This window comes from Neoarius graeffei, chromosome 26 (genome assembly GCF_027579695.1).
Source record: "Neoarius graeffei isolate fNeoGra1 chromosome 26, fNeoGra1.pri, whole genome shotgun sequence".
Taxonomy (NCBI): Eukaryota; Metazoa; Chordata; class Actinopteri; order Siluriformes; family Ariidae; genus Neoarius; species Neoarius graeffei.
Window position 1 is genome coordinate 43101217 of NC_083594.1, and position 268332 is coordinate 43369548.

The 268332-nt window shown below is 42.4% G+C and overlaps 5 protein-coding genes across 9 annotated transcripts; all 5 read left to right on the plus strand.

Annotated features, from left to right (window-relative positions):
• Positions 1 to 436: 436 nt before the first annotated feature.
• On the plus strand, positions 437 to 2997 carry LOC132874546 (gastrula zinc finger protein XlCGF7.1-like). 3 transcript variants are annotated; one of them, XM_060910815.1, is made up of 3 exons: positions 437 to 1474; positions 1612 to 2264; positions 2468 to 2997. In XM_060910815.1, the coding sequence occupies exons 1-2, from the start codon at positions 1237 to 1239 to the stop codon at positions 2256 to 2258; spliced, it is 885 nt and encodes a 294-aa protein (XP_060766798.1). In that variant the 5' UTR covers positions 437 to 1236; the 3' UTR covers positions 2259 to 2264; positions 2468 to 2997. The 3 variants fall into 3 exon arrangements, with proteins under 3 accessions (XP_060766798.1, XP_060766797.1, XP_060766799.1); XM_060910814.1 differs by having other exon boundaries at positions 438 to 1474; positions 1612 to 2997; XM_060910816.1 differs by having other exon boundaries at positions 441 to 1423; positions 1612 to 2997.
• Positions 2998 to 6052: 3055 nt separating this feature from the next.
• Positions 6053 to 71505, plus strand: LOC132874124 (zinc finger protein 569-like). 3 transcript variants are annotated; one of them, XM_060910057.1, is made up of 4 exons: positions 6053 to 6305; positions 12253 to 12914; positions 47196 to 47397; positions 71369 to 71505. In XM_060910057.1, exons 1-4 carry the CDS (start codon positions 6125 to 6127, stop codon positions 71419 to 71421), a joined length of 1098 nt encoding a protein of 365 aa, XP_060766040.1. In that variant the 5' UTR covers positions 6053 to 6124; the 3' UTR covers positions 71422 to 71505. The 3 variants fall into 3 exon arrangements, with proteins under 3 accessions (XP_060766040.1, XP_060766039.1, XP_060766041.1); XM_060910056.1 differs by lacking the exon at positions 71369 to 71505 and adding an exon at positions 57666 to 63346; XM_060910058.1 differs by lacking the exon at positions 71369 to 71505 and adding an exon at positions 62806 to 63339.
• A 7895-nt stretch (positions 71506 to 79400) lies between these two features.
• On the plus strand, positions 79401 to 100702 carry LOC132874125 (zinc finger protein 287-like). The gene is made up of 2 exons (XM_060910060.1): positions 79401 to 79635; positions 97903 to 100702. The coding sequence occupies exons 1-2, from the start codon at positions 79455 to 79457 to the stop codon at positions 98655 to 98657; spliced, it is 936 nt and encodes a 311-aa protein (XP_060766043.1). The 5' UTR covers positions 79401 to 79454; the 3' UTR covers positions 98658 to 100702.
• A 3256-nt stretch (positions 100703 to 103958) lies between these two features.
• LOC132874533 (zinc finger protein 765-like) lies at positions 103959 to 127336 on the plus strand. Its single transcript, XM_060910779.1, has 3 exons — positions 103959 to 104494; positions 107162 to 107308; positions 126236 to 127336. The coding sequence occupies exons 1-3, from the start codon at positions 104311 to 104313 to the stop codon at positions 127057 to 127059; spliced, it is 1155 nt and encodes a 384-aa protein (XP_060766762.1). The 5' UTR covers positions 103959 to 104310; the 3' UTR covers positions 127060 to 127336.
• A 15062-nt stretch (positions 127337 to 142398) lies between these two features.
• On the plus strand, positions 142399 to 144620 carry LOC132874607 (piggyBac transposable element-derived protein 4-like). Its single transcript, XM_060910919.1, has 2 exons — positions 142399 to 143469; positions 143589 to 144620. The coding sequence occupies exons 1-2, from the start codon at positions 142734 to 142736 to the stop codon at positions 144554 to 144556; spliced, it is 1704 nt and encodes a 567-aa protein (XP_060766902.1). The 5' UTR covers positions 142399 to 142733; the 3' UTR covers positions 144557 to 144620.
• The last annotated feature ends 123712 nt before the right edge of the window (positions 144621 to 268332 follow it).

A 268332-nucleotide genomic window follows, 5' to 3' on the forward strand; every position in this document is an offset into this window, starting at 1 on the left:
ATATCAGATTAGACAAGTACATACACGTGTCGGGATACAATATAACTACATATAAGATACTCCAATAATGCTAAAGCCCAGAGAACTGTACTTTTGTATGAAACTATTGTATAGCTGTACCAGCAGGTGGCAGTAATGAGCAAAGCTATTGTTTGCAAACCACTCTGAGGAAGATGAAGAAGAAGAGCGGTAGAACACGCTGTACCAGGAGGTGGCAGTCATGAGCAAAGCTACTGTTTGCCAACCGCTTTGAGGAAGAAGAAGAAGAGGTAGAATTGCTGCACCAGGAGGTGGCAGTAATGAGCAAAGCTATTGTTTGCCAACCGCTTTGAGGAAGAAGAGGTAGAATTTGCTGCACCAGGAGGTGGCAGTAATGAGCAAAGCTATTGTTTGCCAACCGCTTTGAGGAAGAAGAAGAGGGGTTTTTTGGCAGTAATGAGCAAAGCTAGTGTTTGTTTGCCAACCGCTTTGAGGAAGAAGAAGCGGTAGAATATGCTGTACCAGGAGGTGGCAGTAATGAGCAAAGCTATTGTTTGCCAACCGCCTTGAGGAGGAAGAAGAAGAAGAAAAAAGACACTGTACCAGGAGGGTTTTTTTTTAGACGACACATATCAGATTAGACAAGTACATACACGTGTCAGGGTACAATATAACTACATATAAGATACTCCAATAATACTAAAGCCCAGAGAACTGTACTTTTGTATGAAACTATTGTATAGCTGTACCAGCAGGTGGCAGTAATGAGCAAAGCTATTGTTTGCAAACCACTCTGAGGAAGATGAAGAAGAAGAGCGGTAGAACACGCTGTACCAGGAGGTGGCAGTCATGAGCAAAGCTATTGTTTGCCAACCGCTTTGAGGAAGAAGAAGCGGTAGAATATGCTGTACCAGGAGGTGGCAGTAATGAGCAAGGCTATTGTTTGCCAACCGCCTTGAGGAGGAAGAAGAAGAAGAAAAAAAGACGCTGTACCAGGAGGGGTTTTTTTAGACGACACATATCAGATTAGACAAGTACATACACGTGTCGGGGTACAATATAACTACATATAAGATACTCTAATAATGCTAAAGCCCAGAGAACTGTACTTTTGTATGAAACTATTGTATAGCTGTACCAGCAGGTGGCGGTAATGAGCAAAGCTATTGTTTGCCAACCGCCTTGAGGAGGAGGAAGAAGAAGACGCAAAAGCGGAAGGAAACAGCTTCAGTCGTAAACAAAGTGACTCGGTCTAAAATGAACAATTTGGACAGTTTGAATACGTTTTTGACAGAACGGTTAATGACAGTCGCTGGAGAGATTTTCCAAGTGTTTAAAGAGGCGTTTAGTGAATATCAGGGTGAAATAGAGCGGATTAAACAGGAGAACCGGTGTCTGAGAGAAGCGCTGGCTGAAATCTACAACAGTGTCCAGGAGAGAGCAGGTACTCACTTCTTCCGGCTCATTACAGTCACAAACAACACGAGACAGGATGGTAACATTTGTTTATAAAACCCTTTATTAACCATAAATGTCTGTTATAAAGAAATGAATCTGTATTTCCTTTCTATAGAGTCTCTTTGCTCATGTTCCTTGTGTATGTAATAGTGAATGATCTTTATTTATATGCAGAGAAGCACAGTTTAAACCAGAGAGCCCTGAACACTGACTCCTCCCTTATCCAAGTGAACCTGGAACTGGAAACTCGTCCAAAGAAATCTGATCCACACCAGTCTCAAAGTCATCCACACACATGCACGTCAAAGCTCGCGAACACTGCTCGTGACCTGGACCCGAATTCGAGCTTTTCAGAAAAAACTGAGCTGAAGGATGAAAACGAGGACAGCACCAACATCACGGTGAAAGTAGAGCCGTGCGCGTCCCAAGCCGTCTTCTGCCCTGAAGCTAATCAAGCACGAGACCAGCAAGAGCCTCTTTCTTGCACTTACTGTGACCAAATGTTCACTGAGATTTCTCAGCTGGCATCACACGTACAGAGCCACATGGCGTTGTATACCTGTGCAGTCTGCGGAAAAGCCTTCAAGCAAAAAGGCACTCTGAAAACGCACATGATCGTGCATCAGAAAGAAAGACCTTTTGGCTGCGGTTACTGTAAAAAGCGGTTCAAGCTGAAAAGCCATCTGAAAGAGCACGAGAGGATACACACGGGTGAAAAGCCTTTCAGCTGCCCGGTGTGCAGGATGTGTTTTACTCGCTCCAATCCGATGAAGATACACCTTCGGAATCATCATCAGGAGCAGTTACAAGTCAACCAATAGAGCAGGGTGGCAAATTAGACTTGTGGATAAATTAATTTCATTGTCTGTTCTTCATGTTTGTTTCTTTTTATTACTTTGCCTGCCTTTACGAAGGCACCTCAGTGGCTAGTTTTATTTTCAAGTCCTCATAGTTTTGCTGAATATAACAGAGGTACAAATGATTTGTTCTTTATATGTTTAACTACTGATTTATTCTTTTGTTATTCTAGCTTGTTTGCAATCGTGAAATTCAGACGGAGGGCAGGAAGTGAAGAATCTATATACTGTGCACATTGAAAATGGAAGAACGTCAGGATGTAAAAGGGGTCGTGGATGATTATGCACTCAGGAGGTGGTGTCGGAGAACTGAAACACATCGTGGATGTGACCCATACAGAATGAAACAAAGCACTCAGGCAGGTTAAATAAAAGAAATAGCAAAGTGATGGCTTGTTGATCGATATTGATGGTGCAAACCGGAGGCATCGCTGCAGGGATGGTGGTGGTTGTTAACTTGCCTCACTGACATCCTGCGATCCTGGAAAGTGCGTCGCTTTGATGTCATATGCAAAGAAACTATTGTCTACTTACAGTCCATGCTCAGCAAATAGCACTCTTATTTACTTTGAGTCTGAATTCTACTGATAAATATACAGGGTTCTTTTTTTTTTATCCGGGAGACAGAAGTTTTACATGTTTTGTATGCATTTTATAGAGAACTCAATATGGATGGTGTACACTTTATTAAACATTAAACCAAGGTGTCTGATTGATTTTATTTTTTTAGTAACGTGATTATTTTTCTGACTGTTTAAGGGACCAAGATATTACTTCTGGTGCTTTGGGAAGTAAATGCTTTTCAGTGACCGTGATCATGGATCCATTTGATGCTCTATACATACAAATACAAAATGTCTGAAAGTTACATGTTGTAAATAAAATACAGGGTCTGATTTTTTTAAAAGCAAGTATTTAACCTGAAGTAAATCAGAACAAAACCAAATATATAGGATCTTACACAGTTGTGTGAAGATATGAAGTTTATCTTTGAGTGGTGAAGGTATTTCACGAGTGAGCGAAGTGAACGAGTGAAAATATTTTCGACATGAGAAGATAAACTTCATATGTTTGCACCACCATGTAGTGTTCTTTATATTATATAGACACGTACAAAAATATATATATGCAAGTTTAATTTTGGGGCCGCACGGTGGTGTAGTGGTTAGCGCTGTCGCCTCACAGCAAGAAGGTCCGGGTTCGAGCCCCGTGGCCGGCGAGGGCCTTTCTGTGCGGAGTTTGCATGTTCTCCCCGTGTCCGCGTGGGTTTCCTCCGGGTGCTCTGGTTTCCCCCACAGTCCAAAGACATGCAGGTTAGGTTAACTGGTGACTCTAAATTGACCGTGAGTGTGAATGGTTGTCTGTGTCTATGTGTCAGCCCTGTGATGACCTGGCGACTTGTCCAGGGTGTACCCCGCCTTTCGCCCGTAGTCAGCTGGGATAGGCTCCAGCTTGCTTGCGACCCTGTAGAACAGGATAAAGTGGCTAGAGAGAATGAGATGAGATGAGTTTAATTTTGAACCGGTTCACCATTTTGACAAATCAGCAGGAAAACTTTGGGAGTGACATCACTGGAGTGAAATATCAGGAAATGTCACTCAGATCCGTGATGTGTTTTGTATGAAAAATGCGAGTTTTTCAACGTGAGAAGATAAACTTCATATCTTCAAGCCAATTTGTGATGTCTTTTTTTTTTTTCACAAACAAAAAGTACCCGAATTTATCAAAACGATTCACTGATTTCCTCATGAGTGACATATAGAGATTTATGTCACGGTTTTGGTTCTCAATGTCCTGGATGTAGCTTGTATGAAAAATATGAGTGGTGTGTTTCCCAGTAAAACACTTGTCCGTATATCAGATATTGATGGACATGGAGAAGGGTATAAATAGATATCAAAGTGATTAGTGATGAATGCATACCATTACTAACTGTACAATCAGTCACTGGGGAAAAAAAAGTGTTGCAGTGTTTAACACGGTCACCTCACAGCAAGAAGGTTGTGGGTTTGAACCTGCTGGTTGACTGGGGCTTTTGTGTGTGGAGTTTGCATGGGTTTCCTCCTACAGTCAAAGACGTGAATTAGATCAACTCTAAATTGCCTGTAGGTTGTCTTTGTGTTGGCTTGTGATAGATTGGCGACGTGCCCAGGGTGTGTACCCCACCTCTTGCTTGAAGTAATTTGGGATTGGCTCCAGCTCATGTGCAATGAAAAAGTAGTATAGAGAATGAATGAATGAATCATCTGGATACGTTATTTAAGTAAAAAGGGAGAAAATATTACATTACATTAATGATCTGATGAACTTCACCTGGTCTGTGAACATCACGTCACTGGTCAAGAAGGCACAGCAACGTCTGCACTTCCTGCGTAGGATGAAGACAGCCCACCTGCCCCCGCCCATCCTCACTACATTCTACAGAAGCACCATAGAGAGCGTTCTAACCAGCTGCATCTCTGTGTGGTGTGGAGGCTGCAGTGCCTCTGACTGGAAGACTGTGAGGAGAGTGGTGAGGACAGCAGAGAAAATCATTGGGACTTCTCTTCCCTCCATTCAGGACGTTGCACCTAGCCGCTGCATGTCTCGAGCCAGAAACATCATCAGTGACCCCTCACTATAGACTGTTCTCCCCTCTGGCCTCTGGAAAGAGGTTCTGCAGCATTCGGTGCAGGACCACCAGGTTCTGTAACAGCTTTTCCCCTCAGGTCACCAGACTGCTGAACTCCAAACCCAAACTCTAAACTTCTATTTATAACTTGAACATTCCAGGTCACTTTATACTATTGCACTTTATAATATTTTTGCTGCTGCATAATTTAATTTAGGGCGGTGTGGTGGTTGGCGCTGTCGCCTTGCGGCAGGAGGGTCCGGGTTCGAGCCCCGGGTCCGGGTTCGAGCCCCGTGGCCGGCGAGGGCCTTTCTGTGTGGAGTTTGCATGTTCTCCCCGTGTCCGCGTGGGTTTCCTCCGGGTGCTCCGGTTTCCCCCACAGTCCAAAGACATGCAGGTTAGGTTAACTGGTGACTCTAAATTGACCGTAGGTGTGAATGCGAGTGTGAATGGTTGTCTGTGTCTATGTGTCAGCCCTGTGATGACCCGGCGACTTGTCCAGGGTGTACCCCGCCTTTCGCCCATAGTCAGCTGGGATAGGCTCCAGCTTGCCTGCGACCCTGTCGAAGGATAAAGCGGCTAGAGATAATGAGATGAGATGAGGCGGCACGGTGGTGTAGTGGTTAGCGCTGTCGCCTCACAGCAAGAAGGTCCTGGGTTCGAGCCCCGGGGCCGGCGAGGGCCTTTCTGTGTGGAGTTTGCATGTTCTCCCCGTGTCCGCGTGGGTTTCCTCCGGGTGCTCCGGTTTCCCCCACAGTCCAAAGACATGCAGGTTAGGTTAACTGGTGACTCTAAATTGACCGTAGGTGTGAATGTGAGTGTGAATGGTTGTCTGTGTCTATGTGTCAGCCCTGTGATGACCTGGCGACTTGTCCAGGGTGTACCCCGCCTTTCGCCCGTAGTCAGCTGGGATAGGCTCCAGCTTGCCTGCGACCCTGTAGAAGGATAAAGCGGCTAGAGATAATGAGATGAGATGAGACGTTGCGCCCCCTAGGGGAGGCGCGCCCCACACTTTGAAAAGCCCTGGTTTAAAGGGAAAGTTGTCAAACTCTGAACACCGTGTGCGCTGCTTCGCCTTTCCGACAGGTGGCGGTAAAGATCTCACAAGGCCGAGTCTTCCAGTGTTGGAACCTAACAGAAGAAGAAGCAACAGCAGCAAAAAGCAAAGTAATACTTTTAAACCAGTCTGCACTCGCTGGCGGAAAAGCAAAAAACAAAGATGGCTCATTTGGAGACGCTGAACTCGTTTTTGTGTGATCGTTTACTGGCTGCTGCGGCAGAAATATTTCAAGTAGTAAAGGACACTGTGTCTCAGTATCAGGAAGAAATAGATCGCTCCAAACAGGAGAATATTTATCTGAGGAAAATGCTAGCGGAAGTTAGCATCAACAATGGATCAGGTGAATGAGCCGCTCAGTCTGTTTTTATCTGTGCAGGTGTTGGTGTGTGTTTAGTACGGATTTCCGCCAGTGATATCCCATAATAATAATAATAATAATGCGAGAGGATGAGATCATTAACTTGTGGCTGCAGCTTAGCCAAATGTGGTGATTTGTTATTGTACTAAACAGTTATCAGAACAATTATTATTATTATTATTATTATTATTATTATTAGAGAGGTGGCTACAATTATCGACACCTTAACGATGGTTTGGCCATTGCACAAGTAAAAAAGACTTCAGTATGTAAATTATGCATGAATAATTAATTACTCAAACTTCCACTGAAAAAAAAAAAGAGTTGATTCCTGATTACTTAGCATATCAGATCACGTGACACCGTTCCACAATTATTGACCTCTTTGTCCACAATTATCGACATCCAGATGGTTATTTATAAAAATAATAATCTCATTATCTGTAGCTGCTTTATCCTGTTCTACAGGGTCGCAGGCAAGCTGGAGCCTATCCCAGCTGACTACGGGCGAAAGGCGGGGTACACCCTGGACAAGTCGCCAGGTCATCACAGGGCTGACACATAGACACAGACAACCATTCACACTCACATTCACACCTACGCTCAATTTAGAGTCACCAGTTAACCTAAAGGCCTCTGCATGCTCTTGCGACAAGGCTTTCGCAGATAGCTTTTCGCAGACAGTTGTACCTTATCGTTGAGCGGGGAGTAATAGGCGTGCGCGATGTTATTCACCGCCACAACGCAAGGGGGCGTGAAGTCGCGAAATCGCTAAGAGTAGTTGGTGGGTGTGGTTAGTGGAGTGTTTATCCTCCGGCTACTTATAATGACTAGAACTGGAGTCGTATAGATATACGTACTTCCTGACTTCCTCGATCAACCGTTCTTCGTGCTGCTCCATCTTCGCTCGTGTTTTTAAAAATGGCGGTCGTGAAAACAAAACAAACCGGGAAAGAAGGGAAGCGGAAGTGCGTGTACAGCGGATGTAGAGTGGACCAATCAGAGCCCTCTTGTCTGCGAGGCTTCTGCGGTGGTCACAATTTTTGGGAGGTGCGCGCAGAGCGTCTGCGAAGGGGGGGGCTACGCAGACACTGTCTGTGACGCTATCTGCGAGGACTGGGTTGTCAGCATAAATTGGCCTTAACCTGCATGTCTTTGGACTGTGGGGGAAACCGGAGCACCCGGAGGAAACCCACGCGGACACGGGGAGAACATGCAAACTCCACACAGAAAGGCCCTCGCCGGCCACAGGGCTCGAACCCGGACCTTCTTGCTGTGAGGCGACAGCGCTAACCACTACACCACTGTGCCGCCCTAGTACAAAATATCTTTTATATAAATATGTTATGGATGTCGGTGTTTATGGAAATGAGGAAATAATTCTAATATTTGTAAACAAATGAACTGATAATGTTTAACCTGTCAGAAAATCTTTTTGTTCCACTTTCTAAGTATTTTCCTAGATCAGATTTTCTTCATCATTCGTTGTTGTGTGTATTAATTTCTAGTTTTGTAGTTTACCAATAAATGTCAACTTGATATTGTAACCGGAGGGCGGCACGGTGGTGTAGTGGTTAGCGCTGTCGCCTCACAGCAAGAAGGTCCTGGGTTCGAGCCCCGGGGTCGGCGAGGGCCTTTCTGTGCGGAGTTTGCATGTTCTCCCCGTGTCCGCGTGGGTTTCCTCCGGGTGCTCCGGTTTCCCCCACAGTCCAAAGACATGCAGGTTAGGTTAACTGGTGACTCTAAATTGAGCGTAGGTGTGAATGTGAGTGTGAATGGTTGTCTGTGTCTATGTGTCAGCCCTGTGATGACCTGGCGACTTGTCCAGGGTGTACCCCGCCTTTCGCCCGTAGTCAGCTGGGATAGGCTCCAGCTTGCCTGCGACCCTGTAGAAGGATAAAGCGGCTAGAGATAATGAGATGAGATGAGATATTGTAACCACATGACAATCCAGCAATCCAAAAACAAGACCTGGCAAAGGGCGGAAGAGCTCCTTGCGAGCCAATGGCCAACATGCAAACCTGGTATCCGCTGGTAGCCATACCATCACAGTGCTCTTTTCCATTATGGATTATGAAGAAACAGCCAACTGTGCTCTTACTGGTGGTGCGGCACGGGCTTATTACTCTGGGACCTGTTGACCAGCTGGTAGGAAGGATGGAGCATCGATGGGCCAGCACAATCCACCCTTGCTTTTTTTTTTTTTTGCAGGTTGTTCTGTAACTATTATCCTGTTGGTGCCCCAAAGAAGTGTCATAAGTGACCCCTTAAGCAGGTCTTTCTTAAATGTGGCATATCGGACTTTGGGAACCTTGCTGAAAACAAGCTCAGTGGAGGGCAGTTGGAAAGGGTGGTGTGGCAAAGTTTGAGGAAAGGCGGATTGCGGAACTTAAGGAGATGCGATGTTGCTGGAAGGAAAGGATATCAGCACCTGGAAGTTATCCTTATGATAAGTGGACTAAAATCTGTGGGTCGGGAATTGGATTGTTAAGCCATCAAAGAGCTCGCGACCGCAAACAAGACGGTTGATACAGAACTTGGATCTGTCGTGCGTGACAGCCAAGCCAAACCAAACAGTCCTGGATATACCATGAACTGGCGTCACGATTTCAAGCTATACGGCTGACTCAAGGCTTTTTTTTTTTCTTTACGATAGACAGACAAAAATAAAAGTCATTAATACAATCGAAATATGAATATTTCAGCCAGGGGGGATTTTCAACTGAACACATTAAAATATCCACACAAATCAGTAGTTTTACAGCTTTCTGATTTTGAGAGTCAGTAATTTGTTTTTATGGACTGCTTGGCTTGCTCTTTTTCAAATTACCAAAATTAATGGTAACCGACTCGTGACTCGACTTGAGCACTGATGATTCGGACTCGTAAATTGGAGATGAGGACTCGGATTTTTTCTTTGTTTTTTGTAACGTGCCATAATAATTTGGCATAAGATATTTATATCTACATTAATTTTTATACTAATTTTGTGCAAGAGTGTCACGCCCTTGGCGCATGCTTCAGATAGCGCAGGCGCGCTAAGTGGACTCTCGCACGCACCGTAAACGACTCGCACCTGCACAGGATTAAGGCGCAATAAGTGCGCCTATATAAAAACTGTGAAAACACACTTGCTTTGAGAAGTATTGAGTTGCGTTGCTGACACATTACCGAGCCTTGTTTCCTGATCCTTGAGTTCCTGTTTCTCGTCTTTGATTCAGCCGAGTCTACGCTAGCCTGTTTGTGCCTCGCTCGACCTATTGCCTGTTTCACCATTTTACTATTTTGCCTGCCGTTCTGGATTGTTTACCTGTCTTCACTCAGGGTTTTTTCTAGAAAAATTTAGTATGAGGGCGCTCACCATGGCGAGGGGAGCAAAGCGGGGGGGATGGTGCCGGTTGTCCCCCCCCCCCCGCCGTGCAAAGCCTTTGAAAAATGCTCCAATGGGACATTCTGAGGCTATCTGAGAAGGAAATTGTAACAAATTGTCTGTCAACATTGAAAAAGAAAGAAGTAATCTTCTTCTGCCCCGGACAGTCTTTGGCTTTCTTCCGCTTCGTGCCGCGGGATGACATCGTTAAATGCCCAAGTGTCAACAAAAACAACTCGCGAACTACTTCTGTCAAAAGCTCCCGCGCCGGTGGGTGAAAGGTCATTCAGTCTCGAGAAATCTCGCTCTACAAGTCAGCTGACCTTGTCAGTAACCCATGTCAAATCTCGCGAGAGCAGCCGCGACAACTAAACAACATGGCGCTTCAGTCTGGAAAACGCCAATTCGGATTGTTTTTGCACCGTCTGGCGGTGTATCTACTATGATTGGAATATTTTTGGAGCAATTATAACGTATTTGATGATCAGACACATTGTCACGTAGTGTTGCTGGGATGTTTTCACGGAGTCGGTAAGGGGGCGCACGCCGAGAGTAAGAGGGCGCAGCGCCCCTGTTCCCCCGTTTAGACGAAAGCCTGTTCACTTGTATTAATAAACACACCTTCTGCACTTACATCCGTCTCCCAACCATCTCTGACAGAATACTTCACACTCCCTGACAAAGAGAATGCACGTTCGCCTGTTCATACGTCATGTTCAGGAACAAACTAATGTTAATGGCGCTAAAACGGCCACCGTCAAACGGCGCGGTTAGAGTCTTGTTCTTGAATTTTTTTTTTTTTTTTTTTAATGACTTGTCTCAGACTTGAACACTGGGGACCCGAGACCGGACTTGGACTCGAGGTTTAGTGACTCGACTCCAACGCTGTAGCATGGTACGTTGCACATGTGCAGGTCGAAGGTCGCTCCGACGTTAACGACAAACGTGGCTGCCCTCCAGTGAGTTTATGCTGAGATTCAATCTTTACACTTTTAGTTTGGAATTTTTTGATGAGGGACATAAATCAAATATACCCTGCACTGAGAGGCTCCGGTTGATGTTATGGATTCTCTGTCGCAACATAGTCTCGCGCCCTGATTGGTTCAGAAAACGTGAATGACAAAAATGTTGTGAACTTGAATGGCCTCCCAAGTATGAATTTGGCCCTATACAGGGTTTTTTCTAGAAAAATTTAGTATGAGGGCGCTCACCATGGCGAGGGAGCGAAGCGGGGGGGGGGATGGTGCTGGTTGTCCCCCCCCGCCGTGCAAAGCCTTTGAAAAATGCTCCAATGGGACATTCTGAGGCTATCTGAGAGGGAAATTGTAACAAATTGTCTGTCAACATTGAAAAAGAAAGAAGTAATCTTCTTCTGCCCCGGACAGTCTTTGGCTTTCTTCCGCTTCGTGCCGCGGGATGACATCTTTAAATGCCCAAGTGTCAACAAAAACAACTCGCGAACTACTACTGTCAAAAGCTCCCGCGCCGGTGGGTGAAAGGTCATTCAGTCTCGAGAAATCTCGCGCTACAAGTCAGCTGACTTTGTATGTAACCCATGTCAAATCTCACGAGAGCAGCCGCGACAAGTAAACAACATGGCGCCTCTGTCTGGAAAGCGCCAATTCGGATTGTTTTTGCACCGTCTGGCGGTGTATCTACTATGATTGGAATATTTTTGGAATATTTTATAACGTATTTGATGATCAGACACATTGTCACGTAGTGTTGCTGGGATGTTTTCACGGAGTCGGTAAGGGGGCGCACGCCGAGAGTAAGAGGGCGCAGCGCCCCTGTTCCCCCGTTTAGACGAAAGCCTGTTCACTTGTATTAATAAACACACCTTCTGCACTTACATCCGTCTCCCAACCATCTCTGACAGAATACTTCACACTCCCTGACAGAGAATGCACGTTCGCCTGTTCATACGTCATGTTCAGGAACAAACTAATGTTAATGGCGCTAAAACGGCCACCGTCAAACGGTGCGGTTAGTCTTGTTCTTGAATTTTTTTTTTTTAATGACTTGTCTCAGACTTGAACAATGGGGACCCGAGACCGGACTTGGACTCGAGGTTTAGTGACTCGACTCCAACGCTGTAGCATGGTACGTTGCACATGTGCAGGTCGAAGGTCGCTCCGACGTTAACGACAAACGTGGCTGCCCTCCAGTGAGTTTATGCTGAGATTCAATCTTAACACTTTTAGTTTGGAATTTTTTGATGAGGGACATAAATCAAATATACCCTGCACTGAGAGGCTCCGGTTGAAGTTATGGATTCTCTGAGGTGCCTGGCGTAGTACTGTTTTCTTCAGGGCTGCGCCTGCATGGTGTATTTGATGATTATAGTGCGATGAATTAAATGTATAGAGACAGTCCTGGATATTGGGTTTGACTCCGCTGGGGTAGGAGGAGCCGGATCAGATCTGACTCCACCCCCTGGACTTTTGGTGCTGCAGCAAGTGGTACTTGAATGTTCCTCACATACCAGGATTTTGTGTTAAAATGAGATGTCTTTTTTTTTTTTTTTTTAAGCTGTTTTCTGGTCATGCTTTGCTGCAGTTTCTACAGGTGCACAGACGAGCTGGACAGTCGGATTTCCTCCAGAAGAGCCGAACAGCAATCAAGAGGTGCTGGACTCGGAGTCCTCGCTAATCCAGGTGAAGCTGGAGGTCAGCACTGAACAGCAGGGTGATGAAGCGCAGCAGCCAGTGAGGGATGCACCAACATGCCACGTCCCTTCAGACCCTACCGAGGACGTTACGGTCAAACTGGAGCACGGTGACGCCCAGGTGGACTGCGGCGGCGAGTTAACTTCCTGTCCAGCAAACGCCGAATGTCAGTTTGAACCAAACCCTCAGTCCTTCTGCCAGCACGATTTCACTAACCTCCCGTTTCACTTGCAAAGCCCGGCCGCGGAAAGACTCTTCCGTTCCAAGGTGCGCCGTAAACCTCTCCGGAGCGACGCCAGTTCGAAGGGACGCAAGATTCCACGTGGCAAAGAGAAAAAGCTCCGCTGCGATCTGTGCGGGAAGTGGTACAGCACTCCTCACTCGCTCAAAATCCACCTGAGGACGCACACGGGCGAGAGGCCGTTCCCCTGCAAGTTCTGCGTGAAGACTTTCCACCAGAAAGCGCACTTAAAGGAGCACGAGAGGACACACACTGGGGAAAAACCGTACAGCTGTTCAGGGTGTGGGAAACGTTTCAGTCGCGCTCAGCAGGTCAGAGTACACATACACTACCATCATCAACACCAAGGGGCTACCATTATTAAAAACCAGCAGTGTACCTGATGCTTTTTAAAGAGACGAACGATTGCAAGTTCTTTGACTTCTTTTTTTTTTTTTTTTCTTTCACTTGTGAAAATATTTATAGATTGCCTTGACATGCCGAATGAGCGTGTGTGTGGGTGTACAGATGAACATTTTATTCCTGCTACCAGATTTTCACTGCTGAACTGACCTGAGATTAGACAATTTTATTTTTTGTAAGTTGTTTTGAGTTCATACACTTGAGTGCAAAAGTTTGCATACCCTTAAAAAAAAGACAAAACATCCGAGAACAGAATCCACCCTGAACAAGTTCTATTATAATATTATTATTATTATTATTATTATTATTATTATTATTAAATAACGTGATCATTAGTGTTCGAGATTAATTTTGAGTCGATGTTTCATCGATTACCCGCTGACAACGACGGAGCCAGACATCTCCGTCCATCCAGTTTCCAAATTTGAGCTGCACGGTGATGCTAAACACGATCCGGTTTTCTTACCGTTGGCGTGATTGTCATCATGATCCGCGTCTCAAATAAAAATCCCTTGTCGTACGTTCAAAACGGTCTAGTCGGGAATATCCTGAAGGTCGGTACGCAGAACAGTCCTTTCAGTAGGTCAAAGAGGTTTTTAAAAGTTATTTTAATAGAAAAGTCAGTGTTGGTACTCAATAGTAGTACCCAAGTATGTGATTTGAGACTCTGTGTTTGTTTATTGAGTGAGTTGTTGACACTGTGTCACATGGTGCTGCTGTCCATCGCTAGCGATGATGACTGCTTCGTTAGGATGCGCAAAAACACAGATGGGCCACGAAGCCTGCACCAGAGCGACAGAGCCGTGTGCAGTGGTGGCTGCGCTGCCATGGAATGTCTGGCTTCGTGAGCCCTCATATACTCCCTTTGACGTTCATCTTCACTGAGCTTTTAACTATTGCTCGATCCGAGACATCCCTTTCCCACGTCTGATCGATAATTCCGGCATTCTTCATGTTCCTCTTCAAGACGTCTTTGTATCTCCAGTTTCTGTCCTCCTCGTCTCCTCTTTCCTAGGCTCAGTTCTCCGTAGAAAATGGCTTTGGGTAGTCGCGTCTCAGGCATGTGCCAGATGTGTCCAGCCCAACGAAGTTGGGAGTCTGTGATCAGGGCTACATCGGGGACCTTGTCCTGCCATCTTATTTTGAGGATTTGACGCAGGTGTCGGAGTTGTAGCCTGGTCATTCTTGAAGCGTTTACGGTAGAGCGTCATGCAGTCAGTGGCGTAAAGCAGAGATGGGAAGGCTGCCGCGTTGTATACTTTCAACTCTGTGGTTCTCTTGATCTCATGGCAAGACCATAGTTGCTTTTGTAATGCACCGAAGGTTTTGGTGGCAGCTTGAATCCAGTGGTCTACCTCCAAGTCTGATGAGTTTGTGTTGGTAACTGCACTTCCTTCTTATGTAGATGAAACAAAAGGACTTTTTGATAAGATTGATCAGAGGATGTGCACGGCAGCCGAGTCTCTGCTGAAAATCAGCGCAGGTGTGCCGTATAGGTGTGTTCTGGAACTTTTGAGTTCAACGCTAGCTCTCTCGCTATGTCTACGTTGTTGGATTTCTCCAGTGGAAAATGCTGTGAGAGAAAAGATCTTGTTCTTTGATTTTAACACCAGGTGGTGGTGTGGTTAGCACTGTCGCCTCACAGCAGTAAAAGAAGGTTCTGGGTTCGAGCCCAGTTGCCGACTGGGGTCTTTCTGTGTGGAGTTTGTATGTTCTCCCCGTGTCTGCGTGGGTTTCCCCCACAGTCCAAAGATGTGCAGGTTAGGCTAATTGGTGGCTCTAAATTGACCGTAGGTGTGAATGTGAGGGTGAATGGTTGTTTGTTTCGATACATCAGTCCTGTGATGATCTGGCACCTTGTCCAGGGTGTACCCCGCCTCTCGCCCGTAGTCAGCTGGGATAGGTTCTAGCTTGCCCACAACCCTGCACAGGATAAGCGGCTACAGATAAGGGATGGATGGATGGATGGGCGGACGGACGGACGGACGGACGGGTAACACCAAATCAGGACAGTTATGTTGTTACCTTGGAGATTGGTGACTTTATTTTCCTCAGACATCATTGCAATTGCATCATCAATGGCAAACCAAAAAATTCCCATCAGAATCACTAAGCAAGCCAGAACCGTTTCAATATACACACATGGAAAGTGTTTCAGGGTGGAATTTTCCTTTTTGTGTGTTAGGATATTCCCTGAGTCTTGTTATAACTTGTCTTATGATCGGATTGTTGTCTTGTTGCAAGATATACCAACTTTTCAGTTTTAACGTTTTGGAAAGAAGTTAAAATGAGCCATTTGCATATAAGGGGATGCAAAATTTCACCCTCAACTGTAGATTTAGATGTGCACTGCTGATTGTTTTTATGAAAGCTACATAACCATATCAGTTTGACTCTTAAACCAGTGTTTTGGTTTGGTTTTTTTTTCTTTTCTTTTGGTTTGCTTAGCATACTTTTTGTAAATCACATTCGTTCTGGTTGATCGTTTTGTGAAATACAAAATAAACAAAATGTTCGAGGTCTACAGTGCATTGTGGTCTGTTTGTCCTGATTCGTCATCTTTAATACTCTCCGGTAAAGGAGCCAGGCCTCAACAGCAGTGAGGTCGAGCATGTGGAAGACAATTCTGTGGTACCACTTCCTGGATCTAATCTTCGTTCCGTAGAGGGCAATGAGAGAGTCAAGATGATCAACTCCTCCCATTCCTTTGTTGTATGTGGTTAAAACGCTTGGGCATTTCACCTGGAGAGTGGTCGTCGTCGTCTTCTATCTCATTACAGTCGTTGTCGGATTTGCCGAAGCAAATGTAGACAGGAGAGACGCTGCCCGGTTGTCGTACCACTTCACTACCCTGAGAGGAACTCCATTAAGCATTGTCTCCTTTTCTTCAAAAGTTCCTCTCCCTTTCTTTTTCACGTCTGTATCTGTGGAAGAACTGCATCCGGGCAGACGATTGGCCCTTACGGTGCTGATGCAGTGGATCTTCCTTTTTTCCAGAATCATCTGTAGGTCAACACTGGAGAACCAGTTGTCGAAGAACAGCTTGTGGGACGTGTTATCAGGGATGAGGCGTGAGAGGGATAGCACAATGTTTCCACTATGTCTGGTAGGCCAACACGGGGAGATTTGCCCTGTATACACCTCAAAGTTGTAGACCATGCCCCTGTTCTCTGAAAGCACAAAGATTTTGTATCCCCAGCGTTTTGGTTTCTTGGGGTTGTAGCCCTTGAATGGGATAATCTGTTCATCCATTGGGATTGTTTGAAACTTCTCCAAGGAGGACGTCATAAAGGGCGCACCTTATACAGCTTGTCGTACCCCGGGACCCCAACAGGAGCTTGTTTTGAGTTGTCAGAAAAGTGTAGGTTGCGCTTGATAGCCTCCCAACGATGCAAGGCCATGGTGTTTGCAACACGGTCAACCCTTGTTGCTGACTGCCAGTACTTTCGGCTTCCTGGAAGCCCAAAATTGGACATGTAGAAACAAATTCTAAGAAATTGCTCGATTTTATCCGCAGTGACTTTGAGTGGTTTGCTTGGATCACACTGTATGGCATACAGGTTGGACTGCTCCACTGTATTGCTGATACAGGTGCTTGTAAGAAAGGTTCTGAAATATTCAGCAGGACGTTTCAGCTCCGTTGCCTTTGGATGGTTTTACGTGTTCTCCATTCCAAATTCTTGGCTCGTATGAATTGCTCTGGATGGATGTCGTTTCTCTTTACTTAGTCGAGCAGTTCTTGACGTAATATGGTGTGGTGTTAAATAGGGCTATTTACTGTATTATTATTATTTACTGTTTGATCTCAAACGCATTAAGAAGGCAAGAAACTCGTTTGCTCAATAACTTTTGATGAGACACCTGTTAACTGAAAAGCGTTCCAGGTGACTACCTCAGGAAGCTGGTTAAGATAATGCCGATAGTGTGCAAAGCGTCAACAGGGTAAACGCTGGCGACTTTGAAGAATCTAAAATATGAAACGTATTCTTTAACACTTTTTTTGTTCACCACATAATTCCACACATGTTCCAGATGTATTTCATAGTTTTGATGTCTTCAGTATTGTTCTACATTGTAGAAAATAAATAGAAAATCCAGAAACGCCTATGAATGAATGAATGGGGGTGTCCAAACTTTTGACTGGTACTGTATGTTATTCAGACACAAAAAAAATGGAGGCTCTTCACAAATACGGCACAGTGCGGAGTGTTTATTTCACCGCTTAAGAGAGACGTTATAGTATAGTTGCAAAAGCAGAAAAGACTTTCAATACGTAAATTGTGCATGAATAATTACTCAAACTTCCACTGGAAAAAAAATGAGTTGATTCCTGATTACTTAGCGTATCAGATCACGTGACACCGTTCCACAATTATCGACACCTTTGTCCACAGTTATCGACACCGTTCCACAATTATCGACATCCAGATCGTTATTTATTTAAAAAAAACTTGTATGTGGTATTAACAAGACAGTTTTTATTTAAAATTTGTTTTACATAGACTTATTTTGTACTAAATATATCTTTTATATAAATATATTGATGTCGGTGCTTTACGTAAACGAGGAAGTAATTCTACTGTTTGTAAGCAAATGAACTGATAATGTTTAACCTGTCAGAAAATCTTTTTGTTCCATTTTTTGTATTTTCGTAGATCAGATTTTATTAATCATTCATTGTTGTTGTTTGTATTAATTTCTAGTTTTGTAGTTTACCAATAAATATCAACAGGCAATTGATATTGTAACCACATTAGAATCCAAGTCAAAGGTCGCATGTCATTCCTCGAACTAAAATATCTCATCTCATCTCATTATCTCTAGCCGCTTTATCCTTCTACAGGGTCGCAGGCAAGCTGGAGCCTATCCCAGCTGACTACGGGCGAAAGGCGGGGTACACCCTGGACAAGTCGCCAGGTCATCACAGGGCCGACACATAGACACAGACAACCATTCACACTCACATTCACACCTACGGTCAATTTAGAGTCACCAGTTAACCTAACCTGCATGTCTTTGGACTGTGGGGGAAACCGGAGCACCCGGAGGAAACCCACGCGGACACGGGGAGAACATGCAAACTCCACACAGAAAGGCCCTCGCCGGCCCCGGGGCTCGAACCCAGGACCTTCTTGCTGTGAGGCGACAGCGCTAACCACTACACCACCGTGCCGCCCGAACTAAAATATGTCTCCTGATATTGTAATATGTGGTAGATATTTACAACAAACTGCAAAAAAAAAAAAATCTGAATGGAATAGAAAAATCTGAATATTTCAAGCATGTAATCTTTTATGCGCTAGGAATTTAGTTCTGATCTAATTCTATTAATTGCAGTCAGATTCTAAATACTCTGTAAGCATTCCATTCTGTTATGAATCAGAAAAAAAATTATAAAATCACAGCATTTTTTTTTTAATATAAAATAGTGCTGTCAAAAATGTTGCGTTATTATCGCGTTAACTTGACTCAATTTTAACGGCGATTAATTTTTTTTATCGCGAGATTAACGCTCTGTGACATGATATAGGTTTTTCATAAGCTTTTGAAACTGCCAGGAACTTGGAACAGAACAGAACAGAGACTTTGCTTAGAAAAACGATAGCAGCTAGACTGTAATGTCATGCCCCGCACAGCCAGAGTCCTCTGCCCTCCCTCCAAAGAACCAGCGCGGGCAGCTCGTGCTGCCGCGCCTCGGGACGAAGAGCCACGGTGCTCGGCTTAGGTTTCGTTTTCCCATCGGCGGCTCCAGCCCGACTTTGCAGTGGCTGTGACAAGACGTGTTATACGGAGCCGTAGTAACTCATCCCCTCACTTTTAATTACCCGAGCGCACGCCTTAACGCAAAGCGTGCACGCGGGTTATAACTCGTGCGCGCGCATTAATATCTCGTGCACACGCCTTATAAGTCGTTCCCACGCTTTATTTTTTTTATTCACCATGTCCCCTCTACGGCTCCGTAGTGTTATGCTCTGCAATAAAAAAACCACATTGGTACAAAGCAAGCCCATTCACTTTTTTATGCTGATAAGAGAATTACAATGGTTTTTCATGTGACAAAAATGTGCGATTAAATTGCGATTAATCGCGAGTTAACTACGACAGTCGCGACATTAATCGCGATTAAATATTTTAATCGCTTGACAGCACTAATATAAAAGTACTTCATCTACTTCAACAGTGCTACCCAAAGATGGATCCATAACAGTTGTAAATGTCACTTAATTCCACAGGGTGTCGATAATGGTGGACACCGGTGAAAGTGATCACTATTATCGACACCTCACGTGACTTCTCAAACGTGCGTTTAGATACAAAATGGCGACTGTCAAATGAAAGAGTAAGAAACAAAGTAGGTTCCGACAAGATGATCATGAAATATCGGTGAACTTGATGAGTAAAAACATGTCCATGAGCTTTCCACCATGCTTACCTGCTTCGATAACGTCCGGGTTTTCATCAAATTGCTGATCGTGCTGAAAAAATTTCCATCTCGGGTAACGAGCTGTCTCATCAGATGACAAGGTCAAAGGCTGAGGCGGGTTTTCCGGTTGATTAATTAACCAATAATAACTGTTGTAACTGAAACTCACCTTTTGGAAAAAATTTTTTTAGTGGTAAACCTGAAAAGGTGCCGATAATTGTAGCCGCTGCTCAAGTACATGATTAACCCGGTCATGTTGCGTTAACTTCAACGTCCCTTGCTCAGCGCTCATTGGTTATTTTGTCATCTGCACAAGCAACCCGTTAAAGCGTATACTATAAATAATCAGGAAGCAAGGCACTACCCTGATGGAGCAGGAGTGAATTTGATAGAATTCTGACCGCAGAAGGAGAGATTTTCCTTTAGTTTAACGATTTGCCTCTGCTCTGACTTAACGAACGAGCTTCATGCTTATTTATGTTCATCTCTGACTCTCCTGACTAACAGGTTGTCTCCTGTTTATGCAAAAGGAACGGGAGTTCTCCTCAAGTTCCAGTACCAGCTAAACAAAAAAGAGGGCCGCAAAATTATATCCCTCCTCTTCCGGTCAGGACAGACAGCACCGGTCACTGGCCCTTGCAGGGCAAGAAAAGGGGACGATGCAAGATGCATGGATGTAAAGGCACTGTGAAGACCATGTGCTCAGAGTGCAAAATTTCCCTCTGTATCACCAGTGAGAGGAACTGCTTTGTGGAATTTCGTACAGGGTGACTGAAATTGTTGGGAAGATTGATGTTTTGAATTGAATATTGAACAGAATTGAGCAGAAAGTGAAAACAGACTTGAATTAAATCAGAATATTTGTAAATGATGTCAAAATATTCGATAAACTTTGGTTGTAATCAAGAAACTTTTCTCTGTGTGTGTCTATTTTTAAAATGGATTTCACTGTGGGGCGGCACGGTGGTGTAGTGGTTAGCGCTGTCGCCTCACAGCAAGAAGGTCCTGGGTTCGAGCCCCAGGGCCGGCGAGGGCCTTTCTGTGTGGAGTTTGCATGTTCTCCCCGTGTCCGCGTGGGTTTCCTCCGGGTGCTCCGGTTTCCCCCACAGTCCAAAGACATGCAGGTTAGGTCAACTGGTGACTCTAAATTGACCGTAGGTGTGAATGTGAGTGTGAATGGTTGTCTGTGTCTATGTGTCAGCCCTGTGATGACCTGGCGACTTGTCCAGGGTGTACCCAGCCTTTCGCCCGTAGTCAGCTGGGATAGGCTCCAGCTTGCCTGCGACCCTGTAGAAGGATAAAGCGGCTAGAGATGATGAGAGAGAATGAATGAGGGGATTTCACTGTCGTATTACATTCTGACCATTCAGCCCAATTTACACTTGGATTTCTATTATTTTTAGCAGCATAAATATTTCATTAATTACAATTAAAGGAGAACTGAAGGCAAATGTTTTTAATCCGAATTCTCTCATTTTATTAAATATAGGAATGCATTTTTGATAGCTATTTTGTCACTGCTATAGCAAGCGATGAGTGTTTGAAATATTACATAGCATATTTTTCAGTCCATATGTCGAAGCGATGGCCGTAAGCGAGATTCGTCGAGACCTGTGCGAGACATCGTAGGACGGAAGTAAAACGTACAGCGGAAATCAAAGTGACCAACATCTGCCAACGTTGTCAAAAGACGTGCACGCTCTTTCGAATGCTGACGTAATCAAGCCGGAAGTTTTGTTTGTTTTGATAGCAATCAGGGAAGTTTGAAAAAAGTAGGCAGGAATCATCATTTAAACTCGGTTTTCTGCAATATTTCATTTGGAAAACAGTTTTCAAAATAGCGGCACTGACACCTGGCGGACACTTGACGTTTCAAAGTCTCGCACAAGTCTCGTGAAGATCGCGCGGATAAGCGACGCCTGCCGTGGACCAAACGAACTAAATTCAACATGGCTAAAAACGAATATGCCAATAAGTCTCATCTCATTATCTCTCGCCGCTTTATCCTGTTCTACAGGGTCGCAGGCAAGCTGGAGCCTATCCCAGCTGACTACGGGCGAAAGGCGGGGTACACCCTGGACAAGTCAACAGGTCATCACAGGGCTGACACACAGACACAGACAACCATTCACACTCACATTCACACCTACGGTCAATTTAGAGTCACCAGTTAACCTAACCTGCATGTCTTTGGACTGTGGGGGAAACCGGAGCACCCGGAGGAAACCCACGCGGACACGGAGAGAACATGCAAACTCCGCACAGAAAGGCCCTCGCCGGCCACGGGCTTGAACCCGGACCTTCTTGCTGTGAGGCGACAGCGCTAACCACTACACCACCGTGCCGCCCATGCCAATAAGTATAATATTTAATTGCAATTAGTTGCCAATACAAGTCACGATATAAGGTTACTAAAACTGAAAACGTAATCAAATAATACGTTAATTAAGAAATAAAGCAAGTTTAAAAATGACTTCAGTTCTCCTTGAAGACTTGTCAGGAAAATGGTTAAGTTTTGAAGGAGAAATGAGATTTTCCATCATTGGTGTCACCATTGGCTGGGCTTTCAGGGCTGAAATCCCAAATGTTTTAATGTCAGCTTGGAATTACTTATTTTTTTCCCTCCAAATCTTGGGTTTATGGGGGGAAAAAAAAAAGGAAATTTAGCAAAATTTATCAAAACACTTCATCGATATTCTTACGAGTGAGGATATTGAAAATTATTCTATCCACATTCACTGGATATGAGCAATTGTGTGCTCTGATTGGCGACTCGACTACTAGGATATCAGCTCATATACCGTGAGGAGAGAAAAACAAAATGGCGGTGCGTGTTGCTGAACCAACGGAGGATGAAATAAAAACTACTCAAAAACAAAACCCCAAAAGATACAAAAAAGCAACAAAATATGAAATGAAAGTATTTCATAGTAAGAAGGTTTTTTTTTTTCATTTTTCAAGAATTATCGCATTTTTCACAAATTGCTACCGTCATTTCACTGTTTACATTCTATGTGGAAATGATTTTGTCTGACATTTTGTATGAAGTTTTTATTTATTGAATTTGCTAAAAATAAAAATGCTCGGTTTCTCAAAGCCCAGTGAATGTGGATAGAATAAAACAGTTATTCCACTCAATCTCATCGTACATGGCTTATAGCCGACTCGGCACTATGCGCCTCGTCGGCTATCATAAATATCGGTGAATTTGATCAGTAAAAACATGTCCATGATCTTTCCACCATGCTTACCTGCGATAATTGATTGATAACGTCTGGGTTTTCCTCAAATTGCTGATCGTGCTGAAAAAATTTCCGTCTCAGGTAACGAGCTGTGTCATCAGATGACGAGATCAAAGGGCAAAGCGGGTCTTCAGGTAATTAATTAACCAATGTTAACTGTTGTAACTGAAACTCACCTTTGTAAAAAAAATGTACTGGTAAATCTAAAAAGGTGTTGATAATTATGGACTGTAGCCGCCGCTCTAGTAGTAAAAGAGACGTTTAAAAAAAATGATCAGAGACTGGACTGGAAAATAAAATAAAAACAATAACAGTGAAGCAGAGTGCTGTAAAGGTATGTAAGGAATGGGGATAAAGTTGAGAAAATAACAGGAGATAATGAAAGGGGGGGGAGTGAGGAGATACTTTTCTTGTGGTAAAGTTGAGCGGATACGGTGGTTTAGCATAGGTAATCGAATGGGACAGAGTAAAATTAAGAATTTATTTAATCTCATCTCATTATCTGTAGCCGCTTTATCCTGTTCTACAGGGTCGCAGGCAAGCTGGAGCCTATCCCAGCTGACTACGGGCGAAAGGCGGGGTACACCCTGGACAAGTCGCCAGGGCATCACAGGGCTGACACATAGACACAGACAACCATTCACACTCACATTCACACCTACGGTCAATTTAGAGTCACCAGTTAACCTAACCTGCATGTCTTTGGACTGTGGGGGAAACCGGAGCACCCGGAGGAAACCCACGCGGACACGGGGAGAACATGCAAACTCCGCACAGAAAGGCCCTCGCCGGCCACGGGGCTCGAACCCGGACCTTCTTGCTGTGAGGCGACAGCGCTAACCACTACACCACCGTGCCGCCAAGAATTAATTTCACGAGTGATTTCGAAGTTTTGAAAATTTCGAAACTTTGAAATCATGAGTGAAATTGATCCTTAATTTTATGAGGAACCATACGATGACTTGTTTATAATATATAGGGCCAAATTCATACTTTGGAAGCCATTCAAGTTCACATTTGTCATTCACGTTTTTCTGAACCAATCAGGGCGCAAGACTATCTTGCACGTTTGAATCAGTTTCTAAAGCGTCTTTCATCATGACGACGGCGACACGACATGAGGATTTTGGACAGGATTTTAACATCTTTCAGGATTGATCCTGGATATTTCTCTTGTCTCAGATGCCGATCCAATGCTGCCTGCGTTTCTTTAAGAGAGTCTGGTTTGTAGTTTCCCCCATTTTCTTTCCTCGCTTGTGCATAAAACTGCGATAGCACCTTGTCTAACTCTCAGCATTCATACACCACTAGAGAGTCGTTTATTTGTCTTTTTGAGGCCCATTTATTAAATACGGAAAGCCAAAAATGCATACTTTTTTGGTATTTACATTTTCGCTTGCAGCTTTCAATTGGTTTATCATTTCTTCGTCAAGGGCAGCACGGTGGTGTAGTGGTTAGCGCTGTTGCATCACAGCAAGAAGGTCTGGGTTTGAGCCCCGTGGCTGGCGAAGGCCTTTCTGTGTGGAGTTTGCATGTTCTCCCCGTGTCCGCGTGGGTTTCCTCCGGGTGCTCCGGTTTCCCCCACAGTCCAAAGACATGCAGGTTAGGTTAACTGGTGACTCTAAATTGACCGTAGGTGTGAATGTTACCCCTTTTCCACCAAATCGGTTCCAGGGCTGGTTCGGGGCCGGTGCTGGTTCAAAACCCATTCAACTTGCGAACCAGCTGAGAACCAGTTTGCTTTTCCATAGCTCGGGGTGCTAAGGGGAGCCATATCATTACGTCACTGTATACGTCAGTTACGTCGCTGCATTTGCATAAACCTTGGCGAGAACATCGAAGCAACAACAACAATAATGGATGGCTTTACTGCATCCATGATATCTCGTCGCTTATTTAAAAATGGCGCCCTCTCACGGTCTTGCTGTTGTTGTTGGTCTTAACAACTCCGCCGCCCCCCGCTGACATAAGCAGTTCTTTCCTCTAGCCCAGCAAAGAGCTGGTGCTACCCTGGAACCGCTTTTTCTGGCCCAGAGCCAGTTCTTTGTCAGTGGAAATAGAAAACCCGGTTCCAAACTAAGCACTGGCCCCGAACCAGCCCTGGAACTGATTTGGTGGAAAAGGGGTATGTGAGTGTGAATGGTTGTCTGTGTGTCTATGTGTTAGCCCTGTGATGACCTGGCGACTTGTCCAGGGTGTACCCCGCCTTTCGCCCGTAGTCAGCTGGGATAGGCTCCAGCTTGCCCGCGACCCTGTAGAACAGGATAAAGCGGCTAGAGATGATGAGATGAGATTTCTTCGTCAAGTACAGCGAAACACGGCATTGCCGAGTCAGCCATTTTGTTGACAAAATTTGCTAATTTTCTAACCGTAACCAAGCAACAAACCAGCCAATAGCATTTCAGAAATACAGCCCCGTGTTAAAGAAAAAAAGCCCTCCTTGATTGACCAATCAGAATTGAGTAATTTGGCCCTATGTATTATAAACACAAAAATGCGAGTGGTAAGATGGCGGCCAGCTGGCTTCACTCAAATGAGCTCTTCAGATTTTATATCGAGCTCGGTGGTCGCCTTCAGCGATGCGCTATAACATATATTGATTAAGTAGTTAATATAGAATCCAAAACAAAATGCAAAGGAAGATATGTTTAAGATTTAAAAGAGAGAGAGAGATTTTAGTATCCTGCACGAACTTCCGCTCAGGGCTTTTATTTTGAAACCCACTGTGAGCAGCAGCTCTGTACACACAGACTCAAAGGTTATAAATGCGACATGGCGTCTGCGACTCAAAAGCGTCAAATTGACTCGCTGAATGCTTTTATCCACCAACGTTTGACGAACATCGCAGGAGAAATCTGTCAGGTGTTTCAGGAGACCCTGAGCGCCTACCAGGAGGAGATAAACCACTCCAGACAGGAAAATGTTTACCTCAGGAAAATGCTGGCTGAAATCACACTCGACAGGACAGAGAGGCTCGGTATGGAGCCAGCTGAGTTTGCTGATAAACAGATAAACACACGGCTTTATGTTTGCAACCTTTGTTAACTATTGCTTTATAAATCTTTGAGTTTCTGTTACTGAGCTTTACCTCGCTGGCTAATAAACTTCTCGGTTGCGAGCTAATGTTGTCGATAAGCGTAATGCTGTGTTCAAGTGCTACCGTAATTAATGAAGTAAATTAATACGAGTTTCTGAATTATTATTATTATTATTGCGAAGGGAAGGTTTCAGTGCTCGGATTACTATTTTTTTTTATAGATATGTCCATAATTGTAAGAAGGTATTACAATAGCTCAGACTTGCTAGCTAGCTGACATTAGCAGTGCATTTGAGAGTAATTACAGTCGTGGTCAGAAGTTTACATACACTCATCATAGGCATGAAGGTCATGGTAATTGTGGGCTGTTAATGATTTCCTTGAACTGTTCTTTTTCCAGGGTGGAATGATTGTACAGCATGCATCTTTAACGGCTTAAAAAGCGCACAAGTTTGAATTTATGTTGGCTTTTCTCTCATCCATACTAGTATTTGGTTAAAGGGGAACTGAAGTCATGTTTAAACTTGCTTTATTTCTTAATTAACGTGCTATTCGATTACGTTTTCGGTTTTATTAACCTTGTATCGTGATTCGTATTGGCATATTATATTACACTTGTCAGCCTTTTCGGGTTTTTAGCCATGTTGAATGTAGTTCGTTTGGTCCACGGTAGGTGTCGCTTATCCGCGTGATCTTCACGAGACTTGTGCGAGACTTCAAACGTGACGTGTCATCGCCGCCATTTTGAAAACTTTTTTTTTTTTATTTCCGAAAACATTCAAAATACAAACAAATAAGCACCATATACAGTGAACCCTCGTTTATCGCGGGGGTTACGTTCCAAAAAGGACCCGCGATAGGCGAAATCCGTGAAATAGTCAACTTTATTTTTTTACAACTATTATACAATACAAATGTAAAGCATTTCTTTAAGAAATTAAAAAAAAACGTTCTTGCAAATAACTGACAGTTTTTAATACTTTTAAAATAATACTGTAATAATACTGTAAAATAATATTTTTAATAGGCGGCACGGTGGTGTAGTGGTTAGCGCTGTCGCCTCACAGCAAGAAGGTCCTGGGTTCGAGCCCCGGGGCCAGCGAGGGCCTTTCTGTGCGGAGTTTGCATGTTCTCCCCGTGTCCGCATGGGTTTCCTCCGGGTGCTCCGGTTTCTCCCACAGTCCAAAGACATGCAGGTTAGGTTAACTGGTGACTCTAAATTGACCGTAGGTGTGAATGGTTGTCTGTGTCTATGTGTCAGCCCTGTGGTGACCTGGCGACTTGTCCAGGGTGTACCCCGCCTTTCGCCCGTAGTCAGCTGGGATAGGCTCCAGCTTGCCTGCGACCCTGTAGAAGGATAAAGCGGCTAGAGATAATGAGATGAGATGAATATTTTTAATAATGAATACGAGGTTAGACACATTGCGACTCAGGCGTATTTCACAGTCCCTCTGACTGTGCCTCTTCGTCCTGACTCCGCTCCGCTGTAGCGTCATTTTCTGCTGAAGGCTGTGGTGCTGGTGTCTTTTTCCGAGAGAAGAACATAGTTATGGGTAGTTGTTGGTCTTGTTGCGGACAGTCACAACCCTTTTTGCATCCTTGTTAAAACTTATTGCTGCTGTCGTCCTTATTTTATTTTCCTCCTTCTTTATGGAACGAACCGAAGATTCATTTATTCCGTAATGGCGCCCCACAGCAGCATAGCTTCTACCTTCCTTCAGCATGTCCAAAACTTTTTCTGCGATAGTTAGCATCCTCCTCTGCTTTTTGGGCGCGTCTGGAGGTGCCTTTGTCGGTGCAGGACGTTTCGTCGACATTGTGGGTTTTGGCATGGAAAAAAATTGCAAACGTAAATTTGGCAGGCTGTACAGAGACGAGGCACGGAAACGGTTGACACTGGTGTAAGTGAAAGACCGATATCAACTTTTTTCACTTCTAGACTACAGTCCCTTAGCCAAACAGGATTCTGAACACAATGCACTGTAAAAAAAAAAATCCGCGAAACAGCGAAGCCGCGAAAGATGAACCGCGTTATAGCGAGGGTTCACTATATATATGAGCAATTCCAGCGTTATGGATGTGACACTTGAACTCAAAATGGCAACAAATGACCCAGTGCATGTTTTATTGTCTCCCAGTATTTAAACAGGTGTTGCATATTTTAAGGCGGTACCGTACTGGAGAAGTGATAGAACAAGAACAATTCCCATAGTACATCTAGGGCATGCCAGAAAATGCCAATAAAAGATGCGTTATGGACGTGACAGAAAAAGTATCACTTTTCTTGGGTGACTGTACATTTTTATCAAACTCTGTGAAATTGTAAACCTAATGTCGAAATGGAGATATCCGTTTGATAGAGGGGTCCAAGGTGAATATTAAAAAAATCTTTGTTTAAAATATTTTGTATTTCATGCAGAGTTTCGGAAGGAAAAGTCAGCGTTATGGATGTGACGAAATTCCGTTATGGATGTGACGCGTCTGAAATAGACATGGCATATGTTTAGAAAATCAGCAATTTAAGCACCATAACCCTTTGAAAAACTCTCTAAATATCAGCTAAAACTATCAAAGTTCTTAAATAATATTTAGGATGGCTATTGTTTTGCTGTTTTGTGGATTTTAGCGTACATTTCTGTGGCTTGTGGCAATAATATAGAATTGTACATGATCAAAGTTGATTTTAGCTTGGGTTTTACATTATAAGAAAGAAAGACTGACATATTAAGGCGAAGGGAACAATTCTTGTGACAAATTGGTTCAACTTATTCACATCTGTAAAATACAGGCCTAGGTGAGATCTCTGGGAGTGGTTTTGATGTATTACATGTTGCTTTATTTTTGCATGGTGAGGTTGACATTTATTTTTATATATATATATATATATATATATACGCATACAGATCCAAAAACATCAAAGTAGTAAAACACACATAGCAATAAAGTAAAAAATATGAACAAGAAAGGGGTTACTTAACTATCTTTACATATGTTAATCGAGTAAATCAAAGTCATCCAAAAAGGATATAAAATAACCAACATCCTTATTTTCAACTAACTTTAAAGATTTGGCAAAAAGCTTGAGGTCATTCTTCCAGTGTGTAACATAAGGTTTAGTTTAAAAAAAATGACATTTGTGAATAAAGTATTTACCTAAAAGTAGTAAATTATTAATACCATATTCAATTTTATTATTTAAAAACACTCCAAATTTAATTTCTTTAATGGATAAAGGGGCAAACTGAATCCCCCTAGACTGTAGCCAAGCCTGACAATCAATCCAAAATCTTTGTATTAAGTCACACAGAAAGAAAAGATGTTCCAAATCCTCCTCCTCTGTTTCACAAAACACACGTTTACCAGTTTCAAATTTAAATTTCTTCTTAAGAAATTCTTTGGTTGGGTAAATTCTATTCAAAATTTTGAACTGTATTTCTTTCGCTTTGAAGGGAATTAGAAAGGAGAGATATTTAGTTCTAATCTTTTTAATTTCTGCTGTTTCAAAATCTTTTAATATGTAATCTCTTTTGACAGAATTAGGAAAGCAATTATTTTGTAAGGAACGTCTTAAAAATTTATCGCACTTTTTATTACAAAATTCGACACCTTCAATCCAAAGTTGTCTCAGTCTAGGAGAGATGTCAGAGTACACCCTATCCTGTTCCACCATAGTTCGGATTGGTACAGGAATGGCCTTTACGATTTGGTTGTATTTTCTTTTTGTACATTGAATCTGCAATTTTGAAAACTGTTTACACATATCGCTATATCATTCCAATTTAGATTCATTTCGAGATTTACCAGCTTCATCAGTGATGGAGATTATTCCATACGACTTCGAACCAACGTGGAGTAGAGAAAAGTTGGAAAGACGACAGGATAAGTAAGAGTCCGTCGCGCTGGTATTTACGTCATTGCTGTCGCACAATTAAAACGTGCCAGGTCAGGCGGCTGGTGGGTTTTCAAAATAAATACATATGTTATTTACCAGCTGGGAGGTCCGTATCGTGAAATACCGTGACCGAGGTCTTGAAAGTACGAGGTCACGGTATTTCACCATACGGACCGACCTTAAGCTGATAAATAATATTTTTTTTTCTTTACCAAATTCTAACAGAAAACGAGAGCGCCCGAAAGGGAAAACCGAGCCGAGCCGCCATTTTGAATCCTCATTCACAGCTGTAATGCAAATGGCTTCCTCCTCGGTATACAAGTGCACTTCCATGGCAGGAAAAAAACTACATTTTGCCGCCTATGTAGTCCCCTATTCATACAAATAGGAGTCATTCAGGATTCAGCCATGTTTTTGCTCAACCAGAGTTATACAGTATTATGACCTTTATATTGTATAAATAAAGCCATTTGGTGAAACTTTGAAGAAGAGATTGTACTGGTTTAAAGTTTTTACCTAACGTAATATGTATTAAGCTAGCCGCACACTACACCGATTTTCAGCGTACCGAGCCAACTGAAGTCGCGAGTCAGGCGTAAAGACTAGTTTTCGATGGTACCGACTCATCTCACAGCCGATTCGAAAAACTAATCGGGAGCCAGACTGATCGGCGAGAGTCGCTAGCAATAGTCAATCATATCTTTCGCATGTAACACGTGACATCATTAAACACAATTTCTAGCGCGAGAAATGCGTGTTGGTAGCACCTAATGCAGGTATATACTGTAATTCCATAGACTGAAGCTTTATCCATAGACACAGTGGGCTGGAAAGCCACTCTGCTCAAGTTGTGTGGCTGAATTCCAAATCGCTTTAACTCCCCTATATAAGTGCACTATTTAAGGTTGGGAATAATAGCTCATGCAGCCTAGATAGTGCGCTACATATTCCATGTTGTGTCATTTGTAATTCAGCCTGTAGCATCTTCAAGTGTTGGATTTAACAGTAACTATATCCAATAGCCAATCACAAAGCTATTAAGTTGTCACGTGATATTTAGCGGAATGTTTATGATGCTTAGTTCGCATAATCTCGTTTGGTGTCACTTCAATCGCGACTGCACTCGTCAACAGTCGTGAGTTAGTCGGGGATATGTGCGTGCCCTGTCGGGAGTTGGCTCTGAAATGGGTCGGTTTGGTACCGCGTGGATCGGCGTAGTGTGCGGCTAGCTTTAGGATAACATGGTCCGGAATGGGCCTCATTAACTAATGAGATCGAACTGTTAGCAAGTTAGAGATTTTTAGCTTTCTCCTGAGATGTTTTATTTTATTTCTTCTTCCTCAGGGTAGTAAAACTCGCTTGTGCTGTGAACACTGTCGTTATCGCTATCCATGCTGTAAAATTAATGCTATCTTGAATCCTCATTCACGGCTGTAATGCAAATTGCTTCCTCCTCGGTATACAAGTGCACTTCTATGGCAGGAAATAAACTACATTTTGCCGCCTATGTAGTCCCCTATTTATAAAATTGAGTCATTCAGGATTCAGCCATGTTTTTGCTCGGCGTTAGCAAGTTACAGGTTTTAGCTTTCTCCTGAAATGTTTTATTTCTTCTTCCTCAGGGTAGTAAAACTCGCTTTCGCTGTGAACACTGTCGTTATCGCTATCCATGCTGTAAAATTAATGCTATTCTCCTGAGAAATGCTGGCAAAAATTTAAGATTTTTGTTAATCTTATAAATAAATCTTATAAAAAAAGTGTTGACAAAAATGCTATGTTTGTTTATTGTTGTGAACGAGCGAGTCGCCAGAGGTCCGTAACCGGGGTCTGTTATAAGATTATTAAAAATCTTAATTTTTGCCAGCATTTCTCAGGAGAATAGCATTAATTTTACAGCATGGATAGCGATAACGACAGTGTTCACAGCGAAAGCGAGTTTTACTACCCTGAGGAAAATTTCAGGAGAAAGCTAAAAACTTGTAACTTGCTTACATGTATCCCCAAATCTGTAATTTTTAATCCATATCCTCCCTGAGAGTTTGTACATTTTCCTTTGTTGGATAAATTAAAAAAAATGGCTGAATCCTGAATGACTCAATTTTGTATAAATAGGGGACTACATAGGTGGCAAAATGTAGTTTGTTTTTTTCCCTGCCATGGAAGTGAACTTGTATAGAGGGCTACCGCGTGACGTCACCGTACCGCGAGATTTTTGGCCCTTTTCCACTACCCTTTTTCAGCTCGCTTCAGCCCGACACGGCTCGCGTTTCGACTACCAAAGAACAGCACGACTCGGCTCACTTCAGCGAGCCGAATGAGGCTGGGGGCGTGAGCAGACACTCCCCTGTGCACTGATTGGTGAGGAGGAGTGTCCTCACATGCCCACACACGCCCCGCGAGCACACTGGGATCTGTAAACACCGTAAACCCGGAAGAAGAATTATTACGAGAATTTCTGAAGCCTTATGCGCCTTGCCTCATCTATACGCTCTTGCCAGTATCTGTTGGCGTTGTCGGTAACAACAAGCCACAGCACCAAGACCAGCAACACTAACGACTCCATGTCCTCCATGTTTATTGTTTACTATCCGGGTCGTGAGACTACCGCTTAAAAGCTCACTGATGTCACTGTTTGCGCCGCCTGACGACATCACGTGACGTCCACCCACTTTCGCTAACTCCACCCAATGTGTCCACCCACTTCCAGCCAGCACGGTTCAGCGCGGTTGTAGTCGAAATGCAACTCCAACAGCCCCGCTCAGCTCGACTCAGCACGGCACGGCTCAGCCGCGTTTGTAGTGGAAAAGCGGCATTTGTTAGGGCGCCATATTGGAAGACCAAGTACATACATACATACATGCACAATATAAAACAAACTACGAGCGAGAGTGAAGTGATATTACAACTGTTGTGAAGTGACACGATGAGTGAAGTGACACGATGGCTGATAATTCTGGTTATGTGAGTACATTACTAGCTGCAGAAAGGGCACGGTATGTGGAGAAACTGGTTGTGATAGATGGGTTTGACCCATATGATAAGACTCGGGGCAAGGGAGAATGGAAACATGAGGAGGACCGGACACCAATTCTGCCATCTGTTTGCTACCCAGACATTGTAAACATTCATATAATAATCAGTGCAGATTAAATGAAATTCTCCACTATCATGTTAAAAAAAATTATAGCACTTGACCACTATTGCAATCTGTATTCATGCTGTTATGGATTAATTTCATAATTTATTTTTAATTTACTACTTATGTTTTTATTTGTATATCTTTGAATTATTTGGACATGGGGGAAAAACTATATTTAAAATCCAAAGAGGGATGGAGGGAGGAAAATTAAAACAAAAGAAAGGAAATATATAATATAAATGTGATAAAATTAAGGATGTTTTTATTCAGTAAACATTTAAAAAAATGTTCTACAACACTCTAGCCTAGTGACTTACCAGTAACAAAATGGTCTGAACATATTCTGTACTGTTGTAGATTTGAAGTATTCAGATCCGCTCTGCATAAAGCAGCTAGATACTCTCTCTGTCTCCTGGCAGAAAGCTCCTTGGTTTGCTCCCCTTGTGTCTCAATCACAGCTGGTATTCTGTAGAAAGACTTCTTTTCACCTTTCCCATCAGCTTTGTTAGAACACCCTAACACAGCGCAAAAGTTTACCATTGTAGGTTTTTGATGAACCAAGTGCCTCGTGGGTTCACATACCGCGCGCTGCCGTTATTTCCCCCAATCACGAGTTTGTTGGTCTTCCAATATGGCGCAGGGTTTGTTTACTTCCGGCTTCGGGTGACGTCAGTGCAAGGGGTCTATACCGAGGAGGAAGCCATTTGCATTACAGCCGTGAATGAGGATTCAAAATGGCGGCTCGGCTTGGTTTTCCCTTTCGGGCGCTCTCGTTTTCTGTTAGAATTTCGTAAAGAAAAAAATATATATTTACCAGCTTAAGGTCGGTCCGTATGGTGAAATACCGTGACCTTGGCCCAGAGGCCTCGGTCAGTACTTTCAAGACCTCAGTCACGGTATTTCATGATACGGACCTCCCAGCTGGTAAATAACATGTATTTTTGTGATAAATACATATTATACTGAGCACATTTCCCACATAATTCTCACAAAGGTTTTGGACAGCGTTACAAAAGGGCGTCCCTGCTATATAGTGAGTAGGGAGCGATTTCGGAAAACTTCTGGCTTGATCACGTCAGCATTTGAAGGAGGGCGCGCGTGTCTTTTGACAATGTTGGCGGATGTTGGTCACTTTGATTTCAGCTGTATGCTTTACTTCCGTCTGTCTCGCACAGGTCTCAGCGAATCTCGTTTACAGCCATTGCTTTGACATGTGGACTGATGTACATAGCATAATTCAAACCCTCATGACTTGCTATAGCAGTGACAAAATAGCAGTCAGAAATGTGTTCCTATATTTGATAAAATGAGAGAATTTTGATGATAAAAGAGAAAAATTGCCTTCAGTTCCCCTTTAAATATCCCTTAGCAAGTTGCACCTTGACCAGACACTTTGGGTAGCCATCAACAAGCTTCTGGCATAATTCTGGCTGGATATTTGACCACTTTTCTTGGCAGAATTGGTTGGTTTCTTGGCACGGACCCGGCTTTTAAGAGTAGTCCACAAATTTTCAATTGGGTTGAGGTTGGGGCTTTGGGAAGGCCATTCCGGAAGCTTAATGTTAACTTGCTTTATCTGTTCCAAAACCAGTTTTGATGTGTTTTGGGATCACTGTCTTGTTGGAACACCTGTGTCCAAGTTTCAACCGTCTAGCTGTTGATTTGAGGTGAAGTTGAAGTATTCTGAGGTAGTCCTCCATTATTCCATCCACTTTGTGCAATGCACCAGTACCACTGGCAGTAAAACAGCCCCAGAGCATGATGCTACCACCACCATGCTTGCCAGTTGGTAGTGTTCTTGGGTTTGAAAGCCTCACCTTTATTCCTCTAAACATGCTTCTTGTCATTGTGGCCAAATAACGCAATCTTTAGGGGTGTTCACACGGCAACTTTTACTCCGTTGTAGCACCGGGGCTGCCCCGGTAGAGCGTTCACACGGTACAAGTTATACCGGTGTAGCCCCTGAAAGCTGCTTAAACCGCTGCAAATCTAACCCTGCTCGGGAGGTGGTTTAAGAAATTTACTCCAGAGTAAATGCTAGTTTGCGGGGCAGCACCGATATAAAATGGGACGTCTGAACGCTACAGGGGTAGACTCGCTACGCGTGAGGAGAGTTGATTACGTACGGGCATTGCATAATTTGCATCCTGGTATTTTGTGCTTCCAAAATGGAGAATAATAACAGAACTGCGTGTCTTCCAGTGTTGCCAGATTGGGCAGTTTTAAGTGCTTTTTGGCGGATTTGAACATATTTTGGGCTGGAAAACGTCAGCAGTATCTGGCAACACTGGTGTCTTCATCCATGTTTTCCCGGCGCTTGGTGATGCCATGACAACCGGGAAAAGGAAGTACATTTTCACACATGCGCATATTTCATTTCCGCATTACTACTATCATATAGCACGGTCGCAAAAACTGCCGTGTGAACACAAGTGGGGCTGCACCGGTGCTAACACGCTTCTCTCTAGTAAGCAGGTTTGTGACGTGTGAACGCTTCACAAAATTTACACTGGTGAAAGATGTATCGCAACAAAATACATCGGTGCAGCATCGATGCAAATATGTGCCATGTGAACACCCCTTATATCTCGTCTGACCATAAAACTTTCTCCAGAAGGCATTTGGCTTGTCCATGTGGGCAGCTGCAAATTTCAGTCGAGCTTGGTGTTGATTTTGGAGCAGGGGCTTCCTTCTTGGTCGGCGCCCTCTCGGTCCATGGCGATGTAAAACTCGCTTCACTGTGGACAGTGACGCTGGTGTTCCAGCAGTTTCCAGTTCAGGGCAGGCTTGAGCCTTGGTGGTTCCTGAACATCCTAACCAATTTCCTCTCATCTGAGGGTGACTGTTTGTTTGGGTCTTCTTCCAGACCTTGCCAAAATGGTGATGCATCCGAATAACTTGTACTTGCATACAATTGTTTGAACTGATGATCTTGGAATCTGCAGTTTAGAAATGGCTCCAAGAGACTTTCCCAACTTGTGTAAATCTACAGTTCTCCTTGTTTGAGCTTCACTGAGTTCCTTGGACTTTCCCATGGTTCTGAGTATTGGTCAAGCCAACGAGTGCTGTCAAACAAATCCTTTATATGCTGGCAAAGAGAAACTACCAGTCGTAGTCAATCATGATCACTAACAAGAAGTTAATAGGCCTTGGCCTTGTCAAGTTAAGACATTGTAGAACTTTCAGCACCACTTTAACAGATTTAAAGGGGTACCAAATATAATATATACAGTTGCTGGTGTGACAAAGTAACGTATTCTATCAAATTTATATACTAGAAAACAACGAAATATCTTGGTAATTGTAAATATAATACTTTATACGCTAAACCGCACAAGAGTTGCCATTTTTAAAAGACCGTGACGTCAGCGCTACCCACTGCACTAGCGGAACTCTCCGAAATAGAGGAGATAAGCGTGTAATCATGGCGTCGGGCGCATCAAGTGAAAGCGACAGCTCTGTCGAATCATACGAAGAGATCCCGCAAGACACACTGCAAGCAGGCTATGGCTTAGAAGGGTACCAGTTTGAACCTAGGAGAGGTACTATGTAGTGGAAGTTCATTGTCTAACTGTTAAAGCTATTTTAAGTTCGTTTCTTAAGACAAGGATTTTTTAAGATGTTACCTTGTTGACAGTTTCGGCGAGAATCTTCCACCTTCTTCAAAACAGTCACCAGATGTCGAGTGGTGACGTGCCTTATCAGCTGATGTTACGCTACGGAGGCGTGAACGTCCCGCCCAATTTGACAGGTAGTTCACGCCTCCTGCTGTCAGGTCGCTCCCCCAGGACACATCTGGTGACTGTTTTGAAGAAGGCGGAAGATTCTCGCCGAAACTGTCAACAAGGTAACATCTTAAAAAATCCTTGTCTTAAGAAACGAACTTAAAATAGCTAGGAGAGGTACTCTCGACTCCGGTGATGAAATAAGAGAAGAAAGCTCGGATGACGGCGAGGATGAGACTGATGCTGACCATGGGCATGGCGAGCGTGGGGCAGAGCGTCTGCGTGCAGGTGACACGGCGTGGTGCTCGTGCGGAAAATGTAACGTGGAGTTGCTCACGAGTCCAGCAGAATTTATTTGCTGCAATGAGATAGGCGCCACCCGTGGACTTGCAAAATCGTCGCAAGAGGCAGAAACGGGTATTTCACACGTGCTATTCCCAACCTCAATGAGCCAACACAACTGGGCACATACATACGTCATGAGTGTTACGCAGAGAAAATGAACATGCATTCTGATTGGATAAAATTAATATCATGGCGGGCTGTTCAAACTGCAGAAATAGTTTGCTCGAGCTACTTTCAAAACACTATAACTTTCCAACCTTAGAACAAAAAACTTTTGTAAGTCTTGAATAAGGTTCGTTAATGTGTGTTTTGTTATATTTACTCTATATATTGCCCTCTGTTCCCCTTTAAGTGAATGCATGTATATATTTGAGCCTGTATGTATAATTTTGACCGTGTGGATTAGAGAAAATCCAAAATAAAATAAATTCAAACTTGTGCACTCAATTCTTTTTTTTTTTTTTTTTTTTTTTTAAGTCATTAAAGATGTATGCTGTACAATCATTCCACCCTGGAAAAAGAACAATTCAAGGAAGTCATTAATAGCCCACAATTACCATGACCTTCATGCCCATGATGCGTGTATGTAAATTTCTGACCACAACTGTAATTGCTTCATAATTAAGTTGGAAATGGTCAAAATGGAGAACTTGAAGGCAGCATTGACCTATCTCTTCTTTATTGATGGTTGTGGTGTGAAAGTGTTTGCCCCCTTCCTGATTTCTTATTTTTTTGCACGTTTGTGTCACACTTGAATGTTTCAGATCATCAAACAAATTTAAATATTAGACAAAGATAACACAAGTAAACACAATGCAGTTTTTAAATGAAGGTTTTTATTATTAAGGGAATAAAATCCAAATCTACACGACCCTGTGTGAAAGTGATCCCCCCCCCCCGGTTAAAACGTAAATGAACTGTGGTTTATCGCATCTTTGGAAAGCTGAGTTCAATTTCTCTAGCCACACCCAGGCCTGATTACTGCGACCCCTGTTCTTAATCAAGAAATCACTTAAATAGGACCTGCCTGACAAAGAGAAGTAGACCAAAAGATCCTCAAAAGCTAGACCTCATGCTGCGATCCAAAGAAATTCAGGAACAAACGAGAAACAAAGTAATTGAGATCTATCAGTCTGGAAAAGGTTATAGATAGTTTTCACTGACGTCACGGCATTCCAGTGAACGCCCCCCAGCTGCCATCTTGGGGGGCAAACAAAACGGACCATCGCCACTACCGGCTATGTTATCTCGGACGAATTTATGAAGTTATATAGTCAGTTTTCTAAAATAAAGATCAATGTCGGCAAAATCAAGCAAACAGAAGTATATAGATACATTAGACGACATCTCACGACAACGGTATGCAGCCAAACTGGCCTTGATTAGGGGAATTGACCCTTACGAAGTGGACAAAGATGCGTTTTCAAGTGACTATGCAGGGCTGCCAAAGCCTAAAACTTCCAAAGCCTGAAACTGACTTCATCAAACTTTAAAGGCTGTCTGATATATACAACTTTATATATTCACAGCGCGCCTTTTGGCGGATGCCGCCTGAATCTCGCAGATCCGATTTTTTTTTTTTTTTTTTTGGGGGGGGGGCGTTGGAGTGTCTGATTATAATTTCAAAGTAAATTCTGTATTAAAATTACTAAATAAGCAAATCCGTTACAGTCCATGAAACAGGAAGTATAAGGATGAGAAAAAAACAGTTTAAATCGGAAAGCTGCGCACATTTGCGCAGCCCGAGCGGTGCGCAGGACTGCGCAAATGCGCGCAGTCCTGCGCACCGCTCAGGCTGCGCAAATGTGCGCAGCTTTCCGATTTAAACTGTTTTTTTCTCATCCTTATACTTCCTGTTTCATGGACTGTAACGGATTTGCTTATTTAGTAATTTTAATACAGAATTTACTTTGAAATTATAATCAGACACTCCAACGCCCCCCCCCCCCCCCCCCCCCCAAAAAAAAAAAAAAAACGGATCTGCATGATTCAGGCGGCATCCGCCAAAAGGCGCGCTGTTTGCATCCCAAACACAAATCAAATCATACAGAATAGACCTAAAATGTTTTTCAAAAATGACCCTTGCGTGAGTGAAGTGACAAGTGTCAAATAGAAACGTGACACGAGCGATAAGTGTACATTACAATGTAAACGTACACTCCGCGGTTCCAGTTAGGCATTCTCCAGAGATTGTTTACATGATGTTTTGGTTTCCAAAAACAAACTTGAACACAATTGATTGTTTATTTAAACAGCTTACCACTTATAAAATGATCGGAGCAGACTTTGCTGTGTTTGGAAGGCTGATAATCCTTGCGGTTGATTTTCGCAAGCCATAGATTTCTCCTTTGTATGCTGAGTTTGTTTGCTCGCCTTCGTGCTCCCGTATAGTGGGAATTCCATAAAAGCTCTGCTTGACTTAATCATCTGACCTATTACGACAGTCGTGAATACAACAGGTGTGCACCATTGCTAGCTTTAAATAGCCTGCTTGGGTTCTTTTGAAGACTTTGTACTCGCGCGTTACAATGTGTGCTCAGTCACCTGTACGGTAAGCTGGACCCCCAAGATGGCCGCCACTAGGGAACCCACGACTCTGTGACGTCATGTGAAAACTATCTATTAAGCCATTTCTAAAACTTTGGGACTCCAGTGAATCATGTTGAGAGCCATTATCCACAAATGGCGACAATGTAGAACAGTGGTGAACCTTCCCAGGAGTGGCTGGCCGACCAAAATTACCCCAAGAGCGCAGCAACGACTCATCCGAGAGGTTACAAAAGACCCCACAACAACATCCAAAGAACTGCAGGCCTCACTTGCCTCAGTTAAGGTCAGTGTTCATGACTCCACCATAAAAAGAGACTGGGCAAAAATGGCCTGCATGGCAGAGTTCCAAGACGAAAACCACTGCTGAGCAAAAAGAACATAAAGGCTCATCTCAGTTTTGCCAGAAAACATCTTGATGATCCCCAAGACTTTTGGGAAAATACTCTGTGGACTGATGAGACAAAAGTTTAACTTTTTGGAAGGTGTATGTCCCATTACATCTGGCGTAAAAGTAACACAGCATTTCAGAAAAGGAACATCATACCAACAGTAAAATATGGTGGTGGTGTGATGGTCTGGGGCTGTTTTGCTGCTTCAGGACCTGGAAGACTTGGTGTGGTAAATGGAACCATGAATTCTGCTGTCTACCAAAAAATCCTGAAAGAGAATGTCTGTCCGTCTGTTTGTGACCTCAAGCTGAAGCGCACTTGGGTTCTGCAGCAGGACAATGATCCAAAACACACCAGCAAGTCCACCTCTGAATGGCTTAGCCCAGGAGTAATAGGGTTATACCCGGAACAAATTAGTAACAAGCTGAAAATTTCAGAATATGTTCAGAATACCTTTAGGAGTAACATACTAAAAGTCCCCGGAAATCCCCCTTGTGCTCTCTGAGAAATTCAAGATGGCGTCCAAAATGGCCGCCATATGGAGATCTGCCCATATCTCAGGCCCAAAACAAAATATTAATGCAATTAAAAGGTCAGAATATATGTTTTGTAGGGTAGGAGAGTAAATTCCAACATGTGTGTATTAATTACATTGTGTATTAACATTATATAATAATGTACACATTATTATAACAGTAACAATGACTTATGACAAAATAATCGTTATGGTATCATGAAGATATCTCATATGTTTTTGAAATGGCTTCAGTTCTTAATGTTTAGGACTAATAATTACAGACTTATAATTGTAAATCTATACATGTGCTATTTAATGTACACTACCGATTATAGAGTGTGGATCCGTTGGTTACTCGTTCACTCCGTATCATCCTATTCTGTTCACAAAACAACAAACACAATTACTAGGGGTTGGAGCACTTATTTTCATTAATATTAAAATAAATTGGTGGTGTAAAATGAAAAATGGCATGTTAAAAGGTCATGCTGAGTTCAGTCATTTTTAAAAGGTCATGCTGAGTTTAGTCATTTTTTGTCCGAACACACTGGCATTGCTAGTAGTAAAGACTGGCGCTAGAAACTCAAAGATTAATTTTTTTCCACCCTTAAACAAGCTTGAATAAATTCCCTACTTCACTGATGGTACAACAAAGGTCCAAGCATTACAACTGAGGCACTGAGAAGTGTTTAAGTCTACTCATTGTTTATAAGCAAGAGCTTTTATTGAGGCAGACCTTTTGTCATGAAAGTCGCCGGAATGTTGAAGTGTACTGAAACAGCTTGCCATTGTAGTTTTAGAAGATAGAGTTCTCAAATTTAATTTCCCTTTAATATTTTATCAAAGCTTAAAGATGCACTAAATATTAAGGAAATTGATGTCTAATTGTTGTCTTACATTATGTTCATGTATGTAGGTAGCCTACTAAGCTAATCTGTCAATCACGTCAACCATCAAATTCCATGTAATTTCCACATTAATGACCTTGTAATCTTGGTTAATTTTAACAGTGTGACAATGGTGAATTTGCATTGCTTGTATGAGAGAACATATAATTTAACATTTTAATTGCATTTATATTATGTTTTATCCCTGAGATATTGAAAAATCTCCAATCGGCGGCCATTTTGGACGCCATCTTGAATTTCTCAGAGAGCACAAGGTGGATTTCCGGGGACTTTTAGTATGTTATTCCTAAGGGTATTCTGAACATATTCTGAAAAATTCAGCTTGTTACTAATTTGTTCCGGGTTGGACTCAATTTTGAGCTAATGCTTTTGGGCTAGCTTAAGAAAAACAAAATGAAGGCTTTGGAGTGGCCTAGTCAAAGTCCTGACCTGAATCCGATTGAGATGCCGTGGCATGACCTTAAAAAGGCGGTTCATGCTCGAAAACCCCTCCAATGTGGCTGAATAACAACAATTCTGCAAAGATGAGTGGGCCAAAATTCCACAGCGCTGTAAAAGACTCATTGCCAGTTATCACAAATGTTTGATTGCAGTTATTGCTGCTAAGGGTGGCCCAACCAGTTATTAGGTTTAGGGGGCAATCACTTTCACACAGGGTCATGTAGGTTTCGATTTTTTTCTTCCCTTAATAATAATAACCTTCATTTAAAAACTGCATTTTGTGTTCACTTGTTATCTTTGGCTATGTTTACACTAGACCGTATCTGTCTCGTTTTCTTCGCGGATGCACTGTCCGTTTACATTAACCCCCCTGAAAAAGCGGGGAAACGGGAATCCGCCAGCGTCCACGTATTCAATCTAGATCGTATCAGCTCCGGTGCTGTGTAAACATTGAGAATACGCGAATACGCTGTGCTGAGCTCTAGCTGGCGTCTCATTGGACAACGTCACTGTGACATCCACCTTCCTGATTCGCTGGCGTTGGTCATGTGACGCGACTGCTGAAAAACGGCGCAGACTTCCGCCTTGTATCACCTTTCATTAAAGAGTATAAAAGTATGAAAATAATGCAAATACTGCCCATTGTGTAGTTATGATTGTCTTTAGGCTTGCCATCCTTCCACTTGCAAGTAATAAGTGATATGCGCTGGGATCTCACACACAGCGGCTCAGTCCCGAATCGTGGCTTGTTCACTTCACTCGCGCGCTCTGTGAGCTGCGCAGGGCCGGAGTGCGCACCCTCCAGAGGGCACTCGCTGTTCAGGGCGGAGTGATTTGGAGCGCAGGATGCCTGCGGAGCCGAGCGTATCCGCGTATTGGTGTTGCTGTGTGCACGGCTAACGGTTTTAGTGTAAACGCGAATCGTTTTAAGAACGTTAATCTGATGATCCGCTGATTCGACGTAATGTAAACGTAGCCTTTGTCTAATATTTAAATTTGTTTGATGATCTGAAACATTTAAGTGTGACAAACATGCAAAAAAAAAATCAGGAAGGGGGCAAACACTTTCACACCCGTGTGTGTAAATAAAATCTAACCTCACACTCTGATTTGGATTTATCCAAATCATAGAAATTACTCGAATGGGCTCCTTTAGGAACAAAAGGAAGCTTTAAACTAACAAATTTGATACATCAGGGTTCGACATTAACTTTTAAACCTCCACTGCCCTTGGGGGGTTCATTTCCACTTGCCCCCTACTTTGCATACTTTATTTTTTCGGAAAACCATAGAATAGTTGCGAATTGCAACAAACTGACCACACATCGAGTTGAAGTTTGGTTATTTATTAAATTTATTCTTAAGTTTGGTTATCCGTTACTTTTTACTTGTAACGGACAATAACAATTTTATCCGAAATAGTTTTTCCTGCCTTAGTCGATTTATTTCCGTTTCACATGCATGCAGCTGTTGTACAGTTCAGTGTGTTTGTGTAGAACTCTGACTGTAGGTTCGTTACGCGATAATGTAGAAATCATAAAATAGAAATCTATAATAAAGTTTGTATGAAGAAAACAGTAGGGTGCCAAGACTTTTGAACAGTACTGTGTTTGAGATTTTTTTTTTTTTTTTTTATCATCCACCTCTTGGTTTAAAAACAAAAAAAGACCTGCGCTGTGTCATGACAGACAGGATAATGTTTGAGTTTAAAATTGTTGTGTAGGTTGTGGGTGTTTTTATACAGAACTGACAACCTGTAACTGAATCAGCCGGTTTGTCAGGACACAGCGCAGGGCGTTTTTTTAAACCTATGGGTGGATGATATAACAAAAAAGATATATAAATATTTTGCACAGGACTGTTCCTCTAACAGAAACGAAGCTCCTGCTCTTACTTGAATATTCTTGAAGACATTTCACCTCTCATCTGAAAGGCTTCTTCAGTTACTTCACTTCAGAACTGAAGAAGCCTTTAGGATGAGAGGTGAAACGTCTTCAAGAATCTTCAAGCAAGTCCAGTTGCTCTCTTTTACCACCCACGGTTTACTATAATAATAATAATAATAATAATAATACATCTGTTTTGTGTAGCGCTTTACAGCAGGGGTGGGCAATTATTTTTTCCATGGGGCCACATGAGAAACAGAATTTTGTGGAGGGCCGGACCAAAAGGCTGAACTAAATTCTGCATAATATTAATTGTATTTCTTTATATAAAGCAGTAAATAACATTGTTTTTACAAGCTGCTAAGACTGGTAAGAGTATGGAAGAAACGAGGTTGCCTTACAAAAAATGTCATTTATTCAATCAAATTTCCCAAAACAATGGTTAACAAAATGTGAACGTTTGTACCGTTTTTTTTTTTTTCCAGTCACATTCACCCCAAAACACAATAAAGACATCACAATATTGTCTTTCTACTCCAAACATCAAGCAAGATACATCATATTATAATAATGATGCCCACATTTGTAGTCTAATCACCTCATTTGGTGTTTTTCAGTTTTTTATTTGTTCAGTGAGAGAAATCTAGTCTCTGTTGGTCTTTAACGAGTGCATCAGAGTCAGGTTGAATGTCTGAGGTGGAGATGCGAAGCACAGCTGACAGATGATCATCAGTCGATTCGGTGTAGGTATCAGATCTACAGATCGGCTCGGGCTCCGGCGCCTGCTGGTGATGTCATACTATGTGATTGACTGGACTGTTTGAAGGATGACGTAAAAGTTTGTGGTTGGTCTGGACAAATTACGGAAGTAGTTATCGCGGGATTAGGTTTCGTGGGATTTCCTGTCATGTTCATGTCGCGCGCATTGCGTTTTTGTTGAACACAACTTCAAAATAAAAGCAATGCACATTCAGTCCATGCATGAGGTAAAATTAGAAAATGCGTTTATTTTGTAATTTCTAATTAACCTTACGCGGGCCGGTCAGAATGAACCAAAGGGCTGGATGTGGCCCGCGGGCCGTAAAATGCCCAGGTCTGCTTTACAGGAAGTTCAAACACACACACACACACACACACACACAGAGAGATACAGACAACAAATAAATAGTAGACAAAGAAAGAAAATAAAAAATATAATTAAATAAATAAAAAAGTAAAAAGTCCACCAAGTAGGGGTCAGGATGTAATTCCCGTGGTGTAGCAGCCACAGTCCCACCAAAAGGCGCACGAAACAAGTCCCACATCTCCAGCACCACCGCCGTGACGCCGTCAACAACATCACTCAAACACCACGCCATGGATCCACAAAGCGAGCAGAGAAGCTCCGCAGTATGACCTGGATGACTGATGCCATGTACACGCGTAGCCGGGTATTTTTAAAACCGAACATTTCCCCCCCCTCCGTTTATAAAAATGTTTTATCCACACCACCTCGTCTTCGAAAAAAATCCCTTCCACACATAACCGAACATCTGCGTTTTCAATCACATTCATAAGCATTCCAAACCTGTAGATGGCCATTTCCCCAAATCCTACCCCCTAATCACATCGCCTGTGCTCTTGGAGCAGTAGTTGGGCTTCTAAAATTAAACATGTAAATAGCACCTGCACAATAATTAACGCTTTCAAGGCACTACTCCGATCCATTACTCTTTAGCTAGCCACACACTACGCCGATTTTCAGTGTACCGAGCCAACTGAAGTCGCGAGTCAGGCGTAAAGACTAGTTTTCGATGGTACACAGCTGATTCGAAAAACTAATCGGGAGCCAGACTGATCGGCGAGAGTCGCTAGCAATAGCCAATCATATCTTTCGCATATAACACATGACATCATTAAACACAATTTCTAGCGCGAGAAATACGTGTTGGTAGCACCTAATGCAGGTATATACTGTAATTCCATAGACTGAAGCTTTATCCATAGACACAGTGGGCTGGAAAGCCACTCTGCTCAAGTTGTGTGGCTGAATTCCAAATCGCTTTAACTCCCCTATATAAGTGCACTATTTAAGGTTGGGAATAATAGCTCATGCAGCCTAGATAGTGCGCTACATATTCCATGTTGTGTCATTTGTAATTCAGCCTGTAGCATCTTCAAGTGTTGGATTTAACAGTAACTATATCCAATAGCCAATCACAAAGCTATTAAGTTGTCACGTGTCGCTTCAATCGCGACTGCACTCGTCAACAGTCGGGGGGATATGTGCGTGCCCTGTCGGGAGTCGGCTCTGAAATGGGTCGGTTCGGTACCGCGTGGATCGCCGTGGTGTGCGGCTAGCTTAAGTCCATGCTTAATCTGGCTTCTGCAGTAAACAAAGGTCGCACGTTTGACGTCGGGGCAGATTTGTTGTCATTTTTTTGGCGCAGATTGTGACCTTCTAAAACGCAAAACTCCGGTTATCTCTGTCTACACGAAAAGGCATACACGGAGTTTTCAAAAATCTTCACTTTGCCCGGAGTTTTTTTAAATATTCGTTTTTGATGTGTTTTCATGTGGATGACAGGCCAAAACGTAGAAAAATATCTTCGATTTAGCAGATACCCGGCTACGTGTGGACGGGGTCTGAGAATCTTCACAGACAAAGCTCCAGCTCTCTCTGCTCTTAATCTGTTCTGTTCTTTCAGGATTTATCGCGCATGTCGCTCCTTGTTGAGGGTTTTTTTTTTCTTTTATGCCCGAGTTGTTTGAAACCAATCTGGGTTTTCTGTGTCGAATAAGGAAGCAGCTTTACCTTTAAGAAAATCAAACACTTTCATGAAGGAGCTAACTCAAATGCGAGCAGAAAAAAATAAAACGAGATTCTTAAGCAAACTCTTCAGTTCTCACTTCCAACTTTCAGTTTTTGTAAAATACATTTTAAATACAGTCGTGAATTTCTCTGGCGTTTTCAGGCTGAGCTCCTCTCGTCGTATTCTTTAACCACTCATTTCCTTGTTCTTGAAGCATTTGCTACTATTTAACATTTTTCTTGATCGCGGGAGACGGTAATGCCTTTTATCCATTTCTCTGTTTGAACAAGCAAAAACAGCGCAAAAATTAACCATATTGAAGACAGATGAAGCCTTGCTTGCATGAAAGACGGTGTCTGTCTGACCCCAGCTGTAATTATCACGTGATGCGTGACATCATGCACAAGGGGTCTATAAACAGTATGCGTCCCAAAATAACTTGCAAAGCAGTAAATGAAACCGAGACTAAGAAAACAGCCGAGGCATAATTGTGGATACGTAGTGAAGGATGCTTTTAGGAACTGAAATAAAAGATCAAAAAGCCTAATTTTTGTGATGCTAGTTTGTAATATATGCTCATTCCAACTTGTCTGGTCGGGCATGTCAGGGACATATCCCACTTGCCCGAATGCATGTTTCACTTGCCCCGGGCAATCAGGCAGTCCTTAATGTCGAGCCCTGTATATCTGTCAAAATTGTACTTGATGCTGTTGTGCCAACCAGTAAGCTTTCTTGAATTGGGTTTCAGGGAGGAAAACAAACAAGCAAAAACACTTCGACCCTGATCTCAGGAATAGAGAAATCCTTGTCTTGATTTCCAATTTACAAAGTCTTATGGCTGAAATAAAAACTAACCGTTGTGTAATTTATCTGTGCATTTCCATTGTGTTAGTGGACGCGCAGACCGGCCAAGCAGATGCGTTTCCTCCAGAGAAGCAGAACTCCAGCCAAGCGCCAATGGACCCCGAGACGTCAGTGATACAAGTGAAACTGGAGCTTAGTACCACGCAGCAGGATCTTGAACTACCAAAGCAATCCCGTCCACCTCTTGCTTGCAGCCCTGAACTGTCTGACCGAGCTGAAGAATCCCATCATGATCTCTCAGGTAACAGATAGATGTATTTCTGTACATCCACTGTACACACGCTGATGGTTCGGTTAAATTGGAGCAAGGTGACTTACATTTGACCCCAGCATGAGCAGGGATGGCAATTTTCCGCCAAACGGCGGAAATCCGCCGTTTTGAATTTCAATTTTATCATTTTTGTGGAACGTCTAAATCCGTAGAGAAAAGTTTTAGGGGGGGTTAGGTACCTAACTTTTATTGCTGCTACTGAGATTAGTGTCAAATCGTATCGAAACCACATGTCTCGCGAACAACGGAAGCTTCTATATCGAGTGTAACAATGAACAAGAGGGCTCTGATTGGTCCACTCTACACGCACTTCCGCTTCCCTGCTTTCCCGGTTTGGTTTGTTTTCACGACCGGCATTTTTAAAAACACGAGCGAAGATGGAGCAGCATGAAGAGCGGTTGATTGAGGAAGTACGGACATCTATACGACTCCAGTTCTAGTCATTATAAGTAACCGGAGGATAAACACTCCACTAACCACACCCACCAACTACTCCTAGCGACTTCGCGCCCCCTTGCGTTGTGCCGGTGAATAACTTTAGATACTTACTTATTTTTATCATGTATTTTTCACACAATATACATGTAAAATGGCTAGAAAATAGGTAGAAGAGGCTAAAAAGGCTAAAGCTTCAGGGGGGCTCCGCCCCCTGAACTCCCCGTTCGGAGTTTCAGCTGAAATAAAATTTTCCTGTTGCCATCCCTGATGAGTTAAAAGTTCATTATAAGAGAGAAACGTGACCTTTTTCCTTTTCCAAATCCGTCATGCACGATAGACCCCTTGCGCATGACATCACGTGATGGTTTGTCCCGGGGGACAACCGAATGCCGTCTTTTCTGGAAGCGAGGCTTAATCTGTCTTAAATATTGTTAATTTTTGCACCGTTTTTGAATGTTCAAAGAGAGAAAAAGATAAAGGGTATTACCGTCTCCCTGAAACTTCGTCTTGAACGTCTGATTGCGGCTGAGGAACTTGATTTAGGCATTTCTTTAGAAAGGAAATATCTCTGATCCGGGAGGAGATGCTTTTTCACAGTGGTAGGAAGAACCCAGTATGCCTTTTTTTATCTGTAACGGTCAGTGAATCCCTTTGTTTCACTCCAACTTCGAGCCCACAATGACGATGCTATGTGAGAAGAGCTCTCTCCGAGGCCTGCCATGTAGTCGCGGTGTGCGGCCACGATCTCGCCATTCTTTTCACATGCAATCCACGGAGTTCAAGGTTTGTTGGTTGTTCTTTGCAAGTGGTTAACCTGGAATAGAATATAGGTTGTATTCAGTCACGTGACTTTTGCTTGCGAGTTTACTTCTGGTGAATGAAGCGGTGGTCCGGAGAACTGATTTGGCCACCGGCATGTAGAGACTATTTTTGCAGTTTAGAGGCCAAGGCCATCCTTAAAAAAAAAATCCGTTTCCTGTCCACCGGGTGAGCAAAAAAATTTTCAGTTGGGAGGGAGGGATTTTTTTTTTTTTTTTAAATATATGGATGGATAAGAAATCGCAATGCTGTTTGCTTTTTCTTTCAGTACTTTAATTACAAAAGCAGACACATTTAATAAAATGACAGTTTAATCAACTGAAACTTGTACAAAAACTTTAAATTAGCATTTTAAATGCTGACTGCAACATTTGCAAAACTTTTACAAAGGTACTTAAAATGTCCGACACACGGACTTTTTGTAGTTCTAAATCGAGCGTTAGGCCTAGTTCGGATGAAATTACACTATTAAAATGATCACTGAATGATTTGTTTTTCTGAATCTTTACTATTTTGTTGTTCGCTAGAATACCATTTTGCGATTTCACACTTAAGTAAATGTTTGAAAACTCCGGATCGCCTTCCTTCATGGTGGCTGCCATTTTTTGTGCCGCACGGTGCATGCGCAGAGCTGATTCGATTCTATATTCTGCGCGGAATGCAGGGCTTTCCACAAGCGCCCGCTGCCGGCCATACAGCCGACTACACAATTAAGTCCAGCCGATGACTTTAATGACCATTTTTGTAGCCCACAGGCTCTAAATATTAATTTTTGATTTTAATAAAATTAAATGTTTAACTAACCGACTGACAATAATGTCAAACTGAACCGCACTCATTTAAGTTGTGATTCGCGCTGTTTGTACCGATAATAACCACAAATTCCCCGCCGACTTCGTTGATCAAGGGAGAGTAACTCATCCACAGCCCCTACATGCGTTGTGTGTGTCGGGGCCGTCGGAGGGAATAGAAGCAGAGATGACGCTTATTTTGTCTCCGGTAAACCAGTCTTCTCTCGTTCAATTACGTGCTGGCATCAAAAGACACCGTTGGTTGTAAATGAACCCAAACTGAGTGGTTGGAGTGTATTTTCATACACAAATGGAGAAATGTTCGCCGAGTGTTTAATTGTGTAGCCGCCACTGCAGACCGTTGTCGTTGTTAATTCATAGCATGCTCAGCTGCGTGAATGTGTCATGCACCGAAAATAAGAGATTTACAAGCCAGGAACGCCTCATGATGCAATACGCAAGAAAAGAAAGAAGATTTACTGCCATTTTACTTTGTATTTGAGTAAAGTGAATAAATAAATGGTCTGTGGAAAATACATTTAATCCTGGGAACTGCGTGCACAGGAGTTTATTTTGTGTTTACTCCCCCCCCCCCCCCCCGGCTACTTATTTGTCATGGCTGGCTAGTATGAGCCTTAGTGGAAAGCCCTGGGAATGCGTAAATGTCAAGTTCGATTTTAGATTTACAAACCCGAAAAAAATGTCGAAAAACCGGCGTTAAAAAAACAATTTTCAACCGCACAAACGGCACTCACCCAGCCGGTGGACCGGAAACAGAAAATTTTTTAATAATGGCCCAATGCACAGTCAAGATACCTTCAGAAAGTTGCTCTTTGCGATAGGATAGATCCTTACATGCTAGTAAAGCAGGATTTTTCCGATTGTTTGGAAAATGATCTATCCGTTGAGTTCCTCGACATCTCAAAAATACCTGGTGCTGCAGACATCGTTCTACACGGACACACAGATGAACGCCTTCATCCTCTTCCAGGTTTACAACTTCTTGTATGTTGGCTGGATTAAAGATTTGGGTCATAAAAAGAATTTTCCTTGACACCCAGTTATTTTTGTTTAGTGGACCAAAAGCAAGTGAAATTCGATTCACAGACTTCCAATTTCATTAGTTTTTTTTTTTAAATGGAACAATTAATGAATTTCGAGCCACGTGGCCCTAAATTCTCCACTATTTTTTTCCTGCTTCACCATGATCCAATTCCAGATACTACGTCATGTATCATGTGATGGGCTTTCCCTGTTCATGCAAGGCATTGTGGGATACAAATTCGAAACAGGAAAGAAAAATGGAGGACGCGAGTGTGTGAATGAAACGTGAAAGACCGACTACAGTAACGGAAAGAAAGTGAGAAGGAAAGACGTTACGTTGTATACGAAGGAAAGGAAACGCAGGACCAAACTAATATAAATATCGGCGGTCAGCGAGCACCTCGGTGTGATCAGCTGTTCGTTTAGCGGCAGAGTGATGGAACTGCCAGTGCACGCTCAAAGGTAAACCTGTAGATGGCAGTAATGCAACACTGTGGATATGGGGTTGGTGTTTTTGTTTGTTTGTTTGTTTTTTAATTTGAGAACTGGCTTATTATATTTGTGTCGCTCACTTTGTGTTTCTGCTTCCAGAAGTTTCAGGATTCACATCTGGGAAAATATTAGCTCAGAGTGGAGATCCTGACCATACAGGCAGAACTTGATCTTATCCACACAGAGAGACGTGCCAACATTGCTCACAAATAAACAAAAGCAGGCAGAGAGAGAGAAATTTTTACTACCAAAAAAAAAAAAAACCTAGCGTTTGCAGTTCAAGAGCCTGAGGCTTGTGTATTCACAGATCGAAGTTCACAAGTTGGTGTGAAGCAAAACTAACCGCTCACGTGCACCTCTTTCACGTGTGTACATTCCGCTTCAGTCAATTGGCTGTTTTTGTCAGGCACATTTTGTTCACTTTTACTGTGACTGCTGCTTTGACGGAGAAAAAAAAAAAACCCTATTACATTCACAATAGTAACACGGATTAAAGTTTTCCGTCATGTGACGGATTTCCGTCAACTGAACTCTCCCAAGGCCAAATGTGAGGTCGGTGCTGATCCGAGGAGAATTAAAATGACGGGTGGTTGGGTAGAGATTGGGTTATAACACTGATGTGTTGCAACACCATCAACTATCAGCAGGGTTTATTTAACTCTTTTGTTTTTGAGCCATGCTTTGTGTCGTTCATTTCCTATGTTTGATCATGTTTAAACGTTCGCTGTCTACGGTGCGGCATTAAAAAAACATGTGCTGTCAAAATACATTCCCATGTGCTTGGCGTGCTTGTCGGACCATTTCTGTTTTGTATTAAATTAAATCTTGCCAAAATGACTTAGTTCAAACCTGGACATATAGAAATAGAGCATGTTTAAAAAAAAAAAATGAAAAAATAAACCCCGGAAAGCCCGCTCCTCTGCTTCAGCCAGACTTGAAGACCCGACGGTGCAATGCTTGCAGACTGTCAGAAGTAATTAGACCTAAATTTATAGCTAACAACAATTATTTTCGTTAGGCCAGTGTGTAAGGTATGTTAGAACCGTGCCTTATAGCCGACGTTATATCACAGTTTAAAGGGCGTTTGAGGAGTTGGAGGCTGCGAGCGCAATGATGTTCCGACATGCGCTAAACTTTATTCCCTGAAAATCATACACCAGCGTTCAATGCTCCAAACAGTCAAAATGTCTAGAAGACTACGGTTAAATAATAATCATAGCCTACTAAGTTAAATTACGTCAAAACGTCTGTTTCTGGCCGATGAAATGATGGAGGAAAATGAGAACGAACGCAAAGTAGATAGCAGCCAACTTCACGCGATCTTTTAGGTAACTTAACACTCGTGTTGGCCACAATATTTCTCTTAATAAAATCTTGAATTGTTTTTGAAGTCGTATTCAACACAGAGTAAGGTCAAATTATAATTTTACTTTAAGCGAAGATCCAAACTTTTTTCTATATTGGCGTCGAGCATAGAGGAGCGTGTCATTCTGCTTTCGGTTTCGGCAGCATGGATGCGCTTTACATGAAAGAAGGCACTGATGTGTCTGCCATCGATAAAGGTGTAAAAAACAAGTGGAGGTGGGCTTGGCTGTACAAAATAGGTGAAAACGGAAAGCCATTTAGTTCATGGTGCAAAAAACTAAACATTCCAGGCGCTTGCATTTGTGTGGTTTGCCACAAAAAAATAATATACGGAAGCAATGGAAAGAGAGTGCAATAAATTGAAGATATTAATCCATTAATTAATTGATAAAGTTATCAGTTCTAAGTTGACCATTCTCAGAATTTCATCGAAATCCACCCGTTAGCCTGGGAAATCCCATGCTGCTTTGCACAATCGTTCCGATCTGAAAAGACAGCATGGAAACTATGGTCTAAAGGCTCGCCTGAGTTAGGGAGCCAATCAGAGAGTGGGGAGGGGTGGAAAGACGGTGACACGTACTACTCGACAAACGGAAGCTTGTAGTTTATTTGGGACTGTTTACGGATCACATTTAACATGGCGGCGAGCGATACGAACCAAACTTTCGATCAAGCTTTGTCTTGCACAAACGGCAGTAATCGTTCGGTGCCATTGTTTTCCTATTTTTGTTTTGCCTTCTCTTTCTCTTTCCTTCTCTTGTTCGCCTCTTCGTCGCTCTAACTACGTCACCGGGTACAACTGCCATAATTGGCCATGGGCTATGTATACGCCAAATGATAGACATTCGCAACGTCCAATAAACGGCCATTGACAATCGTAAACCACACCTCCCCTACGAGAAATTCAATAGGCGGATTCCAGACCATATTTCACTTGTGATATGGTCTGGTGTTAACCAGACTACCCCCCCCCCCCCCCCCCCCCATAGAATTTCATCAAAATCCTCCCATAAACCACCCCCCACCCCACCCCCGTAAATTTTCAGCCAAATAATTTTTTTTTTTTGCTTTAATCCATGTAGTAAGGGGCCAAAACTTCTCAGGCGACCTCCGAAAGAGTTCTGTTCGGATACAAGTCTTTATATACTTATACTATAATCATAAAAATGTATTAAAGGGATCCTGCAGCGAAAATTAAACACTGGCGGGAAATGTTACACATTTTGACTCCCCTGTATTGTCACATAAAGCAGTGCTTTAAAGTACTTTTGTATTCCTGCTCACTCAAGGGTACTGTTTTGTGGGTGGAGTCTGACATACTATCGTTGATAGGTTTCCTGTATCTTGATTGGCTCACTGCTCCTGACACCGCGATGTAGCCGGATGGACAAAACATTGTTGAAGAATAGCAGCATGCAAAGCCTATGGTTGCAAAAATAATCAACGTTATAATATTTTTGTGTTCCATTGCAGACAACCGAGCAACGTAAACGACTTGCTAAACAGTGGCAACGCAACTTGAACAGGTTACACTTTAGAAACAATTTTTTTTTTTTTTTTATTGTGACACAATAATTGAGATGAGAGGGAAAAAAAACAGAAATCTGGAGCGTCCATAGGTGTTCATCCCCTTTCACATGAAACCCCTAAATAAGAGCTGGTCCAACCAGTTAACTTCATAAATCACAATTAGTTGATTTAGATCCACCTGTGTGCAATCAAACTGTCACATGATGTCTGTATAAATCAACCTGTTCTGGAAGGACCCTGACTCTGCAACACTAAGCAAGCAACATGAAAACCAAGGAGCCTCCAAACAGGTCAGAGACTAAGTTGTGTTGCCGTATAGATCAGAGTTGGGTTATAAAAAATGTCCCAAATTTTGAATATCCCACAGAGGACCATTAAACCCATTATAGCAAAATGGAAAGAACATGGCACCACTACAAACCTGACAAGAGAAGGCCGCCCACCAAAACTCACAGACCAGGCAAGGAGGGCATTAATCAGAGATGCAACAAAGACACCAAAGATAACACTGAAGGAGCTGCAGAGATCCACAACGGAGATGGGAGTATCTGTCCATAGGACCACTTTAAGCCGTACACTCCACAGAGTGGGGCTTTATGGAAGAGTGGCCAGAAAGAAGTCATTGCTTCAGAAAAAAGTTTGGAGTTTGCCCAACAGCATGTGGCAGACTCCCCAAACACATGGGAGAAGATTCTCTGGTCAAATGAGACTAAAATTGATCTTTTTGGCCATCATGGGAAATACCATGTGTGGCGCAAACCCAACACCCTGAGAACACCATTCCTACAGTGAAGCATGGTGGTGGCAGCATCATGCTGTGGGGATATTTTTCATCTGCAGGGACAGGAAAGCTGGTCAGGACTGAAGGAAAGATGGATGGCACTAAACACAGGGCAGTTCTGGAGGAAAACCTGTTTGAGTCGGCCAGAGTTTTGAGACTGGGACGAAGGTTCACATTCCAGCAGGACAATGACCCGAAACATACTGCTAAAGCTACACTGGAGTAGTTTAAAGGGAAAGATTTAAATGTCTTGGAATGGCCTAATCAAAGCCCAGACCTCAATCCAATTGAGAATCTGTGGCATAACTTGAAGATTGCTGTACACCAACGCAACCCATCTAACTTGAAGGAGTTGGAGCAGTTTTGCCTTGAGGAATGGGCAAAAATCCCAGTGGCTAGATGTGCTAAGCTAATAGAGACATACCCCAAGAGACTGGCAGCTGTAATTGTAGCAAAAGGCGGCTCTACAAAGTATTGACTTTTAGGAGTGAATACCTATGCGCACTCCAGATTTCTGTTTTTTCATCTTAATTATTGTTTGTGTCACAACGAGATAATTTTCACCTTTAAAGTGGTAGGCATTTTGTGTAAATCAAATGGTGCTAACCCTCCGAAAATCCATTTTAATTCCAGCTTGTAATGCGACAAAACAGGACAAACACCAAGGGGGATGAAATACTTTTGCAAGACACTGTATATCGCACAAGTTTGTGCTCTTTCCAACAGTCACATTCGGTGCATTTATTATAACTGGGGCTTGTTTGTTTAAATGCTGAACCGGTTCCTTTTAACGCAGTGAGCATTAAAGGAATACTCCGGAGTGAAATGCTTTCTAGGTCTATTTTCGCATTATTGGGAGTGCATACGTTGAGTTGCTACCACAATCACGTCAATCGGATGTGTTTTGAGAGAATTCGTTTTTTGCGATTTCAACCGGAAAGCGCCAGCACGGCAGTGCGAGGAGCGTGTCTTTTTGCCGATACAAAACGCTAGTTTTAAAACCATTGCAAAGCTCAAAGCAACATGACAGTTCTGTGGAAGTGAGTAGAGGGTTCCTACAAACAAAACGAAGTGTCCCTAGCTCTGCAAGTGCACGGACAGAGTGTGTAGAAGAGTAAATACAAAGCCAGTGACCTTACCTGAAGTAGTTGTTCTCCAGAACAAGAAGAAGAACAACTTTGAAGAAGAACTACTTCAGGTAAGGTCACTGGCTTTGTATTTACTCTTCTACACACTCTGTCCGTGCACTTGCAGAGCTAGGGACACTTCGTTTTGTTTGTAGGAACCCTCTACTCACTTCCACAGAACTGTCATGTTGCTTTGAGCTTTGCAATGGTTTTAAAACTAGCGTTTTGTATCGGCAAAAAGACACGCCCCACGCACTGCCGTGTTGGCGCTTTCCGGTTGAAATCGCAAAAAACGAATTTTCTCAAAACACATCCGATTGACGTGATTGTGGTAGCAACTAGGGGTGTGCAAAAATATCGATACGGCGATATATCGCGATACTTTGTCTTCCGATTCAATATCGATACTCAAAATTTGAATATCGATATTTTTTCAAATAATAAAATCATGTTTCAGACGGGTTGTAAATCCAGTACGACTTCCGCACCTCCGCTCCGCGAGGTGTCGCTGTGCCGCTACCTCACTGCAAGGCACTCTTCGTCTTCTCTTTTTTTCCCCGGCGGTTGCAGTGAGGAAAAAAAAACAGGCAAGCATGGCTGTTAACGTAAACCTAGAGACGCCGCCGAACTTTAAGGCAGATGTTTGGAGGCACTTTGGATTCCAAAGGAAAGGAGAGGAAAAAAAAACAGTGAGCCGGACAAAGAGAATGCACTTTGCAAAACCTGTTTCGCTCCAATTAAATTAAGATGCTCCAATTAAGATGCCCACTGCACTTTTCAATGCGTTTCAGACAGTGTGTTGTTCCTGCAAAATAAGCACAAGTTAAATGTTCTCAGGTATATGTTCTCAAGTTTACAAAGAACAAATTGATGTTAGCACTGAAATGTATGTGCAGTCTGCAGTGCAAGTTTTAAGTTTTCATAGAACAATTTGATTCTGCTTGTTAAGCAGCACTGATGTGTCCATGCTTACAGAAAAGTTGATAATACTAGCACAGAAATGGGAATTTTCTGTATGTTGTAGTGAAGCAACTCTTGGTTTTGCCAGCAGTGGAATAGAGACAAATATATGTCTGGCAAGAGTGTGTAGTTATGTATGTGAAATGTAATTTTACAGTGGTCAATAAATTCTGATTTTCTTCAGTGTGACAGATATTGTGATGTGGTTGAAATTTCTTGCAATATATTGATTATTGGGGCGGCACGGTGGTGTAGTGGTTAGCGCTGTCGCCTCACAGCAAGAAGGTCCTGGGTTCGAGCCCCGGGGCCGGCGAGGGCCTTTCTGTGCGGAGTTTGCATGTTCTCCCCGTGTCCGCGTGGGTTTCCTCCGGGTGCTCCGGTTTCCCCCACAGTCCAAAGACATGCAGGTTAGGTTAACTGGTGACTCTAAATTGACCGTAGGTGTGAATGTGAGTGTGAATGGTTGTCTGTGTCTATGTGTCAGCCCTGTGATGACCTGGCGACTTGTCCAGGGTGTACCCCGCCTTTCGCCCGTAGTCAGCTGGGATAGGCTCCAGCTTGCCTGCGACCCTGTAGAAGGATAAAGCGGCTAATGAGATATTGATTTTTGCAGAATCGCTGTACCGTGATATCGTTATCGTGGGCAAAATATCGCCATAGTATCGTATCGTGAGGTATCTGGTGATACCCAGCCCTAGTAGCAACTCAACGTATGCACTCCCAATAATGCGAAAATAGACCTAGAAAGCATTTCACTCCGGAGTATTCCTTTAATAGAGGACTTTGAAGGATCATTTAGATGAGGAGCTCCTCATTCAATGAAATAATGTTACGTCTAGTATAGTCTCTCCATATTGTTTTAAAAACAAATGTGTTCCATGTTCCTGACAGATGAGCAGCGAAGTGACACTGATGGAGTTCCTGTTCCTCTAAAGCAGCCAACCTTCAACCAGGAAGCACAAAACTGCAATCCCTCACAAATCCAAGTCAAGCTGGAACCAGTGACTGGACATGAGAAGGCTGAGTCACAAGAGCAACTGAATAACGCTTCTCGATTCAGCTCCTCTCCTGTAAGGTCTGTCGGTAGACAGGGGCAGCCTCGCTCTTCTTTCCCTGTTAAAACGGTGAATGTTCTGGCAAAAAAAGGTCACTGTTCCACCGCAGTCTCGAGCAAACCAGAAACGTGGAACCATACCGGATTCTCCTCCGATATCTCCTGTACACCCGGGAAAAGTGAAATTCAGTTCAAGCCTTCGGTAAAAGACGAGCCCGTTTCCCATCCCGCTTCACAATACGAGAAACCGTCGACTGATTTTTCTCGTCCGAAACCTCGCTTGCCAAGTCACCTTCCTTACAGGCCGCTTTACTGCGACGTGTGCAAAAAGATTTTCCAAAACGAATGGCAGCTGAAAAGGCATTTGCTGAAGCACCAGAACAAAAGGCCGAACTGCTGCGAGTTGTGCGGGAAGTGCTACAGTACGCCACACGTCCTCAAAATCCACCTGCGAACTCACACAGGAGAGAGACCGTATCACTGCAAGTTCTGTGAAAAGACGTTCAGTCAGATAGGTCACTTGAAGGGGCATGAAAGGATTCACACTGGAGAAAAAATTTACAGCTGCTCAGTATGCGGGAAATGTTTCACTTGGTTGAGTCAAGCCAAAGAGCACATTCGGGGCCATCCTGGTCAGCTGGCTAGAGTTCAACGAAAAATCAATCAGTGATTTTATTATTTTATTTTTTAAAGTACAGGATACATATTGTAACTCAAGATATTTAAATTAAAATCTTAATGAAGAGAATACCTCTGCTCCTGTAACTCAGCTTCAAGCGGTTTAGTTGTTTTACAGATAAGGAATCAAACACAACAGGGCGTGCTGTTCTAGGAAAACGAGACCGTTAATGACGGCGTAGCTCACGCCGGCCACGTCTAGTCCAGAAGGAATGATCTAAAGTGGGCCACCTTGCGCAAGAAGTGTTGCAAGCTATATACACCCGAGGAATACCGACCTATTTGCCAGAAAGAATCCAAAACGGTGAGGAATTAACTGAGACAAAGTGATTTCTGTTGAATTGCTCATTAATAATTGTAATTAAGCAAATATGGGTAGAAGTTATATATATCGTAGGTACCTCTACCTTAATGCCGGAAAGAATCAAAACTGGTGAATAATTCAGGGGGAAGAAGCAATGTGCGTGTGGAAACTGCTCGTTAAGTCTTAATTACTCCATATCTTCATTATTAATTGCAATTATGCAAATTTGGGTAAAAGCTATATGCATCCCCACCACGAGTTGGCCTAGTGGTTAGCGTGTCTGCCTCTCGATCGCGAGTTCTACTCGTGGTCGGGTCATACCAAAGACAATCATAAAAATGGTACCTACTGCTGTCTGGCAAGGCACGCTGCAATACAGATGCGAGTGTGGAGTCAAACTCTCGCGGTTACCAGAGGACTAACTCCTGACTGTAACCCTAGCTATGTAATAGGCGAGAGGCTGAGGGCTATGGAAACGGAGATCGGCGCCACCCAATGCGAAGGGACTTTGACTGTATGCACCCCAGGCAGACCGACCTACCTACCTTCCTGCCAAAAACAATAAAAATCAGTGAAGAATTAAGAGAGAAGAAGCGATTTTCGTGAAATGTAGGCGACGCCGGACGGACAACAGGCAACACGATGGCATAAGCTCATCACCTGTCAGCTGGATGAGCTAATAGTCAGCTGTTAGCATCGCCAAGGTGATTTTTTTATTTTCCCCAAAATAACTTGTCTGAAGTTTTATTCCTCTTATACTACAGCGATTTTAATGTTATAATATCTAACTTATCATGCCATACTTTTTTACCTATTTATAGTTACCTTTAGTATTGTGTAACCTCTGCAAGACAAATGCATTATAGAAGCTATAAACAGCCATTCCCTTGCCAAATAACGAGGCAAAAAATGTGCAGAGAACTGTGTTGAAATGAGTCATGGTGTAATATATTATACATACAGGACACTTTTTCAATGGAATAAAAACTTTCTATTCCCTTCTAGCGGGTTTCGTTCGATAGCGTGCAATATTGTTAGCGTATCACTTATCCGACGTGTGTTACGTCGCTCTACCCAGTGAAGAATGAGCGTTGAATATGGTTTCTGATACTGCATGGTTGTCAAGACAACATGAAAGTTTTCTGCTGCGCATGCACAAGCATTTTTGTTCACCGGCGGCGCCCATAGTAAACCGTCGCAGTGAATTGAAAATGCCATAAGATGTGTATTACACGCAGAACTTCTGCACTAGCGAGCGACTGACAATTTGTCAACAAACAGGTTTGTTCCATCAAATGTGTATGTATGATAATAATGGCTTTTTCTGGTGGTCTGTCAATATATATTCCATTCAGCTAACATGATTTTGAACTCGCCTTCGACTCGTTCAGTACCATGCTAGCTGAATGGAATGTATCTGATACTGATAGGCCAGCCAGTATTATTTAATTGTGTCTGAGTCAACGAGGCTGTTTTGGAAACGAGAACACAGGATGCTTCGCAAATATTCCAAAGTAAGTCTAATTGACTCGTCAATGCTATGGCCTTCAGCCTCTGACCTGGAAATCAAAGAACGTCCACCATCTTTATGGTTGGATCACTTTGTTAAAAGCACTCGGAGGAATCGAGGAATGAAGAGAGATGGGGCTCTCTGAGCCAGAATAAATGGGTGCTTTGAACGAGGATTTAAAAAAAATTATTAGCAGCAGCTCATCCGGCTGACAAGTGATGAGCTTATGCCGCCATGTGGTGTTTGTCACCCATCTGGTGTTGTCCACATTTCACAAAAATCACTTCTCTCTCAATTCTTCACCGATTCTTTCTGGCATGAAGGTAGAGGTACCTAGGGTGTATATAACTTCTACCCAGATTTGCTTAAGCCTAGGTCACAACCGGACGTATGATTTTTTGGCCGTGCAATTTTTGGTGCTTCCCAAATCGCTGCTTTTTTTTTTTCGTGGAAAAAGACGCACGTTGGCCGTAAGTTTGTCTTGCACCCTGAAAAAAAAAAGCGTAAGCGCCCGTAGAGTTTGTTTGACATGACAAAGAACCTCTGCGGCCAGTCTACGGCTTGAAAATCAGCATGTCATGCGTGCCCTCCATGCGTTTCTTGCGTTTTTTGCATGTAGACCGGCCATAGGAGCACGTACAGCCGGTTGTGACCGAGGCTTTAATTACAATTAATGACGTTATGGACTAATCAAGCCTTAATGAGCAGTTCAAGAAAAATCGCTGCTTCAGTCAGTTCCTTGCCGTTTTGGATTCTTTCTGGCAAATAGGTCGGTATAGTAGAGTGGGGGAAAAAGCCCCCCCTTAAGGAAAATTCAGTTTTTCTCCAAGTTGAAATGAACCATGTGTTTAGTTTTAATCATAGTTTTTGACAACAGTGACATGAACAATAATGCCACCTAAAGTTTGCCTAAAGTTAATACTTAATTTTTTTTTTTTTAACAAAAACATACATTGTGCCAAGGGGGCCTTTTACCCCCCCAGTGGGGTAAAAGGCCCCCTGAGGTGGGACAATAGGCCCCCTCACTGAAAAAAAGCTGTTTGGATAGCAAAAGTGTTTACTTAAGCCTATAATGTGAAAGAAACAAGAAAATATCCCTGAATTAATGAATAGATGCATTATTTTATTATATTTTGCATTTTAATTTCAATTTTTTTTTTAATTTCAATTATTTTTAATATTAAGTTCAAATTACTTGCTTTACTCAACCAGGTAAGCGAGATGTTATTAAAAACTATGTATCTGCTATTCAGAAATGTATGAAATACAGTAATTATGATAAAAGGAAACGATGCCCCCTGGGGGCCATTTACCCCGCCATTAAGGGGGTGTTTTACCCCACAGACTACACTTTTACAAAAAAGGGTCTTACTTTCAAAATGTGATTCAACTTTTTATACCTAATGTATTTTTTTAATGTACTGACTTGTCTACTCATACCACATACACAGCTGTGATATCTGCCGAAATAGCAGCTATCTGAAAATTATATCACTTACCATGAAATTTGATTTCTCTCCGCTGCGTTGCTGATATGCGATCCACAGTGGATATTTGTATATCCCCGTTGTCAAGCCAGTAGCAAAGCAAAGGGGGTCCCATATACGTTTTCGTACATTGGGGGAGTGCCTGTTAGAGAGCGCACTTGTCCTGGGCCATCGGCATAGTGAGGTAGGGTGGCCAGTTCCTTTCCTCGCCGCCTTTAACTTCCCCAGTGTTTCCACCAGGTCCCCATTCACTGCTGGGTGGACAGGGAGCGAGCCCCAGATCCCCGTCGAGCCGAGGCTCGAACCAGGGACCGTTCGCTTAGCGGTCAAGCGCTCTAACCACTTGGCCACCTGCGCTCCGTCAAGCCAGTCCATAGCAACAATAGAAATGTAACTTTGCGCCATCTGGTGGTTATTTTGGGTAAAACAGGCCGGGGGCATATTACCCCATGGGGGCGTATTACCCCACTCTATTCCTAGGGTGTATATAGCTTATATATATAGCTTGCAACGTTTTATTGCGTACTTTTATATCGTTCCTTCTGGACTACACCTGGACCAGAGTGAGCTATGCCGTCATTAACAGCCTCATTTTTTTCTTAATTTATTAGACCATCATGTAAACCTATGGTATAACATTTCTACGTCCTCCAAAGGAAAAAATTCTGACCAATGAGTAATCTTAAGAAGAAGAATAAACTAAAACACTGGCTCCATGAAACTAAAGTCACTCTTTATGCGTATGATATACACATGCAAAAACAATTGAGTGTATTAAGACTCGTGTACATGCGATGCTCTGTGTTCATTGAGACACCTGCGGAAGTCACGGATAAACAAGAAATTTGATTGATCTCTTTTAAAACGTTTTCACCAGCGATTCCTCCAGAAGTTAAGCTGGGAAGCATTTAAAGAAAAGAGAAGCATGTACAGGGTCACTGATGCAAAACGTCACCACTGTTACTTATGTATGTCCTGTTTTTGTTGAAAATTTTCAGCTTGATGTATTTTTTGGAGGATGGCGCTGTGATGGATCTGCTGTCTAATGTCTGACTGTGAAAGGACAGAGCTGTGCATAGGAGAGAGAGAGGGAGAACCTGACTGGAGCACTGAGACCCTGAAATTAAGTTGACTCTCCAGCCATAAAACATCTGAATGGTGAATTTTGCTGGCTGTTTGAAAGTTTTTAAGCATTAACACGGTTGAAGGAGCAGTTTTTGTAAAAGGGTCAGTGTTTTGAACCAAGAGTCCAGTTCAGTTTCTCCAGCAGTTGTCTTAAGTGAAACCGACGACACTAAACCTATCATACGAGCATGTTTCTCAGAATATAATATGAAATGAATACAGTGCCAAAATATGAGATTAACATGCATAATCATTTATTCATTAAAAAGTTTATTTTCCTTGTTAGTATATTGACTACTCATTTGTTGTTTTTGCTTGAATTAAGTCTGATATTAAATACTGATTATTTAAATGATGTAAAATATTTGAATATTAAAATATACTCTTTATTTTTACACTCGAGTGGTTTATCAGACAGGAACGAGCATCTGTTCACTTCTACAGTGGCACTGTGAACCTTTTCTGCCGATCCTAACTGATCCCTTCATCAGAAAAAGGGATAGTCGGCTGGCAAATAATACAAAAGGTATAACTGGCTAGATTCACACACGAACCCTTCATGGAGACTTAAAGTGCCATTCCACCATTGGATGTATTCTTTGGCATAAAATACAATATATTTTGACAACATATATAAATGGTATCACTAGATAGAGAAATCTTTTAGCTTCAAAATGATATAAACATAATTTTTTGAGAACGACAAGTATATTAATTTTGCGACCAAAGTCACCTACCCTTTTAATTTCCGCGCGTGATGTCATCGGCAGGTTCCCCTTCTTGTGTACCGTGTGACGTGGCACATATCAGCAATGGCGGATAGAACGCGATAAAAATAATACCAATAAATCTAGCTAATACCAATAAATCTAGCTAACTGAAAGATTAACTCAAAATTTTTCGCAATTTTTCTGGCCCCCATATACGAGGAGAAATGACTCTCTCACTTTGGGGGTTTCCTGGTCTAAAAATAGACCGACACGTGGTACACAAGAAGGGGAACCTGCCGATGACATCACGTTTCCCTACCGCGCGGAAATTAAAAGGGTAGGTGACTTTGGTCGCAAAATTAATATACTTGTTGTCAAAAAATTTTGATCTCATCTCATTATCTCTAGCCGCTTTATCCTTCTACAGGGTCGCAGGCAAGCTAGAGCCTATCCCAGCTGACTACGGGCGAAAGGCGGGGTACACCCTGGACAAGTCGCCAGGTCATCACAGGGCTGACACATAGACACAGACAACCATTCACACTCACATTCACACCTACGCTCAATTTAGAGTCACCAGTTAACCTAACCTGCATGTCTTTGGACTGTGGTGGAAACCGGAGCACCCGGAGGAAACCCACGCGGACACGGGGAGAACATGCAAACTCCACACAGAAAGGCCCTCGCCAGCCCCGGGGCTCGAACCCAGGACCTTCTTGCTGTGAGGCGACAGCGCTAACCACTACACCACCGTGCTGCCCTGATATATCATTTTGAAGCTAAAAGATTTCTCTGTCTAGTCATGTCATAAAATATATTGTATTTTATGCCAAAGAATACATCCAATGGTGGAATGGCACTTTAAGTTAAACAAGGTAAAGCTACAAATGTCAAAATAAACATGTAAACAGCATGTAGTAAATGTTTCAGTGTGAAGGGAAAAACTTCTCTTTCAAACCCTCATCATCTCACACTTCGACTGAGTGATGTTCTGACCACTGTCATGGACACCATGCATGAAAGGGTTAATTCCTTTCATACAATACTGCACAATAAGCCATTTCTGAGGAAAGTTAACACTCTGCTTCACCACTAAACAGTCTGTTCAGAAAGGTGTGTTTTACGTTCTCTATAGACCCCTTCGCATGTTTGTAAAGAAACCGACCGTTGCCAGGATGCGCGCGCAACCTGGACCCAGAAACAATGGCGCTGCCCATAGACCGGCATTATGAGCTGTCAGATTATGCAAAACAATTGTCGTTACAAGATCGAGAATGCTACATAAATAAGTTAACTCTAACAAGTGGACATCGCCTACCGGATCCGCATTTAATTAAAGAGTGGACGGACGATGTTAGTAAGTTCCCTGGTATACAATGGCCAGATATATACTCGTACCTTACTGACAAGACTTCAGTGTACACCCACGAAAAACTTCGTGCCTACAAGTCTTTAGACGCATATGATTATGTGCGGGCATGTACAACTTGATTAACAATGGGACGTTCATATTCATTTTGTTTTAATCAAATTATGCCAGTGATGTGATGGCAATGTGGCTTTAGCTACAACAGCAAATACCAACACTAAACAGCAATCTGCAGGAGGTAATGGCATGAAAGGAATGATAGTGTAAAGAGTGCAGCTAAGAGAAATCAGAGCTGCGTAAAAAGCGAGAGGCAGAGAGCAGAAATGAAACTGAACGGGGCGGGAGCTAGGTTAGAGCAGTCAACGTAAGTTGGCATTTAGAGTGAGGGCACACAATTTTACCTTTCCATCCTTGCTTTAAAATTGTGATTTTCGGCATACACAAATAATGATGGCACAAAATCTGGACTGCTTGAGTCAAGCGAGACCTCTCCTACAAACAAAATTGCATGCAAAGCTAAGTTAACATGCTAACAATATTCATTACATTGTGTAACTATGACCCAGCTAATCAGACAAACGTTACCAAAGTATTTTGCTACATCAATAAACGAAGACTAGAAAGAATAAAGAAAGATTTAATAAATAGCCTGATCTTACCTGTGATGAAGTGGGCGCTGCAAACCCGCGCATTTTTGAAAGTGCTTTCATCCCAGTCTACACTTTTGATGGCTTGTAGCCATAGACGTTGGTGATTTTTTTGGAATGGTTGACATCCTGCTGGAATTCTGTACATTTTAACCCCATCACTGCTACGATTCTGACACCTGAAAACACAACAACTAGGCATTTCTGAGTCTTTTTTGGGTCCAGGCTGCGCGTGCAATTTCCGCTTACGTATGAATGACGTTTACTGTGAAGGGGTCTATAATACCTCCATTTTTGTTCCCTTTTTGGTGTCACTTAAAAACATTCATGAAATTTAACAAGGAAGTGATTTTATTAAAAAAATAAAATTTTCAACACTTGAGAAAAACCCACAAACGTTAAACTGCTAATGTCGTGGAAACTCTCCCAAGCAAAACTAATTCAAAGAGGTTGCAGAAAAGTTTAGACTTATTAAATCGATTAACAGAAGCAGAGTCAGTCTGTATAGTGATCTGACTCCAAGTACAGGGTGTTCCAAAAAAATTTGAGATGTAAATATCCTATAAACTACATAGTCTAGGCAAATGCAACGGAACAGGCTTAACATTGAACGTGAGCAATAGAAGATTTATTCCTCAAAATTTTAACAAGAAATTCAAAGGTATGTGGATTCCATGAACGACTTCACAAATTTTCAATATGCGCGTCGCCTGAGACACGGCACACGTCAAGTTGGTAGTCCAACTCCTGCCAAACACACTGCAGCATGTCTTTGGTAACGGTGTGTTTTTAGAGAATTCTCTCACAAATGCACGCTGTGCAGTCTTGTTCGAGCGTACTCGAACACACAAAACGCCTTTTCTTTTCCAGTCAATGGCATTTCTATACCTAAAACGATAAACATCAAATTTTGACCTGTTTCCATATATGCTGTTAAAATTTGAGGTCAATTGAACGAGAATTGGCAAAGTTATTAGATTGTGAAATATCAAAATTTTTAAACACTATTATGAATTCTGAATGGTTCACATGTCTCAACAGTCAAGACCTCATTTCCACCAGTGTTTTCTATTGGACTATATAAACCCTTGAAGTTTCAAGTTTGTCTCTATCAATATTTCCAGCATGGCACTGATGTCATTTAAAAAAAAAAAAGATACTTGCAGGTCAAGTTTATTTGTACAGCGCTTTTAACAATAAACATTGTCGCAAAGCAGCTTTACAGAATTTGAACGACTTAAAACATGAGCTAATTTTATCCCTAATCTATCCCCAATGAGCAAGCCTGTGGCGACGGTGGCAAGGAAAAACTCCCTCAGACGACATGAGGAAGAAACCTCGAGAGGAACCAGACTCAAAAGGGAACCCATCCTCATTTGGGCAACAACAGACAGCCTGACTATAACATTAACAGTTTTAACATGAAGACAGTTTCGTTGATGTTATAAACTCTTCATTGATGGAAACTTGAGTGCAAAACTGTTCATGATAACTGCAGTCCTAAAGTTAGCAAGTCAACTGTAGTCCTCAGCCATAAAAGCATTACTGTAAGAGTCCAGAGCATCCTCCAGGTATAACCCTCAACTGTCCTCATGGGGCCGTCCTTCACAGGAGCGATGCGATAAAACTCCGACCAGACACAGGGCACCAGGATGGATCAAGCAGGTCCGAGGAGCAGAAGAGGCCAGCATCTCAATCCCAGGACCAACATGTAACTCAGAGGGACAGATTGGGGGGGGGGGGGGGGAGAGAGAAAGAAAACACAGGTTGTTAGGTATGCCCTAAAAATGACAAGTACTAAATCTGTGTGGTAGACTCGCAGAGACGAGAGTCTTGACATCAGGCATAACACACAACAATGGCATGTTAATATGGTTAAAAAAAAAATCATGACCTGCTCTGGCTGGATGCTTGATTGGGTGATGGGATGCAGATGGGACCCTTAGGGCTGGCCAAGACAATTCAGCTACATTTCACCAGGTCTGGGACATGCGACGGCCGATTTCCTGTAGGCTACGATAGCCAGTCGGGGTCTCCACCCTCTCCACCAAAAGATTTCCTGTTGACTCCATGTAACTCAGAGGGACAGATTTGGGAGGTCTCGCTCCAGCAATATTTCTAAGGCCACACTGAGCTAGCTAACTAAATAATCATCTAAACAAGAGCTTATTCTGATTTAACATGTGATTTAAAGTTCTATAATATGATCATGATGGGTTTGAGGTGTTTTTGAGGGCCCTGCCCCTTTCAGGGAACCAGTCTCCTTTAAGGGCCTCGTCCCCTTTGAGGAACCCGCCCCCCTGCACTATCCTGACCCCTTTGAGGAACTCGGCACCCTTCTGGAACCCGATCCCTATGAGGACCCCGATACCTTTCTGTACCCCGAGCCCTTTGCCGTACTGCTAACAGCATGTGAACGTTATTTTACCTCTTAATTTTTCTAATAAAGGTAGTAACTAATGTGCAAGTCACAAGTAAGTCTCAAGTCCTACCACTCAAGTCCGAGTCAAGTCACAAGTCAAGGCACTTTTGACCAAGTCAAGTCGAGTCCAAGTCTCATTTTTTTCCAAGTCGCTAACAAGTCACCATTTATTCTACAGGCAATCAACACATTTTTGATCACAAATGTATTACCTCTCCACACTGCAGTGTATGTCCTCCTTTTCCAGTCACCTTAGATAAAAATGTCTGCTAAATGTAATGTAATGTCAATGATTCATAGAGTCAGCACAAGTAACTACAGTACACCCATTCTTTTCTGTTTTAAAATGTTTTAGAGCTTGTGCCCCAAGACAATCAAAGAATCTCAGAGGAGACAATGATTAGTTAGTTAACGTTAGTAAAGCATCCTAAATTTTCAGTGAGTTTAGTTTGAGTGAGTCAGTGTACATCTGAGGCTAAGGGTGTGAGAATGAGTGAAAGTATGACCATTTCCTTACATTTTTTATTGGAAAATTAGTGAGAAATTAAAACAAAATTCTCAACAAAACTAGTACTGGTACTGTGTAACAAAAATCATTTTCTTTTCATTCATGTCATTTTTCACATAAAAATGCTTTTCATGTGCATTTTAAGACATGAAACTCAAAGTCCAAGCTAACAGATGATCTGTGTACTTTTAGAATCAATGGTTTTCCTTCTGAAGTTAGGCACCGTCCCAACATACAACATGACATGCCTTTCACACAATACAACGTGACTTGAGTACGTTTGTGTGTGTGAGAGAGACCAACTAACTGACAAAAAATTCCGGAAATATCTGTTCTCCACTACTGAGAGAGGGATGTTGCATCCAATGACCAAATCTGTTAGTATTGAATTTGTGATGGCTTTTTGTTGTGGGTGGGTAGCATTGTACTGTGTATCTTTTGCAGTAAGGAATCCAGAAATGGACGGCTGCTCTGTCTCACTTGGGATGATGTTGTTCTTCAGATATTCTGCAAATCTAAACAAGAAAAAAAATGTAAAATTAGTAGGCCTACTTGTTTTCTGTTTTTAATCATGTAGACATTAACATGTTTTTATCATTTTCAATATCAAAGTCTGAGTTCATTTAATCTGAACATATTTGTTTATACACAGTATAATGTTTAATACAAGCCAGCCAGGATGTTCCCTTAAGCAGTTTAGCTAGACCACAATGCATTCACTAAACACTCGCTAAAATACCGGTAGCCTCAGTAAACACAGAACGTTGTGACGATGTAGCCAGAATCAGAGTCCTCTAGGGCTCTGGCCAGAATGTGAGAATGAAGCCCTGGCAACATTCTAGAGAGCCGTATAATAAAGTAGAATAAACAGTTGTTGTGAATTTCAGAATGTTCAGCGGAATCCTCCAGATCCAAGTTGCGTGCTTTTGGCGAATTTGGTTTCTTGCCAGAGACTAATAAATGCACTGGTAAAGCCACGCTATGTAGAGGCATTGTGTGCCATGTCGTTTGGGTAAGACTGTGGGATAATGCTTCGCGTCGGAGTAGGCTACACTCCAATCTGTCGGGATGTACTGCGCTATAAAACGTCAGCTGAGCTTACATTTTACATAGCCCAAATGGCCCATTATTCACATTGCCTACATGACACCAGAGAGAGGAAGAGAATAGAATTGAATGTCTCTGATGACACGTAATCCCAGCACTAATAACACACATCGCACAGCGTCCACGACTTGGTGCAGTACGTAGCAAACAGTTAAACGCCTGGTTTAACTTGCATTGCTAGTCATCTCGTCTCAGTGGTTTAAATGCCTTTCATGACAAGCACTGACTTTCCCATTGCAAAGAGCGAACTTCTGTTTTACATACTTAGTTTGCAGCCTGGGTAACTGTTTATTTGATTCACGTTTTATCCTTTGCTGTCCGGTTCTTATCATAAGTCTGTGTCGTTCTGACCAGAGCCTTTATAACAATCTTGTAAACGTTCTCTGCTCTGACCAAATCACCACCTTCTGGCTATGCCTTCCCAATGTGTGTTAACTGGTAGCCTAGCCCACATAATCTAACACTAGACTGAACACAAAAGCAATCCAATAAAAAATCTACTTCACTATTTTATATTCAGCAAAGCAAAACAAATCCTTGACAGTGTTAATATATTAACACATTCCACTTCTAGCCACCAACTAGCCTGTACAGATTCTTGCTAGCTGTAGCCTAGCTTTGTTACTTACTTTTCCTTATGCAGCCTCAGGTGACGAACGAAGTTTGATGTGGTTGACTGACTGTCCGAAATTGTGGCTCCACATGTTCTGCACGTAGCAATGCGTTTGCCATCTGTATTGGAGTATTCTTTAAATCCAAAGGAAATTACGCGGGGAATCATGTTTTTATCCGTCCGTTCATCATTCAGCGTCCTCGTTGCCCATCACCGTTTGGTTTTTCATTTGAACCAGTTGAAGTGCTTGAGTGACACCTAGTGCTAGTGGATTGAGCTGCCGTAGCCTAGGACAAGGAGCTACACCGCATTCAAATAATAACGAGTGTACTTGGATTCAAAATCGAGGGGGGGGAGAATATTTATACCTGATACGCCAAGTCATTGCAAGCTAAAACTGTCAAGTCCAAGTCAAGTCTCGAGTCAACAGCGTGCAAGTCCGAGTCGAGTTGCAAGTCATTCCTCATCTAGGGATTTCAAGTCTCAAGTCATCAAAATGGTGACTCGAGTCTGACTCGAGTCCAAGTCACATGACTCGAGTCCACATGTCTGGTAAATGCTCCTATGTAATCTGTGCCTCCTGCTAGCCCCTGAGTATTCAAGTATTTAGTATGAAAATAAAATATGATAAAACAAGGATTCATAACTTACTGGGAGAAAACTGTACTAAAACATTTTAAAATATTCTACTTGTGAATTCAAGTAAAATGTTCATTATTTCCTGTCTGGAAGCGAGGGGACAAAAATCCCATCAGCATCTTAGGATTGCAAGAAAACATCTAGATAGTATGAGAAAAGCGTCTCCTTGTTCTTATCAAATAAATGTTTTTCAACATGATCTTGTTTTCGCAATATAGTCAACAAGATTCTGATAAATGGCACATTTGACAGAATTTGTCAAATTTTACTTCATGCTTGGCTTCAATTACAGTAAGATTTTAATGTCAGTGAGCAGTCTCAATGGTATTTGCGTAGTATATATGCATTATGAAAGATTCTCAAATCCCTGTGTTTATACACTCACTAGCCACTTTAATAGGAACTTGTTCTTGATTTTAAGATTCCTGTTCTTGGCTGGCAGGAGTGGAACCCAGTGTGGTCTTCTGCTGTTGAAGATGATGCTTTTCTGCTCACCACGGTTGTAAAGAGTGATGATATGAGTTATTATATCCCTCATCAAAAAATTTATGTGCAGGGATTGGCCAAGGTTGGCTCACGTGACATAAAATACAGTGGTGCTTGAAAGTTTGTGAACCCTTTAGAATTTTCTCTATTTCTGCATAAATATGACCTAAACATCATCAGATTTTCACACAAGTGCTAAAAGTAGATAAAGAGAACCCAGTTAAACAAATGAGACAAAAATATTATACTTGGTCATTTATTTATTGAGGAAAATGATCCAATATTACATATCTGTGAGTGTCAAAAGTATGTGAACCTTTGCTTTCAGTATCTGTTGTGACCCCCTTGTGCAGCAATAACTGCAACTAAATGTTTCCAGTAACTGATGATCAGTCCTGCACACCGGCTGGGAGGAATTTTAGCCCGTTCCTCCGTACAGAACAGCTTCAACTCTGGGATGTTGGTGGGTTTCCTCACATGAACTGCTTGCTTCAGGTCCTTCCATAACATTTCAATTGGATTAAGGTCAGGACATTGACTTGGCCATTCCAAAACATTAACTTTATTCTTCTTTAACCATTCTTTGGTAGAACAACTTGTGTGTTTAGGGTCGTTGTCTTGTTGCATGACCCACCTAATCTTGAGATTCAGTTCATGGACAGATGTCCTGACATTTTCCTTTAGAATTCGCTGGTATAATTCAGAATTCATTGTTCTATCAATGATGGCAAGCCGTCCTGGTCCAGATGCAGCAAACTAGGCCCAAACCATGATACTACCACCACCATGTTTCACAGATGGGATAAGGTTCTTCTGCTGGAATGCAGTGTTTTCCTTTCTCCAAACATAACGTTTCTCATTTAAACCAAAAGGTTCTACTTTGGTCTCATCCATCCACAAAACATTTTTCTAATAGCCTTCTGGCTTGTCCACGTGATCTTTAGCAAACTGCAGACGAGCAGCAATGTTCTTTTTGGAGAGCAGTGGCTTTCTCCTTGCAACCCTGCCATGCACACCATTGTTGTTCAGTGTTCTCCTGATGGTGGACTTATGAACATTAACATTAGCCAATTTGAGAGAGGCCTTCAGTTGCTTAAAAGTTACCCTGGGGTCCTTTGTGACCTTGCTGAATATTACACGCCTTGCTCTTGGAGTGATCTTTGTTGGTCGACCACTCCTGGGGAGGGTAACAATGGTCTTGAATTCCCTCCATTTGTACACAATCTGTCTGACTGTGGATTGGTGGAGTCCAAACTCTTTAGAGATGGTTTTGTAACCTTTTCCAGCCTGATGAGCATCAACAACACTTTTTCTGAGGTCCTCAGAAATCTCCTTTGTTCGTGCCATGATACACTTTCATAAACACGTGTTGTGAAGATCAGACTTTGATAGATCCCTGTTCTTTAAATAAAACAGGGTGCCCACTTGCACCTGATTGTCATCCCATTGATTGAAAACACCTGACTCTAATTTCACCTTCAAATTAACTGCTAATCCTAGAGGTTCACATACTTTTGCCACTCACAGATATGTAATATTGGATCATTTTCCTCAATAAATAAATGACCAAGCATAATATTTTTGTCTCATTTGTTTAACTGGGTTCCCTTTATCCACTTTTAGGACTTGTGTGAAAATCTGATGATGTTTTAGGTCATATTTATGCAGAAATATAGAAAATTCTAAAGGGTTCACAAACTTTCAAGCACCACTGTAGTTCTGCCATTGATTAAGCAATGTATCTTGTGATGTCAAAAAGAAAAAAAATGGATATGGTTTTAGTCAGTGAAGGTATATCCTGGATATACCATGAACTGACATCACAATTTCAAGCTATACGGCCGACTCGAGTCTCAGTTATGGCTCCGTGAGCATTTCTGTGTATGGATCTATGTATCATGATCATGCCTAGCGAGCATGGTACATTGCACATGCACAGGTCGAAGGTCGCTCCAACATAAACAACAAATATGGCTGCCTCCAGTGAGTTTATGCCGAGATTCAATCTCAACACTTTTAGTTTGGAATTTTTTGATGAGGGATATTTAAGTTCTTCAACGAAATCAAGTCGTACCTGACCTGATACCCGACGAGGCTCATAGCACCGAGTCGGCTATAAACTATGTACGATGAGATTGAATGGAATAACTGTTTTATTCTATCCACATTCACTGGATTTTGAGAAATTGAGCATTTATATATTTTTTTTCAAATTCAATAAATAAAAACTTTATACAAAACATCATCTGATAAAATAATTTCTGCTTAGAATGTGAACAAACTGGCAAAATTTGTGAAAAATTAAAAAGATACGTTCTTACCATCAGACACTTTTATTCCATATTTTGTTGCTTTTTTTGTATTTTGGGGGGTTTTATTTTCAAGTGGAGTTTTTATATCGTCCTCGGTTGGTTCAGCGACACGCTCTGCCATGTTGTTTTTCTCTACTCACAGTATATGAGCTGATTGCGTACTCTACTACTAGGCTATCAGAGCATGTTATTGCTCATATCCAGTGAATGTAGATTGATTTTTATTCTAATATACCATGCGCTGAGAGGCACCAGTAATTACATATTGTCTTTTGTGAATGGCATAGTACTATTTACTTCGGAGCTGTGCCCCTCACAGAATAGTACTATACCAGTCACCTGAGAGAATCCATAATTTCAACCAGAGCCTCTCAGTGCATAGTATATTTGATTACTTTGTATATCCTTCTGGGCGGTATGGTTATGTAGTGGTTAGCACTGTTGCCTCACAGCAAGAAGATCCTGGGTTCGAGCCTGGTGGCCGGCGAGGGCCTTTCTGTGTGGGGTTTGCATGTTCTCCCCGTGTCTGTGTGGGTTTCCTCCGGTTTCCCCAACATTCCAAAGACATGCAGGTTAGGTTAATTGGTGGTTCTAAATTGACCGTAGGTGTGAATGTGAGTGGTTGTTTGTCTATGTGTCAGCCCTGCGATAAACGAGTAACTTGTCTAGGGTGTACCCCACCTCTCGCCCATAGTCAGCTGGGATAGGCTCCAGCTTGCCTGCGACCCTGTAGGACAAGATAAGCGGCTACAGATAGTGGATGGTATATCCTTCCTGGCACCTCGAACTATCCATCCATCCATCATCTGTAGCCGCTTATCCTGTCCTACAGGGTCGCAGGCAAGCTGGAGTCTATCCCAGCTGACTACAGGCAAAAGGCGGGGTACACCCTGGACAAGTCGCCAGGTCATCACAGGGCTGACATATAGAGACAGACAACCATTCACACCTACGCTCAATTTAGAGCCACCAGTTAGCCTAACCTGCATGTCTTTGGACTGTGGGGGAAACCGGAGCACCCAGAGGAAACCCACGCAGACACGGGGAGAACATGCAAACTCCGCACAGAAGGGCCCCTGCCGGCTGCTAGGCTTGAACCCAGAACCTTCTTGCTGTGAGGCGACAGTGCTAACCACTACACCACCGTGCTGCCCGGCAGCTCAAACCAATCTGGCCATTTTCTTCTGACCTCTCTTATCAACAAGACGTTTGTTTCCACCCACAGAACTGTCACTGCTCACTCAACTCAAATGTTTTTTATTTTTCGCACCATTCTGTGTCAACTCCTACAAACTGTCGTGTGTGAAAACCCCAGGAGATCAGCAGTTTCTGAAATACTCAGTCCATCTGGCCCAAACCGACACCCGTCCCAGAGTGAAAGAAAGTCACACTTTGAGATCACAATTTTTTTTCCCCATTCTGATGTTTGAACATTGTGAACATTAACTGAAGCTCTTGATTTGTAGCTGCATGATTTGATGTATTGTGCTGCTGGCAAGGGATTGGCTGATTCGAGGAACTGCATAAAACAGCAGGTGGATGGGTGTAGGTCACTGAGTTCATTGATAACCAGCAATTCTGTGAAAAGCCATGACGGATGGCACTATTAATGCAGATATCATAAACACTATAGGGCCAAAAGTATACGGACACCCAAGTGCCCATCACGCCTGTATGTGCTTGTTGAACAGCCCATTTTACATTCGTCCCTGTTAACTGTTGAAATAGCTTCTGGGTCCGTCTCAGAAACTGGTCTCTCATTTGGGACATTATGGTCAAAAAATATATTTTCTAATTTTACTGGGTTTTTTTGCATTTACCCAACACTCAATGTTTCTTTTGTCATGTTTAATAAGAATAAAGATAGCATCTTGCTTTATCTGGCCTCCACTGTGGAAAATTTTTTTGATTACAATTCAAATGCTTTTGTAAAATTGATTTCCATATAAAATAACTCCATCATGAAGAATTAAAGCCCCTCCTTCACAGATGAGTGAAAATATTGAATGGAAAAATCAAGAACACACTGGAAAGATGAGAATAACAGCGGTGGTAAAAGAACAGCGACTGTGCTGGCTGAAGGTCGCGCGGGTCTCTGCTATGGCGCACCAGACAGAGCAGGGGTGGGGTAAAATGACTGGCCGTAGATTCTATCAAAAGTTTGATCTAAATTGACCATGGTTGCAAAATATTGGCCAAAAATATGCAAACACTACGAAATATGAAAGTAAAGGCCAATTTATGCTGACAACGCAGTCCTCGCAGACGGTGTCGCAGATGGTGTCTGCGTAGCCCCCCCACCTTCGCAGACGCTCTGCGCGCACCTCCCAAAAATTGTGACCACCGCAGAAGCCTCGCAGACAAGAGGGCTCTGATTGGTCCACTCTACATCCGCTGTACACGCACTTCCGCTTCCCTTCTTTCCTGGTTTGGTTTGTTTTCACGACCGCCATTTTTAAAAACACGAGCGAAGATGGAGCAGCACGAAGAGCGGTTGATCGAGGAAGTGAGGAAGTACGTACATCTATACGACTCCAGTTCTAGTCATTATAAGTAACCAGAAGATAAACACTCCACTAACCACACCCACCAACTACTCCTAGCGATTTCGTGACTTCGTGCCCCCTTGCGTTGTGGTGGTGAATAACATCGCGCACGCCTATTACTCCCCGCTCAACGATAAATTACAACTGTCTGCGAAAAGCTATCTGCGAAAGCCTTGTCGCAAGAGCAGATGAAAAAGAAACATTCTATTGCCTTATACTGCAAGACTAAAACAAAATAAAACTGTCAAAACTCACCTTTTCAGTGATAACGTCCGAACAGATCACTCGCGTAACAGAAAGACCGCAAATGGAAGCATGATCAACTTCTAACTGTTGGAGTGGAAAATTCCATTCTACACATGCAAATTGTTAATGTGTGTCCTTCCCCGCACACAAATAACACGCTACGGTAAAAAATAGACCACGACTCATTTTATAGCTCAGAAATTCATGCAAGACCAGCTAAGAAGAAAGAAAGAAAGAAAGAAAGAAAGAAAGCTTTGTCACATGCACACTTCAAGCACAGTGAACACACACCCAAAGCAGTGGGCAGCCACACTAGAGCGCCCAGGGAGAGGTCAGGGGTTAGGTACCTTGCTCAAGGGCACCTCAGCCCAAGGCCGCCCCACGTTAACCTAACTGCATGTCTTTGGATTGTGGGGGAAACCAGAGCAAACCCACGCAGACACGGGGAGAACATGCAAACTCCACACAGAAAGGCCATCGCCGGCCTCAAACCCGGAACCTTCTTGCTGTGAGGCAACCGTGGTAACCACTACACCACCATGCCGCCCATGGTTGCAAAATATTGGATGGTACAGTGGTAGTTACAATGGTAGTACCCAGCTACCATCGTAACATATTCTGTAAGAAACATATTCTATACCTAACTTTCAGCTTTCTCATTCATCTCATTATCTGTAGCCGCTTTATCCTGTTCTACAGGGTCGCAGGCAAGCTGGAGCCTAGCCCAGCTGACTACGGGCGAAAGGCGGGGTACACCCTGGACAAGTCGCCAGGTCATCACAGGGCTGACACATAGACACAGACAACCATTCACACTCACATTCACACCTACGGTCAATTTAGAGTCACCAGTTAACCTAACCTGCATGTCTTTGGACTGTGGGGGAAACTGGAGCACCCGGAGGAAACCCACACGGACACGGGGAGAACATGCAAACTCCACACAGAAAGGCCATCGCCGGCCTCAAACCCGGAACCTTCTTGCTGTGAGGCGACCGTGCTAACCACTACACCACCGTGCCGCCCATGGTTGCAAAATATTGGATGGTACAGTGGTAGTTACAATGGTAGTACCCAGCTACCATCGTAACATATTCTGTAAGAAACATATTCTAGACCTAACTTTCAGCTTTCGTTTTAAAAAACAAAATAACTAAATTTTTATATAGCGTAGTGATTTTAAGTTACTACTTTTGGTACCTGAGGCTTTCCGTTTAGATCAAAACACACGAGCGTATTGGTTTTGGGTACGCGGAAAATGGAGTTACGACGGCGATCAAATATTTTGCATGATGTTTTATTACGGGGGCGGCACGGTGGTGTAGTGGTTAGCGCTGTCGCCTCACAGCAAGAAGGTCCTGGGTTCAAGCCCCGGGGCCGGCGAGGGCCTTTCTGTGCGGAGTTTGCATGTTCTCCCCGTATCCGCGTGGGTTTCCTCCGGGTGCTCCGGTTTCCCCCACAGTCCAAAGACATGCAGGTTAGGTTAACTGGTGACTCTAAATTGACCGTAGGTGTGAATGTGAGTGTGAATGGCTGTGCGTCTATGTGTCAGCCCTGTAATGACCTGGCGACTTGTCCAGGGTGTACCCCGCCTTTCGCCCGTAGTCAGCTGGGATAGGCTCCAGCTTGCCTGCGACCCTGTAGAAGGATAAAGCGGCTAGAGATAATGAGATGGGAATGAGATGATTATTCTGTGAGCGCACCAATCCTTAGGTGTATAAAGTTACAACTTAAAATGCAATTCGTAGGGCGGCACGGTGGTGTAGTGGTTAGCGCTGTTGCCTCACAGCAAGAAGGTCCGGGTTCGAGCCCCGTCCCCGGTGAGGGCCTTTCTGTGTGGAGTTTGCATGTTCTCCCCGTGTCCGCGTGGGTTTCCTCTGGGTGCTCCGGTTTCCCCCACAGTCCAAAGACATGCAGGTTAGGTTAACTGGTGACTCTAAATTGACCGTAGGTGTGAATGTGAGTGTGAATGGTTGTCTGTGTCTATGTGTCAGCCCTGTGATGACCTGGCGACTTGTCCAGGGCGTACCCCGCCTTTCGCCCGTAGTCAGCTGGGATAGGCTCCAGCTTGCCTGCGACCCTGTAGAAGGATAAAGCGGCTAGAGATAATGAGATGGGAATGAGATGATTATTCTGTGAGCGCACCAATCCTTAGGTGTATAAAGTTACAACTTAAAATGCAATTCGTAGGGCGGCACGGTGGTGTAGTGGTTAGCGCTGTTGCCTCACAGCAAGAAGGTCCGGGTTCGAGCCCCGTCCCCGGTGAGGGCCTTTCTGTGTGGAGTTTGCATGTTCTCCCCGTGTCCGTGTGGGTTTCCTCCGGGTGCTCCGGTTTCCCCCACAGTCCAAAGACATGCAGGTTAGGTTAACTGGTGACTCTAAATTGAGCGTAGGTGTGAATGTGAGTGTGAATGGTTGTCTGTGTCTATGTGTCAGCCCTGTGATGACCTGGCGACTTGTCCAGGGTGTACCCCGCCTTTCGCCCGTAGTCAGCTGGGATAGGCTCCAGCTTGCCTGCGACCCTGTAGAACAGGATAAAGCGGCTAGAGATGATGAGATGCAATTTGTGTAGACTTTTCAGTGGACGACAACCTTTTTAAGGGAATGCGATGTAGTCAACCATTTATCATGTCCCAGATCAAGCCGCCATTTTTCCACAAATTTGCAGAATTTTTGCCAAATTCTGAATAGAGTATTCACATCAAAGATTTAGTTTTATCTGCATTATTTCTTTCATCATTTTATTTCAAATTAAAACCAACATCACCATTCAACCCCGTATAGTTTATTGACTGAGAGTATGTTTAGTGGAGATCTTTGGGTGGCAGTAATGTGTCAGTTCAGGTGCTGCTGGGCTTCAAAAGAGTCAAACGAAGAAGAAGCCGTTTATTTGAGAGCTGTGGATTTTACCCCAGAAATGGCCAAGTTTGAGTATTTAAACACGTTTTTTACCGAGCGGCTGTTAGCTGTTGCCGGAGAACTATTTCAGGTAGTTTCAGACATTATTAACGAGTACCAGGAGGAAACCGAGCGCATTAAGCAGGAAAACACGGCCCTGAAGGACATGCTAACAGCAGAGCGACTGGCTAACAAGCGAGGTGAGATGTCAACATACGAGCTCTGGCTCAGTCCAGCACATACAGTGTTTATCATATGTAGCGTTCGAGATATATTTCGGGTGAATTGTCGTGTTCGTTTATTTCTACGAGAGTATTAATTCAGAAGGAACTTGAGCTGGCTGATGTTCTAATCTCGACATCAGAACAGAATCTAAACCAGAAGGGCACTTTGTAGAGTGTATTCTTCCAACAAGTGACATATTCTCAACATCAAAATCAAATCGCTTGAATCTGGGGTTAATACTGAAGCTGTACACCAAATTTCATCCAAGTCCGTTCATTAGTTTTTGAGTTATGTTAGGAAAAGGCAAGGAAAAAAAATCCTGGATCCATATACCGGTACATAGCTGGATGTGTGTCAAAATCTAATCAATTGTTCCTTGGTTTGTGGTCCACCTTTCCTCCAAATTTCATCAAAATCTGTTCACTAATTTTTGAGTTATACTAGGAAAAGACAAAAAAAGGAAAATAAAATCATGGGTTTATATATATATAAAATACACACACACACGTGTGTGTATATTTTTATATGAGTGATTCCACGCTTATGGGTACTGAAATGGGGACATGAACTTATTCACCTAAAACCATTTCTTTTTTTACCATCAGGTCACAAAACATGTAATCTTTAATGAATATGTTAAAAGATAACTTTAATTTTCTGAGATGTAATAAAAACATATTTATATGCCAGAGTCAAGCCTATGAGTTCCAAAATGATGTCTGTTCCATTACTTCTGTTACGATTGTCCATCTCGCGTCTGTTACAAATTAATTACAATCTAGCTATATACCATGTTAATCTTATTGAAAGAATGCGTATGTTTATTCTACTACACATGTTTATTAATTATATTTGCTAAAACATCACCTTCCTATGTTTCAAAAAGTAATTCTACATTGTTAAAATTGAGAATATATATGTCCACAACACTTCTGTTACGTTCTGACTTTGGCATATAAATATGTTTTTATTACATCTCAGAAAATTAAAGTTATCTTTTAACATATCATTCATTAAAGATTACATGTTTTGTGACCTGATGGTAAAAAAAGACATGGTTTTAGGTGAATAAGTTCATGTCCCCATTTCAGATTTCAGCACCCATAAGCGTGGAATCACTCATATATATAAATAAAATACACATACATACATACACACACGTGTGTGTGTGTGTGTGTGTGTATAATACACACAGGGCGGCACAGTGGCATAGTGGTTAGCGCTGTCACCTCACAGCAAGAAGGTCCGGGGTTCGAGCCCCGTGGCCGGTGAGGGGCTTTCTGTGTGGAGTTTGCATGTTCTCCCCGTGTCCGCGTGGGTTTCCTCCGGGTGCTCCGGTTTCCCCCACAGTCCAAAGACATGCAGGTTAGGTTAACTGGTGACTCTAAATTGACCGTAGGTGTGAGTGTGAATGGTTGTCTGTGTCTATGTGTCAGCCCTGTGATGACCTGGCGACTTGTCCAGGGTGTACCCCGCCTTTCGCCCGTAGTCAGCTGGGATAGGCTCCAGCTTGCCTGCGACCCTGTAGAACAGGATAAAGCGGCTAGAGATAATGAGATGAGATAATACACACACACGTGTGTGTGTATGTATATGTGTATTATTTTTATATATATATATATATATATATATATATATATATATATACACACACACACGTGTATTATTTTTATATATTAGTGCTGTCAAGCGATTAAAATATTTAATCGCGATTAATGTCATGACTGTCATAGTTAACTTGCGATTAATTGCAATTTAATCGCACATTTTTGTCACATGAAAAACCATTGTAATTCTCTTATCAGCATAAAAAAGTGAATGGGCTTGCTTTGTACCAATTTTTTTTTATTGCAGAGCATAACACGTGTTGTCACAGCCACTGACATCCATAACTTCCATATTAGATGAGAAAACCAAGGGATGAAAAATAAAGTGCATATCACTGAAAATAAAAAAATGTTTTATTTTACTCTTCATTAGTTTCTTTTGAAGAGAAGTATTTGCCATAAAAGAAGAAAAAACAGATGACAAAAATAAAAATTCATCATACGTTCAAAAACGTTCATCATAGTGCGGCACTGTATTCTCTAATGCTCACTGCTTATAACTCTACACCTCCCCGGTGGAGATGAGCTGGGAAACTGAAGACTGAAGGAACAGTATTGAAAAGTATTTTTCCAGTCTCACCTGTGAAAGGTAATCCCATGTGATCTCGTTTGGATGGTAAACCTGTTGGTACAGTTAAACGCAGCACATGAATGAGGCATCTTTATTCTCGGCTACTGTCTAGACGCTATACCAGAGACGGTTGAAGAATCTCCACTTTGCCCCATCCAATATGGCGGCGAGGATGTTTATGTCTATGCCTTTCTCCATCACTCGCACATACTCTTATTGAAGCAGCGCACGACAAGCCTCAACAGGTGACTCGCAGGGCCAAATTAGAATTTACGTTAACAGCACTTTTTTAATCGCGATAAATTGAGATCGCTTTAACGCGTTATCGCGTTAACTTTGACAGCACTTTTATATATATATATAATATAAAATGTGTGTCTGGAGCCTGGATCCACATGCATATCTGGATTTGTGTCAAAATCTAATCAATTGTTCCTTGGTTTGTGGTCCACCTTTCCTCCAAATTTCATAAAAATCTGTCCGATACTTTTTGAGCTATGTTGGGAAAAGACAAAAAAAATCCTGGAGCCTGGATCTACATACATAGCTGGATTTGTGTCAAAATCTGATCAATTGTTCCTTGGCCCATGGTCCATGTTGCAAGGATGGACGGCGGTGGAGCAGACAGAGAGCCGGAAAACTTCTTTCTCCAAAAATATATATTTTTATTTTTTCTATTTTCAAAACTTCTTAAAATAGTGCAAATATTTATAGTGCACCAGCCAAAAGTTCAAGTTATCAAAAAGAAAACTATGAAAACAAAATAAGAAAACACAAAAATAAAGAGGCTTCAAGTTTGCCAGACTAAATCAAAAAGACCCTGAACAAAACTATTAGTCAACCAAACCACAGTACCTTCAAACAAGACGTTCCAACCACAACTGAGGCTCTGGAGCTACTGCAGAGCTTACATACCCGCAGCCCCTCCCACAGTTGAGCCCAAATTGCAAAATTAATCAATCAACTAAATAATAACATCCTAAATACAAAATAATTTAAAGAAACAAACACAAAATATACAAACATCCAAAATAATTTTCATTAACCAAAAACCCTTCAGTGCATAGTAAAATACATGTTTCCCCAACACCAGTAAAACACCCCCGTTAAAATAGTCCGTTCTACCAAACACCCACGAAACCCCTCCATAATAAGCCAATGGTACAGTCCCTTGGTTTCTAACAACAAACAGGAAGTATGTGGAGTTCGCGTGATGAGTTACTAAAAACTGTTTTGTGTTATAAAAATGCTAGAACTAAATAAACTTGATGTTAGAAATAACCGGTTTGTACGTGCGTTTCCTAGACCATAGACAATGCTTAACAGATAGGAGATGAAAATGCTTAGCAATGTGTGATGCGTTTTACATACGAGTGGAGCCAAACAAATGTTACTAGAATGCCGGTAGGCCTTTCCCTGCACTCGTAACAAATGCTGCTCTCGTTAGAAACTATGGCAAACGGTGGAGTATGAAATGCTTGAAAACCAGTAATATCCATACAGAAAACAGTAATGGAAATGAAATGCAACTCACAGCAACAGGTCAGCCAAGATGTTTGAATGTTGCCGGCAGATTGCTGCCTATGCGCTGTGCGCTTGCGTGAGAAGTGTGTGTGTGTGTGTGTGTGCGCGCGAGCGTCACGGCTCACTCCGTGACAGTCCACCTTTCCTCCAAATTTCATCAAAATCTGTTCATTACTTTTTGAGTTATACTAGGAAAAGACAAAAAAAGGAAAATAAAATCATGGGTCCATATGGATGTCTGGAGCCTGGATCCACATGCATATCTGGATTTGTGTCAAAATCTAATCAATTGTTCCTTGGTTTGTGGTCCACCTTTCCTCCAAATTTCAGCAAAATCTGTCCACTACTTTGAGTTATGTTGGGGAAAAGGCAAAAAAAAAAAGGAAAATAAAATCTTATATCTGGAGCCTGGATCTACGTACATATCCGGATTCGTATCAAAATCTAATCAATTGTTCCTTGGCCCATGATCCCCCTTTCCTCCAAATTTCATCAAAATCTGTCCACTACTTTTTGAGCTATGTTGGGAAAAGACAAAGAAAAATCCTGGAGCCTGGATCCACATACATAGCTGGATTTGTGTCAAAATCTAATCAATTGTTCTTTGGTCCACCTTTCCTCTAAATTTCATCAAAATCTGTCCACTACTTTTTGAGTTATGTTGGAAACAGACAAAGTAACTAAGGCTACGTTCACACTGCAGGCTGAAGTGACTCAAATCTGATCTTTTTGCCCATATGTGACCTGTATCCGATCTTTTATTGACAATATGAATGACACAGATCCGATTTTTTCAAATCCGACCCAGGCCGTTTGGATATGTGGTCCTAATTCCGATTCCTATCCTCTCTTTTCATATGCGACTTCAGTCTGAACCGCCAGGTCACATTCATCCGACTTACACGTCATCAACAAGCCACAAACGTCACTATTCTGCGCTGAAGTAGGCGGCGGGTCTCTCAAAAAAAAGTTACAACAACATGGCGCATGACATCAATGCGAGGGACACTTCGGGCTGTGAAGGTTCTGAATCTTCTCAATGGAAGGACGCAGAGGTTAGGGAGCTGATTTCCATTTGGGGGGATACAGCTATTCAAGCTAGATTGGATGGGTCATACCGCAACCGGGCGGTTTTACTTCCGTAAACACTGGCCATGCTCACTGCGTGTGACGTCGTCGTATCCTGCAATGCGCATGCGGAACACTTTTAGGTCGCTTTTCGTTCATACTGAGGATCACATACAAGTCGCATATATTTGTTAATGTGAACGACCTCACAAAAAAATCAGATTTCACAAAAAAATCAGAATTGAGCATTAAGCCTTGCAGTGTGAACGTAGCGTAACTGAGGCAAAAACATAACCTTCAACAATGTTGTTTTTTTTTTTTTAAAGATATTTTTTGGGGCTTTTTTTCACCTTTATTATTGGATAGGACAGTGTAGAGACAGGAAATGAGCAGGAGAGAGAGACGGGGAGGGATCGGGAAATGACCTTGGGCCGGAATCGAACCCGGATTTATGGTATGGCCAGGGCTCGAAATTAACTTTTTTTCTTTGTGTCCCCCAGTGGTCCCGAATTCTGTGTTGTATTGTCCCGAATGGAAGCAATAGTGTCCCCATTTTTTTCCTCTCTGAAATAACCAGTGGTTAATATTATCATATGAAGTTACTATTATATTTGTAACTATACGATTTTGAACCCTTTATATCATTTTTACAATAAGTCACAAAACACAAGTGACATGTCCAATACATCATCTACTTCAAAATTACAGTTATTGCATTTTCAGTTTATTAAACTTTGGTGATCTCACTGTATGAATAGATACCGGTTTATTTAAAAGGGGCCAACTAGCTCATTCAGAAAATGTTTCAACTCCCTACATCTGCAGTACACTTTAGCTGAAAATAACACCCCTTTTATGTTTGTTTCATCTACTTATACCTTGAATATCTGTTGGCATATATAAGGCCAACTTATCATTTTCACCATTACCGTTATCCATTTTTATGTAATATACCTGTTGCCCCATTCAGAGATGTTTTGAAAGCCATCAGCCATACCATCAATGGATGAAATGCACACCCATGTTGCAAGCAGTACAATAGGTTTGACCCAAAAAACGAAATATTTTAATCCAGTCTACAGTGTAAAATAAAGGAAAAACGCCATCCAATCATATCGAGGTACCACCTCAAAATGATTGGATACTGACACGTCAATCAGACTGAAGCCCGCGAGCAGCCCGTCCCTTCTGTGTGTGTGTGAGAGCGAGCAGAGTGTCACACAGAGCACAGGATTCTCTCAGTGTGCTCCTTCCAAACAACGGGGATTTACACGAAAACGGAAGGAGATATTCACAAAATTCTTTCACAGTGAGCGCCACAAGGCTCTCCTGAACACACGGATGTAATTTTTTTTGTCTGTAGTGTAAAAAATGAGGTCACTAGAGCAAGTTAAAAACGAGTGACTTTTCTGCCACGTTTATAATGGGAGTCTATGAGGCTGCGCGGCTGTGCTCTCGTTACTTTCAGGCTTCTCATTCAAAAACAGTAAATCCTATCGCTCAGGTAGACACATTGTGTGAATCAGGACAAGTGTGGCTACTACTTTTGAGAAAATTGTGTGTGTGAAGTTCACAGGTGTGAACGAACTCGCCTTTATAGAAAGCCTAAATGACCATTACTTAACGCAACTTAACAATAAACCAACTCATAGAAACAACGTACTTGACCTTATTTTAACTTCCGTGCCGGATCAGATCAGTATAACCGAAGTTTTGTCTCCAGATACTGCAGCAGTATTCACAGACCATTCCATCATCAATTACGAGTTCACCGCCTACATTAAAGGACCAACAAAATTCCACAGATCTGTGTATGACTACCGTAATGGAGACTTCAGAGGTCTACGCACGGCTTTATCGACAATTAACCTCGCTTCATGCATACACCACGATGATATTAATGCTGACTGGCTTGCTTGGAAGGAAGCATTTCTTTCAACTGCCTCTAAATATATACCTACTAAGAGGCTTAAGGGACGTAACCCTGTTCCTTGGATCAACGGAGCCATAATACACCAGATTAAGAAGAAAGACACTGTAAGACAAAAGCTGAAAAGATCGCCGCCTACAAATCATCTCCTAAAACAGAGGTTTACATCCCTGCGAGCACAAGTAAAGCGCATGATTGGGGACAGTCGAAGGGAATTTTTTGGTTCACTTGAGCCAGAACTACATACTAATCCGAAGCGTTTTTGGTCTATCTTAAAAACAAAGTCCAAATCACGGACGATTCCTGATCGCATCTCTATGAAAACATCTACCAATGAGAGTAATCAAGCTGCACACGGTGAAGAACCTCGATGTTCAGTTGACACACCTCTGGAGATAGCTAACCTATTTAACACTTACTTTGCCTCAGTGTTCTCCCGTGGTGTAGCTTCCAAGACTTACGGAGAAGTCCCTGAACCCACGATATGTCAACTTATTCTCACGACTGGTGAAGTTCAAACCATATTGGAATCTCTTGATGTCACCAAAGCAACAGGATCAGATGGTATCCCTGGAAAACTGCTTAAAGAGACAGCTTCTGTAATTGCACCATCCCTTTGTAAGCTATTTAACAAATCACTCGACACGGGCGTCTTCCCGCAGGAGTGGAAAGACGCAAACATCGTTCCCGTGTTTAAAAAAGGTGATCCTGAGCATACAGAAAATTACAGACCTATCTCTTTGCTTTCACTAGTATCGAAGGTTCTAGAACGATGCGTCCTTAACAGTTTCAAAGAACAAATATACAATATGATCAATACATGTCAGCACGGATTCGTCACGGGAAAATCCTGTTCTTCCAACCTTCTAGAGGTCTTGGACCATATTGGATCATTGTTGGATAATGGTGAACAAATAGACGTGATTTATATGGACATGTCCAAAGCCTTTGACAAAGTCGACCATGGTCGTTTGTTACACAAGATAAGTGAGTTCGGTTTTGGTGGTTCTCTTCTACAGTGGTTCAGATCATATTTAACGGATCGCCGACAACGTGTAACTGTGGCTGGTGCTATATCCGACCCTCTGCCTGTTGGTTCTGGAGTTCCACAAGGCTCAATATTGGGACCGGTCTTGTTCCTACTGTTCGTAAATGACCTCCCGGACGCAGTGGAGTCAAGTGATGTTGCTATGTTTGCCGATGACACGAAGATTTACAAGAAGATCAAATCTCTGGAAGATGCCACGGTGTTACAATCTGATATAAACAACCTGCATGCTTGGTCATCAGCTTCTGGTCTCGTGTTTAACGAGACTAAATGCAAAATGCAAAGGATCACAAGAAAGTTTAAGCCTGTTGTATCTACTTACAGTCTCAAGAACACTGAACTCGAATCCGTTAATGTTGAACGTGATTTGGGCGTCTGGGTATCCGACAACTTGACTTGGAACAAACAGGTACTAGAACAAACAGCCCGTGCTAACAGACTTCTAGGTTATATAAGAAGAAACACTCGTTATATTCAAAGTGTCTCCGTTAGGCGAACGCTGTACCTCACTCTCGTTCATGCTCATTTTGCGTCTTCAGCACAAATATGGGCACCGCAATCCATTGAGTTGATTTCAAGGGTGGAAAGAACACAGCGACGTGCAACTAGATATATCCTCAAGCTACCATTCCTATCAACAGTATCTTACAGTTCAAGACTCAAAGCTTTATCTTTACTCCCACTGACCTACTGGCATGAATACCTAGATTTGGTTTTTTTCTTCAAAGTGACGCACGGCCTGATTTATGTGAAGTCTACATTATTGCCTGTTCCTCGTCTTACTAGAAAAACAAGATCTTCAAGCAGTAATGTTGTCAAGTACGTAGTACGCCAATGTAAGACCTGTACGTACCAGAAATCCTACCTAATCAGGACAACCAGAATATGGAACACCCTTGCTGATGAACTAAACTTGAACATGAACACTTTGAAGTCATTCAAATACGTCATTTTACGCTACTACTTTAATTCACTGGACAATTATGACTATAACGATCCTCGTACTTTCAAAACGGTTTGCTTAAAATGCAACTCCTGCCGAAGTCTTGCTCGCGCTACCTCTTGCTGTTAGTAATCTGCTTAAAAATTCAATATGTGCTCTATATTAGTTGCTAATTTTAATTACTAATATTTATCTATTTAGTTGCTTTAAGTCTTAATTTGGGGCCGCAGTAATTGGCTTGACGCTGTTGCGGTTTCCCTGTTATATATGAATATTAGTATATGACTATTTTAGTTAGTCTTCAGTTATTTTAGTTTTATATTTCCTCGAACCCACTTCACTTAATACATGAAATCTTAAATATTAATAACTATATTTATATATACATATATGACGAAGCTAATAAAAAAAAAAAAAAAAGAAAGAAAATTGGGGCTGAAAACACAGTTTAAATGAGAAAGTTTGAGCTATTTTTCCAAGCTCTCTACACTCTAACTTAACGAGCTCCACTAGTGTGTAACGCAATAGACACCCATTATAAAGCCTGAATTTCTCAGGCTTTATAAGGGGGAGGAGGGGTGGAGACGCGGGGGGTGGGAGTGTTTCTTTTCAAAATATGGCTTGCGGGAACCGTTATTCCAAAATCTTGTACTGCACCTTTAATGTAGAACTTTTTTTCTAGATCTATTTTTTTTCCATTGTCCCGGGATTGTCCCAGATATGATAATTTTGTGTCCCGATGACATTTTTTATGGTCCCCGGGACATCGGGACACCGTTAGTTTCGAGCGCTGGGTATGGCGCCTTATCCACCTGAGCCACGACGCCCCCAACCTTCAACAATGTTGTTGGAGGTAAAAACAAACAACACGCACAGTGCTGTCATTGATCTAATGATGTTAGTAAAAATAATAATAATTCAACATTTTATCATTCTGAATCACCTACCAGGTTGGAGTTCACCATATTACACACTATATTTTTTAGTACAATCTTTGTTATAGATTCTTTATTTACTGACTTCATTATCGAGTCAGTACAAAAACACTGCAAATTTCCAAACATTAGTAACCACTTTTCAGACAAAAAAAAACATCACGAAGGCTGCTGGGTTTTGCTGCAGAAATAAGAAGCATGCGTGACGGTCAGGAGGAGTCTCCAGAAGAACTGTGGCTAGTTCTGGAAGATTCTGTGTAAAACCTACAGCTTGTTTCCTTATAAAAGCACACACATTGTGCCTGGGACTACTATTTATTTGAAAGCAAAGGGTGGTCACATCAAATGTTGACTTTGTTTCACTTATTACTATTTACTGCTCATTATAGTTTTTTTTTTTTTAAGTATAGAAACATTTAATTTCATTATTTTTGAAGGCTAAGAATACTATAGCGTCTCTTTGGATGTGCCTAGGACTTTTGCAGAGTATTGTATACAGTATACTGGTCTGGGTGCAAGGGGTCTGTGATATCTTCTGCTCTCTTCCTGGCGCTGGTGTAGAACAGATCCTTCAGAGAGGCTGGGTTTCTTTTTCATCTGATGTGACAAACAATGCATTGTAATTTGTTCAGTTTATTACTGGTAGACCAGACTGTTATTGAGGTGGTGAGTACAGACTGTGTGGAACTGGGCCAGTAGCTCCTGTGGTAGATATGCAGGAAGGAGGCTACATCTTGTACTGGGCCTTTGAGATTTGTTCCTGTTACAAATTCTGAGAGAGAGTGGTTAAAAAAAAAAAGTGAAGATCTCCCAGGCTATTACAGCGTTGTCCTGTAAGGTGAGGGACACTATAGAGGACTTTGTGATGTCACAGATTTTTGTTTATCATGTACTGTCCACCATATTGCCGGGCAAACAAAGAAACAGCTGCGACAGTTAATAGTGATCGAGACGACTGCAGTCAGTACAATCTTTCTGAAATGATTAAAGATTATTTTATAACAGCAGATCACGTTACATCCAAAAGCTGAAACATGCAGGCATCACAGAAGTATATAATTTATCCACAGATGTATCTAATCTATCTATTCTGCCTACTGTGTGCACTCTGTGTGTGTATATTTTATTTATATATATATATATATATATATAAATAAAATATAAAAATAAATAATAAGCACCCGCCAAATGCGGGTAAAATTCAGCTTTGGCGGGTAATAACTTTAGTCCCACTAGCCAGTTTGGCAGGTGGTTTATTCTGTGGTATGACAATATATTTTAATTGTAGTTTTCTCTGAGGGCACCTGATTATAATAAACGCATTGCAATGTAATATTACGCGCCTACAACTCCCATGAGCACCTGCATAAACATTCTGACATGTTAGAATTGTTTAGAACGCTCATTAACGGCTCAGATAAAATCAGTGGTACGGTAACCTGCGGTTAATGAACGAAGCAACAAAGTTGCTGACGACTCACAAGCGTACTCTGTGGCGGCATATAGCTGGAGTTTCAAACCCTGCTGCTCAGGGGAAAAGGGGCAGAGATGATCAGGGCCGGAGCAGCATTTTAAAATCACCGAGGTCCGTGATGCGCAAAGCACGCGCCGAAAAATTTTCGCCATATTTAAATGAGAGGGGTGAATTACACATCACACAAGAGATCTATTCCTGAAGTTATTTTTAATGGTGTTTGAACTGAATATCATCAGTTTTGAAAAAAAAAAAGGCATGTATGTGGCAAGAGTAAGAATAATTGAAGCTTGTTTAATGGTTTGATCTGGCCCAAGCAATGAGGACAAAAGATACCCTAACCATGTAGCCTATGGAACTAATACCCCGTTTACACGTAGCCAGATATCTATGAAGACGCATATTTATTTATGCGGTTGCACCTCTTACATGTAAATGGAGGTTTCAGTCACTGAAAACGGATATCTTTGAAAACTCCGGGCAAAGTGGAGATTTCTGAAAACTCCGTTTTCAAGCCTGCGTGTAAATAGTGGAAAACGGAGTTTTAGGTTTTCCCGACATCACGATATGCGTCACAGAACAATATTTGCGTCAGGTGCTCAATATTTTGGTTTGATGGTCTCATGGATGCAACACGGGTGGTCGTCCTTTTTACATATTTGCAAACACTTTTGGTTTGTTTGCATTTGCAAATAGGACTACAACTGCTTTATGAGGAGCAGAGGAGAAGGACTGCGAGGAGGGTCGCAGTTTTTCAGGCACTTTTCCTCCCACCAAGATAAAGGCTTGCTGCTTACCAACGCCGCCGCCGCTGTCATGTCATTTGTATTTTCATGATTCTGATAGGCTAATATGGCTTTATACTTCTCCTTATACTGCCACCTATATGTTTGGCATTCTCATAATAGCGCTTAGCCGCGTATCTATGCGGATCCGTGTGAATGCAGATATTGTGGAGAACGGTCTGGTGTAATCGTGGATATTTTTGAAAACGGAGAGGCGGGGTTATCCGTTTCTATACATACCCGGGTACATGTAAACTAAGCATAAGATACATTAACAATCTGGCATCCGTTACACCTACACAAAAGAAAAAAATTCTGGGGAAAAAAAAATCAGTATACACCACCATGTTTTAGGCAAAGTGTGGAACTTTGAGCGGGTGGGTGGAGCACAGAAGTATGGCAGGCCAGAACTGAGTTTCCAAAAACTCTTTATTGTAACGCTTTTCAGCGTTTTCACTCTCCCAGACACACACACACCAGCCGTCTGGTTGGGGAGAGAGCTCTCTTCCTCTGCTCTCTCTCTCTCTCTCTCCTTATATAGGGCGTGGTCACTGGGAAGACACACAAACGCAGGTTAATTGACATCAGGTGTAGTGATTCTGCCACTTACCTTCCCTGACTCCGCCCTCCGGTCACAGACCGCCGCTTGACCACGCCCCCGCTGCCACACACAGTTATCCAAGGCAAACATAAGTTGAAACTTTCCACTCTATTGCTCTGGCTTATCGAATGATTTACAACCCCGATTCCAAAAAAGTTGGGACAAAGTACAAATTGTAAATAAAAACGGAATGCAATGATATGGAAGTTTCAAAATTCCCTATTTTATTCAGAATAGAACATAGATGACATATCAAATGTTTAAACTGAGAAAATGTATCATTTAAAGAGAAAAATTAGGTGATTTTACATTTCATGACAACAACACATCTCAAAAAAGTTGGGACAAGGCCATGTTTACCACTGTGAGACATCCCCTTTTCTCTTTACAACAGTCTGTAAACGTCTGGGGACTGAGGAGACAAGTTGCTCAAGTTTAGGGATAGGAATGTTAACCCATTCTTGTCTAATGTAGGATTCTAGTTGCTCAACTGTCTTAGGTCTTTTTTGTCGTATCTTCCGTTTTATGATGCGCCAAATGTTTTCTATGGGTGAAAGATCTGGACTGCAGGCTGGCCAGTTCAGTACCCGGACCCTTCTTCTACGCAGCCATGATGCTGTAATTGATGCAGTATGTGGTTTGGGATTGTCATGTTGGAAAATGCAAGGTCTTCCCTGAAAGAGACGTCGTCTGGATGGGAGCATATGTTGCTCTAGAACCTGGATATACCTTTCAGCATTGATGGTGTCTTTCCAGATGTGTAAGCTGCCCATGCCACACGCACTAATGCAACCCCATACCATCAGAGATGCAGGCTTCTGAACAGAGCACTGATAACAACTCGGGTCGTCCTTCTCCTCTTTAGTCTGAATGACACGGCGTCCCTGATTTCCATAAAGAACTTCAAATTTTGATTCATCTGACCACAGAACAGTTTTCCACTTTGCCACAGTCCATTTTAAATGAGCCTTGGCCCAGAGAAGACGTCTGCGCTTCTGGATCATGTTTAGATACGGCTTCTTCTTTGAACTATAGAGTTTTAGCTGGCAAAGGCGGATGGCACGGTGAATTGTGTTCACAGATGATGTTCTCTGGAAATATTCCTGAGCCCATTTTGTGATTTCCAATACAGAAGCATGCCTGTATGTGATGCAGTGCCGTCTAAGGGCCCAAAGATCACAGGCACCCAGTATGGTTTTCCGGCCTTGACCCTTACGCACAGAGATTCTTCCAGATTCTCTGAATCTTTTGATGATATTATGCACTGTAGATGATGATATGTTCAAACTCTTTGCAATTTTACACTGTCAAACTCCTTTCTGATATTGCTCCACTATTTGTCGGCGCAGAATTAGGGGGATTGGTGATCCTCTTCCCATCTTTACTTCTGAGAGCCGCTGCCACTCCAAGATGCTCTTTTTATACCCAGTCATGTTAATGACCTATTGCCAGTTGACCTAATGAGTTGCAATTTGGTCCTCCAGCTGTTCCTTTTTTGTACCTTTAACTTTTCCAGCCTCTTATTGCCCCATCCCAACTTTTTTGAGATGTGTTGCTGTCATGAAATTTCAAATGAGCCAATATTTGGCATGAAATTTCAAAATGTCTCACTTTCGACATTTGATATGTTGTCTATGTTCTATTGTGAATACAATATCAGTTTTTGAGATTTGTAAATTATTGCATTCTGTTTTTATTTACAATTTGTACTTTGTCCCAACTTTTTTGGAATCGGGGTTGTATTTTTAAAATCACAAACAAGGTAGGCTACAACTGCGCTGCTTCAAAAATGTAAATTTAACAGCTTCATGAAAGTGCACTGATGGTTACCATGAAAAACCCGTGTCTACTGCACTGCGTTCCTCCGCCGAGTCGTGCGCTCATTCACTTTTGTGTTCTTGGTCTCAGAGCCACGCGCACGAAACAAACACAGAAGACAGAATCAACGTTTAACATAATTAACAATGCACTTTTTACGGAGACATTTTAATGTTTTTTTTTTTTTAATCATCCAGTTGAATATTTAGCGTACAAATGTATTTTCAGCTCTTAAAAATGACCGAGGTCTGGACCTTGGTGGCCTCATAGCTGGCTATGGCCATGGAGATGAACAAGACGCTAATAGGAAGATGAGACAGTTCAATGACAAATGGAAGTTTGGGCGAGATTGGCTAGTTCATAGCAAAACCGAAAATGCCATGTACTGTGAAGACTGTAGAAAGACAGGCACCAGTAATTTTAAACTCGTAACTATAAAGGACCACGAAAAGTCAAATGCACACATCGGTACTATAACATCAAAACAAGTGAAGACAGCTAGTTCACTACAGGACAGCATTGCTTTCAAGTCCCTGGGTGTCATGAAGTCGGCTGAGCTGGAGAGGATGGAGCTGATGTTTAGAAACATTCACGTGATCTTACCCCAGCTATCAACTGGAAGCCTCCGGTCACGAAGACCATTTTTCATGGACCATTCAGACTCATCTGATGATGAATGTAATGAGAACATTTAATGTCTCTCTCTACACATGTTCGATCACTCACTCACTCACTCACTCACTCACTCACTCACTCACTATTAATAGATAATACATAATACACATAATACTTGCATATCAGAACATCAAATGTTTTTCAATGATAAATGTTTTGAATTGGACTTTTAATATTAATCAGTTCAGTTGTACTGAATGTTATTTTTCATATTGTAAGGGGCTTGAATGTGAGTTCAATAAACAGAATACTCTGTTTATATTTTTGTCTGAACTGGTTGCATGTTTTCATATAGGGAGCTACCTTAACAGCACTGAATACTTTAGTGCTGCTGCAGAGATACATTATACGCTGCCATTCATAATTAAATCTAGATCTTCCGAACTTTTAACATATCATGGTGAAGAAAAAACTGTGATTCCCTGGCAACAAAATTGTGGCTAGTGAAAAGGCTGAATGGCTAGTGACTCGAGAAAACCACCAGCCACAGTGGCCGGTGAGCAAAAAAGTTAATGTAAAGCCCTGATATATATAAGTGCATGATTGTTCACAGCTTCAGATGGATTAAATGCAGAGGAGGAATTTTGCTGTGCTTGAGTTTACATGTGATGACAGCTCAAAAATAAAGGCTTTTTCTTAATTTACTCAACTGTATTTATTCCACTTGAAAAGTGCATGGCAAACTAGCTACCGGGTTTGGGACACTAATGACATCCTGAACTATTTAGTATTTGGGACTTCTAAATACGGTGGCGATGTTAAAGGCTTACAAAGGTACAGACGCCTACTAATATTTCGAGGCAGGTTTCGTACATGCTGGAATGTTTTATGGGGAATTCCTGATTAAGGAAAAATACCTTATGACAAAGGTAAGCTCAAACATGGACTTCTAATAGTAATAAACAAGCCAGGGCCTAGATCTAGCATATTTTATGGTGTTTAGCCGAGTCTACGTTATCAGTACATAACAAACATGCTGCTAGTCGAGCCAAGCATTAGGCCTAATAAAATATATCCCATCCAAAGCCCACATTTTCATGTTGCACAGAGCTTTCACACTAACCTGATCTAAAACGTTCTCCACACATACAGGAATACTTTATCATCCAGTCTTCCTGTTTAACTGCAGCTCTCAATTTTTCTCATCTTTCTGGGTTCACTGGAAAGTGGTGAAAAGTTAAACCATGCTGATCTCCATGTCTGTTATTACATCCAAAAGCACTACAGGTGTCTGGCATTGTTCTTTTAGATGTACAGTGGTGCTTGAAAGTTTGTGAACCCTTTAGAGTTTTCTATATCTCTGCATAAATATGACCTCAAACATCATCAGATTTTCACACAAGTCCTAAAAGTAGATAAAGAGAACCCAGTTAAGCAAATGAGACAAAAATATTATACTTGGTCATTTATTTATTGAGGAAAATGATCCAATATTACATATCTGTGAGTGGCAAAAGTATGTGAACCTCTAGGATTAGCAGTTAATTTGAAGGTGAAATTAGAGTCAGGTGTTTTCAATCAATGGGATGGCAATCAGGTGTGAGTGGGCACCCTGTTTTATTTAAAGAACAGGGATCTATCAAAGTCTGATCTTCACAACACATGTTTGTGGAAGTGTATTATGGCACGAACAAAGGAGATTTCTGAGGACCTCAGAAAAAGCGTTGTTGATGCTCATCAGGCTGGAAAAGGTTACAAAACCATCTCTAAAGAGTTTGGACTCTGCCAATCCACAGTCAGACAGATTGTGTACAAATGGAGGAAATTCAAGACCATCATTACCCTCCCCAGGAGTGGTTGACCAACAAAGATCATTCCAAGAGCAAGGCATGCAATAGTTGGCAAAGTAGCAAAGGACCCCAGTGCAACTTCTAAGCAACTGAAGGCTTCTCTCTCACATTGGCTAATGTTAATGTTCATGAGTCCACCATCAGGAGAACACTGAACAACAATGGTGTGCATGGCAGGGTTGCAAGGAGAAAGCCACTGCTCTCCAAAAAGAACATTGCTGCTCGTCTGCAGTTTGCTAAAACTCACCTGGACAAGCCAGAAGGCTATTGGAAAAATGTTTTGTGGATGGATGAGACCAAAATAGAACAACTTGGTTTAAATGGGAAGAGTTATGTTTGGAGAAAGGAAAACACTGCATTCCAGCATAAGAACCTTATCCCATCTGTGAAACATGGTGGTGGTAGTATCATGGTTTGGGCCTGTTTTGCTGCATCTGAGCCAGGACGGCTTGCCATCATTGATGGAACAATGAATTCTGAATTATACCAGCGAATTCTAAAGGAAAATGTCAGGACATCTGTCCATGAACTGAATCTCAAGACAAGGTGGGTCATGCAGCAAGACAACAACAACCCTAAGCACACAAGTCATTCTACCAAAGAATGGTTAAAGAAGAATAAAGTTAATGTTTTGGAATGACCAAGTCAAAGTCCTGACCTTAATCCAATGGAAATGTTGTGGAAGGACCTGAAGCGAGCAGTTCATGTGAGGAAACCCACCAACATCCCAGAGTTGAAGCTGTTCTGTACGGAGGAATGGGCTAAAATTCCTCCAAGCCGGTGTGCAGGACTGATCAACAGTTACCGCAAATGTTTAGTTGCAGTTATTGCTGCACAAGGGGGTCACACCAGATACTGAAAGCAAAGGTTCACATACTTTTGCCACTCACAGATATGTAATATTGGATCATTTTCCTCAATAAATAAATGACCAAGTATAATATTTTTGTCTCATTTGTTTAACTGGGTTCTCTTTATCTACTTTTAGGACTTGTGTGAAAATCTGATGACGTTTTAGGTCTTATTTATGCAGAAATATAGAAAATTCTAAAGGGTTCACAAACTTTCAAGCACCACTGTAACTTGTGATGTTTGCTGAATTGGGCTTACAATCACTTGCGTACACTTGTGCCAGTCGCTGGCAAACACAAAGCTCACCAGGTAATACAGGCGCCTAAACAAATCCACAGTTGCGATGATGTCACATGCAAGTCCTCCATACAGCTTTTTAGTTCAGTGGAACACAAATAGCCTTTTGTGGTTCTTTACAGAAAACTTGATTTAAGTAGTAAAATGAAAGATTGTACTCCTCCATCTTGACATACTCTAATGTTCAAATAAGAGTTGGGTTTCCCATTAACAGAGTCACGCTTGGAAGAATTAATAGACGGTGCAGAAACTAGTTGTTTTTGAAAATGAGATTTCTTGGAATATGTCCATAAATTCATATTCTACTTTTTTTTTTTTAAACAGATGCTTCAACAAATCAAGCAGTTCCTCAGGAGCTATCAAACCTTTCCCATGGACCCCTGGATTCAAATTCCTCAGTAATACAAGTCAAGGTGGAGTTGTCCAGCGTAAAACAAGACCTTGTGTCAGCGGAACCAATAAGTGATCCCTCCACAGCAACTACACCGCACCGTTTCTCAGGAAAGACTACAAATGAGATAATAAATGACGATTGTCTCCATGATAACTCTGACATCACAATCAAATCTGAGCCGGGAGACTCCCAGATCGTCATATCTGATGATTCGAACCCTGCCATGCCAAGTGACGGTGTAACTGACTCTAATTTTGTTGGTGTAAAAGATGATCAAAGCCCCGATCCATCTTCACATGACACAGTGCAAAGTGAAACACCTGATAGAATTGTTTACTGCCAATATTGCGGAAAGCCTTTCAGAAACCGTGGCCAGCTAAAAAGGCATATGGTTGTGCATCAGAAAGACAGGCCGAGGCCGTATCGCTGTGACTTGTGCGGGAAGTGCTACTCCTACGCACAAGTGCTCGAGGTCCACCGTCGGACTCATACAGGGGAAAGGCCGTATCACTGTAAATTTTGCGGAAGGCGTTTTAATCAGAATGGCCACTTAAAGGAGCATGAAAGAATTCATACTGGTGAAAAGCCTTTCGGTTGTCCAATCTGTGGAAAACGGTTCATTCAGTCCAGCCAAGTCAGAAAACATGTCAATTACCATCATCCTTCAGTGCAACAAAAGCAATAAGGAGGAGATGGAAGTAACTGGAAAAATATTCATCGTGAGGCCTCGAACATGCTAAGCGGCAAGGCCTGTGATTTGGAGCATGCATACAGTACTAGTCAAAATTTTGTACACACACATTCATAGGTTTTACATTGTAGAACAATACTGAGGAGATCAAAGCTATGAAATAATATATGGGAGCTCTTTCACAATCAGGGTATACTGGACTTTTTGGATCCATAATAGTCCAAAAATCAAACCTCAGGTTTTTGTGTTTCTCTGCTGCCAAAAATGACCTTTTGGCGGCGTATAGTGTGTTTCTAAACTTGACCCACTTTCTTACAGTCCATAAGAGTAAGGTATACAATGTGAAACTGTTGAAATGGATGTGATCTTAAGTCTAAATTTTCAAGTCCTGTGCAGTAGTGATTTGTACACGGTGCTAACTGTCAGAACAACTGAAGTGGTGACGATCCTTGTGGTTTTCCAGACAGGACTGTTTTGACTCCTGCACCTTTCAACCACATGTGAAGCTCTGCTGCAAATGTGTTTCGCATCCTGGGTTTTTTTTTTTTTGTTAAACTGTGCAACAACAGAGAGTATTCTGCTTCGAAAGAGAGAAATATTTTCTTTAAAAATCATTTACGACCTCATCATATTAAGTGTTTTCCAGAGAGGAAATTTTTGACGGACAAAGGATCCTGTCGAAAGCACTTAAGTTTACAAAAAAAATTAACTTCCACCTAAATATCTTTTCTATTGTGAATGAAGGTACTGTATACAACCCAGAGTAAAACCTAGTCAGTGCGGAAAAAATGCAATTGTGAATTTAACCAGTAAAATCTAAGTGTGATTAAAGTAGAATTAAATGGAATGACCCCAAGGTCGGGCGGCACGGTGGTGTAGTGGTTAGCGCTGTCGCCTCACAGCAAGAAGGTCCGGGTTCGAGCCCCGTGGCCGGCGAGGGCCTTTCTGTGCGGAGTTTGCATGTTCTCCCCGTGTCCGCGTGGGTTTCCTCCGGGTGCTCCGGTTTCCCCCACAGTCCAAAGACATGCAGGTTAGGGTAACTGGTGACTCTAAATTGACCGTAGGTGTGAATGTGAGTGTGAATGGTTGTCTGTGTCTATGTGTCAGCCCTGTGATGACCTGGCGACTAGTCCAGGGTGTACCCCGCCTTTCGCCCGTAGTCAGCTGGGATAGGCTCCAGCTTGCCTGCGACCCTGTAGAACAGGATAAAGCGGTTAGAGATGATGAGATGAAAAAAAAATATGTTTTAAAGAAAAGTTTAATATTTTAGATTCTTCAGCATAGCCAGTGTTTACCTTGATGACAATAGTGTGCAAAGCGTCATTATCTTAACCAGCTTCATGAGGTCGTCACCTGGAATGCTTTTCAATTAATAGGCGTGTCTCAGTAAAAGTTAATTAGTGGACGAGTTTCTTGCCGCCTTAATGCGTTTGAGATCAAATAAATAATAAACGTACAGTAAATGGCCCAATTCAACACCACAACTGTAGTAATGCATATTATGTCAAGAACCGCTCGACTAAGTAAAGAGAAACGACATCCATCGTTACTTTAAGACATGAAAAAGTGTCTTTTAATTTAAAAACTAAAGAAAAGCCATTGAATTAGGTGTGTCCAAACTTTTGACTAGTACTGTATGCAAAAGAAAAAAAAAACACAATCTTAGTGTATACAAGCTTGCAAATGTGGTCTTGGTTTCTCATAGCCCTAGAGGACTTGCACCTTCACTGAGTGATATTGCCAATTGAGTTAGTAGTGCGTCTACATCATGGCAAATCAAATCAAACAGTTAGTTCTCAATGTGTCATCTTTTATTATTGATTTAATTTTTATTTAATTACTTGGCTATAAAAAAGATCCCCCACATATTATCCCATCCTTCCTGCATTTGGTATCTTCTTATGCAAATAAATACAAGATTTCAGATTAGAGACAAAAGCTTATAAGAAAATGAAATTTTCATGGAAATTCATTATTTTTACACTAATAATCTGTCAATATGATGATTTTTGAACAAGTTTACCTCTGTCATGTTCATTGTGCCTTTGCTCTTTGTATATGAAATTAAATTAAAAGTTTTTTTTGTTTTGAATTTTTATCTGTTCATTTGAGATGACGGCAAATGTCTGGTTGCCTCCGCCAACTTTGTAGTTGGAGGTTATGTTTTCGCCTCCGTTTGTTTGCTTACTTGTTCCCAACATAACTCAAAAAGTAGTGAACAGATTTTGATGGACATTCTATGTCCCAAAAGCCAGTTTTGTCAGCCGGGGATCAGTATGCCAGGGCCTCAGCCTTTGGCTGCTGCCTGAGCCACAGTGCACCGGACCCTTACAGCACCTCCTGCGGGTGGTGGGTCCAAAGGAGAGTGGTTCCGTGTTGCTCATTCAGGCTGGGCCTGGCTGGTTCGCGGTTGGGATGAGGATCAGCACCTCCAAGTCCGTGGCCATGGCCCTCAGCCGGAAACGGGTGGAGTGCCTACTTCGGGTCAGGGGGGAGTTGCTACCTAAAGTGGAGGAATTTAAGTATCTCAGGGTTTTGTTCACGAGTGAGAGTAAGGGGGAGTGGGAGTTGGACAGATGACTCGGGGCAGCGTCAGCAGTGACGCAGATGCTAAACCGGTCTGTTGTGGTAAAGAGAGAGCTGAGCCAAAAGGCAAAGCTCTCAATTTACTGGTCCATCTACGTTCCCACTCTCACCTATGGTCATGAGCTGTGGGTAGTGACCAAAAGAATGAGATCGCGGATACAAGTGGTAGAAATGAGTTTTCTCCGCAGGGTGGCTGGGTTCTCCCTTAGAGACAGGGTGAGAAGCTTGGTCATTCGGGAGAGACTCGGAGTAGAACCGCTGCTCCTCAACATCGAAAGGAGTCAGTTGAGGTGGTTGCCCCCTGGACACCTCCCAAGGGAGGTTCTCTGGGCATGCCCCACCGGGAGGAGACTCCGGTGCAGACCCAGGACACACTGGAAAGATTACATCTCTCAGCTGGCCTGGGAATGCCTCGGTATTCCCCTGGAAGAGCTGGTGGAGGTGACTGGGGAGAGGGAAGTCTGGGCTGCTCTGCTTAGGCTCCTGTGACCCGGATCCAGATAAGTAGTAGAAAATGGATGGATGGACAGATTTTGATGGAATTTGGAGGAAAGGTGGGCCATGGGCCGAGGAACCATTGATTTGATTGATTGATTTTTTTTTTTTAATTTTGACACAAATCTGAATCTGTGGTTTGGTGTAGGTATGCACTCTACCAAGTGCCTTTCTAGTTAATGTACTGTATTAATTTGTGGGTAATTCTAATTATGGGTCAATTTTTTTCCCCCCAAGCAAAATCTGAGCCTGTTTGCAAAAATATCCGTGTACACGGACAGGGCCCAAGTAGGACACGGGATGGTAATGTCAGTGATGAGAGGAAGAGTAAAATACAGTGTTGCCAAAAGCGCCAGGATGTTCTTGAATTTGAAGATTTTCTCATCAATAAAGAGCACACAGAGTTTGTTTGTAAATAATATGCAAAGAAAAAAATGACAGTTAAGAAATAGTACCAACTCCACAACCACATGGCATGTTTGTATGCCTTGTATGATGTAAAATCAGAGCTCTTATCCCACAGCATTGTTGAATTCTCCAGTCTATTTGGTCAGAAAGTATTGATTAATTTTCTATTGGTAGGTTTTGATCTGTCTGTCCTGAAGGAGCTTGACTTGACAAAGTGTGATCTAGGAATGTAAACCTCTGCTGCCCAGGAGATTCTGCCTCACGGACCGATCCGGGAGCAGTCACTGATGCAGAGACAGCTGCTCAGAGGTGTTTCTCAGTTTACTGTAGGACAAACGTGTATATATTCACATTCAAGAGTGTGTTGTCGCTACGTGATGGGATGATGATGATGATTTAAGAAGCGGAGTTGTCTGTGTATGACAGAGTAAGGTCAATGGGTGATGAAGCATTACACCAGTAGTTTAGACTACACTGCTGTGTAAAAGAAGAGAGACATTATGTACCATTACAGCACCAGCCAGGATCATAATCTTATGAAAGCAAAAAGACATTACTCATCAACATAACCTTCATTAAGCAGAATGTGCGAGCAAAGATAAGTCTCAAGGATTTAACTAACCAAAACAAATAATCAGGACTGCCTGTACCAGTTTCAAGTACGAAATACAGATATTTCTATTACACTGTAATAGATGGTGTACTGATGATGTAATTTAGAGAGAAAGAGAATCCGACTGAACCACTGAGCTCTATATAAAATCTGGAGAACTCCTAGGCTCCTCACAGTGAAGCCATCTGGCCGCCATCTTACCACTCCTACCGTGGAGCAGAACGGTCATTTAGACTACTGGAAGCTACACAAAATGTATGTACTTGGTGAGAAAATTTTGAAGAAAAATGTCTACATGTGCAGCAGTGAACTGTACAAATCGTCAGGTCAAAGGTTGTGGACAGACATTTCACCTGTGTGTGTGTGTGTGTGTGTGTGTGTGTGTATATATATATATATATATATATATATATATATATATACTTTATTTATTTAATCTAAAATAAATATTTATTTTATATTATATAACAAGTTTTATTTTTATAGCACTTAAGAGAAACGTACAATGTAAAAGAGGAAAAACTTAAATTATCTCCATAAAAATAATTATAGTAGTAAAAAAAAAAATGATCAGAGACCGAGCTGGAAAAGGGAAAAAAAACAACAGTGAAGGGGAGCACTATAAAGATATGTAAGGAACGTGGGTAAAGTTGAGAAAATAAGAAGAGGTAACGAAAGGGGGGGGGAGGGGAGTCAGGAGATACTTTTCTTGGGGCAAATTTGATCGGATACCCCGGTTTAAAACACAAACCAAATACACGCGATGGGAGTGGTAATATGGCGGCCAGATGGCTTCACTCGTCTCTACAGCTGGCAATAGGCTCTCCAGATTTGATATAGCGCTCAGTGGACTTTATTTTAATTAAATTCAAACAAACAATTATTTTATTACAACATAAAATCACACCTCCTCTGAAAATATAATCTGAAAAGAAAACTTATCAAATATATATATATATATATGTGTGTGTGTGTGTGTAAGATGGGGGAAAAAAGGGGAAAAAAAACAAAAAGGGGGGAAAAAAACAACCCAAAAAAAACCCCAAGGGGTTTATGAAAGGTCAGGGAACTGCACTCACCTGCAACGGTGCGTGTTAATGACGTCAATCTGCTGCGTCAAACTCGTGTTCCGGAAATGCACTACAAAAAAAGCGCATATTCCTTACGACCTATATAAACGTAGACAACATGGTAGAAATATTACTTCGTTACCAAAATTGGAAATGAAATTAAACAAAGCAAAAAAAAAAAGGAATATAGGCGACCAGGCAGAAAACTGAAACGAAATGATAGTCACGTTGAGAATGGTTGCTCAGGCTCACCTTCACCTTGCTGTCCATTCATATTTACTGACATGTCAGTCAGCCTAATTATTGTATAATTAATTATTTAGCATTTAATTATTTATATGATTGCGTGATTAGTGCGCGCCTTTACAGAATTCGAACATTATTATGGCTGCTACTCAAACACTTCCGGGTCATTTCACTCAGGACCGTTGCCAAGCAAAATAAAGATTATTGGCCCGCAGTCTAAACTGTCAAAATGACAAGAATGGAGAGCCTGAACTCTTTTTTCATGGAGAGATTGATATCGGTGGCCGGAGAGATATTTGAAGCGGTTAAACTCGCTGTTTCTGAATACCAGGACGAGATAAAGCGGATCAAACAAGAGAACTTCCGTCTGAGGGAAAAACTGACTGAATTAAGCTGTGAGGAGCAAACGGAAGGTAGTGTGTGTTTTTAAAAGGTTCATGTGTTATCATTAATGTTGTACTGTTTGTGTGGAAACCTTATGATTCAGAGGGGTAGTTTCTGAGCCTTGGTCTTATTTCAGTTTGTTGTTCGCTGTATTAGTTGAAGACTCGTGCAAACTGTGAAAGTCGATATTCTAATTAAAATGGGCGAGACTAAGAGCAAATAAGAAGTCGAAACACCCTGAGTTTTGTCCCAAGGTTCCCAACTAACACCTGATTTATTTCCCCTTTATTAATATTATTAATTTTTGCCTCAGTTGGTGTTATTCGAAATAACCAAGGTGCTCAAATTAACATCTCCAAATAGTTAATTATTTAATACCTTCGAGTCTATTTTTAAGTTTTATTAGCTTTGCCAGCAATCCTAAAATTAATAAGTGTAATAAATCTTTACAAATTATAAATAAATATATACATATACACACATTTTGTATAATAAGTGTTGCCAGGCAAAACAAACCTTGCCCGGTAGCACTTATGATGAATATAAAAGAAGATCTCATTATCTCTAGCCGCTTTATCCTGTTCTACAGGGTCGCAGGCAAGCTGGAGCCTATCCCAGCTGACTACGGGCGAAAGGCGGGGTACACCCTGGACAAGTCGCCAGGTCATCACAGGGCTGACACATAGACACAGACAACCATTCACACTCACATTCACACCTACGGTCAATTTAGAGTCACCAGTTAACCTAACCTGCATGTCTTTGGACTGTGGGGGAAACCGGAGCACCCGGAGGAAACCCACGCGGACACGGGGAGAACATGCAAACTCCGCACAGAAAGGCCCTCGCCGGCCCCGGGGCTCGAACCCGGACCTTCTTGCTGTGAGGCGACAGCGCTAACCACTACACCACCGTGCCGCCCCTATAAAAGAAGATATGGCGGAAAAAAAAAATAGCTACCCTGTGGGTCCATGTGGCTCCTGCTTATAAATAAAATAGTTTTCTGATCCCATGTCCATACAGTAAATATAGCGTCTATGTATATTTACTCTGAGGCAGTAGCCACAAAAATGAAGTGTAATCCAAAAATAAACAATTAAAAAAATCACAGAAGTAAAATATACCAAGTGTCTGTACTTTTTATATTATTCTACTCTTACCTCTTACAGTTTTCGAAACTGAAACCTCCGAACCGAGACTGACATCCACACGCTGTCGCCGTGAACCAAACTCTTATTTCCTGGAAATGGCCCGGCGCTCGAGCTCAGTGGAACGCACTTTCTCTCTGTAATAAGCATAAACAAGTCTGAAAGCAATTTCTTTAGTCTAGTCCATTATGATTTATGTTTATAATAATAAATGGGGAGTGGGGAAGTTTTTAATCAAAGTTTTTAATTAATTAAAAGTGGGTGTGGCTAAAAAAACCCTTCCTTCGCGGACGAACACAAACCAAGAAGCCATCCAATGACAGCACAGTGTATGCAAATGAGGCAGGTAGTGATCCAATCAGTGTGTTTGTGGGAGGAGTCTTTCCAAGGCAGTGTTCCTGCAGTTTGAGCTCAGTATTTATTTATTACCTTTTTGGTCACCTTGACCTTTACTGGATGACCCTCAAAATGTTGGAGTTTCTTTTTGAGACCAATGCTCATCTATCCTGAAAGTTTCATGAAGATTGCCCCAGCCGTTTTCCCGTAATATCATTTACAAACAAAGAAACCCGACCGAAAACAATACCTCGTCCCCTGGTGGACTCCGTCCCAAGCGAGGTAATAATAGTATATATATGGCAGGGTGACCACAACAGCGTTAGCCGATAACCCTATATATTAAAAAGCAAAGTAGTCTACTGACAACATATAACTGTCAGGGATGGATTGGATACAGATGTAAGTGCAGAAGTGTTTATTAAGAAAAGAGGTGACAATCAGGCAAACTATCCGGTTCAGCAGGCAAGATCATAAACGTTAAACAAGCACAGGGTCAGGTGAGGAACAGGCAGAATCAAAAACGAGATATCGGAGATCAGGAAACCGGGAACGCAAACAAGGAACTACGGCTCGGTAAAGTGTACGTGATGTAACTCAATACTTCGCACCGAGTGCGCGTTTTCAGTGTCTTTTATACTGGCACGCTGATGCGCCTTGTTAACGACGTGCGTCCGAGAGTCCGCTCGGCGCGCATGCTGTCCAGAGCGCCCAAGACTACGGACTAAATTGCATTTCAAAGATGAGGTTAAAAGTGCGAGGGTTGCTGCAATCGTAATTATTTAAAACAGAAAAATAACACTTCAGGATTGTAAAGAGCTAGGATTGTCCAGTTCATCAGAAAGAATGTTCCAGATTCTTGGAGTTCCAACAACAAAAGATTTCTGATCGGTTGTGGTTTTACACTTACGAACATTATGCTTCAGAACACTGCTGCTCGAGGATCTGGTTGATCTTGAGCAGTGAGGAGCAGGTTGCTCTGAAGGAGATACAGTTACGAGGCCATGAGACGTTTAAAAAAAAAAAGAAAACCGTATCTAAATATTCGTGCCATTAGGTAATAAGAAGTAGATGTAAAACTTTTAACCTATCACTATATAACATTGAACCCAAAAATGGCAACTTTACAATGTATGATGTTTACCTTCTATGACAAGTGTCAATAGTTCCCTTCTTTTCTGATTAGGTTCCATGTTCTCTATATTTTAACAGGTTGTCTTGCTGATTCTCCAGAGCAGCAGGCCTTGGATTCTGAGATTTCAGTAACACACATGAAGCTGGAGCTCACGTCCATAAAACAGGAAGCTGGGCCACATCAAACAACTGATGGATCATCCCTCAATGACAAGAATGCCCACGGTGAGGCGTTTTGTTCAGTTAAACCAGTTATTGTTGAGAATGATGGTTTACACATCAACCAAATGACACTAGTCAGATTAGAGAGTTGCGATTCGCAGATCTTCAGCTCTCGGTCCAGATTGTGATCTTGTGGGAAGTGTTAATAAAGACCCATTTCCTTGTCCTCGTTGCAAAGAAACATTTGTTGACCTCCATCATCTGAGCTCCCACGTGGAGAATAGCGCAAATAAATTGTTAAACTGCAAGGTTTGGCTTCAGCCTTTTGCACATTGAGTGTTTGGCAAAACAACATGAAACCGTTTTTCGTGAAAAAAGCAAACGGTACTGCTGCAAGCTCTGCAGGAAGTCCTCACCTACCCTGTGACTCTCACGCTGCACCTCAGAACTCGCGCAGGAGAAAAGCCATATTGTTGCAAGTTTTGTGGGAAAACTTTCACTCAGAAAGGCCACTGTACCGAACACGAGAGAATCCACACGGGAGAAGAACCATACACCTGTCCCGTATGTGCAAAGGGTTTTATCCGGTCGACTCCCCTCAAGTCACACATTCGCATCAATCATCGTGACCATCTGCCATTTTTACAAGGACGAAGAAATAAAAAAAAAAAAAAAAGTTAAAACTAGATAGGGACTGTGACTAAAGTCGCAGTAGTTTGCGCTAGCGGTTACAAACTGGGACGTCTAGTCACCGTACCCTAAAGATCCGAAACAGTAAGAGATAGAGAATCATGCTTGGTGAGGAAAAGGTGCACCCTGCCGCCCTGAACAGAATAAAAAAAAAAAAAACCTGATGATTGAAAAAAATTGTGAAAATTGACAGAGTTATAAGTCATTGAAAAAAAGGCATTTTCATGGATCATTTCGGCTCAGTGATCCAGATCACTACCAAAAGTCATAGCACCGTAATTCAGCCTAGAGGTATCTCATCTCATCTCATTATCTCTAGCCGCTTTATCCTTCTACAGGGTCGCAGGCAAGCTGGAGCCTATCCCAGCTGACTACGGGCGAAAGGCGGGGTACACCCTGGACAAGTCGCCAGGTCATCACAGGGCTGACACATAGACACAGACAACCATTCACACTCACATTCACACCTACGGTCAATTTAGAGTCACCAGTTAACCTAACCTGCATGTCTTTGGACTGTGGGGGAAACCGGAGCACCCGGAGGAAACCCACGCGGACACGGGGAGAACATGCAGACTCCACACAGAAAGGCCCTCGCCGGCCCCGGGGCTCGAACCCAGGACCTTCTTGCTGTGAGGCGACAGCGCTAACCACTACACCACCGTGCCGCCGCCTAGAGGTATACATGTGAAATTTAGTGATGATTGGTTGAAAACTGAAGGAGAAATAGCCAGGGCTTTCCCCAAAGCGCGGATACGCGGCGCTCCGCCACACACCAAAAAAAAAAAAATCAGTACCATGAATTGAACAATGCAGAGTACTTTCAGCACCTAAATAGTTCCTAGTTCTCTCTGAAAACAAGTAATAACCATCGAAATAGGAAGAGAGTTTAATATATAGGTCTAGACTGTCCTGGTACTCAACCCAGAAGTGAAAATAAAGGGTTTCGCTGCGTGCACTGTCTGCCATTTGCAACTATAAATAAAACCACGTTCTCAGTGCTGGTCACTAGATGGCGCTGTTGCATGATTTGACCTCAGTTCTGTTCCTGTCGTCCTGGAACTGGAAAATGAGGCGTGCTTACAAAGTGTTTTCATTTCTAATCTAATTTTGCCCTTTAAATTTTGACCCTGGCATATTTGAGAACATAAAAAACAGCAAATTTAATAATGTTGAATCGTGCCAAAATCAGCACTAGATGCCACCAGAAGGCACCATTTGAAGTTTCTAATTTCAAAATTTTCCAGGGGAGCATGACCCAGGACCCCCTTAGCAGCCTTTAGGGTTCTCCGGGTCAGACCAAGCCTTACGGACTGGGCTCCGTATCAGTAGCACCACTCTAATGTTTGTTTGTTTTTTTCTGGGGAAAGCCCTGCTAGCATCCTAAAGAACGTTAGGAGGAGAATAATAATAAGCAGAAGAAGAAGAAAGTAGAAAGATCCTGAGTGAGAGTAACAAGTTGCGCTGCTAGCGCAAATTAATAAAGGCATTTTGTTTCAAAAAAAGTTAGTACTTTCAGTTGAAATAAAGCATTCGACATTCCCATCAGTTTACAGTGGAGTTCTTTCCACTTTGTAAGTAAGTTACCTTTTGTTAGCGATGACAGGCCATTTTTAAATCTAGTCGTAATCAAGGAGTGTGGCATATCCAAAGAAAGAGTATGAAGTTCTGAATTCAAAACTGGTTTTATTTTCCCTCAAGGTTAAATAGAGCAGAAGTTACAGCTGTTTTTGAAATTTAAAATTTTGTGAAATTTAATTCTCCTCCCCATCGGCCTTATTTGGCTGCTTCCAGCAATACACATCCATCTCAAGAAAGTAAAGTAAAGCACCTTCAAGAGCAATTCTTGTGCCCAAAACATCTATCAATTGCTTAGAGTTTAAAAATAACCTTTTGATCCAGTATTTTTTTTATTTATTTTGAAATTTAATTGCATTATTTGCATAGTGAGATGGCGTAAACTACTCAAATCAATTTCAGCAAGCGTTCCCAGGCAAAACAAACCTCGCCCGGCAGCACTTATTATTTTATACCTATATGTTGATGATGGTAATATTTCTCAATTATCAGCTGTCAGGTTATAGTCCTATGAAAATCCATGACCTTGAGTTTGACATTTCAGAGTCATTCAAGGTCAAAGGTCATGGTGGCAACTGAAAGCCCTAGGGCTGTAACAATATGCGTATCGAAATCGCGATACGCAGAGCCACGATCCGTGTCGCGATACAAGAAGGCAGAATCGCGGTGCACCCTTTCAAACTTCTCCTCAGCCCAAAAACAGAGGTGCTTCCAAACTTCAATTTATGAATACTTTACTTTTTATTTAAATTACATTTTAAACTTACTTAAATTACTTTTATTTTTTTATATCTATTAGTAAGTCGTTTTTTCGCCAACCTGCGACAATCTTCTGCGAGTCATGCAACGTCCACACTCGCCACTGGCAGAGCATTCATTTCTTTTAAGCGGTCGCCATTCTGGTTGTGACGCGGGGAGCGAATCTGTAAACAAGCAGCTCATTGGCTGGCTAGGTGTGCCACAAGCCAATCACAATCACTTGACCGGAAAGGCATGCAGTGTTGCCAGGTTGGGCGGTTTTAGGTGCTTTTTGGCTGGTTTTGAACATATTTTGGGGTGGAAAACGTTACAGTATCTGGCAACGCTGAGCATCTGCTTGGGTGGAAGCCTTCTGCGGCAGTTACATTTTGACACGCGAGCAATGTTTCACTATAAAAATTCCGTAATTTCCATCTGTTTTCTGCGATCACAGAAAATCATTGGCCCTATGAGAGTGAGACAGTGAGAGAGCCACCCCTATACCCCCCCCCCCCCCCCAAAAAAAAATCTTAACGGATGTACACGATTTGGAAAAATGACTTTTTCAGAACCGAAAAAAAACAGAGCTTCCGGCTCAACAGTATTATTTTGAGAAATAAAACAATCTTTGGATATACATTTGTTCATTTTTGCATACATATTACTCATTCTCTGCAGTGGTCTGAATTATTTGTTATTAAATAGTTAATGTAAGTAAGTAAATGTTAATAAGTCAAATTTACTACTTTAAAAAAACATTTAAAAAAATCGTGGGTGTATCGAATCGTGGGTCAAAAATCGCGATACGAATCGAATCGTGAGTTGGGTGTATCGTTACAGCCCTAGAAAGCCCATATGGCACTTCCTATAAGTTGATAATGGTAAACATCTGTCTGTCGTCAACCGTTTTCAAGTTGCAGCCCTCTGAAAATCCATGACCTTGAGTTTGACCTTTCAAGGTTAAAGGTCATGGTACCAAATGAAAGGTCATATGGGAGTTTCTGTATGCTCATCATGGTAAACATTTGTCTATTGGCAACCGTTTTTGAGTTATAATGGAAAATGTTATTTTGACCGAAAGGTTGATCTTTCCAGTGACCTTAGGGCCATTATTAAAAAATGTTCTGTTTCCGGTCCACCGGCTGGGTGAGTGCCGTTTGTGCGGTTTAATTTTTTTTTTTTTTAACGCCGGTTTTTCGACATTTTTTTCGGGTTCGTAAATCTAAAATCGAACTTGACATTTCCGCATTCCCAGGGCTTTCCACTAAGGCTCATACTAGCCAGACATGACAAATAAGTAGCCAGCCGGGGGGGGGGGGGGGGGAGTAAACACAAAATAAACTCCTGTGCACGCAGTTCCCAGGATTAAATGTATTTTCCACAGACCATTTATTTATTCACTTTACTCAAATACAAAGTAAAATGGCAGTAAATCTTCTTTCTTTTCTTGCGTATTGCATCATGAGGCGTTCCTGGCTTGTAAATCTCTTATTTTCGGTGCATGACACATTCACACAGCTGAGCATGCTATGAATTAACAACAACAACGGTCTGCAGTGGTGGCTACACAATTAAACACTCAGCGAACATTTCTCCATTTGTGTATGAAAATACACTCCAACCACTCAGTTTGGTTTCATTTACAACCAACGGCGTCTTTTGATGCCAGCACGTAATTGAACGAGAGAAGACTGGTTTACCGGAGACAAAATAAGAGTCATCTCTGCTTCTGTTCCCTCCGACGGCCCCGACACACTACTGCCTCCGCCGAGTGCGCGCACACACACATCGCATGTCGGGGCCACGGATGAGTTACTCTCCCTTGATCAACGAAGTCGGCGGGGAATTTGTGGTTATTATCGGTACAAACAGCGCGAATCACAACTTAAATGAGTGCGGTTCAGTTCGACATTATTGTCAGTCCGTTAGATAAACATTTAATTTTATTAAAATCGAAAATTAATATTTAGAGCCTGTGGGCTACAAAAATAAGTCATTAAAGTCATCGGCTGTATGGCCGGCAGCGGGCGCTTGTGGAAAGCCCTGCATTCCGCGCAGAATATAGAATCGAATCAGCTCTGCGCATGCGCCGTGCGGCACAAAAAAAATGGCAGCCACCATGAAGGAAGGAGATCCGGAGTTTTCAAACATTTGCTTAAGTGTGAAATCGCAAGATGGTATTCTAGCGAACAACAAAATAGTAAAGATTCAGAAAAACAAATCATTCAGTGATCATTTTAATAGTGTAATTTCATCCGAACTAGGCCTAACGCTCGATTTAGAACTACAAAAAGTCCGTGTGTCGGACATTTTAAGTACCTTTGTAAAAGTTTTGCAAATGTTGCAGTCAGCATTTAAAATGCTAATTTAAAGTTTTTGTACAAGTTTCAGTTGATTAAACTGTCATTTTATTAAATGTGTCTGCTTTTATAATAAAAAAGTACTGAAAGAAAACGCAAACACAGCATTGCGATTTCTTATCCATCCATATATAAAAAAAAATCCCTCCCTCCCGACCGAAAATTTTTTGCTCACCCGGTGGACAGGAAACGGATTTGTTTTTTTAAGGATGGCCTAAGCTTCACCTTGACCTGATTACCAGCAAAATTTAATCTGGTAATCTACAGACCATTGCCCACCTACCCTGAAAATTTGAAGTCAATTGGTGCAACTATCTAGATGTTAGATTGTTAACACACACACAAAATAAACAAATGAAAGTTTGAAAGAAAACTATGAGAGATACCCCACCATGTAGCATATCAATGGAAGCAGAATTGAAAGATAAGCATTTTGGATTGAAGTAAATATGATGAATATGAAGGAAGATCTCATCTCATCTCATTATCTCTAGCCGCTTTATCCTTCTACAGGGTCGCAGGCAAGCTGGAGCCTATCCCAGCTGACTACGGGCGAAAGGCGGGGTACACCCTGGACAAGTCGCCAGGTCATCACAGGGCCGACACATAGACACAGACAACCATTCACACTCACATTCACACCTACGCTCAATTTAGAGTCACCGGTTAACCTAACCTGCATGTCTTTGGACTGTGGGGGAAACCGGAGCACCCGGAGGAAACCCACGCGGACACGGGGAGAACATGCAAACTCCACACAGAAAGGCCCTCGCCGGCCCCGGGGCTCAAACCCAGGACCTTCTTGCTGTGAGGCGACAGCGCTAACCACTACACCACCGTGCCGCCCCATGAAGGAAGATATCACAAAAAAATGATTGACCTTTTTGGTGACCTTGACCAGGTGACCCTGAAAATGTTGGAGGTTCTATTTGAGACCAATGCCCATCTGTCCTGAAAGTTTCACGAAGATTGGTCCAGCCGTTTTCCCGTAAGGTTGCTAACAAACAAAACAAACCTCGCCTGGCATTCATGGTGCTAAATGAAAGCCCAGATGGGACTACCTATATCCTGACAATGGTAATATTTCTCAATCATCAGCTGTCAGGTGAAAATCCATGACCTTGAGTTTGACATTTCAAAGTCATTTAAGGTCAAAGGTCATGGTTGCAACTGAAAGCCCATATGGGACTTATACATTGATCATGGTAAACATCTGTCTATAACTAACCATTTTAAAGTTACAAGCCTCTGAAAACCCATGACCTTAAGTTTGACCTTTCAAGGTCACTCATGGTGCCAAATGAGAGCCCATATATGACTTTCTATATGTCGAGAATATTAAGTATCTGTCTGTCTTGAACCGTTTCACAGTTATGAGCCTCTGAAAATCCGTAACCCTGCATATGACCTTTCAAGGTCAAAGGTCATGGTGCCAAATGAGAGCCCATATATGACTTCCTATATGTCGAGAATATTAAGTATCTCTCTATCTTGAACCATTTCCCAGTTATGAGCCTCTGAAAACCCGTGACCTTGACCCCCAACCGCTAAGAAAACTATGAGAGGTACCCCATCATGTAGCATATCAATGGAAGCAGAATTGAAAGATGAACATTTTGGATTTGGTTTGAAATAAACATGATGAATATGAAGGAAGATATCACGGTGGGGAAAAAAACGATTTTGACCTTTTTGGTGACCTTGACCGGATGACCCTCAAAGTGTTGGAGGTTCTATTTGAGATAGGGTTGCCAACCGTCCCATATTGTCCGGGACATCACGATTTATGGGCAGTTTTGATTTGTCCCTTCAGGGACCGCTCCAGTCCCATATTCCAATCACAGCCTCATCGCACCAAAACTCACGCAAACTCACGATTGTTAGTAGTGACGGACCGGTGTGTGTGTGTGTGTGTGTGTGTGTGTGTGTGTGTGTGTGGACTGGCCACTGGTGAGTGGTATCGTGCGTCAAAATGAGCAGTGAACCTGCAAAGAATAAGACTTTGTAGCTATAAAAAAAAGAGTGGGAAGCCAAAAGGCCATGGGTTAAAGCAGTCGCCGACAACGCAAAGAACGTGTTTTGTACAGTATGCCGCCGACAACTTTCCATTATCCATGGTGGGGAGAATGATTAACTCGCCATGAAGCCTCAGACATTCACAAAAAGGCTGTGCTAGCGAAAGGAGCAAGCAACATTGGTACATTCTTCGCCGCATCTATGGCAGAAATCGACAAAATTGCAGCAAGTGAGGTAGCTTATGAGGTAGCTACCTCACTTGCGGCAATTTTGTCGATTTCTGCCATAGATGCGGCGGAGAATGTACCAATGCTGCTTGCTCCTTTCGCTAGCACAGCCTTTTTGTGAATGTCTGAGGCTTCCATATCATCAACCACGGTCTTAGCTATAACAGCACTGACTGCACTGTTAAGTTAAATGGGACTTTATTTCAAGATTCATGTGTTGCTAAGAAGATGCACTTGGGCAGAACCAAAGCTGAGATGATCACCATGAATGTTTTAGGACCAAGCGCAGTGAGGAAAGTTCTGTCTAACCTTTCTCCAGCTGAAGGTGAGCCTGTCTATTTTTCACTTGCCACCGATGCCTCGAATAAGGGAAATAGAAAAATGTTTCCAGTATGCGTGAGGTATTTCTCTGTGTCCGATGGTGTACAATCGAAGTTGCTTGACTTTTATGAAGACAGCGATGAAACGGCAAATGGCATACACCAAGCTCTAATGACCTGCCTGGAAAATTATGAGCTGGATCAGGGCTCTACACTAACTTTTTTTTTTTTTTTTCAGGAGCACACGTGCTTCTAAGTTAAAAATTTTAGGAGCACAGGGAAAAAAAATGGGGGCACAAGTAGGTTTTCATTTTAAAGGTTTATTGCAGCGCAAACCTTAGACACACCAACACACAAAACGCAAAATTCAATTAAGAATGAATGAACGAATGAATGAACAAACAAATGAATAACAAACAACTGAATGAATGAACAAACAGTAGCTAAACAGAGAGCAGAGCTCAGTAGAGCTAACAACATCATCAAGGACAGCTCCCACCCTGGCTCTGAGTTCTTTGACTTGCTGCCCTCAGGCAGGCGTTACAGGTGTATCAAAGCAAGGACCAACAGACTCAAAAACAGTTTTTTCCCCACAGGCCATAACCACCTTGAACAATTAGCCTTTTTCAGATTACGTCACATGCAGGGGAACTCTTATCCGTTTTCAGCCTTTTGAATGGAAGAAGAGGTATACGGCGGCAACATCTCGTCTCGTCTCGTCTTCTTCCGCTTTATCCGGGACCGGGTCGCGGAGGCAGCAGTCTAAGCAGGGAAGCCCAAACTTCCCTTTCCCCAGACACCTCGGCCAGCTCCTCGGGAAGAACACCGAGGCGTTCCCAGGCCAGCCGAGAGACATAGTCCCTCCAGCGTGTCCTGGGTCTTCCCCGGGGCCTCCTCCCGGGGGGACATGCCTGGAACACCTCCCCAGGGAGGCGTCCAGGAGGCATCCGAAAAAGATGCCCGAGCCACCTCAGCTGATTCCTCTTGATGTGGAGCAGCAGCGGCTCTACTCCGAGCTCCTCCCGAGTGACTGTGCTTCTCACTCTATCTCTAAGGGAGCGCCCAGCCACCCTGCGAAGGAAACTCATTTCGGCCGCTTGTATCCGCGATCTTGTCCTTTCGGTCATTACCCAAAGCTCATGACCATAGGTGAGAGTCGGAACGTAGATCGACCGGTAAATTGAGAGCTTCGCCTTTTGGCTCAGCTCCTTCTTCACCACAACGGACCGGTAAAGCGACCGCATCACTGCGGAGGCTGCACCGATCCGCCTGTCGATCTCACGCTCCATCCTTCCCTCACTCGTGAACAAGATCCCGAGATACTTAAACTCCTCCACTTGAGGCAGAACTTCTCCACCAACCTGGAGAGGGCAAGCCACCCTTTTCCGGTCGAGAACCATGGCCTCGGACTTGGAGGTGCTGATTCTCATCCCAGCCGCTTCACACTCAACTGCAAACCGCCCCAGTGCATGCTGAAGGTCCTGGTTTGAAGAAGCCAACAGGACAACATCATCCGCAAAAAGCAGAGATGAAATCCTGTGGTTCCCAAACAGGATTCCTTCTGGCCCCTGGCTGCGCCTAGAAATTCTGTCCATAAAAATTATGAACAGAACCGGTGACAAAGGGCAGCCCTGCCGGAGTCCAACATGCACTGGGAACAGGTCTGACTTACTGCCGGCAATGCGAACCAGACTCCTGCTCTGTTCGTACAGGGACCGGACAGCCCTTAGCAAAGAGCCCCGAACCCCATACTCCCGAAGCACCCCCCACAGAATACTACGGGGGACATGGTCGAATGCCTTCTCCAGATCCACAAAGCACATGTGGACTGGTTGGGCAAACTCCCATGAACCCTCGAGCACCCTATGAAGGGTATAGAGCTGGTCCAGTGTTCCGCGACCAGGACGAAAACCGCATTGTTCCTCCTGGATCCGAGGTTCGACTATTGGTCGAATTCTCCTCTCCAGTACCCTGGAGTAAACCTTCCCTGGGAGGCTGAGAAGTGTGATTCCCCTATAATTGGGGCACACTCTCCGGTCCCCTTTCTTAAAAAGAGGGACCACCACCCCAGTCTGCCACTCCAGAGGCACTGTCCCTGACCGCCACGCGATGTTGCAGAGGCGTGTCAACCAAGACAGCCCCACAACATCCAGAGACTTGAGATACTCAGGGCGGATCTCATCCACCCCCGGTGCCTTGCCACCGAGGAGCTTGCAAACCACCTCAGTGACTTCGGCTTGGGTAATGGACGAGTCCACCTCTGAGTCATCAGCCTCAGTCTCCTCAGTGGAAGACATGACGGTGGGATTGAGGAGATCCTCAAAGTATTCCTTCCACCGCCCGACAATGTCCCCAGTCGAGGTCAACAGCTCCCCACCCGCACTGTAAACAGTGTTGGCAGAGTACTGCTTCCCCCTCCTGAGGCGCCGGACGGTTTGCCAGAATTTCTTCGAGGCCGACCGATAGTCCTTCTCCATGGCCTCCCCGAACTCCTCCCAGTTCCGAGTTTTTGCCTCCGCAACTGCCCGAGCTGCAGCACGCCTGGCCTGCCGATACCCGTCAGCTGCCTCGGGAGTCCTGGAGGTTAACATGGCCCGATAGGACTCCTTCTTCAGCTTGACGGCATCCCTTACTTCTGGTGTCCACCACCGGGTTCGGGGATTGCCGCCACGACAGGCACCGGAGACCTTGCGGCCACAGCTCCGAACAGCTGCGTCCACAATGGAGGTAGAGAACATGGTCCACTCAGACTCAATGTCCCCCGCCTCCCTCGGAAGCTGGGAAAAGCTCTCCCGGAGGTGGGAGTTAAAGACCTCCCCGACAGAGTGCTCGGCCAGACGTTCCCAGCAGACCCTCACCATACGTTTGGGCCTGCCAGGTCTGTCCAGCTTCCTCCTCCGCCAGCGGATCCAACTCACCACCAGGTGGTGATCAGTTGACAGCTCAGCCCCTCTCTTCACCCGAGTGTCCAAGACATAGGGCCAGAGATCAGATGAAACGACTACAAAGTCTATCATTGACCTCCGACCTAAGGTGTCCTGGTGCCACGTGCACTTATGGACACCCCTATGCTCGAACATGGTGTTCGTTATGGACAAACCGTGACTAGCACAGAAGTCCAATAACAAAACACCACTCGGGTTCAGATCGGGGAGGCCGTTCCTCCCAACCACGCCCCTCCAGGTGTCACTGTCATCTCCCACGTGAGCATTGAAGTCCCCCAGTAACACAATGGAGTCCCCAGTCTGAGCACTCCTCAGTACCTCTCCCAGGGACTCCAAGAAGGCCGGATACTCTATATTGCTATTTGGGCCATAGGCACAAACAACAGCAAGAGCCCTCTCCCCAATCCGAAGGCGCAGCGAGGCGACCCTCTCGTTCACTGGGGTAAACTCCAACACATGGCGGCTGAGCTGGGGAGCTATAAGCAAGCCCACACCAGCCCGCCGCCGCTCACCATGGGCGACTCCAGAGAAGTGGAGAGTCCAGCCCCTCTCGAGGAGCTGGGTTCCAGAGCCCAAGCTGTGCGTGGAGGTGAGCCCGACTATCTCTAGCCGGTACCTCTCAACCTCCCGCACAAGCTCAGGCTCTTTCCCCCCCAGCGAAGTGACATTCCATGTCCCAACAGCCAGCCGCTGTGTCCGGGGATCAGGTCGTCGAGGCCCCTGCCTTCGACTGCCACCCAATCCACATTGCACCAGTCCCCTACTGCTACCTCTGTGGGTGGTGAACCCACAGGAGGTCGGGCCCACGTCACCTCTTCGGGCTGAGCCCGGCCGAGCCCCATGGGCAAAGGCCCGGCCACCAAGCGCTCGCATACGAGCCCCAACCCCGGGCCTGGCTCCAGGGTGGGGCCCCGGCTGCGTCATCCCGGGCGACGTCACGGTCCTCGGATTTTTCTCCATAGGGGTTTTGGTGAACTGCTCTTAGTCTGGCCTGTCACCTAGGACCTGTCTGCCTTGGGAAACCCTGACAGGGGCATAATGCCCCCGACAACATAGCTCCTAGGATCATTCAAGCACACAAACCCCTCCACCACAATAAGGTGGCAGTTCAAGGAGGGGCGGCGGCAACATATGTTAACAAAACTGTGTCATTCACAGATAAGATTGATAATAATATTGCGCATTGTTGTTTATCATTACGTATTGTTAGCAACCATTCCAGTCACCTATCTGCCTTGTTTTGGAAAGGAAGTTTACTGACTTTCTATGGTTGCTACTTGTTAGCCAGCAGATTAGCATGCCGCCTCTTCTTCCATTCAAAAGGCTGAAAACGGATGTGAGGTTCTTCTGCAAGTGACGTAATGTGAAAAAGGCTAATTACATGCACTGACTGATGCCACTTCTGGCAGGTGCAACGATGCACCAACAAGGACCTAAAAGGACAATATTCTCACACTTACCTGATACAGTGCAATACTTATTACAGTGCAACCTCACAGAGCAACTTTTTAGTTTTTATAGCTTTTGTATATTTTATATTTATATTTCTACACTTTTACATCCATACCCAATACAATGCAATACCAAATACAGTGCAATATCCTGAGTTTTGTAGCTGAACTAAGTTTCTGTACCGTAACTAATGTGCAATTAACATCTGCAACTCAACACGCCCAGTTGTCTCGTCTCGTCTCGTCTTCTTCCGCTTTATCCGGGACCGGGTCGCGGAGGCAGCAGTCTAAGCAGGGAAGCCCAAACCTCCCTTTCCCCGGACACCTCGGCCAGCTCCTCGGGAAGAACACCGAGGCGTTCCCAGGCCAGCCGAGAGACATAGTCCCTCCAGCGTGTCCTGGGTCTTCCCCGGGGCCTCCTCCCGGGGGGACATGCCTGGAACACCTCCCCAGGGAGGCGTCCAGGAGGCATCCGAAAAAGATGCCCGAGCCACCTCAGCTGATTCCTCTCGATGTGGAGCAGCAGCGGCTCTACTCCGAGCTCCTCCCGAGTGACTGTGCTTCTCACCCTATCTCTAAGGGAGCGCCCAGCCACCCTGCGAAGGAAACTCATTTCGGCCGCTTGTATCCGCGATCTTGTCCTTTCGGTCATTACCCAAAGCTCATGACCATAGGTGAGAGTCGGAACGTAGATCGACCGGTAAATTGAGAGCTTCGCCTTTTGGCTCAGCTCCTTCTTCACCACAACGGACCGGTAAAGCGACCGCATCACTGCGGAGGCTGCACCGATCCGCCTGTCGATCTCACGCTCCATCCTTCCCTCACTCGTGAACAAGATCCCGAGATACTTAAACTCCTCCACTTGAGGCAGAACTTCTCCATCAACCTGGAGAGGGCAAGCCACCCTTTTCCGGTCGAGAACCATGGCCTCGGACTTGGAGGTGCTGATTCTCATCCCAGCCGCTTCACACTCGACTGCAAACCGCCCCAGTGCATGCTGAAGGTCCTGGTTTGAAGAAGCCAACAGGACAACATCATCCGCAAAAAGCAGAGATGAAATCCTGTGGTTCCCAAACAGGATTCCTTCTGGCCCCTGGCTGCGCCTAGAAATTCTGTCCATAAAAATTATGAACAGAACCGGTGACAAAGGGCAGCCCTGCCGGAGTCCAACATGCACTGGGAACAGGTCTGACTTACTGCCGGCAATGCGAACCAGACTCCTGCTCCGTTCGTATAGGGACCGGACAGCCCTTAGCAAAGAGCCCCGAACCCCATACTCCCGAAGCACCCCCCACAGAATACTACGGGGGACACGGTCGAATGCCTTCTCCAGATCCACAAAGCACATGTGGACTGGTTGGGCAAACTCCCATGAACCCTCGAGCACCCTATGAAGGGTATAGAGCTGGTCCAGTGTTCCGCGACCAGGACGAAAACCGCATTGTTCCTCCTGGATCCGAGGTTCGACTATTGGTCGAATTCTCCTCTCCAGTACCCTGGAGTAAACCTTCCCTGGGAGGCTGAGAAGTGTGATTCCCCTATAATTGGGGCACACTCTCCGGTCCCCTTTCTTAAAAAGAGGGACCACCACCCCAGTCTGCCACTCCAGAGGCACTGTCCCTGACCGCCACGCGATGTTGCAGAGGCGTGTCAACCATGACAGCCCCACAACATCCAGAGACTTGAGATACTCAGGGCGGATCTCATCCACCCCCGGTGCCTTGCCACCGAGGAGCTTGCAAACCACCTCAGTGACTTCGGCTTGGGTAATGGACGAGTCCACCTCTGAGTCATCAGCCTCAGTCTCCTCAGTGGAAGACATGACGGTGGGATTGAGGAGATCCTCAAAGTATTCCTTCCACCGCCCGACAATGTCCCCAGTCGAGGTCAACAGCTCCCCACCCGCACTGTAAACAGTGTTGGCAGAGTACTGCTTCCCCCTCCTGAGGCGCCGGACGGTTTGCCAGAATTTCTTCGAGGCCGACCGATAGTCCTTCTCCATGGCCTCCCCGAACTCCTCCCAGTTCCGAGTTTTTGCCTCCGCAACTGCCCGAGCTGCAGCACGCCTGGCCTGCCGATACCCGTCAGCTGCCTCGGGAGTCCTGGAGGTTAACATGGCCCGATAGGACTCCTTCTTCAGCTTGACGGCATCCCTTACTTCCGGTGTCCACCACCGGGTTCGGGGATTGCCGCCACGACAGGCACCGGAGACCTTGCGGCCACAGCTCCGAACAGCTGCGTCCACAATGGAGGTAGAGAACATGGTCCACTCAGACTCAATGTCCCCCGCCTCCCTCGGAAGCTGGGAAAAGCTCTCCCGGAGGTGGGAGTTAAAGACCTCCCCGACAGAGTGCTCGGCCAGACGTTCCCAGCAGACCCTCACCATACGTTTGGGCCTGCCAGGTCTGTCCAGCTTCCTCCTCCGCCAGCGGATCCAACTCACCACCAGGTGGTGATCAGTTGACAGCTCAGCCCCTCTCTTCACCCGAGTGTCCAAGACATAGGGCCGGAGATCAGATGAAACGACTACAAAGTCTATCATTGACCTCCGACCTAAGGTGTCCTGGTGCCACGTGCACTTATGGACACCCCTATGCTCGAACATGGTGTTCGTTATGGACAAACCGTGACTAGCACAGAAGTCCAATAACAAAACACCACTCGGGTTCAGATCGGGGAGGCCGTTCCTCCCAACCACGCCCCTCCAGGTGTCACTGTCATCTCCCACGTGAGCATTGAAGTCCCCCAGTAACACAATGGAGTCCCCAGTCTGAGCACTCCTCAGTACCTCTCCCAGGGACTCCAAGAAGGCCGGATACTCTATACTGCTATTTGGGCCATAGGCACAAACAACAGCAAGAGCCCTCTCCCCAATCCGAAGGCGCAGCGAGACGACCCTCTCGTTCACTGGGGTAAACTCCAACACATGGCGGCTGAGCTGGGGAGCTATAAGCAAGCCCACACCAGCCCGCCGCCGCTCACCACGGGCGACTCCAGAGAAGTGGAGAGTCCAGCCCCTCTCGAGGAGCTGGGTTCCAGAGCCCAAGCTGTGCGTGGAGGTGAGCCCGACTATCTCTAGCCGGTACCTCTCAACCTCCCGCACAAGCTCAGGCTCTTTCCCCCCCAGCGAAGTGACATTCCATGTCCCAACAGCCAGCTGCTGTGTCCGGGGATCAGGTCGTCGAGGCCCCTGCCTTCGACTGCCACCCAATCCACATTGCACCAGTCCCCTACTGCTACCTCTGTGGGTGGTGAACCCACAGGAGGTCGGGCCCACGTCACCTCTTCGGGCTGAGCCCGGCCGGGCCCCATGGGCAAAGGCCCGGCCACCAAGCGCTCGCATACGAGCCCCAACCCCGGGCCTGGCTCCAGGGTGGGGCCCCGGCTGCGTCATCCCGGGCGACGTCACGGTCCTCGGATTTTTCTCCATAGGGGTTTTGGTGAACTGCTCTTAGTCTGGCCTGTCACCTAGGACCTGTCTGCCTTGGGAAACCCTGACAGGGGCATAATGCCCCCGACAACATAGCTCCTAGGATCATTCAAGCACACAAACCCCTCCACCACAATAAGGTGGCAGTTCAAGGAGGGGACGCCCAGTTGTGTGTGTGTATATATATTCTTTGTTTTTCTGTTGTGTTGTGACATGCACCATTTGTATATACTGTATATTATTTGTTTTTCTGCTGTGTTGTATGTTCCCATCTAAATGTTTGCACTGGGGCGTGTGCTTTCCATCTCATTATATAATTTTCCCGCACCTTCTCCCGTCGTTCTAGCTTTCTTCACTACACTTTCTTCCTCGTCCGTTCTTTTATTCTTGTTTCCACCATCATTGCTTTTAAAAAACACCGTTATTCTCTGCATAGCGAATATATTTCTCAGCTCAGTCCGAACCAAGCCTCAGTTATCTCTCAGTCATGGGGGAAGTCATGGCCTAATGGTTAGAGAAACAGCTTTGGGACCAAAAGGTTGCTGGTTCGATTCCCCAGACTAGCAGGATTGACTTGAGTGCCCTTGAGCAAGGCACCTAACCCCCAACCGCTCCGGCAAGAGTGGTGGCGTACCTTGTGTCTGATTAGCCAAAGAAAAACTGATGATGTGAACCCGACCAACTGAACTGATCTCTCAGTTGAATGATCTGATGAATCCCTAACAAGCACGTTTCCCACCTAATGCCACACCCACAATATACAACCGTGGGAAAGAGGGGCAATCACAGAAAGATGAGTAGAAAACGGGAAATGTTACGGGGGATATTTATTGTGATAGTAGGCTATTGTAGCGTCAGCACAAAAGCACCAGACTCAGCTTTAACTGAAAGTGTTATTCAGTAGCTTAAACTTATTCAAGCTACAGACCGAGAAGAATAAAAATGCTGAAATCTCATGTCCCGGTAAAACGCACTAGCATGGCAGACCGGCTACCCTCCCCCCCGGCTACCATGGGAACCACCGCAGTGCAAGACAGAGGCAATGCACGCAACTACAGACAGGGAGCAAGGCGCAGGCAGAACACACACACACACGTACACAACACTGAACACACACACTTACAACAATACAGGCCGTTACTCATAACACTATATTAGGTACGCTATCCAGCGCTGGATTTACATACTTTGCAGTTTAACGTTTGATACATTTTAGAATGTTAAACTCGTCGCGTCTGTGCTCAGTGCTTTCCTAAATCGTCGGCCGCAAGAAGCCCTCGCACGAATGCGCGTGGTTTTTTTTTTCGTCGTTCGCATGCCGAAAAATTTGCTCGCAAATGCGAGTGAAATGTGTGCACTGTAGAGCCCTGAGCTGGATATTAGAAACATCACTGCATATGCAGCCGATAATGCGAATGTCAATTATGGAAAACATCGCTCTGTCTACAAATTACTCAGCAGCGCAAACGATGGCATTTTAAAAGCTAATTGCCTGGCCCACATCGCACATAATACATGCAAACATGCCAGCGATCAGATGTCAGTGGATATTGAGACCCTTGTTGTGAAAATATACAGCCACTTCTCTGTGTCCGCTTCTCGGAGAGAGGAATTACGTTCCTTTTTCGCTTTTGTGGATATAGAGTGGCGTGAGATATTGCGTCATGTGTACACACGATGGCGCTCCCTTCATCCTGCTGTGCCCCCCCCATGTATTGTTGAGAACTGGGATAAGTTAGTTTGACAATGGTTGGTTTAGGCTTTTCAGTGTCTGTGGCATATGGGTATAGTCTAGTGCTATTTCAAGAAAAGAATATAAAATGTAAGAAAACTTGGAATAATTGTCTTGCCTATTACTGTGAACCATACATCCAAGCAAGTACAGTAGTAGTTTGTCCTTTTACACTGTGAAATGAGTAGATTTATAGTATGGTTAATGAAACTTTGCGATTTCCATTACTGTTGGTCAGCTGCTGGGGGTGCACGCATACGCGCACACACCTGGAGGAAAGTGTCCCTGATTTGGGGTTGAGGGTTGTTTTACAATCAGGGTACGCAAGCTAAAAATCCCATTTAACACTTATCTTCAATATCAAAAGGCTTGACTAAATAAACTTGGTTGTTTATTGTAGCCCTGTGATAGCTCTATTTCATCTCATCTCATTATCTCTAGCCGCTTTATCCTTCTACAGGGTCGCAGGCAAGCTGGAGCCTATCCCAGCTGACTACGGGCGAAAGGCGGGGTACACCCTGGACAAGTCGCCAGGTCATCACAGGGCTGACACATAGACACAGACAACCATTCACACTCACATTCACACCTACGGTCAATTTAGAGTCACCAGTTAACCTAACCTGCATGTCTTTGGACTGTGGGGGAAACCGGAGCACCCGGAGGAAACCCACGCGGACACGGGGAGAACATGCAAACTCCGCACAGAAAGGCCCTCGCCGGCCCCGGGGCTCGAACCCAGGACCTTCTTGCTGTGAGGCGACAGCGCTAACCACTACACGACCATGCCGCCCCGGTACAAGAACCAGTTTGAATCAATTTGAATTTTGGACCCCTGTGACACAAACTTTGTACCCTGATTGTAAAACAACCCTTGAGGAAGTTGGCAACCCTAATTTGAGACCAATGCCCATCTATCGTGAAAGTTTCATGAAGATTGGCCCAGCCATTTTCCTGTAATGTTGCTAACAAAAAAAAAAAAAAAAGAAACCCCACTGAAAACAGTACCTCGCCCCCTGGTGGACTCCGTGCCAGGCGAGGTAAAAAAGATCAGTGTCAAAAGTAAGCAGTATCGTGCAAATCTGAGTGCATGTCTTGAAAATTTTTTTGGGGGGGGGTCTATAAAATGCCCAACTCTTGTGAAGCTGAACGTATTTTTTTTTATGTTGGTACGCGGCAATCGAAAATTTTCGCTTCACTGTGTAAACGGATCGGCGCTTCCTGCATGGCAAGCGCTGCTGGCGTTACTACTTTTGTGATGGCGGGTCGCTTTTAATGCATAAGAATCAGTGGTGGTAAATAAAGATTCAGTGCTGCTGACCTGCTAATTCTCTCAGGAGGTGGGATAGAGTTTTGCCTTGTAGAACAGATTGTATGCATGTCATTTTTCTTTAAGGAATTATTATTATTATTATTATTATTATTATTAGAACTTTTTTTTTTTTCCAGTTTGAGTAATTCCATTTCATTTGTTCTTCTTTTCTGCCCCTGCATACCCTTCAGACACACAGCCTAGCCATGTAGATGGACTTCTTCCAGTACATCAAAACTCCAGCTCGGAGCTGCACGATTCCGAAGCCTCACTAACACGAGTGAAATTGGAGCTCGCCCCCACAGAAGAAGGAGCATTGCATCAAGAGGACTTCCAAACCGAGAACCTTTCGCATGGACCCGAGATGTCTCAACCAATCTTTCTGGACGCGGAGAGAAAACGTCATGACCATCTCCAAGGAAATTCCTTCATCACAGCCCAGTTTGAGTCATGTGACCAACAGGTCAGCCAGAACAACACGAGATCAGCTGCAGCTCACAATCAAAGAGTACAAGAAAATCATTTCGTTACTGTGAAACTGGAACCGGGCGACTGGTTCAGTCCTTACTGTGAACAAATATCTGGAAAAGGCTTCAGAGCAAAAGCACACTCCCAAAAGTTTTCAGCCAATAAATCGTTCGTGTGTGACCGATGCGGTAGTTTGTACCGAAGTGCCTGGTTGTTAAAGAAGCACTTGGTTACAGATCACATGGAAAAGCCCTGTAGGTGTGACCTGTGTGGAAAGTGCTGCTACGACGTGCAAATGCTTAAAGTCCATCTCAAAACGCACAGCACCGAGAGACCGTTTCAGTGCACCGTGTGCAGTAAAACGTACAAAACGAAAAGTCATTTGAAAGATCACGTAAGGACGCACACGGGTGACAAACGCTACAGCTGCTCAGCATGCGGCATGGGCTTTTTTTGGACCAATCAGGTCAAGGTGCACATCCAGAATCATCACCGTGGTCAGATGGCTACAGTTCTAAAGAAATCAGTGAAACCAACTTGCAAATAAGAGACTGTTTTGAATTGTGTATAATTTGTCTCGACACTGTTTTAAGCATTTAACTAAAGCTTACGTTCATGTGGTGTTTGTTTAGTGAAATGTTTTTATTACACTGGATATCAAGCTGTTTTATGCCAAACCAAGAACACAATCGAAGCCATATCTTGGACATTCGTACTTTTTCAACACATTTCTGTAACTGCCAGTTCTCTGCTCAGCTGTTTCTGATTTTTAACCAAAGAAATCATATCGTACTCCAAATATACAACAGAATTTGACTCTCAAACAGTTTGATTTTGTTTTGTGAAACTATTTTTAGGTCTTAAGCACTTCTTCGTTCCAATAGTTTATCTTTGATTTGTTTGCAGAGGTGGACAAAGTAGCCAACTTCATTACTTAAGTCAAAGTACAGATCCCACTGGTCAAATGTTACTCCGATACACGTGAAAGTTGTCCAGTCAAATTTTCGCTTAAGTTAAAGTACTGAAGTACTCGCTTTTAAAAATATTTAAGTATTAAAAGTACATTTTCTGTCAACGCATCGTTGTATTATTGCCACAACGCTTACAAAACCTAACGCCGCTACCAAAGACAGAAATGTGAATTCACAAAATGAACGCATGCTGTGCATCATGGTGGTTTAACGTTAAGCTAGCTAGTCAGTGAAACTCCACCCGACATGCTAGCAAACTCTTTTCAAACTTGAAATCATATTGGGTAGCTAACGCTACTAGAAAAGAAAGATTTCTGCATTCTGTTTATTTGGCAAGATTATGCTAAAACATATATTTCTGAAAGGACTTCAGGTAAGTTAACATTATTCATGTAAGCGTAACTCTGTTTTTACATGCTAACTAACAGTGTCCAAGCTATGTGTAAACGTTAGCCGTGGACAAGGCGATGGCAACTTTGCGGGAAAGTTCATAGAAAGTCATTTGACTAACCAGACTGCATAGCTACGTTTGCAACGTTATCGCTAGCTCTAAAAGCACAGACAACTTCGTTGCAAGCTTTTCTCTTAGAATTAAACGTTTACATACCTCAATATGTTTCCGCAGGTTGGACGGCGAGTTTTTGTAGGCCGTGATGTGGTTTGTTTTTGGCAAACAAAGCAAACGTTTAAAATGAAACAAATCTTTAATCCTTTCAGAAAATTGAAACACGGGTTCCAGGTATAGCCATGAGTGCGTGCGTTCCCCAGAAGAACCGCCTCCTTCCATTCTGTCATCAACTGATCGTGTTCAAATAAAGCTGCTGAGAAAGCATTGAGCTTGATTTTATCCAGTCTATGGACGTGACGTGACCCTAGTGATTACTGACGGGCTGTCTCAGTGTCACCTGCGAAAAAACCAATCGCATTTTAGAAAAGAAAAGAAAAAAACATCCACTTTTAAAGCGGCTTCATAGTAACGAGGATCTTGATAGAAATGTAGTGGAGTGAAAAGTACCATATTTGTCTTTTGAAATGTAGTGAAGTTCAAGTCATAAGTTTCCAAAAAAAAATAAAAAATACTCAAGTGAAGTACAGATACTCAAAGTGTACTTAAGTACCGTACTCAAGTAAATGTACTTTGTTACTGTCCACCTCTGTTTGTTTGAAGCTCGGGAGGATGATTTCAGAAAGTTTTAATTCCTGTCACACACTTCTCAAACTTGAAACGATAAACTGCAGTTCGTTTCACTTGAATGCCACTAGGAACGGCGAGCATGGTTTGCTGCAAATGGTTGTAGAAATTCTTGGACATCTACTGTATTTAGTAAATAGGCAGTTGTTTTTAATTGCTTATTACTTATTAATGACTAATAATTACTTAATGGTTAGTGAGATATTAAAGGAACAGTCCACTGTACTTCCATAATGAAATATGCTCTTATCTGAATTGAGACGAGCTGCTCCGTACCTCTCCGAGCTTTGCGCGACCTCCCAGTCAGTCAGACGCAGTCAGACGCGCTGTCACTCCTGTTAGCAATGTAGCTAGGCTCAGTATGGCCAGTGGTATTTTTTGGGGCTGTAGTTAGATGCGACCAAACTCTTCCACGTTTTTCCTGTTTACATAGGTTTATATGACCAGTGATATGAAACAAGTTCAGTTACACAAATTGAAATGTAGCAATTTTCTGTGCTATGGAAAGTCCGCACTATAATGACAGGCGTACTAACACCTTCTGCGCGCTTCGGCAGCGCATTGATACGGAGCTCAGATATCAATGCGCTGCCGAAGCACGCAGAAGGTGTTAGTACGCCTGTCATTATAGTGCGCACTTTCCATAGCATAGAAAATCGCTACGTTTCAATTTGTGTAACTGAACTTGTTTCATATCACTGGTCATATAAACCTATGTAAACAGGAAAAACGCGGAAGAGTTTGGTCGCATCTAACTACAGCCCCAAAAAATACCACTGGCCATACTGAGCCTAGCTACATTGCTAACAGGAGTGACAGCGCGTCTGACTGACTGGGAGGTCGCGCAAAGCTCGGAGAAGTACGGAGCAGCTCGTCTCAATTCAGATAAGAGCATATTTCATTATGGAAATACGGTGGACTGTTCCTTTAATCTTTTAGAAAAGATGCTGTGTTTGATTTCCTGGGACTGAGTGGGAGGGCAGGATGGGAAAATATTTGGCTCGAGGTCATGCTGTAGTGTACAGACTGAGTGCAGCGACATCCATATAAATGACCAAGAGCTAAATATTTTCCCATCCGGCCTGATATCTCGCCTCGCCTCGCCTCGACCTGGCGACTTGTCCATCACAGCCGGCTTGATCTAACTTGGTCAATAAGCATTTTATCATATGACCTTTTTTAATTAACATACACAGTGGACCAATCTTCATGAAACTTTCAAGATGGATGGGCATTGGTCTCGAGTACAACCTCAACGTTTTGAGGGTCATCCGGTCAAGGTCACCAAAAAGATTAAAATAGGGTTGTGTTTTTTAAATTTTATTTTATTTTTGTGATATCTTCCTTCATATTCATCATGTTTATTTCAAACCAAATCCGAAATGTTCATCTTTTAATTCTGCTTCTATTGATATGCTACATGATGGGGTACCTCTCATAGTTTTCTTAGCGGTTGGAGATCAAGGTCACGGGTTTTCAGAGGCTCATAACTAGGAAACGGTTCAAGATAGAGAGGTACTTAATATTATCGACATATAGGAAGTCATAGACTACGTTCAGACTGCACCCTGAAACGACCCATATCCGATTTTTTTTGCCCGTATGCGACCTGTATCTGATTTGTTATTGACAATCTGAACGACACAGATCCGATTTTTTTCACATGCGACCCAGGCCGCTTGGATATGTGGTCCTAATTCCGATGCATATCCGTTATTTTCACATGCGACTGCAGTCTGACCGGACAGGTCGCATTCATGCGACCTACACGTCATCAACAAGAGACAAACGTCACTATTCTGCGTTGGCTAATCCCGCCTCTTTGGTGGAAAACAACATTTGTACAGTTTTCAGAATTTAAATAGACTTTTATAGAATTGATCAAGCTAATGGTGGATTTGGTAGGGACCTGGATGTTGATCTGTTAGCCTGATTAAATAAAACAGTTTCTATAACTGATTTATAACTTAAACCATCCTGTATTATAGGATTGTTCTGGAAATTTCCAGTAATTTGACACCTTCGGTCTCATTAGTCTGCTGCCCACATTAATCAGATTGTGTGAGTTCTGCCGCCGCCACAAAAACCACATCACCAGGTCTCGCCTCATCTCCATGCTTTACTTGCAAACTTGAAGAGTGCACTTTTTTTTTTTTTGTTTACGTATTACGTAGATGTGCTTATTACGTGTCAATTTGCGCATGCGGGACACTTTTGGGTCGTTTTCCGTTCATATTGGAGATCGCATACAAGTCTCATATAATTGGTAATGTGAACAGCCTAACAAAAAAATCGGATTTCACAACAAATCGGATATGGGTCGTTTCAGGTTGCAGTCTGAACGTAGTGATATATGGGCTTTCATTTGGCACCATGACCTTGAGTGACCTTGAAAGGTCATATGCAGGGTTAGGGATTTTCAGAGGCTCCTAACTGTGAAACGGTTCAAGATAGACAGATACTTAATATTCTCGACATATAGAAAGTTATATATGGGCTCTCATTTGGCACCATGAGTGACGAGGTCAAACTCAAGGTCACGGGTTTTCAGAGGCTCATAACTTTAAAAGGGTTAATTACAGACAGATGCTTACCATCATCAGCGTATAAGAAGTCCCATATGGGCTTTCAGTTGCTACCATGACGTATGACTTTGAAATGTCAAACTCAAGGTCATGGATTTTCACCTGACAGCTGATGATTGGGAAATATTACCATTGTCAGGATATAGGTAGTCCCATTTGGGCTTTCATTTAGCACCATGAATGTCAAACTGGGCGGCACGGTGGTGTAGTGGTTAGCGCTGTCGCCTCACAGCAAGAAGGTCCTGGGTTCGAGCCCCGGGGCCGGCGAGGGCCTTTCTGTGTGGAGTTTGCATGTTCTCCCCGTGTCCGTGTGGGTTTCCTCCGGGTGCTCCGGTTTCCCCCACAGTCCAAAGACATGCAGGTTAGGTTAACTGGTGACTCTAAATTGAGCGTAGGTGTGAATGTGAGTGTGAATGGTTGTCTATGTGTCAGCCCTGTGATGACCTGGCGACTTGTCCAGGGTGTACCCCGCCTTTCGCCCGTAGTCAGCTGGGATAGGCTCCAGCTTGCCTGCGACCCTGTAGAAGGATAAAGCGGCTACAGATAATGAGATGAGATGAGATGAATGTCAAACTGGAGGTCACAGAATAGGCCAGACTGCCGGGTGAGGTTTGTGTTGCCTGGCAACACTTGTTTTAAATACAATACAGGTCAAAAAGTTGTAAATAATCATTCTTTTGAGTTTTAATTTCAATTTCAACATACCGTCCCGACTTTTTCTGATCTGGGGTTGGACATGATTATTAAGAAATGTAGTGAAGAGAATGGAAAGACTTCTTTTGAAAGCTAGAAGGCGAAAAAGTAAAACGCGGATAATGGAAATGCTTTGGCGGTTCAAAATACAGAGTAATGCTCCTTTTTAATTTCCTGTTTCTTTATGCTGTATGGTTGATAGACTTTACGGACAAGTGTCGGCGTCGAACGTGGCACGGTGTGTTTATTTGCACAAACTTCAGCAGGCCAGAGGGTGGGGCCAGAGAGCAGTGGTTTAAGTGTTTTCTGTGGTGTGTGGTAGAGAGACAGAGAGACTGCCTCTTGTGTCATCTCATCTTGTTTACTGATTTCAAAAAGGAAAGATTGTGATTATGATGATAAATTTGCTGCGCAGTAAATATCTCCTAGTTTGTAATCAGCATGTTTAATAATCATGGCATGCCATGTAGCTGATTGCAAATTATCATGACTGTGGCTCTGTGCATCATCATAACAGAGTAACGGGTAAAGCTTGGGTACATGTCTCAGGCTGCTGTAAAATATTAGAAACATTTTCATTCAAGGGTGGCATGGTGGTACAATCGAGCCTCACAGCAAGAAGGTTCTGGGTTTGAACCTCCTGGTCGACTTGGGCCTTGCCGTTTGGAGTGTGTATGTTCTCCTGTTGCCTTTGTGGGTTTCCTCTGGGTGCTGTGGTTTTCTCCAACAGTCCAAAGACGTGTGGATTAGGTAACTGGGTTCTCCATGCATTACTTGGTATGTTAGCACCAGCAATTTAATCTTATAATTCAATTCAGATTTATTTGTATAGCGTGTTTAACGATGGACATTGTCACAAAGCAGCTTGACGGAAATATAGAAATTCTGGATATAAACTGTAACCATATGAATGTTTTATATTTTTTCCTAATGAGCAAGCCAGAGGCGACAGTGGTGAGGAAGAAACCTTGAGAGGAACCAGACTCAAAAGGGAACCCATCCTCATTTGGGTGGTAACAGAAGGCGTGATTATAAATAATTCATTTCTGTAACTGTGTTCTATATGGTCCAAAAGTGCAACCAGGAAATTTATTCTGGATTTAACATGCAGTCTATTTTGTTGAAGTTATCAACTGTTCCTTGATGGAGAAAACTGTTCATGACAGCTGCAGTCCGAATGTGTGTGAGGGAGAGAGAGAGAAACAGGTTGTTAGGTATGCTTATATATTGTCACATAATGGTGAAGAACAGTGTACATTGCACGCTGAGTGGAAGCAAGGACTACGGCAGAGAACCAGAAGATAACACAGACCTGAGTGGCCCTGGGACATAAAGAGGCTTTCCACCCTGTCATCAACAAATCTGAGTGAATTGGTTGGGGGGCTGACAGCATCCAAACATCCCAGTTTACCAAAACACGCTCTGCCCCAAAACCCTCCAGATCTTCTCCTTTACCTAATAAAAAGCTATTAACAAAACACTTGACGAAACAAATATTTTCAGCCTAGACTTAAACACAGAGGCGGTGTCTGAGTCCCAAACACGAACTGGAAAGCTGTTCCATAACTCTGGAGTTTGGTAAGAGAAGGCTATGCCACCTGCCATAGCCTTAACAATTCAAGGGCCCAGCAAATAGCCTGCATCTTTTGATCCAAGATCGTAAAAGACCAGAAGTTTGCTCAGGTACTGTGGCATGAGACCATTCAGTCAAAGTCCCTTCCCGTGCCATGTGGCGCATAGGGCGGCGCTGATCTCCCTTTCCGTAGCCCTCGGCCTCTCGCCTATTACATAGCTAGGGTTAGTCTTCTGGTAACCACGAGAGTTTAACTCCCCACCCACATCTGTATTGCAGCGTGCCTTACCAGACGGCAGTAGGTACCATTTTTATGATGGTCTCTGGGATGACCCGACCGTGAGTAGAACTCGCGATCTCCTGATTGAGAGGCGGACATGCTAACCACTAGGCCAACTCGCGGTGAGCCCATTCAGTGCTTTTAAAGTATTTTATAATCAATGCAAAATTTGATTGGGAGACAATGCAGTGTAGATAAGATCGGAGTTATGTGATCATATCTTCCAGTAAGGGTTGAAAATTAACCTGTGCTATGATAGGGCCTAAATCCTGACTGATACATTTCATGAATATTATTCCTCTATAGGTATGAGCATAACTGCTGTACTACAGACTTTTCTAGAGTATTGGACATAAAGAGGAGATTTGATATTGGCCAATAGTTGGACAGTGACAGGGGTCAAGGTCAGGTTTTTTAATTCGATGGTAACCAGTGAAAGAAGACAAGGATATGCTCCCTGCAGGTAGCTGGACGAACTGGAGACAAGCCAGATATCATTCATTAAGGCAATTAGATAAAGAATTACAGTAGTCCAGACATCTCCATATCCTGAAAGGACAATTCATGTCCAGTCTTGGTGTTAGGTTTTGATCTGTCTGTACTGAAGGAATTGACAATCTTACTTCACAACTTACTGTGAACTGTTGTTCACAAGATCCGGAAGCAAACTGATACAGACACAGGTGTTCAGAGATGTTTCTCCCAGATCGATCTGTGAGGCAGAATCTCTTACGTGGCAGAGGTCTACATTCCTAGATCATCCATCCATCCATTCATCCATTATCCGTAACCGCTTATCCTGTGCAGGGTTGCGGGCAAGCTGGAGCCAATCCCAGCTGACTATGGGCGAGAGGCAGGGTACACCCTGGACAAGTTGCCAAATCATTGCAGGGCTGACACACAGAAACACACAACCATTCATACCTACAGTCAATTTAGAGCCACCAATTAGCCTAACCTGCATGTCTTTGGACTGTAGGGGTAACCAGAGCACCCGGAGGAAACGCACGCAGACACGGGAAGAACATGCAAACTCCACAAAGAAAGGCCCCCATCGGCCACTGGGCTTGAATCCAGAACCTTCTTGCTATGAATCGACAGTGCTAACCACTACACCACCATGCTGCCCTAAAACTGAAATGAGACATCCAAAAAAAAAAAAAAAGTCCAAAAGAGGTAGCAGTATGTGCAGACAGAGAGTCTGTGATGTCCATGGTGGTGGCCCAGATGGACAAGTGGTAATAATGTTCACAAACAGAAGGACTGAAAGTATGAACTTGATTCAACTTGTTGATGGATCAAAAGCATGGAAGTGACCTTTAGATGGAGGGTTTGGAGAGGTGATGCCAGCACAAATGAGGGCCTGGAGAAACCATAACATCGATCAGCAGAGGGTCCAGAGTGCATTTATATAAATTAGCATACACCGTCTGGGACTGGAGCTTCATTAGGAAGCTCTCGGGTCTGCAGATTAAAAGGATTGGTAAGGGGGAAAACCATTTGATTACAGTGCTGTTGTTTTTCCCTGAAATTAGAAACAGTTAAGTTTGAAGATTAAAGAGAAAATGTTTTGATGTCGAGGAACCACAAGATAAAATCTTTATAAGGGCCTTTTATACACTGTACATTACGTTTATCATCTCATGATGAATATAGAGTGCCATCTTACGAACTACTGATAACTCGTATGATAGACAAATTACTTCTTATTGCTAGTTTTTAGAATCTGTTCTCATAGGAATTTTTGTAACCCACTAATTTTTGGTCGTCACCACTATATTATTATTATTATTATGTTGCCTAAAAGTGATGTATCTATCACAGCCAGAATAGACATTTTAAAATGGTACTCAACACGATGATATTGTCCATTAGTCAATTCCAGGCTGTGTATCACATCCAAGACAAAAGGGCTATTTTATGGCTTCTCAGCATAACCATTGAAAATTATAAACTGTGTGTGGGTGCAGAGGTCTGAGCTCGGCACCAGGCTAGTCTCATGGGGCTAATAAACCATCCCTGATGTCAACAATGCTGTCTCAAGGTACAGTATAAACTTTTCTTGACAGCATTATCTACTTGTGCCCACTGCTTCATGAAATTGAATAATCTGTCAATGCTCTGAACAATCTGTGTGAGGTTTATTCCACCTCTGAGCTCACAGAATGGTCCTAATCATGTCCAAGAAGAAGTACAGTCATGTGAAAAAGAAAGTACACCCTCTTTCAAATCTCGGTTTTAATTGCCAGGACATAATAAAAAATCATCTGGTCCTTACCATGTCTTAAAATTAGGCAAATACAGCCTCATCTCATCTCATTATCTCTAGCCGCTTTATCCTTCTACAGGGTCGCAGGCAAGCTGGAGCCTATCCCAGCTGACTACGGGCGAAAGGCGGGGTACACCCTGGACAAGTCGCCAGGTCATCACAGGGCCAAATACAGCCTCAGATGACTAATAACACATGACATATTCACCCTGTCATTATTTATTGAACACAAAGTAAGCCAAAAATGTAGTAGCAGTGTGTGAAAAATTAAGTACAACTTTATTACTTCCGTAGAAATTATGAAGGGAATTAGCAGCCAGGTGTTGCTGATCAAATGAATTTGATTAATTGATCATCAGCACCTCTTAAAAAGCAGACGTTTTGGCAGTTTGCTGGTCTGGAGCATTCAGGTGTATGTTAACACAATGCCAAGGAGGAAAGACATCAGCAAGGATCTTAAAGAAGCAATTGCTGCTGCACATCAGTCTGGGAAGGGTTATAAGGCCATTTCCAAACAACTTGAAAACCATCATTCTACTGTGAGAAAGATTATTCAGAAATGGAAAACATTCAAAACAGTTGCCAATCTTCCCAGGAGTGGACATCCCAGGAAATTTACTCCAAGGTTCAAGGAAATTGCAAAAAAAAAAAAGCAAAGAACTACATCTAGGACTGTACAGGCCACAGTTAGCATGTTAAATGTTAACGTTCATGACAGTACAATTAGAAAAAGACTGCGTAAGTATGGCTTGTTTGGAAGGGTTGCCAGAAGAAAGCCTCTTCTAGCGAATCACGGCAGCACGGCTTAGGGTTGCAAAGATGCATCTGAACAAGCCACAAGCACCGGCGCGGGAACCAGGGGTGCGGGGGGTGCGGCAGCACCCCCTGGTGGTGGACCCTCAAAACTGACATGAACATAAAACAAAACTTACGTGAAAATATATTTGTTTATTTATTTGTTTTCATTTGGCTCTGCTGATTTTATATGTCATGTTTTAGATGTAGGATGATGAGGGCTACATTTTAGTTATTTAAAAAAGGATTTAATTAAAACTTATAACTTAATATGTAGCCTAGTGGACCATCAGAATTTTTTTTGTCGTGACGTTGACGTTCAGCTTTTCAGCGCGCGAAATTACAACAGGAAGCGAGTATGAGTCGACCGTCTGTAGAGAAGAGTAAGAGTTAGTTAGTTAGTTAGTTAGTTAGTTGATACTTAATAGTTAGGCCTATGTCAGATATAGCCTATACAAACGGCAACATTCAAGACTGGTTTTCATTAATTAATGAGATTTATGAATGTGTTTTATTTTGGTTAAGCCTAATTGATTGAATGCCTCTGTCTGTCTGTGTGTGTCTTTTTATTTTATTTAGGCCTATTTATTTATTTTTAACAACAAATGATATTGGTGTTCCCAATGAGGGACTTGTTTGCACTTGTGTCGTGTTCACTTGAGCCTATTTGGTATGCCTTGAACAAGTGCAGGTGTTGCTAGCATCGTGCTTTGAAGTTGACTCAGATGTAACTACAGTCTTAAAAAATGTTCGTTTAAAACGGTGTGTCCATGTTCATCATGTTTTACTTTTACTTTTCTTAATGGAGAGTGTGAAATACCGCTGCATCACTTTTATGAGTGATTTTTGCAATAGAACACTAAGTTAGTGTCACTAACCCATAGTAGTAGGATGAGTGGGTTCATGGATTTCGGTCTGTTGATTGAGAGAACCATGGTGTTTGTGTTGTTCCAGCGAGAGTGTTGTTCTGTTTCGTGTGTGTGTGTGTGTGTGTGTGCGTGCGTGCAACTAACTACTGTATTTGAAATGCACACTCGCTTGACTGGATCTGGGTATGTAAGGCTGTAATCGGGTGGAATCCGCATCTCCTTCAGTTTATCTAGAGCAGATGTAGAACCTGCGACTGTTAAACCACAGCTGTGTGCTTCTGCTTCTAAAATAACCTGTCCTTCGTAATCGTGTTAACTGAGAATTGTCATTGACAGACAGGCTTCAGATTCTTCCGTCATCACTCAAAAAAAAAAAAAAAAACGTCGTTTTTACGGATTAGGCCTATAAGTAGTAGGCAGTTTAACGAAATATTGCAATTGCAAGCTTAAAAGGATTTCGGACGCCTGATTGGTTAAAATGCAGGAAATTGCATCTAAGAAATACAAAATTTTCTGGGGGAGGACCCCCAGACCCCCCCTTCAAAAAAATGTCCCAGGTCACGTCACAGCACCCCCTGCCGACAATGTCTTCCCGCGCCGCTGGCCACAAGCCTTCTGGAACAATGTCCTTTGGACAGCTGAGACCGAAGTGGAAATGTTTGGCCATAATGCACAGCGCCATGTTTGGCAAAAACCAAACACAGCATATCAGCACAAAGACCTCATACCAACCATCAAGCATGGTGATGGAGGGGTGAGGATTTGGGCTTGTTTTGCATCCACAGGGCCTGGGCACCTTGCAGTCATTGAGTCAACCATGAATTCCTCTGTATACCAAAGTATTCTAGAGGCAAATGTGAGGCCATCTGTCCAACAGCTAAAGCTTGGGTCATACAACAGGACAATGATCCCGAGCACACCAGCAAATCTATAGCAGAATGACTGAAAAAGAAAAGAATCAAGGTGTTGGAATGGCCAAATCAAAGTCCAGACCTCAACCCAGTTGAAATGCTGTGGCAGGACCTTAAGAGAGCTGTGCATAAACAAATGCCCTCAAACATGAATGAACTGAAGCAATGTTGTAAAGAAGAGTGGGCCAAAATTCCTCCACAACGATGTGAGAGACTGATAAAATCATACAGAAAACGATTGCTTCAAGTTATTGCTGCAAAAGGTGGTTCTATTGAATCATGCAGTGTACTTATTTTTTCACACATGGATTCTGCATTTTCACTTTATTTTTGTTAAATAAATAATGACACGATGGAATCTGTTGCGTGTGGCTTTACACCTGAGGTTAGATTTTAGCACCTAGTAAGGATCAGATGATTTTTATGTCATGTCTTGATTGGTAAAACCATGTAACTGGAAGAGGGTGTACTTTCTTTTTCACATGACTGTAGCTCATATTTAGCTCTGCCAACTTTGTTGGAGGAGGTTATGTTTTCGCCTCTGTTTGTTTGTTCTCAATGTAACTCAAAAAGCAGTGAACAGATTTTGATGAAATTGTGAGGAAAGGTGGGCAAGAAACAACTGATTAGATTTTGATGCAAATCTGAATATGTACAGTTGTGTTCAAAATAATAGCAGTGTGTTTAAAAACGTGAGTAAAGCTCAAAATCCTTATAATAGTTTTTATTTCCATGCATTGGGAACACTGCACATTATATTCTACATCAAAACATGAAGAAAAATGTATGAATATTTTAATTACTTTACAGAAAATGAAGAAAAATGAACATTGGGCTGTTCAAAAAAATAGCAGTGTCTGCATTTTTCATTACAAACTCCAAATATTTACTGTATAAACTGAAAAAATCTTAAGGATTTAGTATTCCTGTGAATCACTAAACTAATATTTAGTTGTATAACCACGGTTTCTGAGAACTTCTGGCACCTGTGAACAGGTATTCCAGCCCAGGATGATTTGACAACATTCCACAATTCCTCTGCATTTCTTGGTTTTGCCTCAGAAACAGCATTTTTGATGTCACCCCACAAGTTTTCTATCGGATTAAGGTCCGGGGATTGGGCTGGCCACTCCATAACTTTCATTTTGTTGGTCTTGAACCCTGATGCTGCTCGCTTACTGGTGTGTTTGGGGTCGTTGTCTTGTTGAAACACCCATTTCAAGGGCATTTCCTCTTCAGCATAAGGCAACATGACCTCTTCAAGTATTTTGATATATGCAAACTGATCCATGATCCCTGGTATGCGATAAATGGGCCCAACATCATAGTAAGAGAAACATTCCCATATCATGATGCTTGCACCACCATGCTTCACTGTCTTCAGAGTGTACTGTGGCTTGAATTCAGTGTTTGGGGGTCGTCTGAAAAACTGTCTGCGGCTCTTGGGCCCAAAAAGAACAATTTTACTTTCATCAGTCCACAAAATGTTTTTCCATTTCTCTTTAGGCCAGTCGAGGTGTTCTTTTTGGCAAATTGTATCCTCTTCAGCACGTCTTTTTTTTAACAGTGGAACTTTGCGGGAGCTTCTTGCCGATAGATTAGCTTCACACAGGCATCTTCTAATTGTCACAGTACTCACAGGTAACTTCAGACCGTCTTTGATCACCCTGGAGCTGATCATTGGCTGAGTCTTTGCCATTCTGGCTATTCTTTGATCCATTTAAATGGTAGTCTTCTGTTTTCTTCCACATCTCTCTGGCTTTGCTGTCCATTTTAAAGCACTGGAGATCATTTTAGCTGAGCAGCCCATCATTTTCTGCACTTCTTTACAGTATACGTTTTACCTCTCCAATCAACGTTTTAATCAAAGCACGCTGTTCTTCTGAACAATGTCTGGAATGACCCATGTTTCTCAGGTTTTCAGAGAGAAATGGATGTACAGCATGTGCTGGCTTCATCCTTAAATTAGGGCCACCTGATTGACATCTGTTTTTTCACAGAATGAATGACCTCACTAATTAAACTCCACACTGCTATTATTTTGAACACGTCCCTTTCACTTAATTATTCAATTACACAGACTCGGGACCATGCATATCATGAATGTTGGGTCTGTTGGTTTTCTATGACTCTACTACACCTACTGGTAAATTATTTGCCATGTAGTAATATAATTTCCACCAAAAACAGTGATTGATCTGGTTAGTCGTGTTGGACTGCTATTATTTTGAACACAAGTGTACTATACAGTGGGGCAAAAAAGTATTTAGTCAGCCACCAATTGTGCAAGTGTTGCCTTCGGGTCAAAATGACCCGAAACTTTGTTAAAAACAAAATAAAAAACCCCTTAACATTTTTTTTCAAACTTGAAATTTCATGAGTGCTCCTAGCTTGACCCCAACATTAGAAAAATTGAATTGTTGCCTTTATTCATATTTCCCTGTAAGCTGTACAAAAAAAGTCACACCTTTGGTCTTCGGGTCAAAATGACCCGACAGTCAAATTGAGTTGGAATCAGACTCACAGAGTTATAATAGTAATATAATAAACTTTCTTTCAGACATCAGAAGTCCATATGACACTTAAATACACTCACCGGCCACTTTAATAGGTACACCATGCTAGTAATGGGTTGGACCCCCTTTTGCCTTCAGAACTGCCTCAATTCTTCGTGGCATAGATTCAACAAGGTGCTGGAAGCATTCCTCAGAGAGATTGGTCCATATTGACATGATGGCATCACACAGTTGGCGCAGATTTGTCGGCTGCACATCCATGATGCGAATCTCCCGTTCCACCACATCCCAAAGATGCTCTATTGGATTGAGATCTGGTGACTGTGGAGGCCATTTGAGTACAGTGAACTCATTGTCATGTTCAAGAAACCAGTCTGAGATGATTCCAGCTTTATGACATGGCGCATTATCCTGCTGAAAGTAGCCATCAGAAGTTGGGTACATTGTGGTCATAAAGGGATGGACATGGTCAGCAACAATACTCAGGTAGGCTGTGGCGTTGCAACGATGCTCAATTGGTACCAAGGGGCCCAAAGAGTGCCAAGAAAATATTCCCCACACCATTACACCACCACCACCAGCCTGAACCGTTGATACAAGGCAGGATGGATCCATGCTTTCATGTTGTTGACGCCAAATTCTGACCCTACCATTCGAATGTCGCAGCAGAAATCGAGACTCATCAGACCAGGCAACGTTTTTCCAATCTTCTATTGTCCAATTTCAATGAGCTTGTGCAAATTGTAGCCTCAGTTTCCTGTTCTTAGCTGAAAGGAGTGGCACCCGGCGTGGTCTTCTGCTGCTGTAGCCCATCTGCCTCAAAGTTCGACGTACTGTGCGTTCAGAGATGCTCTTCTGCCTACCTTGGTTGTAACGGGTGGTTATTTGAGTCACTGTTGCCTTTCTATCAGCTCGAACCAGTCTGGCCATTCTCCTCTGACCTCTGGCATCAACAAGGCATTTCCGCCCACAGAACTGCCGCTCACTGGATATTTTTTCTTTTTCGGACCATTCTCTGTAAACCCTAGAGATGGTTGTGCGTGAAAATCCCAGTAGATCAACAGTTTCTAAAATACTCAGACCAGCCCTTCTGGCACCAACAACCATGCCACGTTCAAAGTCACTCAAATCACCTTTCTTCCCCATACTGATGCTCGGTTTGAACTGCAGGAGATTGTCTTGACCATGTCTACATGCCTAAATGCACTGAGTTGCCGCCATGTGATTGGCTGATTAGAAATTAAGTGTTAACGAGCAGTTGGACAGGTGTACCTAATAAAGTGGCCGGTGAGTGTATATAAAAGCAGTGTAAATGATAAATGAGGACAAAAAATAAAATCAAAGAAATAACAACAAGCACATACAGGAGGGCAATTACAAAAAATATATAAACTATTCCACCTATGCCCCCTAAGCCTGGACGTTCCCACAAAATGCGAGAATGTTCTAAAGCTGACTTTCCCGTGTACTGCACTGCCTGTGATCTGATACAATTGTATCAATATTGCTCCTGTGCTATAAAGGTGCTTCAGATGACACTACCCCAAACACTCTCTCTGCTGAAGCCATGAGTGCACGGTATAATGTTGAACAGACACTCGAGCTAATTTTTTCAGATGTCCAACAAGTTTCTGATTCAGAAGAGGAAGTGGAAGATGTCTCAGAAGAAGAAGATGGAGAGGAATACAACCCAGAGCATCATGAATCATCTTCAGAAGAAGAAGACATCCCTGAAGCGGAAAGGGAGATTTTCCTTTCAAAAAACAGCAATATAGCATGGTCCTCGGCAGCGTATGCCCCAGATGGCAAGGTGGCAGAGCAAAATATCATAAGGATGACCCCAGGACCCACAAGATATGCTGTTTCAAATACCCATGACCTTGTCTCAACGTTCCACTTGTTTATCACACCAGCAATTGAAAAAATTATCCTGGAGATGACAAATCTGGAGGGTTTTCGCAAATATGGAGACAGCTGGAAACGGATGGATGAGACTGACTTGCATGCCTACTTAGGGCTGCTAATCTTAGCAGGAGTATACAGGTCCCGCGGTGAGGCTGCAGCAAGTCTATGGGATGCAGAGAATGGAAGGCCAATTTTCCGTGCCACAATGCCACTCAAGCTCTTCTACACCTACTCAAGAATGCTACAATTTGATAACCATGAGTTAAGACCTGCAAGACGTGTGGCTGACAAACTTGCTGCAATAAGAGAGGTCTGGGACAAGTGGGTGGAGCGGCTTCCCTACCTCTACAACCCAGGGCCTGATGTAACAGTGGATGAGCAACTGGTTCCATTCAGAGGTAACTTTCATATTTGCTTTCATATTTGTAATAAAAAATGTGATTTTCACTATTGATTTCTATGACTGTTTTCTGTGACACTGATACTAATTACTGATGCTAATCTGTTTTGTTGAAAGGTCGTTGTCCCTTCCGGCAGTATATGCCCAGCAAGCCAGCAAGATATGGGATCAAGTTATGGGTGGCTTGTGATGCCAAATCGAGCTACGCTTGGAAGATGCAAGTCTACACTGGGAAGCCGACCAGTGGAGGCCCAGAGAAGAACCAGGGGATGCGAGTTGTCCTTGATATGACAGAGGGACTGAGGGGTCACAATGTCACATGTGACAATTTCTTTACCTCCTATGAACTCGGACAGCAGCTCCTGAAACGGAAGATCACCATGGTTGGCACAGTTCGGAAGAATAAGCCTGAGCTCCCGCCTGCACTGCTTGCATCAAAGGAGAGAGAGGTCTTCTCATCAAAGTTTGCCTTCACACCCACCACCACTCTAGTGTCCTACCTCCCAAAGAAAAACAAGAATGTCGTACTTCTGAGCACACTGCACAGAGATGCTTCCATTAGTGACCGTGCGGACAGGAAGCCAGCCATTATCCTCGACTACAACAGCAACAAAGGAGGTGTGGACAACTTAGATAAGGTGGTTGGAACATACAGCTGCAGAAGGATGACGGCCCGCTGGCCCCTGGTCATTTTCCATAACATCATTGATGTTTCCTCCTACAATGCCTTTGTGATATGGAGAGAGATCAACCCTAACTGGATGCCTCATAAGCAGAACAAGAGGAGGGTCTTTCTGGAGCAGTTAGGAAAGGCACTTGTAACTCCACTAATTGAAAGAAGGAAGCATGTCCCCCGTACAGACGCCTCCGCAGCAGTTGTGAAAGGTATTCAAACCTCCAGATTTCCTCATCCACCTGACGATCCAGCTACCACAGCCACTGCCCCAGCTGGAGCAAATAAGAGGAAGAGATGTCAGTTCTGCCCTCCAAAGAAGGACTGTAAAACACATACTGTGTGCTGCAGGTGTCAGAAATATATCTGCAAAAGCTATGCATTTGCATATTGCCCTACATGTGCTAAATAGTTGACTAAGTTGTGTTGTATGGTAATTTTTCTCAGATCTTTCACGAGCATAAAATAAATAAATAAAATAAAATAAAATGAATAACTGACCCATTGGGGTGAATAAAATGCATTCAAAAGGATTTTTTGTACATTTCTATTATTTCTAAGCTAGAGAAATGCTACACAAATATTAATTTCCACCTAGAGTAAAACAAAAATGTAATTGGCAGTGTCATAGCAATGAGTGGTGTCTTGAATAAATGCAGTCTTTCTGCCAAGTGAAGAGTGAAAACTCAGGTATTTACACAATTTGTGGTGAATGATAAGTTGTTTCATAAAGCAAAATAAGATTTAGTTTATAAAAATCACTTAATGTAGTTTATATCAGGAGTTTATTGAAGACGGGTCATTTTGACCCCGTGTCCTCCGGGTCAAAATGACCCGTCTTCAATAAACTCCTGATATAAGCTACATTAAGTGATTTTTATAAACTAAATCTTATTTTGTATTACCTGTTTTATTACCTTATTTTGGTTACCTGTATTAATGGCACCTGTTTGAACTCGTTATCAGTATAAAAGACACCTGTCCACAACCTCAAACAGTCACACTCCAAACTCCACTATGGCCAAGACCAAAGAGCTGTCAAAGGACACCAGAAACAAAATTGTAGACCTGCACCAGGCTGGGAAGACTGAATCTGCAATAGGTAAGCAGCTTGGTGTGAAGAAATCAACTGTGGGAGCAATTATTAGAAAATGGAAGACATACAAGACCACTGATAATCTCCCTCGATATGGGGCTCCATGCAAGATCTCACCCCGTGGGGTCAAAATGATCACAAGAACGGTGAGCAAAAATCCCAGAACCACACGGGGGGGCCTAGTGAATGACCTGCAGAGAGCTGGGACCAAAGTAACAAAGGCTACCATCAGTAACACACTACGCCACCAGGGACTTAAATCCTGCAGTGCCAGACGTGTCCCCCTGCTTAAGCCAGTACATGTCCAGGCCCATCTGAAGTTTGCTAGAGAGCATTTGGATGATCCAGAAGAGGATTGGAAGAATGTCATATGGTCAGATGAAACCAAAATACAACTTTTTGGTAAAAACTCAACTTGTCGTGTTTGGAGGAGAAAGAATGCTGAGTTGCATCCAGAGAACACCATACCTACTGTGAAGCATGGGGGTGGAAACATCATGCTTTGGGGCTGTTTTTCTGCAAAGGGACTAGGACGACTGATCCGTGTAAAGGAAAGAATGAATGGGGCCATGTATCGTGAGATTTTGAGTGAAAACCTCCTTCCATCAGCAAGGGCATTGAAGATGAAACGTGGCTGGGTCTTTCAGCATGACAATAATCCCAAACACACCGCCCGGGCAACGAAGGAGTGGCTTCGTAAGAAGCATTTCAAGGTCCTGGAGTGGCCTAGCCAGTCTCCAGATCTCATCCCCGTAGAAAATCTTTGGAGGGAGTTGAAAGTCCGTGTTGCCCAGCGACAGCCCCAAAACATCACTGCTCTAGAGGAGATCTGCATGGAGGAATGGGCCAAAATTACCAGCAACAGTGTGTGAAAACCTTGTGAAGACTTACAGAAAACGTTTGACCTCTGTCATTGCCAACAAAGGGTATATAACAAAGTATTGAGATGAACTTTTGTTATTGACCAAATACTTATTTTCCACCATAATTTGCAAATAAATTCTTTAAAAATCAGACAATGTGATTTTCTGGATTTTTTTTTTCTCATTCTGTCTCTCATAGCTGAGGTATACCTACGGTATGATGAAAATTACAGGCCTCTCTCATCTTTTTAAGTGGGAGAACTTGCATAATTGGTGACTGACTAAATACTTTTTTGCCCCACTGTAAGTGGCTCCTGGATTATTGTTATTTTTTTTTTGTCTGTTCCCAACATAACTCAAAAAGTAGCAAACAGATTTGGGTGAAATTTGGTGGACGGTTTTAATATTATCCTAGGTTCAAGTGCTTTCATTTTGATGTTGATAGTATGTGACTTGGCAGCGATATACACTCAACCGAGTGCCCGTCTAGTTTATGCTGTGCTGAGAACTGAGGAATAGCTTTAGGGCTTTGATCTCTGAATGCTGTAGGAAAAAAAAATACAGACTGAATTAATTCATGACCACAAAAATAGCAACAGTGCTCAACAGAAACAAATAGCTTGCAGCCAACCAGCGTAGCAGCAATTACATCATCACATTGCTTCATATTAAATTATTACTACTGCCTTCGTAAATAATATTTCACACCATGCATATCTGACTGCCTAAATTACTTTCCTCTCCTCATAGATATCAATAAAAAAAGGTTCCTGCTAAACAGAAGAAGAAATATGCTACAGGTGATTTATTTTTTAATTAAGGCTTCCTGTAATTTGCGATTCCTGTCCCATCACAGACTGACTTATGATGTACTGTCATATAAGAAGGACACAGACTTCCATAATGTCACTATTAAATGTGAAATAAAGCTATAATGTCAGGAAAAGGCTGCATCTGCTTGTTTGTCCCAATACAGTAAAAAATCAAGGGTTTGATACGTTGATATTTTTGATATTAGGTAGTTCACATCTGATTGCTGCTAAATTTCTTCATGCATCTTCCTTAATGAATTCATATGGCAGCTTTATGTAATATTTTATATAAAGATGCAGATCTGAAGGTTCACACAGGATGATAAAATTGATATGCGGATGTTGATATCTCTCCCTCGTTCCCACTCACTATGGTTTGATGACTGTGGAGTGCAGAGGGCGGCCTCATGATAGAGCATCATCTCTCTTCATTATTCCTTACACACAAACACTGGAAACTTGTCTGTAGAGGCAGGCGGGGAAGGGACTTTCGACAAATCTTAAAGCGAGATGGCCTTTCAATTTCAAAAAATCGGTGAAATTAAGTTCCCTCTGAAATTTGGTCATTGTGAGGTATATTTATTTCTGTAATATCTCACAAAATATCAGGCCATTCTGTGGCTGTGAAGTTATTTTTTAATTTGAGGAGATTCCCGAGCAAATAACGTGCATGAAATCACTCGCTTCGCGCAGTCAAGCAGACAGAGGAAGTCCGTGTGTGTGTGCATGCGCAGGTTTACCTTTGACCGTGCACCGACACAGTTACATCGTTTTGTCGCTAAACGAACAGCTGATCACACCGAGGTGCTCGCTGACCGCCGATATTTATTAGTTTGGTCCTGCGTTTCCTTTCCTTCGCATATAACATAACGTCTTTTCTTCTCGCTTTCCATTACTGTAGTCGGTCTTCCATGTTTCATTCGCGTCCTCCATTTTTCTCTCCTGTTTCAAATTTGTATCCCACAATGCCTTGTGCGAAAGTCCACCGCGTCATGCATGACATAGTATCTTGAATTGGGTCATGGTGAAGCAGGAAAAAATAGCGGAGAATTTAGGGCTATGTGGCCCTAATTTCATTAATTGTTCCATTAGGGGGAAAAAAACTAATAAAATTGGAAGTCTGATTCGAATTCAGTAGCGTTCAGTCCACTAAACAAAAATAATTGGGTGTCAAGGAAAATTGTTTTTATGACCTAAACTTGAAAAATGTGAAAGGCAGTCTAGCTTTAATCTCAGTAAATTCCTCGTTCACAACTCCAGACATTTTAAATTCCATTGAAATACATATATATTATTTACCAGCTTAAGGTCGGTCCGTATCGTGAAATACCATGACCGAGGTCTTGAAAATACTGACCGAGGCCTCTGGGCTACAGTGGTGCTTGAAAGTTTGTGAACCCTTTAGAATTTTCTATATTTCTGCATAAATAGGACCTAAAACATCATCAGATTTTCACACAAGTCCTAACAGTAGATAAAGAGAACCCAGTTAAACAAATGAGACAAAAATATTATACTTGATCATTTATTTATTGAGGAAAATGATCCAATATTACATATCTGTGAGTGGCAAAAGTATGTGAACCTCTAGGATTAGCAGTTAATTTTAAGGTGAAATTAGAGTCAGGTGTTTTCAATCAATGGGATGACAATCAGGTGTGAGTGGGCACCCTGTTTTATTTAAAGAACAGGGATCTATCAAAGTCTGATCTTCACAACACATGTTTGTGGAAGTGTATCATGGCACGAACAAAGGAGATTTCTGAGGACCTCAGAAAAAGTGTTGTTGATGCTCATCAGGCTGGAAAAGGTTACAAACCCATCTCTAAAGAGTCTGGACTCCACCAATCCACAGTCAGACAGACTGTGTACAAATGGAGGAAATTCAAGACCATTGTTACCCTCCCCAGGAGTGGTCCACCAACAAAGATCACTCCAAGAGCAAGGCATGTAATAGTCGGCGAGGTAACAAAGAACCCCAGGGTAACTTCTAAGTAACTGAAGGCCTCTCTCACATTGGCTAATGTTCATGAGTCCACCATCAGGAGAACACTGAACAACAATGGTGTGCATGGCAGAGTTGCAAGGAGAAAGCAATTGCTCTCCAAAAAGAACATTGCTGCACATCTACAGTTTGCTAAAGGTCACATGGGCAAGCTAGAAGGCTATTGGAAAAATGTTTTGTGGACGGATGAGACCAAAATAGAACTTTTTGGTTTAAATGAGAAGTGTTATGTTTGGAGAAAGGAAAACACTGCATTGCAGAATAAGAACCTTATCCCATCTGTGAAACATGGTGGTGGTAGTATCATGGTTTGGGCCTGTTTTGTTGCATCTGGGCCAGGACGGCTTGCCATCATTGATGGAACAATGAATTCTGAATTATACCAGCAAATTCTAAAGGAAAATGTCAGAATATCTGTCCATGAACTGAATCTCAAGAGAAGGTGGGTCATGCAGCAAGACAACGACCCTAAGCACACAAGTCGTTCTACCAAAGAATGGTTAACGAAGAATAAAGTTCATGTTTTGGAATGGCCAAGTCAAAGTCCTGACCTTAATCCAATCGAAATGTTGTGGAAGGACCTGAAGCAAGCAGTTCATGTGAGGAAACCCACCAGCATCTCAGAGTTGAAGCTGTTCTGTACAGAGGAATGGGCTAAAATTCCTCCAAGCCGGTGTGCAGGACTGATCATCAGTTACTGGAAACATTTAGTTGCAGTTATTGCTGCACAAGGAGGTCACACCAGATACTGAAAGCAAAGGTTCACATACTTTTGCCACTCACAGATATGTAACATTGGATCATTTTCCTCAATAAAAAAATAACCAAGTATAATATTTTTGTCTCATTTGTTTAACTGGTTTCTCTTTATCTACTTTTAGGACTTGTGTGAAAATCTGATGATGTTTTAGGTCATATTTATGCAGAAATATAGAAAATTCTAAAGGGTTCACAAACTTTCAAGCACCACTGTATGTCTATGAGCTAATTCATTTGTACTGTCCCTCCCGCTCCCTCAGATCTTCTGTCTCTGGACTTTTGACTGTCCCACATTTTAAACTGGCTTCTGGGTGGCCGATCATTCAGTGTTGCTGCTCCTAAACTTTGGAATTCACTACCACAATCACTTCGTGACTGTTCCACTCTTTCTTCCTTCAAAGCTAACCTGAAAACTTTCCTTTTTACCTCACACTACTCTTCCTAGTGTGGTGTTTTTTTTTTTTTTTCTTTGTGTGTGTGTGTGTAACTCCTGTGTAAAGCGTCCTTGGGTTTGTGAAAGGCACTATATACATTGAAATTATTATTATTATTATTTTACATTAGTTATAATCCCGATAATCCACAATAAATGTTTGTATAGACTAATAATAAACTGATTAAGTACTTAAACACAAGTTAGATTGTATTAATATACTGTCGTAGGCTATATTCCATCCACTGCTTTGCCCTTTTGCCAAATAAACATGAGGCAACTGCATCATGGCTTATATTGTCAATAAGATCGCCCAACAGTTCTTGGCATGCAGTCCTAATGGCCATCTAAGTCTGTGCAAAATTCAGACCTGGACCCCATTTAGATGGTTTAATGAAAGATTAATGAAGTTAGGTCCGTGCCAGAAGTTCATATTAATTTACAACAAGCTTTTAATGATAATTAAAGCGCACCATGCATACTCCTCATGCTAAATTGGGTTACATTTTGCACTCAGTTTCATTAGTCTGTCGAAGACAGTCTTTACAAGGGCCACATCATCTCATCTGCCTTTAAGTTTCCCAAATCATAAACCCACAACCGGGGCGGCACGGTGGTGTAGTGGTTAGCGCTGTCGCCTCACAGCAAGAAGGTCCTGGGTTCGAGCCCCGGGGCCGGCGAGGGCCTTTCTGTGTGGAGTTTGCATGTTCTCCCCGTGTCCGCGTGGGTTTCCTCCGGGTGCTCCGGTTTCCCCCACAGTCCAAAGACATGCAGGTTAGGTTAACTGGTGACTCTAAATTGACCGTAGGTGTGAGTGTGAATGGTTGTCTGTGTCTATGTGTCAGCCCTGTGATGACCTGGCGACTTGTCCAGGGTGTACCCTGCCTTTCGCCCGTAGTCAGCTGGGATAGGCTCCAGCTTGCCTGCGACCCTGTAGAAGAATAAAGCGGCTAGAGATAATGAGATGAGATGAGATAAACCCACAACCGGTGACTTCAGAACAATACGGTGAAAACCACAACATTAGCGAGAGAGAGAGAAAATAATGGCCCAAAATGAAAGAATGCTGAATATATAGAACAGAATGATACAGGTGCCCTGTTCCCAAATACAAAGTGAGTTGGTTCTCCACCTCATTCAGTCCTGAATAAAAGATTCGCCTTCAGAGATAATCACATTTAGAAACTCTCATTGGTTTATAAAATCCCTGGCTGCATTTCAGGCTGAATGGCAGTACAATTGGCTTATGATGAAAATTTTAATGCCATTCTGATTACTTTGAGGTCAGGTTATACAGGTTATGGTCATTAATTATGAATACTGCTTTCTTGGGGGGAAAAAATGTTTCTTGGAAAACCATTAAAGTCTCAATTTGAAACCCTAATACAGAGATGTGGCAGCAGATGAGTGGTTAAGTGTTGACTAAAATAAGGGAGTGGTTTGTGAGAAACAGCAGACAACAAGTCAGAGTCGAAACCTGAGGATTGCTAACATCAGCCTGTGGATGTACCTGTTTTTGTTCCTCAGTACACTTTTGGAAATCGGAGCGATACAGGAGTCCTGTTCCCAAATACAGCGTGAGTTGGTTCTGATTGGTGATACAGGATCCACTTGGCTTTTCCTTCTGGGAGGTGATGAACTGTTGTAGCACCATATCAATAACCTCATCTGTGTTCTCGTTCTGAGTCAGGGACTGCCTTTGATATCAAATACAGAGTTGACCTCACTCTGCATCAGGGATCAAAGACAGTGTTGTTCAGGGGCCCGAGTCCTCTTTGGCCACCCACCTGGAGACTCAAAATGCTCAAAGATTTCCACAAATGTTTCCAACTTTCCCAAGAAATATTGGTCAGCATGACATTGTGGACAGCTGGGTGGCTGGAGGGTTGTAGCAAGTGAACCTGTTAATCATTGACATTGCTTTTGTTTCTGTTGAAGGTCAAGGAGGGCTTGGTGTTGTGTCTGGTGCAGGTTGGTGAAAGACTTGATTAAGTTGCTGTTAAAATAAACATGGAAAACACTGGGTTAAAAATGGAGCCTTGAGGAAAAAGTGTCAAGGAAAAAAACCTTTCAATAAGTGTGTATGTATTCCAATTTGGTATTTTTGCTATTTGCTATACTTCTAGTAGATAGTCATGGAATTTCACTTCAGTGTCTCTAAAGTGTGTATTTTTCTTTTCTAATGCAAACTTCATACATTCATTTCCTGAGTTCCATCCATCCTGAGTTCCATCCACTGTTTATCTGGCAGGGTTGCTGGAGAGAATCCCAGCTGACTTCAGGTAAGAGGCAGGGTACATCCTGGACCGGTCACCAATCTATCACAGAGACGGACATTCACACTCACACCAATAGAGTAGAGTAGCCAGTTTAAATAATCTGCATGTCTTTGGATTGTGGCCGGAAACCTGGGGGAAAAAAAAAACAAAAACATGCAGATACGAGGGGAACATGCAAACTCCATACAGAAAGGCCCCTAGTCGACCACGAGGTTCAAACCTGGAACCTTTTTGCTGTGAGGTGACAGTGCTAACCACTGTACCACTGCACCACCTTATTACATGTGTTGAAAGGGAAAATAGCAGTCCTCAGTAAAATCACTTCCCAGTTTGGCAGAACACTCCAAGGATATCACTCCAAGGATAAACACAAAGTGTTTGCTTGGCTATAGATTAAGGAAAGTAATATTTCTGCCAAGAGTGATTCTCCAGGTCTTTTCATTCAGAAACCAAACTGACTGAAAGAACCAAAGAGCTCAGACTCTGGGTCAAGAGTTCATCTTTTAAAATGGAGAGATATTAGAGCTTTGAAGACAATAAAAATTCAAACTGTCTGTGGTAGATCTGAGTTCATGAAAGTCAAGTCAAGTTTATTTTTATAGTGTTTTTAACAACAGACATTATCGCAAAGCAGCTTTACAGAAAATGAAAGACTTTAAACATGAGCTAATTTTATCCCTAATTTATCCCCAATGACTGAGCCTGTGGCGATGATGACAAGGAAAAACTCCCTCAGATGTCATGAAGAAGAAACCTCGAGAGGAACCAGACTCAAAATGGAACCCATCCTTATTTGGGTGATGACAGATAGCATGATTATAAATAACTCACTTCTATATAACTGTGTCCTATATAGTCACAAAGTATGGCTGTGTAACCAGGAAATTCATTATAGTTTTAACATGAAGTCTGGTTTTTTTTTTAAGTTATAAACTGTTCATTGATGGAAACTTGAGTGCAAAACGGTTCATGACAACTGCAGTCCTAAAGTTCGCAAGTCAACTGTAGTCCTCAGCCATAAATGTATTACTGTAAGTGTCCAGAGCCGTCTTCCAAGTGCGACTTTCAACTGTCCATATGGGGCCGTCCTCCACAGGAGCGATGAGATGAGACTCCAGCCAGATGTAGGGCATCAGGATGGATCAGGCGAGTCCGAGGAGCATCTTACTGGTGTCTCAGGATCGACATGTAACTCAGAGAGGGACAGACAGAGGGAAGATATGGGGGAGAGAAAACACAGGTTGTTAGGTATGCCCTTACTAAAGAGTAAGGACAGGATACATTTTACACTGAGTGCAAGCAGGGACTCCGGCAAGACTAACTATGACCGCATAACTAAAAGGAGAGATCCAGAAGGTAACACTGATATGAGGGACCCCCGGGACATAAAGCAGCCAGCCATTACACCATCAACAAACCTGAGTGAGTGAGTGAGTGAGTGAGTGAGTGAGTGAGAGTGGGGGGTGACGGCATCCAAACATCCCAGTTTACCCAAACACTCTATGCATGAGGATCCTCCAGATCTCCTCCTTTACGTGATAAAAACTATTAATAAAAAGCTTGACTAAACAGATATATTTTCAGCCTAGACTTAAACACTGAGACTATGGCTGAGTCCCGAACACTACTTGGAAGGCTGTTCCATAACTGTGGGCAGCAAGGATATGGTCTGGCCAGTTGAGTTAGCTGTTAGCACTCCAAGGCCGATGTTTATGTTATCCGATTTGCCAGTGTAAGTTATTTGTAGCTAAATAATTTAAGATGTTTGTCTGTATATGTATAGTCAGACATATGACCACATTCTAATAGCCTGAATGGTTTCACTCCTTGCTTTCATTTATAATTCACTCAGCTCTTCAGCTCTCTAACCTAGAAATGATAAAAAAAAAAAAGTATAAAACTTCTGGACTTTTAGGGTTAAACTGTGAATAATATAATTTTCTCTTGATTGCATGTTACTTTGCATTACAGTTGACAGCAAAGAGCAAAAGCACAATTTGCTTCTTCAGACTCCCACAGAATTTAAAGCAAATTTAAAGGTAGAAGTTGAAACATTTCTATTCAAGAAAAACACGGCAGCCTCTGAAGCGTGATGATTTTAGGCCTCTCAGAAAATACATAAAAGCAGCCACGTAACCCATTTTGGAATATGTCGCACACCTCATCCAACCCCCACCATCATTGATTATTTTCCTATAATAAGATTCCGTGGTGTGTTTTATTCCTTACACTGTCAGAAATAGGGGTACAGTAGGAGTCAATTTCTGTCCCCCCATGGTACAATCTACACTAATGTACATCCTACAGCTCATTATTAGACCTCAAGGTAACTATGTGTACCTTTTTAGGGCCAAAAAGCTATATGTTCCCAAGCAGTATATAAAGGGTACCAATAAGTACCTTAGAGGGTTCGGCCCCAGTAACAAGCCACTGTACCTCTAAAGGCACAATAATGTACTTTATTTTCTGAGAGTGTATATATAAAGCATATTGCTGCATGAAAGAGAGATAACTAAGGTAAGAGATGGACTGTATTCGTAAAGGAGTCGGTGTGGGAAAATGAGGGCAGTGAATGGGCACAAAAGAGATGAACAAACAGCCTAATGGGCAAATCTGAAAGGAAGGAAGAAAAAAAAACTCATTAGGACCAGGTTTGGATGAGGACGCACAAACCATACAGCCTTGATGGAAATTATGCAGCAGGGTTTTTGAAAGCACAAAGAAAGATCTGAGCATGAACAATAGAGAATGATTGAATGTCCTCTTTCATTTCTGTCAAGTGACAAATACAGTGGTGCTTGAAAGTTTGTGAACCCATTAGAATTTTCTCTATTTCTGCATAAATATGACCTAAAACATCATCAGATTTTCACACAAGTCCTAAAAGTAGATAAAGAGAACCCAGTTAAACAAATGAGACAAAAATATTATATTTGGTCATTTATTTATTGAGGAAAATGATACAATATTGCATATCTGTGAGTGGCAAAAGTATGTGAACCTTTGCTTTCAGTATCTGGTGTGACCCCCTTGTGCAGCAATAACTGCAACTAAACGTTTCCGGTAACTGTTGATCAGTCCTGCACACTGGCTTGGAGGAATTTTAGCCCGTTCCTCCATACAGAACAGCTTCAACTCTGGGATGTTGGTGGGTTTCCTCACATGAACTGCTCGCTTCAGGTCCTTCCACAACATTTCGATTGGATTAAGGTCAGGACTTTGATTTGGCCATTCCAAAATATTAACTTTATTCTTCTTTAACCATTCTTTGGTAGAATGACTTGTGTGCTTAGGGTTGTTGTCTTGCTGCATGACCCACCTTCTCTTGAGATTCAGTTCATGGACAGATGTCCTGACATTTTCCTTTAGAATTCGCTGATATAATTCAGAATTCATTGTTCCATCAATGATGGCAAGCCGTCCTGGCCCAGATGCAGCAAAACAGGCCCAAACCATGATACTACCACCACCATGTTTCACAGATGGGATAAGGTTCTTATGCTGGAATGCAGTGTTTTCCTTTCTCCCAATATAATGCTTATCATTTAAACCAAAAAGTTCTATTTTGCTCTCATCCATCCACAAAACATTTTTCTAATAGCCTTCTGGCTTGTCCATGTGACCTTTAGCAAACTGCAGACGAGCAGCAATGTTATTTTTGGAGAGCAGTGGCTTTCTCCTTGCAACCCTGCCATGCACACCATTGTTGTTCAGTGTTCTCCTGATGGTGGACTCATAAACATTAACATGAGCCAATGTGAGAGAGGCCTTCAGTTGCTTAGAAGTTACCCTGGGGTCCTTTGTGACATCGCCGACTATTACACGCCCTGCTCTTGGAGTGATCTTTGTTGGTCGACCACTCCTGGGGAGGGTAACAATGGTCTTGAATTTCCTACATTTGTACACAATCTGTCTGACTGTGGATTGGTGGAGTTCAAACTCTTTAGAGATGGTTTTGTAACCTTTTCCAGCCTGATGAACATCAACAACGCTTTTTCTGAGGTCCTCAGAAATCTCCTTTGTTCATGCCATGATACACTTCCACAAACGTGTTGTGAAGATCAGACTTTGATCGATCCCTTTTCTTTAAATAAAACAGGGTGCCCACTCACACCTGATTGTCATCCCATTGATTGAAAACACCTGACTCTAATTTCACCTTCAAATTAACTGCTAATCTTAGAGGCTCACATACTTTTGCCACTCACAGATATGTAATATTGGATCATTTTCCTCAATAATGACCAAGTATAATATTTTTGTCTCTTTTGTTTAACTGGGTTCTCTTTATCTACTTTGAGGACTTGTGTGAAAATCTGACGATGTTTTCGGTCGTATTTATGCAGAAATATAGAAAATTTTAAAGGGTTCACAAACTTTCAAGCACCACTGTACAGTATGTACCAGGAGAAGGCAATGGGAAACCACTACTGTAATGTTTCCTAGAAACTCTGATAGAAGTAAGAGCGGCCACGTCACTGTCGCGATATGCCAGAGAGAATGAGAGAGAGCAATATGTGACGCATGGAAACAAAAACACACACATTAATAGGAATGTTTTAGAGATGTTTCCCATAGTGGACTGTAAAAATAAACTTGATCTTGATAAATATGCATTTCACAGGAAGTACAAAAAGCACATTCTCCCTGGATAAACAGAGGTGGACAAAGTATGCAACTTCATTACTTAAGTCAAAGTACAGATCCCACTGGTTAAATGTTACTCCGATACAAGTGAAAGTTGTCCAGTCAAATTTTTTACTTAAGTTAAAGTACTGAAGTACTTGCTTTTAAAAATACTTAAGTATTAAAAGTACATTTTCTGTCAACGCATTGTTGTATTATTGCCACAACACTTACAAAACCTAATGCCTCTGAAGCAACCGACTGGATTTACAAAATGAACGCATGCTGTGCATCATGGTGGTTTAATGTTAAGCTAGCTAGTCAGTGACGCTCCACCTGACATACTAGCAAACGCTTTTCAAACTCGAAACGCTACTAGAAAAGAAAGATTTCTACATTGTTTATTTGGCAAGATTATGCTAAAAGATATTTCTGAAAGGACTTCAGATAAGTTAATGTTATTCACGTTAGCATAACTCCATTTTTACATGCTAACTAACAGTGTCCAAGTTAACTAGCTATGTGTAAACGTTAGCCGTGGACAAGGCAATGGCAACTTGGCGGGCAAATCCATAGAAAGTAATTTGACTAACCAGACTGCACAGCTATTGCAACGTTATCGCTAGCTCTAAAAGCACAGACAACTTCATTGCAAGCTTTCTCTTGGAATAAAATGTTTACATACCTCAATATGCTTCCATAGATTGGATGGCGAGTTTTTGTAGGCTGTGATGTGATTCGTTTTAGGCAAACAAAGCAAACATTTAAAATGAAACGAATCTTTAATCCTTTCAGAAAACTGAAACATGGCTTCCAGGTTATGGTGCTGTGCTGAGCGCACGTGTGTGGGAGCTCCCGTGGAAATTCAGAGAATAAACTAACCAAACAGCCAGTGTAAGACTTGTGAGTAGTCACAATTTGTGCGGAATCAAGAACAACCAGCCCAAATGCCTCCGAAACAAGCTGCAAAAACTCAGAAATCATCTAAAGCAGAAGCTACAGGTGTTTCGGGAATGGCAGATGCTAATGCTAGCAATGGAGACTCAGTTGTGGTGGATAGCTTGAACCCAATTCTTAACGCCATTAGCGCAATGAAAGGAGAATTTGTACTGAGGTTTGACGGCCTGCTCAGTGCTATTGAGGGAATACAGAGTGATCTGAAGGCAGTGTCATCACGTGTTACTGAAGCGGAGGACAGAATTAGCACCAATCAAGACGATGTAGCATCATTGAAAACACAGACCAGCACCATGAAGGCGGCTATTGAAGAGCTAGTCTCAAAAGTGGACGACTTGGAAAACCGAGCCCGCCGCTCGAATCTTCGCCTGGTCGGCCTCCCAGAGAAGGTGGAAGGGTCTGATATGTGTGCCTTTCTGGAAAGGTAGATTCCTGAAGTGCTTGATGAACATAATTTTCCACGACCCGTATTGATAGAGAGGGCGCACAGAATCGGCAGAGCCAGCATTAATGTTGCTGAGGCAGGGGGCCGCTCTGGTGTGCGTCCCAGAGTGGTAATCATGAAGTTCCTAAACTACGCGGACAAGTCTCGGGTCATGACGGCTGCCAGGAGCAAGCAGGAAATACTCTACGACAACCAGAGAGTCATGTTTTTCCCCGACGTTTCTGCTGATCTGGTCAGGCAGAAGGAAGTCTTCGACTCGGTGAAGAAAGAGCTGGCTTCCCTCTCCATCCTGACTCTGCGCTATGGGATAATTCACCCAGCTAAACTCCTGGTGACCGTGAAGGGGAGATGACACATCTTTGATACCGCAGCAGGAGCGAAGGATTTTGTGCACGGTTTGAAGGACTGTACCCCGGGATCCGCAGGAAAAGAGACAACCTGAGACCTGATTGTATGGCTGGTATGTTTAAGTCACTGAACTTTGCTCTCTGACCTCACAGGGAGCCACTTTGAACACTGTTTAAATCATGAAAAATAGATGTTTGGTTTCTATAAACGTAGTTGTACTTATATTAATGTTTTTCATGCGGGGCTCTGCTACGGTTGTTGGGCATGCTGTTCCTTGCTGCGCTGTGGATGCGGGCGGACCAGTTAGGCTCCGTGGTTTGAATGTGTGTACTGTGGGAGGGATGGGTGTATCTTACGGTACGTTCACACTGCAAGGCTTAATGCTCAATTCCGATTTTTTTGTGAAATCCGATTTTTTTGTGAGGTCGTTCACATTAACAAATATATGCGACTTGTATGTGATCCTCAGTATGAACGAACAGCGACCTAAAAGTGTTCCGCATGCACATTGCAGGATACGACGACGTCACACGCAGTGAGCATGGCCAGTGTTTACGGAAGTAAAACCGCCCGGTTGCGGTATGACCCATCCAATCTAGCTTGAATAGCTGCATCCCCCCAAATGGAAATCAGCTCCCTAACCTCTGCGTCCTTCCATTGAGAAGATTCAGAACCTTCACAGCCCGAAGCGTCCCTCGCGTTGATGTCATGCGCAGGGGCGCAGATACGTTTTTTGAACTGGGGGGGGACAAAAAACTGGGGGGGACAAAGCTGCCAGCAAACCAACCCCAACCCCGATATGCCTGTCAAACTTGTTGTGGGTTACCATAGCAACCAAGCTCGAGCTCGCAACCTGTGCAGTCTGCGCAGCTCAACCAACCGAATATCAGTCTTTGTTTTGTTTTATGTGAGTTGTTGCAACTATGTATACACTGCCGTGCACCTCAATAAACCGAATGGTAATTAGTCTTTTGATTTTTCCGTGAGGTTTGCCTTATGCAAAGAAAGACAGCATAGACGTTTTTTCCTCCCTATAAATGGGGGGGACCGAACGAAGTGAATTTAAATCTGGGTGGGACGAATCCCACCCGTCCCCCCCCTCTATCTGCGCCCGTGATTATGCGCCATGTTGTTGTAACTTTTTTTGAGAGACCCGCCGCCTACTTCAGCGCAGAATAGTGACGTTTGTGGCTTGTTGATGACGTGTAAGTCGGATGAATGCGACCTGGCGGTTCAGACTGAAGTCGCATATGAAAAGAGCGGATAGGAATCGGAATTAGGACCACATATCCAAACGGCCTGGGTCGGATTTGAAAAAATCGGATCTGTGTCGTTCATATTGTCAATAAAAGATCGGATACAGGTCACATATGGGCGAAAAGATCGGATTTGAGTCACTTCAGCCTGCAGTGTGAACATAGCCTTAGTTGGGGATGTACACTCAGTTATGTTCATAGTGTTCTAAGGCACATATTTTTTATTTCATTTTTTTATGTTTTGTCTTTAGTTTTCAATCATTTCAAGTTTACTACAGTCAATTTCATTGTCACTACAACATGTCATCTGAACTTCAGTTTACATCTTGGAATGTAAGGGGTTTAAACAAACTTGTCAACCTAAAAGAGGTTATGTGTAGGATCAAACAGTTAAAAGCTAAAATAGTTTTTATCCAGGAGACGCACTTGACCTCTGATGATGTAATCAAAGTGAGGAGGAGGTGGCCTGGTCGAGTATTCTCAGCCTCTTTCAGTTCACACTCACGTGGGGTAATTACACTGATACACAATTCTGTGCCTTTTCATCTTATTAGTGTGGATGAAGATCGATTAGGCAGATATCTCATTATTCAGTGTGAAATTCTCTCAGTTTGATTTAATTTGGTTAATATATATGGGCCCAAAGAAGATAATCCGTCTTTTTTTAGACACCTGTTCTTATCCTTGGCTATTTTACCTGGCAACTTTATCATAGGTGGGGACTTTAATTGTGCTCTACAGCCTGGAATGGATAGAGCTACTGGAATTGATTCTTCCCATAATCAGACAAGAAAGGAGTTGCTACAGTATATTAAAGAATTTCATTTAATTGACATCTGGAGAGAGAATCATCCCGACCAACTAAGTTTCTCTTGCTACTCTAGTACATGCCTGACATTCTCCAGAATTGATTACTTTTTGGTTTCTGCCTCCTTAGTATCTACTGTCTCACGATCCTGGTATGATAGCATTATACGGTAATTTCAGATCATGCTTCAGTTTCATTTACCCTGAACATGCCCCAATCTTTGAATTACTCCCCAAGATGGCGTCTCCAGGCATTTTGGCTTAGGGATCCAAAATTTATAGAGTTTATTGGAACACAAATTGATTACTATTTTGAATATAATACAAATCAGACATCAGCTGCTATACATTGGGAGGCTTTTAAGGCCTTTTTGAGGGGCCAGAGGATAAGCTTCACAAGCTTCAAACACAAGCAGTGTAGATTGGAGATGGAACAACTGGGAAAAAAGATAAAGGATACTGAAACAAACTACTTTGCAAATCCTTCTTAACACTTATTTGTGGAACTTAATGAGCTAAGAGCTAAATACAATGTTTTATCTACAAATAAGGCAACTAAAAATTTGATGAAAGTGAAGCAGTCCTATTACGAACGGGGTGAGAAAGCAAGTAAGCTCCTTGCTTGGCGTATTAAACAGATGGAAACTGAAAGAGCAATAAATACAATACAAACAGATGAAGGCTTGGTAACTAGTGACCCTAAAGAAATTAATAAGATTTTTCAAGCTTCTATGAAAATTTATACCGTTCGGATTATTCAACCTCAGCTTTTCAAAAACAAAAGGAATTTCTTGATGTATTAAACTTTGTCCCCCTAAAGGAAGACTCTCAGGCTGCTCTAGAGCTTGAACTAGAGGCCGAAGAATTGTCTGCGGCTATAGGTAGCATGAAGGGTGGGAAAGCCCCTGGGCCGGACGGGATCGAGATATATAAAACCTTTAGAACTAAACTAATACCACCTCTGCTCGAGATGTATCGGGAGTCTTTGGATAGCGGATCCCTTCCTCCCTTCTCTCAATACAGCAGTAATTACTTTGTTGTTGAAGCCGGGGAAGACACCCACTCTGTGTGGATCTTACAGACCAATTTCACTGCTTAATATCTCATCTCATCTCATTATCTCTAGCCGCTTTATCCTGTTCTACAGGGTCGCAGGCAAGCTGGAGCCTATCCCAGCTGACTACGGGCGAAAGGCGGGGTACACCCTGGACAAGTCGCCAGGTCATCACAGGGCTGACACATAGACACAGACAACCATTCACACTCACATTCACACCTACGGTCAATTTAGAGTCACCAGTTAACCTAACCTGCATGTCTTTGGACTGTGGGGGAAACCGGAGCACCCGGAGGAAACCCACGCGGACACGGGGAGAACATGCAAACTCCGCACAGAAAGGCCCTCGCCGGCCACGGGGCTCGAACCCGGGCCTTCTTGCTGTGAGGCGACAGCGCTAACCACTACACCACCGTGCCGCCCCACTGCTTAATAATGATCTCAAAATTCTTTGTAAAGTATTGGCTAGACGACTTGAACTGAGTTTGCCGGAAATAGTTCACTCTGACCAGAATGGTTTTGTGCAGGGAAGGCAGGGCTTTCACAATATCCGTAGAGTACTTAATATAGTGTTTAATAAATCTGGCTGTACGGACACTGCCATTCTGTCGTTGGATGCCGAGAAGGCCTTTGACAGGGTGGAGTGGCTGTATTTATTTGAGACTCTGCAAAGGTTTGGTATAGGGGGGAAATTTATTGGTTGGATTCGACTTCTTTATGCTGCTCCACAGGCCGTAGTTTTAACAAATGGATTATTTTCAACACCTTTTGAACTGCACCGGGGGACAAGACAGGGTTGCCCCCTTTCACCCCTGTTATTCACCCTTGCTATCGAGCCACTTGCTATGGCAATTTGAAAAAACACCAACCTGAATGGAATAAAGATAGGAGATATTGAACATCGCATAGCTTTATATGCAGATGATGTAATTCTGTTTTGGTCTAACTTGAAACAGACTTTTGGTGTCTTTGCAGGTTACAAAATAAATAACACCAAATCAGTAATATTATTTATGAATGAAAATGAGAGACTCAACCCTCCAATTCATACTCCTTTTCTGGTTTCATTGGAAGGCTTTGCGTACTTGGGTGTGAAGATTACTCCTACCATCAGGGGCGCCGCCAGAAATTTTGGGCCCCATGAAAGATTAGAATTTTGGGCCCCTCAACTTTGCCCACCCTCGTCACAATTGCACTATTGTCATTATTTGACTTTTGATAGCCCATGGACCTTGAGTTTGTGACTTTGTTATTACATTTTATGTATTAACCTACCAGGGACTAGATGAAAACTGGTCCATGACTAATTCTGGTGCAATTTGCTGCTTACCTCCTTCTCCAAAGGGGGGTTCAGTGGTTTGGTAGGGCGGAGGTCCCCCTGAGGCTGAATCTGTGCATATTTAGGGCACCCCATTAGTTATGAAACTGGTTATTAGTACTAGTTATTAGCACCAGCATAACGTAATATTTCATCTTGTTTATCACACAAGTCAGTTCAGTTATTAAAATGGAAAAAATGTCACTGTACAAACTGTAAAAGTGTTCTCTTGATAGGCTAATCCAACCACGTTCATACTGTTCATTTACCATTCGCTAATATTTTCAACACACATGTGAGTGATAGCTACCTTTCTTTGGGAAAAACTGAGTGACCAGTTGCCTGCCTCTCTGGTCCCTCTCAGCTTTCAGCTGCCTTTCTTTACGTTTTTGACAGCCACTCTTCATATTTAGCGATCATAGACTGTACGCACTCCACTGCTGGCTGGCTGGCTGCTGCACTGCGACACAGCAGCAAGTAGCGTTGCACTGATCAGCACACAGATTTAACGCATCGCGCTTCTACCAGAACTGGACCGTACCATTTCGCAAAAGGGGGAGGGTTAAATGACAATATGTTGAAGAACTCAAGAAATAGACAACCTTGTTCAATTAGCTCATTTTACCAGATGGAATATTGCATTGTTGTTATTTCAAAAGTCTTATTAAAATCATTAAAAGCATATTATCAGCCCCTTAAAGGGCCCCATGGCAGTGCTGGGCCCCTAGAATTGTTCTAACCTTTCCCCCCCTGGCGGCGCCCATGCCTACCGTTGACAAAATTGTCCCAATGAACTACAATCCCATAACAAATAGAGTTACAGAGCTCATAAACAGATGGACAAGATTGCCTATGTCTATGATCGGGTGTATCAATGTCTTGAAAATGTCAATTTTACCGAAGTATTTGTATCTTTTCCAATCTATTCCACTTGCTCCCCCACTTTCTTTTTTCCGGTCACTTGAAAAGCTCTTCTCCTCCTTCATTTGGAACAACAGGCATCCCAGGGTCAGGCTCACATTGTTATATCTACCATACGATAGAGGTGGATTACAGCTACCAAATCTTATGTGGTATTATTGGGCAGCTCAAATCAGAGCAGGAATATTTTATTTTGTGAAGGACCATCCCCCAGCTTGGGTTTCAATAAAATCTCACTCAATTAATATTCCTTTGAATTTGTATATATATTCAACCAACAAAAACAAACTAATCAAACAGACCAAAAACCCCTTCCTCAAAAATACAGTAATGATTTGGCACAATGCTTTGGTTTACTTCGGAGAGACTTCCAAGTTGTCACGGTTTTCTCCTATCTTTGGTAATGATGAATTTCAGCCTGGAAGAGCAGACAGCGGGTTTAAAACCTGGGCGTGTCGAGGTATAGCTAAAATAGCTGACCTCTTTAAAGACAATCATACTTTCATGTCTTTCGAAGAACTTAAAGGAACAGTCCACCGTACTTCCATAATGAAATATGCTCTTATCTGAATTGAGACGAGCTGCTCCGTACCTCTCCGAGCTTTGCGCGACCTCCCAGTCAGTCAGACGCAGTCAGACGCGCTGTCACTCCTGTTAGCAATGTAGCTAGGCTCAGTATGGCCAATGGTATTTTTTGGGGCTGTAGTTAGATGTGACCAAACTCTTCCGCGTTTTTCCTGTTTACATAGGTTTATATGACCAGTGATATGAAACAAGTTCAGTTACACAAATTGAAACATAGCGATTTTCTATGCTATGGAAAGTCCGCACTATAATGACAGGCAGACATGTGGACTCGAGTCATGTGACTTGGACTCGAGTCAGACTCAAGTAGAGCTGTGCAATATATCGTATTTTTATCACGATATCGATATTGGTGTCAAACGATATCAAAATTCATAATATCGATATGAAACGATTTTTTGTCACTTGTAAGGTAAAACAACCCTTCTGTCCCCTAAGGCACACCGTAGCCTTATATACGTCATCCATTCTACTCCCGCGATATCTCCGCAACAGTAAAAAATCAGTTCTTCTGTTTTCATACGTGTTGGGTGATTTGATATATTGATTTGTTAATATGTTGTTTGATTTGCTTGCTAATAGTTATAATAATACAATTAACATATATTTACGTCATATTTTTGGATGTGGGACTGGGTAATGTAAAAATGGCATCTACGGAAGAAAACAAGCACAACAATATTAGCACATATCCAGCTTGCTAGCTGTGTTAGATGTGTTAAACCCTGTGGATTTAAGTGGAATAATTGTGAGTCGTCCTGTGGTCAAGGCAGCGTTTTAAGGTAAGGCAGTTTGGTTATTAATGTTGCCCGCCGCGGCATGTTTACTTGGGTTCATTTGATTTTGACTTGTGCATCTGCAGCTAGCATCATGCTTTGAAGTAGGTTCTGCTAAGGACGGGTTTATTGTGCGATGTAGACGGACTCAGATGTAATTACATTGTTTTTAAAATTCCGTGCGCTTAAAACGGTGTCCCCCTGCTAATCATGTAGCCTTAATCATGTGTTGCTTTTACTTTTCCTAATGGCGAGTGAAATATCTCTGCAAATGGTATTTCAATGCTGACATGCCAAAAAGATAGCGGAGTCCACATTTGGAAGATGAAGGAAGAGAAGCCTGATGCTTGAAAATAGATCGCTTAATCCACAACGCATATCTGTATTTGAGACATAACCTGCAACTAGTGGGGATGTTTTGGAATGACTGTGCATAGGGTGTTTTTGGCCACAGAACACTAACCCACAGTAGTAGGAGGACTACTGGGTTCGTGGATTTTGTCTGTTGACTGAGCGACGCATGGTGTTTGCCTTGTGCCATTTCACGTAGCATCTAGCCGCAGTGCCACCTACACTTTCAGGGAATGTTTACATGCCGCTGAGCTATTTTCATGTATGTTAATTCTTAAGGACTTGTCTCTATATTGTGCGTGTTCACACGGACTGGCCATCGGGAGTAGCGGGAGTTTTCCCGGTGGTTCAGTGTGGGCCGGCGGAGAAAAAAACAAAACAGTTGCGCGCTGGCCTTTAATATGATAAGCAATGTTAACAGTTTCTTTAAGAAACTGTTAACATTGCTTATTACAGTTGCGCGCTGGCCTTTAATATGATAAGCAATGTTAACAGTTTCTTAAAGAAACTGTTAACATTGCTTATCATATTAAAGGCCAGCGCGCAACTGTTTTTTTTTTTTTTTTTCTCCGCCGGCCCACGCTGAACCACCGGGAAAACTCCCGCTACTCCCAATGGCCAGTCCATGTGTGTGCGTGTTTAATGTTGGTGTCTTAACAACACACAAGCTTACGTTGTAGTGTGTGTGTGTGTGTGTGTGTGTGTGTGTGTATGTGTGTGTGTGTGAGAGAGAGATTTTATCCTTGGCTGGCTACGAGCCAGTGTGGACGTTACGCAGTAATCACTGGTAATACCAGCGCTGGCTCCATCCTCTGTGATCGGAAATGTTGAGTGAGGAGAACGTGAGCCTTGTGCAGGCTATAGGACCTATGCAAAGTACGCGCTTGCACAGTAAATAGTTTAAGTAAAAGGCGTTTCAGGGTATAACGGGAAGGGTTGACAGGTAGCCTATGAGGCCTGTACTATAAAAATGTGGCCCGGTGCCTCGGGTGTTGATGATCGGGGCTTTAAAAAAAAGGTGTATAAATATCGTTTTAAAAATCGCGATATCGATATTTACTGAAAAAATCGTGATATTGATTTTTTCCAATATCGAGCAGCCCTAGACTCAAGTCACCATTTTGATGACTTGAGACTTGAAATCCCTAGATGAGGAATGACTTGCAACTCGACTCGGACTTGCATGCTGTTGACTCGAGACTTGACTTGGACTTGACAGTTTTAGCTTGCAATGACTTGGCGTATCAGGTATAAATATTCTTTTTTTTCCCCCCCTCGATTTTGAATCCAAGTACACTCGTTATTATTTGAATGCGGTGTAGCTCCTTGTCCTAGGCTACGGCAGCTCAATCCACTAGCACTAGGTGTCACTCAAGCACTTCAACTGGGTCAAATGAAAAACCAAACTGTGATGGGCAACGAGGAAGCTGAACATTGATGACGCTGAATGATGAACGGACGGATAAAAACATGATTCCCCGCGTAATTTCCTTTGGATTTAAAGAATACTCCAATACAGATGGCAAACGCATTGCTACGTGCAGAACATGTGGAGCCACAATTTCGGACAGCCAGTCAACCACATCAAACTTCGTTCATCACCTGAGGCTGCATAAGGAAAAGTAAGTAACAAAGCTAGGCTACAGCTAGCAAGAATCTGTACAGGCTAGTTGGTGGCTAGAAGTGGAATGTGTTAATATATTAACACTGTCAAGGATTTGTTTTGCTTTGCTGAATATAAAATAGTGAAGTAGATTTTTTATTGGATTGCTTTTGTGTTCAGTCTAGTGTTAGATTATGTGGGCTAGGCTACCAGTTAACACACATTGGGAAGGCATAGCCAGAAGGTGGTGATTTGGTCAGAGCAGAGAACGTTTACAAGATTGTTATAAAGGCTCTGGTCAGAACGACACAGACTTATGATAAGAACCGGACAGCAAAGGATAAAACGTGAATCAAATAAACAGTTACTCAGGCTGCAAACTAAGTATGTAAAACAGAAGTTCGCTCTTTGCAATGGGAAAGTCAGTGCTTGTCATGAAAGGCATTTAAACCACTGAGACGAGATGACTAGCAATGCAAGTTAAACCAGGCGTTTAACTGTTTGCTACGTACTGCACCAAGTCGTGGACGCTGTGCGATGTGTGTTATTAGTTCTGGGATTACGTGTCATCAGAGACATTCAATTCTATTCTCTTCCTCTCTCTGGTGTCATGTAGGCAATGTGAATAATGGGCCATTTGGGCTATGTAAAATGTAAGCTCAGCTGACGTTTTATAGCGCAGTACATCCCGACAGATTGGAGTGTAGCCTACTCCGACGCGAAGCATTATCCCACAGTCTTACCCAAACGACATGGCACACAATGCCTCTACATAGCGTGGCTTTACCAGTGCATTTATTAGTCTCTGGCGAGAAACCAAATTCACCAAAAGCACGCAACTTGGATCTGGAGGATTCCGCTGAACATTCTGAAATTCACAACAACTGTTTATTCTACTTTATTATACGGCTCTCTAGAATGTTGCCAGGGCTTCATTCTCACATTCTGGCCAGAGCCCTAGAGGACTCTGATTCTGGCTACATCGTCACAACGTTCTGTGTTTACTGAGGCTACCGGTATTTTAGCGAGTGTTTAGTGAATGCATTGTGGTCTAGCTAAACTGCTTAAGGGAACATCCTGGCTGGCTTGTATTAAACATTATACTGTGTATAAACAAATATGTTCAGATTAAATGAACTCAGACTTTGATATTGAAAATGATAAAAACATGTTAATGTCTACATGATTAAAAACAGAAAACAAGTAGGCCTACTAATTTTAATTTTTTTTTCTTGTTTAGATTTGCAGAATATCTGAAGAACAAGATCATCCCAAGTGAGACAGAGCAGCCGTCCATTTCTGGATTCCTTACTGCAAAAGATACACAGTACAATGCTACCCACCCACAACAAAAAGCCATAACAAATTCAATACTAACAGATTTGGTCATTGGATGCAACATCCCTCTCTCAGTAGTGGAGAACAGATATTTCCGGAATTTTTTGTCAGTTAGTTGGTCTCTCTCACACACAAACGTACTCAAGTCACATTGTATTGTGTTAAAGGCATGTCATGTTGTATGTTGGGACAGTGCCTAACTTCAGAAGGAAAACCATTGATTCTAAAAGTACACAGATCATCTGTTAGCTTGGACTTTGAGTTTCATGTCTTAAAATGCACATGAAAAGCATTTTTATGTGAAAAATGACACGAATGAAATGAAAAGAAAATGATTTTTGTTACACAGTACCAGTACTAGTTTTGTTGAGAATTTTGTTTTAATTTCTCACTAATTTTCCAATAAAAAATGTAAGGAAATGGTCATACTTTCACTCATTCTCACACCCTTAGCCTCAGATGTACACTGACTCACTCAAACTAAACTCACTGAAAATTTAGGATGCTTTACTAACGTTAACTAACTAATCATTGTCTCCTCTGAGATTCTTTGATTGTCTTGGGGCACAAGCTCTAAAACATTTTAAAATGGAAAAGAATGGGTGTACTGTAGTTACTTGTGCTGACTCTATGAATCACTGACATTACATTACATTTAGCAGACATTTTTATCCAAGGTGACTGGAAAAGGAGGACATACACTGCAGTGTGGAGAGGTAATACATTTGTGATCAAAAATGTGTTGATTGCCTGTAGAATAAATGGTGACTTGTTAGGGCAGGGGTTGGGAACCTATGGCTCGCGAGCCAGATGTGGCTCTTTTGGTGACTGCATCTGGCTCGCGGACAAATCTGACATTTGTTAACAGTTGGTCAAAAATAATTTTGTTAGGCATATATTATCAAAGTTTAAAAAATGACTTCCTGAAATCTAAATGTTAAATTAGCTTTCAAAATATAAAATATGATCACGTATTTGCAATCCATTCCATCTGGGGTTTTTTTCACCGCTGAAGTTCACGGGTGCATCAGATCAGCCAATCCCAGCAGGCGACACGTCAGACATTAAAAAAAACCGCGATTTTTATTGGACAATAAGGTGCCTACGGGGTCGTGTGAGGTAAAATTACATCCGCTTTATTTAAAATTCCAGCTAGCTACCTGTTGCATGCACAACTACTTCCACATGCAGACGAACTGATTGTGAAAACATGGAACGCGCTTCCAGTCACATACCACACACTGCAGCGAGTGAGCGTTGCTGTGTTGACCATGTTCGGATCTACGTATACATGTGAGCAGTCCTTCTCTCATCTAAAACACATCAAGACCAACCTAAGATCGCGTCTAACTGATGAAAGCCTCAACGCCTGCATGAAGCTCAACCTCACCGCATATCAGCCAGATTACAAAGCCATCAGTAAAACGATGCAGTCCCAGAAGTCTCATTAATGGTGAGAAGTGGTTTTTTTCCCCTTCTTGGCTTCAATATAAAAACGTAATTAAAAATAATACATTCGTACACTCTAAAATTGTTTGGTCTTTTTAAAAATACATAGGCCTACATTTAATTGTATTCATTTTTTTAATGGTATGGCTCTCACGGAAATTTTATTTTTTAAAAATGGGCATTTATGGCTCAGTCAGCCAAAAAGGTTCCCGACCCCTGTGTTAGGGACTTGGAAAAAAATGAGACTTGGACTTGGACTCGACTTGGCTTGGGTAGGACTTGAACTTGGACTTGACTTGGTCAAAAGTGCCTTGACTTGTGACTTGACTCGGACTTGAGTGGTAGGACTTGAGACTTACTTGTGACTTGCACATTAGTGACTTTGTCCCACCTCTGATGACAGGCATACTAACACCTTCTGCGCACCTCGGCAGCGCATTGATACGGAGCTCAGATATCAATGCGCTGCCGAAGCGCGCAGAAGGTGTTAGTACGCCTGTCATTATAGTGCGGACTTTCCATAGCATAGAAAATCGCTACGTTTCAATTTGTGTAACTGAACTTGTTTCATGTCACTGGTCATATAAACCTATGTAAACAGGAAAAACGCGGAAGGGTTTGGTCGCATCTAACTACAGCCCCAAAAAATACCATTGGCCATACTGAGCCTAGCTACATTGCTAACAGGAGTGACAGCGCGTCTGACTGACTGGGAGGTCGCGCAAAGCTCGGAGAGGTACGGAGCAGCTCGTCTCAATTCAGATAAGAGCATATTTCATTATGGAAGTACGGTGGACTGTTCCTTTAAGGCCTTGTATGGAATACCCTCAAAACACTTCTTTAAATATCTTCAATTGAGAAGTTTTGTACTGGCCAGGCAGTGCAATAGTTTGAAACTTCCCCGACTGTCTGCTCTTGAAGACTTTTCGATGAGATTTTCAGACTCCAAGGGGCAGGTTTCCTTTCTTTATAATTTGTTTGTAAGTAAGTCCAAAGAGTCGTCACAAAGCATATTACAATCATGGAGGTCCGATTTGCAAGAAAATCTAACAGAGGAAGAATGGGCCAGAGCTTGTTTAACAGGTCAAACTGTGAATACAAACTCTAAATTACTACAATACAAATGGATAAGCAGACAGTATATACGTAACCCCAAGTAAGCTGCGCCGTTTTAACCCCAATATCCCAGATACTTGCATCAAATGTAAGCAACAAAAAGGTTCTTTATTCCATTGCATGTGGGAATTCCCTCTGATACTCTCTTTTTGGAAAAACGTGTTGGACCTGGCCAGTCGAATCATTGGAAAAGAAGTACCTCTCAAACCAAAGTTATGTTTACTGAATATCTACCCAGACAACTTTGTATCCTCCAAAAATGAAAAATCCTTACTCAGTATTTGCTTTCTGGAAGCTAAAAGATGTATAGCCTGTTCATGGAAAAGGGATAAACCTTGTACTACTTCGCAATGGTTAACAGGGATGTCTTTCTACCTGGCTTTAGAAAAGATAAGCTATACCTCAAAAAATAAGCTTGACAAGTTTTGGAAAATCTGGAAGGTTTTCTGTAATTTCCTTGAGAAAAATGATATTGAAGTAGATGGCTGGAATGATGAGCTGAACTGAAGATTTATCTATCTTTTTATTTTATCTTGATTTAGTATACACATTTATACTTTTACATGCATGTGTATGTATCTGGGTGTGTGTGTGTATGTATGTATGTGTATGTGTATATATATGTATGTGTATATGTGTGTGTGTATATATATATATATATATATATATATATATATATATATATATATATATATATATATATATATACTGCATATATATATATATAATATGCTTTTTTCAGTTTTATTTATTTATTTATTAATTTTATGTTCATTATTATTATTATCATTGTTGTTGTTTTCTTGTATGTGCCTTCTTGTTCTATGTTGTTCACCGTTTGTAAATCAAAAATGTGCAATAAATATGTTTTTTTAAAAAAAAGAAAACTGAAACGTGTTCATGGGCCATGGGTGTGTGCGTTCCCCAGAAGAACCGCCTCCTTCCATTCTGTCATCAACTGATCGTGTTCAAATAATGCTGCGGAGAAATTATTGAGCTTGATTTTATCCAGTCTATGGACGTGACCCTAGTGATTACTGACGGGCTGTCTCAGTGTCACCTGCGAAAAAACCAATAACATTTTCGAAAAGAAAAAACATCCACTTTCAAAGCTGCTTCATAGTAACGAGTAACGAGGACCTGGATAGAAATATAGTGGAGTGAAAAGTACGATATTTGTCTTTCAAATGTAGTGAAGTTAAAGTTATAAGTTTCCAAAAAAAAAATACTCAAGTAAAGTACAGATACTCAAAAAGTGTACTTAAGTACAGTACTCAAGTAAATGTTCTTTGTTACTGTCCACCTCTGCAGACTACAGTTAGTGATTCCAGAAAACAAACTTCTGACATAGACATAATGCACATGCATGCTGGAAGGTCTGAAAAGTCCTGAAATATCAAATGTTTAATCATGTTTATTACACATGCAATAATCAGTGTGCTTACATTTAAATTTCTGGATTAAATGACTTCACGTGCATGGTTTTAGTCACCTCCTAAATATCCCATTTGCAAGCTCATCTCATTCATCTCATTATCTCTAGCTGCTTTATCCTTCTACAGGGTCGCAGGCAAGCTGGAGCCTATCCCAGCTGACTACGGGCGAAAGGCGGGGTACACCCTGGACAAGTCGCCAGGTCATCACAGGGCTGACACATAGACACAGACAACCATTCACACTCACATTCACACCTACGGTCAATTTAGAGTCACCAGTTAACCTAACCTGCATGTCTTTGGACTGTGGGGGAAACCGGAGCACCCGGAGGAAACCCACGCGGACACGGGGAGAACATGCAAACTCCACACAGAAAGGCCCTCGCCGGCCCCGGGGCTCGAACCCAGGACCTTCTTGCTGTGAGGCGACAGCGCTAACCACTACACCACCGTGCCGCCCCCATTTGCAAGCTGTAGTCATTAAATCAGTAGTCTGGAGACACAAGCATCTCAAAACCGAAAGAGTTATATTATAGATCATTAAACATGACAGACAACAGACAGCTTTTTCAAAACATGCATCCTTTATTTCTCCACCTGACATTTCGATGATTAGAGCGTCACAGTCAGTAGGAGTAATGACCATTGGCAGTGATATACAAGGTTAGTTTTATATGTTCTTTTTGTGCATAAATGAGCATGATGACTTTGTGAAGCAGACAAAGTCATTTTGTCATGGAAATATTTACTGAGATTACTTTGGCTTCTCAGTTTGGGCAGTGAGACAAGGCCAACTGATAGACAGACATAATTGGATTGGAGAGACAGGCCATCCTGTTACAAACCAAGAGGATTCTGGGCACACAGCCCACCAAGGCTCCTAAACATCTCATAAATGGCTGAAAGGACAAGGTCATGTCCCAAAAAATGCAGACACAGACAGCATAGCATATTTATGTTTTTGGTCTTCTATTATACAACCCCGATTCCAAAAAAGTTGGGACAAAGTACAAATTGTAAATAAAAACGGAATGCAATAATTTACAAATCTCAAAAACTGATATTGTATTCACAATAGAACATAGACAACATATCAAATGTCAAAAGTGAGACATTTAGAAATTTCATGCCAAATATTGGCTCATTTGAAATTTCATGACAGCAACACATCTCAAAAAAGTTGGGACAGGGGCAATAAGAGGCTGGAAAAGTTAAAGGTACAAAAAAGGAACAGCTGGAGGACCAAATTGCAACTCATTAGGTCAATTGGCAATAGGTCATTAACATGACTGGGTATAAAAAGAGCATCTTGGAGTGGCAGCGGCTCTCAGAAGTAAAGATGGGAAGAGGATCACCAATCCCCCTAATTCTGCGCCAACAAATAGTGGAGCAATATCAGAAAGGAGTTCGACAGTGTAAAATTGCAAAGAGTTTGAACATATCATCATCTACAGTGCATAATATCATCAAAAGATTCAGAGAATCTGGAAGAATCTCTGTGCGTAAGGGTCAAGGCCGGAAAACCATACTGGGTGCCCGTGATCTTCGGGCCCTTAGACGGCACTGCATCACATACAGGCATGCTTCTGTATTGGAAATCACAAAATGGGCTCAGGAATATTTCCAGAGAACATTATCTGTGAACACAATTCACCGTGCCATCCGCCTTTGCCAGCTAAAACTCTATAGTTCAAAGAAGAAGCCGTATCTAAACATGATCCAGAAGCGCAGACGTCTTCTCTGGGCCAAGGCTCATTTAAAATGGACTGTGGCAAAGTGGAAAACTGTTCTGTGGTCAGACGAATCAAAATTTGAAGTTCTTTATGGAAATCAGGGATGCCGTGTCATTCGGACTAAAGAGGAGAAGGACAACCCGAGTTGTTATCAGCGCTCAGTTCAGAAGCCTGCATCTCTGATGGTATGGGGTTGCATTAGTGCGTGTGGCATGGGCAGCTTACACATCTGGAAAGACACCATCAATGCTGAAAGGTATATTCAGGTTCTAGAGCAACATATGCTCCCATCCAGACAACGTCTCTTTCAGGAAAGACCTTGCATTTTCCAACATGACAATGCCAAACCACATACTGCATCAATTACAGCATCATGGCTGCGTAGAAGAAGGGTCCGGGTACTGAACTGGCCAGCCTGCAGTCCAGATCTTTCACCCATAGAAAACATTTGGCGCATCATAAAACGGAAGATATGACAAAAAAGACCTAAGACCGTTGAGCAACTAGAATTCTACATTAGACAAGAATGGGTTAACATTCCTATCCCTAAACTTGAGCAACTTGTCTCCTCAGTCCCCAGACGTTTACAGACTGTTGTAAAGAGAAAAGGGGATGTCTCACAGTGGTAAACATGGCCTTGTCCCAACTTTTTTGAGATGTGTTGTTGTCATGAAATTTAAAATCACCTAATTTTTCTCTTTAAATGATACATTTTCTCAGTTTAAACATTTGATATGTCATCTATGTTCTATTTTGAATAAAATATGGAATTTTGAAACTTCCACATCATTGCATTCCGTTTTTATTTACAATTTGTACTTTGTCACAACGTTTTTGGAATCGGGGTTATATATTGGGGCGGCACGGTGGTGTAGTGGTTAGCGCTGTCGCCTCACAGCAAGAAGGTCTGGGTTCGAGCCCCGTGGCTGGCGAGGGCCTTTCTGTGCGGAGTTTGCATGTTCTCCCCGTGTCCGCGTGGGTTTCCTCCGGGTGCTCCGGTTTCCCCCACAGTCCAAAGACATGCAGGTTAGGTTAACTGGTGACTCTAAATTGACCGTAGGTGTGAATGTGAGTGTGAATGGTTGTCTGTGTCTATGTGTCAGCCCTGTGATGACCTGGCGACTTGTCCAGGGTGTACCCCGCCTTTCGCCCGTAGTCAGCTGGGATAGGCTCCAGCTCGCCTGCAACCCTGTAGAACAGGATAAAGCGGCTACAGATAATGAGATGAATGAGATGAGATAATGAGATGAGATGAGGTTGTATATTGAAAGTCAGAGTTTGAGATTAACATACATGTACTTTCAGTACCATATTTGAGTACATGGTTCACTGATTCCTTTTTTTGTAATCACCTTCAGTTATCGTTTTGTTTATAGAAGTTGGTGAAGACCATACAGTTGTTATTTAAGCTAAACTAAGAACGTCAGGGTTAGTTTCCCGATATTTACATCTCAATGTATTAAACAACTTAGAACATGCCACCTTTTGTTTGCGCACAGACTTATTTTTCAAATGATCAAAAAATATTGGAACACACGACGAACATGTTAGATCAATTGTTTCAGCAATGAATAGCTCTGAATGTCTACTCTCAGTTTGTGCCCTGGGTTTCACCTGTGAAGGCTGCATTTGTTTCTAAAAAGAATACACCAATATAAAAACCAGAGAGCTGTCCGTGGGAGAAAAGCAAACAATTTTGAAGCTGAGAAAAGAGCAGTGTCGTAGTTGAGTCTCTAAACCTCGAGTCCAAGTCCAGTCTTGAGTCCCCAGTGTTCAAGTCCGAGTCAAATCCAAGTCATGAAAGAAAATTTCAAGTCAAGTCCGAGAACAAGACTCCAACCACACCATTTGACGGTGGCTGTTGCTGCCTTTATGTGAAAGCGTGTCTGCTACTGTGTTGGACTAACGTTACTGCTTGACTGCCCCATTTTAGTTAATAGGCTACAGATAAAAAGCTTGTTCATTGCTCAGCAAGCCCCGCCCACTATCAACAGGGCAAATAACATGAGAGGGTTAACACTAGCTAGTTCATCGGTCAGCAAGCAAGCCCTGCTATCAACAAAGCAAGGAACATAGCATGTCACTTCCTTCTCTGGGTGGAGTCTGACCAAATGACGATTGAAGTTCGAGGTCGTCCCCGTCGTCTCCTCGATAGTTCTTCTACATATGGAATGCATAGCAGTGCATTTTTTCCCACTGCACGAGAAGTCTGTATAAGCAAAGCGGACAATCCTAGAGGCGTTCTCTCCAGGCATTTTAGCGCCATTAACGTTAGTTTGTTCCTGAGCATGATGTATGAACAGGTGAATGTGCATTCTTTTGCATAAAATTAGTATAAAAATTAATGTAGATATTAATATCTTATGCCAAATTATTATTGCATGTGACAAAAAATAAAGAAAGACTCTGAGTCCTCGTCTCCAGTTTACGAGTCCAAATGCAGTTAATGCACGAGTCCGAGTCCAAATCCGAGTCATCAGTGCTCAAGTCCAAGTCAAGTCACAAGTCCTTAAAATTAGGGCATGAGTCAGACTTGAGTCTGAGTCCTGAACTTGAATACTACAAGCCTGGAAAAGAGGGAACATCAATCAGAGCTACTGCACAATCATTGGGTGTAGCCAATACAACACTTTGGAATGTCCTGAAAAAGAAAGGAAGAATTTCAAGGGAGAAACCCCCCAAAACAACTTCTTCTTTTGGCTGCTCCTGATTAGGGGTCGCCACAGCGGATCTTTCATCTCCATTACTCCCTGTCTTCCGCATCCTTCTCTACCACACCTGCCACTTTCATGTCCTCTCTCACCACATCCATATATCTCCTCTTTGGCCTTCCTCGTTTTTGTGTGCCTGGCAGCTCCATCCTCAACATTCTCCTTCCAACATACTCTACATCACTTCTCAGGATGTGCCCGTACCATTTCAGTCTCATCTCTCTTAGCTTAATTCCCAAGCTCTCCACATGTGCTGTCCCTCTGATGTGCTCGTTCCTTATCCTGTCCAACCTTGTCACTCCCATTGCAAACCTTAACATCCTCAACTCCGCCACCTCCAACTTTGCCTCCTGTCTCTTCGTTAAGGGTACGGTCTCCAATCCATACATCACACCTGGTCTCACTACTGTCTTATACAGCTTACCTTTTGTTAGGGATTTGCTGGGATTCGAACCTGGTTCGTTGGTGTGATAATCCAGCAAACCCCCACTAGGCCACCAGGGGGATGACTCAAATGCAGAGGCGTGAGGCGGAAGTAGAAAAAGTATCAAACAACAGGTTTATTAAACTATATACACTATATACAGGGCAAAACAAAAGACAAAAAAAAAACCAAAGAGTAAAATCCAAAAGAAAAGCAAAGTGCAAAAATTCAAAAGCTAAGAAGATCAAAAAACACAGTACAAAGGAAACTGGAGATAAACATAACAGCACAAAGACTCCGTGACAAGAGGACTGAACTCAGGGGTATAAATAGACAAACTAATTAAGGACACAGGTGAAGATAATTAGGCAATTAACACAAACACAAAACACAGGAACAGTGGCGGCCTCTAGAGGCCAAAATAAACACGACATGAAAAGGAAATAACAGCGGCCTCTAGAGGCCAAAACAGTCCTAGTCCTAACAGGACCCCCCCCTCTAGGAGCGTCTCCTGACGTTCCCAGGGCGATCCGGATGGGCCGAATGGAAGTCCCGACATAGTTCTTTATCAAGGACATCCCGAGCAGGAACCCAGCAGCGCTCCTCAGGACCATAGCCCTCCCAGTCCACCAGATATTGCAACCCGCCGCGGACCCGGCGGGAGTCAAGCAGGCGATTCACAGTGAACACAGTCTGCCCCTGGAAGATGCGGGGGGGTGGGGGGTTCCTAGGGGCAGGGGCATACGTAGACGTCAGTACGGGCCGTAACAGGGAAACATGGAAAGTGGGGTTGATCCTCAGAGTCCGGGGCAACTGGAGCCGGTAGGAGACAGGGTTCACCCTGCGCACCACCTTGAAGGGGCCAATGTAGCGAGGAGCAAGCTTGCGGTTCTCCACCCGCAGTGGAAGGTCCTTAGTGGACAGCCAAACACGCTGCCCAGGGCGGAAAGCGTGTGCAGGTCTTCTATGGCGGTTGGCCTGAGTCTGGTTGGTTCTGGAGGTCTGTATGAGGGTCTTCCTGACCTTGCTCCAGGTCTTGCGACACCGTCTCACATATTGGTTGACCGAGGGCACCCCCGCGTCCTCCTCCTGGTCCGGGAACAGAGGTGGCTGGAACCCGAATTGGCACTGGAATGGCGACAGCTTGGTGGCCGATGACTGCAGGGTGTTGTGGGCGTACTCCGCCCATGGCAGCCAGGTGCTCCACGATGTCGGGTTATCCATAGCCAGGCCTCGCAGGGTGGTTTCCAGGTCCTGGTTGAGCCTCTCCGTCTGACCATTGGACTGTGGGTGAAACCCAGAGGAGAGGCTGGCAGTGGCTCCGATGACCTTGCAGAACCCGTGCCACACTCGGGAGGAGAACTGGGGCCCTCGGTCTGAGACGATGTCCTGTGGAAGACCAAAGACTCGGAAGACATGATTAAACAAAAGTTTCGCAGTTTCAAGAGCAGAGGGGAGTTTGCACAGTGGTATGAAGCGGCAGGCCTTGGAGAATCTGTCAACTAAGACCAAAATGACCGTGTTACCTTGTGACTCAGGGAGACCCGTGATAAAGTCGACTGCCACGTGGGACCAGGGACGCCGGGGAATGGTCAGAGGATGCAGGAGACCCTGGGGACGCTGTCGTGGGTTCTTGGTTCTGGTGCAAACCTCACAGGACAGGACAAATGACCTTACTTCCTTCTCCATGTTAGGCCACCAGAAGCGTCTTTTCAGGAAGTCCAGGGTCCTCCGAGCTCCCGGGTGGGCGGTGAGAGGGGAAGAGTGACCCCACTGGAGAACCTTGGCCCGGGCTTGATGTGGGACGTACAAGAGGCCTGGTGGCCCCGTCCCAGGACCGGGGTCCTGGCGTTGGGCTCGTCGGACAGCCTCCTCAATACCCCAGCGGACAGGGGCCACAATCCGGGACACAGGGATAATAGGCCCGACTTCATTCTCCCTGTTAGTGGCAGAGAACAGTCTGGACAGTGCGTCAGGTTTGGTGTTCTTGGAGCCGGGGCGGTATGAGAGGGTGAAGTCAAACCGACTGAAAAACAGGGCCCACCTAGCCTGTCGAAGGTTCAGTCTCTTGGCTTGCTGGAGGTACTCCAGGTTCTTGTGGTCAGTCCAAACCAGGAATGGATGTTGTGCCCCCTCCAGCCAGTGCCTCCACTCCTCAAGGGCCAGTTTGACCGCTAGCAGTTCTCGATCCCCCACATCGTACCGGGACTCAGCAGGACTCAGGCGGTGGGAGAAGTAAGCGCAGGGGTGCAGCTTTCCTTCCGAACGTTGAGAGAGCACCGCGCCGACACCACTGTCCGAGGCGTCCACCTCCACGATGAATGGTTGGGAGGTGTCCGGGAGAACCAGAATGGGTGCCGTGCAGAAGCGGTCCTTGAGGTCTTTGAACGCCTTTTCTGCCTGAGGAGACCAGCCATAAGATCCACCTGTCCCTTTGGTGAGGTCTGACATGGGTGCTGCCACAGAACTGAAGTCCCTGATGAACTTGCGGTAGAAGTTAGCGAATCCTAAGAACCGCTGAACCTCCTTAACGGACTTGGGAGTAGGCCAATCCCGGACGGCCAGGGTCTTGGCAGGGTCCATTTGGAGTTGGCCTGTCCGTACAATAAATCCCAGAAAGGAGACCTCGGGAACATGAAATTCGCATTTCTGGGCCTTGGCGAACAGATTGTTCTGTAGCAGCCTCTGGAGAACCTGGCGGACATGGTGGCGGTGCTCCTGCACGGTCTTGGAAAAGATAAGGATGTCGTCGAGGTAGACAAAAACGTATAGGTTAATCATGTCCCTTAAGACGTCGTTGATTAGGGCCTGAAAAACAGCTGGTGCGTTGGTGAGTCCGAAGGGCATCACCTGGTATTCGTAGTGCCCAGACGGGGTGTTAAAGGCAGTCTTCCACTCGTCTCCCTGTCGGATACGGATGAGGTGGTATGCGTTCCGTAGGTCCAACTTGGTGAAGACGGTGGCGCCTTGGAGCAGGTCGAAAGCTGTGGACATCAGCGGAAGGGGATATCGGTTGCGCACAGTGATCTTATTCAGGCCCCTGTAATCAATACATGGTCGGAGCCCCCCATCCTTCTTGCCGACAAAGAAGAAGCCGGCTCCAGCAGGTGAAGTGGAGGGTCGAATAAACCCAGAGACCAGGGCATCTTTGAGGTATTCCTCCATGGCCTTGCGTTCTGGCTGGGAGAGTGAAAACAGTCTGCCACGAGGAGGGGTAGTCCCAGGGAGCAAGTCGATGGCACAGTCGTAGGCCCGGTGCGGAGGAAGAACGGCGGCCCTGCTCTTGCTGAATACCTCCTTGAGATCCCAGTACTCTGTGGGAACTTGAGATAACTCGGTGAGATCAGGGGGCTCGGCAGGAGACACAGGATAGCTAGAGAGCAGACAAGAGGCATGGCATGCAGGGCCCCATTCCACAACCTGGCTTGTTACCCAGTCTATGCGAAGGTTGTGGCGAGTAAGCCAAGGAAGGCCTAGAATAACTGGGAACTCAGGTGAAGGAATCAGGTGCAGGGATATTTCTTCCTTGTGACCTTGAGACTGGAGGAAGACTGGAGAAGTAACTTGAGTGACTCTTCCATCACCTAACGCTTGGCCATCGAGGGCAGACACAGACAGTGGGACTTCAAGAGGTGCAGTCGGAATATTGATGCTTTGGGCGAAGTGAATATCCATAAAGTTCCCAGCCGCCCCTGAGTCTATCAAAGCTTGACAAGAGTGGACAGACTCACCCCAGGAGATGGAGACCGGGATGTAGATTCCTTGGCCAGGGAGTCCGGGAGAGAGGGTAGGCCCCGTCACAACCCTCCCTCGGCTGGACGGGGCGGTCCTTTTCCCAAGAGTTCGGGACATGATGCTCGGAAGTGACCAGGCTTGCCACAGTAGATGCAGCACTTGTCCCTCCTTCTGCGCTCCCTCTCAGATGCGGAGAGGCGAGTACGACCCACTTGCATGGGTTCTGGACAGTCACTGAAGGAGGTAGACGGTCTCCAGGTAGAGGTAGGGAGGCTGGGGGGGCTCAAGGCTTGGTGGCGTTCTCTCATCCTGTTGTCCAGACGAATAGCATGTGAGATGAGGGTTTCGAGGTCACTTGGGCATCCAATAGAGGCCAGACCGTCCTTGATGGGGTCAGACAGACCATGGTGGAAGGCTGACACCAGGGCAGTCTCGTTCCATCCACTTACTGCTGCGAGTGTTCGGAACGAGATGGCGTAATCTGCGACGCTTCCTCCTTGCCGGATGGACATGAGCTTTCGGGCTGCGTCGGTACTGATGTCTGCCTGATCGAAGACCCGAAGCATCTCTTCAGAAAACAGCTGGAAATCAAAGCACTCAGGTCCCTGTCTTTGCCAGATAGCAGTAGCCCAGGCTCGCGCCTTACCAGCTAATAAGGTGATCACAAAGGCAATCTTGCGGCGATCCGTAGTGTAGGTGGTAGGCTGAAGCTCAAAGGTGAGTTGACACTGGGTAAGGAACTCTCGGCACTCACTGTGCTTGCCGTCATACCTCTGTGGTGCAGGAAGGCTGGGTTCGCGAGGTGAAGAAGGCAGCATTGCAGGAGGCACTGGAGCAGGAGTGGGAGCTGGATCAGGAGCAGGAACTGGATCAGGAGCAGGAGATGCAGGCAGAGATGTCAGCTGTGCCAGGGTTTTCCCAATTTGCTGAAGCAGTTCCTTGTGGCGAGCGAGGGCCTCACGTTGGCTGGTGAGCGTACGTCCATGAGCGTCCATGGTCGCTCCGAAGCGTGTCAAAGCTGCCATAATTCCCTGAAGGTTGGCCGGGTAGACAGTTGAAGCAGCCTCTGCTGAGTCGGTCATGACGGAGTCTTTCTGTTAGGGATTTGCTGGGATTCGAACCTGGTTCGTTGGTGTGATAATCCAGCAAACCCCCACTAGGCCACCAGGGGGATGACTCAAATGCAGAGGCGTGAGGCGGAAGTAGAAAAAGTATCAAACAACAGGTTTATTAAACTATATACACTATATACAGGGCAAAACAAAAGACAAAAAAAAACCAAAGAGTAAAATCCAAAAGAAAAGCAAAGTGCAAAAATTCAAAAGCTAAGAAGATCAAAAAACACAGTACAAAGGAAACTGGAGATAAACATAACAGCACAAAGACTCCGTGACAAGAGGACTGAACTCAGGGGTATAAATAGACAAACTAATTAAGGACACAGGTGAAGATAATTAGGCAATTAACACAAACACAAAACACAGGAACAGTGGCGGCCTCTAGAGGCCAAAATAAACACGACATGAAAAGGAAATAACAGCGGCCTCTAGAGGCCAAAACAGTCCTAGTCCTAACACCTTTCACTTTTGCTGGAACTTTCCTATCACAAATGGCTCCCGAAATCCTTCTCCAACTGCTCCACCCTGCCTGCACTCTCTTTCTCACCTCACTATCGCAGCCCCCATTTTCCTGCACAGTTGACCCAGGTACTTGAATTCACCAACTTTCTTTACGCCTACACCTTGCACCTTCACTACACTCTCAGGAGAAACCCTCAAAACAAACAACATAAAACAAATTAAGTAAGAAGATGTGGTACATGCCTGGGAAAGCATTACAAAAGAAAAATGATGATGATGATGATGTCAGTGGGCTGCTGCCTTTATGTGGTTATTGGAAGCAAGGGATACGCAACCAAATATTAAGTTTTATTTATTTTAATTTACTTTAAGTCATCTGTTCCCATACTTTTGCTCACCAAAAATTAGGTGAGCAAAAGTATGGCGGCATGTTCTATGTTGATTTGAGGTTTAGATTTAGATGTAAATATCAGGAAATGAAAGCTGACCTTCTGATCTATCGTCTCAAGTTCATCTTTTGATCTCAAACTGATACCGTATGTCTTCAGTGTAAAGAAAGAAAAAAAACCAAAAGATTTGCCCTATTCTGCTATATACAGAAGCCCCCATGAGTATTGGCCCTCCTTGTAAAGATTAGTAAAAAGGGTTAGAAAAAATCCACCTTTTGGTGAAGTCGCTTCATCTCACACTGAAAAAATGAGAAAAATCCAACATTTAATTGAAATAAATGTATTCAAATCAAAGCTTGTTGATAGATTACTAAGGGAATTTAGCCTTTGTGTCACCTCATATTTGTTTCCCAGTTAATCAGGAAGTCATGGATTACAGCTTGAAAGTTCCTACACACTCCAATCAACTCAAAAATGTACAATTTAAATGGGAAACATGCTCCAGTTACATTGTTTTCATTAAAATTTCCGGAGTGCCAGTAATAGTGGCACGTGTGTGTTTTTGTTGAAAATAATTATTTCTTGATAAGAGATTTGTTTTCCTTTGAATAAATTTATTTCAATTAAAGGTTGGATTTTTGTCATTTTTTTCAGTGTGAGATGAAACGACTTCACCAAAAGGTGGATGTTTTTTCTAACCCTTTTTACTAATCTTTACAAGGGGTGCCAGTAATCATGGAGGGCACTGGATTGTCACACTTCAAGAAAATAATTGTGCGAGGGTAAGTCAAAAAGTTCTAAGACAAACTTTTAAAAATCTTGATTTATGAAAATAACAAAGCTATTTCTCGACATATTCTCCATTTAAGTCTAAACACTTCTGCAAGCGATGTTTCCATTGGAGAATTCCTTCTTTGTAGAGTAGAGTGGGAGAAAAAGCCCCCCTTAAGGAAAATTCAGTTTTTCTCCAAGTTGAAATGAACCAGGGCGGCACGGTGGTGTCGTGGTTAGCGCTGTTGCCTCACAGCAAGAAGGTCCTGGGTTCGAGCCCCGGGGCCGGCGAGGGCCTTTCTGTGTGGAGTTTGCATGTTGTCCGCGTGGGTTTCCTCCGGGTGCTCCGGTTTCCCCCACAGTCCAAAGACATGCAGGTTAGGTTAACTGGTGACTCTAAATTGACCGTAGGTGTGAATGCGAGTGTGAATGGTTGTCTGTGTCTATGTGTCAGCCCTGTGATGACCTGGCGACTTGTCCAGGGTGTACCCCGCCTTTCGCCTGTAGTCAGCTGGGATAGGCTCCAGCTTGTCTGCGACCCTGTAGAAGGATAAAGCGGCTAGAGATAATGAGATGAAATGAACCATGTGTTTAGTTTTAATCATAGTTTTTGACAGCAGTGACATGAACAATAATGCGACCTAAAGTTTGCCTAAAGTTAATACTTAATTTTTTTTTTTTAACAAAAACAAACATTGTGCCAAGGGGGCCTTTTACCCCCCCAGTGGGGTAAAAGGCCCCCTGAGGTGGGGCAATAGGCCCCCTCACTCAAAAAAGCTGTTTGGATAGCAAAAGTGTTTACTTAAGCCTATAATGTGAAAGAAACAAGAAAATATCCCTGAATTAATGAATAGATGCATTATTTTATTATATTTCGCATTTTAATTTCAATTTTTTTTTATTTCAATTATTTTTAATATTAAGTTCAAATTACTTGCTTTACTCAACCAGGTAAGCGAGATGTTATTAAAAACTATGTATCTGCTATTCAGAAATGTATGAAATACAGTAATTATGATTAAAGGAAACGATGCCCCCTGGGGGCCATTTACCCCGCCATTAAGGGGGCGTTTTACCCCACAGACTACACTTTTACAAAAAAGGGTCTTACTTTCAAAATGTGATTCAACTTTTTATACCTAATGTATTTTTTTAACGTACTGACTTGTCTACTCATACCACATACACAGCTGTGATATCTGACGAAATAGCAGCTATCTAAATACAGTTTTACTGATATCTGAAAATTATATCACTTACCATGAAATTTGATTTCTCTCCGCTGCATTGCTGATATGCGATCCACAGTGGATATTTGTATATCCCCGTTGTCAAGCCAGTCCATAGCAACAATAGAAATGTAACTTTCCGCCATCTGGTGGTTATTTTGGGTAAAACAGGCCCGGGGCGTATTACCCCATGGGGGCGTATTACCCCACTCTATTCCTTTTTTGAATTCTTTTGAATTCCTTTTGAAATTATAGCATCTGTCTTAAAACTTTTTGACTTACCCTCGTATTTAGTATAAATATGGAAGTGATTATAGAAAATCGCATGCATTGATTGGTCAAGAAATTCGGACTATTTCTCGATAATCACCTCGAGTGACTCGGCAAAATGGCGGTCAAGCGCTTCATCACTGTAAGTGAGGAAGAATTACACATCTCATCTCATCTCATTATCTCTACCCACTTTATCCTGTTCTACAGGGTTGCAGGAGCCTATCCCAGCTGACTATGGGCGAAAGGCAGGGTACACCCTGGACAAGTCGCCAGGTCATCACAGAGCTGACACATAGACACAGACAACCATTCACACTCACATTCACACCTACGGTCAATTTAGAGTCACCAGTTAACCTAACCTGCATGTCTTTGGACTGTGGGGGAAACCGGAGCACCCGGAGGAAACCCACGCGGACATGGGGAGAACATGCAAACTCCGCACAGAAAGGCCCTCGCCAGCCACGGTGCTCGAACCCGGACCTTCTTGCTGTGAGGCGACAGCGCTAACCACTACACCACCATGCCGCCCAGAATTACACATTATAAAAGAAAATGCTTTTCCTAAAAGCACTAAAGATGCTATGAAGTTTAGTCTCAAAATATTCAAACTTAAGGTGAAATTGTGATTTATTTTATCTATCTCAAAGCAAAGTATTTTATGAGTCGGCATAGATGAGTGACACAAATCTGTGTCACGCCTTTATGACATTTACAGTTTTGAAATAATCACCTATGTATTTTAGGGTTGTGCATCTCTGGTCTGTGGCCGATACGATACGTATCTTGATACGCTGCCAATGAGCCGATACATTAAAGATACATAAGCAGCAACTACCAATGCGATATGATACTATTCACCCCCACGATCATTTTAACGGGGTGTGTACACTTTATATCCACTGTATTCATCAAACCGTGTGATAAGTACTTTCGAGTGTTTTGTTTCAATGCACTATGATGTGACAAGCTGATGCAGAGCATTACAAAATAGCTTGTGTTCTCTGCAAGCAGTTCACTTTTTTTTTCCAGAAGATATACAACTTATGCAAGGCAAAAACATTTTCCTATTCTACATAACACGGTCTGCAATCCAATGACTCGACACTATAATACTGTCTATAATCTTGAAAAGGGCTTGTCTCTGTAAGTTCTCTAAAGTCAGAGATGCACCGACAAACATCTCTGATTTCCTGTCTTTCATCCTTAATAGCAGATATAGAAGAAAACATGAAATTCACAGCAGGAAATACCATTTTGTGTGTCAGCATAAATTAGTCCATTAATACTGTTGCCTGAGAATGTATTGCTTCTTTTTTTCACTCAAAAGCACCACACAGTTTTATAGACACACATTTTTAAAAGTTTCTACAGTCTTCCCGTTGAACTCCAGTGATACTTTGAAAGTAAAACTTTCCAAGTAAAACTGTTTTCTCAGGCATGTTTGCAGAAACATTTGAGCACACTTCATGGATTACTAATGAGTTTATTTTAGAAGAAGTAAGATTACTTGACTATGGGCCAAAGTAAGGTAGCTGCTATGTGCATAAAAAGATGTTTACTTCCATCAAAACCAGAAGACCATGAAATAGGCTGTCAAGAAGAACTTTTGACTGACTTCAGAGTATGGAATCATATAAGTATGTTTATTGCTAAAGCTGCTTGATCGATAGCTGTTTTATAGCCATATGCAAATCACTGACAGGATCATCTGCATGTGGAAGTGTAACCAGGTATATGTATGTGGTGAATCCCAGTGGCCTATGCCATACCAGTACACCCTGTTTAAGCCTAGGTCACAACCGGACGTACGATTTTTTGGCCGTGCGATTTTTGGCGTTTCCCAAATCGCTGCGTTTTTTTTGTTCGTGGAGAAAGTCGCATGTTGGCCGTAAGTTTGTCTTGCAACCTGAAAAAAACGTAAGCGCCCGTAGAGTTTGTTTGACATGACAAAGAACCTCTGCGGCCGGTCTGCGGCCAGTCTACGGCTCAAAAATCAGCACGTCACACGCACGCCCTCCGTGCATTTCATGCGCACCCTCTGTGAGTTTCTTGCATTTTTTTGCACGTAGGAGCATGTACGGCCGGTTGTGACCGAGGCTTTAGGCTACATCCACACGACAACGGTAACGAGATTTTATTTAAAAAAAATATCGCGTCCACATGGGCAACGGATCAGTAAAATATCAGGTACATATGGCCAGGGGCAATTCTAGCATCTGATCTTTGGGGGTGCTTAGCCCCCAGAGCTGACAGAGGCACCTGGCTTGAACGACAGTGTTTCCATGTTTATTCCGCATTTAGACTAGACTTAACTAGACAAGAAGACTAGACAAGACAAGACTAGACTTATGCAATGTTTTAACAGAAGCTGACCCAATAAACTATGATATCTACACATTTACAACCACTGACACAAATATTTATGTTATATTTTTAACTAAACAAGACCTACTACTGCATTTGTAATGTTTGAGCTATTCATTTTGAACAATGGTAATTGTTAATTAATGTGTTATTGTGTATTGTGTAATAATAGTGTGTCTTATTATGATTTTACATTAGTTTACATTAGTAAACGCTATGTTACATTAAATAAAATTGACTAACACACGGTGGTCTAGCACCGTAGCACTTGTACAGCTCTGCACAAAAGTATCTCGATATGGATGATAAATGTCGTTTTTATCATTCTGTTCATAGACCAGGGAACATCAATATTGCATTATGCATATTATTGTGTTGTGTTTAACAATTGTAACTCCAGTCCGTACCTTCACATCTCGCTATGCCAGTAATACTCAGGTGCTACTTCGAGTTCCTCATCGGCGTGGAATCCAGTTAAAAAAAACACCATGTCGTAGCAAGCACTCGCGCGGACAGGCAACCCAATCAGAGGGGACGCAAGGAGGAGAGGGATTTTACTGCTCATAGAACTATCACGTAACAGGTGAATTCAAGAACACACACATGCCCGCGCACACATTCATTGCGCAGTGCGCAAGGGCACTTATTTATGAAAATTACGTCCAAAAGCAGTGTTTTTGAGGGTGCTGAGCTAGGGGGTGCTGAGCTCGTTTTTGGGGGTGCTTGAGCACCCCCAAAAATAGGCTAAACACACCCCTGCATATGGCAACGCAACGCTTGCTGAAAACGATGCAATACACATGCCACATCTCTAGGGGCGCTGTAAGACGGTCCCATCGGAGACACCAGAACAATAGAAGAAGTAGATGCATGCGCATAAACCCCTTCTTCTACCCAGTGTGAAGCACTGTCAGGAACAAACACACAACAAGAAGAAGATGGCTGCGACTACGCGAGGAAATCGTGCCTTCTGTGTGTACAAATGAGTTTTATTAGTGTGCATAGTTTTATATAACTTTATTTTCTTATTGTGTGAACATTTTGAAAAGCATTTTTATATAATTTATATAACTTTTTATATTGTGTGTGAACATTTTGAAAAGCAGTCTTATCCAATAAAAAAAAGAAATTCAAGAAATGGTTCAGTTACTTGTTTATTTAAAAGAAAAGCTGTATACAAAAGTGAATGCAATGCAGCGGTTCATACAAAACAGCGAGAGTGCTGCTTGTTCTAGTCATGTGGTTGTGACGTCATCGTAAACAAATCCGTTCTACACATCCAGACGACTTCGCAACGGCGCCGTTGCCAGATTTTTCCACTCTGGAACCCGTTCTCAAAAAATATCGTTGTGGGGCACCCAAAATGCCGGTGCCGTGTGGACGCCAGGCTGAAACGATAAACAATTTTATCAGATTCACCTGAACCCATTGCCGTGTGGACAGGTAACCCAGCAGCCCCAGCAACAGCTGCAGTCCATGTATCAGGTGACACCAGCAACCTTCAACCATCCATCATCCAGACAAACAACCATTCACACTCATGGGCAACTTAAAGCCACTTGACTTAGGCTACATCCACACGACAACGGCAACGAGATTTTAAAAAAAAAATATCGCGTCCACATGGGCTACGGATCAGTAAAATATCAGGTACATATGGCAACGCAACGCTTGCTGAAAACGATGCAATACACATGCCACACCTCTAGGTGCGCTGTAAGACGGTCCCATCGGAGACACCAGAATAATAGAAGTAAGGACGCATGCGCATAAACTATTATGCGCGAGACTTCATATTAGCCACAGTCAGAAAAATCTGTTTGTAAAATTACGTTAGGGGCGGCACGGTGGTGTAGTGGTTAGCGCTGTCGCCTCACAGCAAGAAGGTCCTGGGTTCGAGCCCCGGGGCCGGCGAGGGCCTTTCTGTGCGGAGTTTGCATGTTGTCCGCGTGGGTTTGCTCTGGTTTCCCCCACAGTCCAAAGACATGCAGGTTAGGTTAACTGGTGACTCTAAATTGACCGTAGGTGTGAGTGTGAATGGTTGTCTGTGTCTATGTGTCAGCCCTGTGATGACCTGGCGACTTGTCCAGTAGCCCAGTAGCCGATAGGGGCCTTTCTGTATGGAGTTTGCATGTTCTCCCTGTGTCTCCGTGGGTTTCCTCCTGGTTTCCCCCCCAGTCCAAAGGCATGCAGATTAGGCTAATTGGTGGCTCTAAATTGGCCAAAGGTGTGAACGTGAGTGTGAATGGTTGTTTGTCTTATATGTTTCAGCCCTGCGATGATTTGGTGACTTGTCCCTGCCTCTCAACCATAGTCAGCTGGGATAGGCTCTAGCTTGCCTGCAACCCTGCACAAGATAAGCGGTTACGGACAATGGATGGATAACCTTTGCCTTCCTGTCAGAGCATGTAACAATTCAGCTTTCCTACACGTAAGTAACATCTCCAAATGAAACTATATACCAACAGGGTCACTGCAAACCAATACACAGCTTTTCTAAATGATCACCTTTATCCTTTAAAGAAACACTTCTATCTTTCTCTTCCCTGTCAACAAAGCAAAATGTCTCAGTGAAAGATCGAAAAAGACAAGGCAACATTTTTCTAACTGAACCTGTGCCCACTCTAGCCTCAGGTTCCTAAACTTGACTGAAAGGAGTGTAAACCTTCTGCTTTTGTAGCCCATTTGCCCTCGAGATTGTTCTGTTCTGCAGTGCTTTTCTGCGAACCACTATTGTAAAGAGTGATTATTTGAGTTACTCTAGCCTTCTTGTCAGCTTGAACCAGTCTGGCTATTCTTCTCTGACTGCTCTCATCAACAAGGCATTTCTACCCATGGAACTGCTGCTTACTGGATGTTCTTTTTCTTTGACCTTTGTGCTGGAGATCAACATTTGGAGGTCAAGTACTTGACCCACCCCATTTGACATCAACAATCATGCCATGGGTAAAGTCATTGAGCTCACATTCTTTCTTCATTCTGATGTTTGATGGGAATATTAACTGAAGCTGTATCTTTAACCTGTATCTGTGTGTGTGTGTATATATGTGTGTGTGTATATATATATATATATATATATCTCATCTCATCTCATTATCTCTAGCCGCTTTATCCTTCTACAGGGTCGCAGGCAAGCTGGAGCCTATCCCAGCTGACTACGGGCGAAAGGCGGGGTACACCCTGGACAAGTCGCCAGGTCATCACAGGGCTGACACATAGACACAGACAACCATTCACACTCACATTCACACCTACGGTCAATTTAGAGTCACCAGTTAACCTAACCTGCATGTCTTTGGACTGTGGGGGAAACCGGAGCACCCGGAGGAAACCCACGCGGACACGGGGAGAACATGCAAACTCCACACAGAAAGGCTCTCGCCGGCCACAGGGCTCGAACCCGGACCTTCTTGCTGTGAGGCGACAGCGCTAACCACTACACCACCGTGCCGCCATATATATATATATATACACACACACACAACCCCAATTCCAAAAAAGTTGGGACAAAGTACAAATTGTAAATAAAAACGGAATGCAATAATTTACAAATCTCAAAAACTGATATTGTATTCACAATAGAACATAGACAACATATCAAATGTCGAAATTGAGAAATTTTGAAATTTCATGCCAAATATTGGCTCATTTGAAATTTCATGACAGCAACACATCTCAAAAAAGTTGGGACAGGGGCAATAAGGCCCTGTCCACACGGCAACGGATTCAGGTGAATCTGATAAAATTGTTTATCGTTTCGGCCTGGCGTCCACACGGCAACGGCGTTTTGGGTGCCCCAGAACGCAATCTTTTGAGAACGGGTTCCAGAGTGGAAAGATCTGGCAACGTTGCCGTTGCGAAGTCGTCTGGATGAGTAGAATGGATTTGTTTACAATGACGTCACAACCACAAGACTGTGAGTGCTTCACGCCGGGTAGAAGTGTAACGAACTCGATGCGAGTTGTCAACAAATCCTATAACTTGGTTCATGAAACGCGCTTACAAAATATTTTCACTGTGAATATTTATTGTGGGGTGGCACGGTGGTGTAGTGGTTAGCGCTGTCGCCTCACAGCAAGAAGGTCCTGGGTTCGAGCCTAGCGGCCGACGAGGGCCTTTCTGTGCGGAGTTTGCATGTTCTCCCCGTGTCCGCGTGGGTTTCCTCCGGGTGCTCCGGTTTCCCCCACAGTCCAAAGACATGCAGGTTAGGTTAACTGGTGACTCTAAATTGACCGTAGGTGTGAATGGTTGTCTGTGTCTATGTGTCGGCCCTGTGATGACCTGGCGACTTGTCCAGGGTGTACCCCGCCTTTCACCCGTAGTCAGCCGGGATAGGCTCCAGCTTGCCTGCGACCCTGTAGAACAGGATAAAGCGGCTAGAGATAATGAGATGAGAATGAGATATTTATTGTGTAATGGTGCAAAGTGTGAGAGAGAGAGAGAGAGAGAGAGAGAGAATAGCCCTTAGGGCAGAGTCAATCCCGCCAGCAAAAATAGGGAAAAAAAGGCGCGATCTCACCTCTTCAGATGTTGGTTTAAGTCCTACAATACATTCCTCAAAAAGGGCGTAGAAGAACAAATTAATCCATCAACGTGTAGCATTCAATTTATTCCGGACCATTAAAGAGGCCGCCTTCCGCGTAGAATCATACGTCATCCTCGCCGCCATATTGGATGGGTCAAAGCGGAGAATAAAGATGCCTCATTCATGTGCTGCGTTTAACTGTACCAACAGGTTTACCGTCCAAACGAGATCACATGGGATTACCTTTCACAGATGAGACTGGAAAAATACTTTTCATTGTATTTGGTCATTATAATGTAATTTTACGAACAGATTTTTCTGACTTTGTGGCTAATATGAAGTCTTGCAGGGGCGTCACGGTGGTGTAGTGGTTAGCGCTTTCGCCTCACAGCGAGAAGGTTCTGGGTTCGAGCCCCGTGGCCGGCGAGGGCCTTTCTGTGCAGAGTTTGCATGTTGTCCGCGTGGGTTTCCTCCGGGTGCTCCGGTTTCCCCCACAGTCCAAAGACATGCAGGTTAGGTTAACTGGTGACTCTAAATTGACCGTGAGTGTGAATGGTTGTCTGTGTCTATGTGTCAGCCCTGTGATGACCTGGCGACTTGTCCAGGGTGTACCCCGCCTTTCGCCCGTAGTCAGCTGGGATAGGCTCCAGCTTGCCTGCGACCCTGTAGAAGGATAAAGCGGCTAGAGATAATGAGATGAGATGAAGTCTTGCGCATAATAGTTTATGCGCATGCGTCCTTACTTCTTCTATTGTTCTGGTGTCTCCGAAGGGACCGTCTTACAGCGCCCCTAGAGGTGTGGCATGTGTATTGCATCGTTTTCAGCAAGCGTTGCGTTGCCATATGGACCTGATATTTTACTGATCGTTGCCCATGTGGACGCGATATTTTTTTAATAACATCTCGTTGCCGTTGTTGTGTGGATGTAGTCTAAGGCCCTGTCCACACGGCAACAGATTCAGGTGAATCCGATACAATTGTTTATCGTTTCGGCCTGGTGTCCACACGGCACCGGCGTTTTGGGTGCCCCAAAACGCAATCGTTTGAGAACGGGTTCCAGAGTGGAAAGATCTGGCAACGTTGCCATTGCGAAGTCGTCTGGATGAGTAGAATGGATTTGTTTACGATGACGTCACAACCACATGACTGTGAGTGCTTCACGCCAGGTAGAAGTGTAACGAACTCGATGCGAGTTGTCAACAAATCCTATAACTTGGTTCATGAAATGCGCTTACAAAATATTTTCACTGTGAATATTTATTGTGTAATGGTGCAAAGTGAGAGAGAGAGAGAATAGAGAGAATAGCCCTTAGGGCAGAGTCAATCCCGCCAGCAAAAATAGGGAAAAAAGGAGCGATCTCACCTCTTCAGATGTTGGTTTAAGTCCTACAATACATTCCTCAAAAAGGGCGTAGAAGAACAAATTAATCCATCAACGTGTAGCATTCAATTTATTCCGGACCATTAAAGACGCCGCCTTCCGCGTAGAATCATACGTCATCCTCGCCGCCATATTGGATGGGTCAAAGCGGAGAATAAAGATGCCTCATTCATGTGCTGCGTTTAACTGTACCAACAGGTTTACCATCCAAACGAGATCACATGGGATTACCTTTCACAGGTGAGACTGGAAAAATACTTTTCATTGTATTTGGTCATTATAATGTAATTTTACGAACAGATTTTTCTGACTTTGTGGCTAATATGAAGTCTCGCGCATAATAGTTTATGCGCATGCGTCCTTACTTCTTCTATTGTTCTGGTGTCTCCAAAGAGACCGTCTTACAGCGCCCCTAGAGGTGTGGCATGTGTATTGCATCGTTTTCAGTAAGTGTTGCGTTGCCATATGGACCTGATATTTTACTGATCGTTGCCCATGTGGACGCGATATTTTTTTAAATAACATCTCGTTGCTGTTGTCGTGTGGATGTAGCCTAAGCGATGCAATACACATGCCACACCTCTAGGGGCGCTGTAAGACGGTCCCTTCAGAGACACCAGAACAATAGAAGAAGTAAGGACGCATGCGCATAAACTATTATGTGCGAGACTTCATATTAGCCACAAAGTCAGAAAATCTGTTTGTAAAATTACATTATAATGACCAAATACAATGAAAAGTATTTTTCTAGTCTCACCTGTGAAAGGTAATCCCATGTGATCTCGTTTGGACGGTAAACCTGCTGGTACAGTAAAACGCAGCACATGAATGAGGCATCTTTATTCTCCGCTTTGACCCATCCAATATGGCGGCGAGGATGACGTATGATTCTACGCGGAAGGCGGCGTCTTTAATGGTCCGGAATAAATTGAATGCTACACGCTGATGGATTAATTTGTTCTTCTATGCCCTTTTTGAGGAATGTATTGTAGGACTTAAACCAACATCTGAAGAGGTGAGATCGCTCCTTTTTTTTCCCTATTTTTGCTGGCGGGATTGACTCTGCCCTAAGGGCTATTTTCTCTCTCTCTCTCACTCACTTTGCACCATTACACAATAAATATTCACAGTGAAAATATTTTGTAAGCACGTTTCATGAACCAAGTTATAGGATTTGTTGACAACTCGCATCGAGTTCGTTACACTTCTACCCGGCGTGAAGCACTCACAGTCATGTGGTTGTGACGTCATCGTAAACAAATCCGTTCTACTCATCCAGACGACTTCGCAACGGCAACGTTGCCAAATCTTTCCACTCTGGAACCCGTTCTCAAAAGATTGCGTTTTGGGGCACCCAAAATGCCGATGCCGTGTGGACGCCAGGCCGAAATGATAAACAATTGTATCGGATTCACCTGAATCCGTTGCCGTGTGGACAGGGCCTAAGAGGCTGGAAAAGTTAAAGGTACAAAAAAGGAACAGCTGGAGGACCAAATTGCAACTCATTAGGTCAATTGGCAATAGGTCATTAACATGACTGGGTATAAAAAGAGCATCTTGGAGTGGCAGCGGCTCTCAGAAGTAAAGATGGGAAGAGGATCACCAATCCCCCTAATTCTGTGCCGACAAATAGTGGAGCAATATCAGAAAGGAGTTCGACAGTGTAAAATTGCAAAGAGTTTGAACATATCATCATCTACAGTGCATAATATCATCAAAAGATTCAGAGAATCTGGAAGAATCTCTGTGCGTAAGGGTCAAGGCCAGAAAACCATACTGGGTGCCCGTGATCTTCGGGCCCTTAGACAGCACTGCATCGCATACAGGCATGCTTCTGTATTGGAAATCACAAAATGGGCTCAGGAATATTTCCAGAGAACATTATCTGTGAACACAATTCACCGTGCCATCCGCCGTTGCCAGCTAAAACTCTATAGTTCAAAGAAGAAGCCGTATCTAAACATGATCCAGAAGCGCAGACGTCTGCTCCGGGCCAAAGCTCATTTAAAATGGACTGTGGCAAAGTGGAAAACTGTTCTGTGGTCAGATGAATCAAAATTTGAAGTTCTTTATGGAAATCAGGAACGCCATGTCATTCGGACTAAAGAGGAGAAGGACGACCCAAGTTGTTATCAGCGTTCAGTTCAGAAGCCTGCATCTCTGATGGTATGGGGTTGCATTAGTGTGTGTGGCATGGGCAGCTTACACATCTGGAAAGACACCATCAATGCTGAAAGGTATATCCAGGTTCTAGAGCAACATATGCTCCCATCCAGACGACGTCTCTTTCAGGGAAGACCTTGCATTTTCCAACATGACAATACCAAACCACATACTGCATCAATTACAGCATCATGGTTGCACAGAAGAAGGGTCCGGGTACTGAACTGGCCAGCCTGCAGTCCAGATCTTTCACCCATAGAAAACATTTGGCGCATCATAAAACGGAAGATACGACAAAAAAGACCTAAGACAGTTGAGCAACTAGAATCCTACATTAGACAAGAATGGGTTAACATTCTTATCCCTAAACTTGAGCAACTTGTCTCCTCGGTCCCCAGACGTTTACAGACTGTTGTAAAGAGAAAAGGGGATGTCTCATAGTGGTAAACATGGCCTTGTCCCAACTTTTTTGAGATGTGTTGTTGTCATGAAATTTAAAATCACCTCATTTTTCTCTTTAAATGATACATTTTCTCAGTTTAAACATTTGATATGTCATCTATGTTCTATTCTGAATAAAATATGGAATTTTGAAACTTCCACATCATTGTATTCCGTTTTTATTTACAATTTGTACTTTGTCCCAACTTTTTTGGAATCGGGGTTGTATATATATAGGGGGGTAAACAAACAGTGAGAGAGAGCCAGAAATAAAATTAGCGAAATAACAAATGTGTTGAAGTAGAAAGGTTATGGGGGTGTGTCCATAGCCAAAAGCTCCACAAGTATTTACAAGCCTTAAGTGATGTTGTAGATCTCCATGACATGAAAATACAACACTGGTTATAGAGCTGGTGCTCGTTTGTTTCCAGGATTGCAGTTCAGTAGAATAGTGCGTCCTTTGGGAGAAATGAATCGACAGGAAATTCTCACAGCTGCTGTATAATTTGCTGAAGCATTGTTGTGAAGTGAAGCCAGGATCAGCTGGGGACCCGACCATCACTCTTGAAAACACAGAATGCACACATACTCACTGGCCACTTTAACTCTTTACCCCTTAATGATGACATATGATGACCCCATGTATATCCCATAATAACATATGATGCCGGCATGTATGCACCATAATGACGACATTTGATGACTTTTTTTTCTTGTAAATATGTTCTAAGGGTGAACAGTATATACATATACAAGGGTGGCTGTAGCAACTGCTTTAAGGGGTAAAGAGTTAACAGGAACTTGTTCTTGATTCTAAGATTCCGGTTCTTGACTGCAGGAGTGGAACCCAGTGTGGTTTTCTGCTGTTGCATGCTGAGATGCTTTTCTGCTCACCACAGTTGTAAAGAGTTGCTTTGAGTTGCTATATCCTTCCTGGCAGCAGCCGGAACCAATCTGGCCATTTTCTTCTGACCTCTTTTATCAACAAGTCATTTGTTTCCATCCATGGAACTGTCGCTCACTCAGTGTTTTTTGTTTTTTTTTGCACCATTCTGTGTAAACTCTAGAGACTGTTGTGTGTGAAAACCCCAGGAGATCAGCAGTTTCTGAAATACTCAAACCAGTCCATCTGGCTCAAACCAACACCCATGACACAGTGCAAGTCACACTTTGAGATCACAATTTTTCCCATTCTGCTGCATTTTTATTATGCATTGTGCTGCTGTCAAGGGATTGGCTGATTAGAGAACTGCATCAAACAGCAGGTGGATGGGTGTTCCTAATAAAGTGGCCAGCGAATGTATGAAACGTCAGTTATATTCATGACTTGTGTTTAGTGCAAAAATAGAAGCACTTCACTAAATTCATTAGGTCTGGGGTTAATTGATAACATTAAATGATAATAATAACATTTAATTCAGTGTAAGAAAGAAAGAAAGAAAGAAAGAAAGAAAGAAAGAAAGAAAGAAAGAAAATGTTCTTGTTCTGCTTGCTTTGCAGTCTCACTTTGCCTCAGGTGTCTTAGTCTTTCCAGTTTTTCATACTGATGCACATATTGATGGCGTGCAATATTGTTATCATGTCGCATATCCTCCATGTATTACGCCACTCTCCCCAATGGAGAATGAGCATGCAATATTGCTATAATATTGCACGTTGTCAAGACAACATGATGTCACACAATGGCGCTCATGTGAAGATCCAATGACAACTTTTCTGCTGCGCATGTGCACAATCATTTCTTTGTCTGCCAGGAGAGAGAGAAGATGCAGTTAATGCAGTGCTTGGATTAAGCACTAAATAAATAAACTGAAAACTGAAACTAAAGACGTGCTGAACACCCGAAAGACTACCAAAACTTCACTGGATATTCTTCACGCATATTCACAAGAGAAAAACATACCAACAGACATTGAAAAACTGGAAAAGAGACACATCGGAGACATAAAACTTCCGTGTGAGTGAGCGACTCGGACAGTTTGTACATAAACATGGCGGCGACGTTTGCTTCATTAAAAACAGAAGCTTTAAAGAGACAGACGCGCTGAACACCCGAAAGGCTACCAAAACTTCACTGGACACTCTTCACGCATATTTACAAGAGAAAAACATACCAATGGACATCAAAAAACTGGAAAAGAGAGCAATAGCGTAAATATTGTCAAAGTTCTACTTGGAGGTGAGGAAGAGTGACGGAGACTTTTACAACAGGACTTCACTCATGGACCTGACTCAGCAAAGCCCTTTTGTTTTGAACAACTGCAATGTAACAGTTAACTACGACCAAAAGTAACTTTGAGTTTGAACTGTTAACCTGGATATAGCTTGTATATAAGTTGGGTTGTTGTTCAGGCTTTTTGGACTTGTACCGTTTTTATTGTTAGAATTTTGACTTTGTACAGTACATTAGATTGACAGAACATTGAATTACATTCGATCAGAATCAGCATTCAGTTTAACAAGACTATTTCCAGCCTTAAATTAGGAAAAAAAAGTCTAGACATACTGTAATAATCATATAAAAGAACCTTCAGTTCTTTCTGAATGTGTTTTGCCTTGCTTTTCATGTGAAGCCCTGCACAGAACAATGATGCAACCCACATCAGTCAATATTTATCATTTATAAATAATTTGAACTATTTTCATAGTATTTTTTTCTAACTACCATATTCAAACATCCATCAGCCTAAAGAAGAGCCACACTCTCATTCTCTCAGCATCTCTCACTGTTTGTTTGTGGTTAAAATGGGACGGGAAAAAATCATTTGCACTAACCTGATTTGCAGGTTGGCCACAACATCAACTAATGGATTTAAATTTGACTCACAGGAGTACAAAGATTCCGGCTAATGAAGTGAATGAACAGATATCCGGTAAGTAGGATTGAGCATTATATGAATTCAGTGTGTTTCCTCCGTCTATTTCATTTCCCTCTGCTTGCACATTCTTCTCTGAGGGAAAGACTGCATAAATAGGTGAAGCCAAATGTTTCCTCTCTCCCTGTCTGACCACTCACCTACCAGGAATAACAATGAGTATTTCAGTATTTCAGATCTGTTTGCCCTGTCATATTCGCACATTATGTACTAATGAAGTGACAAGTTCAAGAACTGTTCAGGCACGTGTTGTCCTTAGTATACAGAGAAATCTACTGAGATTGAACGATTGCAAATCTGACAAGGTGGAATTTGAGTTGCACTGACTTGGCAAATAGGATGAATAGGGTTTGTATATGGTTTCAGAGCCATTGTGCCCATGTGACGTTTGCGACAAGGTTTGTACAATCATAACAATGCTGAAATCATGAGAGACCCGAGATTTAATGAGACCTGATGCTCTTAATATGAATTTCTGAAGAGCAAATGTTACTTCAGATCAAAGCAAACCTTAGAGGACAATATTGTCATTAATTATTAAGATTGTGATTTCACATGAGAGAGTTGCAACTCATCCACACCAGAGGGGAACCGTCAGGGTCTTCTAGACCTTCAGAGAAGGCCCAAACATAGTGTCTTGCAAAAGTATTCATCCCCCTTCATGTTTGCCTTGTTTTGTCGCATTACAAGCTGGAATTAAAATGGATTTTTGGAGGGTTAGCACCATTTGATTTACACAACATGCCTACCACTTTAAAGGTGAACATTGTTGTTTTATTGTGACAAACAATAAGATGAAAAAAAAAAACAGAAATTTGGAGTGTGCATAGGTATTCCCCCACCCAAAGTCAATAGTTTGTAAAGTCACCTTTTGCTGCAATTACAGCTGCAAGTCTCTTGGGGTATGTCTCTATTAGCTTAGCATATCTAACCACTGGGACTTTTGCCCATTCCTCAAGGCAAAACTGCTCCAACTCCTTCAAGTTAGATGGGGTGTGTTGGTGTACAGCAATCTTCAAGTGATGCCACAGATTCTCAATTGGATTGAGGTCTGGGCTTTGATTAGGCCATTCCAAGACATTTAAATGTCTCCCTTTAAACCACTCCAGTGTAGCTTTAGCAGTATGTTTAGGGTCATTGTCCTGCTGGAACGTGAACCTTTGTCCCAGTCTCAAACCTCTGGCCAACTCAAACAGGTTTTCCTCCAGAATGTCCCTGTATTTAGTGTCATCCATATTTCCTTCAGTCCTGACCAGCTTTCCTGTCCTTGCAGATGAAAAATATCCCCACAGCATGATGCTGCCACCACCATGCTTCACTGTAGGAATAGTGTTCTCAGGGTGTTGGGTTTGCGCCACACATGGCATTTCCCATAATGGCCAAAAGTTCAATTTTAGTCTCATCTGACCAGAGAATCTTCTTCCATGTGTTTGGGGAGTCTGCTACATGCTGTTGGGCAAACTCCAAATGTGTTTTCTTAAGCAATGACTTTTTCTGGCCACTCTTCCATAAAGTCCCGCTCTGTGGAGTGTACGGCTTAAAGTGGTCCTATGGACAGATACTCCCATCTCCACTGTGGATCTTTGCAGCTTCTTCAGTGTTTGTTGCATCTCTGATTAATGCCCTCCTTGCCCGGTCTGTGAGCTTTGGTGGGCAGCCTTCTCTTGTCAGGTTTGTAGTGGTACCATATTCTTTCCATTTTGCTATAATGGATTTAATGGTGCTCCCTGGGATAATCAAAGTTTGGGATATTTTTTCTAACCCAACTCTGATCTATACGGCAACACAACTTTGTCTTTGACCTGTTTGGAGGCTCCTTGCTTTTCATGTTGCTTGCTTAGTAGTGTAGCAGAGTCCGGGTCCTTCCAGAACAGGTTGATTTATACAGACATCATGTGACAGATCATGTGACACTTTGATTGCACACAGGTGGATCTTAATCAACTAATTATGTGACTTATGAAGTGAATTGGTTGGACCAGCTCTTATTTAGGGGTTTCATATGAAAGGGGGCGAATACCTATGCACACTCCAGATTTCTGTTTTTTTTTCATCTTAATTATTGTTTTTGTCATAATAAAACGATAATTTTCACCCTTAAAGTGGTCGGCATGTTGTGTAAATCAAATGGTGCTAATCCTCCAAAAATCCATTTTAATTCCAGCTTGTAATGCGACAAAATAGGGCAAACATGAAGGGGGATGAATACTTTTGCAAGACACTGTTTCAGCATTTCAAATGTTATATTTCATTTCTTTCCTTTTTTCATAATTTCATTATAATTATTCTCTTCTAATTCTTGGCCTCATTTTCTATCAAATTTGCTTTAGAAATGAAAGGGTGACTGTTGTAAAAATATTAAAATCGAGTTATCCAATGAGATTTTTTTTGTTCGTTGTCTCTAGTCTGAGAAGAGTTTCGAGCTGCTCACTAACTGGTTAGGACTTCATTGCCGGGACAGAAGGCCATGGCAGTATATGTTTATGTAGGAAGCAACATATGAATTAAGTCAAGTCAAGTTTATTTGTATAGCACTTTTAACAATAAACATTGTCACAAAGCAGCTTTACAGAATTTTAATGACTTTAAACATGAGCTAATTTTGTCCCTAATCTATCCCCGATGAGAAGCCTGTGGCGACGGTGGCAAGGAAAAACTCCCTCAGACGACAAGAGGAAGAAACCTTGAGAGGAACCAGTCTCAAAAGGGAAGCCATCCTCATTTGGGCAACAACAGACAACATGACTATAACATTAACAGTTTTAACATGAAGTCAGTTTCGTTGATGTTGTAACTCTTCATTGATGGAAACTTGAGTGCGAAACTGTTCATGACAACTGCAGTCCTAAAGCTAGCAAGTCAACTGTAGTCCTCAGCCATAAAAGGCAAGGCAAGGCAAGGCAAGTTTATTTATATAGCACATTTCATACACAGTGGCAGTTCAATGTGCTTTACAGAAGTAAAAGCAAAACAGTAAACAATAGAGAATAAAATTACATAAAATAAATGGGAAGAAATATAATAAGAATTAAACAATAGTAGAAATAAAATAATAAAATGAAGTAGAAGTTCAAATGGGGGAAAAAAAACAGCAGAATAAAATAGAATAAAAGTTAAGTAAAATTTGAAACATGCAGAGACTGTAAAAGTAAAGATTATAAAACATGTAAAGAAGACAATATTAATTATTTAACAGAAAGCATCTGAAAACAGCTTGGTCTTTAACCTAGATTTGAAGCTGCCAACAGCAGGAGCATTTTTAATGTCCTCTGGCAGTTGGTTCCATAGCTGCACTGCATAGTAGCTAAAAGCTGCTTCACCACACTTTGTTTTAACAACAGGTTTTAATAGTAAATTTTTCTGTTGCGATCTGGTAGATCTGATTGGGTTAGGCCGCTGCAACATATCAGAGAGGTAATTGGGCCCTGTACCATTTAGAGATTTTTACACCAGTAGCAATGCTTTAAAGTCAATTCTGTAGCTTACTGGAAGCCAGTGAAGGGACCTTAGAATTGGAGTAATGTGCTCTGTTCTTTTTGTTCGTGTGAGAACCCTAGCCGCTGCATTTTGAACCAGCTGAAGTCGTTTGATGGTCTTTTAAAGCATTACTGCAAGTGTCCGAGCGTCTTCCAGGCGTGACCCCCAACTGTCCACATGGGGCCGTCCTCCACAGGAGTGATGCGATGAGACTCCAACCAGACACAGGGCACCAGGATGTATCAGGCAGGTCCGAGGAGCAGAAGAGGTCAGCATCTCGATCCCAGGACTGACATGTAACTCAGAGAGACAGATTTGGGGGGGGGGGGGGGGGGGGGGGGAGAGAAAACACAGGTTGTTAGGTATGCCCCATGTCACCTGAATAAGTAGGAACAGTATACATTTTGCGCTGAGTACAAGCAGGGACTCCAGCAAAACTAACTATGACAGCATAACTAAAAGAGGAGAGCCAGAAGGTAACACAGGCATGAGGGAGCCCCGGGACATAAAGCAGCCAGCCACTACACCGTCAACAAACTCAAGTGAGCAAGTGAGTGGGGGACTGACAGCATTCATGCATCCCAGTTTACCAAAACACTCTGTCTGAGGACCCTCCAGATCTACTCCTTTACCTCATAAACACCATTAACAAAAGGCTTGACTAAACTGATTCCCGAACATTACTTGGAAGGCTGTTCCATAACTGTGGGGCTTTGTAAGAAAAGGCTCTGCCCCCTGATGTAGCCTTCACTATATGAGGTACCAGCAGATAGCCTGCACCTTTTGATCTAAGTAGGCATGGCGGGTCATAGAGGAGCAGAAGTTCACTCAGGTACTGTGGCGCGAGACCATTCAGTGCTTTGAAGGTCAATAGTAGTATTTTATAATCAATATGAAATTTGATTGGGAGCCAATGCAGTGTGGATAAGACAGGGGTGATGTGGTCATATTTTCTAGTTCTAGTAAGGACTCTTGCTGCTGCATTTTGAACTAACTGGAGCTTGTTTATGCACTTATTGGAGTTTACCCGTGAGCCGGCTCCATCACCTTCCAACCAGTGTAGCGTTAATCAGTAGTGTTAGCGAATGCTAATAAAGCAGTCAAGTCAGTGCTATTGAGAGCAAGTAGCACAGGCTAATGACTGAGAAACTAAGATTTCTGTCTCCAGACTCTTCTTCCACGTTCGCTCGATACAGTATTTTTCATTCAGACTTAAGTATTCATTTCCTGAGGTAATTTACTTAGTTACTTTTAAAATCAACATCAACAACTATACACAACGGAGCGACCTGGCAGCCTGCCACTAATCCCTTGCGAAATCCTTTGCCCTGTTGCTTTTTTGGTGTCTGGCTAAGTTTTGGCTGAGCTCAAGTCCCAGCTCTAATAGTAATGGTTCGCCACTGATCCACACTACATGTTGAATCATAAGTAGTTCATTCATTCATCCATCTTCAGTAACTGCTTGAGGATCACAGTGGATCTGAAGCGTATCCTGGGAGCACTGGGTGCAATTAAATTAAACAATCCAAGAACCTTTCCAGAAATCCAGATGTTACAGTGGTGATAATTCTTGCTCAAGGTTATATATTGTAAAGGTTTTAGATGCTGTGGGTTCAATCTGACTCTGCTGAATCTGAGTTTTTTTTTTTCCACAAGTGCCTCAAATAAAGAGTGAGTTCAAATCCCAACAATCCAACAGCCATCAGACCAAAACTGGCCGTGCTCTTGTAGGATGGATGGCATTACTGTCTCTCCCCTCCATGTCAATCAGAGAGGTGAGCGAATGTATGCAGAACAGGGCTTTCTGTATATGTGATATGTTGCCATGCTGTAACATGAGCAGCAGTTTGAAAAGATGCAGAGGTTAGCATCACGTGTCTTGGAGGAAGCATGTGTATGCCCCACCTTCCTTGGTTGGTAGCTGTCATGTGATAGGAGATTAGCGAGCGGGTGGGAGTTGGCAAGACTTGGCAAGAGGGCGGTAAGTTGGGGGGGACACAAACAAACAAACAAACAAACAAACAAACAAACAAACAAACAAACAAACAAACAAACAAAGACTAATTTCTTAAACTGTATTTACAACCCCGATTCCAAAAAAGTTGGGACAAAGTACAAATTGTAAATAAAAACGGAATGCAATAATTTACAAATCTCAAAAACTGATATTGTATTCACAATAGAACATAGACAACATATCAAATGTCGAAAGTGAGACATTTTGAAATTTCATGCCAAATATTGGCTCATTTGAAATTTCATGACAGCAACACATCTCAAAAAAGTTGGGACAGGGGCAATAAGAGGCTGGAAAAGTTAAAGGTACAAAAAAGGAACAGCTGGAGGACCAAATTGCAACTCATTAGGTCAATTGGCAATAGGTCATTAACATGACTGGGTATAAAAAGAGCATCTTGGAGTGGCAGCGGCTCTCAGAAGTAAAGATGGGAAGAGGATCACCAATCCCCCTAATTCTGTGCCGACAAATAGTGGAGCAATATCAGAAAGGAGTTTGACAGTGTAAAATTGCAAAGAGTTTGAACATATCATCATCTACAGTGCATAATATCATCAAAAGATTCAGAGAATCTGGAAGAATCTCTGTGCGTAAGGGTCAAGGCCGGAAAACCATACTGGGTGCCGTGATCTTCGGGCCCTTAGACGGCACTGCATCACATACAGGCATGCTTCTGTATTGGAAATCACAAAATGGGCTCAGGAATATTTCCAGAGAACATTATCTGTGAACACAATTCACCGTGCCATCCGCCGTTGCCAGCTAAAACTCTATAGTTCAAAGAAGAAGCTGTATCTAAACATGATCCAAAAGCGCAGACGTCTTCTCTGGGCCAAGGCTCATTTAAAATGGACTGTGGCAAAGTGGAAAACTGTTCTGTGGTCAGACGAATCAAAATTTGAAGTTCTTTATGGAAATCAGGGATGCCGTGTCATTCGGACTAAAGAGGAGAAGGACGACCCAAGTTGTTATCAGCGCTCAGTTCAGAAGCCTGCATCTCTGATGGTATGGGGTTGCATTAGTGCGTGTGGCATGGGCAGCTTACACATCTGGAAAGGCACCATCAATGCTGAAAGGTATATCCAAGTTCTAGAGCAACATATGCTCCCATCCAGACGACGTCTCTTTCAGGGAAGACCTTGCATTTTCCAACATGACAATGCCAAACCACACACTGCATCAATTACAGCATCATGGCTGCGTAGAAGAAGGGTCTGGGTACTGAACTGGCCAGCCTGCAGTCCAGATCTTTCACCCATAAAAAGCATTTGGCGCATCATAAAACGGAAGATACGACAAAAAAGATCTAAGACAGTTGAGCAACTAGAATCCTACATTAGACAAGAATGGGTTAACATTCCTATCCCTAAACTTGAGCAACTTGTCTCCTCAGTCCCCAGACGTTTACAGGCTGTTGTAAAAAGAAAAGGGGATGTCTCACAGTGGTAAACATGGCCTTGTCCCAACTTTTTTGAGATGTGTTGTTGTCATGAAATTTAAAATCACCTAATTTTTCTCTTTAAATGATACATTTTCTCAGTTTAAACATTTGATATGTCATCTATGTTCTATTCTGAATAAAATATGGAATTTTGAAACTTCCACATCATTGCATTCCGTTTTTATTTACAATTTGTACTTTGTCCCAACTTTTTTGGAATCGGGGTTGTAAGTTAAAACTTGTTTCTAAAGTAACTGAAATGTCTTATAACTTATTGACTGAGATGGGCATTCTCTAACCTTCTTCCCTTCCCATCTGATTTGATAAACTTTCTGACAGAAGTGCGAAAGACTTTCTTTGTGACTATGAAGAGTGGAATATGTGCTGTAAGTTTATTAGCCTTACAGCATGGGAGAGACGAACGTGAGGTGTTTGGATTAGCAGACACATTTCAGCATTTCCCTTTCAGAGACAGTTAGAACTTCTTTTAAAGAATAAACCCAAAGATACCTTGAGTAACCCCTTTTCATATGTGTGCTTGCTATAGATAAGTAAAGTTACAAAGCCCTGAAGCTATTATTTATTTGAAGTAGTCAAACTTGCTCATTTGTATGATCTGACAGCTTCGTGTTCATCTTCTGATGTTTCAATTGTTCCCATCGTCAGTGTTTGCCGACAGTAAACACCAGATGGTGTGCCATGAGACACTTCAGTAATAAAATAATCAGCCATTCCCCTCTCTCCAATCTTCCCTGACTGACAAACAGCATAACACTCATTCTTAATTCGCCTGGTACACAGATGCTTTCAAATGGTTTGCAATGATATGTGGTGCTTCATCTGAGAATCCATTTGCTGAAATCAAGACTCTTCCTGAGCATGTTTCATTGATTTCATTGATGTACATGTTTGGTACAGACACAAAGACACATCCAAAAAAAAAAAAAAACATTCACAATGTGTTACAATATTCAAAACTGTGGAAAGTTTCCATGTTTGGTTCTGCACGGGCGATTGCTCTAAGACAACGAGGGAGGCTCAGCCTCCTCTAAAAATGGCGAACATCATGTAGGATGAATTGCGCTAGGCTTATGTTATAGCCGACCTTATAACATTGCTATTTCAGATCCAGAATCATAGAAATATATGTGCTCAACCCAACTACAGTGCGAAATCATTCCGTTATAACTTTCCCCAGTTCGCCTAATGTGTGCGTGAGTTTTTCCCCCTCGTGACAGCGCGATGCAGCCCAGCCACAGTGGATTGGGAGCTATGTGCTTGTCAATCTCAAAATGCAAGACAATTATTGGACAAATACTGCGAAAACGCCTGCCCATGGAGTCTCACGGACTCCCAGCCTCAGTGGATTTCAATGGCATTTGGGAGCTATGCGCTTTTCAATCTCAAAATGCAAGACGGTTATTGGACAAATACTGCGAAAATGCCCGCCTACGGACTCCGAGCCTCACATGGGAGGGACATGGCAGTTTCCGCGAGGAGACTGGTGATTGGTGAAAGCGGCCGGATATTTTCTTTGATTGACAGCTCGTTTCAACTATAGACAGGCAGCGGTACAGTGTTGCCAGATTGGGCGGTTTTAAGTGCATTTTGGCGGGTTTTGAACATATTTTGGGCTGGATAACGTCAGCAGTATCTGGCAACATCAGTTCAGTCCCATGCGGATTCGCAAGTGCTGTGGTGTATTGTAAGAGATCGGCTTACATTTCGATTTCATTCATTACATACGGTTTCTACCAGCTTTTTTAGTTTGTATATATTTTCATTGTAAATAAAGTGTAAATATAGTGTTGTCAAGTTTGCTATCTTAGTTCCGGAAATTTTGTTTATTTGAGTGACTGAACTTGAACTTGAGGGGGCTAGTCAGCTAGCAAGAAAGCTGTGCACGGAGGCCAAGCATTGCTGATTTCATTTTGGCGAAGCCATTTGCCAGTCTTCCTTTCGAGGAAAAAATTAAAATTAAAGAGCAGGGTAGACCAACGCCTCAAATTGACTTGGTGAAAAAGGTAGGGAATAATACTCGTTCCTTTCAGCTCTCCTGGTACGAGAAAGTGAATTGGCTAACAGCAAGTGACCCACATCAACAACAGTAAATAGGCTACTTTAGTAATATGTCATGGATGGACCAAAAATATAGAATCTATTTAAAATGTTTATGCTGAGTATATTATATTGGAATATATGTTTTTCTGGATATGAATTAAACACCGCTACAATTTGGAAAACATTTTTAAACAAAAACACAGCCGAGGTCAATTTTTAAACAACATGCCACAATTTTAGAAGATAAAATGTTAAAATATACCCCCCCCAACACCACCATCATGTATATTGGACAGTAGGCTAATGGGCCAAAAGAACCTGTTATTTCACAGTTTGTGACCCTGCCAACAATCAGCCAGATCAGAGGCAAGAGTATGGGCAAAATTGATGTGTTTTTTCTTTTAAAATCTGGAAATATCGTAACCGACCAGCCTCCCCTGTTTGAAAGACTACCAGCCGCCACTGTGGTTCTGGTATACGGTTTATACAGCAAAGCTAATCAGTGAAAGGGCTTTGGATTATTAACCAACATGAGAACATGTTGATTTTCAATGTAACTCTTGGTTATAACCTGTTTATAACATCCCTTTGCCACATAATACTGTATATTGAATACTGTGTGTTCCAGGCCATGGTTATGTTAATGACACATTTCTATACTGTAAATTAGGACTTTACTCTGTCCCAACGAACATCTGTATAACTCTGTGGCATGAATTACACCAGGTGGTATGCTCCGATCCAGAGAGCTCATCTCCATCTGTCAGCTTCTGTTTCATTACTTTGGAAATAACAGAGAGATTGATGACAATCTTTATTGCTCAAAATGTTATTTATGAGACTATGAGCTAAGGGCAACAGTAAAACCTCAGGGAATGGAAAGGTGGAAATGTGAGATTAAAACAGAAGGACCTTTCGAACACAGCAAGGAGAATGAGTCCAGTCAGCAGAGAGCCCTCACCTAAAGGATATCTTTATAGTGATGTCTTCATTGGTGTATTTGAAGAGAGTTCCTCCATCCCTTTATGACCCTATACCAATATCAACAAACTGTTGTGATAAACCAGATTGTATTTAACTGGGTTGGACAAATTGTGATTCCAATAGTTATCCAACTGGGCAAGTAAAAGCTTTAAAGTGCATATTCTAGACCAATTTTGTTTTTTTTTATATGAAAGTATGTTCCTTTACACACTCATCCAGAAGGGTAATTTTGCACAAGGCCATCTGTCTACAGCAGAAAAAAATAAAATAACAAAATGCGCCTGGAAAAATCCCAAGGGAGTCTGAAGCCAGATTCGTGACGTCACCTGCAGAAGCGCCAGCCGGCTGCGCGAGCTTGCACGGTTTCAGTGCACAGCCTGTGTACACCAAGCGCTCCCATTTCTCTCTCATTGTCCGGTCTTTTGGGAAACGATGAGTGCTAATCCCATCATGATTGGTGTTGCTACACCCTCCTACGATAGATTTGTTAACCATTTTAATAATTACGCGATAACGTTGAAGAAATTTGCAGAAAACCACCAGGTCGTTTTCTCATAAACAAACCAGCGCTGACGTAGGATTCAGAAAGAGGCGTCCCACACGTGACGTCACGAAAATCAATGTTTACCGGGAAATCCAAATGCCAAGTTTTTTCAGAGGCGAACGAATTCGCCTCAAATGGCTTGATTTCAACTGAATTTTTCTGGTATTGCGCAAGGTAAAAAAATTGCACAAAATGCAAAATGTGACAGATATTTGACCAAAGTTTAATATAAAATTGAAGAATTACATTGATCTTGCTCCTGAATTTACCCGTGATATGCACTTTAATATGCTGCTCAGTTCTGTTTTGGTTGCCTTTCCAGGCAACCTAATTACAGTGTGGGAAATAAGGAATTTTAAGCAGACTGTCACAGGAGAGACAAGTCTGAAATGTTGTCTGTCTGTCCAAATTTCAGCCTGTCCAAATGACAGGCCAAAGGCCCAGAACAATGGGGTCGGGGGTCCGGGGCCTTAAGCTGAAGGGCTTTAGATGCCTGGAGATGACTTCTCAGCTATTTCCAGGCACATTTTTGTGATATTCAAAGGCCACATTACACTAGACATTCATTGCTAATTACTCTACAAATTGAATGTAATTTACAAGAAAATGTCAGAAGATTCAAGAAAAACATGCTTAAAGTTATACCCAAGAAAACAGAAGCACACACAGATCAGTTCCATGTCTAGAAAAAAAGTGTCTGTGTGTGTGTGTGTGTGTGTGGGGGGGGGGGGGGGGGGGGGGGGGGGGGTGTTCCAGTAGGTTACAACTTACTGGTCCTCATATATAGGTACTATAATAGCGCTCATGAAGCATTATGTCAACAATTACTATTTTTTATACTATGTTTATAATAATTAACAATACAACTCTTCTTACATAACAGAGTTAAAATTTCGAGTACAAGATTCCAAGCAACTCTGTAACAAAATGACTTTTAAAATGACTCAAAACTAGACATGGTCATATCATTTGGCATTCAGACTCAAATCTGTTGGACTAGAACTTAGAAAATAGAAGAAAATAAAAACTTAAAATAAAGAGCTACATCCGACAAAGCATATGACTATGACTGTCATTTTTATTATGAATAAAAAATGCACGTAATAATAACAACATAACCATTGATTGACAATTTGGCACTTAATATAATACTGTACTGCAAAGTTTCAATCAACTGACTGAATCAATCACATACTGTCAACCCTAAAACACTAGTTCAGCTGCATCATGCAATAAAAACAACAGTGAATACTGAGTGTATTTTTATTGTCTTATTTAGTGTGGCACTCAGGGAGAGGGAGGTGCCTGTAAATTTTGGCAGGGCTAGGATCTTCAGTGGCCGAGTTATGAATTTTTAAATCCCCGTGTGTGAGCGGTTGGAGCTAGGGCTTGTCTCTGCAATCCGCACTCGCTCCTGATATTGGATTGGGCTGGTTCGAAAGGGCTCGGGGAGAAGGATGCATCTGTACATTTTGGCAGAGATAGGACCATCAGTGGCTGAGTTATGAATTTTTAAAGTCGGGCCTGCGGAGACCCCTGTTTCACAGACCATGTTACAACATAAAGTATTCACCCAGTGTAACATTTGGAAGAAAACTGGAAGTAGATTAGACGCATATCTTTACACTTTTTTCATGGCCATCCAGTCCAATGTTTTTGAAATACAGATGGAAAAATGCGAAAATTACCAGTCAATGTCCACCAGTCCGGTCATATTTCCCACACTGTAATTAGTTAAATGGCAGCTAATGTACAACCCCGATTCCAAAAAAGTTGGGACAAAGTACAAATTGTAAATAAAAACGGAATGCAATGATGTGGAAGTTTCAAAATTCCATATTTTATTCAGAATAGAACATAGATGACATATCAAATGTTTAAACTGAGAAAATGTATCATTTAAAGAGAAAAATTAGGTGATTTTAAATTTCATGACAACAACACATCTCAAAAAAGTTGGGACAAGGCCATGTTTACCACTGTGAGACATCCCCTTTTCTCTTTACAACAGTCTGTAAACGTCTGGGGACTGAGGAGACAAGTTGCTCAAGTTTAGGGATAGGAATGTTAACCCATTCTTGTCTAATGTAGGATTCTAGTTGCTCAACTGTCTTAGGTCTTTTTTGTCGTATCTTCCGTTTTATGATGCGCCAAATGTTTTCTATGGGTGAAAGATCTGGACTGCAGGCTGGCCAGTTCAGTACCCGGACCCTTCTTCTACGCAGCCATGATGCTGTAATTGATGCAGTATGTGGTTTGGCATTGTCATGTTGGAAAATGCAAGGTCTTCCCTGAAAGAGACATCGTCTGAATGGGAGCATATGTTGCTCTAGAACCTGGATATACCTTTCAGCATTGATGGTGTCTTTCCAGATGTGTAAGCTGCCCATGCCACACGCACTAATGCAACCCCATACCATCAGAGATGCAGGCTTCTGAACTGAGCGCTGATAACAACTTGGGTCGTCCTTCTCCTCTTTAGTCTGAATGACACGGCGTCCCTGATTTCCATAAAGAACTTCAAATTTTGATTCGTCTGACCACAGAACAGTTTTCCACTTTGCCACAGTCCATTTTAAATGAGCCTTGGCCCAGAGAAGACGTCTGCGCTTCTGGATCATGTTTAGATACGGCTTCTTCTTTGAACTATAGAGTTTTAGCTGCAAACGGCGGATGGCACAGTGAATTGTGTTCACAGATAATGTTCTCTGGAAATATTCCTGAGCCCATTTTGTGATTTCCAATACAGAAGCATGCCTGTATGTGATGCAGTGCCGTCTAAGGGCCCGAAGATCACGGGCACCCAGTATGGTTTTCCGGCCTTGACCCTTACGCACAGAGATTCTTCCAGATTCTCTGAATCTTTTGATGATATTATGCACTGTAGATGATGATATGTTCAAACTCTTTGCAATTCTACACTGTCGAACTCCTTTCTGATATTGCTCCACTATTTGTCGGCGCAGAATTAGGGGGATTGGTGATCCTCTTCCCATCTTTACTTCTGAGAGCCGCTGCCACTCCAAGATGCTCTTTTTATGCCCAGTCATGTTAATGACCTATTGCCAATTGACCTAATGAGTTGCAATTTGGTCCTCCAGCTGTTCCTTTTTTGTACCTTTAACTTTTCCAGCCTCTTATTGCCCCTGTCCCAACTTTTTTGAGATGTGTTGCTGTCATGAAATTTCAAATGAGCCAATATTTGGCATGAAATTTCAAAATGTCTCACTTTCGACATTTGATATGTTGTCTATGTTCTACTGTGAATACACTATCAGTTTTTGAGATTTGTAAATTATTGCATTCCGTTTTTATTTACAATTCGTACTTTGTCCCAACTTTTTTGGAATCAGGGTTGTAATGTAGTAACATATGGCGAGCTAGTTAGCTACTTAACTGCACTAATACAGACTAATGGAAACAAATGAATCATTTAGCATGCCATGTTTGTGGCTTCAACTAAATGTTTTAGCTACAGTGTATGAGATGTTCATGTATTCATATTGCACATACAGTAAAAATACATTCTCGTCTATCCAGTTTTTTCTATCTTTTCTCTCACTGAGGTGATTGCATGTGTTGCTTGACTTTATTTCACCAGTTTTTTCGATATACCTGCACATTCCTGATTTTTTTTAACTGGTCATCTCTCATCCATGCACGCGAATTAGTCTACCTATTTAAAAAAATCTCTTTGTTCTACTGTCAAAGAGATCACCTGTAACCCGATGTGTATACAGGATTTGGGATTCAAAATGACAAGCATACTGTACACTGTAATTGCAGCATCGATGCATGAGGCATACCAAATAAGCTTCATTTTGCAAAATTAAATCAAGGCTAGGGTTTTTTTTTTTTGCTATTTTCTCAGACTTGAACTCTCTTGTCCTCTGGACAATTAATAGCCCAGACGCAAAATTTGTTTCTCCAGAGTGCACATCCACCCCTGTTTAAAATTGCTACCATAATGGTCTAGGAGGGCGGCACGGTGGTGTAGTGGTTAGCGCTGTCGCCTCACAGCAAGAAGGTCCAGGTTCGAGCCCCGTGGCCGGCGAGGGCCTTTCTGTGCGGAGTTTGCATGTTCTCCCCGTGTCCGCGTGGGTTTCCTCCGGGTGCTCCGGTTTCCCCCACAGTCCAAAGACATGCAGGTTAGGTTAACTGGTGACTCTAAATTGACCGTAGGTGTGAATGTGAGTGTGAATGGTTGTCTGTGTCTATTGCTGCTTTTCCACTACCAACGCGGCTGAGTTGGGCTGAGCCGTGCGGTGCTGAGTTGGGCTGAGTTGAGCTGAGCGGGGCTGTTGTGGTTGCATTTCGACTACAACCGTGCTGAACCATGCTGGCTGGAAGTGGGTGGACACATTGGGTGGAGTTAGCGAAAGTGGGTGGACGTCACGTGATGTCGTTAGGCGGCGCAAACAGTGACATCAGTGACCTTTTAAGCGGTAGTCTCACGACCCGGATAGTAAACAATAAACATGGAGGACATGGAGTCGTTAGTGTTGCTGGTCTTGGTGCTGTGGCTTGTTGTCACCGACAATGCCAACAGATACTGGCAAGAGCGTATAGATGAGGCGAGGCACATAAGGCTTCAGAAATTCTCGTAATTCGTAATTCTTCTTCTTCCGGGTTTACGGTGTTTACAGATCCCAGCGTGCTCGCGGGGCGTGTGTGGGCATGTGAGGACACTCCTCCTCACCAATCAGTGCACAGGGGAGTGTCTCCTCATGCCCCTAGCCCCACTCGGCTCAGTTTGGCTCGCTTCAGCCCCACTCCAAAACCGTGTGAGTTTTGGGTGCTGAGTAGGGCTGAAGCGAGCTGAGTCGTGTTGCTCTGAGGTAGTCGAAACGCGAGCCATGTCGGGCTGAAGTGAGCTGAAAAAGGGTAGTGGAAAAGGGCCATATGTGTCAGCCCTGTGATGACCTGGCGACTTGTCCAGGGTGTACCCTGCCTTTCGCCTGTAGTCAGCTGAGATAGGCTCCAGCTTGCCTGCGACCCTGTAGAACAGGATAAAGTGGCTACAGATGATGAGATGAGATGGTCTAGGATTTGACTTTACTCAGGCTAATTTTACGTGTGGTCTTTATTATAACTAACAGCTTCTGACCAGGCCTAAGCTTTATTGGTAAAAATGGCCCATGGACTTTAGCTGGTTTAGTATTGCATTAGAATATCAACTCCATAGCCTGATGTTGTTCCACCCATCTTCTTTATGATGTTAAACATGCCAGGGCTAAACTAATTATAAACTATAATTGTGAATGCTAAATATTCACTCGATAAATGTTGATCATAGCTCAAAGCCAGTGTTTGGCAGAGATCACAGAACCTTAGCTTGATTGAGCTGAGCTTTGATTTGCCAGGATGAAAGCCACATCCATCCATCACAACAATAAAATCATGTGGAAGGAACAAGGCAACAGGGCACTTTACACCAAATGGAATCTGAAAAAAAAAGAGTTATGAGTCTCCAGAGCGGTCCCTTATTTGCCTAGTGTTTCCCATAAATTGTGTTACGATGATTCAAGATGATTTTTCTGCTTTATTTTTTTCCATTTAGTCACATTAGTGAGAGCATCAGTGATTAGTGTCATTGCATATTATGGGTGCATTTCAGACCTGCATTTGTCTGCTTGAGTATAAGCTTTTATCTACATGCCTGAGAGCTATCATTATATACTGAACCTTTTAGATTTAAGGTTCGTGGCAATATAAGATTATTATTTATTACATATATTAGATCTTTTTGAACAACTACATAAACCTTAGACAAAACATAATAATACAGCTGATCAAATTACTGAATATTACACAGGTGAATGCAAATAAATCACTGTCTTTTTAATTTCATTTACATCACCAAGTGTATTAGATGTACTGTCATTATTACAAGTAAGATTGATAGTAAAAATCTGAATGTAATATAAATATTTTCTAATACCTGCCTCCAACCTTGTGAATATCCACCAAGCCGCTCTTGGATCATTAAATTTTTAATAATATAGATATTTAAGCACTGCCTAAAAGTGGAGCTCCTGATGAGTGTAAGAGCAAAATATTTGCAAGGGCACAAAATCAACCTGAATAGAATAATAATATTATAGCATATGAACCATCAAATTGTGTAGTGTTGTGTATTCGTGTCAATAAATTGCAGATTTGTCTTGTGACGATACCAATCACGAGATATGCATCGCAGTTAAAATGTATATTTATTCCTTTCTTTGATACCGTATGCCATGAAGCAGAAACAACACCATGACATTTATTATGGTGTGACTCTGCTGGGTGCCTGGTGGACAGTAGTGAACCAGCGCTTTCACTTTACATCATTACTATGTAATTACGATCGAATATCAAACTTGATATATCAAACAGTTGTCTGGTTGCATCTTTCATGTCCACACACAGAGCCATTAGAACTAATTACCATGCACCTGTTCCTGATTAGAGCGCAATCACAGCACATACACAGAAGGACTCTCAGTAACACACAGACTTTGAAGTGTTTATGAGATATGTTGCCTTGCACTTACTAGGGCTGTAACGATATGCGTATCGAAATCGAAATCGCGATACACAGAGCCACTATCCGTATCGCGATACAAGAAGGCAGAATCGCGGTATACCCTTTCAAACTTCTCCTCAGCCCAAAAACAGAGGCGCTTCCAAACTTCAATTTATGAATACTTTACTTTTTATTTAAATTACATTTTAAACTTACTTAAATTACTTTTTTTTTTATATCTATTAGTAAGTCATTTTTTCGCCGACCTGCGACAATCTTCTGCGAGTCACGCAACGTCCACACTCGCCACTGGCAGAGCATTCATTTCTTTTAAGCGGTCGCCATTCTGGTTGCGACGCGGGGAGCGAATCTGTAAACAAGCAGCTCATTGGCTGGCTAGGTGTGCCACAAGCCAATCACAATCACTTGACCGGAAAGGCATGCAGCGTTGCCAGATTGGGCAGGTTTAGGTGCTTTTTGGCTGGTTTTGAACATATTTTGGGGTGGAAAACGTTAGCAATATCTGGCAACACTGAAGGCATGTCTGCTTGGGCGGAAGCCTTCTGCGGCAGTTACATTTTGACACGCGAGCAATGTTTCACCATAAAAATTCCGTAATTTCCATCTGTTTTCCGCAATCACAGAAAATCATTGGCCCTATGAGAGTGAGACAGTGAGAGAGCCACCCCTATACCCCCCCCCCCCCCCCCCCCAAAAAAAAAAAAAAAAATCTTAACGGATTTACACGATTTGGAAAAATGACTTTTTCAGAACCGAAAGAAACAGAGCTTCCGGCTCAACAGTATTATTTTGAGAAATAAAACAATCTTTGGATATACATTTGTTCATTTTTGCATACATATTACTCATTCTCTGCAGTGGTCTGAATTATTTGTTATTAAATAGTTAATGTAAGTAAGTAAATGTTAATAAGTCAAATTTACTACTTTAAAAAAACATTTTTAAAAAAATCGTGGGCGTATCGAATCGTGGGTCAAAAATCGCGATACGAATCGAATCGTGAGTTGGGTGTATCATTACAGCCCTAGCACTTACGATTGGGTTCCCTGTGGTGGTACATGTTCGTTGTTCGTACATACGGACTGATTTTTGTATGGTCAAAAGCCATCAAAAATCAGGTCGATACATTACCATATTCTCTTCAGTATGGAGCTCTGCTTTTATCCCCATCACAGTTCCTCCTGAGATCTCAGGCCAATCCATCACATCTTTTGTAACTCTGCCAAATGTCAAACCCTACATTCATCAGATTAGGCCTAGAGATTGTGAAGGTCATGGCAAAACATCTTTATTCTGTTCATTTTGCTTTATTCTGGATCGTCGTCTTATTCCAGTAACATAAAGCTACAGCTTGAATGTTACAAAACACAGATACTAAAATGTTAAATAGACTTCTCACTGAAAGCCTCACCATGTCAACAATTTTTAAACATCTAAAAGTTTATGTAGACCTTCTGCCATACAAGTTCCTGTCTAAGTTGTTACTATAGAAATGATAGTTTGTTACTACAGCTGCATTAACCCTTTACCCCATAAGGGACTATTAAGATGCATGTGATCTCTTCTCTAAGGGCACTTTTAGGGTGTATAAACCTTGCAACTGACATTACTGTCAGAACTGTACTGTACTAAAAAACTAATCAACGCCTTCAGACCCATTAGAATACTGTGGTTTCATTAAAAAATAATCAGTAAGTGAACAGCTGCTTTGTGCACCCTTGTAGGTGCACCAACTTTCACTGGTGGGTATTGAGGGGTTTATGGAAAGAGTCGTAGCAATGACTCTGCTGCTGTTAGTGTAATGTAAATATAAAAAACAAGACTTGTAGACACCAACCACAGAATCATCTGGGGATAAGTGCAGCGGTTAAAGGCTAACAAGAGATTTACTGCATGTAGTAAAACTCCTTTTTTTGCAAAACGTGTATGAATTTTTCTGTTCAAGGTAAAGAATTGCGTACAAGCCCAAGCCATATCTGCTGGCCATTGCACTAAGACTCTAGTTTATTTTTCCCATTAAAAAAAAAAAAAAAACACATCTTGACTCACTTTCAGTGCACTCATGTCTTTGAAGCTAAGCCCTTTGAGAATATTGATTTATTTCCCACACGTTGTTTGAGCATGGAAAGACAAATCACATAAGACATAATCTCACATTTCAGATAACTATTGCCAAATGTCTCATCTCATTATCTGTAGCCGCTTTATCCTTCTACAGGGTCACAGGCAAGCTGGAGCCTATCCCAGCTGACTATGGGCGAAAGGCGGGGTACACCCTGGACAAGTCGCCAGGTCATCACAGGGCTGACACATAGACACAGACAACCATTCACACTCACATTCACACCTACGGTCAATTTAGAGTCACCAGTTAACCTAACCTGCATGTCTTTGGACTGTGGGGGAAACCGGAGCACCCGGAGGAAACCCACGCGGACACGGGGAGAACATGCAAACTCCGCACAGAGGGGCCCTCGCCGGCCCCGGGGCTCGAACCCAGGACCTTCTTGCTGTGAGGCGACAGCGCTAACCACTACACCACCGTGCCGCCCTATTGCCAAATGGATTTAGAAAATAAACCATGCGTAATATGGCAGAAAATGCTTTCAAAGTTAGAGCTTTCTGTCTTTACTTTCACGTGTAAGTATATGCAGGGCCGCTGACAGCTTTGGCTGGGACAAAATGCTCTGAATGGGCCCCCCCTAACAACCCCCCCCCCCCCCCCCCCCAGGCCAACCCACACACCCACCCACCTCTCTTATCCCAGTCTCTGTAACGGAATAAGCGGTTACTGTTATTTTGTATTTTGTATCCTTTAACTGAACGCCATTAAATGTATTCCGTTATGCCCCAAGCCTGCATGCGACAGCCCCCGCAATGCCTTCCTAAACTCGTGGATAGTCTACTATAATCACGCGATTGGGGTGCTCTTGAAGGAGCAGCGATGGACGGGGGATTTCGGGCAGGGCTGGGGGCGAACATACGGTAGTATACTGTGCGTGCGTACTGTCCAGTGTGAAAAGCAGAGAAGAACACACCGCTCGAGAAACGGCGGGATATGATTGCGGGCTAATGTGAATATTCTTAGCTTCAATCAGATATATGAAACACAATGTTATTAAGCCGTTGTGGTTATGAAATGATTCAATGCCCTGTGCATTTGATATGGTGTTCAGTGTGACTTGCTCTCCCCTCGTTTGTAACATGAATTGCGTGCCGCGCGTGCCTTGGTTGGGGTTACTTTACGGGGTCTTACCTGGCTCAGCTGCCCCACTGCCTTTGCTAGTACCTGCTGCATCATCCGAATCTTTTTTTAAAATATTTATGCAGTGAGCCCCTGAGTCTCTTGGTTTCTTCCTCTCTTTTTCTCTTTTCTTTTCTTTTCTGTGCTCCTGACTTGTGCATGTTGGCAAATGGCACGCACGCTGATTGTCAAAGCGCTATGATCGAACGATGTCGTTTTTTTCCCCTTAATCAAAGAGTCAGACCAAACCATTTTTGCATTAGGGGTGGTAGGGGGTTCTTGACGCCTTTTTCAAAGACAATAAAGGCAAAAGATCTAGAAATCATTTATTGAATGCAAATATAGCACATTTCTCCCCCAAATCAACACATTTTGAAATGAAATAAAATAATCGCAACTTCATGAGAGCCCAGTTCTGGGCCCTCCCCATTCCTGGGCCCGGGACAACATACCCGTTTGTCCCCCCCTGTCGGCGGGCCTGAGTATATGATATGCACTATATAGCCAAAAGCATCTGGACACCTGGCCATTACACATATAAGTGATTCTTCCTCAAAATGTTGCCACAAAGTTGGAAGCACACAGTTATATGTGCTATATGTCTTTGCATGCTGTAGCATTACAATCTCCCTTCATTGGAACTAAGGGGTCCGAACCTGTTCCAGCATGATAGTGCCCCTGTGTACAAAGTGAGATTTTCAAGTCATGGATTGCCAAGGTTGGTGTGGTAGAACTTGCACAGAGCCTTGAACTCAACCCCACTGAACACCTTTGGGATAAACTGGAAAACCGACTGCATCCGAGGCCTCCTCACCTAACATCAGAACCATCACAGATATGCTCCAAAATCTAGTGCAAAGCCTTCCCAGAAGAGTGGAGGTTATTATAACAGCAAAGAGGAACTAAATCTGGAATGGGATGTTCAACAGTCACAGTTGGATGTGATGGTCAGATGTCCACAATTATATATAAATGAACATAACATACCTGAGTTCACTAATTTCCCACATGTTCATAATGTTTTTACAAAGAAATGAGGAATCAGAATTGTAAACATTATAATGTTTATAAACTGATCAGATAAGTATTGGCCATTGTTTAATAAAAGTGGGCAGAGCCTTTTCTTACAAAGCCCCACAGTTATGGAACAGCCTTCCAAGTAGTGTTCAGGACTCGGACAGTCCCAGTGTTTATGTTTAGGCTGAAAACATATCTGTTTAGTCAAGCCTTTTGTTAATAGGTTTTTATTTGGTAAAGGAGGAGATCTGGAGGATCCTCAAGCATAGAGTGTTTTGGTAAACTGGGATGTATGGATGCTGTTACCCTCCCACTCTCACACGTCCACTCAGGTTTGTTGATGGTGTAATGGCTGGCTACTTTATGTCCCAGGGTGCCCACATGACTGTGTTACCTTTTGGTTCTCCCTTTTATTTATGCTGTCATAGTTAGTCTTGCTGGAGTCCCTGCTTGCATTCAGCACAAAATGTATACTGTTCTTAACCATTAGGTGACGCTGGGCATACCTAAATACCTGTGTTTGCTCTCTCTCTCTCTCTCTCTCTCTCTCTCTCTCTCTGTCTCTCCCTCTATCTGTCTCTCTGTATCGAGTTACATGTTGATCCTGAGACACCAGTGATGCTGACCTCTTCTGCTCCTCAGACCTGCCTGATCCATCCTAATGCCCTACGTCTGGCTGGAGTCTCATCACATTGCTCTTGTGGAGGACAGCCCCATGGAAAGGCAAACCACACACTTAGAAGATGGCTCTGGACACTTACAGTTTTGCTATGGTGGCTGAGGACTACAATTGCCATGATAACCTTAGGACTACAATTGTCATGAATGGTTTTGCACTCAAGTGTCTCCAACAGTTGATAACATCAACAAAATAGACTCCATGCTAAAACTATAATGAATTTCCTGGTTACACAGTTGTACTTTGTGACTATATAGAACACAGTTGTAGAAATAAATTATTTATAATCATGCAATCTATTATCGATACTGTGAGTTGGCCTAGTGGTAGGTGTGTACGCCTCTCAACCGGGAGATTACGAGTTCTACTCGCGGTTGGGTCATACCAACGACCATCATAAAAATGGTACCGACTACTGTCTGGCAAGGCATGCTGCAATACAGATGTGAGTGGGGAAGTCAAACTCTCGTGGTTGCCAGAGGACTAGCCCCTCACTGTAAGCCTAGCTGTATAGGCAAGAGGCTGAGGGCTATTGAAACGGAGATCAGCACCGCACCCATACGCCTTAAAAAGTTGGTTAGTACTGGGACAGGAGACTGCCTGGGAAGACCAGATTCTGGCAAGAGAGGGACTTTGACTTAAATCTGTTATCACCCAAATGAGGACAGGTTCCCTGTGAGTCTGGTTCCTCTCAAGATTTCTTCCTCATGACTTCTCAGGGAGTTTTTCCTTGCTACCATGACCACAGGCTTGCTCATCAGGGATACATGAGAAATAAAATTAGCTCATATGTTTAAAGTCTGTCAAGCTGCTTTCTGACAATGCCTGTTATTAAAAGTTTTATAAACTTGACTAATAAGGAGTCATTTCATTTTCCTTGCAATTTTGTAATATCAACATCAATGCACAAGTTTATGTTCAATATAAGAGCTCAGTGATGAGGAACTTATGAAGTTGAAGGGTCTCAGGGGATCATAGCAAGGTCTTTGACACATGGAAGATTTCAGCCCTGCAGTATTCAAAGATGGAGAGATTCTTGCCAAAATGTGAGTGCATAACCTTATATGCCTCCTCATGGACAGTCAACAGTATCTACAGCCAAATGTGTTTGCTATTAGAGATAAACCCTACATTGATGCAATGGGTATCATAGGAAATTTGGCATCCATGACAATTTGGCAAACATGAATTTGTTGTCTCGTTTATCTCTTCACTCACCATTAACCACCCCTGTGTGTAAAAAAAAGTCAAACACAATGTGTAAAGCTGTGTAACATTTCAGCATCACCACTTAACAGCATCAGTAGATCTGCTGTTTCAGTTAATTATTAAGACCATCAGTGCATCCAAAGTTCACTGAGGGGTCTTAAATTTAATGAGCTGCATTTTAGAAAGGGTGTCATAATGATGCTTTAATGCTAAGGTTAAGACCCAAATTTTGCAATTTATGATTCTCTTTTATTTATATTTGTAGAAATAAAATTTATATATATATATATATATATATATTTATGGAGAGTCGGACTTGGAAGACGGCTCTGGACACTTACAGTAATGCTTTTTTGGCTGAGGACTACAGTTGACTTGCTAACTCTAGGAGTACAGTTGTCATGAACAGTTTTGCACTCAAGTTTCCATCCATGAACAGTTTATAACGTCAACAAAACAGACTTCATGTTAAAACTATAATGAATTTCCTGGTTACACAGTTGTACTTTGTGACTATATAGGACACAGTTATAGAAGCGAGTTATTTATAATCACATTGCCTGTTATCACCCAAATGAGGATGGGTTCCCTTTTGAGTCTGGTTCCTCTCGAGGTTTCTTCCTCATGTCGTCTGAGGGAGTTTTTCCTTGCCACCGTCACCTCATTGGGGATAGATTAGGGATAAAATTAGTTCATGTTTAAAGTCTTTAAATTTCTGTAAAGCTGCTTAGCGACAAATTCTATTGTTAAAAGCGCTATAAAAAAAAACTAAATAAAGTGGCCGGTGAGTGTATTAAACATCAGTCATATTTATGATTTGTGTTTATGCAAAAAGAGAAGCACTTCACTAAATTTATTAGGTCTGGGGTGAATTGATAAAACAAATTCGGTGACAAATTCAGTGTATTGAAAAAAAATTAACATGCCTCATTGTCACAATATATACTATATCTGTGACAAAAACATTTTAAATCACAGTCCCTCATGATGAGATCTAAATAAGTGTCTTGATTGGAAATACCCATGGGTGACAAATTAATGGAAAGACCAACATAGCTTCCTCCAAAAGATATTCCCTCAGTAGTGCTTTCATGATGGTGAAGGTGTAGAGTGCTGTCAAACTCTTTGGTTCAAATTCTCCAATTGGCGTTCAACTATATTGAGACCTGGTGACTGTAAAGGCCATAGCATATGATTTAGATTACTTTCACGCTCCTCAAACCCTTCAGTGATGTGTCATATCCTGTGAATGTGGATGGGGTTGGTCATTCTGAAAGAGACTACTCCTATCATAATATAAATGTGTCATCATAGGTGAAAGGTTATCAATCAGAAGAATTTTGTATTGATTTTCAGTGACCTTTCTCTTTAAGTGGAACCAACCCCTGACAACAAAATTCCTCCACGGCATAACAGACCAAATTTAATTTGTTGTTTTTCCCTGAAGTTGTCAATCGTCTGTAACTGATATTGTCTTGCTGCCCGAAATGCTTCCTCGCAACAAGCAGTACAAATAAGGTCAAGCCAGGCTATGTGGCCACGGTCCAATTTCCAGCAATTTCGCTACGCAAACCTTCCAGCACGAAGCGTCTAATAAATCACATCGATGACATACATGAATCAACAGTCTGAATATTTGTTCTTTTCCATCTGCTGTGTGTGAATTTGGTACATTCTCTATGACACAAGGCAGTTATGCATCTACTAGGCTGCATCTACAATAGAAACAAGGGTTTAGTGTTACAACAGCTGTTGAGTTTTCTATCACGCTGTGTTTAAAACAGCTGATAAACTATTTATCTCTTATGCTTTCAAGAAACAATAAGGTCATGTGCTTTCCATCTTATAGTAGAAGTGTTTTAAAGTTCTCTCATCAGAATGCAATGTAAAAGGTTGCAGAAACATGTGGTCATTTATAGAAAATGAGAAGTTAATATTGAGAATTGCTCTGAAGTTTTGTTTCACAGCCCACGTTTGGTCAGAAAAAAAATGTAAATCAACAAAAAGGCTCCGAGAAAGGCCAGACCTTCTAATCTCTGGATGAATATTTTATCGTAACAGGCAACTTCATAATTAAAGCTGTATAGTGATTAATGAGAATCATTTTAACTGTCTGAATAGCTATGATGGAAAGTCTTGTATTGTTGTGGTATGATGGCAAAGACGTTAACAACATTTCAAAAATGATCAATTATTTTGGTGCAGTTTCCCACTGAGCTTCCTAACTGATTTAGATAAAATGCTGCAGTAATGGAAATGTCTCACATGTTTTTGTGCCATTCAAATCTTTCGAACACCTACAGAAAATATCACCAGACTGCAAAATATTTCTGTAATATGCACCATGGTCACTCAAATTGTATTTCACTGTACGTAAGCTACAAATGACTAAATGCCAAATCAATATACAATATGGTTTGAAGGTCAGTATGTAACTTAGAATTCATCTCAGATACGAGAAGAAGCTCATAACATAATGAGTTCAGGAAGAGCACTGACCTAGGTTGATGACCGCCAAGCTAAAGGTTGAGAGAAATCTACAAGGACTCTTTATGTCATAGTTGTTCATAGAGTGGGTTGAGATTAAATCATGAGCTAATGGGAAAGGAGACGATGAGATAATTGTCTACAGAGTAAGATCAATGCTGCTTTAGACAGTGAGGTTGATTTCTGTGAAAGTGTGTTTGTGACAAAAACTGGGAGAATAAATGTAATAAATTAATTTAAAAAAACCCTTCAATGCTAAAAGGTGCAGATATGGAAAATAGCATGAACAATAGCTTTGCGTTACTCTACAAGAAGGCTCGTTCAAACTGTACAGAAGCAGGTGGTTTGATTCATGGTTTCCATGACATCAAAAACTTTTGGCCTCATGGTTAGAAAAGCAGCTTTGGGATCAAAAGGTTGCTGGTTCAATTCCCTAGACCAGCAGAAATGGCTGAAGTGCCCTTGAGCAAGGCACCTAACCCCCAACTGCTCCCCAGGCTACTCTGGGTAGGTTGTATGTCACTCTGGATAAGAGCATCTGCTAAATGCCATGAAAGTAACGTGATGATTTTGTGGATTATTTGTACAAGGAAGGTCATTCTTCAACATTGTCCTTTTATTGGCTGGTAATTTTTATTCTTTCCAAAGCTTTTCTATCAAGATACAGCTGCTTTAGTCTGCGAAGTCTTGAATATTGCTTGACGTCAATAAAGGCACAAGCACAAAGACATATGAAAATACAAATGAACATGTTCCAATATACCCGTGATCTTGAGGATTAGTAATATGAATGGAACGTGCTAACTTTCAGCCAGGTTGGAGAAGAAATGCCATGTCATGTTGTCTAATTTTGAAGGTCACCAGACACAAGGACTGAGATGTTTTCATTCCAGAGCTGGGAAAAAAAAAGGCAACTTGGCCAACAAGAACATTTTTGCCACTTTGCTATCGAGCCAATAGATTACTGATTTTGTATATTTATCCATTTTTATCCACTTTCTTAATTGCATTTCTGCTTTTATTGGTTTGAATTGTAACATTATAAGATTATAACAGCTTTGTTGAAAGAGTTCTGAAATGTGGCAAGGCACTGATTTACATTTAAGGGCCCATATTTCAGGCATTCAGACTGAATATTTTATATTTGACTTCTGGGTCTTACTGCTGTTTCATTACTCTCATATCATTCTGCCAAGAGTCACCGTTAATTAACATGCCATTTTAATCTCAAGTTCCCAGAAGAGGTCTAAATTACTGTGCCTCATTTTTTTCATAAATAGTTTGACCTCTGGCTGACATTAATGATCTACATACTGTCATTCTGTACCATTAAACTGTTAAATTGTTGTAGGCCGAGTAATAAATAGGTTAGTACATGATTGTGAAGTTCTACTTCTTTGCCAATTAGTTCTCTTTTGATGTCTTTTAGCCATGCTTGTAAGCTGTAATAAAAATGTTTAAACACCCCTATGATCATGAAAATAACCCAACAGGGTTTTCATAATCCCTTACACTGTCAGAAATAGGGGTACAGTAGGAGTCCATTTCTGGTCCCCCAAGGTACATTATTGGACTTCAAGATAACTATGTGTACCTTTTTTAGGGTCAAAAAGGTACATATATATTCCCAAGCAGTATATAAACGGTACAAATAAGTACCTTAGAGGGTACTGCCCCAGTGATAAGCCACTGTTTTGCACCTCTTTAGAGGTGCACTATTGCACCTCTAAAGGTGCAATAATCTACTTTATTTTCTGAGAGTGAACATTATCCATTATATCCCTTACATTATGTGACATTATTAGATTAGATTAGATTAGATTAGATTAGATTAGATTCAAATTTATCGTTATTGTGCAGAGTACAGGTACAAAGCAGGCTTGTAGTACTCGAGTCCAGGACTCTGACTCGAGTCCGACTCATGCCCTAATTTTAAGGACTCGTGACTCGACTTGGACTTGAGCACTGATGACTTGGATTTGGACTCAGACTCGTGCATTAACTGCAATTGGACTCGTAAATTGGAGACGAGGACTCAGATGTTTTCTTTATTTTTTTGTAACATGCCATAATAATTTGGCATAAGATATTTATATCTACATTCATTTTTGTGCTAATTTCGTGCAAGAGAGTCACACCTGCGCGCCTTGGTGCATGCATCAGATAGACTCTCGGGCGCGATCCGGACAGCATGCGTGCCATAAACAAATCGCACCTGCACATAAAAATTGTGAAAACACACTTACTTTGGGGGCGGCATGGTGGTGTAGTGGTTAGCGCTGTCGCCTCACAGCAAGAAGGTCCGGGTTCGAGCCCCGTGGCCAGCGAGGGCCTTTCTGTGCGGAGTTTGCATGTTCTCCCCGTGTCCGCGTGGGTTTCCTCCGGGTGCTCCGGTTTCCCCCACAGTCCAAAGACATGCAGGTTAGGTTAACTGGTGACTCTAAATTGACTGTAGGTGTGAGTGTGAATGGTTGTCTGTGTCTGTGTGTCAGTCCTGTGATGACCTGACGACTTGTCCAGGGTGTACCCCGCCTTTTGCCCGTAGTCAGCTGGGATAGGTGACTCCAGCTTGTCTGCGACCCTGTAGAAGGATAAAGCGGCTAGAGATAATGAGATGAGATGAGACACTTACTTTGCGAAGTATTGAGTTGCGTTGTTGACACATTACTGAGCCTTATTTCCTTGTTTGGTTTCCTGAGCCCTAATTTCCTGTTTCTCGTCTTTGATTCTGCTGAGTCTACGATAGCTTGTTTGTGCCTCGCTTGACCTATCACTTATTTCACTGTTTTACAATTTTGCCTGCCATTCTGGATTGTTTACCTGTCTTCATTTGTATTAATAAACACACCTTCTGCATTTACATCCGTCTCCCAACCATCTCTGACAGAATACTTCACACTCCCTGACAAAGAGAAGCACATTCACCTGTTCATACATCATGTTCACGAACAAACTAATGTTAATGGCACTAAAACAGCCACTGTCAAATGGTGCGGTTGGAGTCTTGTTCTCGGACTTGACTCAGATCAACAGTGGACTGGACTCGGACTCCACTCGAAATTTTTTTAATGACTTGGATTTGATTCAGACTTGAACACTGGGAACTTGAGACTGGACTCGGACTCAAAGTTTAGTGACTCAACTACAACACTGGTACAAAGCCAATGAAATGCAGTTAGCATCTAACCAGAAGTGCAAAATACAGTATTGTTTACAGATAAGTGCCAGAAGTAAGTACTGCAGCATAGTGATCCTATATGTTACAGTATGTACAGTGATGGACAGTGGCGAGCTACTATCTACAAATATTATGTTTGTAAATATTTAAATGCATATTTACAGAGAGCCCTGTGATGACCTGGCGACTTGTCCAGGGTGTACCCCGCCTTTCGCCCGTAGTCAGCTGGGATAGGCTCCAGCTTGCCTGTGACCCTGTAGAACAGGATAAAGTGGCTAGAGATAATGAGATGAGATGAGAGATATTTACAGAGAGGAAGTGGACAGGATTAGAAAGTATGTAAAGTTGTATGTACAGTTAGCAGTATTGAACACATGTAAAAATGTTTATATGTACAGTAATACTATCGGATAAAGTGTCTCAGTCTGTGCAACAGTATAAGTGGTCCATTTTGTACAGGAAATTCATAGTGCAAATAGCATGTTAAAGTATTAAACAGTGCAGGATGAGTGCAGTGATGTTAGCAGAGTGGTGGTGTGGAATTCAGCATGGTCACCGCCTTGGGGAAGAAGCTCCTCCTGAGCCTGCTGGTGCAAGAGCAGAGGCTCCCAGATGGGAGGAGGGAAAAAAGTGCATAGCTAAGGTGGGGGGCATCCTTGATGATGTTGCTCACTGTGCCCAAGCATCGCTTGTGATAAATGTTCTCAGTGGTGGGTAACTGAGTGCTGGTAATCCTTTAGGCAGTTTCACTACCCGCTGGAGTGCTTTACAGTCTGATACAGAGCAGCTGCCATACCATACTGAGATGCAGTTCACGAGTATGCTATCAGTGGTACAATGGTAGAAGTCCATCAGTATCCTGGGACAGAGGTGAGCTTTCTTAAAGCTCTGTAGGAAGTAAAGACACTGTTGTGCCTTTTTTATCAGGATGGAGGAGTTTAGGGTCCAGATGAGATCACCAGAGACATGGATACCAAGAAACTTGAAGCTTGACACACAGCTCCACTGATGAAGATGGGTGTGTGTGCATGGCTCCTAACCCACCAGAAGTCCATGATGATATCCTTGGTCTTCTGTGTGTTAAGCACTAGGTTGTTACCAGGTGCTGGACCTCATCCTTGTAGGCTGATTCATCGTCACCTCTGATCCGACCCACCACTATGGTCTCATCTGCAAACTTGATTATGGTGTTACAGCCATGGGCAGGAACACAATCATGGGTGAGCAGGAATGCAGTCATGAGTGATTATCCAATAGATAGTGAGTTCATAGTATACATACAGTAAATATAAGAGGTGTAACATTGAGTATTAGCAATGAAAAATTCACCTGGTTTGCATGCATGGACTGCAGAAATAATCCCCCTCTTCTTGCTGGAATTATGGGATTTTTAGAAGTGGGTTTTCAATTAATGACTTTTCTAGCAAAATGGGAGTAAACATTGGCCTGCTGGCAGAGCAATCTTAACAGAAGGAGTCCAGTTGGAGTAGTGTCCTATTGGAGAGAGATAGACACCTCCAGGTCTAAGGTCAGAACACATCACTATCACTCAGCAGGAACTGAGGGTGATCCCTCTGCATCCCACGTTGTTTTTACCAGTTATGAGACATTGCCACAGCCCTGTGATGACCTGACAACTTGTCCAGGGTGTACCCTGCTCTTGCCCATAGTCAGCTGGGATAGGCTCCAGCTTGCCTGCAACCCTGCACAGGATAAGCGGTTACAGATAATGGATGGATGGATGGAGACGTTGCCACATGTTGCTCCTCTCAGACAATGTTGTGACAGTCAGCTATATTAACCAGTAGCTGTATTCACCTTCCACAGAATCTCCTCAAATGGGTCATCACTGACCTCACTAAGGGCAACTCATCTGCCAGGGCTGTACTATGGTATGGTGAACTAGGGACTAGTGTCTGCACCAAGAAATGGTAACCCAGATCTGGGAAAGGTTTGCAAGTCAGTCTTAGATCTCTTCACCAGTGACAAGTCAACATATTGCGAGCCGTGGGTCTCCTTGGCAGAGCCAAACAACCCACTGGTACAGAATACCCTGACCCATGACTACCCTCATACCTTCTAACCTTTCCCCCTCTATTGCTGATTCTTCACTCATTGTACAGAATTCAGCAAGTAGGTCAGAAACCTTCTGGTCCCAAGATGGTCAGCAAGACTTTGGTTGCCAGTACTGTTTTCTCAAGTTGTCAGAAATCCCAGGCTTTCTTTAAGAGCCCACTTTCTAATCCTATGCAGGATGTCAACATGAAATAGGTATCTCTGCAAAATGTATGTTTGCTAGAAATCACTTCAGCAAAATGGCGGGGGGGGGCATGCTATGAAGATAAGCTCACCTCGTATGCATTGGTGGCCATATGAATCTGGAATGTCTGCCCAGTGTCATATCACACAATCTTGTGAATCAGTCAACTGATCTTGCAACCTGTCTCCAGCAACCATCTGATCACTAGACCATCAGTTTATACTGTATGCCATGGAAGAAAGGCATGGGGTTATTCAGGGGTTAAATTGGGATTGGTTATGTGGGGGGGCTCTGCCTCGTACCCGCCCCTGCCCCCGCCGCCCTGCCCCAATATACTTTTAGGAAAATAACCCTCTAATTTGATAACCATATCATATTGCACAGAGATATACACCTTATCTGTGTGTTGTAGGCCTATGTGTGTCTTGTAGTGCCCCCCTACACATTATGGCAGTTTGAATGTAGATTGGTTGGCCACTGTAACAGATTGTACAGGTTGTTGTACATTGGTTTGAAGGAAATGATTAGTGGGGGGTCTGGGGGTCCTCCCCCAGAAGTTTTTTATTATCATACATGTTATTTGCTGAATTCTGGTGCATTTTAATAAGTTGTTAGCTGACTTTACAGAGGTAGGTTGAGCAATATCATGTTAAATCTTGTCACATGCCTACAGGTGAAAAATGTGAAGGAGAAATGTTCAGTGAGAAAATTTGAAGGCTTGCACAATCTTAAACCAAAACAGTTTATTTATTTTGGAGGATAAATGTTAAATATGCCAAAACACTGTCAGCCAAATTGTCAATCAAATATATTCATGCAGTGAATGCAACCAAATACAAACAACACTATAACATTGGAAGCATTTATTATTATTGTTATTATTATGTATTCAATTATTTATTTGGCATGTGGTGCTTTTTGTATTGTCTAGAACATACATAAGATGAGCATATTATAGCAGCAAAATAGAAGCACAATCATTTGAATGCAGCAAAAGTTTTGCTGCATTCAAATGATTGTGCTTCTATTTTGCTGCTATAATATGCTCATCTTATATATGTTCTAGACAATACAAAAAGCACCACATGCCAAATAAATAATTGAATACATAATAATAACAATAATAATTACACTAATAATACACTAATAATATTAACAATAAATAATAATAAATTAACATTAAATTAAATATTAACAATAAATAATAAAACACTAATAATATTTACAATACAGTGAACATAATCATTATCATATTTTTTATTATTAAAAACAAAATATCAAATAATACTGAAGAGGGGAAAAAATAATACTGATCTAAATATGTTGTGTTTTTATTTTTAGACAGTATGTGTTAAACATACTGTCTAAAAATAAAAACACAACATATTTAGATCAGTATTATTTTTTCCCCTCTTCAGTATTATTTGATATTTTGTTTTTAATAATAAAAAATATGATAATGATTATGTTCGTATGCAGGTAAAAGGGGAGACGGTGTACGGAGAAAATTATAAACAAGTCACAACGCTGAAACACAAGCCCAAAAACCCGCAAACCACGACTTCTGATTTTTTTTTTAAAGCGAGCTCACAAAAAAAGAAACCCCAAAGTCGCTTATAAAAAGCGGAATTGGCAACCCACGCAGTGTTCCAGAAACCAGAATCTCTGATCGCAAGTTCTGTTCTAAATAGCTTTGACAGGTCGTCTTGTTATCAGGAAAACTATGATCTATCTCATAAAAGTCATGGGTTTATTGATTAATAAAACGATATTTAATTATTCAGAACTGAAAATCGTGAAAAGGGTTTGTTGCTTTTGATGTGTGCGTGATCATATGCCATCCGCTCCGAGCTTATGTGCCGGGGCTCAGCCCCGGACAGCCCCGGCCCAATTTAACCCCTGGGGTTATTCCTTTCCTAAGCAGAAACTGGTCCACAGAGCGCTCATCCCCTAGAACAAAGTTCTGCTACTAACTTAGTTTCACTATTCACTTTGTCTAGAGTTTACAAGATTAATGTCACCACTCCCAGTGATGTGAGTGCAGCAGTCATCTCTGAGCAACTTTCAGGATTGTTAATTTAATTATTGCATTAAATGAATGCATCCAAATAAGAAAGTGACTCATGTGTTTTAAATAACACCAAGAAATGCTTTGTCTAGCTTATATGCAAGAGATAAAGCATCTCAGATTGGGCTAGGGATGCCAGACAATGCTGTAGACAGGAGCTGTTACAGAGAAAAGGGCATGGATCACAGTTGATTCTTCACTGGAAATTTCATTCCAGCAAAGTGAAAGATCAAGGGGTGCAACAGAGATGATGCAAGTTCTTTCTGAGCATGCACATTCTTTTATAACTTTCAGTGGCATGGTGGTGCAGTGGTTAACACTGTCACCTCACAGCAAAAAGGTTGATGGAGGCCTTTCTCTGTGGAGTTTGCATGTTTTCCCCATGTCTGCATGGGTGTACTCCGGTTTCCCCCACAGTCCAAAGACATGCAGGTTAGGTTAATTGGTGACTCTAAATTGACCGTGAGTGTGAATGGTTGTTTGTCTCTATGTGTCAGCCCTGTGATGATCTGGTGACTTGTCCAGGGTGTACCCTGCCTCTCGTAGTCAGCTGGGATAGGCTCCAGCTGGCCTGTGACCCTGCACAGGATAAGTGGTTACGGATAATGGATGGATGGACATTCTTTTATAACTTTCAGTGGCACGGTGGTGCAGTGGTTAGCACTATCACCTCAGAGCAAGAAGGTTCTGGGTTCAAACCTCATGGCTGATGGAGGCCTTTCTGTGTAGAGTTTACATGTTCTCCCTGTGTCTGTGTGGGTTTCCTCCCACAGTTCAAAGACACGCAGATTAGGTAAAAAAAAATACCCAGCCACTTGGCTTGGCACAAGCCAGCGCATACTTAGTGCCATTCCCAAGCCTGGGTAGATTGGGGAGGATTGTGTCAGGAAGGGCATCCGGTTTAAAACCTATGCCAAATTAAATATGCAGATTATAAAGTTGGGAAGGATGATCTGCTATGGTGACCCCTAACGGGAGCAGCCAGAAGAAGACATTCTTGTATAACTTTTAATGAAATGAAAAGTAAAAATTTTCTGAAAAGTAAAACAATTCTGGAAAAATGCAAAGCCTTATTTGGTAACCAGCAAAACTGAGATCCAATATCCTATTATGTAAGCTGCATGGTGATACAAAAGGTCTCTTTTGGGCTTATCTCAGTATCTCACTCTCAGTAGGGTTTCTCTCTCTCTCTCTCTCTCTCTGTCTCTCTCTCTCTCTCTCTCTTTCATAAAAAGTATTTAAAATTAATAACCAATGAACTTAAACATATGGGGTTTTCATTTTACCTTTACCAATTAGCCAGTCAGGTGACAGCATCACAACGCATAAAACCATTCAGATACAGGTCAAGAGCTTCAGTTAATGTTCATGTCATGCATCTGAATGATGAACAAATGTGATCTCTGTGTCTTTAACCATGGCATGGTTGTTGGTACCAGATTGGCTAGTTTGAGTATTTCAGAAACTGCTGATTGGGCAGTGTAAGTGGTTAGCATGGTTGCCTCACAGCAAGAAAGTTCTGAGTTCAAGCCCAGTGGCTGGTGGGGGCCTTTCTGTGTGGAGTTTGCATATTCTCCCCATGTCTGCGTGGGTTTCCTCCGGGTGCTCCGGTTTCCCCATGGTTCAAAGACATGCAGTTAGGTTAATATGGGATGGCCTTGGGCTGAGGTGCCCTTGAGCGAGGCACCTAACTCCCAACTGCTCCCCGGGCGCTGTTAGCATGGCTGCTCACTGCTCTGGGTATGTGTGTGTGCTCATTGCTCACATGTGTGTGTTCACTGCTTCAGATGGGTTAAATGCAGAGAGGAATTTCACAAGTGTGTGATGAATAAAGTTCTTCTTCTTCATCTGTCTCCTGGGAATTTGACAAATGACAGTCTGTAGAGTTTGAAGTTGGACCCAATTCTGCTGTTGTAGCCCATCCACCCCAAGCCTTGATGTTTTGTGCATGCTGAGATGTTGTTCTGTTCCAGGATAAGCGGTTACGGATAATAGATGAATACTGTATGAATGTAAATTGGTATAAGGTGAGAATTAGTTTTGGCACCAACTGCAGTTAGATTGTACTATATGGTATGGACAGGGGTTCCTACCTTTATTTTTTACGAATTCACGTTTAAGTTAGAATTTCTGTATTTCTTACACAAAACAAACAAATAAATAAAAAGTAATTACATTCAATTAAAATAAATTAAATTCAACTAGGTAGAATAGCAGGGGGAAATGCTTCCTTGCTTTCTCTTCGGAAGAACTTAGCTTATGTTACTCTTTTTGGTCCACTTACAGTCCATTAAACACAAACACAAAATCCCTGTTACTGGAATAGCGTGTGTGTAAATAAAGTGGCAGTGGAATATTTTGGATTCTTTTCCATATCCAGAATGCTGTAAATTATGCTCAGTTCATTTTTGCTCAGAATCACACCCTTAATTAATGCACCAAGTTGAGCTTCACCACGTGGACTACTTCGTGCTGTCTCCTTCACGTAGACTTTAATTACTGCTTTTCATTTTCCCTTCATCTCTCCTAATAAACTAGGTGAACTTCGAAATGAGAGGCTAATTGAGTACAAATGAAAGAAAATTTGAAAGTAATATTCCACGAGCCATTCTTCATCACGACAGTCTGTTCCCCCATCATGTGTAAACATCATGCTGCAATCATTCTCTTTTAGCTGGAAAGCTTCACACGAGAACTTAGATCAGTATCCTGTTTATAAAGATTGCTGTGCCGTATATAATTTTTAAAACATTTTCTGTTTATCCCTGATGACCATGAGTTGTGTCACGTTCGACAGTATCTGATCCTAGATTCCTGTCAAACCATCAGTGACATCAACCAGAAACCGTTTAACGTTTGCAGACTGAAATATAGCTGGACCATTTTGAGCCTCTCTTCCTTTCTCCAGAGGGCATGAGTCAGAGTGTTTTCGCCTGATGACAGTACCCAGTGTGCTTTGGGAGTTCACGTTTGTACTCAAACTGCCAACATGAGCAGAAGACTTATTCTTGCTCCTTTACTCCCCATTCTGTCTATTTTTTTATGGGACACTTTCCAGCATGGTACTGAATTATTCTATCAGAAACAGACAAATAACATTTGTTCTGAGCTTGATTTTTTGTCCTGAAAAATGGCCCATTAAAGCATCAGAGAATGAACAAAAGTGCAAAGAACTGGATGAACACATTTAACAGCATCTGATGACAACATTCTCTTAATTGCTTATGTAACATGATTTTAATCGGATGTTTCATGGGTTATAATATCAGTGTTGAAGTGGAGCTGGAGACTGAAACACTTGTCATGAGGTGGAAATACAGCTATTCGTGTTGGGCTGCATCACACCACTGTGTCCTTGAGTATTTTTTTTTTTTGACAGTCATGATCTTTACCTCACTCCAGGATGGAGTCCACCAGGGAGCGAGGTATTGTTTTTGGTAGGGTTTGTTTGTTTGTTAGCAACATTATGGGAAAACAGCTGGACCAATCTTCATGAAACTTTCAGGATAGATGGGCATTGATCTCAAATAGAACCTGCAAAATTTTGAGGGTCATCCAGTCAAGGTCACCAAAAAAGTCAAAATTGTTTTGTTTTGGTTTTTTCACAATATCTTCCTTCAAATTCATCATATTTACTTCAAACCAACTGCAAACTGTTCATCGTTCAATTCTGCTTCCATTGATATCCTACATGATGGGGCATCTCTCATAGTTTTCTTAGTGGTTGGGGGTCAAATGTCAGGGGGGATCAAGGTCATTGCTAAAATTTGCATATTTTCCATTATAACTCGAAAACGGTTAGAGATAGAGAGATGTTTATCATTATCAATATATAGGAAGTCATATATGGGCTTTAATTTGGCACCATGACCTTTGACCTTGTTTGTTTGTTTGTTTGTTTGTTTGTTTGTTTGTCTGTTAACAATCTAGCGTCTAGACGGTTGCACCAATTGACTTCAAATTTTCAGGGTAGGAGGGCAATGGTCCATAGATTACCTGATTAAATTTTGGGGGTAATTGGGTCAAGGTGAAGGTCAAGGAAAGGTCAACCTTTCGGTCAAAATAAGATATTTTCCATTAACACTTAAAAACAGTTGCCGATAGACAAATGTTTACTATTATGATCATATAGGAACTCCCACATGGCCTTTCTTTTGGCACCATGATCTTTGACCTTGAGTTACCCTGAAAGGTCAAACTCAAGGTCATGGATTTTCAGAGGGCTATAACTTGAAAATGGTTGATGGTAGACAGATGTTTACCATTATCAACTTGTGCCATATGGGCTTTCATTTGGCACCATGACCTCTGACCTTCCTCTGGCAGGAAATTAAACAGCAACAGAAAACCATCATGGACCTGGTGACGGAAGTAAAGTCGCTCAGGCTGCAGAATACCGAGAAGGACCAGCGTCTCGCCCACCTGGAAAGCAGAGTTGCTGAATTAGAACAGTACACCAGGATGAACGATGTCATCATCACTGGGAGTCAGATTAAACCCCGGTCATACGCAAAAGCAGTGACAAGGAAGGGAGAATCTGATGAACTGGGCAGCAACTCCATGGAGCAACAAGTGTCGGCATTCCTACATTCGAAGGGAATCGATATTGATTGCAACAACGTCGAGGCCTGCCACATTCTACCCAGGAGAGACAAGGAGAACACCGCCATCATCATGAGATTCATCAGCTGGAAACATAAAGCTGCATTGCTGAAACAAGGAAGGAAACTGAAAGGAACAAACGTCTACATCAACGAGCACCTGACAAAACGCAATGCTGACATCGCCAGAAAAGCACGACATCTGAAGAAAGATAATAAAATTCAGTCTACATGGATCACCAACTGCAAAGTATTCATTAAGCTGAATGGTACACCAGAGGAGGCGAGGGTTCTGGTCATACGAACATCGAGGACTTGGACAAATACCAGTGATGGCTATCGGGACTGTATGGTAATCAATACCAACGTGACACTACGCCAAACTCAACCATGACACACACCGAAATAACTAAACCATTTCTAAACCATTAACATACATCTGTAACTTGTCATTTCAAACCGGTACATTTCCAAGCAATATGAAAATAGCAAAAGTAATTCCATTGTATAAATCTGGGGACAAACACACTGCACAAATTACAGATCTGTTTTTTAACTTCCTCAATTCTCCAAAATTCTTGAAAAACTATTCAATAACAGATTAGATAAATTCATTGAAAAATACAAACTACTCAGTGATAGTCAATATGGATTTAGAGCAAATAGATCAACAGAGATGGCACTAATGGAATCAACTGAAGAAATCAGTAACTCTATAGATGATAAGAAATATGTCGCTGGGATATTTATTGATCTTCAAAAAGCTTTTGATACTATTAATCATGATAATTAATAAGATGGAACAATATGGGATAAGGGGAGTTGTATTAAATTGGATAAGAAGTTATTTGAGCAACAGGACACAATTTGTGAAGTTGGGTGACTCTGTCTCAACTCATTTGAATATTGATTGTGGTGTCCCTCAGTGGTCAGTATTGGGTCCTAAACTGTTTATTCTTTATATAAATGATATGTGTAATGTACCAAAGATATTTAAGATGGTATTATTTGCAGATGACACAAATATGTTTTGTTCTGGAACAAATTTACATGAGTTAGAAAACAATCTCTTCAGAATTGTGCAGGTTAAATAGTTGGTTTGATCGAAATAAATTATCATTAAATCTGTCTAAAACAAAAATCATGTTATTTAATAATTATAAAATAAATAGGGCAATAAATGTACAGGTAGATGGTGTTGATATTGAAAGAGTTTCTAATAATAAATTTCTTGGGGTAATAATAGATGATAGAATTAATTGGAAATCACATATAAAATACATATTAATTAAACTATCAAGAAGCATATCTGTGTTGAGTATAGCTAAGCATGTCCTGGACTATAATTCACTCCGCATTCTTTACTGTTCCCTGGTTTTACCGTACTTAAATTACTGCTCAGTGGCGTGGGGAAATACGTATAAATGTTCACTTCATGCAATAGCTATACTTCAAAAAAGAGCTATAAGAATAATTCATAGTGCTGGTTACCGAGATCATACTAATTCACTATTCTTAAATTCAAAATGTTTAAAATTCAGGGATATTATAGAATATAAAACTGCCTTAATAATGTACAAAGTAAGGAATTATAAAGTACCAAGGAATATCCAAACAATGTTTTCGGATGGGGGGGGGGGGGCGCTATAATTTTAGGAGGAAACTGAAATTTAAAATTCGCAGTGCTAGGACAACGTTAAAAATGTTCAGTATTTCTATTTGTGGAGTAAAGCTATGAAACAGTTTGAATGTGGAGCTCATAAAATGTACAACTATAAACCAGTTCAAAAAAAGGTATAAGGAACACATCTTTGAGGTATAGGGAGGAGGAATTACAATAACATGCTATTGATAATATGTGTATATATGTGGGTATGTATGGGTACATACGGATATACAGTGGGGCAAAAAAGTATTTAGTCAGCCACCAATTGTGCAAGTTCTCCCACTTAAAAAGATGAGAGAGTCCTGTAATTTTCATCATAGGTACACTTCAACTATGAGAGACAGAATGGGGGGAAAGAATCCAGGAAATCACATTGTAGGATTTTTAATGAATTAATTGGTAAATTCCTCGGTAAAATAAGTATTTGGTCACCTACAAACAAGCAAGATTTCTGGCTCTCACAGACCTGTAACTTCTTCTTTAAGAGGCTCCTCTGTCCTCCACTCATTACCTGTATTAATGGCACCTGTTTGAACTCGTTATCAGTATAAAAGACACCTGTCTACAACCTCAAACAGTCACACTCCAAACTCCACTATGGCCAAGACCAAAGAGCTGTCAAAGGACACCAGAAACAAAATTGTAGACCTGCACCAGGCTGGGAAGACTGAATCTGCAATAGGTAAGCAGCTTGGTGTGAAGAAATCAACTGTGGGAGCAATTATTAGAAAATGGAAGACATACAAGACCACTGATAATCTCCCTCGATCTGGGGCTCCATGCAAGATCTCACCCCGTGGGGTCAAAATGATGAATGGTGAGCAAAAATCCCAGAACCACACAGGGGGACCTAGTGAATGACCTGCAGAGAGCTGGGACCAAAGTAACAAAGGCTACCATCAGTAACACACTACGCCGCCAGGGACTCAAATCCTGCAGTGCCAGATGTGTCCCCCTGCTTAAGCCAGTACATGTCCATGCCTGTCTGAAGTTTGCTAGAGAACATTTGGATGATTCAGAAGAGGACTGGGAGAATGTCATATGGTCAGATGAAACCAAAATACAACTTTTTGGTAAAAACTAACTTGTCGTGTTTGGAGGAGAAAGAATGCTGAGTTGCATCCAAAGAACACCATACCTACTGTGAAGCATGGGGGTGGAAACATCATGCTTTGGGGCTGTTTTTCTGCAAAGGGACCAGGCCGACTGATCCGTGTAAAGGAAAGAATGAATGGGGCCATGTATCGTGAGATTTTGAGTGAAAACCTCCTTCCATCAGCAAGGGCATTGAAGATGAAACGTGGCTGGGTCTTTCAGCATGACAATGATCCCAAACACACCGCCCGGGCAACGAAGGAGTGGCTTCGTAAGAAGCATTTCAAGGTCCTGGAGTGGCCTAGCCAGTCTCCAGATCTCAACCCCATAGAAAATCTTTGGAGGGAGTTGAAAGTCCGTGTTGCCCAGCGACAGCCCCAAAACATCACTGCTCTAGAGGAGATCTGCATGGAGGAATGGGCCAAAATACCAGCAACAGTGTGTGAAAACCTTGTGAAGACTTACAGAAAACATTTGACCTCTGTCATTGCCAACAAAGGGTATATAACAAAGTATTGAGATGAATGTTATTGACCAAATACTTATTTTCCACCATAATTTGCAAATAAATTCTTTAAAAATCAGACAGTGTGATTTTCTGGATTTTTTTTCTCATTTTGTCTCTCATAGTTGAAGTGTACCTATGATGAAAATTACAGGCCTCTCTCATCTTTTTAAGTGGGAGAACTTGCACAATTGGTGACTGACTAAATACTTTTTTGCCCCACTGTATATATTATATAAAATGTGACTATTTTATGCATAATTGTATATAATATATAAGCATAATATGCATAATTATGATATGGGTGTCTGTGTACGTATGGATGTGTATAGTTATAGCTAGGTGTATATGTATGTACTGTATATATGTATTGTATGTGCGTATATATGCATAACATAAGTATCTGTATATATGATTTGATTTGGTTGATATTATACTGGGCGGCACGGTGGTGTAGTGGTTAGCGCTGTCGCCTCACAGCAAGAAGGTCCGGGTTCGAGCCCCGTGGCCGGCGAGGGCCTTTCCGTGTGGAGTTTGCATGTTCTCCCCGTGTCTGCGTGGGTTTCCTCCGGGTGCTCCGGTTTCCCCCACAGTCCAAAGACATGCAGGTTAGGTTAACTGGTGACTCTAAATTGACCGTGAGTGTGAATGGTTGTCTGTGTCTATGTGTCAGCCCTGTGATGACCTGGCGACTTGTCCAGGGTGTACCCCGCCTTTCGCCCGTAGTCAGCTGGGATAGGCTCCAGCTTGCCTGCGACCCTGTAGAACAGGATAAAGCGGCTAGAGATAATGAGATGAGATGATATTATACCATGTTGGTATGTTTTCTTTTTTGTTGATTTTGTTTTCTTTTGTATATATAGTTTATTATGGTGGAAAGTGACATTTGATTAGTGGTGGTATAGAGGGTTAGGATTTGATAAGTTATTTACTTCTTCCTAATCCTTTCCGAACATTATTATGTTACTGCCTTGTGGCTACTCTATTCTGTTTGTTTATGAGGATGTTTTGATGATTGCATTTTTTAGTTTTATTTTTGTTTTTTTGTTTTTATATCTTCTTTACTGTTTGGAATAAAGCAATCAATTGATCAATCAACCAATCAACCTTGAATGACTTTAAAATGTCAAACTCAAGGTCATGGATTTTCATAGGACTATAACCGGACAGCTGATGATTGAGAAGTATTACCATTATCAACATATAGGTATAAAATAAGTGCTGCCGGGCGAAGTTTGTTTTGCCTGACAACACTTGTTGATATTTGTAAAGAGTACTTTCATGAACTGAATGAAAATGAAAATACAAGGAGTGAAGGGTTTTTTTTCATGCAAATGCATGAATCAGTGATGTGTTACTACTTAAAGGTAGACTGCCTTTCAGATTTTTCAAGTGTCGGTCATAAAAAAGAATTTTCCCCAACACCCAATCATTTTTGTTCAGTGGACCGAAAGCTACTGAATTCGAATCACAGACTTCCAATTTTATTCGGCTTTTCTTTTTAAATAGAACAATTAATGAATTTAGAGCCACGTAGCCGTAAATTCTCTGCTATTTTTTCCTGCTTCACCATGACCCAATTCAAGATACTATGTCATGCATCACATGGTGGGCTTTCCCTGTTCATGCAAAGCATTGTGGGATACAAATTTGAAACAGGAGAGAAATGGACGACATGAATGAAATGTGAAAGACCGACTACAGTAACGGAAAGCGAGAAGAAAAGACATTATGTTGCGAAAGAAAGGAAATGCAGGACCAAACTAATAAATATCGGCGGTCAGCGAGCACCTCGGTGTGATCAGCTGTTTGTTTAGCGACAGAACGCAAAAGAAGAAGAAGAAGAAGAAGAAGGTAAACCTGCACATGCACACACGGACTTCCTCTGTCTGAATGACTGTGCGAAGCGAGTGATTTCATGCACATTATTTGCTAAGGAATCCCCTCAAATTAAATAACTTCCCAGCCACAGAATGGCCTGGGTTTTGTTTTTTGTTTTGTTTTTTAAGACATTGCAGAAATAAACATCTATCACGATGACCAAATTTCAGAGGGAACCAAATTTCACCGATTTTATGAAATTGAAAGGCTGTCTCACTTTAAGTATTAATTTTTTAAACTATAAATATTTCCCTAAAATGATACTTATGTGCAATAACAAAGTGTAAGTACACCCTTACATATCCATTGTACAGTTTAATTCAAGATGTATTAAAAAGCAGGAAGAAATGGGGCGGGGTGGTGTTAAAGATTAAAGGGCTGATGACATGAACATGACTCTATGCAATTTCTTAAATAAACTATACAACACGGCAAACATGTTAGATTTCTGTTATAATTACGTGAAAAGAAGCTGTTCTTACGCGAATATCCAACTTTTAATTGCACAGCGCAAGAAAACTGGGTCCGTGGCTCGCGGCCATGTTGTGACGTCAGCGGAAGAACACGCTGCGGTTCACTGGCTGTTCTACTCTGGTTCTACTCAATGGAAATGGCGCATGAAAACGCCGGTGAACTCTCTAGTGTTAGCTCTTCCTCTTCTGGGAGTCTAGAATTGTGTTGATCTCTTCCGAATAGAATCTATGATAGCCTACCCTCTTTACTCTGCCTCTCGTTGCTAGGCGGCAGTTACATGAAAGCTGCAAGCTTTCACAAGCAAATACATGACTGATATCACGCTGACTTTATGATTACATTTATGATTATCATGTAGAATCTATAGCTCTACGTACCTTTATCTTATATCGTTTCACAACACATGTTCTGACAGGAGGACTGTCTTTGGATCCGGCATAGCTACGAGTAGACCCCCTCCGGAATACTGGCAGTGTTGACAGATTGGGAGGTTTCCCGCCCAGTTGGGCGGTTTCAAGTGCATTTTGGTGGGTTTTGAACATATTTTGGGCTGGAAAACGTCAGCAGTATCTGGCAACAGATACTGCTGACGTTTTCCAGCCCAAAATATGTTCAAAACCCACCAAAATGCACTTGAAACCGCCCAACTGGGCGGGAAACCTCCCAATCTGGCAACACTGTGTAGGCACTGCTGATGGTAGTAACACACGTTTGTGCTGAACTGAACACCCAAGAGATTCTTTTAAGCTGGGAAGGGTGTCAAAACAATCCAAATCGAAGTGTTCAGAGCACAGGACGGATGTTGGTGAGGGCTCCCACTTGTCACGAGTGTGCCTGACTTGCTTCACCCACTTCGCATGCAGCTCGGGATCTCTGGGAAACTTGAATAAACTTACCCCATCCTTGTGGGTTTTGGAGCAAAAGCCGGCAACACAACGCGAAGGCATAATAACTATATATATAATGTATAATAATGTCTAATAAAAATACTAATAATGATAAACTGAACACCTGTCACATCAACAACAAACTGGTAAGTTAGGAGGAAGGTTCTTTCGCTGACGTCATATAGCCCCTCCTCCTCATTCATCTCCTGGGTGCTGCAGCCCCGTCAAATTTGCCCAAATAGCCGCGTTTTTTATCATAACTTGTAAAATAGGCGCCTTCATGAATTAATATATGGGTCATCGGGAATTACTTTTTATGTTATAAAACATCGCCAAAGATGTCAAAAACGTGTCATCAGCACTTTAAAAGCAAGGTAATCACAGACGAAACAGTGGTATGAGTTACGGGAAGAAAATGCTTGCTTAGACACTGACAGGAGACCACCAAGGCAGAAAGTGAAAATTGTCATGACTCAGGAACTAGTCAAAGCAGATCTGCTTCCCTCCCTAAAAAAAAAAAATCTGAATCTGAAGAAAGCATCTGATACATATTATTGTTCTGTCCCACAGAACTTGTGTTAAGAATGTCTTCATTCATTCTTTCATTTATCATTTGCTTCTGGTTGGAGACATGCTTTCCACAGGAAATATCGGATACACTCCCACTCTCTCTTTATAATCATCATCTATTTGAGGATGTCTCATCTGTACCATTATTGCTTATCTCAGTTTCTCAGAAGGAGACCTGGAACCAAACAACCCATTCAAACACACCCAAAGTGAAAAATGTGATAAATACCCAAGTGGCTGGTTTTAATTGAAGGCCTGGAAAGGGACACTGATACTCTGACAAAGGATTCATTTTAGTCTTCCAGTCAATAGCGAAACTTGGCAGATACTTTCCTTTACATCTGTCAGTTGCCTCAAACAGTGGAAAGCAAATGATACATTCCAGTGGAAGAATTCAAAGAAATGACTGGCATTTCCATGCCCTTTCTCCAGAAATAATTTACAGCAAGAACTCGTTCAATGCTGTTGGCACTATTATCTTAGTTACACACTTCACATGCTTCGCCCACAGTGTGCATTTACAATTCTCACTTCTGCAGTAAAAGTGAAATTAGTCACACCATGGATGAGTTTACACTTAATACCGGTTTAGCCATTCATTTAATGTCTGGAAAGGACCTTGATTTGTAGAACAATAAAACACTTGACGGAACTCAAATATTAAGTTCAATTATCCATCCATTACCTGTAACCGCTTATCCTGTGCAGGATTGTGGGCAAGCTGGAGCCTATCCCAGCTGACTATAGGCGAGAGGCGGGGTACACCCTGGACAAGTCACCAGGTCATCACAGGGCCGACACATAGACACAGACAACCATTCACACTCACATTCACAACTACGGTCAGTTTAGAGCCACCAGTTAGCATGTCTTTGGACTGTGGGGGAAACCGGAGCACCCGGAGGAAACCCACGCGGACACGGGGAGAACATGCAAACGCCGCACAGAAAGGCCCTCGCTGGCCACGGGGCTCAAACCCAGAACCTTCTTGCTGTGAGGCGACAGTGCTAATCACTACACCACTTTGCTGCCAAGTTCAATTATAGTAAATAGTTAAGCAACCCCCCAAAAAACATACATATACGGTATTAACTTATTTATGTTTTGTGTCAAAAGGGAGGTATCATTGTGGTATAGATGCATTTAATTTCATTAAAAAAATAAAAGAATACAGAGGATTAGTGCTGTGACAGTGTCCTGAAGACTGAAAGTGTTTGTTTGGCTGATATGAGTGAATGTGTTGCTTACATTTCTGGTTATGTTAATAGCTTAATAAGATAATACACTGACCAGTCACTTTAATAAGAATTTGTTCTTGAGTCTAAGATTCCTGTTCTTGGCTGGCACGAATGGAACCCAATGTGGCCCTCTGCTGTTGCATGCTGAGATGCTTTTCTGCTCACCACAGTTGTAAAGAGTTGCTATGAGTCACTACTGACCCTTCCCACTCACGTGACCTTCGTAAACGCGACTGCCATTTTGGACATGAAGTGGACTTCGGTTCGAATCGGTTTGAATGCGAGGAAGACGACAAACGAAAAACATAAAAGAAAAAGGAGCGAGATGCAGAAAACACTTTCACTATCCAGCGACGTAGGGCATTTACAGGGCGAGCAGAGGGAGAGGTATTTGCAAAAATTGAGTTCTCGCTCATCTAGCTGCTACAATGACTGCTTAGACTGCAACAATAATACCTAACACACATTTAAGTATCCGTCATAAAGACGTGAAACTCGTCGAGTGACGAGTGTGTTCATTGATAAGCTAACAGAATCTAAAAGTAGACATACCATCACACTGCCCTGGCACTGTGTACAGTTTACCTTCTATGGTTTGTGCACTCACTATTTGCCATTACTTTCTCCAACTGTTGTTACAGATTACAGGGAACGGCCTGGATTTAAGAGACAAATACATGTTCCTCTTGTTTTGAACACTTATTTGTAGGACATTACCTCTGATCTGTCCTACAGTCTACCAACAGCAAAGGAACACAACGTTAGCTAATGTCGTTAGCTAATAGCTACTACAGAAGAACAAAGAGGTTACAATGGGTTATTTTAACCTATTTGGTTACACACTCGCTGCCACAAAATGTTAACAGCAATGTAATGCCTTTTCTGGCTAATTTTATTCGTCTTACCTCCAACAAAGTGGTCACTACACAAGCGTTGGTATGCCGAGGGCTGCCAATCTTTCCTGTTAATGGCTGCTAGCCATCTTCTCCGTCGGTCAGCATCTGTTGGGATCTGATAAAATGATAAATCTTGCCTTGTGTGTTGATGGTTACTACATCCAGGTGCACAACAATATAATGGCATGATGGAAGTCTTGCTGAAAGTAAAAACTTTCTTTGATGGCTATATTCCTTTCGATGCTTCGCCGTCGTTCCTCGTTGTTGGCTGTGGTAGACTACTGGTAGTTCATGTCCAAAATGGCAGCCGCATTTGTCGTGACGTCACGTGGGATGGGTCAATATCGTTCCTGGCAGCTCAAACCAATCTGTGCTGAGTTTCCCAAAAGCATTGTAGCACAAAGATCATCGTTAAATGGTAGCGCAAGCAGCACAATGAACACTCTCTCTCCTAGTTAAGATTCTCTTAGCTTTAAGAGGCTTTTGAGAAACCCACCCCTGGCCATTTTCCTCTGACCTCAACAAGGCGTTTGTTTCCACCCACTAAACTGTCGCTCACTGAACAGTTTTCGCACCATTCTGTGTAAACTCTAGAGACTGTTGTGTGTGAAAACCCCAGGAAATCAGCAGTTTCTGAAATACTCAGACCAGTCCATCTGGCACCAACACACATGCCACAGTGAAAGCCACAGAGATTTTTTTTTTTCCATTCTGATGTTTGAAGTGAACATTAACTGAAGCTCTTGATTTGTATCTGCATGAGTTTATGCATTGTGCTGCTGTCAAGGGATTGGCTTGGGGGAAAAAATAGAAGGCAAATATTTAAAGTGTACAATTTTGAATACATTTTTTTTTAAATGCTGTACACTATACAGCCAAAAGTTTGGGTACATTTGACCATCACACCCATATGTGCTTTTTTGAACATGCCATTTCAGATTTAGTCCCTCTTTGCTGTTATAAACAGAGGTAGACAAAGTACCCAACTTCATTACTTAAGTCAAAATACAGATCCCACTGGTCAAATGTTACTCCGATGCAAGTGAAAGTTGTCCAGTCAAATTTTTACTTAAGTTAAAGTACTGAAGTAGTTGCTTTTAAAAATATTTAAGTATTAAAAGTACATTTTCTGTCAACTCATTGTTGTATTATTGCTACAACACTTACAAAACCTAATGCCCCTGAAGCAACATACTGGATTTACTGACTAGCTTGTAGAACATGTAGAGCTGAAACTCCACCTGACACGCTAGCAAACTCTTTTCAAACTCAAAATCATACTGGGTAGCTGACATTACTTGAAAAGAAAGATTTCTACAGTCTGTTTATTTGGCAAGATTATGCTAAAACCTATTTGTGAAAGGACTTCAGATAAGTTAATGTTATTCATGTTAGCATAACTCCATTTTTACATGCTAACTAAGAGTGTCCAAGTTAACTAGCTATGTGTTAACGTTAGCCATGGACAAGGCTATGGCAACTTGTTGGGCAAATCCATAGAAAGTCATTTGACTAACCGGACTGCATAGCTATTGCAACGTTATCGCTAGCTCTAAAAGCACAGACAACTCCATTACAAGCTTTGGAATAAAATGTTTATATATCTCAATATGTTTCCGCAGGTTAGACGGCGAATTTTTGTAGGCTGTGATGTGTTTCATTTTAGGCAAACAAAGTAAACATTTAAAATGAAACGAATCTTTAATCCTTTCAGAAAACTGAAACATGGGTTTGAGGTATGGTCATGGGTGCGTGCATACCCCAGAAGAACCACCTCCTTTCATTCTGCCATCAACTGATCGTGTTCAAATAAAGCTGCTGAGAAATCATTGAACTTGATTTTATACAGTCTATGGACGTGACGTGACCCTAATGATTGAGCCCGATAGGCTGTCTCGGTGTCACCTGCGAAAAAAACAATAACATTTTAGAAAAGAAAAGAAAAAAAACTCCACTTTCAAAGCTGCTTCATAGTAACAAGTAACGAGGACCTTGATAGAAATGTAGTTGAGTAAAAAGTACGATATTTGTCTTTCAAATATAGCGAAGTTAAAATCACAAGTTTCCAAAAAAAAAATTTAAAATACTCAAGTAAAGTACAGATACTCAAAAAGTCAAGTAAATCTACTTTGTTACTGTCCACCTTTGTTTATAAATCCCCCACTCTTCTGGGAAGGCTTTCCACTAGAATTTCGAGCGTGGCTATGTGGATTTGTGCTTCCTGTTGGGTGAGGAGGTCTGGGGTGCAGTCAGTGTTCCAGTTCATCCCAAAGGTGTTCAGTGAGGTTGAGGTCAGGGCTCTGTGCAGATCACTCAAGTTCTTCTCTTTCTCCATCAATCTTGGCAAAGTTAAACATGTTGTCTTCATGGAGCTCACTTTGTATTATATTGGGGGCAAGGATCTCTGGAGGAGTAGTACCTTTCTGGGTGGCCTTGATACACCTGGCATCCCAGTCTGGTCTCCCCATTTCCAGCATCATGTGATGCGCAAAACACGGCCAATATTCCAGCAAGTGGCCGCACCATCTAGCCTCTCACATGATGAAGCCCGTCCGCAGTGGCTCTCAGCGCCGCCCCTAGTGTCACAGAATCGCAGCAGATATAGGGGAGACAACCCCGATAAAAAATCCCAACACTCAGTTGGATAGTGGTGGTGTGTGGAGTTGTGACCCTATCACCTTACCTTTTTCGCATTGTAAAGTTACACGCTATGGTATTGTCATGCTGGAACAGGTTTGGGCCCTTTAGTTCCAGTGAAGGAAAACTGTAATGTAAGAGCATACAAAGACATTGTAAACAATTGTGTGCTTCCAATATTGTGGCAACAGTTTGAAGAACTACATATGGGTGTGATGATCAGTTTTCCACAAACTTTTAGCCGTATAGTGTACGTATCATAAAATAGTTTCACTGATGTTCAAAGAGGAATAGGGCAGTATGAAATAACCTTTCATCCCACAAGGTAAACAGGAAAAAACTAACTCTGAACATTTGACTTCACATAAACTCGGTACTTTTTTCTGCATTTTTGGTTCTGCTTTCTTTTTTTGGGGTCTTTGTTTCATGCTGACTGGTTCCTTGTTTCATAGTTTTCCTTCATGAACCCTGTCTTCCATCTGCTCCTTCTAACATACAGCCTGTATTAAATGATGCCCAGAATGACAATAACTAGAACTGTCTAAACATGCCACAGATACTCATTTGCATTATGTATATCCCATACATGAAAATTTTGTTTGTTTCAAAGCCTATTAGATATACAAGGCTATAGTATTTATCGTGGCGGCACGGTGGTGTAGTGGTTAGCGCTGTCGCCTCACAGCAAGAAGGTTCTGGGTTCGAGCCCCGTGGCTGGCGAGGGCCTTTCTGTGTGGAGTTTGCATGTTGTCCACGTGGGTTTCCTCCGGGTGCTCCGGTTTCCCCCACAGTCCAAAGACATGCAGGTTAGGTTAACTGGTGACTCTAAATTGACCGTAGGTGTGAATGTGAGTGTGAATGGTTGTCTGTGTCTATGTGTCAGCCCTGTGATGACCTGGCGACTTGTCCAGGGTGTACCCCGCCTTTCGCCCGTAGTCAGCTGGAATAGGCTCCAGCTTGCCTGCGACCCTGTAGAAGGATAAAGCGGCTAGAGATAATGAGATGAGATGAGTATTTATCGTATAGTATGCATGTGTCAAAACTTGCATAATGCTCACAATTTGTGTTAGTGCAATGGTATAACTTTAATGAACTATAATGTTCCTTTGCTGGTAATAATGAAGTTGTAAATTAAATTCCCTGGAGTGCCAGACAGCCGCTTTTCCATCCTACTGCAACATTTTGAATTCGTCTTCAATTTTACATTATTATAGATAAAATCAGGGTGGCACAGTGGTACAGTGGTTAGCACTGTTGCCGCACAGCAAGAAGGCTCTGGGTATGAACTTGCCAGTTGACTGGGGCTTTTCTGTATGGAGTTTGCATGTTCTCTGTCGTGGGTTTCTTCCAGGTTCTCCAGTTTCCTCCCACAGTCCAGAGACATGCAGATTAAGTCAGCGTTTCTCAACCACCGGACCGTGGCCCATGAATGGGCCGCAAAGCACCATCTAGTGGGCCGCAATTTTTTTTCAAGTTTGAAGCCAAGTACTCAATAGTTCAGGATGTCGTAGTGTCCCAAATCTGGTAGCTGGTTTGCCATACACTTTTCAAGTGGATGGATAATTTTCCAACTCGTAGGAAAAATCCTTCTTTGTTAGCATGTAAGGATCTATCCCACTGAATGGTTTCTGTATTCATTTCTTTTGAGTGTACTTCTTGGTTTTAATAACTTGCTTGTTTGCTGTACACAAACATGGGAATAAGTTCTTGTGTTAATCGACCAGACTCCACTTTTGGATCATTAATCCCTTTTGACTGAGAATGCCCTGCATGCATGGTTTTATGTTGGCTTCTGGCACGCTATACAATACTTACAATTAAAAACAGTCTGTTTTTATTGCATTTATTTAATTCCTGGGCTCCCATCTGTAACAGGGAGTGATGCTGCATCCCATTAATACATGATACGATAGATTATTAGTTTCTAATAGAATAGATGAGCCAAAATAATTGTGGATCTTTTTTAATGGGCCCTGATTCGTTACAAGTATGAATAGGTGGGTCTCAAAGCAGAAAAGGTTGAGAACCCCTGGATTAGGTCAACTGGCTAATCTAAATTGCCCATAGGTATGAACGTGAGTTGTGAATGCTTGTTTGTCTCTGTGTTAGCCCTATGATAGTTTGGTGACCTGCCCAGGGTGAACCCCGCCTCTCACCTGAAGTCAGCTGGGATTGGCTCCAGCTCACCTTGATAGATAAGCAGGATGGATTGATAAAGCCATCTTCCAAATGAACAAAAGTAAATGTTCAGTCACTCAATAAGATTTAAAAGCCATACGGTCACATGCGGAGCACCAGACTCAGTTTCCCAGAACCCACCACAGCGCATAGACATGGCCACCACAAATTAAATCAAGTCAGGCTTCACATTCAAACTCACTGGACTTCCAAGCATGCATCTCTCACTCATCACAACCCAAAAGCATTTAAGGACCTTGCATACATACCTGTACACTTATCATGAAGTTATGCTCAGTACAGTTAGTCTGTTCATGTCAAGCCTGTCTGTTCATTGATTGCTTATCCTGGTTTGTTGACATTGTTCTGATTTGTTGGTTTTCTGATTTTTCACCTTGCCTTCTAATATTCTGTTTACCTGATTTTGAACTCTGATTGCCTATTTGGATTTGTTTGCCTATATTTAATAGTAAAGAACTGAATCATACTTGCATCCGTATCTACTAGTTGCTACACAAACATAGCAAGCCTCTCATGTTGATGCTAGATTATTCAACAGCCTTGGGTGTCTTCCGCTATTGATTTTCTAGGACTTCTGTGGTCAAGAATTCAAATCCTTAGTGCTGGAGATTCGAAAGCAAGGTTTAATCTGCAAACCCACAACCCCACTTACCTCAACCCCACTGAATCAAAGTCCCTTCCCACGCCATGTGGTGCATAGGGCAGCGCCAATCTCCATTTCCGTAGCCCTCGGCCTCTCGCCTATTACATAGCTAGGGTTACACTGGGGGGGGGGGGGGGGGGGGGGGGGCTAGTCCTCTGGTAACCACGAGAGTTTGACTCCCCACTTGCATCCGTATTGCAGCGTGCCTTGCCAGACGGCAGTAAGTACCATTTTTATGATGGTCTTTGGTATGACCCGACCGTGAGTAGAACTCGCGATCTCCTGATCGAGAAGCAGACACGCTAACCACTAGGCCAACTCACGGTAACCCCACTGAATACATGTGGGTTAATTTGGAACACTGCCTGAGCAGCAAGCCTTCTCAACCGACATCAGTGCATAACTTCTTTAATGCTCTGGTGGCTGAATGAGCAAATCCCCAAAGACACACTCCAACATGTAGTGGAATGTAATGCGTCATATGAAGAATTAAGGTTCTAGTTTCTATTTTGAGTGTTGTCTCAGGACAGTTCCTTTGAAAAAAAATATTTTACGTGCAAAATGTTTGTACAGGATATTGGGTAATATGATCTTTGGGGCAAGCCCATGCTCTGTTCTTGGAAATCATCAGGAAGTCAAGTGTGAGTCAAGGCATGGTCCAGCAAGCTATTGAGAATTTTACACTTATATGTGACTCCTGAGTCTGAGAGTTCATTCACTGGTACGCTCTGTCTCTGATAGATACAACATTATTTTTAAATGAATGACATCTTGTGTAATTTTAGGAGAAAATATGTTTCCTACTCAGCTGCCAAGTCAATTAAAAGTATCTTTATTTTATAACCTAAAAAACATTTCCAAACTAAGAGGACTTATGTCAAAAAATGATCTGGAAAAACTTATACATGCCTTCATCTCTAGTAGGGTTGATTACTGCAATGGCCTTTTCACAGGCCTGCCAAAAAAAAAACCGTCAAACGACTTCAGCTGGTTCAAAATGCAGCGGCTAGGGTTCTCACACGGACAAAAAGAACAGAGCACATTACTCCAATTCTAAGGTCCCTTCACTGGCTTCCAGTAAGCTACAGAATTGACTTTAAAGCATTGCTGCTGGTGTACAAATCTCTAAATGGTACAGGGCCCAATTACCTCTCTGATATGTTGCAGCGGCCTAACCCAATCATATCTACCAGATCGCAGCAGAAAAATTTACTGTTAAAACCTGTTGTTAAAACAAAGTGTGGTGAAGCAGCTTTTAGCTACTATGCAGTACAGCTATGGAACCAACTGCCAGAGGACATCAAAAATGCTCCTGCTGTTGGCAGCTTCAAATCTAGGTTAAAGACCAAGCTGTTTTCAGATGCTTTCTGCTAAATTATTAATATTGCCATCTCTACATGTTTTAAACTCTTTACTTTCACAGTCTCTCCATGTTTTAAATTTTACTTAACTTTTATTCTATTTTATTCTGCTGGTTTTTTTTACATTGAACTTTTATCTCATTTTATTATTTTATTTCTACAACCCCGATTCCAAAAAAGTTGGGACAAAGTACAAATTGTAAATAAAAACGGAATGCAATGATGTGGAAGTTTCAAAATTCCATATTTTATTCAGAATAGAACATAGATGACATATCAAATGTTTAAACTGAGAAAATGTATCATTTAAAGAGAAAAATTAGGTGATTTTAAATTTCATGACAACAACACATCTCAAAAAAGTTGGGACAAGGCCATGTTTACCACTGTGAGACATCCCCTTTTCTCTTTACAACAGTCTGTAAACGTCTGGGGACCGAGGAGACAAGTTGCTCAAGTTTAGGGATAGGAATGTTAACCCATTCTTGTCGAATGTAGGATTCTAGTTGCTCGACTGTCTTAGGTCTTTTTTGTCGTATCTTCCGTTTTATGATGTGCCAAATGTTTTCTATGGGTGAAAGATCTGGACTGCAGGCTGGCCAGTTCAGTACCCGGACCCTTCTTCTACGCAGCCATGATGCTGTAATTGATGCAGTATGGGGTTTGGCATTGTCATGTTGGAAAATGCAAGGTCTTCCCTGAAAGAGACGTCATCTGGATGGGAGCATATGTTGCTCTAGAACCTGGATATACCTTTCAGCATTGATGGTGTCTTTCCAGATGTGTAAGCTGCCCATGCCACACGCACTAATGCAACCCCATGCCATCAGAGATGCAGGCTTCTGAACTGAGCGCTGATAACAACTTGGGTCGTCCTTCTCCTCTTTAGTCCGAATTACACGGCGTCCCTGATTTCCATAAAGAACTTCAAATTTTGATTCATCTGACCACAGAACAGTTTTCCACTTTGCCACAGTCCATTTTAAATGAGCCTTGGCCCAGAGAAGACGTCTGTGCTTCTGGATCGTGTTTACATACAGCTTCTTCTTTGAACTATAGAGTTTTAGCTGGCAACGGCGGATGGCACGGTGAATTGTGTTCACAGATAATGTTTTCTGGAAATATTCCTGAGCCCATTTTGTGATTTCCAATACAGAAGCATGCCTGTATGTGATGCAGTGCCGTCTAAGGGCCCGAAGATCACGGGTACCCAGTATGGTTTTCCGGCCTTGACCCTTACTTACGCACAGAGATTCTTCCAGATTCTCTGAATCTTTTGATGATATTATGCACTGTAGATGATGATGATATGTTCAAACTCTTTGCAATTTTACACTGTCGAACTCCTTTCTAATATTGCTCCACTATTTGTCGGCGCAGAATTAGGGGGATTGGTGATCCTCTTCCCATCTTTACTTCTGAGAGCCGCTGCCACTCCAAGATGCTCTTTTTATACCCAGTCATGTTAATGACCTATTGCCAATTGACCTAATGAGTTGCAATTTGGTCCTCAAGCTGTTCCTTTTTTGTACCTTTAACTTTTCCAGCCTCTTATTGCCCCTGTCCCAACTTTTTTGAGATGTGTTGCTGTCATGAAATTTCAAATGAGCCAATATTTGGCATGAAATTTCAAAATGTCTCACTTTCGACATTTGATATGTTGTCTATGTTTTATTGTGAATACAATATCAGTTTTTGAGATTTGTAAATTATTACATTCCGTTTTTATTTAAAATTTGTACTTTGTCCCAACTTTTTTGGAATCGGGGTTGTACTATTCTTTAATTCTTATTAATTTTCTTCCCCATTTATTTTATGTAATTTTATTTTCTATTGTTTACTGTTTTGCTTTTACTTCTGTAAAGCACATTGAACTGCCACTGTGTATGAAATGTGCTATATAAATAAACTTGCCTTCCCTTGCCTTGCCTATAACGTCTACACACCTTACTGTAATGAAAAAAAAAGAGTGCTGTACGATAGAAGATACTCCAGTCCTAAGCAGCTCACTCCTCAAATGAACTTTGGCCTTCAAGTGCAATCTATTCATCTAAATTGGTTCTGTGTTAAACTGACAGATTTTTTAATGAGATCAGAGATAATAATCCAGAGATTAGTTTTGTATGACTTCACATGCTCTCAGATAAGAGCCTGACACACAGGAATTCTTGATTATTCAATGTCTTAGGCAATGAATTGATGTTTATTGAGAAAAATCAAGCGACAGACAAGTACTGTGTGATTAATGTTGCTGTACTGATTATGGTAATGCAGTTGTCTGCAGTTTTTCATGGTATCTACCAAGATATTGGTAAATTTATATATCAGTGGCTCAAAACATAAATGCAAAATCTTTTGTTGTCGTTGTAAAATTGCAAAATAAGAATCAAATTGTAGCATTTTATAATTAAAAATCACGTTTTTCTGCTTTCAAAATTAGGCGTCCTATGTAAGACTCACTTGTCAAGGTCTTGAGCATTTAAGGCACATCCAAAGAAGAAGAAAAAGAAGAAGAGAAAAAAGGAAGAAATCCACTCTTTACATGACAATTGCTAAGTGAAAGAGGATGAGTTTCGTTCCTATACAGCTTCTGAATAATTCCGTAAATAGCAGCAAAATGTCGCGTTCATTATTAAACCAATGTGGAACAGCCTTTGTTTCATATTTAGTTCCTTGATTAAAACATCAGAATTACCAAACATAATAAAGTATTTTTAATAAATTACTAGTTAGTAGAGCAAAGTTTGTTTTGAAAAGGCTCTATCTCCTGACAAGTGTGTGTGTGTGTGTGTGTGTGTGTGTGTGTGTGTGTGTGTGTGTGTGTGTGTGTGTTCAAAAAAGGAATCTGAAGCGCCAATCAGAAACTGTACAGCCTCATCAAAATATATAGTTGAAGATGTTGCCTGACCTGATGAATCTCGACAAGCTGCAACATGCAGATCAGGGTCAGAATTCTGTGCCAACTTCATGAATCCAATGACTCAACCTGCCTTGTGTCAACAGTGCGGGAAGCTGGTGGTGATATAATGGCATGGGAAATGTTTTCATGGCACAAATCAGGCCCTTAATAGCAATTGAGAATTGTTTGAATGCCACAGCCTATCTGAGTACTGTTGCTGACCATGTGCTTCCCGTTATGTTAGGGGTGTCCAAAGTCTTGCCACAGGGCCAAATGGGGCCCACAGACAGATGTTAATTGGCCTGCAGCTTCTCCCTTAGAATGTGGGCTGCCAGCCAACACACTGCAATTTTTGCTTTCACCTAACAGTTGCAGCAGTCTGTGTTAACACAGTTGGCTAAACTGCAAGAGCCATGATTTAGCTGAAAACATCTCACAACGTACCTGTATGCTAACTTAGATTGAGGTTAGTGTTGTATAGCACATGCACAGTAGCCACTCAAAATGGTATCAGTGTGAGAAAACACACACACACAGTAGCCACTCAAAATAGTGTCAGTGTGAGAAACCACACACACACACACACACACACACACACACACACACACACACACACACACACACACACACACACACAGAGTAGCCACTCAAAATGGTGTCAGTGTGAGAAAACACACACACACACACACACACACACACACTAGCCACTCAAAATGGTGTCAGTGTGAGAAAACACACACACACACACACACACACACACACACACACACACACACACACACACACACACACACTAGCCACTCAAAATGGTGTGTGTGAGAAAACACACACAGTAGCCACTCAAAATGGTGTGTGAGAAAACACACACACAGACACACACACACACAGAGTAGCTACTCACAATGGCGTGAGTGTGGTAAAACACACAGTATCCGCTCAGAATGGTGTCAGTGTGGTAAAACATACACAGCATCCACTCAAATCAGGTGAACAGTGGAGGGATTGCAGCACTTTTTAACAATCATTCAAAGATGAAGTAGCTTCCAAAGGTTCTCAGGGACAAAATTATTAAACAACACTCAAATGGAGAAAGTTATAGAGCCATAGCAAAGACCTTAAACATCCCACACTTGGTCACTACAATTGGTTCAATAATATGCAGGTAGAAAGTTCATGGCGGGCGGCACGGTGGTGTAGTGGTTAGCGCTGTCGCCTCACAGCAAGAAGGTCCGGGTTCGAGCCCCATGGCCGGCGAGGGCCTTTCTGTGTGGAGTTTGCATGTTCTCCCTGTGTCCGCGTGGGTTTCCTCCGGGTGCTCCGGTTTCCCCCACAGTCCAAAGACATGCAGGTTAGGTTAACTGGTGACTCTAAATTGACCGTAGGTGTGAATGTGAGTGTGAATGGTTGTCTGTGTCTATGTGTCAGTCCTGTGATGACCTGGCGACTTGTCCAGGGTGTACCCCGCCTTTCGCCCATAGTCAGCTGGGATAGGCTCCAGCTTGCCTGCCGACCCTGTAGAAGGATAAAGCAGCTAGAGATAATGAGATGAGATGAGAAGTTCATGGAAACACAATTAACCATCCCTGGACAAGTGGATCCTCTGAGCATGATTTCAGACCAGTGAGAAGAAAGGTAAGATAGAAGACAGTGGGAAAGAAAAGAATTGCAGGATCACCTGAAAGCAGCAGAAACAACAGTTATACAAATAACAATAACCAATGAACAGGACTGCAGTTATCACCATACCTACACCTTACTCTGTTAAAAAAGAAGAAGCAAAGCGATGCAGGTCTAAAAATATTTAGACAACTCAGAAATCTTTTGGAACAATATACTCTGGTCAACTGAAACAAAATTAAAACTGCTGCTTCTCTTTAATCAAGAGTTGGCCAGTCAGACAAACACCTTCTCCATTTTCAAAATACTCCAAGCAGTTTTAAGAGCGACTTGTCCACCAGTTGACCCCTTCAATAAGGGATTGCTTAGAAGGTTCTTTCAAAATGTCTCCGTGAGCATTGCCCTTTCTAAGTGTCCAAGATTGGCTTCCGTTGTTTCGTTTGGGTTCCATTGTAAAATATGCAGTGCATGAGGTCCTTGTGTTATGACAACGTAACAAACAAGACCTTTTAAAAACATTTCAAATGTTGTCCTAAAATGGGAGAATCAAAAGCAATGGCAAGAGTTTCTTCCAGGCTATCTGATTTCCTCCCACTTCCCAAGAATATGCTGGTTTGTGTTTTGGCTATGCAAAAATGCCTTTGGGTATGAATCTGTATATGCATCTTGTATTATGATGGACTGATGTCCCATCAGTGGATTCCTCCCTCATAGCTAGACTACTGACTTTACAAGTGTCTGGACTGAGATGCAGAATATTATGGAGTCTCTGGAGGATCCCAGTAAATGTCAGGAGGAGAGTTATGATCAAGTCTCAAGGCTTTGCAGTAAAGATAGCAAGGGTGAAGATTCTGCATTTGTAATCATTTGAGGTGCAGAGTTAAACCATTTGAAGCATAGGATCAGAAGTAGTGGTAATGGTTGTTTTCTTTTATATTAGTGCAATACTATACACGGCACACCATAACACAGGAAATCTTGCTGTCTTTTCTCAAACTGTTTTACAGTTTACTGTTTATAAACACGTATACTGTATGCACAGTGAGGGGAAATAAGTATTCAGATTGGTTTGTTTTTGTTATTTAATATTCTTAGAGAAGCAGCTTTGGGCATAAACGGTCACCGGTTTGAATCCATGAATCAGCAGGAATATCTGCAGTGCCCTTGAGCAAGGGCTTTCCAGGCTGCTCTGGGTATGCTGTACAGTATGTTGCTCTGGATAAGAGCATCTGCTAAATGCCATTAATGTAATATCCGCTTTTCATTTTTTAAAAGTTTTTCATCCATGATTAGTTTTAAACGTAATCTCAAAAACCACCTATTCTCATTCCCCAGCCACACTTGACCTTTATCTTTAAGTAAAGTTCAGTCTTGGATCAAATTGTAAAATATTACACTACACCATGCACCAGGCTTCCGTTATTAGTACAATATTTATTCACCATTTGTAATCAATCAATTACACTTTTTTTTACTTTATGTATAGATCCTAGGTTACATTTTATTCGTTTCTTATTTCCACTCATTAACTTATATTTTGTTATCTGCAATTGACATTTTGTTTATATTTGTTATTTCAGTTATGATACCAGTTACAGTTTAATGCATAATTTTGTTATCAATTATTACAACCCCGATTCCAAAAAAGTTGGGACAAAGTACAAATTGTAAATAAAAACGGAATGCAATAATTTACAAATCTCAAAAACTGATATTGTATTCACAATAGAACATAGACAACATATCAAATGTTGAAAGTGAGACATTTTGAAATTTCATGCCAAATATTGGCTCATTTGAAATTTCATGACAGCAACACATCTCAAAAAAGTTGGGACGGGCAATAAGAGGCTGGAAAAGTTAAAGGTACAAAAAAGGAACAGCTGGAGGACCAAATTGCAGCTCATTAGGTCAATTGGCAATAGGTCATTAACATGACTGGGTATAAAAAGAGCATCTTGGAGTGGCAGCGGCTCTCAGAAGTAAAGATGGGAAGAGGATCACCAATCCCCCTAATTCTGCGCCAACAAATAGTGGAGCAATATCAGGAAGGAGTTCGACAGTGTAAAATTGCAAAGAGTTTGAACATATCATCATCTACAGTGCATATCATCATCAAAAGATTCAGAGAATCTGGAAGAATCTCTGTGCGTAAGGGTCAAGGCCGGAAAACCATACTGGGTGCCCGTGATCTTCGGGCCCTTAGACGGCACTGCATCACATACAGGCATGCTTCTGTATTGGAAATCACAAAATGGGCTCAGGAATATTTCCAGAGAACATTATCTATAAACACAGTTCACCGTGTCATCCGCCATTGCCAGCTAAAACTCTATAGTTCAAAGAAGAAGCCGTATCTAAACATGATCCAGAAGCACAGACATCTTCTCTGGGCCAAGGCTCATTTAAAATGGACTGTGGCAAAGTGGAAAACTGTTCTGTGGTCAGACGAATCAAAATTTGAAGTTCTTTATGGAAATCAGGGATGCCGTGTCATTCGGACTAAAGAGGAGAAGGACGACCCAAGTTGTTATCAGCGCTCAGTTCAGAAGCCTGCATCTCTGATGGTATGGGGTTGCATTAGTGCGTGTGGCATAGGCAGCTTACACATCTGGAAAGACACCATCAATGCTGAAAGGTATATCCAGGTTCTAGAGCAACATATGCTCCCATCCAGACAACGTCTCTTTCGGGGAAGACCTTGCATTTTCCAACATGACAATGCCAAAACACATACTGCATCAATTACAGCATCATGGCTGCGTAGAAGAAGGGTCCGGGTACTGAACTGGCCAGCCTGCAGTCCAGATCTTTCACCCATAGAAAACATTTGGCGCATCATAAAACGGAAGATACGACAAAAAAGACCTAAGACAGTTGAGCAACTAGAATCCTACATTAGACAAGAATGGGTTAACATTCCTATCCCTAAACTTGAGCAACTTGTCTCCTCAGTCCCCAGACGTTTACAGACTGTTGTAAAGAGAAAAGGGGATGTCTCACAGTGGTAAACATGGCCTTGTCCCAACTTTTTTGAGATGTGTTGCTGTCATGAAATTTAAAATCACCTAATTTTTCTCTTTAAATGATACATTTTCTCAGTTTAAACATTTGATATGTCATCTATGTTCTATTCTGCATAAAATATGGAATTTTGAGTCTTCCACATCATTGCATTCCATTTTTATTTACAATTTGTACTTTGTCCCAACTTTTTTGGGATCGGGGTTGTATATTATTATTATCCTTATTTGTTATTATTTACTATTGTTAATATAGTTATTCTCTAATTTGTTAAATTTGTATTAATTACTTGTTCATTTACTGTAATTGGGGGAAGACTTAGAACAAGCCATTGTGCTTTTTTTCTTCCCCCAGCACGTTTTCTGTTTTTGTTCCATTTATGTTTTCTTGTAAATTTCTTTTATCATGTGCAAATAAATAAAATAAAATAAAATAAAATAAAATAAAATAAATAAATAAATAAATTTGCACAAAATAATGTCTTTTGACTTTGTGCTTATAAACCTGAACAAAAAGGTATGGATTGATAAGCAAAAACAAATATATGTTTAAAAAGCTAAATTGCTGGGGGGGGGGTATTTGGATGCCACAAATCACCAAAAATTAATATTTTGTTGCAAAGCTGTTGTTGGCAACTATAACTTTGAGACATCTCTGGTAAGAAGTACCGTACAAGGTTACAGGGGCCACTCTGATAACAATTTCAAAAATGGTCACAATTTTAAAAATCCTCCATAAATTCTCACAGGGATTTAATTCTGGAGATTGGCAAAGCTATGTTGGCCTTCTTAAGATGTTTCGGCTGTATGTTTAGGATAGTTGCCTTGTTGAAAATTCCATTTTCTCCTCAGGCTGAGTCTCTTGACCGGTGACATTAAATTCTCCTCTACGTCTGTATAATGTCTCGATACCAGTTAAACATTGCATTGATACTGGAAGACCTACTCACAGTATTCATGTTAACATCATGGTAATTCACCTGCACTGGTTTGGAATGTTGTTCAAGTTTTACAGCTCATCTCATCTCATTATCTCTAGCCACTTTATCCTGTTCTACAGGGTCGCAGGCAAGCTGGAGCCTATCCCAGCTGACTACGGGCGAAAGGCGGGGTACACCCTGGACAAGTCGCCAGGTCATCACAGGGCTGACACATAGACACAGACAACCATTCACACTCACATTCACACCTACGGTCAATTTAGAGTCACCAGTTAACCTAACCTGCATGTCTTTGGACTGTGGGGGAAACCGGAGCACCCGGAGGAAACCCACGCGGACACGGGGAGAACATGCAAACTCCACACAGAAAGGCCCTCGCCGGCCACGGGGCTCGAACCCGGACCTTCTTGCTGTGAGGCAACAGCGCTAACCACTACACCACCGTGCCGCCCAAGTTTTACAGCTATTCAGCTAAATAAATGTCACTTGTGATTTTTTTAATAGTCTGTTTGAGTGCTCCAAATGTTTGGGTGATCATTCAGATGACTATCGTTTGTCATTTGACTGATATATCTGTTCTCTTGATGAAAGAATTCACGATATTTTTCCTCATAACAAAAACATTGATGGACGAGAGGCCAGATTTATCCACACTGTAAAAAAATATTTGTTGTTTTAACTTAAAAAAGTTAGTGCAAGGGCTGCCTTAAAATTTTGAGTTCACTGGAATTCACATAGTAAGCTAAATTGTTGTGAACTTACTATATTAATTTCAGTGAACTCAAAATTTTAAGGCAGCCCTTAAGGCAACCCTTGCACTAACTTTAAGTTAAAACAACAAATCATTTTTTACAGTGCAACTCCTTCTGGGCAAGAAAAACATGAGCTTTGAGATGGCAATGCAATGTTTTACCTCTGATAGCTTAATCTTTTACTACTTCCTTGAATGATTAAACACAGTAGTGCAAGCACAATGTCAAATATAGACATACATTAGTTTCCATTTGACTATCACGTGAATTACAGTATGTTTCTTTGCTAGTGCTACACGGTATTTAGTGCTAGGAGTACAATTTCCAGGCTCTGTGCTAAAACCTTATGATATGATGCATGGAACATACAGTATAATGATGCCATAGCTCCTGTTTTAGGACCTACGTTGCCCAGGAGTCCACAAAATCTAAATCACTATGCCTTTCACACGGTGGTGTAGTGGTTAGCGCTGTCGCCTCACAGCAAGAAGGTCCTGGGTTCGAGCCCCGGGGCCGGCGAGGGCCTTTCTGTGTGGAGTTTGCATGTTCTCCCCGTGTCCGTGTGGGTTTCCTCCGGGTGCTCCGGTTTCCCCCACAGTCCAAAGACATGTAGGTTAGGTTAACTGGTGACTCTAAATTGACCATAGGTGTGAATGTGAGTGTGAATGGTTGTCTGTGTCTATGTGTCTATGTGTCAGCCCTGTGATGACCTGGCGACTTGTCCAGGGTGTACCCCGCCTTTCGCCCGTAGTCAGCTGGGATAGGCTCCAGCTTGCCTGCGACCCTGTAGAAGGATAAAGCGGCTACAGATAATGAGATGAGATGAGACTATGCCTTTCAGTAAAGCGGAAGTATCTTTTTATCAAGCTAAAATAATAATAATAATAATAAATGGCGGCACGGTGGTGTAGTGGTTAGCACTGTCGCCTCACAGCAAGAAGGTCCTGGGTTCGAGCCCCGGGGCCGGCAAGGGCCTTTCTGTGCGGAGTTTGCATGTTCTCCCCGTGTCCGCGTGGGTTTCCTCCGGGTGCTCCGGTTTCCCCCACAGTCCAAAGACATGCAGGTTAGGTTAACTGGTGACTCTAAATTGACCGTAGGTGTGAATGTGAGTGTGAATGGTTGTCTGTGTCTATGTGTCAGCCCTGTGATGACCTGGCGACTTGTCCAGGGTGTACCCCGCCTTTCGCCCGTAGTCAGCTGGGATAGGCTCCAGCTTGCCTGCGACCCTGTAGAAGGATAAAGCGGCTAGAGATAATGAGATGAGATAATAATAAATTTTATTTGTAGCGCCTTTCAAGGTACCCAAGGACACTTTACAGTACAGAATGTTAAAATACTAGAATGTTAAAACAATAGCAAGATGGGTAATAAAACAATAAAAAATACAGGTCAGTAATATATGTAAAAGGAAAAGAACAAATAAAAATCAAAAGTACATGGTAAAAGGCATTGTATCATGATACAAAATAAAATCAGAGAAAGAAGCAAATAAAATAAAATAAAATAAATGGGATAAAATAATAAAAATCAATAAGATATCATTGTGCAGGGAAAGCAAGGCTGACGAGGCGAGTTTTGAGCGTGGATTTGAATGACAAAAGGGAAGTGCATTGTCTCAGTGAAAGTGGGAGGTTGTTCCAGAGTTTAGGGCCGGCAACACTAAATGCCCTGTTACCCATGGAGCGGAGGTTCGTGGAGGGGATGGACAAAAGAAGCGTGTCAGAGGAGCGTAAAGTGCGAGTAGGTAGGTATGGGTTAAGGAGACTAGTGAGGTATGTGGGTGCTAGGTTGTGTTGGGCCTTGTAGACAAGCAGGAGAATTTTGAATTGGATGCGATATTGAACAGGAAGCCAGTGTAATTGATGGAGGATGGGTGTTATGTGATGCCAAGGTCTGGTGTGTGTGAGTAGTCTAGCTGCAGAGTTTTGGATGTATTGTAATCTGTTGATAGATATAGCCGGAAGACCAATAAGCAGGGCATTGCAATAATCAAGTCTAGAGGTGATGAAAGCATGAACGAGGGTCTCTGCAGTAGTGAGGCTGAGAGAAGAGCGGAGTTTGGAGATGGTTTTAAGATGAAAAAATGCAGTTTTAGTGATATGTTTTATATGTGAGTCAAAGGAGAGAACAGAATCGATAATGACACCCAGGTTTTTTACTTCAGATGAGGTAGTGGTGAAGTAGCCAGGAATGGAAAACTGTGTAGTGTTTAACTTTTTCAGCAATGCCGGAGTGGCAATGACTATGGCTTCTGTCTTGGTATGGTTAAGTTTTAGAAAATTATGTGTCATCCAGTTGCTTATATCATTGAGACAAGTGGACAGTTGTGAAAGGGGAAGTGAGTGAGAGGGTTTAGAGTGAATGTAAATTTGTGTGTCATCAGCATAGCAGTGAAAGTGTAGGCCATGCTGGCGGAGGATGTAACCCAGGGGGAAAATGTAGATGATGAAGAGCAGGGGGCCAAGAACAAAACCTTGGGGAACACCATGGAGGAGGGGTGCACTAGGGGACCAGAAATCACCAATGGAGACAAACTGTTCCCTACCCGTGAGATAAGACCTAAACCAGGAAAGTGCAGTGCCAGTGATAAGTTAAAATAAAATAAAGTGATAAGTGCAGTGCCAGTTATAAGACCAGTGCAGCTGTAACATCCTGGCAGAGATTGTGGACTATTGATTAAATAATTGCATGTTAAAAGCTAAGCTTGCTTGCCAGACTGCAAGTTTGGTCTTGTTTAAACAAATACTTGACCTGAATAAATATTAGTTCTATAATTGCTGTACATAAGAAATGCTGGTGTAACCATAAAGGCATTCCTGTAATTATTAACATAGAAAGTATATAAAACTCACTTCCTGCGCTCCTGGCCACCCACTTGGTTGGACAAAATCTCCTGCTACTATACTGAATAGCGTTTGAGTACACGCTTTGAAAAAAGGGTTCTTTGGGAGTTGTTAAATGGTTTATGGCTAATTAAGCATTCTTTTTTACATCCAGTTATTTTGGTGCATAATCTCAAACATGAATGGAATCAAGAAATTGGTAATAATAATAATACTAATAATAATATGGGGGTGGCATGGTGGTGTAGTGATTAGCACTGTCGCCTCACAGCAAGAAGGTTCTGGGTTCGAGCCCAGTGGCCGACGAGGGCCTTTCTGTGTGGAGTTTGCATGTTCTCCCCATGCATACTCTGCCTCTCGCCCATAGTCAGCTGGGATAGGCTCCAGCTTGCCCGCGACCCTGCACAGGATAAGTGGTTATGGATAATGGATGGATAATAATATGCAGATCAGGACAACTGGCCCATAGTGTAGGTGTGAATGGCTGTTAGCCCTGTGATAGATTAGACCTACCCAGGGCTGAACCCCATCTCTCGCCTGAAATCAGCTGGGATTGACTCCAGTTTCCCCCATGATGCTGATGGATAAGTGGCATAGATAATGGATGGATGGATCATTTTGCTTATTCTGTTAAATTCCCTTCAAATTGAGTCCAATAATCCTCCCAGTGGTGATACGGTGGTGTAGTGGTTAGCACTGTTGCCTCACAGCAAGAAGGTTCTGGGTTCAAGCCCAGTGGTTGACGGGGGCCTTTCTGTGTGGAGTTTGCATGCTCTCCCCGTGTCTGTGTGGGTTTCCTCCAGGTGCTCCGGTTTCCCCCACAGTTCATAGATGTGCAGGCTAGGCTAATTAGTGGTTCTAAATTGACCGTAGGTGTGAATGTGAATGGTTGTTTGTCTCTATGCATCAGCCCTGCGATGATCTGGTGACTTGTCCAGGGTGTACCCCGCCTTTCGCCCATAGATTAGATTATATAGATTAGATAAAACTTTACTGATCCCTTTGGGCGGGTTCCCTCAGGGAAATTAAGATTCCAGCAGCATCATTACAGATAAACAGAGAAAAGAAATAGAGGAAAACTTCTAGATAAATTAAAATAAATTAAGTATTTACATATTCAAATATAAAAAGAATAAGATATGGGGAAGGGGGAAGGAGAGGGTGGGGAAAAAGGTGTGGGGGGGTGGCGGCAGGAGAGATATTGCACTTTATATTGCACTTTATATTGCACATTGTCCGGTATTGCTTATTGTTAGGCTAGGCTACTGCTCCTTCCCATCCTCTGTCCTCCTGTTACCCCTCCTCCCCCCCAGAGAGGAGTTGTACAGTCTGATGGCGTGAGGGACAAAGGAGTTTTTAAGTCTGTTCGTCCTGCACTTGGGAAGCAGCATTCTGTCACTGAACAGGCTCCTCTGGTTGCTGATGACGGTGTGAGGGTGACTGGCATCGTCCATGAGGTTCAATAGTTTGTCCATAGACCTCTTCTCTGCCACCGTCACCAGAGAGTCCAGCTTCATGCCGACCACAGAGCCGGCCCACCTGATCAGTTTGTCCAGCCTGGATGTGTCCTTCTTGGATGTGCTGCCCCCCCCAGCACACCACGGTGTAAAACAGGACACTGGCGACCACAGACTGATAGAACATCCACAGGAGTTTCCTGCAGATGTTAAAGGACCACAGCCTCCTAAGGAAGTACAGCCTGCTCTGTCCCTTCCTGTATAAGTGTTTGGTGTTGCAAGTCCAGTCCAGCTTGCTGTCCAGCCACAGCCCGAGGTACTTGTAGGAATCCACAGCCTCCACCTCGACTCCCTCGATCAGAACTGGTCGTGACCTTGGTCTGGACCTCCCAAAGTCAATGACCAGCTCCTTGGTCTTCGAGGTGTTGAGCTGCAGATGGTTCCTGTTAGTTTTTAGAATTTCAGGGTGCCACCCCAGGGACAAAACAATGTTCCATTTAATACCCTTTTTTCTGAGTGGACAAACAGATTATCTAGTAAGGATGGGCAGATTTATAGTATTGATAATTATCGATACTTTCAGTCCTGGGGGCTCAGTTTTGAATACGATCCTCGTATTAAAAAATCGATAACAGTTGCTGTGTTTCACCAGTGATTTTATTCACTTCATTTTATTCATTTATTTGTAGGACGGCTTGGAGACAACGTGAGAGAGGCGAGACTGAGATGGTTTGGATACATACAGAGGAGAGATCCAAGGTATTTTGGGAAAAGAATGCTGGAGCTGGAGTTGCCAGGTAGAAGGAAAAGACGAAGACCAAAGATGAGATTTATGGATGTGGTGAATGAGGATTTTTGGTGTGACAGAAAAAGATATGGAGGGACATTGCCTAACGGGAACAGCCAGCAGAAGAAGAGGATTTTATTCATTCATTTTTTAAATTGTTGTTTAGGATAGGAACCCCTTTTCCTTCCACCACCCCCATAGCTTATAGAAAGGCACACAGAGAAACAGATTCTGCCAGTTAGTCAGTCACACAATGGCAGATGGCGGAAATGAAATGAAGCAATGTCGTGGAAAATTCTTGAACCTGTTTACATGAAGAATAACTCCTGAAAAGGAGACTAATTTGTTGGACATTCTTGAGCTGTTTTATGCAGTTATGTAATCAGCCAATCCCTGAACAGCAGCACAATGCATGAAATCATGCAGATACAAATCAAGCGCTTCAGTTAATGTTCACTTCAAATATCAGAATGGGAAAAAATTGTGATCTCAAAGTGTGACTTTCATTGTGCCATTGGTGTTGGTTTGAGCCAGATGAACTGGTTTGTTTGAGTAATTCAGAAACTGCTGATCTCCTGGGGTTTTCACACACAACAGTTTACACAGAATGGTGTGAAAAACAAAAAACATTGAGTGAGCGACAGTTCTGTGGGTGGAAACAAACGTCTTGTTGATAAGAGAGGTCAGAGAAAAAAGAACAGATTGGTTTGAGCTGGGGCAGCATAGTGGTTAGCAACTGTCACCTCACAGCAAGAAGGTCCGGGTTCGAGCCCCGTGGCCGGCGAGG

Coding starts and splice junctions, on each gene's coding strand:
- LOC132874546 (XM_060910815.1), top strand. CDS start 1,237: ATGAACAATTTGGACAGTTTGAATACGTTTTTGACAGAACGGTTAATG. Junction 1,475..1,611: donor AAACAACACGAGACAGGATG/GTAACATTTGTT, acceptor ATTTATATGCAG/AGAAGCACAGTTTAAACCAG.
- LOC132874124 (XM_060910056.1), top strand. CDS start 6,125: ATGGCTCATTTGGAGACGCTGAACTCGTTTTTGTGTGATCGTTTACTG. Junction 6,306..12,252: donor TAGCATCAACAATGGATCAG/GTGAATGAGCCG, acceptor GCTTTGCTGCAG/TTTCTACAGGTGCACAGACG. Junction 47,398..57,665: donor ATCCCATCATGATCTCTCAG/GTAACAGATAGA, acceptor TGTTCCTGACAG/ATGAGCAGCGAAGTGACACT.
- LOC132874125 (XM_060910060.1), top strand. CDS start 79,455: ATGGCCAAGTTTGAGTATTTAAACACGTTTTTTACCGAGCGGCTGTTA. Junction 79,636..97,902: donor GCGACTGGCTAACAAGCGAG/GTGAGATGTCAA, acceptor TTTTTTAAACAG/ATGCTTCAACAAATCAAGCA.
- LOC132874533 (XM_060910779.1), top strand. CDS start 104,311: ATGACAAGAATGGAGAGCCTGAACTCTTTTTTCATGGAGAGATTGATA. Junction 104,495..107,161: donor CTGTGAGGAGCAAACGGAAG/GTAGTGTGTGTT, acceptor ATATTTTAACAG/GTTGTCTTGCTGATTCTCCA. Junction 107,309..126,235: donor CAATGACAAGAATGCCCACG/GTGAGGCGTTTT, acceptor CATACCCTTCAG/ACACACAGCCTAGCCATGTA.
- LOC132874607 (XM_060910919.1), top strand. CDS start 142,734: ATGAGTGCACGGTATAATGTTGAACAGACACTCGAGCTAATTTTTTCA. Junction 143,470..143,588: donor GCAACTGGTTCCATTCAGAG/GTAACTTTCATA, acceptor TTTTGTTGAAAG/GTCGTTGTCCCTTCCGGCAG.